Consider the following 288,358-nt stretch of genomic DNA (forward strand, 5'->3'; position numbering starts at 1 on the left):
GACTTGTCTCTATTGCATTTAGCATTCCTTGGAAGGCTTCCTGTTTGCCTTTTGTTTCAGGTTTTTTATTCTTTTGGCTTTCTTTTTTCTGGGAAACACTTTATTTCACCTCCCCTTTTAATTGATAGACTTGCTGCGTAGAGTCGGCTTTGTTGCACGACTTTGCTTTTCATTACTTTGAATATTTTTAGCATTCTCTCTTGGCCTATAGTGTGTCCATTGAGAAATCAGCTACTAGCCTAAGTGGAGCTCCTTTGTATATTACTACTGATTTCTCCCTTGCTGGGTGTTTCTTTCTACCTTGTCTTCTAGCTCACTAATTCGATCCTCTGCTTCATCTAGCCTGCCTATAATTCATTCTAGTTTTTTTTAATTCTTAGATTATATTCTTTATTTCTTCCTCATGATTGTTTGTATTTTTTATTTCCCTTTTCATACTCTTGTAGTTCTCACTCAGTTCCTTGTAGTTTTCTCTGAGTTCCCTGAGCATCATTATAACCATTCTTTTGAATTCTATATCTGATAGTTCGCTTGCCTCTTTTCACTTAGGTCTTTTAGTTGGCAGTCTTCCATTCCTTTTGGTTGCAGGTTCTTTCTTAGTGTCCCCATTTTCAGTGACTATTTTTGCTTGTTCCTGCACTTGCTGATGCTGTGCTTTGCTAGCTCTCTTTGTAGGGTGAACATCTGTGGTAGGAGTTCTATGGGATCCAGTGGTGTGGTCTCTTTATCTCCTTGTCTGAATTCTCTGGAATTGCCTTTTTTTTTCTATGTGTGTGGACATTCTTTTTGTACTTGGGTTTTACCAGTTGGTGGTTCCTTTGTTGGTGGGTTCTCTCCTCTGGCGGATTTACCTATGTTCACAACTCCCACCTTATTTCATATGTGATCAGTGGCAGGGCAAAATCAAAATGGATTAAAACAATGGGAAAGTATTCTACAGGATTTAAAGTACCAACAAGTAGAGAACAGATAGAAGGTCTTTTGGAGAAGTACAATGATCTATGATCTTTTTTTCTAACTATCTACTTTTTAAAAGAAAATGAAAAAGAGATAAGTCTCTTACTAGAGGACAGAAGGAATGTTAGCTGAACTCAGAAAATAGAGTGATTGTGTGAAGTTATATGGTGAGATATAATGAGAATAATGGGAAGAAAATAGGTGTAGTGTGTGAAAGAATAGAGTTAACTACAACAGTAAAAATGCTCAAGAATTTAGTAAAATTAGCTAGGACCAGGTTGGGCTGCTGTGTAGTATTTACAATAATATGGAACAACAATTATGCACAATAATACTGGAACAACAATAATATGACACGAAATATATGATTTGAATAAAAAGAATACAAAGTAAAAGACCAAAAGTTGTATGTTATTAGAATACAAGAGAGGGAGGTTGCATCCCCAGGCCCAGTGCTCCTCGGTCTGCCTAAGGGCACTCAGGAGAGAGCTGGTTCAACCACTCCCTCCCTGGCCAAACAAGGATTGAGCAGCACTGGGAGAGGCCTGGTTGCTTGAAGGCACAGAGAGGGAAGTGGGGATTGAGTGGCAGTCACACAGGGGCTGTGAGCACCCTAGCTTAGCCCTAGGAAGAGTGTGCATCAGAGCCTGTACAACAACGGGTGGCCAGGCCATGCACCGTGCCTGCACCTGCAACCCTGAGAGAGTGTGGTTTTGTGGAAAACCTGGAGGCCACAGCAGCGAACAAGAAAAAGGCATGGGTGCTCCACAGGATCCCTGGTGCCCACACACATGAACCTGGAAAAGGAACAGGTGCTCTGCAGGATCCCCAGAGCACACAGCTGTAAACACAGGGAAGGTGAGCACACTCTCTACTTTGCAGGATCCAGGGAGCTGACCACAGTGAGCTCTGGAGAGCGTGCTTAGGAGGATCAAGATCCCACACCCAGGGCCCTGCAGAGAGGCACCAGACTGGCTCTGGGTAAGAACATGCAGCTAGCCCTGGGGAGAGCATGCAAGAGAGGCTGACTGAGTGCTGAACGGGGAGAGAGAAAAGAGATACCAATTTCCCCTCAGCCTGCTGAAGCCAGCAAGACCAGAAAAAATGATTTGGCCAGTTGGAAACCAACAAGAGGTTTTTTGGTTATTTTGTGTTTTCTTTTTAAGTAACTTTTTATTTTTTAATTATTATTATTTTTATACCTCTCAATTCCTTGTGCTTCTCTTTTTTCTTTCTAGTGTTATTCCTTATTCCTTTCAATTTATCTCTTCTTCCATCTTCTGCTGTTTTTCTTTCCATTTTTTCTTTTTTTTTTGAACTGGCAAGTTATTATATATTTGTATTATCATTTTTTCATTATTATTATTTTTTTATTTTAATAGTATTTTTGTATTCCTCTCCTTTCTCTATAGTCTCCTTTGCTTGGCTGGTTATATTGTATCATTTGACAGGTTTCCCCTGTTATCTCATTCATTGTGCATTGTTAATTTATTGTCCTGAATTTTTTGTTCCTTTAGTACACTAATCAGAGTTCTATACTCCCTATTCTTGTTATCTAGATCTCATAGATTCTGTCATATGATTATTGCTCTAATACTACTGTAAATAATAGCTATTCCATATAATTGTAAATACTACACAACACCCCTCCCAGATCTTAGCCCATTTCACAGTTTCCAGAACTGTATTACTGTAGTGGTTAACTCTATTCTCTCACACACTACACCTATTTACTATCCTTTACTCTCACCTTACCTCAGAATCTGACCTCCCACCATCTCCCTGCTTTATAGATCCAACTCACAATCCTTCCTTCCCCAATAAGAGACTTATCTTCTTTCCATCCTTTCTAAAAATCAGCTAGCTGGGTGGAAGATCACGGTTAACACTATACGTAGTCAAAGGATATCCTATCTGTTCTCTACTTGCTGCTACTGTAAATATCATAGAATACTCTGTTGCTGTCTTACACCATTTTGCCTTCTCCCTCCAACTGATGACAAAAAAGAATAGGTGGAGGTGGTAAACACCAGGATATCCACTGGAAGAGGAAACCCAACAACAAAGGAACCAATAACAGATAACAACAGAAGAAGGTGAAGGAGGGAGTGGTAACCACACAAACCTCAATCCAGGACCTATCTGGAAATACAACTAAACAGGAGAGACAGTTATCAATATAAACAACTGAACAAGAGCAAGAGAGAATCCTTAAAACCTTTTACACGTGGAAGAACCAGCTTCAACACAACCTGCCCTCACCAGCACAACAAAATACAAGAGGTGGTGGACAGAGTGACCCTCATTTAACCAGCTTGTGGGAAGGAACCACCAAATAAAGACCCAACAACACTCAAAACCCAAAGGCAAACACAAAGCCAACTGAAATGAAACCCCAAGACCAGTAAGCTTGGGAGATCAAGGAAACTGCACCACTGAAACTCACTGCTATTCTACTAAAGAAGTATAAACATTGGGAGCCAGAACTGATCAATTTAAGAAGCTGAGGCTAACAAGAAGAGTCTCAAAAACAATGGGAAGACAAAGAAACAATCCCCAAATGAAAGGAAAGGAGGAAGCCTCAAAAAGAATACTAAATAAAATAGAGGCAACTCAATTATCAGACATTGAATTCAAATAAATGATTTTCAGAAAGCTCAATGAGCTCACAATGAGCTAACAGAAACTACAGGGAAGCTACAATGAACTCACTGAAAACTACATCAACATGAAAAAGGAAATAGAAACTCTCAACAAGGGCCAAGAGGAAATGAATAATACAATTTCTCAACTGAAGAACACAGTAGAAGGAATGAAAAGCAGGATCAATGAAGCAGAAGATCGGATCAGTGAGCTCGAGGACAAAGTAGAAGAAAACACCCAGAAAGAGCAAGAAAAGGGAAAGAGACTCAGAAAGAATGAAGAGGGATAAAGAGAAATGCAAGACAATATGAAACGTAACAATATCAACAATATCCATATAATAGGGATACCAGAAGAAGAAGAAGAAGAGCAAGCGATAGAAAACCTATATGAAAAAGTAATGATGGAAAACTTCCATAATTTGATGAGAGAAAATATCACACAAATCCAGGAAAAAAAGAGAGTCCCAATCAGGAGGAACTCAAAGAGGCCCACCTCAAGAAATGTCATAATTAAAATGGCAAAATTTCAAGACAGAGAGAATATTAAAGGCAGCAAGGGAGAAACAGGAAGAAACATACAAGGGAGCCCCAATAAGGCTAACAGCTGACTTCTCAATGGAAATACTTCAAGCCAGAAGAGAATGGCAAGAAATATTCCCAGTAATGAGAAACAGAGGTCTCCAACCAAGGCTACTTTACCAGGAAGGCTCTCAATCAAGATAGAAGGCCAAATAAGAAGCTACTCAGACAAAAGAAGTCTGAAAGAATACATGCCTACCAAACCAGCTCTGCAAGAGATGCTAAAGGGACTGCTTTAAGGAAAGAAAAAACAAGAGAAAGAGAGAGAGGAACACACGTACATAAAAGGTAATGAATAAGTACCTATCAATAATAACCTTAAATGTAAATGGGTTAAATATTTGAATGAAAAGACATAGAATAGCTGAGTGGTAAGAAAACATGGCCCACACATATGCTGCCTACAAGAGACCCACCTCAGGATAAAAGACCTGAACAGGTGAAAGTGAAGGGCTGGAAACAAATTTTCCAAGCAAATGGACAGGAAAAAAAAGCCGAAGTAGCAATACTCATATCTGACAAAATAGACTTCCAAAAAAGGGCCATAAAAAGAGACCCAGAAGGTCATTGCATAATACTCAAGGGAAGAATCCACCAAAAAGACATAAGTATTGGAAATATATGTACACCCAATATAGGAGCACCCAAATACATAAAGAAAATCTTAGGGGACTTCAGGAAAGATATTGAGAGAAACACAATTATTTTGGGGAATTTTAACACCCTACTATCAAAAATGGACAGATTTTCCAAACAAAATATCAATAAAGATATTGCGGCATTGAATAATACCCTAGATAAAACAGGCTTTACTGATATATACAGAGCCCTTCATACCAAAGAAGCTAAATACACATTCTTTTCAAATGTACACGGAACATTTTCAAAGATAGACCACATGATGGGACACAAAGCAAGCCTCAACAGTTTCAAGAAAATTGAAATCATACCAAGCATTTTCTCGGACCAAAAGGGACTGAAGCTAGAAACCAACCCCAAGGAAAAAAACCCCAAACACTCAAAATCATGGAGATTAAATAGCATGATATTAAACAATGAATGTGTCAAGAATGATATTAGGGAAAAAATCAAAAGGTTTCTGGAAACAAATGAAAAGGAACTCAAAACAACCCCAAACTTATGGGACACAGCCAAGGCAGTCCTGAGAGGGAAGTTCATAGTGATACAGGACCACCTAAAAAAGTTAGAAACATTGCAAACAAACAACCTAACTCTATGTCTACAAGAACTCGAGGAACAACAACAAAGACAGCCCAAAGCAAGCAGAAGGAAGGAAATAACCAAGATCAGAGCAGAATTAAAGGACATAGAGACTAAAAGCACAATTCTAAGGATCCATGAATCCAAGAACTGGTTCTTTGAAAAGATAAACAAAATTGAAAAGCCTTTAAGCTGACTCATCAAGAAAAAAAGAGAGAAAACCCAAATAAACACAGTCAGAAATGAAAGAGGAGAGATTACAACAGATACCACAGAAATACAAAGCATTGTAAGGAATTAGTATGGAGAACTGTATGCCAAGAAATTTGAAAACCTAGATAAAAGGGACAAATTTTTAGAAAAATACAATCTTAAAAAACTCAATGAAAAAGAAGGAGAAAGCCTGAACAAATCAATAACAACAAAATAAATTGAAGCAGCAATCAAAAAACTCCCAACACACAAAAGCCCTGGACCAGATGGTTTCACAGGAGAATTCTACAAAGCATTTAAGGAAGAGCTAACTCCTATACTTCACAGACTATTCCAAAAAATCCAAAAATTTGGAAGACTCCCAAACTCCTTTTATGAGGCCAACATCATCCTAATTCCAAAGCCAGATAAAGACAGAACAAATAAAGAAAACTTCAGGCCAATATCGCTGATGAACATTGACAGTAACATACTCAACAAAATACTGGCAAACCGCATCCAACAGTACATTAAAAGATCATACACCATGACCAAGTGGGATTCATTCCAGAGATGCAAGGATGATACAATATTCGCAAATCAGTAAATGTAATACATCACATAAACAAAAGCAAAGACAAAAACCACATGATCATATCAATAGATGCAGGAAAAGCATTTGAGAATGTACAGCACCCATTTATGATAAAAACACACAGCAAAGTGGGAATAGAGGGTACATTCCTCAACATAATAAAGGCCATATATGAGAGATCTACAGCCAACATCATACTCAGTGGGCAAAAACTAAAATCTTATTCACTAAGATCAGGAACAAGACAAGGCTGTCCATTCTCACCACTTTTATTCAATATAGTGTTGGAAGTTATAGCCACAGAAATCAGACAAGAAAAGGAAATAAAAGCCATCCAAATTAGAAAGGAGGAAACAAAACTGTCAGTGCTTGCAGATGACATGATAGTGTACATAGAAAATCTTATAGACTTTGCCAAAAAACTGATTGACGTAATAAATGAATTCGGAAAAACAGCTGGATACAAAGTCAATATCCACAAATTAAAGGCATTGTGGTATGCCAACAATGAAACAGCAGAAGCAGAAATCAAGAAAAAAAATCCCATTCGATAAAGCAAAAAGAAAAATAAAATACCTAGGTATAAACCTAACCAAAGAGGTAAAACACTTTTATTGAGAAAACTACATAATGCTGAAGAAAGAAATCAAAGGAGACACAATCAAATGGAATTATACACCATGTTCATGGATTGGAAGAATTAATATCATCAAAATGTCCATACTACCTAAAGCAATTTATAGATTCAATGCAATACCTAATAAAGTACCAATGGCATACTTCACACAGAACAAACACTTCAAAAATGTATATGGCACCATAAACAACCCCGAATAGCTGCTACACTTTTGAGAAAGAAGAGTAAAGTAAGAGGGATCACAATAACTGACACTAAACTATATTAGAAGGCCTCTGTAATCAATACAGTCTGATACTGGCCTAAAACAGGGACATGGACCAATGGAACGGAATAGAGCCCAGAAATAAAACCAAGTCTCTATGGTCAATTAATGTCCGACAAAGTGAGCAGCAACATAAAATGGAGTAAAAATCATCTCTGTAACAAATGGTGTTGGGAGAACTGCGCAGCTACGTGCAAAAAAATGAAACTCGAGCACAAACTTACACCATACACAAAAATAAATTCAATGTGGATGAAAGATTTAAATATAAATTGTGACACCATTAAAGTCCTAGAGTAGAACATAGGCAGGAAAATCTCAGATATTTCATGCATCAACATTTTTACTGATATGTCCCCTAGAGCAGGGGACATAAAGGAAAGAATAAACAAATGGGACCTCATCAAAATAAAAAGCTTTTGCACAGCTAAAGAAAACAGTATTAAAATAAAAAGAGAACCAACTGTATGGGAAAACATGTTTGCCAATGATACCTCAGACAATGGTTTAATCCCCCAAATATATAAAGAACTTACATGACTCCACTCTAAGAAAACAAGTAACCCAAGTAAAAATGGGCAACAGACTTGAACAGACACTTCTCCAAGGAGAACATACAGAGGATCCAGAGGCACATGAAAAGATGATCAATGCTGCTAGCTATCAGAGAAATGCAAATTCAAACCACAATGAGATACCATATCACACCAGTCAGAATGGCCATCATAAACAAAGCAAGAAACTACAAGTGTTGGAGGTTGTGGAGAAATGGATCTGCCTTTTGACCCAGCAATTCCACTGCTGTGATTATATCCTAAGAACCCTGAAACACCAATCCAAAAGAACTTATGCATCCTATTGTTCATAGCAGCACAATTTACAATAGCCAAGTGCTGGAAGCAACCTAGGTGCCCATCAGGTAATGAATGGATCTAAAAAACTATGGTACATTTAAACAATGGAATTCGATGAAGCAGAAAGAAAGAAGTAGCTGCCACCCTTGGTAACAGCATGGATGGAACTGGAAAGCATTATGCTACGTGCAATAAGCCAGGTGGTAAAAGACAAATACCATATGATCTCACCTTTAACAGGAACCTAAAGAACAAAACAAACAAGCAAAATATAGTCAAAGACACTGAAATAGAGACCAGGCTGACAGTGATCAGAGGGGAGAGAAGAGGGAATTTTAGGGGAGAATGGGTAGGGTTTACAGTAACAAATATAAAGGACACATGGATAAAAACTAGGGAGGGTGGAAATGGGAGAGTTGGGGAGGGAGAGTTTGGTGGGCTGGGATTGGAGTAAAGGACCAAAAATTGTACTTGAACAATGATTAAAATAAAATTAGAAAAAATGTATAAACATAATCTTGACATAAATGTCTTATGCTTTTATAGCCATCTATAAAAATCAAACCATATTTACAGATTGAATATAAATAAAGCCAAATGAGCTTAAAAAAAGAATACAAGTGACGTGAAAGAAGAAAAATTAAGTGCAGTATGAAAGAGAACAAGGAAAACCAGTTAAATAATGAAATTAAAGAAAATATAAATATGTATAAAACTGAACAGAAATAAGAGAAATAAAAATAATAATCAAATAAAAGAAATAAAAATATTGAAAAATAATAAAAATAAACAATAAAATGCAAGTTCTATGGAATAGCAAAGTGAAATTTGTCTCAATTTCTCAGTTGTTGGTGTTAGCCTTCTGTTCTCTCTGGGAATCTGTCTTTGGCCCTTTCACAGCTCTAGGTCTTATTTTCTCACACTTAGGATTAAAAAAAAAACCTCCTGCTGACTTTAAACCTACTAACCAACTCCTACTGGACTTCCTGTAGGCAGAGGAGCACTGGGTTTCACTCTTTTTTTTCCTATGGTTTTGTGAGGAAGGGGGCTAGGTCTGGGCAACAATACTGACAGGTGCCCAGCCTGCAACACAGGTCTTCAGAGCACTTCCAGGCCTCAACTGTCCATCTGTACTAGGCTGGTGCCTTTAATCCACCACTGGTGTGCTTATGAGGTGCACTCATTAGGTGCAACTCACATCCCACTTCCTTCCTCTTTGCTGGCCTGGGTGCTGTGCACTCTCAAAGTCCCTTCTGGGCAGTTTAGTCCCCCTATTATATTAAATCTCTCTGGAGAATGCTACCCCTCTGAGCACCTCCTGCCTCGCTTTGATCAGTCTGTGAGGCTGCCCTGATTTGAAGCAAATTGCGCCCCTCCTCCTTTCTCTTCACTGGTCAAGCCACTGCATGAGAGGTACTTAAACAGTGGCTGAGACTTTATTTTTGAGTAATTTCCTCTTATTTGTGGCTGGCAATTATTAACAAGCATCCAGTTTCTCACACAGCCCAATTTTCTGGCCAGTTCGGAGACTATCCAGGTCAGGGTCCATCATGGCCCAACTCTTCTCCCTTCTCCAGGTGTCACCCAGCTCCTCAGTTTCTCTGGTAATGTCCTAGCCAGCACCCACATTCCCAGCAGTATAACACTGCTTCTGTGCATCTCCCACTGCGTCTTTATTCCCCCAAGCGACTTAAACATCCAGGTCTCTCCTAGTGCAGGGCTGCCTTTCCTGTTTCAGTAGAATGAGCTGTGGAGTTACAATCATTGATGCAACTCTCTTCCAAAGCTCCTATGGTTGTGGACCCCAGTACCAGGCACCAGGCCAGGAACTACAGCAGTCTTGGTACCGGCACAGGTCCCAGGGACCTTACCATTGCAACATAATCTCCTTCTTTTCAACATCCTGTATACTTTGGGGTTCCAAACTTAATATAATGTGGGATTCCATTGGCTGTTCACTCTGTTCTTCAGAAGATTGGTTAGGTTTCCCAGTTATGTGCATAAGCAAGTGGGTTCAGCTCCCACCTACCTTGCCACCATATTCTCTCTTTGATTTAAAATTTTACTCCCTATTCCAGTACAACAATCTAAGTAAAAAATGCCTTAACAAATATTTCACAAAAATAATTTTAATAAACTATAATTTTTATTTTAAATTTATTTTTAAAACACCCGGTTTTGACTGTCCCAGGAGTAGTCCAGATGTGGTTACTGGGTTAGTTAATAATGGCAATAATGTATAACAAAAGCTCATGTTTGTAAAACTTTACTTGCTACAATTTAATTTTTATCACCCATCCCTCATGATAAAAAACAAAATGACTTAAATCATTAAGGAATGTTGATGATCTTATGACCAGGAATCATTAGAGGTCATTATGGGATAGCAGAGTATATAGGAATTCATGTAGAATGCTTTATGGCAGGGGTGTCAAACTAATTTTCACTGGGGGCCATATCAGCCTCTCAGTTGCCTTCAAAGGGCTGAATGTAATTTCAACTCCTTAATAGTTATGGAGTAGTTACATTTATACAGTCCTAAAATTACATTCGGCCCTTTGAAGGCAACCATGAGGCTGATGTGGCCCTGCGTGAAAATGAGTTTGACACCCCTGCTCTATGGGCAGGGTAAGTATTGTTGTAGCTGCCCAGTGACAATTGAGCTTCATTTCTCAGAACACTGTTGCTGATGGTTAAGATGATGCTTGAGACTGACAGCTGTCAGAGGGGAGGAGTATTGAGGGCTGGGTGAAAATGGTGAAGGGGTTAGGCAAAACAAAAACAATAAAACAACAAAAACCCTTATAGACACATAACAGTATGGTGATTGCCAGAGGGAAAGTGGGGTTGGCAGAGGTAGAAGAGGATAAAGTGGATAAATGGTGTTGGAAGGAGACTTGGGATTGTGAACACACAATACATATACAGCTGATGTATTATAGAATTATATACCTGAAATCTATATAATTTTATTAACTAATGTCACCCCAATAAATTAAATACAAATTAAAAATATTTTATATATGTAAAATAAAAAGAAAAAATAATGTCAGATTATTAGAAAAATGATGCTTTGGTGTTACTACACTATGGAGAATGTAAGATTATGCCCCTTACTCATATATAGAACCTTTCAACTTATTTTTTGGAACTAAGAAACAAATTTATATTAACATTAAATATAAAATATGATAGAACATGGGAAAGTTGATTCATTATTCTAGATTTTGATATCTAGAAAAAGCTATTTGTTATTTGTCATTTAGACTAAAACAAATGAAAATGTTGCCAGCCACTTTATCTTCAAAATATTCAATCCGATTCAAAATTTGACCTATTTCTATATGATTTCCAGGTATATAACAAAGCTTTTACTTTATACAGTGCTATAAACAATGTTATAAATCAAACCGATAGAGCCTGAGAGGAAGAAAATCCATAAATAGCTATTTATATATTACCTTTTACAAGACTCAACACATGAATTTTATCCATAAGACTTCCTTAGCTTCAATTACCAAAAAAATCCAAACATCTCTGTGACAGAGACATTGTAACAAGAGCTGAGATAATTTCATAGTGAGACATTTCAATTGAAGAATAGAAGTTATGCAATTAAATAAACATAGATTTCTGCTTATGCCCTGTTCTTCAGCCAGGAACTTAGCCAAGACATTATCTCTCTGTTTCTCTTCTTAAAAAGCTTCCAGGAAATTTTAAGTGACCCATAAAGTTCAGCTCCTTTTGTTCTACATCTTATTGAAAACCAGTACTATGGCCCACAATGGGTTGAAGTTTCCTTGTCTGTGTATGCTGAGATGGGCTCTATCATCTACATCTTGGAGGGGTGATGAGCTAATTTGCATTGGAGGTAGATATAGTTGGAAAATGGCTCCCTAGGGACTTGCATATAAGAAGGTAGAGAGCCTATTGCTACATTTTAACTTTGAGCTATGTCATATTCAGCATGTCCAGAGGCTTCTAAAAATGAACTGGAAGTTTCAATAAAGCCCTTGTCTTTAATATATGTAACCTGTGGTTAAAAATAACCCTAGTTCAAAGCAGGAGAGTGACCTTTGCAAAAAAGCAGTAATGGGTATTTTGGTTCTTTTTACCAGGCTAAAATTGGTCTATTTAATCCTGCAAATGGAGTAGAGAAAAAAGACACAAATCCACTTCTGGACAAGATAGCAGTATAGCCAAACATAGATTATCTCTTTTCACAACCAAATCAAAATTACAACTAGAATATAGAACAACCATCAGAAATCAAAGTGGATTAAAGTCTGATGATTACACAATACAGTTGAATGGAATTCTGACAACTATGGAATTAAAGGAATTGCATCCATCCAGACTGGTAGGAGAGGTACAGACATGGAATGGGCTGATCCCACACCCATGTATGGTGGATAAAATTTTGGCAGGGATATAGCAGGAGTGAGGAGTCCCAGCCTCACAGCAGAACCCCAGCCAAGGGTTCCAGTGCCAGGAAGATAAGTCTCCCAAACTTCTGGTTGCAAAAACCAGTGGGCATTGAGTTGGTGGAAGAAACTTCTGGAGCCCCAAGAAGTTCTTTTTAAAGAACTCACATACAGTCTTACCTACTCAGACTCACTTCAGCTTGAAAGACACCAGTGGTATACAGGGAGAAACTGAAGTGTCTGACATCAAGGCAAACAGAGGCCATTGCCCATTTTATAAACCCTCCCCTGACACAACCAACATGCTGGTGCCATATCTGAGACTCCACCAACCTGGCTAACACTGTTTGGCCCACCTTGGAGATCCCCAGAGACTCTGCCCCACCCAACCCACCATCCAACCCAAGCTGCTTTTCCATATGAATGGCTGGTCTTGGCTCATATTTCACAACTTCCCAAATCCTCTACAACAAGCAACAGATGGATTCAGTGAGCCCCAGGCTCAGCATAAGCAGCATCCATCTCAGATTGCTTTATAGCTCAGGCAGGGCACCCTGGGAAAAATGCAGCGGGGGGGGGGGGTGCTGACCTTGGCCTGCACCACCCAGGACATCTCAGAGCCAGCATACATAGTCAATAGCTACAGAATATGTTGCAGCATCACAATCCTGTCCCTGAACAACTGATCCTCCATGGTGGGTGGAGGTTTGTGGTCAACAGTCACAACCAGTCCTTGCAGCTGACTGCCCTGGGTAAACCCTTCCCATTGATCTGCCAACAGAAACTAAGGCTTAACTATAATAAGAGGGTGTACTCAGCCCACATAAAGGGTGCACCTTGAGTACCCAGCTTGGGTGATAATGGAAGTTTTGCCACTGGACCCTACAGGACACCTACTACATAAAGCCACACTACCAAAAACACAGAGTCAAAACAGCTGTACTTCTTGCATAGAAACAAACATAGGGACTTCTGGCCAAGATGGAGGCATAGGTAGATACACTTTGCCACCTTGCACAACCAAAAGAAGGACAACAACAAATTAAAATTAAAAAATAACCAAAACTGCCATAAAATTGAACTGAATGGAAGTCCAACAACTGAGTCAAAGAAGAAACATTCATCCAGACCAGTAGGAGGGTCAGAGATGGACAGTTAAGGTGGAAAGGACTCATGGTGAGGTGGCAGCTGGAAGACCAGGGCAGGTGGTGGCTGGCAGATCTGGCAGTCCCAAATTTGCATGCAGAAAAACCTGGAGGAACAACTAGGGAGTGAGATAGACCATGCAACCCAGGGTTCCAAAGCAGGAAAACAAAAATTCAAAACCTCTGATTTTGGAAACCAGTGGGAGTTGTGGTGACAGGAAAGGTTCCCAGAGTTGTAGAAGAGTTCCTTGAAGACATCCACAGGGTCCTAGAACATACACAAAAACATCTACCTGGGAATTAGCACCAGAAGGACCCAATTTGCTTGGGGGTAGAGAAGGAAGTGATTGAAAGCTGGCTGAGAGCCAAGTGGGGAGCATAGTTCCCTCTCAGACCCCTCCCCAACACACAGCAACACAACACAGTGAAGTGGGTAGCCCTGCCCTGGAAAATACCTAAGAATCTTCCCCTTACTACAGAACAGGCACACCAAGACAAATTATATATATCCCAAATGAAAGAAAAGACAAAAACTCCAAAAATAGAACTAAACTATGAAGAGATAGCCAACCAGTCAGATGCAGATGGGAAAACACTATTAATCAGGATGCTCACACAAATGGTTGATTATGGTCACAAAGTAGAAGTGGAGGGTATAAAAAGTGAAATAAAGGAAAATATACAGGGAAACAACAGTAAAGGGAAGGAAACTGGGATTCAAATCAACAGTTTGGACTAGAAGGAAGAAATAAGCATTTGACCAGAACAGAATGAAGAAACAAGAATTCAAAAAAAAAAAATGAGGAGATGCTTAGGAATCTCTGGGACCTCTTTAAACTTTTCAACATCCAAATCATATGGGTGCCAGAAGGAGAAGAACAAGAGCAAAAAAATGAAAATTTGTTTGAATACATAATAGAGAACTTTCCTAATCTGGCAAAGGAAATAGACTTCCAGGAAGTCCAGGAAACTCAGAGAGTCCCAAAGAAGTGGGACACAAAGAAGCATACACCAAGGCATATCAAATTACATTAGTCAAGATTAAAGAGAAGGAGAGAATCTTAAAATCAGTAAGAGAAAAGGAGACAGTTACCTACAAAGGAGTTCCCATAAGATTATCAGCTGATTTCTCAAAAGAAACCTTGTAGACAAGAAGGGTCTGGAAAGAAGTATTCAAAGTCATTAAAGGCTAAGACCTACATCCAAGATTACTGTATCCGGCAAAGCTATTATTTAGAATGGAAGGGCAAATACAGTGCTTCTTGGATAAGATCAAGTTAAAGGAGTTCATTATCACCAGGCCCCTATTATATGAAATGTTAAAGGAACTTACCATAGAAAAAGAAGATAAAAATATGAAAACAGTAAAATGACAACAAACTCAAAATGATCAGCAGCTGAACCTAAAAATAAAAGCAAAAACAAATTAAGCACATAACTAGAACAGGAACAGATTCACAGAAATAGAGATCACATGGAGTCTTATCAGTGGGGATGGGGAGGGAAAGAATGGGAGAAAATGTAGAAGGAATAAGATGCATAACTTGCAGGTAAAAAATAGACAGGGGGAGGTTATGAATATTATGGGAAATAGAGTGGCCAGAGAAAGAATATGTATGGCCCATGAACATGAACTAAGGTGAGGGAATGCTGGTTGGAGGAGGGGACAGGATGGAGGAGAATAACAGGGAGAAAAAAATAAGATAACTATAATGGAATAATCAATAAAATATATTTAAAATATACAAAAAACAACAAACAAACATAGGGAGGTTGCCAAAATGAGGAGACAAAAAATATGGCCCAAATGAAAGAACAAATCAAAACTTCAGAAAAAGAGCTAAACAACATGGAGATAAGCAATCTATTAGAGTTCAAAATAAGGATGCTCAAGGAACTTAGTGAGGATCTCAGCAGCATAAAATAGACCCAGTCAGAAATGAAGCATACAGTAATTGAAATAAAGAACAATTGAAAGGAAAACAACAGTAGAGTGCATGAAGCTGAGAATGAAATCAATGATTTGGAGCATAAGAAACCAAAAAAGAAGTAATCAGAACAACAAGGAGAAAAAGAAATCCAAAAAAATGAGGATAATGTAAGCAGCCTCTGGGATAACCAAGAAGTCCAACATTTGCATCATAAGGCTACCAGAAGGGGAAAAAAAGAGAAAGAAATTGCAAATATATCTGGAAAAATATATCTGGAAGTTTCACAAACTTCCCTAAGTTGGTGAAATAGACATGCAACTCCAGGAAGCACAGAGCACCCCAAACAAGATGGATGTAAAGAGGCCCACTCCAAGACACATCATAGTTTATAGGCCAAAGATTAGAGATGAAGAGAGAATCTTAAAAACAACAAGAGGAGAGAAGTTAGTTACCTACAGGGGAGTTCCCATAAGACTGTTAGCTGATTTCTCAAAAGAAACTTTGCAGGCTAGAAGGGATTGGCAAGAAATGTTCAAAGTCTGAAAAGCAGGGACCTACAGCCAAGATTGCTCTACTCAACAAAGCTATCATTGAGAATCAAAGGGCAGATAAATAACTTCCTAGAAAAGAAAAAACTAAAGTTCATCATCACCAAGTCATTATCAAATGAAATGTTAAAGGGAACTAAGAAAAAGAGCATCAAATCTATGAACAATAAAATGGCAAAAATACATATCTATCAACAATCGAACCTAAAAAAACAAACTAAACAAACAAGAATAACAGGGACAGATTCATGGATATGGAGAACGTTTTGATTGTTGGCAGGTGGGACAGGGTTGAGGGAAGATGGGTGAAGAAGTGAGGGCATTAAGAAGTACAAATAGGTAGTTACAGAATAGCCTTAGGGATGTAAAGTACAATATAGGAAATGGAGTAGACAAAATTTATATGCATGAACAATGGTGGAGGGATTGCCTGAGGGAGTAAGGTATGCTGGGTAAAGGGGGGCAAAGGAGAAAATTAGGACAACTGTAATAGCATAATCAAGAAAATACAATTAAAAAACAACAAATCCATCCTTAACCAATTGTCTAGTGGTAGGGTAAAATGACAGGTGTACTGAGGTGTCAATGATGAGCTGTCTGGCAGTAAACTCACCTGTGTCCTGGGTTTACAATGGTGTGCTATACCTGTTAATGCTACTATTTCCTTTTCAACTGCTTGCACACATTCTTGGGCAGGAGACTCTGACTGCCACTGGCACACCAAGCAACATGACAAATGATCTGCCATGTGCTTTTCTGTTAGTTATGTGTAGTGAGGATTTTGCTGATGGATTAGGCCCCAGGAAGTATTAGAAAAGCAGATTTTTTTCTTCTCAAATATCATAGTACTTTGTATTTCCCTCTAGTAGAGCAATTATTGTGCTGTATTGTAATTATTTCTATCTGTCTTTGCCAGTAGACTGTGAGTTCCTTGATGGCAGGAACTTGGTCTTATTTATCTTTGTATACCCAGGGTCTAGCACAGTTTCTGGCACATAGTAAAAATTCAACAAATGATTGTGGAGTGAATAAAGAAAAAAACTTAATCCAGGTTCTGTGGTCAGAGGCCAAAACTGACACACACATAAGACTACTTATTTTTTTTTCATAATACTTGGCATCCTATGGGCTAAGATGGTGCTTCCAGGCTTGGGCACATGTGTTTTTGTTTTATGGGTCACAGAGTATTAGTGTTTTATATCTTTGGAGAACATGGTTATCTCTGAGCTGTCCTTTTCTCTAAACTTAATACCAGAGTACAAGCATAGTACCCTGAAACTCTCATCTACTGGAACCATAACAGTTTCAATTAAGTATTTTTGTGTGTGCGTGTATTTACATGATTCTTGATTAAAACCTGCATCCACCACTAGACTGTGAATCCAGTGATGGAGGGTAAATAATTCCGATTTTGCTCATGATCACACCCTCAAGAAATAGTATAGTGCCTGGCAGAGAGTAGGTACACCATAAATGAATGAATGGCTTTCTTTAATCATACAGGGTTTTTTCTTTGCCTTTTATGGAATAGGAAATATATGTTAATCAGTCTTCTCAGCATTATCCTGAAAACTTTCTTCAGATTCTATTCTAACACTTGAATATCAGGGCTCTTTTCAGAAAACTTTAATAAAATTTCTTCTAATTATTTTATCAGAATATAAATTTTAAAAAATAATATCCATCTCCAAAGGTAACATGTTGACTTTTAGAGTGCTCAAGTTTAGAAAACTCTGCAGTTTTTATCTCAATGGAGACTTTCTGATCATTTTTTAAAGGAATGAGTGGTTGTTATGCATGCCTCTCTCAAGAGGAAAGGCCTTCACAGTCACACTCAGTAATTTAGCCATTATGGTTAATATTCATCTTCTCTCTGTCTATTGAAACTTCCATGATAGGCAGTGAAAATAGCTTATCAGGTAGTTTTAAAGGTCATATATAAACGGAAGAAAAATCCTTCTCTGCTCATGGAAATGCTCATAGTAATCAGTGCCTGCTTATGAAAGGAAGGGGCTGAGGGACTATCTCAGCTTATGTATCTTCTCTTTTCCTTCAGGTCACTTTGTGACAGTTTTCTAGTTGGTGGCAGCCCAGTCTGAAACATAGCCAGCTAGGTACAACCCTGCTTTCTACATTAATAAAGTTAATAAGTTAAAAAAAAACCTTTAACTTTCTTTTTCTCCTCTTTAGCCTCTGCACTCTGTCTCTGGGGTGGGTCTGACAGAGATAGGAGGAAACAAGCTTCTCTGTTGACAGTCAGCAGCATTGGTAGAAACTACTTTTCAGAACAGCATGAATGGATCTGGAGAGCATTATGCTAAGTGAAATATGTAAGGTGGTGAAAGACGAATACCATATGATATCACCTGTAAGTGGAACCTAATCAACAAAACGAACAGGTGAGGAAAATATAACCAGACACATTGAAATAAAGAACAAACAGTAACTAGAGGCGAGGGGGAGGGTATAATGGGGGAAAAAGGGGAAGGGTTGTCAAGGAACATGTATGAAGGACGCATGGACAAAACCAAAGAGAGTAGGATCAAGGATGGGAGGTGGGGATGGGTGGGGCTTAAATGGAGACAAATGTACTTGAACAATAAAAAGGAACTTTTTTCTCAAGTATATTTTATTGACTATGCTATTAAAGTTGTCCCACTTTTTTCTACCCTTTATCCCACCTCTGCTCTGCACCCCTCTACCCTCCAGCATTCTCCCCTGCCCTTAGTTTATGTTCATGGTTTGTACATATCAGTTCTTTGGCTTCTCTGTTTTCTATACTATCTTTAACCTACCCCTGTCTATGTTATACCTACCAATTATTCTCCTTATTCCTTGTAGCTTCCCCTCATTCCTTCCCGCTCCTCCCCTCCCCACTGATAATGCTCCATGTGATCTCTATTTCTGTGATTCTGTTCCTGTTCATTGCTTGCTTAGATTTTTTTTTAGGTTCAGTTGTTGATAGTTATGAGTTTGTTGTCACTTTACTGTTTCTTTTTTAGATGAGTCCCTTCTTTATAAATTTTATTTATTTATTTTTAGATAGAGGGGATGGGAGGGAGAAAGGGAGAGAAACATAAATGTGTTCTTGCCTCTCACACGCCTCCTATTGGGAAACTGACCCACAACCCAGGCATGTGCCCTGACTGGGAATTGAACCAGTGACCCTGTGGTTTGCAGGCTGGTGGTGCTCAATCAACTGAGACATAAACAAGGCAAGATAAGTCCCTTTCACATTTGACATGATAAGGGCTTGGTGATGATGAACTCCTTTCACCTGACCTTATCTGGGAAGCATTTTATCTGCCCTCCCATTCTAAATGATAGCTTTGCTGGAAACAATAATCTTAGATGTAGGTCCTAGCTTTTCATGATTTGGAATACTTCTTTCCAGCCCCTTCTTGCCTTCACAATTTCTTTTGAGAAATCAGCTGAGAGTTTTATGGGAAGTCCTTTGTAAGTAACTCTCATTTTCTCTTGTTGCTTTTAAGATTCTCTCCTTCTCTTTAATCTTGGGTAACTTGATTACAATGTGCCTTGTGTTCCTTCCTGGGTCCAATTTCTTTGGGATTCTCTGGGATTTCTGGACTTCCTGGAAGTCTGTTTCCTGCACCAGTTTGGGGAAATTTTCCTTCATAATTTTTTTCAAATAGTTGTCAATATCTTGCTCTTCCTCTTCTCTTTCTGGTCTCCCTATGATTAGGATGTTAGAACTTTTAAAGTTGTCCTGGGGGTTTCTAAGCCTCTTCTCATCTTTTTGAATTCTTGTTTCTTTGTTCTGTTCAAGTTGTATATTTCTTCCATTTGTTCCAAATCATTGATTTGAGTTCTGGTTTACTTCCCTTCACTGTTGGTTCCCTGTATATTCTGCTTTATTTCACTTTGTGTAGCCTTCATTTCTTCCTTAATTTTATGACCAAACTCAGTCAATTCTGTGAGAATCCTAATTATCAGCATTTTGACCTGGGCATCAGATAGGTTGTCTATCTCCTTGTTGCTTCACTCTTTTTCTGTAGTTTTGATCTCTTCTTTCATTTGGGCCATATTTCATTGTCTCAGCACACCTGTTATGTTGTAAGGGGGTGGAATCTTAGGTATTTGCCAGGGTAGGGCAACCCTCTTGTCTGCATTGTGGTACTGTCTGTGGGGGAGAGGTCAGACAGGAAACAATGCTGCTCACTCGCTCCACTGTAGTCCCACTTTCCAGTGAACTCTCCTGTGAGACTGGGGGTTATTCCTGCCCTCACAATTCCCATAGTTTTTTTACAACTAGGCATTTTGAGTCTTTAGTTTCCCGATAAGCCAGCCATGCCTCACCCACCCAGTCCTCCAGCTGCTGCACTGCTACATGTCATCTCAGCCTGGCAGCCATCTCCATCCCTCCTAGTGGTCTTGATGAATATTTGTTTAACTTGTTGGTTGTGGGAGTTTCATGCAGTTTGATTTTCTGGAAGTTCTGGTTGTTTATTACTCTACAATTTGTTGTTATCCTTCTTTTGGTTGTGAGAGGAAGCAAAGCACATCTACTTCTCCCTCCAACTTAGCTGGAACTCAAAAAACCACTTTTCATAGGAGTCAGAATAAGGATAGTGGGATGCTCAGCATTTTCCCCTGCTATTACTTTTTATTTCAGCCTGTAACAAAGCTATGTCTCTGTCATATCTCTGGCCTGCTACAACCCTCTATAAAATGCACACAGTAAGCCCTGCCCAGCCAGGTCTGACCACATCATGAATCCCTTATAAGTGGATATGTAGCTTCTCAAGGGAAACAAAAACTTACTTTGCCATTCCAGATCCCCACCGAGACCACTGACTTAGCTTCCTTTCAGATTACATTTAGTTATTGGTCTTTTTAGCCCCCTCCTACTTTCACCAAGCAATAAAATTATGGGTTGCAGCTGCTTGGAGGATTAAGGAAAACTTAGAGCTTATGAAACTGGTAGCTCTGAGGCAGGCATTTAAGAGTGACTCTTAATAGTTATTTCAGAAGAGTGAACTGTACCTTTAGGCTTATTGTAGTCATGAATTGAAACAGAAAGCACAGAATGGATCTGCAATAATGATAAAATGAAGCATGCATTCCTCCACAGCACATCAAATAGTTGCTTTCCATATGGATTCAGTAATAAGATAAAAATCTGCTTTGCATTCTGTTTTATTATCTGCTTCTAAGAATTTGAGCACTGTCTGGAAAAATTCCAGCCATTGTTAATATAATGAGAATGATTTGCATGACATTGCTATAACAATGTAGCCTGGTAACAAAGGAGAGTGGACTGGAATGCACATGCAAGAATATTGACAACTAAACTGTACTAGTGAGTGTGGGGGCAGTAGACGCCATTGAATGAGCATGTGTACTGTGTGGCTGTCAAATTCAAGATGACTTAGTGATGGGGGAAATATGGCTTTGAGGTAGGTGAGAGCTGAACACACTTGTTCTTGTGCACCCAACTGAAACACCTAGCTTATCTTCCAAGGAACAGAGTGAACAACTAACAGAATTCCAGTTGCTGTGAAGTTTGGAAGCCAAAAGTTGAAGAGGACATTTAAAAATGGACTTCATTTTGTTTGGTTTGTTTGTTGGATTTCATTGTTTGATTGGTTTTCTTTATTCTCCCTTTCATATTGCATTTTAATTTTTCTTCTTTCACATCACTCATATTCCAATAACATACTACTCTTGGTATTATACTTTTTATTCACATATTTCTTATTATATTATTGTTATTTCAAATCTCACACAGCACACTTCCTTGGTCTTAATCCATTTTACCATATTCCTGAGCTTTATTACTGTTGTGGTTAACTTTCTTCTATCACACACTGCACCAGGTTTCTATCCCATACTCTCACTATATCGCACCATCTATCCTTGCATAAGCACTCTACTATCCAAAGTCAGCACAACTCTTTTTCCCTTCTAATGAGTCTTATCCCTTTTTCACCTTTTATAAAAAGTGACTAGTTGTGTGAAATGCAGTGGTGATTGCTATACTTTTTCAAATAACATCTTATCACTTCTCTATTTGTTAGTACTTTAAATCCCACAGAATCCATTCCTGCTGTCTTACCCCATTTCTCCTTCACCCTGCCACTGATCACACACAAAACAAGGTGGAAGTTGTGAATACCAATAACCCACTGGATGAGAGAACCCACCAACAAAGGAACTACCAACAACTAAATCCCAAGTATGAAAAGAGAGCTCACAGAAATGGAAGAAAGGCAACCCTACAACATCCAGGATAAAAGATCAAAGAGGCTACATCACTGAGTCCCACCACAGAACTCCTACCACAGAAACTCACCCCATGGAGACAGCTGACAAAGCAGAACATTGGAAATCACACAAACAAACAAAAAGTCACATGAAATGGTGATACAAAGAAAGAATCTGCAATCAAAAGGAATGGAAGACTCCCCACTGAAACAGCTAAATGAAATGGATGCAAAAAAAAACTATCAGATACAGAATAGAAAAGAATGGTGATAAGGATGTTCAAGGAGCTAACAGACAACTACACGGAACTGAGTGGGAACCACAACAGTATGAAAAAGGAAATAGAAACTATAAACAAGAACCAGGAAGAAATGAAGAATACAACATATGAAATAAAAATACACTAGAAGCAATTCCAGGCAGGCTGAATGAAGCAGAGGACTGAATTAGTGAGCTGGAAGACAAGGTAGAAAGAAAAACCCAGGTAGAGTAGCTACACCCAAGAAAGACTCAAAATATATTAAGATATCTTAGGGGAATTGCAAGACTATTTGAAATGCAACAACATTCAAATCATAAATGCCAAGACAAGAAGAAAAGGAGCAAGGCATAGAAACCCTGTTTTTAAGAAATAATGACAGACAACATCCTGAACCTGAAAAGGGATAGAGTCATATAAGTTCAGGAAGCACAGAGGGTCCCAATAAAGCTGAACTGGAAGGGGCCTACTCCAAGACACATCATAATTAAATTGCCAGGTTTTAAAGACAAAGAGAGAATCTTAAAAGTAGCAAGGGAAAAACAAGAATTAACATAAAGGGGAACTCCAGTAAGGGTAGTAGCTGATTTCTCAACAGAAACAGTACAAGACAGAAGGGAATGTTAAAACATATTTCAAATAGTGAAAAGCAAAGTTCTGCAACCAAGACTGCTTTATCCAGCAAGGCTTTCAATTAAAATAAAAGACAAATAATAAGTTTTCCAGACAAAAGAAGGCTAAGAGAATAAACCTCCACAAAACCAGCAATTCAAGATATGCTAAAGGAACTTCTCTAAGAAGCAGAAGAAAAACAGTGAGAGAGAAAAACATAGGTAAAAAGGGAGAAAGTGAATAAGTATCTATCAGTAATAATCTTATATGTAAGTGGATTAAATGTTCAATCAGAAGACACAGGGTTGCTGAATGGACAAAAACACATGGCTCACACACATGCTGCCTACAAGAGACCCACTTCACAGCAAAAGATCTACACCATGTTAAAGTGAAAGATTGGAAAAATATTACAAATGAGCTAGAAAAATAAAGCTGGTATAGTAATATTTATATCAGATAAAATAGACTTCAAAACAAAGGACATAAAAAGAGACACAGAAGGACTCTTCATAATATTCAAGGGAAGAATGTACCAAGAAGACATAAACATTATAAGCATATATGCACCTAACATACTGGCACCCAAATATATAAGGAAAATCTTGGATGATTTTTGTAAGATATAGACAACAAAACATTTACATTAGGGGGTTTTAACACACCAGTGTTAAAAATGGGTAGATCTTCCAAAGAAAAAAATACATACGTGTGTGTGTGCATACTTTCCACCATATATATCAGTTATCTATCTATCTATCTATCTATCTATCTATCTATCTATCTATATATATACACTATATATATATGTATATACTTTCCACTATATATATATATACACACACTTTCATCCCAAAGAAGCAAAACACACATTCCTTTGAGATGCACATGGAACATTTTCAAAGATAGACCACATGATAGGACACAAAACAAGCCTCAATAAATTCAAGAAAAGTGAAATCACATTAAGCATTTTCTTAGACAACAAGGGACTGAAACTAGAAAACCACCTCAAAGAAAAAACTCAAAAACACTCAAATTCATGGAGATTGAATAGATTCTATTAAATAATGAGTAGGTTACTAATGTGATAAAGGATGAAGTCAAAGAGTTTTGGCAACAAGTGGAAATGAACACACAACAGTACAAAATGCATGAGACACAGCAAAGGCACTCCTGAGAGGGAACTTCAGAGCAATACAGGCTTACGTAAAAAAAAGATAGAATCATTTCAAATAAACAACCTAACCCTACATCTACAAGAACTGAAGGAACAACAACAAAGCCCAGAGCAAGTAGAAGGATGGAAATAACCAAGATCAGAGAAGAATTAAATGACATGGAGACTAAAAGATCAAAGGATTAATAAATTTAGAAGCTGGTTCTTTGAAAAGATAAAGAAAATTAGCAAGTCTTTAAGCAGTTTCATTAAGGAAAAAAGAGAAAGGAACCAAATAAACACAATCAGAAATGAAAAAGAAGAGATTACAACTGATACCACAGAAATTCAAAGGATTAAAAACAAATTACTATGAACAACTGCATACCAAGAAATATGAAAACCTGGATGAAATGAATGAATTTTTAGAAACATATAGTCTTCCAACATGAAAAGAAGAAGCAACAGACAGCCTGAACAGACCAATAGCAGCTGGTGAAATCAAAGAGGTAATCCATAAACTCCTTGCAAAGAAAAGCCCTGGACCAGACAGTTTCTGAGGATAATTTGATAAAACATTTAAGGAAGAGCTAACCTCTGTCCTTCTCAGAGTATTAAATAAAATCCAGGAAGAGGGAGGACTCCCAAACTCTTTTTATGAGGCCAGCATAATCTTAATCACAAAACCAGATAAAGACACAACAAAGAAAGAATAGTATAGGCCAATATCTCTGATGAACATACATGCTAAAATCCTCAACAAAATATTAGCAAACTGCATCCAGCAATACATCAAAAATATCATACAGCATGATCAAGTGGGATTCATCACAGGGATGCAAGGTGCAAGGATGGTACAATATCCATGAATCAATAAATATAATACATTACATAAACAAAAGGAAACTCAAAAATCACATGATCATGTCAATATTTGCAGAAAAATCATTTGATAAGTCATAGGGTCCATGTCTGATAAAAACACTAAAGAAAGTGGGAGTAGAAAGAGCATACTTCAATATAATAAGGGCCATATATGATTAACCCACAGCCAACATCATACTCAACAGGCAAAAACTAAAAGCTTTCTCACTAAGATCAGGAACAAGACAAGAATGTCCACTATTGCCACTTCTATCAAACATAGTATTGGAAGTTCTAGTTACAGCAATCAGACAGTAAAAAGAAATAAAGGGTATCCAAATCGGAAAGAAGGAAGTAAAACTGTCACTGTTTGAAGATAACATAATAGTGTATACAGAGAACCCTATAGACTACACCAAAAACTACTTGACCTAATAAGTGAAATTGGCAAAACAGTGGGATACAAAGTAAATGTTCAGAAATTGAAGGCATCTTTATACACCAGCAACAAAATATCAGAAACAGAAATCAGGAGAAATATCCCATTTGTTATAGCAACAAGCAAAATAAAAGTCCTAAGAATAAACCAAACCAACAGGTAAAAGTCCTGTCCTCAGGATACTACAGAACACTGAAGAATTAAGGAAGGCAAAAATAATTGGAAGCATATACTATATTGATGGATTGTAGGAATTAACATCATCAAAGTGTCCATGCTACCCAAAGCTATTTGTAGATTCAACACAATCCCTATTAAAATATTAATGATATATTTCACATATTTAGAACAAAGATTTCAAAAATTTATATGGAACCATAAATGACCCCAAATATCTGTGGCAATTCTGAGAAAGAAGAACAAAGTTGGAGGGAATCACAATAGCTGACATCAAACTATATTACAAGGCCATGATAATCAAAACAGTCTTGTACTGAGATAAGAACAGACACATAGAGCAATGGAACAGAATAGAGTGCCCAGAAATAAACGTAAGTCTTTATGGTCAACTAGTGTTTGACAAAGGTAGCAGAAGCATGAAATGGAGTAAAAATAGACTCTTCAAAAATGGTGTTGGGAGATCTGGACAGTAACATGCAAAAAAAAAAAAAAAAGAAACTTGACCACCACTTATACCACCATACATGAAAATAAACTCAAGGTAGATAAAAGACTTAAATATAAGTCATGACACCATAAAAGTCCTAGAGGAGAATATAGGCAGGAAAATTTTGGTTGTATTTAAATTAGTGCTATCATAGTGTTACAATGAACATGATCATTAAAACAAATGTATTTGCACTGGTTGCTTATGTGATATATCCCTAAAATTAATTTCTAGTTTTGGAAGTGCTACTAAGCTCCCTCACTCTCTTCTTCTTTTTTTGTGGCCTAAACAACATAAATTTATCATATCACAGTCTAGAGCCAGAAGTCCATATTCAAGGTCGTGGCAGGGTTGGTTCTTCCTGGGGGCTATGAGGGAATGATCTGTTCCAGGCCTCACTCCTTGGCTTGTAGATGTTCATCTTGTCCCTGTGTCTCTTCATACCATGTTCCCTCTATTTGTGTCAGTCTGTGTCCAAATTTTCCCTTTCAAGAAGTCTAGAAACAGGGTCTCACTCTCTTTTAAATATGAACCATGCCCTGGGTGGTGTGGCTCAGTGGATTGAGTTCTGGCCTGTGAATCTAAGGGTTACCAGTTTGATTCCCAGTCAGGGCACATGCCTGGGTTGTGGATCAGGTCCCCAGTAGGAGGCATGAGAGATGCAGCCACACACTGATGTTTCCCTCTCTTTCTCCTTCCCTTCCCCTCTCTCTAAAAATAAAGAAATAAAAATATAAAAAAATAAAATATAGACCATTTTACTAATAACAAATACTCATGTAGTCTCCAGATTAAGAAATAGAATATTTACCTAATTTGTATTCCTCTTCCTTACATCCCCTTCCATCTCCATCTCCTAAGTAATAACTAATTTGAATGTTATGTTAATCATCTCCTTTCTTTAAAAAAATCATTTTGTCTGTGTTCAGTTTATACACTATAGGTTTTATCTTTCATTAACCTTTACATAAATGGAATGAAACTTCTATGACTTGCATCTATGTTATATTTGTACAATTTACTGAGGGTGATATTCTCAACCCCTCTATCTCAGAAGTCTTTTCTCCATTGGCTTCTATCATCTGAATCTCTTCTTACTTTGTTTACTTTTTCTCTTTTGTTTTCCTTCCTGGTTTATTCCCATCACTTCAGTGTGGCTTTTCTCTGAGTTTTAGTTCTCTGTACTCTGTTGCTCATCTCAATTTCCAGTAAGTGATCTTATCCCTTTTTATATCTTCTATTATCTTATACATGTGAATGACTTCCTCTAACCTCTTTCTGGAGCTCTGGTGTATCATTTTCAACATTTTTACTTGTATATCCTGCTATATCACTTTACATTATATTGGATTCAAATAGTATTTGTGGGGATATAGTTATAATATATACACAAATGTTTTTATATATTTGTTATATATATAACAAAATATATAGTCCATTAACATGTATAAATATATGTATGTAATATATAAAATACAGATGGATAAAAATTATAACATAAATTTTATAATATATATTAATATTTTATAAAATTTAAATATTTTATATATTTATTAAATATATGTAAGTATATATAAATTTTATTCCAGACTCTGTGCTAGGTGCTGAATATTCAGAGAAGCATAACATGATACTGCATTAATTAGCAAAACAGGTGTGTAAACTTGCATAAAAGTTTACCTAAATTATCCTGGCTGCTGTGGCTGTTGGTTGGAGTGTTGTTCTGCAACTGAAAGGTTAGCAGTTCTATTTCCAGTTAGGGCACATACCTAGGTTGCAGATTTGATCCCTGGTCCAAAAGAGTATGGGAGGCAACTGATTGATTCATGCTTCTCTCTTACATCGATATTTCTCTTTCTCTTCCATTCTCCTTTCCTCTCTATCTAAAAGCATAGAAGAAAACTGTCCTTGGGTTAGGAGTTTTAAAAAAGTTTAAGTAAAATTATTGTATTTTTCTAGAGTTGCTCTGCCTGTTAAATTTCTTACTTCTGAAATAATACCACCACCAACTTCATCCAGGTTTATTCAGTTATGCTAGACCGTGTTTTTTCCCTGAGCCTTCTTTATTCTTTTTTAAAAATATTTTTCCTCTTGCTCCACACCATGATTCAGTCACCACATTTTATCAATTCTTCACTGCCATGGATAACCCTTTCTGTTTTTCCCCTTACCAACACTATTCATAGACTTTCCCTGTTCACACTAAAGCAGTTACAAAAATTCCTTTTTCTTTCAACCTCAAATTCACTCTGCAAGCTGTACATTGTTTAACCTTTCTTAAATTCAACTTGTAATATTGTAACTCATCCGCTGAGATTCCTTCTATAGCTATTTGCTGCCTATGGAATAAGATCCAAATTTCATAATCTTATATTTAGGGCTATCTATAAACTGAGCCTAACCTCTCTCTTCAACTTTCTTTCCTCACACTGATTTCCTATGTGAGGATTTGAAAACTCAAATGACAACAGGCAACACACAGGTAATGTGAATTGGTGAATTTGGCTGAGTGAGGTTTGTGGCAAATTGGAAAGCAAATTTTCCCCCTCAAGTGTGTAGCTTATGGCAGAGCTTAAGCTGATTACTGCTACATGGAAATTGCAAACCCAGTCTTGCTAGATTTTTCATTTTTTTTAAGAGAAGCCAGAAATTCAGATTTTCATATATAATCTTTACATTTTTTTAATGATAGCAATCACTTAAAAATGTTTTTTTTTATTTTTTTAAAGAACACATGACTGAGGGCTTCTGTATGTAAACTCTATACAAGCTGATACACCATTTGGATTTTCTTGTCTATTCTGCTTGATTAGGATATTCAGCCATTCTCTGCTTTTCAGAATCTGTTATAACCCGCATCTTTCAGGAAGTTTTTCCTGACTAGAAAAGCCTGACTTTCTAAGGCATTTAGAAAGATTTAATCTGATTTAATCATTTATAATTTTCAAATGTGTTATATTGCTGACTCTTTTCCTGTTTCTATGCTTCTTACAATATTTTTACAATTATACAGACAGTACAAACTCATTATATAAAATTTGAAATGTATAATAATGTATCCAACTTAAATAATAATGACCCACTGTCCTACCACTAAACAACAAACACTGTTAACATCATTATATTTCCCCATTTCTTTCTAGCTATTGTGAGAGATATCTCTACCTATCTTTAGCTCTATCACTTTTCATCTCTCTGCATGTTATCTTTCCTAAAAATTATAGTGGTTTACATTCCCAAAACAATGTACAAGAATATCTTTTCCCTATCGTCATACTCAAAATTGGATATTTCTATTCCTTTTAGTGTTTGCCAATGTGATAAGGAGAAATTATACATTACTCTTTTATTGTAGTAAAATATATAAAATATTTATCATTTGTACTTTCGTAAGTGTATAATTTATTGGCACCAAACACATTCACTATGTTCTGTAACCATCACCACTCTACCCCTGTATTTTTGATCAACACCAACAAAAATTCTGCCCATTAAACAATACCTCCCATTATCTCCTTTCTCCTCAGCTTCTGTTAACTTCTATTCTACTTTCTATTTCTATGAATTTGCCTATTCTTGGTAAGTGGAATTATATAATTTTTGTCCATAAAAGTGGAATTTTATAATATTTGTCCTTTGGCTTATTTCACAAGCACAATGTTTTCCAGGTGCACCTATGATACAGCATATATTGAAATTTCATTTCTTTTTATGGCTGATTAATATTACATTGTATATGTATGCCACATTTTGTTTTACCCATTCATCTGTCTATGGAAAAAGATCTGTTAAACGTTTTGGCTATTGTAAATAATAATATTGTTGTAAATATTCATATACAAATATCCATTTAAGTCCCTATTTTAAATTATTTTGGATTTATGTTTAGGAGTTGAATTTCTGGGTCATATGGCAATTCTGTGTTTAGACAAACTGCCAAGTTTTCTTCCACAGTGGCCAAAGCATTTTATATTCTTACCAGTTATTCACAAGGGTTCCAATTTCTCTATATACTCATCAACACTTGTTTTCTTCCTTCCTCCCTCCTTCCCTCCCTTTTTCTTTTTTAAAATATATTTTATTGATTATGCTTTTACAGTTGTCCCAGTTCCCCCCTTTCACTCCCCTTCACCCTGCACACCCTCTTCCACCCACATTCCCACCTTTAGTTTATGACCATGTGTCATACTTATAAGTTCTTTAGCTTCTATATTTCCCATACTATTCTTACCCTCCCCCTATCTATTTTCTACCTACCATCTATGCTACTTATTCTCTGTAACTTTTCCCCCTTTCTCCTCTTCCTACGTCTCTGTTACTCACCCTCCATGTGATCTCCATTTCTGTGGTTCTCTTCCTGTTCTAGTTGTTTACTTGGTTTGTTTTTGTTTTTGTTTTTGTTTTAGGTGTGGTTGTTAATAATTGTTTGTTTGCTGTCATTTTACTGTACATGGTTTTTTTTTATGCTCTTTTTCTTAGATAAGTCCCTTTAACATTTCATAAAATAAGGGCTTGGTGATGATGAACTCCTTTAACTTGACCTTATCTGAGAAGCACTTTACCTGCCCATCCATTCTAAATGAAAGCTTTGCTGGATAGAGCAATCTGGGATGTAGGTCCTTGCCTTTCATGACTTGGAATACTTCTTTCCAGCCTTTTCTTGCCTGTAAGGTCTCTTTTGAGAAATCAGCTGACAGTCTGATGGGAACTCCTTTGTAGGTAACTGTCTGCTTATCTCTTGCTGCTTGTAGGATTCTTTCCTTCATTTTAATCTTGGCTAATGTAATTATGATGTGTCTTCATGTGTTCCTCCTTGGGTCCAACTTCTTTGGGACTCTCTGAGCTTCCTGGAAGTCTGTTTCCTTTACCAGATTGGGGAGGTTCTCCTTTATTATTGTTCAAATAATTTTTCCACTTTTTGCTGTTCCTCTTCTCCTCCTGGTACCCCTGTAATTCGGATGTTGGAAAGTTTCAAGATGTCCTGGAGGTTCCCAAACCTCTCCTCATTTTTTTGAATTCTTGTTTCTTCATTCTTTTCTGTTTGGCTGTTTCTTTCTTCCTTCTGGTCCAGTCCATTGATGTGAGTCCCAGTTTCCTTCCCCTCACTATTGATTCCCTGTACATTTTCCTTAATTTCACTTAGCATAGCCTTCATGTTTTCTTCTAATTTGTGACAACATTCAACCAATTCTGTGAGTATCCTGATCACCGGTGCTTTGAACTGTGCATCTGATAGGTTGGCTATCTCTTCTTTGCTTAGTTGTATTTTTTCTGGACCTTTGATCTATTGTTTCATTTTGGCCATCTTTTTAATGTTGACACACCTGTTATGTAGTGAGGGGTGGAGCCTTAGGTGTTCGCTCAGGCAGGTCAACCCAGTTGCTGAGTTGTGACGCTATATGTGGGGCAGGGGTCCAAGAGGGAACAATGGCACTTGTTCCACTCTCTGCCAGATTTCAGTCACTTCTACCACTTCCCCCAAGCAAATTGGGCCCTTCTGGTGCTGATTCCCATGTGGGTGGGCTTGTGTACATTCTAGGACTCAGTGGGTCTCTCCTACGAACTCTCCTGTGAGGCTGGGAGTCTCTCCCAGCACCTCAACCCCCACAGGTGTTTACGATTGCTGTTTTGAGGCTTTATTTCCCCTAGCTGGGACCCTGGGTTTGGCAGTCATTCTGGCTTCCCAGTTTAGCCTGGTTTATCTGTGTGAAAATGTGGGACTGCTTGGTCATCCAGCCATCTTGCATGCTGGCACTCCTACACAATCCACCACCTCCCTGGGTCCACCCATTGCTGCCTTGTGTGCCCGTGGTCCACCAGTTGCTGCCTTCTGCCTGGGGTCTGCCAGCCACTGCTTTTTTTTTGCTGTGACTTCTTTCTGCCCAGCCACTGGATTCCACCCCACCTACTATCCTACCAGTCTGGATGAATGTGTCTACTTTAACTTCTTGGTTGTCAGAATTCCATATAGTTCAATTTTCTGTCAGTACTGGTTATTTTTTTGTTTTTAAATTTTTGTTGTCCTTATTTTTACTGTGCAAAGAGGCACAGTGTGTCTACCTACACCTCCATCTTGGCCCGGAAGTTTCCCTTTTCTTCCTTCCTTCCTTCCTTCCTTCCTTCCTTCCTTCCTTCCTTCCTTCCTTCCTTCCTTCCTTTTTCTTTATTTTGTCATTATAGTTATCCTAGAGTCTGTAAAGTATTACATCATTGTAGTTTTGATTGTATTTCCTAACTATTTCCTAATGACTAATGATGTTGAGCCTCTTTTTCACATGTTCATTGACTATTTGTATATCTTCTTTGAAAAATTGTCAATTTGTATCCTTTATGCATTTTTTAAATTTTTTTGGTTGAATTTTACAAGGTCTTTCAATATTCTGGATATTAGTCACTTATCAGATATATAATTTGCAAATATTTCCCCTATTATCTAGTTTGTCTTTTTGCTTTCTTGATAATTTCTTTTGATGTATGAAAGCTCTTGATTTGCTGATGATCATGTATTTAGATTTTCTATGTTGCCTGTCATACTGGTGTCACATCCTTGAAATCACACCAAGTCTAATGTCATGAAGATTTTCTCAGTGTTTCATTTTGGTAAATTTATGGTTCTAGTTCTTTTTTAAAAATTTAATTCTATATATATTTTATTGTTCAGTTACAGTTGTCCCTGTTTTTGTCCCTGTTGCTCTCCTCCGCCCCACCCAACCATGCTCTCAAAGACAATCCTCACCCCATTGTCCTTATCCTAAGGGACCTTTGTATATGTACCTTGACTAGACCCTTCCTCTTCTTTTCCCAATTATCCCTCCGCTACTGCCTCCCCTCTGGTCACAGTCAGTTTGTTCTTTATTTCTATACTTCTGATTATTTTTGCTTTCTTGTTTGTTTTGTTGATTAGGTCCCACTTACAGGTGAGATCATATAGTATTTGTCTTTCACCCCCTGGCATATTTCACTTAGCATATGCTCTCCAGTTCCATCCATGCTGTTGTGAAGGGTAGGAGTTCCTTCTTTCTGCTGTCATTCCATTGTGTAAATGTACCACAGGTTTTTTTTTAAGATTTTATTTATTTATTTTTAGAGAGGGAAGGGAGAGAGAAAGAGAGAGAGAGAGAAACATCAATGTGCGGTTGCTGGGGGCCATGGCCTGCAAACCAGGCATGTACCCTTACTGGGAATCAAACCTGCGACACTTTGGTTCACAGCTTGTACTCAATCCACTGAGCTACGCCAGCCAGGGCATGTACCACAGTTTTTTGACCCACTAATTTACTCATGGGCACTTGGGTTAGTCCAGCACATAGCTGTTGGAAATTGTGCTCCTATGAATATTGGGGTGCATAGGTTCTTTTGAATTGATGTTTCAGGATCCTTATGGTATAATCACACCAGTGGAATTGCCAGGTCAAAAGGCAGTTCCATTTTCAGTTTTCTGAGGAAATTCCATAGTGTTTTGCATAGTGGCTGCACCAATCTGCATTCCCACTAACATTTTACTAAGGTTCCTTTTTCTCCACAACCTCCTCAGCATGTGTTGTTTGTCGATTTGTTAATGATGGACATTGTGACCAGGGTGAAGTGGTATGTTATTGTGGTTTTAATTTGCATCTCTTTAATGGCCAGTGATGTTGAGCATCCTTTCATATGCCTATGGGCCCTTTGTTTATCATCCCTGAAGAATAGTGTGTTCAGGTCCTTTGCCCATTTCTTATTTATATTTATACCCTTTACCATTGCTGAGGTGCAGTTGACTCTACTTTAATCCCACCACTCACCCCTACCTCCCAACCTCAATTCTACTCACCTTTGGCTTTGTCAGTGGGTCCTTTATACTAGTTCTTTCATGATTCTTCCCCTTATTTCTGCTGTTATTCCTCTCACACCACTGCTTTGGTTACTGTTAGTTTGTTCTTTATTTCAATGTCTCTCCTTATATTTTTTTGCTTGTGGTTAGTGATGATGAGCATCCTTTCATATGTCTCTGGGCCTTCTGTATGTCCTCCTTAGAGAAGTGTCTGTTCAGGTCCTTTGCCCATTTTTAAAATTGGATTTTTTATCTTCCTGGTGTGGAGTTGTGTGAGTCCTTTATATATTTTGGAGATCAAACCCTTGTCTGTGGTATCACTGACAAATAGCTCATACAGTTGGTTCACTTTTCATTTTGCTAATGTTTTCTTTAGCCATGAAGAAGCTTTTTATTTTGATGAAGCCCCATTTGTTTATTCTTTCCTTTATGCCTCTTGCTCTAAGGGACATATCAGTGAAAATGTTGCTGCATGGAATACCTAAGATTTTCCTTTCTATCTTCTCCTTTAGGACTTTTATGGTATCACAATTCATATTTAAGTCTTTTATCACGTTGAATTTATTTTTGTATATGGTGTAAGTTGGTGGTCAAGTTTCATTTGTTTTCATGTACTTGTCCAGATTTCCCAACATCATTTATTGAAGAGGTTATTTTGTCTTCATTTTATGTTCATACCTCCTTTGTCAAATATTAACTGACCATATTGACATAGGTTTATTTCTGGGCTCTCTATTCTGTTCCATTGGCCTATATGTCTCTTCTTACACCAGTACCAGACTGTTTTGATTGGAGTGGCCTTGTAATATAGCTTCATATCAGGTATTCTGATCTCTCCTACTCAATTCTTCATTCTCAGAATTGCTTGGGGTATTTAGAGTCATTTAATGAATGACTCCATATAAATTTTTGAATTTTTTTATATCTTTGAAATGTATCATTGATACTTTAATAAAGATTGCACTGAATCTATAAATTGCTTTGGGTACTATGGACATTTTGATGATGTTAATTCTTCCAGTCTATGAACACGGTACATACTTCCATTTGTTTGTGTTTTCCTTAATTTCTTTCTTCAGTGTTGTGTAGTTTTCTGAATGTAGGTATTTTACTTCTGTGGTTAGGTTTATTCCTAGGCATTTGATATTTCTTGTTGCTATAAAAAATTGGATTTTTTCCCTAATTTATGTTTCTAATATTTCATTGTTGGTGTACAAAAATGCCTTTGATTTCAGAATATTGACTTTGTATCCACTGTTTGCCAAATTCACTTACTATGTTGAGTAGTAATTTTGTGGAGTCTATAGACTCCACCAAAGGTTGTCTATAGTATATATACTATCACATCACCTGTAAACAGTGACAGTTTTACTTTCTCTGTTTCCAGTTTGGATTCCTTTTATTTACTTTTCTTGTCTGATATCTGTGGCTAGAAATTCCAATATTATGTTGAATTGAAGTAGTGAAAGCAGACACCCTTTTCTTTTTCTTGATCTTAATGGAAAAGCTTTTAGTTTTTGCACATTGAGTATGATGTTGGTTGTAGGTTTCTCATACATGATCTTTATCATGTTGAGGTATGCTCCCTGTACTCCCACTTTGCTGAGTGTTTTGTCACAAATGGGTGCTGTACCATATCAAATGCTTTTTCTGCATCTATTGATATAATCATGTGATTTTTGTCTTTCCTTTTGATTATTTGGTGTATTACATTTATTGTTTTGTGAATATTGAACCATTCTTGCACCGCTGGGATGAATCCCTCTTGTTCATGTTGTAAGTTCTTTTTTATTGCTGATGGATGTGGTTTTCCAATAGTTTTTGAGCATTTGGTGTCTTTGTTTATCAACAATGTTGGCCTGTAGTTTTCTTTCTTTGTTGTGTCTTTATCTGGTTATGGGATTAGGGTTATGCTGGCATCATAAAAACTGTTTGGCCCTGGATGGTTTAGCTCACTGGATAGAGCACAGGTCTATGAACCAATGGGTTGCTGGTTTGATCTCCGTCAGGGAACCTGCTAGTGTTGTCAGCCAGAAACCCTGTGTGGTTAGTGTGAGAAGCAAACACACATTGATGGGTTTTCCCCCCTCTTTCTTCCACCCTTCCTCTCTCTCTAAAAAACAAATAAATAAAAATCTTGCCCTGGCTGGCGTAGCTCAGTGGATTGAGCTCAGGCTGTGAACCAAAGTGTTGCAGGTTCGAAACCCAGTCAGGGCACATGCCTGGGTTGCAGGCCATGGCCCCCAGCAACTGCACATTGATGTTTCTCTCTCTCTCTTTCTCCCTCCCTTCCCTCTCTAAAAATAAATAAATAAAATCTTAAAATATAAAAAGTATTTTCTAACAAAAGAGTTTGAGAGTCTTCCATCTCCTTGGATTTTTTGGTGTAATTTTAGAAAAATAAGGGTTAGCTTAATATTAAATATTTGTATAATTTTCCTGTGAATATCTGCAAACCAGGGCTTTTTTGATTATTTCTTCAATTTCACTAGCTATTATCTGCTCAGGTTTTCTTCTTTTTCATATTTCAGTTTTGGAAGATTATGTTTCTAGAAATTTATCCATTTCATACAGGTTTTCACATTTACTGGCATATAGTTGTTTGTAGTAATTTTGTACAATCTTTTGTGTTTCTGAGGTATTAGGTTTAATTTCTCCTTTTTCATTTCTTATTATATTTATTTGCATCCTCTCTCTGTTCTTCCTAATAACTCTGATTAAGGCTTGCCAATTTTTTTATCTATTCAAAGAAACAGCTTCTGGATTAGTTGATCTTTTCAATTATTCTTTTAGTTTCTGTGTTGTTTAATTCTGCTCTGATATTGGTTATTTCCTTCCTTCTACTTGCTCTGGGCTTTGTTTGTTGTTGTTCCTCCAGTTGTTGTATAAAACGGGTTAGATTGTATATTTGAAATATTTCTATCTTTTTTTAGGTAGACCCGCATTGCTATGAACTTCCCTTTCAGTACTGTCTATTTTGTGTCCTAGAGGTTTTAGACTGTTGTGTGTTCATTTTCATTAATTTCAAGACACTTTTTGAATTTTCCTTGATCATTATCCCCCCCCCCATTCATTGTTTATTTGCATGCTATTCTGTCTCTGTGAATTGAGTGTTTTCAAGTTTTTTTCCTTGAGGTTGGTTTATAGTTTCAGGCCCTTGTTGTCTGAGAAAATTCTTGATATGATTTCAATTTTCATGAATTTGTTGAGGCTTGTTTTGTGTCCTTTCATGTGGTCTATCTTTGAAAACATTCCATGTGCATTTGAAAAAAATGTGTGTTTTGTTTATTTGGGTTGAAAGGATATATATATATACAGTTAAGTCCATTTGGTCTAGGGCCTTGCTCAGTGTCATAATATACTTGTTGACATTTTGTTTGGCAGATGTATGTATTCATCGTTGACAGCAGGGTGTTAAAATCCCCTAGGATAAGTGTGTTGCTTGTGTTGCTGTCTATATCTTTCTTGCAGTACTCCAGAATTTTCCCTATATTTGGGTGCTCCTATGTGGGGTGCATATACATTTACTATATTAATGTCCTCTTGATGGATTTTTTTCTTCAGTATTATGAAGTGTCCTTCTGAGTCTCTTTTTATGGCCTTTGTTTTGAAGTTTCTTTTGTCAGATGTAAGTATTGGTACCCCAGCTTTTTTTTCCTGTCCATTTTCATGGAATATTTTTCCCTAGCCCTTCACTTTCAGTCTGTGTAGGTCTTTTGTCATGAGGTGGGTCTTTTGTAGGCAGCTTATGTGTGGGTCATGATTTCTTATCCATTCAGCTACTCTCTGTCTTTTGATTAGACCATTTAATCCATTTATGCTTAAGGTTATTTTGATAAGAGTTTACTTATTGCCATTTCCCCCTTTGTACCTTTGTTCCTTTTTCTCTCACAGTTTTTCTTCCTCTTTTTAAAGCAGGCCTTTTAGCATCTCTTGCATGGCTGTTTTGGAGAAGATGTATTCTTTGAGGCTTCTTTTGTTTGGGAAACTCCTTATTTGTGTTCCATTTTAATTGAGAAGCTTCCTTGATAGAGTAGTCTTGGTGCAGGCCTTTGTTTTTCATTACTTGGAATATTTTTTGCCATTCCCTTCTGGCTACTAATGTTTCTGTTGAGAAGTCAGCTGCTTGTTACTTCCTGTTTCTCCCTGGCTGACTTTAAGATTCCCTCTCTGTCTTGAAATTTTGCCATTTTAATTATGATGTGTCTTGCGGTGGGCCTCATTGAGTTCCTCTTGATTGGGGCCCTCTGAACTTCCTGGACTTACATGGGTTCTTCTCTTGTGAAATTAGGGAAGCTTTCCATTACTTTTTCAAACAGGTTTTCTATCCCTTGCTCCTCTTCTTCTCCTTCTGATATCCTTATTATATGGATATTATTCCATTTCATGTTATCTTGCATTTCCTTTAACCACTCTTCATTCTTTTTCAATCTTTTACTTTTTCTCGCTCTTTTTGGGAGTTTTCTTTTCTACTTTGTCTTCCAGCTCACTGATTCGATTCTCTGCTTCATTTAGCCTGCTTTTGATTCCTTCTACTGTGTTCTTTAATTCAGAGATTGTATTCTTTCTTCTTGGCCCTTGTTAATTGTTTCTGTATCTTTTTTATGGTGATATAGTTTGCAGTAAGTTCCTTATAATTTCCCTGTAGTTTTTGGTAGTTTACACTGATTTCATTGAGCTTCCTTATAACCATTGTTTCAAACTCAATATCTGATAGTTGACTTGCCTCTATTTCATTTAGCCTTCTTTCTGAGGATTCCTCCTTTCCTTTAGATTGAGGGTTGTTTCTTTGTCTTCCCTTTGTTTGTGTGACTCTTCTTGTTTGTTTCTCTTTCTTAAATTGATATGTTTTGACTTTCTGACTTTGTGGTTTGTCTTTCTACAATGGGAAGCCTGTGAGATACAGTGGTTCAATGCCCTTGGTCGCCTGAAGTTCATGTTCTTGGAATGTCCTTTATGTCTTTTATGCTGGTTTTCTGGATATAATGGGGTTTTTATTATTGTTGGGTCATTCTTTTGTGGGCCCTTCCCTGCTGCTGGTTGACTGAGGCTTACTGTGTCTTGTGTGCTGTTGTGCAGGCTCTGCCTGAACAAAACCAGAGTCCAAGAAACAAACCCACACACAAATATAACTCCCTCTACAATCCCACTATGAATAGCAAATGAACCTGTATTAATAATGGTGTAGTGAGATTAAGACTATTATAAGAAAAGAAAGTGGATACAAGATGACCTACTGAAAGAGAAATGATTTTAAGAGGGTAGATGGAGGAGCACTAATGAGAGTTGGGAGTTGTAGTAATGGAAGGAAAGGAGGTAAAATTTACCTCATGAATAAAGAAAGGGAATAAAGAGAGTGGAATGGAGAGTTCCAGCCAAGATGGAGGTGTAGGTAGAAGCCCTTCACTTCCTTGCAAAACCAAAGGAGGATAACAACCAATCTAAAATAAATAAAAAAAAACAAAAACACCATAAAATCAAATTGCATGCAACTCCAACAACCACAGAATTAAGAAAAAAATCAACCAGAACAACCAGACTGGTGTGCTAAGACAAAGCAATATCCCCAAATGAAAGAACAGAGCAAAACTTCAGAACTAAGCGATGAGAAGATTGCCAGCCTATCTGATGGAGGATTTAAAGCCCTGGTAATCAAAATGTTCACAGAACAGATTTAGCTTGGTCAAAAAATAAAAGAACAGCCCTGGCTGGCGTAGCTCAGTGGATTGAGCGTGGGCTGCAAACCAAAGTGTCACAAGTTAGATTCCCAGTCAGGGTACATGCCTGGGTTGCAGGCCATGACCCCCAGCAACCCCACATTGATGTTTCTCTCTCTCTCTATCTCCCTCCCTTCCATCTCTAAAAATAAATAAATAAATTCTTAAAAAAATGAAAGAACAAATGAAAGATACTCAAAATGAAATAAAGCAAAATATACAGGGAACCAACAGGGACAAGAAGAAAACCAGGTTTCAAAGCAACAATTTGGAACAAAAGGAAGAAATAAGCATCCAACTAGAACAGAATGAAGAAACAAGCATCCAAAAAATGAAGAGAGGCTGAGAATTCTCTGGGACAACCTGAACCATTCCAATATCCGAATTATAGGGGTGCCAGAAGGAGAAGAACAACAGCAAGAAATTGAAAATTTATGTGAACAAATAATGAAGGAAAACTTCCCCAATTTGGTGAAGGAAATATATTTCCAGGAAGTCCAGGAAGCCCAAAGAATCCCAAAGAAGTTGGACCCAAGGAGGAACACACCAAAGCACATCATCATTAAGTTACACAAGATTAAATATAAAGAGAGAATCCTAAAAGCAGCAAGACAAATGGAGAGAATTACCTACAAAGGAGTTCCCACAAGGCTATTAGCCAATTTCTCAAAAGAAACCTTATAGGCAAGAAGGGGCTGGGAAGAAGTATTCCAAGTCATGAAAGGCAAGGAACTACATCCAAGATTACTCTATCCAGCAAAGCTTTCATTTAGAATGGAAAGACAAATAAAGTGCTTCCCAGATAAAATCAAGTTAAAGGAGTTTATCATCACCAAGTCCTTATTATATGAAATGTTAAAGGGACTTATTTAAGAAAAAGAAGATAAAAATACGAACAATAAAATGACAACAAGCTCACAAATATTAACAAATAAACCTAAAAGAAAAGAAAAACAACGAAAATAAAAACTAAGCAAACAACCAGAACAGGAACAGAATCAGAGAAATGGACATCACACAGAGGGAAGTCAGTTGGGAGGGAGAAGTGAAAGATGAAGGGGAAAACTACAGGGAAGAAGCATAATTACTAGGCATAAAATAGATGAAGAAAGATAAAAATGGTATAGGAAACAGAGGACTCAAAGAACATATATGTACAACCCATAGACATGAACTAAGTGGGGTAGAATGCTGGAGGGTTGGGAGGGTAGGGTCAAGAGGGGATAAAGGGAGAAAATTAGGAAAACTGTAATAGCATAATCAATAAAAATACTTCAGAAAAGAGTGTGGAATGGACTATTAGAAGGGAAACATATAATGCTAGGTTTAAACAGAAATTAAAATAGTATAAAAGAAAATAAAGTGAGTGAGAGATAGAAAACAGGAAGGAAAATAGTAAATAATTAATACATATATAGGAGCCAAATTGTAGAGAAAGATTCGCACAGTTGTATCAATAGCAAATGAGCTGAAATTAATATAAGTGGTATGGGAATTTCCCAAAGAAGGAAAAAAGAAACAAAGAAAAGTCTAAGAGATGTTTAGAGGAATGGGAAGTGATTTTGCAATGATAGAGGGAGAGGGAATACTAAGAGTGAGGAATAAAAACTAGACTAAGTGAGGGAAAAATTAAAATTTGGCATATAAAGGGAAAGAAAAAAGGAGAATAAAGAAAAATAAAAGGTCATGATGAAAGAGAAATAGAAGAAAGACAAAAAAGAAAAAAAACAGGCTAAGATGGCAGGATTAAAATTTAAGTCAAAAAAAGAAAAAGAAGGAGAGGGATCCAGTAAAATGTGTTATTTGAAATATAGAATTAGTGAAGCTCTAAAGATAACCTTGAAAAAACAATGTAACAACTACCCTACCCACAACCTACAAGCGAAGTTTGTTACAGGTGTAGAGAGAACACGGATATTTTAATAGCTGGGCAAAAGGATGTGAAATGACCCTTGACTAGAGAATTTATTTTCAGTGTCTGGACAGGGGAGAAATAGTGAGTGTGGAATGGAAACAAGTTGTAGCTAGAGAGAAAAAGAAATTTGAAATGAGAATATTGCAAAGAAAGAGGAAGGTAAGATGGGCTAAGAGAAGGTGATAGGGGCTTAAGACTTGGGAAAATTTAGCTTAAGGTAAATAGTCATAAATCTAGCAAGTAATGTGTATGTTAAGTTTTTGTTTCAGTAACTACAGATAAGGCCTATCTTGGTGCCTAAGAATAAGCAGATGACCTCTTGGAGACGTCTGTACCAGGAAGAAGCAAGCGACTACCCTTCCCCCTTGGAGGCAACTGTTGAATTTCAAAGGCTTTCACTGACACCTTGTTTGCCCTCCCCCAACCCCCTTATAAAAGATCTGGCTGGGAAAGAAAGAGTAAGATGGTTTGTTAGGGTATGAACCCGCCACCTTCTCGGATTGCCAGCCATCTGAATAAAGCGCCTATAAAAGATTCAATCACTGTCATTGCTTATTGGATTTGGTAGCGACAGGCAGCCTGAACACCAGTGTCTTTTCCAGTTACAAAGGGAGGGGCAAAATATGTGAACTGAAACACACTATTGTATAAAATCTAATGACTTATTATATACAAATTTGCTGGACAAGAAATGAATGTTATAAAGCTGTGCAGGAAAGAACATATAAATCCTGAAGGCCACAGTGACTTTTGTATTGGTAGCCTCTTATATTTACCACTGTTTTTTTTTCTTTCTGGATCTGCCTCTGGTGATGTCAGATGTTGATCCTGTCTGACCTTAGGCAGCCTGTTTGATACTTCCAGTGATGTACTGTCACTGGCTGTCTCTTTCAATTGTTAATAAGGTCCTTCTGCACTCAGCAGTCATGTTTAAACACCATAGGGTGGGACCGAATCCCTTCTGGGGTTGGGGCTATTGTTTCCTGTCAGATAGCTGCTGCTCAGAGGGTGGTCTGTCTGAGCAGGATTATTGCTGTGTATGGGGGGTTGGCTCAGTCCTGGATCCTGGTGGCTACTTTCTAAGTTCTCTCCCCAAAGCCTCCATCCCCAGTCTCTCTTCAAGTATCTCTAGTCCACTCTGCCCCTCCTTTGCCAGTGATCTGCTGTCTCTGACTGTCTCCTTTGGTTGTTTATCTGGTCACTAGGACTCAACAGTCAGGCTTAAGCACCAGAGGGCCAGGGCAGAGACCCTCCTGGGGTTGGGGCTATTGTTTCCCCTCAGGCTACTGCTGCCCAGAGGGGAGTGGTCTGCCTGAGCACAAAGGCTGCTGCCATCTGGGGGATGACTCAGCACTGGGATCCCAATGGCTACTTTCTCAGTTCTCTTCCCACCGCCTCTGTACCCAGTCTCCCCTCATGCATCTCTAGTCCATGCTGCCCCTGCCTTTGCCTGAGCCCTGGGTAAGTGACTGCAAATGGCAATTTGTGTGTTGGCCCTTTAAACAGCCCTTGAGTCTCCATCTATCCCTGGCAGAGAGCAACCCTGCTGCTTTTTTCACTGGTTGTTATCTGTGTACTTTTTGGGCTCTGGTGCTCTAGGCTGAGAATCCTAGCTTAGGCTTTAGACCCCAATCTTCTTCAGGGAATCCAACCAGTCGCTTAATTATCCCACCAGTGCTGTTACCTGTGGGCACCCCTCTTGAGTCTCTATCACTCTCCTTACCAGACCAGTTGTGCTGAAGCTGGTTCTGTATGTCCAAAGTTATATGCTTCTCTCTGGCGGTTGTTCAGTTGTTTGTTCCAGGTTGTTTCTCCACAGTTGAGTTCTAGTTCCAGACTGGTCTTGGGAGGCAGTCAGTGTGATTTCTAGTCATTCCTCCTCCATCTTCCTTCTGCCTCCCATTCAATCTTTTTCATGGTGCTTTCTTCTATTTTTCTTAATCTCAGTAAATTCTTCCTCATCCATTGAGCTGTATCAACATAAGAAACATCAAAATCTATAGAGAATTTTTATGACTTTATTTGAGCCAAAATGATGACCATTGCCTAGAAGAAAAATCTCAACTGATTAAGAAAATGCTCCAGAGAATGGCCAGTTTTATACATTACAACCAAAGGAGGTAATGTGAGGTGGGTTACATGAAATTCATTGGTGGTAGATAAAGGGGGTGGTAAAAAGCAAAGCAGGAAATATCTGGGATTGAATGAAAAAGTACAATGGAGAGAAACATAATTCTTTTACATTTGAGGGAACAATATAGGTAATAACATTAGTAACACATACAAAGAATATTTTGGGAAAGGATAAAAATCAAGGGTTCTGTGGTCTTGTGCTATGTAGGGAGATTGTGCTCTGATAGTTCTGGAGAAAGGGACTTTTTCTGACATTCTAATGGTATGTTATGGTAGATACAAAAATACAATAGGTAGGCTCAGTTAAGGTAAAGATTGACCTTGTCAAGGAAGACAGTGGCCTAGTACACGACTACCACCATTTACTCACTTTTACCTATTTCAAATTCAAACTTCTTAACTAAAAGTGAGTAAATGGTGGTAGTCATGTACTAGGCCACTGTCTTCCACTTCACACCAGTCAGAATTGCCATCATAAACAAAGCAAAAAACAATAAGTGTTGGAGAGGTTGTGGAGAAAAGGGGACCCTAGTGAACTGTTGGTGGGACTGCAGACTGGTACAACCACTATGGAAAACAGTATGGAATTTCCTCAGCAAACTAAAAATAGAACTACCTTTTGACCCAGCAATTCCAATGCTAGGATTATATCCTAAGAACCCTGAAACACCAATCCAAAAGAACCTATGCACCCCAATGTTCATAGCAGCACAGCTTACAATAGCCAAGTGTTGGAAGCAACCTAGATGCCCATCAGTAAATGAATGGATCAAAAAACTATGGTACATGTACACAATGGAATTCTATGCAGCAGAAAGAAAGAAGGAGCTCCTACCCTTTGCAACAGCATGGATGCAACTGGAAAGCATTATGCTAAGCGCAATAAGCCAGGTGGTAAAAGATAAATACCATATGATCTCACCTTTAACAGGAACCTAAACAACAAAACAAATAAACAAGCAGAATATAACCAAAGACATTGAAATAGAGAACAGACTGACAGTGTTCAGAGGGGAGAGGAGAGGGAATCTCAGGGGATTTTCAGGGGAAAAGTGGAAGGGTTTACAGGAACAAGTATAAAGGACACATGGATAAAAAACTAAGGGTGGGTGGAAATATGAGGGAAGAGGGGAGGGCTGAGTGGATGGGCTGGGATGGGAGTAAAAGATAGAAAATTATACTGTGACAACAATTTAAAATAAAATTAAAATAAAATAAAATAAAAAAGAAGTTTGAATTTGAGACCATCCTCTGTGGTTTTCTTTTGTCTCTGAGTTAATAAGGTCCACTATGCAGGCTTCCCATGAACTTCTCAGGTTTAGTATGTAGCCCTTTTATTCATCCATATCTAGTTGATATTGACATATTTTCTTCTAGTTAAAAACATTTTAAAGCACTTAAATCTTTAATCCATTATGTTGGTGTATGATGCAAAGTTTTATTATTTATTCTTTAAATATTTATTTATTTTTAGAGAGTGGGGAAGGGAGCGAGGAAGAGGAGAGAAATATAAATGTGTGTTTGCCTCTCACATGCCCCCTATTAGGGACTTGGCCTGCAACCCAGACATGAGCCTTGACAAGGAATCGAAATAGTGACCCTTTGGTTTGCAGGCTGGTACTCAATCCACTGAGCCACCCCAGCCAGGGCCTGATGCAAAGTTTTAAATAGATTTTTCCCTGACATAATTTACATCCTGTCTTTATAAAATAACCCTATCATTTTCTGGCATTATGAAAGAACTCTTGTAAACTTTTGATTTCACTTTATTCATTTATTTTGTTCTTACATATCTTAGTTCTAGAATCTGAATCTGTTGGTGTGATTTTTTTTTATTGATACATTTGTCTCACTTTATATCAGGCCTAAATTATTTTAATTATTAAAGTTTTGGAACATGTTTTAATATACATACAGTGTGAGTGAATTTCCCATGAATACTTGTTTTTTTCCTTGACACATTAAATACTTTTATATATACATCCCAAATTAAATTTTGGCTATTTGATGAGAAAGGGTGTGCCCTATCCATGTATTTCCTATTCATACTACCATGTTGGCCAATATAGTACCTAACAAAACTAATTTTTATTCAATTTGTGGACCTAATTTATTTTATAGTACTTAAGTCTCTGTTTTTATGCTTGTGTCTGATCACCTAAATATACCATTGAACCTTAGGATCTTTGATATTTAGCCTCATATGTAAGAGTATTTCTCAAACACTTTTTTTTTTTTTTTTTAGTTTTAGTGCTCTTTCAGATTTAGGAGTTCTGATTTTCTGAAGTGCCTTTTTTTGCAACGTCATGTCATACATTTAACACATGTTAATTCTGTGTACACCAACATCCTGGCAAATGGAATCCATTACTTACTGACTGAGACTTGATACTTCTTCTTTATTTTCTCTTCTTCACCCTCATCTGCTAGCTTTACCTTACAATATTTGAACTCTTTTATATGCTGATTTTCCCCTCATTATCTTGTCTTAGTCCCAGTGCTTACTAAATCTACACAGCCATTTATCTGTTTAAGACTGGCCTTACCCATCCATTTTTCTTTAATCCCACTGTTAAAATTCTGGGCTATTATTTACCTCTCACTGATCATGAGATTTAAAAGTATTTTTTTGCCTTCTTGCAATGTACAGCTAATTTTATACAATGTGTAGATGCCTGTAGCTCAGATCACTACCTTCCTCCAATTTGTTCATTGAATTTGTTTTTTGAATTATACCAGAGCCTGAGGGTGCCACTAGTAGGCCCTTTCAGCATCTGCCTATGAAAGTCAGGTAAAATTTCATCTAGTAATAAGACTTACTTCTAAAAAGGTGTCTGGATACTGTTTTGACCTGTCTGTATATCACAGAAGGTTATGTCATGTTCACTAGTACAGAAAGATGCCTCTTTTCCATAGGCCATAAACAGAGCTATATACAGTCAGTTCTTCTATCTTTGGCACTGCTACAGAGACACCCCCCTATAGTAAGCTACTTGCTATACAGAGGACAAACATTCAGAATGTTGGCTGATCTACATATTTCTAGATTGCTTATCATTAAGCATTTTGACAAATATCAGAGGAATATCTACAATAACTTTGAAAAGTTAGAAAAATTATCTTACTATAAAGAAAGAAAAATAAAAGTTGGACTATCATATCACATTTATGAATTTGGGAGATGAAAACTCAAATTCATAAACACACAGTTGAAAAAGACTGACTAGTCTGAAGCATCACAGAAAAAGATTTGAATATTATAGTTGATCTCAAGCTAAATAAGAACCAGCAATATGTTCCCATGGTGAAAAAAATTTGACTTATGTTAAATGTATAAGATAATTCTTCTGTTAGATTGGGGAATCCAACTTCAAGAAAACTGCATATAAAATTTATTATTGTCAATTATAATCATTACTATTTATTTTATATTAAACAAAGTCCTTTAATATACATTATTTTTATTTGGTCCTGACAATGGCCTTGTGAGTTATTTATTATTATATTTTCTATTTAACAGAAGAGAAAACAGACTTAGAAAAGATAAGTGAAATGCCTGAGGGAATACAGGAAGATTTTGTTTTAAATAGTCCCAGGTCTTTTAACTTCAAAATAATATAATTCTCATTAAACTATAGTTCTTCATAAAGAAAAATAATAACTAAAGGAAGATTACTCATTGAGAAAATAATTTTTACAATTTTAAAATTATTTGAATATTCTCCAAATAATAAGCTGCCTTGGTGAATTTTACACAGAAATTGATTCTTCATAACTCAATAGAAAACCAACTATTTGGAAGAAATCTAAATGCATAAATGGAAGTACATTCTAACACAGTTATCAATGTGTATAATCCAATGATTCTATTCTTGATTGCATAAAGAGAAATACATTTAAACAGTATTGATACATATGGCAGTATGATTCTGATCTTGATCAACCTACTGAAATAGATATGGAAGTATTCGTTGTCAAGGAAGATGTTGACTTCAGGTTAAAAAAATAGATCGTATAAAAAAGAAAGAATTTGGTGTTGTTTAATTTAGCAAAAGACAAAAGAAAAGAGCTAATCTTGGTCTTTGTAAGGGTGGTTTTATGAATATGAAGCTGTTCAGTTCTTTTCTCTGCTCACAGGTGGAATGGCATAAGATTTGCTTTATTGTTCATTTATTCAAAATTTTCTTTTAAATTCCTAATATGTTCTAGTTATTCTGGCAGATGTGGGGACACAAAGATAAGTAGAACATTGTCTCTGCCCTCTAGGGTTCTCTGTTGGGGTGGTGGCAGATTTATAAACCATGGCAATATTGTATGAATAGCATAATGGCACATATGCCCAGAATGCTGAAAGATTAAGGAGCTAATTTAATCTAGAGGTGCCAGGTGGTTCAGAGAAAATCTTTTTAGCTGATTTTGAAACTTGAATAGAAACTTGAATTTAAACAGGGGAGATTTCAGTTCAACTTCAAGAGCTGTTAAATAATAGCTGAAGAACTATTACGTCTCACTAGTGGAGGTAAGTCATTATTTTTATCTTCAGAAGGTTTTAAAGTAAAGTCTGATCTTTCCAAAGCCAGGAGATTATACCACATGATCTTTTATCAAGGCTTCTAACCTTGGTGTTTCTCTGATAAATTAAGAACTGATCCTGCATATTCAGTGATTTGAAAAATCAGGCAGTAGACATAATGGAAATCACATGCAGTGTGCCTAAAAGCAATTTAATAAAAATGATTCTATTGCTTGTATGCTTTGTTTTTATGGTGATCTATATTTGAATAGAAATTAGTGTGGCCCTGGCTGGTGTGGCCCAGTAGATTGAGTGCTGGCCTGTGATCCAAAGTGTTGCTGGTTTGATTCCCAGTCTAGGGCACATGCCTGGGTTGCAGGCCATGTCCCCAGTGGGGGCCATATGAGAGGCAACCACTCATTGATGTTTCTCTTATTGTCTTTCTCCCTCTCTTCCTCTCTCTGAGAATAAATAAATAAACTCTTTTTAAAAAGAAATAAAGTATGTTTGTTCTAAGCAGATGTTCATGTGCTCTCAGTTAAAGAAGGTGGTGTTGAGTATCAGGCAGTGGTTTGACCAGTGTGAATGGTACCAATCAACTCTGTGAAAGAAAGAGGATTGTTGCCTCTTGGTGACAAAAAGAAATTTTGACAAACAAATGTGGTTGTGGTAGAAAAACTGAGACAAATCTGGAAGAATGCATCAAAGTATAGGTTATGGGTATCACTTTCATCTGAGGATCTTCAATCTCTATCAGAATATGTTGGTACGAGGGCTCAGTTTGCTTCAAAGGGAGTGCATTTTCTACACTTATTAAAGCTAAAAGTGGCAACACAGTGTAATGATGAAGAATGCAGGAACTACTTTGCCTTGTGTAGCTCAGTGGACTGACTGTTGGCCTGTGAATCAAAGGGTCTCTGGTTTGATTTCCAGTCTAGGGCACATGCCTGGGTTGCAGGCCAGGTCTTTAATAGGGTGGTGTGCAAGAGGCAACCACACATTGATGTTTCTGTCCCTCTTTCCCTCCCTTCCCCTCTCTAAAAGTAAATAAATAAAATTTTTAAAAAATATAAATTAAACCTGTTTAAAAAATCATACAGAAACTGAAACCAGACTGCCTGGGCTTAAATGTCTGTGCTTATTTACTAAATATTGTAGAATCTAGGGCATGATTTATCACATCCCTGTATCTCATTTCTTTCATCTATAAAATATGGATTATGATCATAAAAATTATCTACTTTACAGGGTCATTTGAGGATTAAGTTAATATATATAAGAAAATGAGAATGCTATTTCAAGTATTGTATGATAAGATATAAGTACTGCATTTTCCAATTTTCAAAGTCCCCTCTCAGAATCTTCTGAGAAGGCCTAGACAGAATATATCAACCCAATTTGACAGATGAAGTTACAGGCTCAAAGGGACTAAGTAGCTTGTTCCAGTTCAAGCATAGCCAGGACTTGAAGTAGGCCATCATGCCTCATTTAGTACTCTTCCCACTTGATCACATTTGTCATTGGGTCCATATTTCTTCCTAGAACTTCATTAGACACCTGAAGATAATAAATGTGCTTTCCTTTACTGATTCTCTATTATTGCATAAAAATTCAAATGTAAGTCCTTGAAATATCACATTTATTATCTCACCACATTGATGGGTCATGAGTCTGGGCATACCTTAGCTGGATCCTTTGCTCAGAGTCTCACAGGCTTCAGTCAATGTGTCAGCCATCCTGCATTCTCATCTTAAAGCTCAGCTATGTAAAGATGTGCTTCCAAGCTCATTCAGATTATTGGTGAAATGTATTACCTTGTGGATATGGAATTCATGGGAACTTTCTTCTTCAAAAGCTGCAACAGAGTGAATTTCCGCTGCTTGGAGTCTCTTATTTCTAAATGGACTAGTCCCTTTAACAAAGGGTTCATCTTATTAGGTCAGGTACAACTAGATTAATCTCCCTTTGATTAATTAAAAGTCAATCAGGCACCTTAATTATATCTGAAACATTTCTTCACTTTCTTCTTTTTTCTTTCTTTTTTTACAAATATGTTTATTGCACCACTATTCCTTGCTGCTGTCTTCCTGCCTCCAATTTCTTCACTTTTGCACTGTTATATAACACATAACAAAAGGGAGTGAAATCAGATCACCTTTGATATATTTTATTGGTTAGAAGCAGTTTGCAAATTTTACCACCCACTCGGTGGTAGGGGATTGCCCAAGGGATTAAACATTAGGGTTTACACATGGGTGTGCCCACCAGACAGTCCATTATTTTTAAGCTGTCAAGTGATTTTAAAAGTCAAAGTCAGGGCACAAATCAGAGTAGATATGAACAAATAGCAAACTTTTTGAGAGGACATGTAAATAACTGCTCTTATCTTACCAGTTTATTTTTTTCAACAGTTTGATTTTCTTTTCCATCTAATTATACTCCTGGTCAAGACACCTTACTCCTTGAACTGCCATTAGTTTCAGACATACTTTCTTTTCACTTCATAGCCAAGGCTGTGACAGTTAAAAATATAAGCAAAATAGTAAAGCCTCCTTATATATACCAACAGAGGATGTGAGTTTTGGGGTAGGCTTCCTTGAAATCATGGCTAAAAGGTAAATGCTGAATTTTTCATAGGATCAAGCTTCAAATACTCCTTTGCATCCCACCACTTCAATAAAGCCTTGTAACACAGAACTCCATGATGAAGATGTCCCTCTTGTTAAATCACCTGTTTGTGTCATTTTCCTGTGTTTTGCATTTGTTTGAAAACTCTTTTATGTGTCTGTAAAATGAATACATATATTGATGGATAAGTAATAAATAAAGAACAATGGGCATAGACAGCATTACAATCTATGGAAAGAAGCTTCAAGAATCACCAGACTGTGCTGTTGTGGTTATTATCTTTCTTTTTCTTATCTACCTATGGATTTCTCTGACCCATAGGGCAACACTCAGTGTTCAAAGTGTGCTACAATTCTTCTTGTGGTCCACAATAGGAAATCATGCTAAAACTGGTGCTAGAGAATAAAACAATGAAAATGAAAGATAAGTTGCTTAAGTTCCCAGGTATGCTTTAAAGAAAACACTAAGCCTCTAATTGCTTCTTCTAGTACCTTTTTCTTCTCAAGAGTGTAAAGGGAGTGTATAGTGGCAGCTGCATGAATTAAACACAATGTTCTTGAGAACACTTTATTGTTTTCATCAGGATGATATTAGCTCTAGTCTGAATCATAATAAAGAAATTGTTAAAAATTACACGTTATATTGTCATGATAGGCACAGAGGCCCAGCTGAAGCTTTTACACAAGGAAGGTAGCAGTGCATCTCTCCTTTGGCTTGTGCTGTATTTAGAACTCACTGGAAGTAAATAAATGTTATTTTTCTTTGAATTTAAGAAACCTATACAATATATTAAAGAATAAAGAAGAAAAGAGTGTTGCTAAGGCCAGGGATACTATCTAATAGATGTGGGTATGTGACCTGCAGGAGCTTGCCCCAGAGATTTTTGTTATTGGGCCTTTATAAAATATATTCTAAATCAGTGGTTTTTGACTATATCTCTTTTGACTAGTGGTAGCATGGAATTATAGAGAGACATATAGAATCCATATGCCCACCAAGCATTGCTTGTAGAGTGAATAAATAATCTTCTTTTTATATCCATATATTACTGTTTCACAAAAGTATGTAATGTTGCCATGATGAATAAATTATGTACTTACTTGTAAGTGTTGATGAATTTATTGTAGGTTTTTGTTGTTGAATGTTTTCTTAACCAACATATACTAAATATATGACTTGTGTGTGCATGTGTGTGTGTGAAAGAGAAAGAGAGAGAATTTTAAGTGAAAATCCACATATTTTAAGGGATTGGTATCCACTGTTCTAAACACTTTTGAGTAAGAAAAAATCTTGTCTTTGTCTCTATCTCACCCTCTCTGAACAATTCCAAAGGGGCTGCATACAATTAACTTCCATGCCTTTTGGTGAGTAGAGCATCTTTCTCCTCAGACATTGATGTACTGATGGTAGGAAAGACACAATAATACCTCTAACAGTGATGATGATTTCTCTTTAAATAACATATTTTATCCAATGCTCTCTAAATGTTATATGGTGAGATCTCACTGTCACAAGGAAAGGAAATGCACAACCAAGAGATGCTACATCTGGGAATCAAATCAAGGCAGGCTCGTCCCTCAAACATATGCTCTCTCTACTGAGGCTTGCTTATTTCTGACAAGGTGGGCTTGTCTATTTCTGGTATAACCCTGCAGTGCTAGGGGAAGACTTGGCAACATAGTCTCCAGACATTTCGGTGATTTGCCAGGCTGCTATCCATTCATAGTACTTAGAGAATTAAGTAAATTCCCCCATATCCAGCACGGCTGAGGAAATACAAGGTTAGTAGTCAGTTTATGAAATGCATGCTTCATTTTTCAATGAATTAGAATACGATAAAACACACCCAATGTGAAGACTGGGTTTCTTCACAGAAAGAAAATTTCTTTCTGTGAAGATGCAAAAGGCATTTTCTAAGTGGCACAGAGCCATGCAATCAGCATTAAAAACACCAGTGAACACTATGCTACAGGTGATTGGCTGTGCTGAGACACTCAAGTGAGGAAAGCACAACATAACTGAAAGTACATGTCAGGCTTTTAAAATCTGTATATTGGGGGCTTCTAGGCCAAGTTCTTCCTTAGGGAACCACGTCTTGGGGAAAAATTAGAATGTGTGTCTTTTACTCTTCATCATTTGTGCATGTGCAAAATCAGGTTGAAATTAACATTTGTGTTTCTGTTAAGGAGGTAAGTAGTGATGATGAGAAGGAAACCAAACAGGGGCAGTCAGAAGCAGGGTGCTGAGAGAGGTCAAACACTACCTTTACATTTTGAGCCTCTTGGCATATGAAGCATATAGAAAAGCTGAAAGAAGAGAGTTATGCAGATAAGCACAGGTTCTCAATAACTTGCATAAAATTACCTAATTAGAATTGTGCCCTTCATTCAGTGTTCTCTCTCTCTCTCTCTCTCTCTCTCTCTCTCTCTCTCTCTCTCTCTCTCTCTCAGCAAAGGGTAGTTTTTGTAATAAAAATCTCCATACACATCATTCAGTGAAGGACAAGCACCCTCTTCACTGTGTTATTCTCATTTCTTTTAGAATTGGAATTAGACGTACTAAAGTTCACAGTGCAAAATCTGTTAAATTTAAATAGTCGTTGAGAAATTGAGCAATTTAGGCCATGAATATAACATTTAAAGTAATTTGGTCCAGACAGAAAACACCTTTCCATGCTTTGAATCCAGATGGGGGAAGTTGGCAATCTCAGGAGATCCATAGCTCTCTCTACAATAAGGATTAAGAAGACCAATTATCTCAGAAGCCAACTCTCTGAAATAAATTGTCTGAGGAATTGACCTTTGAAAGTCTCAAGATCTAGAATGATTTGCCTAAAAAAATGTTTCACCTGGGATACCTCAGAATCTCATTTCCACTCTTGTTATTCTGTCCTTCCCACTCTAGGTTTAATTAATGATAATAAAGGAGACATATTTATCACATTAAATATATTAAATTTTCAACCTCAGAAAGTAAATCCATTTCAAGTGTATTTTCCCAAATGACTATGACTGATTGAAAGGCAAAACAAGGAAAGGTTTATCCATTGACAGGGTAACTGGGGAAAGAAATGAAAGAAGCCTAAGGCAAAAGCTGGGCCTAGCCTTACTAAGCAGCCAGACTTTCTAGCAGTGACCTCTGTACTCCAGCAAGATGTCTGGAGTCAATAGGACAATCCCAGGTGTAATAAGAAACCAGGTGCCTATTGAACTGTGAAAAGGAAAGTGGAAGTGTAAAATTATTTTTAAAGTTATATCAGTGCACAAATAATATGAAAACAAGGAACACAGGAATAAAACATAGCATCCCTACATAACATATAGGTTTTATTGTTCAAATACAGTTGTCTCCATTTTTACCCCACCACGCACTCCCACCCCACACATCCCCGCCTCCCATCCTCAAAAACTACCCCTCTTTGGGTTTGTTCATGTGTCCTTTATACGTGTCCCCTGATGGTTCTTTCCCCATTTTCCCCATTATACCTCTCCCCCCTCCACTCTAATTACTGTCAGTTTGTTCTTTATTTCAATGTCTCTGGTTGTATTTTGCTTGCTTGTTTTGTTGAATAAGGTCCACTTATAAGTGAGACCCTATTATATTTAACTTTTACTGCCTGGCTTATTTCAATTAGCATAATACTCTTCAGTTCCATCAATGCTATCTTGAAGGGTAGTTCTTTCTGTCTTTCTGCTGTGTAGCATTCCATTGTGTAAAATAAATGTACCACAGTTTTTGGATCCACTCATTTACTGATGGGCACTTAGCTTGTTTCCAACACATGACTTTTGTAAATAACACTTTTATGAACATCAGGGTGCATAGGTTCTTTTGTATTGGTGATTCAGAATTCTTAGGGTATAGATCCAGGAGTGGGATTGCTGGATGGAAAGGCAGTTCCATCTTTAGATTTTTAGGTATTCCATACTGTTTTCCACAGTGGCTGCACCAGTCTGCATTCTCACCAACATTGTCCTAATGTTCCCTTTTCTCCACAACCTCTCCAACACTTGTTGTTTGTTGAATTATTTATGATGGCCATTCTTCCTGGCATGAAGTTGGTATCTCATTGTGGTTTTAATTTGCATTTTTCTGATGGCTAGTGATGCTGAGGATCTTTTCATGTGTCTCTGGGCCCTCTGTATGTCCTCCTTGGAGAAAAGCCTGTTCAAATTCTTTGCCCATTTTTTGACGAGGTGCTTTGTCTTCCTGGAGTGGAGTCATGTGAGATCTTTATAAATTTTGGAGATCAAACCCTTGCCCAAAGTATCATTTGGAAATATGTTTTCCCATATGGTTAGTTCTCTTTTCATTTTAATGCTATTTTCTTGAACTGTGCAGGAGCTTTTTAATTTTATGTAGTCCCATTTGTTTATTCTTTCCTTTATGTCCCTTGCTTTAGGGGACATATCTGTGAAAAATTGCTACATGGAATATCTGAGATTTTCCTGCCTATGTTCTCCTTTAGGACTTTTATGGTGTCATGACTTATATTTAAATCTTTTATCCACCTTGAATTTATTGTTTTTTGAGTTTTAATATGACAGCTTTCATTTTTTATTTTTTAGAGTTTTATATTTTTAATTATTTTATTGTTGTTGAAATACAGCTGTCTGCATTTACCCCACCACTCCACACAATCCAGCCATGCCCAACTCCCTACCCTGATTCCACACCCCCCTTGGTTTTGTCCATGTGTTCTTTATAGTTGTTTCTGAAAACCCTTGCCCCCTCCTCCCCCATTGTCTGCTCACACCTCTCCTCTGGTTACTGCGAGTTTCTTCCTAATTACAATGTCTCTGGTTATATTTTTCTTGCTTGTTTGTTTTGCTGTTTAGGTTCCACTTAAAAGAGGGATCATGTGGTATTTGTCCCTCACTGCCTGGCTTCACTTAGCATAATGCTTTCCAGTTCCATTCATGTTGTTGCAAAGGGTAGGTGCTCTTTTTTTCTGCTGTATAGTATTATATTGTGTAAATGTGCCACAGTTTTTTGACCCACTCATTTACTGATGGGCACTTAGGTTGCTTCCAGCACTTGGCTATTGTAAATTGTGTTGTTATGAACAATGGGGTGCATCAGTTATTTTGAATTGGGGTATCAGGATGCTTAGTGTATAATGCCAGCCATAGAATTCCCAGGTGAAAAAGCAGTTCCATTTTTAGTTTTCTGAGGAAATTCCATACTGTTTTCCACAGTGGCTGCACCAGTCTGTATTCCCACCAACAGTGCACTAGGGTTCCCTTTTATCCACATTCTCTCCAACACTTGTTGTTTGTTGGTTTGTTTATGAGGTCCTTCGCACTGGTGTGAAGTGGTAACTCATAGTGGTTTTAATTTGCATCTCTCTGATGGCTAGTGATGTTGAGCATCTTTTCATATGTCTCTGGGTCCTTTGTAAATCCCACTTACAGAAATATGTGTTCAAGTCCTTTACACATTTTTTTAAGATTTTATTTTTATTTATTTTTTAAAGAGGGAAGGGAGGGAGAAAGAGAGAGAGAACCATCAATGTGCGGTTGCTGGGTGTCATGGCCTGCAACCTAGGCATGTACCCTGACTGGGAATTGAACCTGCGACACTTTGGTTCACAGCCCGCACTCAATCCACTGAGCTACACCAGCCAGGGTTTCTTTACACATTTTTTAATTGGATTGTTTGTCTCTTGGATTCAAGTTGTGTGAATTCTTTATATATTTTTGGATTTATATATTTAAGGATTTGGGAGATCAAATCCTTACCTGAGATACCATTTGGAAATATATTTTCCAATAAGATTGGTTCCATTTTTAGTTTGCTAATGTTTTCTTTAGCCATGTATAGCTTTTTATTTTGATGAAGTCCCATTTGTTTATTCTTTCTTTTATGTCGGTTTTTTTTTTTTTAAACAGGACATATTGGTGAAACTATTGCTGCATGGAATATCTGGTATTTTCCTTCCTATATTCTCCTCTGGACTTTTATGGTGTCGTAACTTATATTTAAGTTTTGTATCCATCTTGAGTTTTTTTTTTTTTTGTATATGGTGTATGTTGGTGGTCAAGTTTCATTTTTTTTTTTGCATGTAGCTGTGCTGATCTCTCAGTTCATGTTATGAAATGGCTATTTTTATTCCATTTTGTGCTCCTACTCCCTTTGCCAAATATTAATTGATCATGGAGACTTGGGTTTATTTCTGGGCTCTGTATTCTGTTCCATTGATCTAGGCGCCTGTTCTTATGTCAGTGCCAGACTGATATGATTACTGTGGACTTGTAATACAGTTTGATATCAGGTATTGTGATCCCTCCCGCTTTGTTCTCTTTTCTCAAAATTGCTGCAGCTTTTTGGGGTCATTTATGGTTCCACATAAATTTTTGAAATGTTTGTGTTATGTCTGTGAAATATGTCATTGGTACTTTAATAAGCATTGCATTGAAACTATAAATTGCTTTGGGTAGTATGGACATTTTGATGATGTTAATTCTTCAAATTCATGAACAGTATACATGCTTCCATTTGCTTGTGTCTTCCTTCCTTTCTTTCCTCACTGTTGTGTCGTTTTCTGAGTACAGGTCTTTTACCCCCTTGGTTAGGTTTATTCCTAGGTATTTTATTTTCTTGTTGCTATACCAAATGGGTTATCTTTCCTGATATTTCATTGTTGGTGTACAAAAATGCCTTCAGTTTCTGAATATTGACTTTGTTTCCCACTGTTTGCCCAATTCACTACTTAGGTCAAGTGGTTTTTTGTTGGAATCTATAGAGTTTTCTATTTATGTTATCATGTCATCTGCAATCAATGACAGTTTTGCTTCCTCCTTTTGAATTTGGATGCCTTTTATTTCTTTTTCTTGTATGAATCCTGTGGCTAGGACTTCCAATACTATGTTGAATAGGAGTGATGAAAGCAGATATCCTTGTCCTGTTCCTTATCTTAGAGGGAAAGCTTTACAATTTTTCCCATTAAATAAAGTATTGGCTCTAGGTCTCTCATATATAACCTTTATTATGTTGAGGAATTGTCCTCTATTCCCCCTTTGTTGAGTGTTTTTATCCTAAAAGAGTGCTGTGCTTTATCAAATGCTTTTTATGCATATTGATATGATCATGTGATTTTTGTCTTTTTTTATGTGATGTATTCTGTTTATTGATTTGTGAATATTGTACCATACTGGTATCCTTGGGATAAATCCCACTTGATCATGAAATATGATCTTTTTAGTGTTGCTGGGCACAGTTTTCCAGTACTTTATTGATGATTTTAGTGTTGATGTTGATCAGTGATACTGCACTGTACTTTCCTTTCTTTTTCATGGTTTTATCTGGTTTTGGGATAAGGATGATGCTTGCTTCATAAAAAGAGTTTGGAAGTCTTCCCTCTTCTCATATTTTTTTTGAATAGTCTGTGAAGGATAAGGATTAGCTCTTCCTTAAATATTTTGTAAAATTCTCCTCTAAAACTGTCCACTCCAAGGCTTTTGTGTGGCGGGAAATTTTTGATTACTGCTTCCATTTACTCAGCTGTTATCAAGCTGTTCAGAGTTTCTGCTTCTTCATTCAGTTTTGGAAGATTATTTTTTTTAGATATTTGTCCATTTCTCTTAGGTTTGAAATTTTTTGGCATATAGTTGTTTGTAGTAACTTCTTACAGTCCTTTATATTTCTGTGGTATCAGTTATAATGTCTCCTCTTTCATTTCTGATTGTGTTTATTTTGGGTCCTCTCTCCTTTTTTCTTTATGAGTCTGCTTCATGGCTTGTCCATTTTATCTTTTCAAATAACCAGGTCCTGGATTTATTGATACTTATAATTGTTCCATTAGTCTCTATGTATTTTAATTTTACTGTGATCTTCATTATTTCCTTCCTTCTAGTTAATCTGGGCTTTCTTTTTTGTTGGTCCTACAGTTTCTATGGATGTAGTATTAGGTTGTTTATTTAATGTGTTTCTATCTTTTCTAGGTAGGCCTGTATTGCTATGAACTTCCTTTTCAGGAATGCCTTCTCTGTGTCCCATAAGTTTTGGGTGGTTGGGATTTCATTTTCATTTGTTTACAGAAACTTTTGATTTCTTCCTTGATCTCATTCTTAACCCATTCATTGTTTAATAACATGCTATTCAACATCCATGAATTTGAGTGTTTTTGATTTTTTTCCTTGAGGTTATTTTCTAGTTTCAGATCCTTTTTGCCAAAAAAATGCATGATATGATTTAATTTTCTTGAATTTGTTCAGACTTGTTTTGTGTCCAATCATGTGGTCTATGTTTGAAAGTGTTTCATGTGCATTTGAAAAGAGTGTGCATTATTCTTCTTTTGGATTAGAACTTATATATATATATATTATATATATATTATATATATATAAATATATATAATCAGTTAAGTCCATTTGATCTAGGGCATTGTTTAATGCCTATATATATATATATATATATATATATATATAATCAGTTAAGTCCATTTGATCTAGGGCATTGTTTAATGCCATAATATCATTGTTCATACTTTGTTTGGAATTTCTATCCATTTTTGACAGTGGGGTATTAAGAACCTCTAGTATATGTGTGTTGCTGTCTATATCTTTCTTGATGTCCTTCAAGATATTCCTTATATATCCGAGTGCTCTTATTTTGGGTGCATGTATTTTTACAATGTTTTTGTCTCCTTTCTCCCTTGAGTGGATTGGTAATTTCCTCCCTTGAGATTTTGGTGGATTCCTCCCTTGACTGTTGTGAAGTGTCCGCCTTTGTCTCTTTTAATGACCTTTCTTTTGACGTCTATTTTGTCTGATATGAGTATTGCTATTCCTGCTTTCCATATTGTCCATTGGCTTGAAACATTTTTTCCAACCCTTCACTTTTAATCTGTTTTGGTCTTTTTTTCTGTGGTGGGTCTCATTAGGATAGCATATGTGTGGATCATGTTTCCTTATCCATTCAGCTAACATATGTATTTTGATTATACCATTTATTTCCTTTACATTTAAGCGTATTATTGATAGATACTTTTTAATTTTTCCCTCTTTCTGCCTGTGTTCCTCTCCCTCTCTCTAGCTCCTTTTCTCTTATATTTGAAAGGTTCAACAGTTTTTAAAAATATTTTATTTATTGAAGTTTTACAGAGAAAGAAAATGCAGAAGAAAGAGAGGGAGAGAAACATCAATGTACGGTTTTCTCTCATGAGCCCCTCACTGGGTCCTGGTCTGCAACATAAGCATGTGCTTTGACTTGGAATTGAACCAGAAACCCTTTTTTCACAAGCTTGTGTTCACAAGCCACTGAGGTACACTAGCTAGAACTTTTTCTTCCTCTTGTTAAAACAAGCCTGTAGCATATCTTACATTTATGGTTTGGTGAAGGTTTATACTTTAAGCATTCTTTTTTTTTTTTTCTGGGAAACTCTTTATTTACCTTTCCATTTTAATTAAGAGCATTTCTGCATAGAGTAGGCTTTGTTGCAGGCTTTTGTTTTTGATTACTTGGAATATTTCTTGCCATTCCATTCTAGTTTATAGTGTTTCTCTTGAGAAATAAACTGCTAGCCTTGTTGGAGCAACCTTGTATGTTACATCTTATTTCTCCCTTGATGCTTTTAAGATTCTCTATGTGTCCTAAAAATGTGGCATTTTAATTATGATGTGTCTTGGAGTAGGCTTCTTTGGGATCATCTTGATTGGGACCCTCTGTGTTTCCTGAACTGCCTGGTTTTCACCTCTCCAGGTTAGGGAAATTTCATGTCATCATTTTTTTTATCGTTATCCAAGTAAAGTTGTCTCCATTTTCACCCTACCACAGGCCTCTCCCCCACCCACCCCCACCTTCTACCTTTGATCCTTCTCCCTTAGCCTTTTTCCATGTGTCCTTTATACATGTTCCTTGATTGACCTGCCCCTATTTTTCCCCATTATCTCTCCTCTCCCTCCTCTTTGGTTAGTGTCAATTTGCTCTTTATTTCAATGTCTCTGGTTATATTTTGTTGATTGTTTTTTTTTTGTTGATTATGTTCCACTTATAGATGAGATTATATGGTATTTGTCTGTCACTGCCTGGCTTATTTCACTTAGCATAATGCTCTCCAGTGTTCATAGCAACACAATTTAAAATAGCCTAAACAACCTAAATGACCACAATTAAATGAGTGGATAAAAAACTATAGTAAATTCACACAATGGAATACTATGCAGCAGAAAGAAAGAAGGAGTTCTTACTATTCATGACAGCATAGATGGATCTGCCACATTTTTTCAAACAGCATTTCTATATTTTTCTCCTTTTTTCTTCTTCTCATATTCCTATGATTCAAATGTTTTTCTGTTTCATATTTCATGTTGTCTTGCAATTACCTTAAGCTATCTTTATATTTTAGTGTTATTTTATGCAGTTGCTCTACCTCGTGCTTCTTTCTACCTTGTCTTCCAGCTCACTAATTCAGTCCTCTGCTTCACACAGCCTGTTTGTAATTCCTTATAGTGTATTTTCCATTTCAGATATTGTATTCTTCATTTCTTCCTCATTCTTGTTTGTAGTTTATATTTCCTTTTTCATACTGTTGTAGTTCCTACTCAGTTCCTTGTACTTGTCTGTGAGTTCCTTGAGAATCCTTATCGCCATTCTTCTGAATTCTATATCTGAAAATTTGCTTGCCTCACCTCGATTTAGTTATTTTACTAAAGTCTTCTATTTCATTCAGTTGCAGGTTCTTTCTTTGTCTCCTTATTTTAGTTGACTAATTTTGTTTGTTTTGGTGATTCCCCATTCTTTGCTCTGCTAGCTGTCTTTGTAAGGTGAACTTCTGTGGTAAAAGTTCTGTGGGACCAAGTGATGTAGTCTCTTTGTTCTGTTTTTATGGATAATCTTGGATTGCCTTTTCTTCTGTTTGTGTGGGCTCTCGTGTTGTACTTGGGCTTTACCTGTTGGTGGCTATTTTTTTGGTGTCTTCTTTTCTCCAGTGGGTTTACTGGTATTCAGAACCCCCATTGTGTCTTGTGCGCTGTTTTACAGGTGTGGTTAACAAAGCAGTATTACCAGGTCCCCAAACCTGTGCCAGCAAAAAGAACCCCACTACCATATCAGGAGTCTCAACCACAATAAAACTGAGATTAGTAAATTTGAAGAGTGATTGTAGATATTATATGATATGACAAAGTGAATATGAGATAACTAAAAATGGAAAAATTGTATGGTAAGAGGGAGGATAATTGATAAGAGTTGGGGTAGAACCAAGGCAAAGAAAAGCAGAGAGCATAATTTACAATGTAAGTAAAACTCAAAAGAGTGATGGGAATACTGGGTTAGAAAGAGGGAAGAGTATACTATGAGGTTTTACATAAAACTGACATCTTACTGGACCAACGGGAGCAATATTGCCAAAAATCCCCAGCAAGGTCAATAAAAACTATAACCAAATTAAGTTTTTTAAAGTTGGAATGGGAACAAGAATATTGTAGAAAAGCAAAAAGTGAATATTAGATGTATACGGTAAAGAAAAACGATTTTAAAATGATGAGGGAAGCACACTAAGAGTAAGGAGTAATGCTCAATTTGAGAAGGGAAAAAAAGAGGAAAAGAAGAAGAAAGGAAAAAAGGAAGAAAGAGAGAAAAATGAGATAAAATACTTTATTCAACTAATAAGTGGTAGGACAAATGTGAAACGGAGTAAGACAGCAGGATAGTATGGGATTTACAGTACTAACAAATAATGAATAAATAGGAGATCCTTTAGAGAAGTACAGCATTTACCATGATAATTCACCCAACTAGCCACTTTTTATAAAAGGTGAAAAAGAGAAAAGACTCTTATTACAAGGGAAGAAGAATGTGAGCTCACTTTAGAAAGCAAGTACTTATTTGAGGTTAGATGAAGGAGAAATAGTAAGAGTAAGGGATAGAAACTTGGTGTAGTGTGTGAGAAAATAGAGTTAACCACAAGAGTAGTAAAGCTCAGAAAGATGGTGAAGTGGATTAAGTTCAGGGAAGGGGCCTGTGTTGGATTTGGAATATCAATAATATAAGAAATATTTAATCTGAATAAAAAGAATAAAAAGTGAAAGACCAAGAGTTGTGTTATTTGGAATACGAGTGAAGTGTATGAAGAAAAATTAATATGCAATATGAAAGAGAGAACAAGGAAAACCAGTCAAGCAATGCAATTAAACAAACAAAGAAAAACTAATTAGATGGAATGAAGAGAAAGTTTTTAAAATCCATGCAAATTCTGAATGATAGTAAAGTGAAATTTTTCTCAGCTGTTGGTGTTGGCCTTCTGACTTTTTTCTGGATCTGTCTCTGGTTTTCTTACAGCTCCAGGTCTTATTGTATTATTCTTAAAAACAAACAAACAAACAAATAAACAAACAAACAAAAAACCTCTTGCTGACTTTAAATCTAAGTGGGTTTTGAAGGTTTTACTGTATCCTCTGGGCTGAGTGGGGCTGGCCTGTGTTTTTTTTTTTTTCCATTTCCTGTGGTTCTCTGAGGATGGGGGCTCGGTTTGAGTTTCAATATTCACAGGGGCCCACTTTCTAGCCCATGTCCTCAGTGCACTGTGCTGTCAGCACTCTCTATGCTGTGTATATGCACCAGGCTGACACAGACAATCCACTTGGTTTTGCAACCCTTTTATCAGTGTGTGAGGTGCACTGAGTGGGAGCAAATGGAGCATTCCCCTCCCTCTTTGGTGGCCTGGGCCATGTGCACAGGTGAAATCTGTTCAGGGCAGCTCAGTTCCCCTTTTGAAAGAAGTTTGTTTGGGTGCTGCTACCTGTCCAAGACACTGCTGCTCTGCTTTGATCAATCTGTCAGGTGCCCTGATCACACTCCCACCCCTCCCTCTTAGCTGGCCCAGCCACTGTGCATGGGAGGACACTGTATGCTCGAGGTCTCTGTGTGTCTGGTGTCTCTGTATGTGTGAGGTACTTGCATAGCATCTGAGATTCTCTTTTGAAAGAAGTCCCCTTGGGTATGGCCTGCTCTTCCTAACAGGCACCCAGCTTTCCACACTAACCAAATCTCTGGCCAATCCAGAGTCTATCAGGGTCCCTGCCAGTTGTAGCCCATTTTCTTTTCCTAGCTCCAGATACCACGCAGTTCCCCCAATTTCCCTGGTACTGTCCCTGCTAGCGATCACCCCCCAAGCTGGTAAAAGCCAACTCTACCAGCAACCACTGTCCTTCCTGGGATATGCAGCCTTCTGTGTTTATCTTACTGCCTCTTTATCTCCCCAGTGACTTTAAGAGTCCAGGTCTCTTCTGGTATGAGTTTGTGACTTCCTGGTTCTGGGATGGGAGGAGTATGCTAAGTTGTAATTACTAACCTGGCTCTCCTCCAATGCTGCCGTGGCAGCCGCAGTCTCATGGCCAATGCTCAGGGACCTGCCTGTTGGCCTACAAAATCTCCTTACTGTCTGTTTTTAAGCATCCTTTGCAACTACTGGCTTCTGAACTTCATATCAGCTGGTATTCTGTTGGTTGTTCATTCTGTTCCTTGGAAGATTGGCTAGGTGTCTCAGTTGGGTGCATGCCAAAGTGAGTTCAGCTCCACCTATGTCAGCACCATACTCCTGATCTGTCTTCTTCTTAAAGCAGTCCCTTTAGCATTTCTTTCAATGATGGTTTGATGAAAATGTACTCCTTTAGACATTTTTTTCTGGGAATCTTTTTATTTTACCTTCCATTTTAAATAAGATCCTTGTTGGATAGAGGATAGTTGGATAGTTGGATAGTCTTGGTTGAAGGTCCTTGCTTTTCATTTCTTGGAATATTTCATGTAAAACCTTTCTCGCTTGTATCGTTTCTGTTGTGAAATCAGCTGACAGCCTTATTGGAGCTCCCTTGTACATAACTAACTGTTTGTCTTTTGCTGCTTTTAAGATTCTCTCTTTATTTTTAAACTTCGCCATTTTACTTGTGATGTGTATTGGTGTGGGCCTCTTTGTGTTTATCTTGATCGGGACTCTCTGTGCTTACTGAACCATTATAATTCTCCACCTCACCAAATTAGGGAAGTTTTCTATTAGTATTTCTTCAAACAGTCTTTCCATCTCTTATTCCCTTTCTTCTCCTTTTAGTTATGTTTCGTGTTGTCCCAAAGGTTTGTTAGATGATCCTAGTTTTTTGAAGTCTCTTTTTCATATTCTTCCTCTAACTGGGTGTTTTTTTCCACCCTATTTTCCTAATTGTTGATTTGATCTTCTGCTCCATCTAGCTTTCTAATCATACTTTTTTATTCTATGTCTGATAATTTGCTTGCCTCAATTTTACTTAGCTATTTTTCTGATTCCTCCTTTTCTTTCATTTATAGGTTGTTTCTTTGTCTCCTCATTTTAACTCTCTCTTTTTGTTTGTTTCTGTGTATTATATAGATCTTTGACTCTCTGTATTGTGAAGTGGGCTTGCATGGTTGGAGTCCTATTGGACTCAGTGATGCAAACTCCTTGATCTCCTGATCTGGATGCTCTAAGAACACAGTTTGTGTGGGTTATGCTGGCTCTCCTGTTGTGTTTGGCTCCTGGGTATTGTTGGCCTGTTATTTGTTGAGGTTTCCCCTATAGCTGGCTGACTCAGTGGGTAAACTTCCAGTATATCTTGTACACTGTTGTACAGGTGCTGGCAGAACAAAGTAAAACAACACAAAGAACAAAACAAACAAAAAAAAGCAACCCTCCCAACAGCAGCAATTTCAATGAAAAAAGATTAGAGCATAATAAAAGTGGAAAGAAAAGTGGAATATTAGGGAAAGGGGAAAAGAAAAGGAAAAGACTAAGAGAAAACCCAAAAGCAACAAAGTGATAATGAGAGGAGAAAAAGGAAGAGAACTAATACAAATAATGAATTGATAGAGAAAAATAGGAAAATGGGACAAAGAGAAAGAATAACAAAAACAAGAAAAAGAAAGAAGGGAACAAAAGAATAACCAATGTTAAAAAATTAGTTATATAAAAATATAGAGCAATACAAAAGAAAATAAAAATAGGAAAATAATAAAAAGGCTATGAACATGAATATAATAATGAAAATTATGAACAATCCCTGGCTGGTGTGGCTCAGTGGATTGAATGCTGTCCTGTGAACCAAAGAGTCACTGATTCAGTTCCTAGTCAGATACATGCCTGGGTTGTGAGCCAGGTTTCCAGTAGCAGGTGCATGAGAGGCAACCATACATTAATGTTTCTCTCCCTTTCTTTCTCCCTCCCTTCACCTCTCTAAGGGTAAATAAATAAAATATTTAAAAAATAAAAAAAATAATGAATAAAAACAAAGTGGAATTCATCTCAGCAGAGTTTAGTGCTTGCCTGCTGGGTTTTCCCTTTGGATATGGCTCTGAGTTAGTCTGAAGCTGATGTAATCCAGTATTAGTTGCTGTCCACATCTAGTCCTTGGAAGGCTTTTCAATACTCCCAGCAATCCATGGTTTTTAACTAATTCTTCTGGTATTTGCTGCACCCAGGATGGGGTCAGCTTCTCTGCAAAGCTGGTTTCTATCAGCACTGGGCTCAGGGGTGTGTCACCAAACGTCTCAGGTCACCACAAGATCTGTCTTTGCTTGTCTCTGCCTGCCAGCCTGTTGTTAGCCTTAGAGTAGTCAAAGACCTGACTATTACTGAGAGGGCTTATGATTCCTCTGGGTTTGGCTGCAAATGGGTGGGCCAAGCTGGGTTTTACAGGTGCTGGGTCCAGGGGTATATCAACAAGTGACCCAAGTCACTGAAGGATCTGCCTCTGCCTGTCTCTGCCTAATGGCCTGTTGTCAGTTTTAGACTAGTCACAGACAAAACGGTTTCTGAGAAGGCTTGTGGAAGAATCATGGTGAGGGGGGATCGGGACTCCTGGATCTCCCATGGCAGATGCCTTACAGAATTTAGGGAAGTTGGTGGGCATGTTCCCCAACCCCATGGCTTAGTGTTTCGTATGTCTTACTTCCATTACTCAAGTGTTCCTCTTATAATTATCTTTGGTGTATTGTTATTTTCTCCCAAGGTTTCTGTCAATTCCAATTAGCAAAATAATTCCTCCTTGTTGATTAGAAGTAGATTCCCTGTTGCCCTGCTGTGGTATGCCTGTACCTCCCCCACATGCTTTCAAGGTCAGCACACCCCCACCTCTAACCTAGTACCCACAGAAAGAGGCAATAGAGGACTTCTTGCATTGTTTATGAGTTTCTTTGTTTTTTGTTCATTTGTTGTTTTCTATTGTATATACCACATATAAGTGAAATCATATGGTTATTGTCCTTTTCTGTCTGACTTATTTTGCTGAGCATGGTAGTCTCAAGATTCACTCATGTTTCAAATGACAGTATTTAAGCTTTTTAATGGCCAATTATTATTCCAATTATTATTTTTTGTTTTCATTTTGATACAGTCTTACTAAAATGTGTGAGGTGATATTTCATCATAGTTTTGATTTACATTTCCCTAGTGATTAGCAATGTTTAGCATCCCTTCATAAACCTGTTTGCCATTTGGAAATTTTCCTTTGAGAAATGTATATTCCAGTATTTATGCATTTTTTGCCTTTTTATTTTGTTGATTATTTTCTTTGCTGTGAAGAAGCCTTTTATTTTGATGCAGTCACACTTGCTATTTGCTTTTGTTGCCTTTGCTTTTGGAGTCAGATCCAAAAAATCACCAGCAAGACCAATGTCAAGCAGCTTACTACCTACATTTTCTTATAGGAGTTTCATGGTTTCAGGTCTTACACACAAAATTTCAATTAATCTTTAGTTAATTTTTGTGTATGGGTATAAGCTAGTGGCTTAGTTTTATCATTTTGCATGTGGCTGTCCAATTTTCCTAACTCAATTTATCAAAGAGATGGTCCTTTCCTAATTGTATATTTTTGGCTTTTTTGGCTTACATTAATTGACTATATATTAGTGAGTTTATTTGTTGGCTATCCATTTTTCCCATTAAGCTGTGTTTGTTTTTTTATGCCAATCCCATGCTGTTTGATTACTACAGATTTGTAATATAGTTTGAAGTGAAGGGACATGATGCCTCATTTCTCAAGATTGCTTTGGTTATTAAGAGTCTTTTGTGTTTCCATTCAAATCATACAACTGTTTATTATATGTCTGTAAAATGCCACTGGAATTTTGATGGGGATTGCATTAAATTTGTAAGTTGCTTTGAGTAAGGATGGCATTTTAATAACACTAATTATTCTAATTTATGAACATGTAGTAACTTTCCATTTATTTGCATCTTCTTCAATTTCTATCATTAATGTCATATAATTTGTATTGTACAGTTATTTCACCTCCTTAGTTAAATTTATTTTTAAAATTTTATTTTTTTTGATGTAATTGTAAAGTGAATTGTTTTTTACAAATCTTTCTGAAAATTTGTCATTAGTGTATATAAACACAAAATATTTTGCATTTTGATTTTGTATCTTACAAATTTAATGAATTTGTTTATTAATTTCTACAAGTTTTTTTTTTGTTGGAGCTATTAAAGTTTCTATTTATATGCACATATAACATCATTTCATTTGCAAATAATAATACCTTTACTTCTTTCTTTCCAGTTGGAATGCCTTTTTATTTTTCTTCCCTAATTTTTCTGGCTAGGACTTCTAATACTGTGTTGAATAAAAGTGGCAGAGTGGGCAGCCTTGTCTTGTTCCTGATCTTAGAGGAAAAGCTTTTACTTTTTCATTATTATCCTTTTTAATATAAACATTTATTGCTATAAACTTCCCTCTTAGAACTGTTCTTGTTGTATCCTATAGGTTTGAGTATGCTGTGTTGTCATTTTTTATTGTCTCAAGTTTTTAAAAAATTTTCCTTTTGATTTTTTCTTTGATGCAATGGTTGTTCAAGAGTTTGTTGTTTAATTCTATTTGTCTGTAAATTTTTGTTTGCTTTTTGTTATTAACCTCTTATTTCATTCCATTATAGTTGGAAAAGAACATGAAATGATTTCATTAATTTAAAAAATTTTAAGACTCTTGTTATGATCTAGTATGTAATTTATCTTCTAAAACAGTGGTCCCCACCCTCTAGGCTGTGGATCACTACCGTCCAGGCCTGTTAGAAACCAGGCCACAAAGCAGGAGGGGAGCTTGAATGTAATGCACTTGAATCTTTTGGAAACCACACCCTGCCCACCCCTCATCTGTGGAAAAATTGTCTTCTGTGAAATCGGTCCCTGATGGCAAAAATGTTGGGGACCACGTTTTAAAATATTCTGGGTGTGTTTGAGAAAAATGTGTATTCTGTTTTTTGGTGGAATTTACCTTATGTTAGGCCCATTTGCTTTATAATATTGTTCAAGCTCCACTGTTTCCTTATTGATATTTTGTCTATATGATCTATCTATTACTTAAATGGGTATTAAAACATCTTACTATTATTATATTGATGTCTCTTCCTTCCTTCAGTTATTTCAATGCTTGATTTATATATTTTTAAGTTACTATTAGTGTTTACTTCATGTCAGGATATTACCATGTGATTTATATGTATTTTTTCAATTAGCACCATTTTATAGATGACGAGACAGGTTTAGAGAGTCACTTGCCTAATGTCACTCAGTAGACACTGACCAAATATCCAGATCTTTATATTTTTTAGATGCTGTTATGTTAGGTACATATGTATTTAGAATTGTGGTATCTTCCTGTTGAATTGAAACTTTCATTATTATGTAATGTTTTCCTTTGTCTCTTGAACACTTTTTGGCTTAATGTCTATTTTATCTGATATAAGTATACCTACTCTGCTCTCTTTCAATTGCCATTTGCATGTGGTATCTTAATTTATTCCTTCAATTTCAGCCTATGTGTGTCCTTAACTATCAAGTGAATCTCTTGTGGGCAGCATGTAGCTGATTCTCTAAAAAATTCAATCAGCCACTCTGTATTTTTTGATTGGTGAGTTTAATGCATTTATATTAAAATTGAAGATAGCTAATGATTCACTATTGTCATTTTTAATTTCATTCTGTTTTGTGGTCCCTTTGTTCCTCTCTTTCTCTCTTGCTGTCTTCCATTGTTATTTAATTTTTATTGTGTATATTTTTATTCTATTCTCTGTCTTTTATGTATTTACTATAGGTTTTTTTGAGGTTACTATGACACTAACATAATTCTTTTTGTAATTATAATAATATTGTAAGCTGATAACAAATTACCTTCAATCTTATACAAAAACTTTTTCATGTTTACTTTCTCTGCATCTACCTTAAATTATGTATATCAAACCATGATACTAATGTAATACTTTTTATGATTGTAACACTCTATTTTAAGCTGATAACATGTTAACTTCAATCTTACACAAAAACTCTTCATATTTACTTCCCATCCACCTTAAATTATTGACATCGGAATTTAATTTTTCATATATATTCATTAGTATATATTTTGGTTATAGCTAATTCTTTTGTCTTTTAACTTCTATACAAAAATTTAAGGTAATTTATGTACCACCATTGCATTACAATATGATTGTGTGTTTTTCTGTATATTTAATTTTATCAGTGAGATTTATGGTATTTTGCCATGTATAATGCATGCTTTTTGCCCAAGTTTTTGAGGAAAAATAAGGATGTGGATTATACATGAGTAGTACCCAAAATACCTTATATCATTTCTTGTGTTTTGTAATTATGTTTCATAAAATCTTTTGGACCATAATATATTAAAACAAATGCTAAAATTCTTTTATAATGCAAAAACAAGTATCTTAATAAATGAATAAAATTGAATTAAAATTTAAATGAAATATTTTTCCCTGAAAGTTTGTGCCAAAACATGGGTGTGTATTATACATGGCAAAATACAGTATACTTTTATATACCTTTATGTTATAATTTAACATCTTTTCATTTCAATTTGAAGATCTTTCATCATTTTCTTATTACACAGGTTTAGTGGTGATGAACTCCCTCAGTCTTTGTCTAGGAAAGTTTATCGCTCCTTCATATTTAAAAGACAATTATTATTTTTTGCCTGGTACACAATTCTTGGTTTGCAGGTTTTGTTTTCTTCATTTAGCACTTTGACTATATCATACCCCTCCCTCTGGCCTACAAGATTTCTGCTGTGAAATCCACTGACAGTCATACAGTTATTCCTTGGTATGTGAGACGCCATCTTTCTTGTGCTGCTGATTTTTTTCATCTTTGAGTTGTGTCAATTTAATTAAAATGTGTCTTAGCATAGATCCCTTTACATTCAAACTTTTGGGGGTCTTCTGAGCTTTATGAATCTATATATTCATTGCCATCCCTAGATTTAGAAAATTTCCAGACATTATTTTCTGAAATAAACTTTCTACCTGTTTCTCTTTTCCTTCTTCTTCTGCAACTCCCATCATATGTGGTTTTCCTGATGGTTTCCCACATGTCTCATTAGGCTTTCTTTACTCTTTTTCATTCATTTACTTTTTTCCCCTATGACTAGAGAGTTTCAAATGAACTGCCTTTAAGATTGCTGATTCTTTCTTTGCTTGATTAAATCTGGTGTTGAAAAATTCTACTAAATTTTCAGTTCAGTTGTTATATTCTTCAGGTCCATAATTTCTGTTTGGTTCTTCTTATGGTTTCTATTTCTTTGTTGAATTTATAATTTTGTTCACATATTTTTTATTGATTTCATTTTGTTTTCTCTCTGTGTTCTCTTATAGCTAGCTGAACTTCTTCTTTTTAAGATTTTATTTATTTATTTTTAGAGAGGGAAGGGAGGGAGAAAGAGAGAGAGAGAGAGAAACATCAATGTGTGGTTGGTGGGGGTCGTGGCCTGTAATCTAGGCATGTGCCCTGACTGGGAATTGAACCTGCGATGCTTTGGTTCACAGCTCACGCTCAATCCACTGAGGTACGCTAGCCAGGTGAACTTCTTTAAGATAATTATTTTGAATTCTTTGTCAAGGAGTTCATAGATCTACATTTCTTTAGAGTTGGTGATGGTACTTAATTTTGCTTATTTGGTAGTGTCATATTTCCCTGATTCTTCATTATTTATGTAGCCTGGTGTTAATGTTTGTGCATTTGAAAAATAAGTCACCTCTTCCAGACTTTACAAACTAGCATTATCAGGGAAAGTCCTTCACCAGTCAGCCCAGTGAGAGATTTTCAGTGTGTTGGCTGCCAGGATCATTGGGCCAATGTGCCAACTATTAAGGTATATGAGCTTGTTATTGAAATCTGTACACTGGCTTTTACAGGATCCTCTCTCTTTCTTTTGTTCTTAGTTACCCAGAGGTGACCTAGTCATGTCAATTCACTTCAGTGTTCTAGGTGGTACATCGTAGAAAAAGTACTCTCATGTAGTGTCCTGAAAAGTTAGGGAGGTCATATGCTCATTATGCCTTTTCTTTCCACTATGGGAAAACTTGTAGGCTGAGTGAATCTCTTTTGTTGCTCTACCATACCACCCTGAAATACATAATGACTTGAGAAGGTGAAATTTTTGTTATTACATGTTTCAATATGCTTTTTCTTGTTTCTGTGCTTCACTTGAGTGTTCTAAATTATGACTTAGATTCCAGAGCCCTCATGAAATTATTTTTATCCATAGATGGCTGTTGTTTTTACTTTGTGGAGATAAGTGCTAGAACCTCCTATTCTGCCATTTTGCTGACATTTTCCTGTAACATTTTTCAAATAATAAAGAAACTCTTTAGGTAAATCTTAGAAATGATATGAAAACATTTCCAAGGTATATTGTTTATTAAAAAGATAAAGCGAAAATCAATATTCTACCAGTAGCATATAAGAGTGAGAGAGAAAAATAATATCACTTTCTATTGTCATATGAATATATAACAAACTCTTGAATAAAAACAAAAAAATTATAATAGTGATTCGCATTTGGAGGCATATGAATTGGAGAGAGGAGAGACAAGGTTAATAGAAAGACATTTTTACTTTTTATTGTTTGAACAATGAGCATCTAATAACAATTTATTTAACTAATTAAATAATTTTACAATCACAACAATTATAAATAAGTACCTTAAAATGCATTGTTGATATAGATATAATGAATGAGATTAAATGTATTATAATTTCAGAATAAAGTCTGTACTTATCATTTGAATGAGTTGACATAGATTAGGGGTTTTCAGTTTCTAATACTGTTAATTACCAAACAAGCCAAGTTCTAGGGTTTTAGTTGATAAAGGGGGCATAAGCATAAAATAGAGTAAAAATAACTTCTTCATCAAATGGTGCTGCGAGATCTGGGCAGCTACATGCAAGAAAATGAAGCTTGAGCACCAACTTACACAATACACAACAATAAATTAAAGATGAATAAAAGATTTAAATATAAATTGTGACACCAAAAAAGTCCTTGAGGAGAACATAGGCAGTAAAATTTCAGGTATCTCACATAGCAATATTTTTGCTAACATATCTACTAGGACAAGGGAAATAAAAGAAAGAATAAACGAATGAGATTATATCAAACTAAAAAGCTTCTGCTCAGCTAAAGAAAACATCATCAAAATGAAAAGGGAACCAACCATATGGGAAAACATATTTGTCAATGATACCTTGGACAAAGTTTGATATCCAAAATATATAAAGAACTCATGACTCCACATGAGGAAGACAAACAATCCAATTAAAAAATGGGCAAAGGACCTGAATAGACACTTCTTCAAGGAGGAGATACAGATGGCCTAGAGACATATGAAAGGATGCTTACCATCACTAGCCATCAGAGAGATGCAAATTAAAACCACAATGAGATACCACTTCACACCAGTGAGAATAGTCATCATAAATCAACAAACAACAAGTGCTGGCCAGGTTGTGGAGAAAAGGGAATCCTAGGACACTGTTGGTGGGAATACTGAGTGGTGCAGCCACTGTGGAAAATAGTGTGGACTTTCCTTTAAAAACTAAAGCTGGAACTGCCTTTTTGTTACAGGGTACAGCCAAGAGGGGGACCCCAAATGGGCATTTAAAATGGGGTCCAAAACTCAAGGTGTCCAGGAAACTTTAAAATGTCTTCACCCCTTCCCTCACAGGTGTGAGTTGGGGGAAGGGGCACACATAGCTATGGCCATGCTCTGGGCCAGGGGGATGGAAAGGAACTTCCCCACCAAGACGTAACTGGGGGGGCAGGTTCCCCGAATTACAGAGCCTGCGTGGGAGTTTGGAGATGATTGGCTCCATGATGTGGGGCCATGCCTGCCCAGACTCATGATGGCAGTCCAGTAAAGCTGGAAGGCTTTGAGAGTTCTGGCATGTGAGGCCGATTGTAGGAGGAGTTGGAAATAGAGCTGCAGAGGAAGACTGGCGCGGGGATTTAAAAACCGAGACATGGCAGCCATGGGGCAGGGATAGAACCACGCGTCTTTAGCAGAGTGGGGACTCCTGTGGCCCTGGGAGAGAGGACCACGTGGCTGGAATGGTGGAGACAGGACCACGTGCCTTTGCCAGAGTGGGGACCCCCACAGCTTTAGTAGGGGGAACCACCACCCGGCTTTAGCAGAGATCGCTGTGACTCAGCTGAGGGTGCCAGGAACCCAGGGAGGTCTCCCAGTGGAGATGGATTACTAAAAAGAACTGGGGGCTGCCTGAGCCTGGACTTCTATTTCCTTTCCTGAGATACGGTACTCTGGACTAGGTGAAGGGGGAAGGAAGGACTGTGTCTGTTTGTGGGTGTTTTAAGGGACCTTAGGATTTTTGATGAAGACATTAGGTCACTACTTTAAGTTTGTATAGCATTAAATAAACATTTCCTTTCCTTTTCACGAATCTCTGGCATTGAAAGACATCTTTCCTATAGACGGCAGACATAACGGACCTGGGGGTTTCTTTCAGTAATAGTATATCATCCCAGGCCCCCCCACCCCTTGTTTGTTCTGTAACATTTTGACCCAGCAATTCTGCTCTTGGGATTATACCCTAGGAATTCTGAAACACCAATCCAAGAAACCTATGCAACCCTGTGTTCATAGTAGTGTTATTTACAATAGTCAAGTGCTGGAAACAGGCTAAGTGCCCATCGGTAAATTAATGTATCAAAAATAACTGTGGTGCATTTACATAATGGAATACTATGAAGTGGAAAGAAAGAACTCCCACTTTTCAAGACAGCATGGACAGAACTGGAAAGTGTCATGCTAAGTGAAATAAGCCAGGTGGCAGAAGACAAATACCATATGATATCACATATAAAAGGAGTCTAATGAACCAAACAAACAAATAGGCAAAATAGAACCAGAAGCATGAAAAGAAGGAACAGACTAACAGTGGCCAGGAAGGAGAGGGGTGGGGGAAAAGGGGCAAAAGAAGGAGGATGGTCTTGTCAAAGAACATATATAAATGACCCATGGACATGGACAACAGAGTAAGGATGGACTGGGAACGGGAGGTGGGCAGGGAAGTGGAGAGCAATGAGTGAAAATTGTGACAACTGTAATTGTAATAAACAACAGTAAAAAAATAAAAAAGTAGAACAAAAATTAATTAGTTCATTGTTTAAAATTCTTTATTTTTATTGTGTTTTCCATTATCATTTGTCTCCCCTATACCCTCTTCCACCTGCATCCCTCATGCCCAACAATCACCACACTGTTGTCCATATCAATGTGTACATTTTTTTTTGCTATATCCCTCCACACCCCAAACCCTGAAGCTGGCAGCCGTCTCTCCTTCTTTGAGTCTGTCACTATTTTGTTTCTTAGTTCCATTTGTCCATTTATTCATTAGATTTACATTATGAATAGAATCATATGGTATTTCTCACTCTCTGATTGGCTTAGTTAATGTATCATAATGTTCTCCAAGTCCATTCATGCTGTTGCAAAGGGCAAAACTTCTTTTTTATGGCTGAGCAGTATTCCACTGTGTAAATGACCCATAGTTGTTTTATCCACTCACCTACTGATGAACAGTTGGGTTGTTTCTAAATCTTGGCTATTGTAAATAACACTGCAATGAGCATAAGGGTGTCTATATTCTTTCAAATAATTGTTTTGGGTTTCTTCAAAAAATTCCCACAAGTGTAATTGCTGGGTCATCAGGCAATTTTATTTTTAATTTTTTGAGGCAACTCCACATGGCTTTCCATAGTGGCTGCTGCAATCTGCATTCCTGCCAAAAGTGCCAAAGTGTTCCTCTTTTTCCATATCCTCCTTAACACTTCTTGTTTGTTGATTTATTGATGATGGCTGTTCTTCCAGATGTAAGGTCATATCTCATTGTGGTTTTAATTTGCATCCCTCTAATGGCTAGTGATGTTGAGCATTTTTTCATATGTCTCTGGGCCTTCTGTATGTCCTCCTTGGAGAAGTGTTTATTCAGGTCCTTTGCCCATTTTTTAATCTGATTTTTTGTGGTAGGTTTTGTGGTATTGACTTTTATAAGTGTCTTACAAATTGTGGATATTAAACCCTTATCAGATATGTCAGTGAATATGTCCTCCCAGTCAGTGGGCTTTATTTCCCCTTTTTTGGTGACTTCCTTTGTTGTTCAACACCTCTTTATTTTGATGTACTCCCATTAGTTTAATTATTCTTTTGTTTTCCTTGCCTAGAGATATATATCAGAAAAAATGCTACTGCAAGAGATGTCTGAGATTTTACTGCCTAAGTTTTCTTCTACTATTTATGGTTTGAGTTTAACATTTAACTTTTTAATCCATTTTGAATTAATTCTTGTGTGTGGCATAAGAATGTAGTCTAATATCATCTTTTGCACATATTTGTCCAATTTTCCCAACACCATTTATTGAATATACTATTTTTGTCTGTCTGTATGTTTTTGCTTCCTCTGTCAAATATTAATCAACTATAAGGTTATGAGTTTATTTCTGGCTCTCTCTTAGTTTTCTTGACAATAAAATAGAAAATAAACCTGATAGCCATCTTAATATATTCAGAGTATTTTAAAATAATAAATTAAAAGGTATTCATTATTTTAGAAATAACATTTTCTTCTTATTAAGTAATACAGAATGCACCAAATTAAATGTTGTATTATTTTAAATGGAAGTCAAAGAGAAAGAAATTCCAGTTATGCTTTTTGTTTTCTAAGCTGAGAGAAAAAAATTAAAAATGATGAAACATTAAGCAGAACATAAATGCAATGTGATTCACCTAGCACAAGCTCATACTGGAACAGAAAACAGGTACTCTATTTTTTAATGCAAAGGATTTATCTCTTTCTTTCTTAATTTTCAGAGACTAGAATTAACAAATATAAGTATTTATTTTCTTTTATAAGGCACATATCTACTTTTTTGTTTTTGAATGTGTGTGCATGTGAAGGCACACATGCTGCTTCTTGTTTTTAATATATCAAGTGGATATCTGTCTTCAATCAATTAAACATAATAGAATTAATTCTCAGCATGCACTACTGAGATCCTAGTATTTGTAACCTATTTTTTTTTCAGGAAAAGTGAAGCTTGATGTTTTTGTTTTACTTATTATTTTCCCAGAGTCCAACATGTCTCTCATCTCTATTACTGTGAATTAATTCTTCCACTCTCCACAGAAACACCTAGAATGTTAAGAACTACTAAAACTTACTTTTGCTCTAAACCTGTTGCTTTATGAGCTGGTGAGGTGTGGGAAACTGCCCCCCCCCTTAAAGGTATTCAGTTTGGAAGTAGATGCAGACAAAAAAGATATCTGGTGAATTATCTGCTGGGGAAAATGTTGGGGTTTCATACCCTATGGGGAGGAAATTGCTGTGATGAGAGTCTAGTATTATACAGCAAGACATGTAGGGTTCTGAAGATTAGGTGTGTAAAACAGCATTAACACCTCTTTTTGCATCTTTGTGAAATGAGAATTTTTACTTCTCATATGGAACATAAAATAATAACGTTGAACACTTCCTTGTTGGTCTATGTTTCATACTTGGTTTGCTAGTTGTTTCCACAATGTATCTCCCAGTTACATTGATTATATTACCAGATTATTTGATGATTAAGGCCATTAACAATCTACTCTTGAAAAGTCAACATAACAATGTTTAATTGCCTTGTAGTAACAATTAGAGAACAAAGCAATTTACCATAATAGGTACTATCTAAAAAAAAAGTATCCAATGTAGATACTTAATGTAAGGAAAGTTAAAAAGACTACTCTCTTATGGTTAAGGAGTATTGTTAACAAAGTGATTTTTCCATGAATTACAAAGGAGATTATTGAACCTTTAATTTCTTCATCATTACAAACACAGAAACAACAAATGGTTCTTGTTCAAAGTTTCCCCATGGGGATTTGGACAAATTTCTTAAACTTTCTCTGTTCCTGTTTTATCATTTAGGAGGCAATGATAATAGTCATACCAAGATAATACTGATGGGTAAATATTATTTGTAGAGAGCTTTGAGATCCTTGAAATGAAATTGTTCTACAAATAAAAATGAACAATTTACATAAGACATTAAAGTTTTCATTGTTGTTCAATTACAGTTGTTATCATTTTTTTCCCATTGCTCTCCCCTGCCCTGCCCACCCTGCCTCTCCTACATTCAATCCTATCCCCATTGTCCTTGTCCATGAGTCCTTTAGAAAGGTTCCTTGACTTGATATAGACTTATTCAGACTGAAAGCTCAAGAGTGAAAGCTCTTTATTTCTTATTCCTTTTTGTTTCCCTTTTAAAAACTATTTATTATTGTTCAATTACAGTTGTCTGCATTTACCCCCCACAACTCGCACCCCACCTCTCAGCCATTACACCACCTCCCTTACTTTTACTTTTTGCCCATTGTGTATGATGTTGGCTGTAGGTCTCTCATATATGGCCTTTATGATGTTGAGGAATGCTCCCTCTATTCCCACTTTGCTGAGTGTTCTTATCATAAATGGATGCTGTACCTTATCAAATGCTTTTTCTGCATCTATTGATATGACCATGTGATTTTTGTCTTTTGTTTATGTAGTGTATTATGTTTATTGATTTGTTAATATTGTATCATTCTTATATCCCTGGGATGAAACCCACTTAATCATGGTGTATGATCTTGCTTTTGTATTGCTGAATAAGGTTTGCCAATATCTTGTTGAGGAATTTGGCTTCTGTGTTATCAGCAATAGTGGCCTAAAGTTTTCTTTCTTTGTTATGTCTTTATCTGGTTTTGGGATTAGGATGATGCTGGCTTTGTAAAAAGAATTAGGGAGTCTTCCATCTTCTTGGATTTTATGGAATAATCTGTGAAGGATCGGAGTTAGCTCATCCTTAAATGCTTTGTAAAATTCTTCTGTGAAACCCTCTGGTCAAGGGCTTTTGTGTGTCAGGAGTTTTTGATTATCGTTTCAATTTCATCAGCTGTTACTAGTCTGTTCAGGCTTCATTCAGTTTTGGAAGATTACATTTTTCTAGAAATTTGTCCATTTCACCTAGGTTTTCAAATTTCTTGGCATACAGTTCTTCATAGTAATTTCTTACAATCCTTCGTATTTCTGTGGTATCAGTTGTAATCTCTCCTCTTTCATTTCTGATTGTGTTTATTTGAGTCCTCTTTTTTTCTAGATGAGTCTGCTCAAATGCTTGTTGATTTTGTTTATCTTTTCAAAGAACCACCTCCTGGATTTGTTGATCCTTAGAACTGTACTTTTAGTCTCTATGTCATTTAATTCTGCTCTAATCTTGTTTATTTCCTTCTTTCTACTTGCTCTGGGTGTTCTTTGTTTTTGTTCCTGGAGTTTGTGTAGGTTAAGGTTGTTTGTTTGAAATATTTCTATCTTTTTAAAGTAGGCATGTATTTCTATGAACTTCTCTCTCAGGATGGACTTCACTGTGTCCCATAAGTTTTGGATTGTTATGAGTCCATTTTCACTTGTTTCCAGAAACTTTTTGAATTCTTCCTTAACCTTTCTTGACCCATCCATTGTTTAATAGCATGCTATTCAATCTCCATGAGTTTGAGTGTTTTGAGGTTTTTTTCCTTGAGGTTGGTTTTTAGTTTCAGTACTTTGTCATCAGAGAAAATGTTTGACCTGATCTCAATTTTCTTGAATTTGTTGAGGCTCGTTTTGTGTCCTATCATGTGGTCTATCTTTGAAAATATTCCATGTGAATTTGAAAAGAATGTGCATTTTGCTTCTTTGGAATGAAAGGCTCTTTATATAGCAGTTAAGTGCAGTTGATCTAGGGCATTGTTCATTGCCACAATATCTTTTTTGATATTTTGTTTGGAAGGTCTATCCATTTCTGATGGTGGGGTGTTAAAATCTCCTACTATGGTTGTGGTGCTGTCAATATCTTTCTTGAAGTCCTCAAAGATTTCTTTATGTATTTGGGTGCTCCTATGTGGGGTGCCTATATATTTACAATGTTTAGGTCTTCTTAATGGATTCTTTCCTTGAGTATTATGAAGTGACTTTCTGGGTCCCTCTTTATGGCCCTTTTTAGGAAGTCTATTTTGTCTGATATGAATATTGCTACCCTGGCATTTTTTTCCTTTCTGTTTTCTTGGAATATTTGTTTCTAGTCCTTCATTTTCACTCTGTGGAGGTATTTTTTCCTGAGGTGGGTCTCTTGTAGGCAGCATATGTGTGGGTCATGTTTTCTTATCCATTCTGCTATTCTGCATTTTTTGATAGGATCATTTACTCCATTTACATTTAAGGTTATTATTCATTGCCATTTTTTTTTGTATCTGTGTTCCTCTCTCTTCCACTGTTTTTCTTCTTGTTCTTAAAAGAAATCATTTAGCATCTCTTGTAGAGCTGGTTTAGTGGAGGTGTTCTTTTAGACTTCTTTTCTCTGGGAAGCTCCTTATTTATCCATCCATTTTAATTTAAAGCCTTTCTAGATAAAGTATTCTTGGTTGCAGGTCTCTGGTTTTCATTACTTGGAATAGTCCCTTGCCATTCTCTCCTGGCTTAGAGAATTTCCCTTGAGAAGTCAGCTGCTAGAAGTTGTTGGGGGCAGGGATAAGCCTAAAGCAGGCTGATGCAGCCAGAGATGGAAATTGCGCGTACATTACAGGACATCTGTGGTCAGAAGTTTCCTGCACAACAGGATATCTGCGATTAGAAACATTGTAGGTGCCTAGCCTGAGCACACGGGCGGCACACCAATCAGTGCCTTGATCACGCGCCTATCATGCGCCCCCTAGCCTATCCCAGTTAAGAGCACGCCCCAAAGCTACCAACCAGAGCTACTTCCCCTATTTGCCTTCCTCTATCCTCCTCTATATAACTCCCTCCATTTTAAAATAAAACTGGCAGCTTGATCAGAATCCTTTGACTTGCTGTCGTTCTTTCGCGCCTCCTGTCCCATCCCTTTTCATCCGTTACAGGTACTTCGGCGGACCCCGTTGACTGCCTCGCGGGACAAGGCAAGTGGTGCCCAATGTGGGGCCCCGCTGATCGCTTGTGCGGACCTCTGTCCCCGTTGATCGCAGCGTTCGCCCGGCTCACTGCGACTACCCGACCGCGCGCCGGCATTTCCTGACGACCCCCGTTCCCCGACAGCAGCATTTCAAAGGTAAGATTCAACCATGGGACAGGCATGTTCACAGCGTGACTTATTTGTTAGTCAATTGAAGGAATCTCTCAAGGTGCGGAAGATTAGGGTTCGTAAAAAAGATTTAAATTCCTTTTTCACTTTCGTTTTTAAAATCTACCCATGGTTTCCTCAGGAGGGTAGCATGGACTCCCGCGTCTGGCACCGTGTAGGCGACTGTCTAAATGACTATTATAAAGTTTTTGGTCCCGAGACCATCCCTATAACTGCCTTTAACTATTATAACCTCATAACAGACATCCTTAAAAACCACAATAACTCCCCTGACATACAGCGCCTTTGTAAAGAAGGGCAAGAAATTCTCCGCAGTCACTCCCCGGCCCCCCTCAAAAGCCCCCCTCAGTTCACGGCCTCCCCGGCGCTCATGCTGACTCGTTTTCGCGACCCCCCTCACGAGCGCCTTCAAATTGCCCTTCTGTCTCCATCCAGATAGATACAGACCCTCAAGTCCCTTCTCTGTACCCTCCCCTTCGGGAGTTCTATTCCTCTGCTCCACCCCCCAATTCCCAGGACCCCGGCGACCAGTTAGACCCCTCTGAACAGGCAGAATTAGAGGACGAGGCCGCTCGCTGCAAGAATCCTGACTGGCCACCACTCGTGGCGGCAGTCTTTCCGCCATTCAAACCGCCTCCGTATAGTACCTCTCACGCACCCGCCGCCGCCATTTTGCCTTCAGCGCATGGCGCGTCCGCCATTTCACCGGGGATGGGCGGTGGAAACGGAGTGAATGCGGTGTCTGCAACGTCTCCCCCCGCGTTTACGCCGTTTCCAAGACCTCTCCTTCAGGAAACCCTCACTTTCATCCGAGATATTAAAACCATTGCCAATGAGCTCTCCGTTCTTACGATCAGTCCCCCTCCCCACGAGACTTTAGCATGCCCTGTTACTAGATCCCAGACTCGCCCAGATAGGACCGAGAACGTAGATAGTTCAGCTGCGGCTGCAGCTACCCCCCTTCCTGATAGCGACAACCCCGAGGGCTCTGACAGCTCCCCTTCTGATATAGACGAAACAGAGCCCAGTACAAGAGATACTGCGGCCCCCCAAACTTATTCCCACACATACAAGAAACTTAGCCTTAAAACATTAGAAAAGGTCAAATCTGCTGTAACTCACTACGGGCCCACAGCTCCCTTTTCCCTCGCCCTAATTGAAAATCTTAGTGAGCGCTGGCTCACGCCCAATGATTGGTTCTTTCTAGCAAAAGCAGCGCTAAGTGGAGGTGACTTTATTCTTTGGAAAAGCGAATATGAAGACACCGCTAAACAGTTTGTTCAGCGCAATATGCGAAAATCCTCCTCTAAAAATTGGACCATTCTCAAGTTTCTTGGCTCCGCCCCCTATCATAGCAATGAAAAGCAAGCTCAATTTCCCCCCCGGACTTCTAACCCAGATCCAGTCCGCGGGTCTTAAAGCATGGAGGTGCCTTCCACAAAAGGGCACCGCAATCACCTCTCTTGCAAAAATAAGACAGGGCCCAGACGAGCCATACAGTGATTTCATAAGTCGTTTACAAGAATTAGCTGAGAGGCTTTTTGGCGCGGGCGAAAGTGAAAATGCTTTCGTCAAACACCTAGCTTATGAAAATGCCAACCCCGCTTGCCAAAATGCCATCCGTCCCTATCGGCAAGGAGAGCTCTCTGATTATGTTCGCCTCTGCTCCGGCATCGGCTCTGCCCATGCTTTCGGACTTGCCATTGGTGCCGCCTTACAAAATTTTATGCCCCCACAGCCGGCGCGCCCCCCTAATCGCCTTTGTTACAACTGTAACCAACCTGGACATTTTTCCCGAGCCTGCCCCCAGAAGAGCCAAAATCAGACTCAAATTCAGATCCAAAACCCAACAGGGCCCGGCCCCAGGGCCCCATACCGGGTGTGAACTCCGGGGCTACACAGTTCACTCCCCGATCACTCCACCCACAGATCCCTGCCCTCCCGGTAATCAATCACGCCGCTACATCACAGACCTGTGGAGGGCCACAGCAGGCAGCGCAGGATTGGACCTCTGTGCCGCCACCGACACAGTACTAACTTCAGACAATAGTCCCCTAATAGTCCCTACCGGCGTTTTCGGGCCCCTACCGCCTAATACTTTTGGGCTTATCTTCGGCCGAGTCAGTTCCACCCTACAAGGGATACAAGTCCTCCCTGGCATTATAGATAATGATTTTGAAGGATAAATCCAAATTATTCTTTCCACCACTTCAGATTTAATTACTATCCCCAAAGAAACTACGTTAGCCCAAATAATCATCCTCCCCCTTCAACATCTTAATTCCAATTTTCAAAAACCCTTTCGAGGGTCAAGCCCCCCCGGTTCTTCAGACGCATATTGGGTACAACAAGTTGCTGAGAGCCGTCCCTTACTCGAACTCAGAATTAATGGCAAAGCCTTTTCAGGCATTATTGACACAGGTGCCGATGCCACTATTATTTCTGAGTCTCAATGGCCTCGAAATTGGCCCCTAACCATAGCTGCCACCCATTTGCGTGGCATAGGACAGTCTACCAATCCTCAACAGAGCTCTAAAACCCTTAAATGGGAAGATAATGAAGGAAATCAAGGCTTCGTAACACCATATGTCCTACCTAACTTACCTGTTAATCTATGGGGGAGAGATATTCTCGCCCAAATGAAAGTAGTCTTGTATAGCCCCAGTAACGTTGCTATAACTCAAATGCTAAACCAAGGATTTGTACCCGGCCAAGGACTAGGAAAAAACCATCAAGGCATCACTCAACCCATTTCTGTCACTCCAAAGCATGATAAAACAGGTCTAGGATATACCCAAAATTTACCCTAGCGGCCATTGACAGTCCTGCACCCCATGCAGATAAAATAGTATGGAAATCCACTGAACCTGTATGGGTTGATCAATGGCCCCTTACTCAGGAAAAAACCCTTGCTGCTATTACGTTAGTGCAGGAACAACTTGCGGCAGGGCACATTGAGCCTTCTAATTCTCCTTGGAATACCCCTATTTTCATCATCAAAAAGAAATCCGGAAAATGGCGTCTTCTACAAGATATTAGAGCCATCAATAAAATAATGGTCCCCATGGGAGCCCTACAGCCTGGTCTCCCGTCACCTGTTGCCATTCCTGCCAATTATTACAAAATTGTCATAGATTTAAAAGATTGCTTTTTTACCATTCCCCTCCATCCGGAGGACAGACCTTACTTCGCCTTCAGTGTCCCTCAAACCAATTTCCAAAGCCCTATGCCTCGTTACCATTGGAAAGTACTACCACAAGGCATGGCCAATAGCCCTACCTTGTGTCAAAAATTTGTTGCAGCTGCCATCGCCCCGGTCAGAAAGCAATGGCCCCAGGCCTATATCCTCCATTATATGGACGATATCCTTCTAGCCTGCCCTGATGGTGATACCGCTAGGGCCTGTCACGCCCATATGATCACATGCCTTGCTGACCGGGGACTACAGATCGCCCCTGATAAAGTGCAAACATCTGATCCGTATTCCTATCTAGGGTTTGAACTATGTCACCAACAAGTACTTACCCCCCGCATATCCCTCAGAACTGACAATTTAAAAACACTCAATGATTTTCAAAAGCTTCTTGGAGACATTCAGTGGCTCCGGCCATACTTAAAGCTGCCCACAGAAGCACTCCTCCCACTCAATAACATTCTGAAAGGAAACTCAGATCCTTTGTCTCCGCGAGCCTTAACCCCCGAGGCGGAGCATTCCTTGACCATTATCAACAAAGCCATACAACGACAAAGCTCTCAACAGATTTCCTATAATCTGCCTCTAGTATTCATATTACTCCCTACAGCCCATACACCAACTGGAGTTTTCTGGCAAAGACCACAAATCTTACAAAAAATGGCCACCCCCTTCTTTGGGTCCACCTACCAGCCTCTCCCTCACGAGTATTACTTACTTATCCCTCCCTTCTTGCCACTCTAATTATTAAGGGGCGATCCACCAGCCGCCAACTATTTGGTAAAGACCCTGATTCAATAATTACTCCCTACTCACATGACCAAACAAACTGGCTTCTACAAACTTCTGATGAGTGGGCTATAGCATTATCCTCCTTTACAGGGAATCTTGATAATCACTACCCTAGTGATCCCCTTGTCCAATTTGCTAAAACTCATCAGTTCATCTTTTCTAAACTCACCAAAGCAGCTCCAATTCCTAAAGCCACCCTCGTCTTTACCGACGGATCTTCAAACGGCACAGCTGCCTATATCATTAATAAACAAACTTTTACAATTAAATCTCCTTACTCCTCTGCTCAGCTCGTAGAACTGTTTGCCATACTTGAAGTTTTTACTTCACTTGCCAACCAACCGTTCAACCTCTATACTGATAGCGCCTATATAGCTCAGTCAGTCCCTCTACTAGAAACAGTTCCCTTCATCAAACCCTCCACTAATGCTACCCCTTTATTCACCAAACTACAAAACCTTATCTTACAAAGACAACACCCTTTCTATATTGGACATCTTCGTGCTCACCTTGACCTTCCTGGGCCCCTAACAGAAGGCAACGCCCTAGCTGATGTTGCCACACAGACCATCTGCCCTATTCTTACGGACCCAGTTACTGAGGCTACACAAGCCCATACCTTACACCATTTAAATGCCCATACCCTTCGCCTTCTTTATAAAATCACTAGAGACCAAGCTAGGGACATCGTTAAAGCTTGTCCTCATTGTATAACCTCAGCCCCTGTGCCTCATTTAGGCATTAATCCCCGCGGCCTTATACCCAATACTATATGGCAAATGGATATTACCCACTTTGCCGCCTTTGGGAAGCAAAAATTTATTCATGTTACAGTTGATACTTTTAGTGGGTTTATAGCTGCCACACCCCAAACAGGAGAAGCGTCAAAAAGTAATCTCATATGATCCACTGCTTTTCCGCCTTGGGCAAACCCCACACCATTAAAACAGATAATGGCCCTGGCTATACAGGAAAAAATTTCCAAGCCTTTTGCCAACAACTTCAAATTAAGCATATTACTGGAATCCCTTACAATCCTCAAGGACAAGGTATAGTAGAGCGGGCCCACCAAACCTTAAAGAATGCCATTAATCGCCTAACACACTCTCCTCTTGGATTTTCAAAACAGCAACCTCGAAATCTTCTAAATCATGCCCTCTTCCAGCTTAATTTTCTTACACTAGACACACAGGGTCGTTCAGCAGCCGATCACCACTGGCACCCACAAACCACATCACAACAAGCCACGGTCATGTGGCGCGACCCCCTCACTCACGCCTGGAAAGGCCCAGATCCCGTCCTTATATGGGGGAGAGGCTCAGCCTGTATTTATGATCAAAAAGAAGATGGCCCACGATGGCTCCCCGAAAGGCTAATAAAACATATCAATCATCGCCCCCCCCACCAGTTAAACCTAATCAAATCCCAGGGAATAATAATACGCCCTGAGGAGATTTTCCCTTTTTTCTATTTCAGGCAAAACATGCTCTCCCAATGGCTCTTCTTCCTGTTACTACAAGCACTCTTACACCTAAGAGCATATGGAGGGTTTCAAGCTCCGCCTGGCAACATCTACCACGCCCTCTTTGGGCCACCGTGTGAATGCCGTGGAGGAACTACTACCGATCATGCCGTCCCCTCGTCTTATACTCAGGTAGTAGACTGCAACACAAAAACAGCTTACCTAGTTTCTTCACCCACAGCAACAGGGGGGATGTCCAAACCCAAATGGTCCTGCGTACCTAAGCCTCCTATTATACCTGCCATTAATGGAAAGCCAGGACCATGCCCATGCACCTCCTTTTATTCAACAATGCACTCTTCTTGCTACAATAATGTTCAAGAGTGTACCCTTGGCGATAAGGCATATTTTACTGCCATACTCCAGAAAACAAAAAATGCTGCCAACGTAGGAGACTGGGGAACTAGTTCATCAGTCGTTGGCCTTAGTTCCACCAAATACTTACAAGCCAGCTGCCAAGGCACTGTAGGACAGTCAGTGTGCTGGGAACAAACTCCTCCTATTCACACTTCTGATGGAGGTGGGGCCTCAAGACATCATAAGAGAACTCACCGTCCAGAACCAAATAGAACAGATCATTGAAAATCAATTCCCTAAACTCACCCATCACCCTCTGGCTCTTCCCAAGTCGCGAGGAATAGATCTAGATACCCAAACGACAGACATTTTGACAGCCACCCATCGGGCACTAAATATTTCCAACCCTACACTAGCCCAAGATTGCTGGTTATGCTTAAGCCAAGGCACCCCCATGCCTCTAGCTGTCCCCACCAGCATATCAGCCCTGAATATCACCGAACAAAATTGCACCCTCAGCATACCCTTTAGAGTTCAGCCTATGCTTTTTTACTCCTCCCCCTGCATCTATAAGAAATTACAAAATAATTCTTTTGATATTTCTGTTGGTTTCGCTAGCTTTACCAATTGTAGCCACACGCTTAATTACAGCACATCCCTCTGCCCTGGTCCAGGACGAGCATTCGTTTGTGGTAGTAATCTAGCTTTCACCACCCTGCCCGCCAATTGGACAGGGCTATGTGCCCTAGATGCCTTGCTACCTGACATAGACATTATCCCAGGGGATGAACCCGTCCCCGTTCCTGCTTTTGACCACTTCGCAGGACGACACAAAACAGCCTTAGCTATTATTCCCCTGCTTGTTGGTCTAGGAGTTTCTGGAGCGATAGCTACCGGAACTGCCCGATTAGGAGTTGCAGTTCACTCCTATACAAAACTTTCCAAACAACTTGTCGATGATGTCCAAGCCTTATCCAGTACTATTACTGACATTCAAGACCAACTAGACTCCCTAGCGGAGGTAGTCCTCCAGAATAGACGAGGCCTAGACTTACTCACAGCAGAGCAGGGAGGCATTTGTTTAGCTTTACAGGAACGATGCTGCTTCTATGCCAACAAGTCAGGCGTCGTCCGGGACAAGATCAAAACCCTTCAAGAAGATCTGGAAAGATGACGAAAAGCTCTAACTGAAAGCCCTTTCCTTACAGCCTTCAATGGACTACTCCCCTTTCTTCTCCCTCTCCTCGGGCCTTTAATAGCTATCATTCTCTTCCTGACTTTTGCTCCCTGGGTTCTCAGGTGCACCACAAACCTCATCTGAGACCAACTTAACTCCCTTCTTGGCAAATCTATCCAGATACATTATCATCAGCTAGAAATGAATGAACCTGGCACTGACTCGCAGTGTCTTTTCCCAGAATGTCCTCGCGCATAGACCTTGCACCCCCCCCCACCTCTTATGAGAACAGTATAACCCTTGGCATTATACTTTACATGCAAATTGTAATGGACACCGCTAGGTGCAGAGCAAAAGCATCGCAAGGAGAAGCTGCCCCGAAGGTGGCTCTGCCAAGTCTCCTGAGAGGCACGTCGGCTTGCATAGAGGTCAGTACCCTATCCCTCTCCTCCGAAAAAGGTACTTCAAGGCTCAGGGCGAGCTCAGGAGGAGCCAGACCACTGCCTCCCCTAGCTGGTTAATGTCCACTCCTCGCCTTAAAAATACAAAAAGGGAGGAGATGTTGGGGGCAGGGATAAGCCTAAAGCAGGCTGATGCAGCCAGAGATGGAAATTGCGCGTACATTACAGGACATCTGTGGTCAGAAGTTTCCTGCACAACAGGATATCTGCGATTAGAAACATTGTAGGTGCCTAGCCTGAGCACACGGGCGGCACACCAATCAGTGCCTTGATCACGCGCCTATCATGCGCCCCCTAGCCTATCCCAGTTAAGAGCACGCCCCCAAAGCTACCAACCAGAGCTACTTCCCCTATTTGCCTTCCTCTATCCTCCTCTATATAACTCCCTCCATTTTAAAAATAAAACTGGCAGCTTGATCAGAATCCTTTGACTTGCTGTCGTTCTTTCGCGCCTCCTGTCCCATCCCTTTTCATCCGTTACAGGTACTTCGGCGGACCCCGTTGACTGCCTCGCGGGACGAGGCAAGAAGTCAGTCTTATCAGGGCTCCATTGTACATTACTTTCTATTTCTCCCTTTCTGCCTTTAAGATTCTCTCTTTGTCTTGTAATTTTGCCATTTTAATTATGATGTATGTTGCAGTGAGTCCCTTTTGTTTCCTCTTAATTGGGACTCTCTGTATTTCCTGGACTTGTGTGATTTTTCTCTCATCAAATTAAGGAAGTTTTCATCATTACTTTTTCTTTTTGGGTATTTATTTTTTATTTTTATTTTTAATATATTTTATTGATTTTACTATTACCATTGTCCCACTTTCCTCGTTTCAATCTCCTCCATCCTGCATGCACCCTCACACCCACACCCCCCCCCTTTAGTTCATGTCCATGTGTCATACATATAGGTTCTTTGGCTTCTTCTTTTCCCATACTATTCTTACCCTACCCCTGTTTATATTCTACCTACCTTCTATGCTACTTATTCTATGTATGTTTTCCCCCTGTCTCCCCCTCCCACTCCCCTGTTGATAACCCTCCACGTAATCTCCATTTCTGTGGTTCTGTTCCTATTCTAGTTGTTTGCTTAGTTTGTTTTTGTTTTTGTTTTAGGTGTGGTTGTTAATAATTGTGAGTTTGCTGTCATTTTATTGTACATGCTTTTATCTTCTTTTTCTTAGGTAAATCCCTTTAACATTTCATATAATCAGGGCTTGGTCATAATGAACTCCTTTAACTTGACCTTATCTGAGAAGCACTTTATCTGCCCTTCTATTCTAAATGAAAACTTTGCTGGATAGAGCAATCTTGGATGTAGGTCCTTGCCTTTCATGACTTGGAATCATTCTTTCCAGCCCCTTCTTGCCTGCAAGATCTCTTTTGAGAAATCAGCTGACAGTCAGATGGGAACTCCTTTGTAGGTAACTGCCTCCTTACCTCTTGCTGCTTGTAGGATTCTCTCCTTCATTTTAATCTTGGGTAATATAATGGTGTGCTTTGATGTAGTCCTCCTTGGGTCCAACTTCTTTGGGATTCTCTGAGCTTCCTGGACTTCCTGAAAGTCTATTTCTTTTGACAGAATGGGGACATTCTCCTTTATTATTTGTTCAAATAACTTTTCCACTTGTTGCTCCTCCTCTTCTCTTTCTGGTACCCCTATAATCCAGATTTTGGAACATTTAAAGATGTTCTGGAGGTTCCTAAGTCTCTCCTCTTTTTTTTTTTTTTTGAATTCTTGTTTCTTCATTCTTTTCTGATTGGATGTTTCTTTCTTCCTTCTGGTCCATTTCATTGATTTGAGTCCCAGTCCTCCCGCTCACTATTGATTCCCTGTACATTTTCCTTTATTTTACTTAGCATAGCCTTCATTTTTTTTCATCTAATTTGTGGCCAAATTCAACCAATTCTGTGAGCACCCTGATCACCAGTGCTTTGAACTGTGCATCTGATAGGTTGGCTCTCTTCTTCATTTAGTTTTATTTTTTCTGGAGCTTTGGTCTGTTCTTTTATTGGACCATTTTTTCTTTTTTGTCTTGACCTGCCTGCTATGAAGTGAGAGGCAGCGCCTTAGGTGTTCACAAGGGTGAGGTAACCCACATCGCTGTGTTGTTATGCTGTTTGTGGGGAAGGGGGTCCAAGAGGAATCAATGGCACTTGCTCTGCTCTCTGCCAGATTTCATTCACTTCCTCCTCTTCTCACAATTAAATTGTACCATTCTGGTGCTGATTCCCATGAAGTTTGGTTTGTGTATTTTCTAGGACCTTGTGGGTCTCTCTAAAGAACTTTCCTATGAGGCTGGAAGTTCTCACCCCTCCCCCTTTGTTTTGCCTGGTTTATCTGCATGCAAATGTGGGACCACCCAGTTTGCCACTGCCTTGCTGGCCAGCTGCAGCCTTGTGGGCCCCATTCCACAATCTGCTGGCTCACTGGGTCTGCCAGCTGCTGCCTTGCCTGCCCAGGTCCACTAGCTGCTGCTTTGTTTGAGTCCTCTCAGCGCTGCCCTGGCTGCCTGACTCCACCCCTTCTACTGGTCTGGATAAATGTGACTTCTTTAACTCCTTGGTTGTTGGACTTCTATACAGTTCAATTTTCTGTCAGCTCTGGTGGTTTTTTGGTTTTAAATTGTCCTTCTTTTGGTTGTGTAAGGAGGTACAGTGTGTCTACCTACATCTCTGACTTGGTCAGAAGCCTCATCATTACTTTTTCAAACAGGTTTTCTGTCCCTTTCCCTTCTTCTCCTTCTGGTATCCCTATTATACAGATATTACATTTCATGTTGTCCTGCAGTTCCCTTAACCTAAGAACCTCTTAGTTCTTTCTGAGTCTTGTTTCCTTTTCTTGATCTTTCTGGGTGTTTTTCTTTTTCCTACCTTGCTCTCTAGTTCAGATTCAATCCTCTCCTTCATCTAGCCTGCTTTTGATTTCTTCTACTGTGTTCTTCAATTCAGATATTGTATTCTTCATTTCCTCTTGACTCTTGTTGATAGTTGCTATTTGATTTTTAATGTTGATACAGTTTACAGTGAGTTCATTTTGGTTTCCCTGTATTTTTTGGTATTTCTCTGTGAGCTCATTGAGCTTCCTTATTACCATTGTTTTGAACTCAATATCTGATAGTTGATTTGCCTCTATCTCATTTAGCATTCTTTCTGAGGCTTCCTCCTTTCCTTTCATGTGGGGATTGTTACTTTGCATTACCATTGTTTGTGAGACTCTTCTTGTTAGCCTCTGCTTCTTAAATTGATGTGTTCTGACTCCTTGGGTTTCTGGTGTGAACTTCTATGTAGAACACCTGTGAGATTCAGAGGTGCAGCCTCCTTGATCTCCCAAGCTTGCTGGTCTTTGGCTGTCATTTATGTTGTCTCTCTGGATGTCTTTAGGTTTTTATTGTTGTTGATTCTTTTTTGGTGGGTCCTCCCCTCCAACTGGTTAACTGAGAGTCACTCTGTCTACCACAACTTGTATTCTGTTGTGCAGGTGTGAATAGGCTATAAGAGATAAAGGAAGAAAAAAAGAAAAGACGCAGAGTAGAGGTAATAACCACCTCCAACTAGAATATTGGAATTAGTGTTTCTTATTCTACTGTCTTCTGGTGTTGTCATCTTCATCGAGTCAAAATGTTTCCATGACCTGTAAGTGAGCTTTAGGCTTTCCTAACATTTATAGAACCATGCTAGAATGTTAGTTTAACTCTCATTCTCAAAGGAACTCAAAGAGAAAGTCATTTCTTTGCATCTTAATAAGTCTTTATTGTTTACTGTGACCTTCATTTCAAGTACTATGCTAATTATCCTTAGTTAATGAGTCCAGGTAAGATCACACCCCAAACACTACCTGGGATAATTTCACATATGTAAATTTAGAAAATTTACCTTTCACATTTATCACTCTTTTTTAAAATATATACTTTTATTGTTTTTCAAGTAAAGTTGTCTCCATTTTCCCTTCACTTCTCTCACACCCCACCCACCCCGATCTTTCACGCTCAATCCTACCCTTATTTAGCTTTGTTCATGGGTCCTTTATACTTGTTCCTTGATGACTGTTCCCCTATTATCCCCTATTTTTCCTCTCCCACCTCCCTTCTGGTTACTGTTTGTTTATTCTTTATTTCATCACATTTAATACTCTTCATGATTGGGCTAGATTTATAGAGTCTTCCTGAAATAAGATTTATGAATTTGAAACTTCTGAAAATAGTCAACCCCTTAAAATGAAGGATGTGTGTGTGTGTGTTCTGTGCAAGGCTTTATAAATACTGTCTATGTAAACTTGTCAATTGAATAAACAGTCTGAAACCTTGAACTGTGAAATTCCTAATATCACTGTTACATCTGGAAGTGAGAAGGGAAAAGGAAAGTAGAAGAGACACCATTTTGGTGGTAATAGAGTTTAGGGAAGTAGTGTCCAACCTGTGGCCTGCATGCCGTATGTGGCTCAGGATGGCTATGAATACAGTCCAACACAAATGGTAAAATTACTTAAAACTTTATGAGATCTTTTTTGTTATTATGTGTTATAATATATTTAACGTGTGGCCCAAGACAACTCTTTTTTCTAGTGTGGCCTACAGACACCGAAAATTTGGACACCCCTGGTTTAGTGAAAGATAGATAGCTAACATTTACTACACACCTATTACATACAGGAATTAATGTCAAATGATTTGCATGTTGTGGGGGACCCTGTCCTGAAGTGTCCCCCAGAGTCACAGATGAAATAAGACTGCCAAGGCAAGATCTGCTTGGGAAGAAAAGGCTGGCTAATTTCCCAGAGGAGAAGAGCCCCAAGCACCTTTTCCCTTGGGCTTTTATTGAGTTTAGCTTACACAGGGGTACATAATAAGCATGTAAGGCTCATCAATCATTGTTACAGAGTAATAATCAAAGAAAGGAGATATGATTAGTAGCTGACAGTTGTGGAATAACCAGGGCCTTTCTGAGTCAGGGTCAGGGTGAGCCACTTGGCCATAAAACCATGAGAAAACAAACTTACTTTGTGCTTAGACTCTAATTTTTTAGTATATTTGAACTCAAGAACATTCTTAGCAAAGCAGATTTCACAGGGTTTAATGCATTATTTCTCGGGTCAAATTGCCCCTGGGATCTGCCTGTTCCAGCACAGAGCCATACCTGTCTCTGGCATTGTTTCAGGCTTAAGTCAGGTGGGGGAAGCAAGGCAGCCAATAGATTAGGAGACTTCTTAGAGATAGAATGAGGACTCAGGCTATGATAAAGCTGACGGGACTTTTTACCCCTTCTCTATAGTCCCCTAAGTCCTTCTCTGATGGCCCCATTGCTACTGTGCCTATCTTAAGTTGTTCCTCCCTTGAGGAATCTCATCCATCATTGACTATCCAGCCATCTTTCAGGGCTATGCAGGGTGAAGTGAGGGAGCCAGGTGCTATGCTCCTGCCAGGAAGATAAGTTCTGTCTCCTTTGTGGCTTATGGCCCCAAAGCCTTTTCACTCAGCCCTAGCTGTGAGACCTTTTCCCCTGTTGGCAATGCTACAGTTTCTGAAACCAGGCAGGATGGTTCCCAACAACATGTACAGTGTTATAAACTATGTGAAAGAATATTATTACTCTCATATTATAGGTGAGAAAACTGAGGCTCAGAGTGGTTAAATAATTTCTAATTTATTTCAGGTCACACTGCCAATAAATATGTGGTTGAGCCATGATGTATATTCAGATATGTTGAATGTGAAGTGTAATGTTACAATGATTCATCACATTCTTTTTCTTTGTTCATTCTTCTTCTCCATGGTTTAGTCTCAACTGAAAAGTATAACTTACATGTAAGTTGTTTGTTTTATTTAATTTGTGTTGCAACAGCTAGATTCTATTTTTGAGGCTAGTTAAATAATAAGAATAATACTAATAAGAGCTATAAATTTAATAATAAAATTATTTAGTGGGCTGTACTGGATGCCAGACAGCATTGTCAAGTACTTTACATGGATTATTTCATTTGTTCTTTACAATAAACATCATGGTGTTTATAACAGTGATTCTATCTATTGAAAAAAGAATCTTAGAAATGTTAACTGACTTGTCTGTGATAACACAGCTAGCAAGTGGCAAAGCCTGGACGAAACTCATATCTGTCTGATCATAAAGCTTAAGTTGTATTTACTTCTTTAGGATCTTCTAAAATATTTTTAGTTAACTTCATACTAAGTTAATGTCTGTGTTTCAAGTATTTCTATGCATCACTGTCTTTTCTGGGGGCTTTAAATCTGTGCAGTGTCAGAATAAAAAAGGATTCCTTAACCTGTAAATTGACTAGTTTGTGGATCCATAATAAAGCACTATAAGCAGAGTAGGTAGTTCTGTTTCTTTGTTAATCCTTAAGCATACCTCAATCCTACTTTAAAGTTTTAGTAACTGCGGCACTGAGCTCTATGTCTTATGCTCCTGGGTCATTTGATGCCTATTTTCTGGTTGTATGAACATTATACTGTCATTTCCAGGAAGAGAATTGAGATGGGAGTGTGGTAATGGTGATTTTTTTCCTGTTTTATAAATCTCAATGTAAAAAGTGGAAAATTAATAAGGGCCTTTGAAGTAGAACAAAACCAGCAAGAAGAGTTTGACACAAATTTATTGTAATTGCTGGGGAAAAAGGCATTCATTAAAAGGCACACAGTTTCTTGCCATCTTGCATAAACAAAGTTAAAAACTTTCCATTTTATGTGGATTTAAACCACTTTTCTTTAACTGGGCATAGCAATGCTTCTTCATGAAATGGCAGAGCCTCTAAAAATTTGGCCACTCTCTGCTCTTTCAAAAACTGAGACTTAATATCCATCACTTTGGAAAATAAGAGCTGGTACTTAGTATTCATGCTAAGGAGATCAGAGGTGAAGAGGAAGCCAGTGGGGAAGCATTCCAGTTACTTATAAAGCTGCAGGCAAGTTGAGGCTTTGGGAAAAAATAAAATAAGTTTTGGTTACTATTTAATGCATTTTGAGACAAGAATAATTCTTGTTGTCTTAGCTATTACTTATATAAGAACTTCATGTTCTAAGGGCCGGTGTCATGAAACCCATAGGTGACTTTAAAGGTTGCAAGCAGACTTAACAAAACAAGTTTGGGAGAGAGTCAATAAGGCTGCAGAATAGTTATAAACCACGCTCACTTACTCTTATCCCCAAACCAAATTTACAACTAAATTATAGAACAATCAACTTGAATAGGCAACTGAAGTTTAGCTGAACTGAAATATAATATTATAACTAAGGATTTACATGAATACTGGTAAGAAAGATGGTAATGTAGAAAGTGCTGGCGTTTGCACCTGTGTTCAGTGGCTGAGAAGCTGGAGTGATATCTGAACTGTAAAACTCCCTCCCCACATGAGTGTGGGGTTTCAGTCTCATGTAGGGATACTTTACCCAGGGAAACAGAGACAAGAAGAGAAGCTCACACAGCACTTGGTAGTAAAAATCAGTGGGGATTCTGCTGGGAGAGAAGAAAGTCTGTTGAGATACAGATACCACCTTCCCAGAGTGAAACACCTGCATTGTTATGGCACCAGCCTGGGGAGTGCAGTGCCTGGTACTCCAAATACTGGTGACACCACACTTCTGTGCTCAAGTCCTGCAGAGAGATTTTCTGACTGTACCAAGCAACGACCTTTGGGGTGCTCTTTTTCTGAGATGTTCTTGGTGGAGACTTAGTGATTGAACTATGTAGCTTTAGAAAGGGGTCCATTCCTCCCCACCTCAAGCTCAAAGCCAACACTCCCTCACCTGTTGTATCACTTGGCTGTCCCTGACACTCTGAGGCCCTAACCTGCTGAATTCAGTCATGCAGGGGGATCAGAGTATCAATCAGAGCTGGTACTCTGGAGTGCATCTCCAGGAGAGGACTTTATCCAGGAATAAGACAAGCAGGTGCTGGATTGTGTGGCTACATCACAGGGGTGACATCAGTGGCTCCCCTGTGATCTTAGCTCATTCTATCCTGGAAAGGGGAAGATGTGCTCACCACCCCCGCAACAAGCTGGTCAGCACCATCCCCATTGGGAGATTCTTGATTTGTCCCCCAAACCCCAGTGGTCTGGCCCTGCTGAGCTTGCTCCTGCATAGGGGGCAGATGGCTGAATCCAACCTGAACCTGTGGTACACTCATCCTGGGGGAGCTAGATTTGGAGACTATGGCAGAGACTTAGTGGTTTGGCTCTGGAGTAAGGGTCACTTTCCCTTATTAGTGCCTGGTCACATTGCCCCAAAGTAGGGAACCAACTAGTCTCATACTACTGACCCCAGTCATCCCACCTACTGAGCTCAAGACCTGTGAAGAGGTCTAGGGATCATAGCCAGCCTGGGCCAACTCTATAGTTTTCCTTCAGAAGGCTCTGCAGGTTGACCAGGCAACTTCAGAGGGTGGCGGGGTAGCTGACAGGTGGAGTGGACCCCAAGGGGCCTCAGATCTGTTATAGATCTTCCCCCAGCTCTAAGATGGAGAATGGAAACTTATAATCGTATACAGATTGGCCTGTCATCCACAAATCCAGGCCCAGGATACACACCCACAAACAGTGATCAGCATGGTAGTTCCAGACATGTACTACAAGACTGGTTACACATGTCTGACAGTGATGTTTACCTGAACACCTGCTCAAGTAGACCTAGAACCAGCACAACCATAGGTAGACTTCAGACCACAACAGAACTTTACCAAACAAGCCACACAAAGGTGGATTCCGTCAGGCACTAGACCCTGCTGGGAACAACTCAACCTCAAGGTACAGTTGCTTCACAGTGACTCATACATGGTGATAGAGGTTTATCCTTATTGCCAGCCTGTCTAAAAGGTTAATTCCAAACATGAAAGAGCCAACAGCATTCAAAGCTTAACTACAACAGGAGGAAACAAATAATCCACAAGAAACATTCCTTGAGTACCAAGATCAGGTGACCTGGAAGATTGTACCACTGAGCTCAACAAGACATCTTCATTATAAAACCATCCTAACAAATTTGAGAGTCATAGAAGATGTACCTAAACACACAGGGAAACATAGAGAGACAAAGAATATGCCTCAAATGAAAAAACAAAAGAAATCCCCCCAAAAAGAATGAAAAGAAATGGGATCAACCAAGATACCAGATGCAGGGTTTAAAACACTGGTTATAAGCATGTTCAAGGACCTCAGGGGAAGAATGGATGATCTGTGTGACAATTTCAAAAAAGAGATAATAATCATTAAAAAGGACATAGAAACCATAACAAAGAACCAGTCAGAAATGAAGAATACAATATTTGAATGAAGAATACACTAGAAGGAATCAGCAGAAGGTTAGATGAAGCACAGGATCAAAGCAGCAATTTAGAGAGTAAGATAACAGTAAACAACAAAGGAGAGAATCAAGCAGAAAAGAAAATATTAAAAAATGAGGAATGTCTAAGAGAACTCTGGGTCAATATTAAGCATAATGATATCCACATCATAATGGTACCAAAAGGAGAAGAGAGTAAACAAGGGATAGAGAACCTATTTGAAGAAATAATGGCTAAAAATTTCCTCACCTTCTGAAAGAAAATGTTACACAAGTTCAGAAATCAGAGCCCCAATCAAAAATAAGCCCAGGACAAAGATGGTGAAGAGGTAGGTGGGAGCTCAACACACTTGCTCATGAACCCAAATGGGACACCTAGACAATCTTCTGAAGAACAGCATGAACAGCCAATGGAATCCCACATTATATGAAGTTTGGAAGCCAAAATTGTAGAAGATGTTGAAAAACAGAAGGGAAGGAGATTGCGTTGGGACGGTAAGCTCCCTGGAAATTGCATGAGGACCAAGGCTGCTGCAGTCCCTCCTGGCCTGGTACCTGGTGCCAGGGTTGGTGGCTGCTGCAGGAGCTTGGAGGAGAGCTGGATCAGGGACTGTAATTCCGAAGCTCCCTACCCAACCAGAGCAGTGAAGGCAGTCCTGCAGCAAGAGAGACCTGGATACTTGTAGTGACTGGGGAGAATAAAGATGCAGTGGGAGACACACAGCGGCAGTGTTCCCACGCTGGGACTGCGGTTGCCAGCTAGGACAATACTAGAGAAATTGGGGAGCCAGGTGAGACCTGGAAAAGGGAGAAGAGTTGGGTCACGATGGACTGTGGCCTGGATAATCTCCAGACTGGTCAGAGAGTTGGGCTGTGTGAGAAGCCAAGCACTTGTTAAGAAGGCAGGAGCAAGCAAGAGGAATTTATACAAAAAAAGCTCTCACCCCTGTTTAAGGAACTCTCCATGCAGCAGCTGGGCCAGCAAAGAGTGAGGAATAGGGGCATGATATGCTCCAAATCAGGCCACCTCACAGACTTACCAAAGTGGGGCAGCAGGGGCTCAGAGAGGTCAGTCCCCAGAGAGTCTTAAAATTTGTCTTTTAAAGTTACTTTATTGTTGTTCAAGTATAGTGGTCTCTATTTTTCCCCCACCTCTCCCCCAACCCCAGCTATCCCCACCTTCCTCCACTGCTTCTGCCACCCCCTCCTTGGTTTTTGTAGGTGTCCTTTATAGTTGTTTCTGAAAACCCTTCCCCCCTTCCCACCCCCATTACCCCCCCCCCACCTCCCCTCTGGTTACTGTCAGAGTTTTCTTCATTTCAATGTTTCTGGTTATATTTTGCTTCCTTGTTTATTTTGTTGTTTAGGTTCCCCTTAAAGGTGAGATCATATGGTGTTTGTCCCTCACTGCCTGGCTTATTTCACTTAGCATAATGCTTTCCAGTTCTATCCATGCTTTCCAGTTCTATCACAAAGGGTAAGGGCTCCTTCTTCCTTTCTGATGCATAGAATTCCATTGTGTAAATGTACCATAGTTTTTTGATCCATTCATCTACTGATAGGCACTTAGGTTGCTTCCAGCACTTGGCTATTGTAAATTGTGCTGCTAGGAACATTGGGGTTCATAAGTTCTTTTGGACTGGTGTTTCAGTGCTCTTAGGATATAATCCCAGCAATGGAATTGCCAGGTCAAAATGCAGTTATATTTTCAGTTTTCTGAGGAAATTCAATACTGTTTTCCACAGTGGTTGCACCAGTCTGCATTCTCACCAACAGTGCACTAGGGGACCCTTTTCTCCACAACCTCACCAGCAGTTGTTTGTTGCTTTATGATGGCCATTCTGACTGGTGTGAAGTGATGTCTCATTGTGGTTTTAATTTGCATCTCTCTGGTGGCTAGTGATGCTGAGCATTTTTTGCATATGTATCTGGGTCCTCTCTATGTCTTCCTCAGAGAAGTGTCTGTTCAGGTCCTTTGAACATTTTTTAATTGGGTTGTTTGTCTTCCTGAAGTGGAGAGAGAGTGAGTTAATTTAATAGGGGAACTAAATTGCCCTTAAGGGACTTTGAGAGTGCACAGAACTCAGGACAACAAGGAGGAACAAGGTAGGATTTGAGCTGCTCCTAATCAGGGCACCCCACAGGCAGAACAATATGGTTGATTAAAGGTGCCAGTGTGGTGTAGATGGACAGTGGGAGCCCGGCAGCATTCTGTAGGGCTGGATTGGAAGCTGCAAACCTATGAATATTGCAGCCCAGACGTGGCCTCCATCCTTGAAGAACCACAGGAAGGAAGAAAAGAAAAACCCTGCCCCCCTCTGCTTGTAACATCCAGGAAGAACACCAAAACTCCTTTAGTGGGCTTAAAGTCAGCAGGAGGATTTTTTTGCCCAAGTGTGATACAATAAGACCTGCAGCTGTGAAAGGACCAAAGACAGAGCCGAGGAGGGATCATAAATCTAGCTGAGAAACTGAGACAAACTTTAATTTGCTATCCTATAGAACTTGCATTTTATAGTTTATTATTTTTCTTTATTTTTATTTGTTTTATTCTATTATTATTATTACTCTTTCTGTTCAGTTTTCTTCATATTGTTTGTTGCATTGTTTAGAAAGTTTTCCTTGTTCTCTCTATCACATTGCATTTTAATTTTTCTTTTTTCATTCACTTGTATTCCAGCAGCACACTACTCTTGGTATTTTACTTCCTATTTTTTTATTCAGATCATATATTTATTGTCATATTATTGTTGTTCCAGTATTATTGTAAATACTACACAGCACCCCTCCCTGGCCTTGGCTCATTTCACTATCTTCCTGAGCTTTATTACTGTTGTGGTTAACTCTATTCTCTCACGCATTACACCTTGTTTCAATTTTTTTTCTCACTATATCTCACCATATAACCTCACACAAATGCTATGGTTTCTGGATTCAACTCATATTCTTTCTTCCCCCTAAGAAGAGTCTTATTTCTTTTTCACATTTTATAACAAGTGGCTAGTTGGTTGAAATATCATCATTATCACTATACTTCTACAAAGGATCACCATCTTGTTGGTACTTTAACTCCCACAGAATACTCTCCAGCTGTCTTAATCTATTTTGCCTTCACCCTGCCACTGATCACATATAAGATAAGGTGGGAGTTGTAAACACCAGTAAACCCACTGGCAGAGAGGACCAACCAACAAGGGAGGCACTAACAGGAAAACACAAGTATAACAAGAGAACCTACATAAACAGAAGAAAGGGCAACCCTAGAATGCCCAGAGAAGTACATCAAAGAGACCACACCATTGAATCCCATAGAACACCTACCACAAAAGTTCACCCTACAAAGACAGTTAGCAAAACAGAGAATGAGGAAACACAGAAACAAACTGAAAGAGTCACCTAAAATGGGGAGACAGAGAAAGAACCAGCAGTCAAAAAGAATAGAAGGCTCCCTACTAAAAGTGCTAAATGAAATAAAGGCAAGCGAACTGTCAGATATAGAATTTCAAAGAATGGTTATAAGGATGCTCCAAGAATTCACAGACAACTATAAGGAACTAAGTGAGAACTACAACAGTGTGAAAAAGGAAATAGAAACTCTAAACAAGAACAAGTAAAAATGAAGAACACAATACCTGAAATAAAAAACACACTAGAAGGAATTACAAGCAGGCTCAATGAAGCAGAGGACCTAATTAATGAGCTGGAAGACAAGGTAGAAAGAAACACCCATGTAGAGTGGCTGCATGATAAAAGATTAAAAAAATAAGAAGATAGCTTAAGGGAACTTCAAGTCAACATGAAATGCAACAACATTCAAATCATAAGAATACCAGAAAGAAAAGGAAAGGAGCAAGGGATAGAAACTCCGTTTAAAAAAATAATGACAGGAAACTTTCTGAACCTGGAGAGGGGAAAAACCTCACAATTTCAGGAAGTACAGAGGGTGAGGGTCCCAGTCAAGAAGAACCCAAAGACGCCTACTCCAAGACACATCTTAATTAAAATGCCAAGTTTTAAACACAAACAATCTTAAAAGCAGCAAGGGAGAAACCAGAAATAACATACAAGGGAACTCCAACAAGGCCAGCAGCTAATTTCTGAACACATACTGTATAGGCCAGGAGAGGATGGCAAAAAACATTGCAAGTGATGAAAAGCAAAAACTGCAATCAAGGCTACTCTAACCAGCAAGGTTCTCAATTAAAATAAGGATTTCAGGAGCAACTATAAAGGACACATAGAGAAAACCAAGGGGGAATGGAATCAGGGGAAGGAGGTTGGGATGGCTGGGGTGACAGGGATTGGTGGGGGGAAAATGCAGACAACTGTACTTGAACAACAATAAAGTTAAAAAAGGGAAAAAAATCTAGGTTTAAATTCTGTCTTATATATTTACTTGGTATATGACCCTGAAAAATTCACTGAGAAACTCTAAACATTTGCAAAATAGTGATAATAAAAAACAAGACCAACAATAATAAAATAAAATAAAATAATTAAAAAATGCAAAGCAAAATAAGAAGCTTCCCAGACAAAAGGAGGCTCAAAGAATACACCTCCACCAAACCAGCACTGCAAGATATGCTAAAGGGACTGCCATAAGAAGAGGAATGAAAAGAGTGAGAGAGGAACACAGGTACAAAGGGGGGAAATGAATAAATACCTATCAATAATAACCTTAAATGTTAATGGATTAAATGCTCCAATCAAAAGCATAGGGTAGCTGAATGGATAAGAAAACATGTTCTGCACATATGCTGCTTATAAGAGATCTATCTCTAAAGAAAGACCTACACAGACTGAAAGTCAAGGGTTGGAAAAAATATTCCAACAATGGATAGAGAAAAGGAGCTGGAGTATCAATACTTATATCAGATAAAATAGATGTCAAAACAAATGCCATAAAAAGAAACACCAGAGGACATTTCATAATACTCAAGGGAAGAATCCATCAAGAAGACATAAACATTGTGGACATATATGCACCCAACTAAAGAGTACCCAAATATATAATGAAAATCTTGGAGCACTTCAGAAAAGATATAGACAGCAACACGCTTATACTAAGGGATTTAACATCCCAGTGTCAAAAATGGATAAAACTTCCAAACAGAATATCAACAAGGATATTGCAGCATTGAACAATGACTTAGATCAAATGGACTTTACAGATATGTATAGAATGTTTCATCCCAAAGAAGCAAAGTACACATTTTTTTCAAAAGTGCATGGAACACTTTTATTGAGAGAACACATAATAGGACACAAAACAGGACTCAAAAAAATTCAAGAAAATTAAAATTATATCAAGTATTTTCTTGGACAATGAGGGACTGAAACTAGCAAAAAACTCCAAGGAAAAAATTCAAAAACACTCAAATTCATTGAGATTGAAAAACGTGCTATTAAACAATGAATGGGTTGATAATGAGATGATGGAAAAAATCAAAAAGTTTCTGGAAACAAATGAAAATGAACACACAACAGTCCAAAATTTATGGGACACAGTGGAAGCAGTCATGACAGGGAAATTCAGAGTGATACAGGCCTACCTACAAAAGATAGAAACATTTCAAATAAACAACCTAACATTATTACATCTACAAGAACTGGAGAAACAACAGCAAAGACAGCCCAGAGCAAATAGAAGGATGGAAGTAACCAAGATCAGAGCAGACTTAAATGACATAGTGTCTAAAACAACAATCCAAAGGATCAATAAATCCAGGATATGGTTCTTTGAAAACATAAACAAAATTGACAATCCTTTAAGCAGACTCATCAAGGAAAAAGAGAGCCCCTGGCTGGTGTAGCTCAGTGGATTGAGAACGGGCTGTGAACCAAAGTGTTGCAGGTTCGATTCCCAGTCAGGGCACATGCCTGGGTTGCAGGTCCCGGCCCCCAGCAACTGCACATTGATGTCTCTCTCTCTCTCTCTCTCTTTCTCCCTCCCTTCCCTCTCTAAAAAATAAATAAATAAAATCTTAAAAAAAAGAAAAAAGAGAGAGGACCCATCATACTCAATGGGCAAAAACTAAAAGTTTTCCCACTAAAATTGGGAACAATAGAAAGGTATTCACTCTCAACAGGACAAGACCAGTACAGGGCTGCAGGCTGTGGGTTCTCATGTATAAGTGGAACCAAATAAACACAACCAGAAATGAAAGAGGAGAGATTGCAACTGACACTACAGAAATACAAAAGATTGAAATAAATTATTATGAACAACTATATGCCAAGAAATATGAAAACCAGGGTGAAATGGACAAATTTCTGGAAAGTTTTAATCTCCAAAATCTCAATGAAGATGAAGGAGAAAGCCTAAACAGACCAATAACAGCTGATGAAATTGAAGCAGTAATAAAAAAACACCTGGCAACAAATGCCCTGGACTGGATGGTTTCACAGGAGAATTTTATAAAACTTTAAGGAAGGGCTAAATCCTATCCTTTGCATACTATTCCAAGAAATCCAAGAAGAGGGAAGACTCCCAGATTCTTTTTACGAGCTAGCATCATCCTAATTCTAAAACCAGATAAAGACACAACAAAGAAAGAAAAGTAAAAGCCAATGTTACTGGTGAACATAGACACTAAAATCCTCAACAAAATATTGGCAAACTGCATCCAGAAATACATTAAAAAGATCATACACCATGATGAAGTGGGATTCCTCCCAGGGATTCAAGGATGGTACAATATTTGCAAATCAATATGTAATACATCACATAAGCAAAAGACACGCATCATATGATCATATCAATAGATGCATAAAAAGCATTTAATAAAGTACAGCACCCATTTATGATAAAAACACTCAGCAAAGTGTGAGTAGAGGGAGCATTCCTGAACATGATAAAGGCCATATAGGAGAAAGCTATAGCCAGCATCATACTCAATGGGCACAAACTAAAATTTTTCCCACTAAAATTAGGAACAAATAGAAGGGTATTCACTCTCAACAGGACAAGACCAGTACAGGGCTACAGGCTGTGGGTTCTCACCTATAAGTGGAACCTAATCATCAAAACAAACAAGCAAACAAAATATAACCAGAGACATGGACATAAAGAACACACTAACAGTAACCAGAGGGGAGGAGATAATGGAGCAAAGAAGGGGATGGTTTGTCAAGAACATGTATAAATGACCTATGGGCAAAGACAATGGGGTGGGGGGAGGATTGAATGTGGGAGGTGGTATTTGTAGGTCAGGGGAGAGCAGTTGGGGAAAACAGGGACAACTGTAATTGCAAACAATAAAAATTAAAAAAATAAAGATATCAAAGTACAAAAAAGTAAATGTTTATTATCAGCTTTCATTATTCTTTTCTCTTAACATTTCATTCCAACATTGCTCCCACTTATCTTTACTTATATTATCTGGATTATTCAAGCTTGGGTACTGGCTAGTACTTAAATAGGCATGGTATAAAAAAACTTGTAAGACTTTTAAAACTTATAAAACTTAAAATGCTTTTTTTGTTGATTTTTTGTTTGATATACTTCTATTCTGAATATTTTTCCTTGATCATTTACTTTCTACAAAATTCCTGGATTCTGACAGTGTTAGAAATATACATTGTCCACTGTGGTTGGAATGGAGGGGGCATGCCCCAAAGTTCTGAATCTTTTATTTTTAGTTGAGGTGAAATTGGTATATAGTATTATATGTTTCAGGTGTACAACATTGTGAGTCAATATCTGTATACACTACCAAGTATTCACCTGCAAACACTAATTTGCAATTTTTATCATACAAAGGACCACCTTTACTCATTTTGCTCCCCCAATCCCTTTGTCCTTTGGTAATCACCAATCTGTTCTTTTTATCTATGAGTTTGTTTTATTTTCCTTGTTCAATTTTTTGTTATTTTAGATTCCACATATGAATGAAATCATGTCATTTGTCTTTCTTTGTCTGACATTTTACTTAGCAGAATACCCTCCAGACTCACCCATGTTGTTGCAAATGACAATATTTCATTTTTTATGGGTGAGAAGTATTCCATTTACCATATTTTTCAGACCATAAGGTGCAACTAGGTTTTAGAGGAGGAAAAGAAGAAAAAAAATTGAAGCAAAAAATGTGGTAAAATATTTAGTAACATAAATAACATAATATTTCACCAATGTAAATGTAAACAGAACTCAACAGCAGCATTGACAACCATTATTCCTCCCAAATTTGTGTGTGGGGGTGTGTCTTATAGTCTGAAAAATACAGTATATGTAGTAATAGCCCTCTAACAAGTATCATATGATATGTCATTGTGGCTTTGGTTTGCAATTCCCGAAAAATTAGTGATGTTAAACATATTTTCATATGTCGGTTGGCTATCTGTATGTTTTCTTTTAAATGTATTTTTGGAACTTCTGAGCATTTTTAATGGGGCATGGTTTTTTTGTTGTTGTTATTGAGTTATATGAGCAGAGGGCTGAATCTTAAAGACTATGTTCACTCTAGAGGCGGGGCAGATACTAGGGGATTAACTCAGAGAACAAAACTAACATTTATTGATTTCCTACAATCTACAGGATGCTTTGCAAATATTTCAAACTGTTATATATAATTTTTGATGAGTAGGTTACCCCCTCATTTTACAGAACATGGGCCTCAAAGAGGTGAAGTAACCTAAGACCATTCAAAGGTTGAAATAGTATTCAAAATTTCTGTAAAGTTTACTCCAAAACTTAAGTTCTTTTTAAGGAAGCAAGCGATTGGGAGGATGTTTAAACATGGAGGCAGGTGAACGTGGCACCTAACTTTCAGAGAGAATGTAATCTCCAAGGAACTGAGGATTATGGTGCTAATAGAAAGATGAGAATTAGTTTCATGATTTCCATGACTAATATGTAGCAGGGGCATCAACTGAAGATTGCACAGCCACCAGAGACTGAACGGACAGTCCACCAGAAAAAAACTGAGGCTTATTGCCAAAGGTATCAAATTTACAGGGCAAATTCAGAGACAAATGGCAGGTTAAGCCCAGGGTCAAAGCAGAATGAAGAGGCAGAAGTTTAATGTGTATGGGGTGGATGATTTCCAAAGTTATTGTCATCATAGTTCCTAGGTGGGTACTACAGGTATAAAGGGCTAGATTTAGGTAACCAAAAGCTGAAAGAAGCAAGAACCTCCAGTATATTTAGAAAGGGTCCAAGAAAAGGAACAAGTGAATGTTCTGGAAAGCTGTGATTAAGGCTGTGTGGCACTAACAGTTGCAGAACACTAATTAAAACCTGCCAAATATTCTGTCCCCCAGGTCAAACCCTTTGAATGTGAAATGAGAAAGCAGTTTAGTCAAGGCTTTGAACTGGCTAGTAATCCACCATAAAGAGGGACAAATAAACCTAGTTCTCAAAATAGCAGTTGCTGCTACTAGTCAATGAACAGATTTCTAGCATGCCTGGTGTAAAAGGTATTGTTAATCCTCCTGTTGTCTTTTTAGTCACACCCACAGATCAAAACTGCCATCGATATCCTTACACACCAAGCTCTGGCAACTCTTAAAAGAAATTTTTTAAATGCTTTAGTGCTCTAATGATCACAGCTCACAAACCATGGCCTTATTCCTTCTGCACCTGGATGTTGTGGGCAGGGGCTCATGTTCTGTTAGACTTTAATGACTAATGCACACCTGCACATTCTTTTGTTCCCATTGGCAAAAGAAGCATTTCACAAACAGCTTATACAAAGTGTTGTCAAGTAACTTTGGAAACATTTCCTATATGGGCCTTGTTTTCTTCAAGATTTAAATAAGGTGACATTTTGCAGGATCTTAGAATTAATCTCTCTTTTTTTCCATAATGTATTTTTTCTTGCATTTAACTTAGTAGCTTTTACTGGGAATATAAAATTAAAATTATAGGGTTTTTTTTTTGTATGGATGGATCCTAGGAAGTATATCTCCTCTCTTTATCATGCAAATTTTGGTAATTTGGATATGACTTATAGATAAATATTGTTTCTTTGTGGTAACTTTGAGAAAGTGCCACTTTAATTTGTATACTTGCTAGTCTGCTTAAGATAACATTTATCAAGCGCTATGTCTTCAAAAGGAGGAAAAACGTGCTATAGCTTGAGAGGTAATTTAAAGGTCATGGGAATGCCTGTATTTTTGGAGTGGAGCAAGTGAGAGAAGAAATCTAGGCTTTGGAAGAGAGTGAGTTCACATTTTGCGTTCAAACACCTAATTCATACTAAGTTCTTATGGACAGTTATTCCAAGCCATCAGAAACAGTTTTGCCCTAGTGTGGGAGAAATGAGCCTGTTTCTAATTAGAAAGGAATAGAAAAGTCTGGTCTAGTTGTTCCACATTTCAGCAGCATATTGACTGTGTTTCTCATCTAGTGCTTGATTTTTTTCCACCTGGGCTTCTTACATATTCCTTGTAACTAAGCTCAATCCTCGTAGTTCAATTTCAGTACCTGGATCTTTGACTTGTTTGCTGGTATTAAATCATGTGTTGGCATGCTATGAAGCATCCCATTTCTGTTCATTTATGTATGACAGCAGCTGTTACTGATGGAGGGAATTTACTTTTGAGCCTTTATATAGGACTTCTAGTCATTTTAAAGCCTTTACACAATGGAATACTGCTCAGCAGAAAGAAAGGAGCTCCTAACATTAGCAACAGCATGGATGGATCTGGAGAGCATTATCCTAAGTGAAATAAGCCAGGCAGTGAAAGAGAAATACTATATGATCTCACCTGTTAGTGGAAACTAATAAACAAAACAAACAAGCAAGCAAAATATTACTAGAAACATGTAAATAAAGAACAAATTGACACCAGAGCAGAAGGTGGAGGGAGATAACGGGGTAAAGAAGAGGACGGGTCATCAAGGAACATGTGTAAAGAACCTGTGGAAAATCCAAAGAGGGGTAGAATTGAGGATGGGAGGTGGGGGTGGTTGGGGCAGAGGATAGTGGTTGTGGGAAAATGGAGAAAACTGTACTTGAACACCAATGAAAAATAAGTGTAAAATTATATAAAAATTAAATTAAATTGCAGCAAAAAATAAAAAAATAAAGCCTTTGCTCTACCACCTACCAATCTTCCATCCACATGGTCTAACCTAAGGAAATATACAACATAACAATATAATGAATGTTATTCACAGAGTTATTACTGTGCAACAGCAGTATTTGCTGAAATACTGGATTATCAAATGAGCAGCTTTAAAAGAATGACAAAAAGCAAAAAATAAATTAAGGATGGGGAGAGTGATGAATTATGTGCATGTATATAAAACATCCTCCTGTTAAATGCATATGCACACACATGGAAAAACAAATTTGATAAACTGAAAATTAAATGATTGAAAACTTGGCATAGTAGTCATTGTTTTTCTGTAAATAAATCTTGCTCTACTCCAATTCTGGACTCATTGTAGGATTGTACTTCCTAGGACTCTTGTGGTTTGGTAGAACCATGTAATTAGTTTTGTCTCATGAGTTGTGAGCAGAAGTGACCTATTTTATTTATGGGCCAGAGGGCCAGAACATTTAATTGCTTAAGTGAGAAGCTTTCTAGGTTTCTTTACCTCCACCTTTGCAACAGATGTTCAAGCTTGTGGCTGCTTTGTCAGCTTGAATGAATGAAGAAGAGATCTCTAAGTACAATGAGAAGAGCATCACTACACTACAACCTTCACTTCCAGCAACCCATGATAGACGTAGCCCTAAGCAGGAAAGGTGCATTTATTGTTTTAAGCCACTGATATTGTAGTGTTTTCTTTTACTATTACTACAGTATATAACCTAGCCTATCTTGACTGATATACCTAGATTGGATAGTAGGCTCCTCCATTTAAGTGCCTCAAATAATGTCATATATATATAATTAATAACAGTTTGATTTTGAAAGGAAAACATATTTAATCAAAGCGAAGATTGCTGATTCAGAAGGATGCACTCCACTAGCTTATTGTCAAATATACATGCCTGGCTTAGAATCTCCAAGCCAAATACTGACCAAGATGATATAACTCAGCTTGAAATCTGTATAAGAATAGGAGTGTCAGCATGAAGGCTGATTGCTTACCAAGCTTGTGTATTCTAGTAGTGACTTGAGAGTTTGATTTATTCTATATAAATAGCCTTTAGGATTCAGTTTTAGTTCAAAATGAAAAATGATAAGGTACAGTAGGAAAATTTATGATGATGTATTATCTGACTGTGAATAAGAAATGTTTGAGATTAAGTAAGAAGCCTAGCCAAAGAATAAGTGTAGAAGATGTTTATAAGATTGTACTCTCATTCTTTGCCCAAATTCTAATTAATATCTTCATTTGATTACACATTTATTATTTGTTTCATTTAAAATCAACTAGCAATATTGTATAATCTGTACCATGTTAATTATAAGGATGTTTTTTAGCATTAAGTGCTGTTTATTTGGAGTAATCTCAAACTATTGAAATTTGACATATTTTGTGTCTATGATTTACTATGCAAGTGAAGAATTCTGGTCAACTTCTGATTAGGCTATTTTTTCATCCTACTACGTACAGAAAACAACTGGGGAATCTAGTTAAAAGGACTTCTACTTTCTCACTGTGAGCCAGTCCCTGAAAAAATTCAGCCCTCCTATTTTATTAATTTATGTTAGTATTATTATGATTTTTCTTTTTTGTTGTTCAAATACAGGCCTCTCCATTTTCCCAAGACCACTACCCCAAGCCCCATCTATCTTCACCTCTCACCCTTGATCTTTCCTCCCTTTGGATTTGTCCATGTGTCCTTTATACAGGTTCCTTATGATCCATCCCCATTTCCTCTCCATTGTCCTCTCCACCCTACATTCGGGTTATAGTAAGTCTGTTCTTTATTTCAATGCCTCTGGTTATATTTTTCTTGCTTATTTGTTTTGTTGATTAGGTACCACTTAAAAGAGGGATCATATGGTATTTGTCCCTCACTGCCTGGCTTATTTCACTTAGCATAATGCTCTCCAGATCCATCCATGATGTTGCTAAGAGGAGGAGCACCTTCCTTTGGCTACTTCATTGTGTAAATGTAACACAATTTGTTGATCCACTCATTTACTGATGGGCACTTAGATTACTTCCAACATGTGGTTATTGTAAATTGTGCTGCTGTGGATATTGAGGTGCACATATTCTTTTGAATTGGTGTTTCAGGATTCTTAGGGAAAAATCCCATCAGTGGAATTGCTGAGTGAAAAGGCAATTCCATTTTTAGTTTTCTGAGTAATTTCCATGCTGTTTTCCACAGTGGCTGCAGCAGTCTGAATTCCCACCAACAATGTACTAGGGTTCCCTTTTCTCCACAACCTCCCCAACACTTGTTTGTTGACTTATGATAGCCATTCTGACTGAGGCAAAATGGTATTCACTGTGGTTTTAGTTTACATCTCTCTGATGGCTAGTGATGCTGAGCATCCTTCCATATGTCTCTGGGACATCTGTATGTCCTCCATGGAGAAGTGTCTGTTCAGGTCCTTTGCATATTTTTTGATTCATTTGTTTGTCTTCCTGGAGTGAAATTGTGTGAGTTTTTTCTATATTTTGGAGAACAAACCCTTGTCTGAGGTATCATTTACAAATATATTTTCCCATACAGGTGGTTCTCTTTTCATTTTGCTGATGTTTTCTTTAGCTGGGAAGCTTTTTATTTTGATGAGGTTCCATTTTTTTATTATTTTCTTTATTTACTTTGCTGTAGGGGATATATCAGTGAAAATATGCTACATGGAATATCTTAAATATTACTGCCTGTGTGCCCCTGTAGGACTTGTAAGGTTTTGTGACATATTTAAATCTTTTTATCCATTTGAATTTATTGTGTAAGTTCGTGGTTGAGGTGTGTTTTTTTTTTTTTTTGTTGGTGTTGTTTTGTATGTAGCTCTCCAGATCTCCTAACACCATTTGTTGAAGCAGCTATTTTTACTCCATTTTATTCTTCTGACCCCTTTGTCAAATATTAATTGAGCATAGAGACTTGGGTTTATTTCTGGTCTCTCTATTCTGTTCCATTGATCTATGTGTCTGTTCTTATGCCAGTATCAGGCTCTTTTGATTATCATGGTCTTGTAACATAGTTTGATATGACATATTGTGATCCCTCTTATTCTATTCTTTTTTCTTAAAATTGCTGTGGCAATTTGGATTCATTTATGGTTCCATATAAACTTTTGAAATCTTTGTTCTATATCTTTGAAATATGTCATTGGTATTTTACTAGGGATTGCATTGAATCTATAATTTGTTTTGGGCAGTAGGGCTATTTTGATGATGTTAATTCTTCCAGTCCATGAAATGGAATATGCTTCCATTTATTTGGGTCTTTTTTAATTTCTTTCTTCAGTGTTGTGTAGTTTTCTGTATACAGGTGTTTTATCTCCTTGGTTACGTTTATTCCCAGGTATTTTATTTTTCTTGTTGCTATAGCAAATAGGATTTCCCCCCTGATTTCTGTTTCTGATATTTCATTGTTGATGTACAAAAATGCCTTTGATTTCTGAATATTGACTTTGTATCCCACTGTTTTGTCAAATTCCGTTATTAGCTCTAGTTTTTTTTTTGGTGTACAAAAATGCCTTTGATTTTTGAATATTGACTTTGTATCCCTCTGTTATGCCAAATTCACATATTAGTTTGAGTAGTTTTATGGTGGAGTCTATAGGGTTTTCTATGTACACTATCATGTCATCTGCAAACAAGGACAGTTTTGCTTCTCCCTTTCCAATTTGGATGCCTTTGATTTCTTCTTGTCTCTTCACTGTGACTAGGTCTTCCAATACTATGTTGAATACAAGTGGTGAAAGAGGGTATCCTTGTCTTGTTCCTGATCTTAGTGGGAAATCTTTTAGTTTTTGCTCATTATGATATTGGCTGTAGATTTCTCATACATTGTCTTTTGTATGTTGAGGTATGCTCCTTTCATTCTCACTTTGCTGAGTGTTTTCATCATACATCGCTGCTGTACCCCATCAGATGCTTTCCCCTCATCTTTTGATATGATTGTGTGATTTTTTGTCTTTCCTTTTGTTTATGTGATATATTACATTTATTGATTTGTGAGTACTGTACCATTCTTGCATCCCTGGGATGAAACCCACTTAATCATGGTGTATAATCTTCATTTTGTATCGCTGAATGAGGTTTACCAATATCTTGTTGAGGATTTTGGCTTCTATGTCCATCAAAGATATTGGCCTATACTTTCTTTCTTTGTTTTGTCTTTATCTGGTTTGGGATTAGGATGATGCTTGTTTCATAAATAGGGTTTGGGGGTCTTCCTTCTTGTTTTTTTTTTTTTTTTTTGAAATAGTCTTAGAAGTATAGGGGTTAGCTTTTACTTAATTTTTTTTTTTTTTGTAAAATTCTGCTGTGAAACAATCAGGTCCAGGGTTTTGAGTGCCAGGAGCATTTAGATTACTGCTCTGGTTTCTCTAGCTGTTAATAGTCTGTTCAGATTTTCTGTTTCTTCTTGATTCAGTTTTGGAAGGTAATTTCTAAGTATATGTCCATTTCACTCAAGTTTTTACATTTTGTGGAATGTAGTTGTTCATAGTAATTTGTTACAATCTTTGTATTTCTGGGAATCAGTTGTAATTTCTCCTCTTTATTATTTGATTTTATTTATTTGAGTCCTCTCTCTCTCTCTCTCTCTCTCTCTCTCTCTCTCTCTCTTTATTGATGAGTCTGCTTAAATGCTTGTTGAGTTTGTTTATCTTTTCAAAGAATGAGGTCCTGGACTTATTGGTCCTTTGAATTTTTTTTCAGTCTCTATGTCTTTTAATTCTGTTCTGATCTTAATTACTTCCTTCCTTGTACTCACTGTGGGCTTTTTGTGCTGTTGTTCCTTCAGTTTTTGTACATGCAAAGTTATGTCCTTTATTTGAAATGTTTCTGTCTTTTTTAGGTAGGCCTGTATCACTATGAACTTCCCTGTCAGGAAAGCCTTTGCTGTGTACCATAAGTTTTGGACTGTTTTGTGCTCATTTTTAACTGTTTATAGAAACCCTTTGATTTTTCCCATTATCTCATTATTATCATATTCATTGTTTAATAGCTTTCTATTCAATCTCAATTAGTTTGAGTATTTTTTAGGTTTTTTTCATTGTGGTTGGCTACTAGTTTCAGTCCCTTGTGGTCTGAGAAAATGCTTGATATGACTTCAATTTTCTTGAATTTGTTATGGCTTGTTTGGTGTTCTCTCATTTAGTTTATATTTGAAAATATTCCATGTGCATTGGAAAGAATGCATATTTTGCTTCTTTGGGATGAAAGGTTGTACATATATCAGTTAAGTCCATTTGATTCAGGACATCATTCAGTTCCACAACATCCCTGTTGACATTTTGTTTGGAAAGTCTATCCAGCTTTGATAGTGGGGTATTACAATCCCCTAGTATACCTGTGTTACTGTCTATATCCTTTCTGAAGTCCTCTAAGATTTTACTTATATATCTAGGTGCTCTTATGTTATATGCATATATGTTTATACTGTTTACAGTTTCTTGATGGATTCTTCCCTTGAATATTATGGAGTGTCCTTCTTTGTCCTTTTTTTATGGCCTTTATTTTGGAGTATATTTTGTCTTTAATGAGTATTGCTGCCCCAGGTTTTTTTTTTCTTTTTTTTTCTGTCCATTTGCTTAGACTATTTTTTACCAATCCTTCCCTTTCAGTTTGAGTAGATCCTTTTTTTCTCATGTGGGTCTCTTGAAGGCAGCATATATGTGAGTCATATTTTCTTATCCATTCAGCTATGCTATGTGTTTTGATTGGAGCATTTAACCCATTTACATTTAAGGTTATCATTGATGGATATTCATTGTCATTTTACCCCCTTCATAGCTGTGTGCCGCTCTCTCTCACTGCTTCTCTTCATCTTCTTAAAGCATTCCCTTTTCCATATCATGCAGTGCCAGTTTTGTAGAGGTATATTCTTTTGGCCTTCTTTTGTCTGGAAACTCCTTATTTCACCTTCCATTTTACTTGAGAACCTTGCTTGGTAGAATAGTCTTGGTTGCAAGCCTTTGCTTTTCAATGCTTGGAACATTTCTTGCCATTCCCTCCTGACTTGTAGTGTTTCCACTGAGCAATCTGCTGTTAGCCTTATCTGGGCTCCCTTATGTGTTACTTCCTGTTTCTCCCTTGTTGCCTTTCAGATTCTCTCTTTGTCTGTGAAGTTTGCCACTTTAATTACAATGTGTCTTGGAGTGAGTCAGCCTCTTTGGGTTCCTCTTGATTGGGACCCTCTGTGCTTCCTAGAGTTCTGTGCCTTTTTTTCCCATCAAATTTGGGAAGTTTTTCATCATAACTTTTCCAAATAGGTTTTATATCCCTTGCTCCTCCTCTTCTTATTCTGGTATCCTTATTGTATGGATATTACTATGTTTCATGTTGTTCTGAGTTTACCTTATACCCTCTTCATTTTTTTTAGTCTGTTTTTCCTTTTCTTGCTCTTTCTTGGAGTTTTCTTCTACCCTTTCCTTCTGCTTGCTGATTTGATCATCTGCTTCATCTTGCTTGTTTTTAATCCCTTCTAGTGTGTTTTTCAATTCAGAAATGGTATTCTTCATTTCCCCTGGGCTCTTGTCAATAGGTTTTATGTTGTTCTTCACCCCGATATAGTTTTCAGTGAGTTCCTTGTAGTTTCCAGGTAGTTTTTGGTAATTCTCACTGAGCTCATTGTGCTTCCCTATAACCATTGTTTTGAACTCATTATCTGATAGTTGACTTGCCTCCTTTTAGCACTCTTTCTAAGTATTCTCCCTTTCCTTTCAATTGGGGGTTGTTTCTTTGTCTTCCGATTATTTGTGAGACTTTTCTTGTTTCTTGTTCTTAAATTGATCTATTTCAACTCCCTGTGTTTGTGGTGTGAACTTCTATGGTAGGAGACCTGTGAGATTCAGTGATACAGTATCCTTGATCTCTTGATCTTGATGGTCCTGGGATGCCCTTTACACCATTTGTGTTGGCTCTCTAGATGTAATTGGGTTTTTATTGTTGTTGAGTTATTCTTTGGTGGGTCCTTCCCTCAAGTTGGTTGACTGCTGCTCTGCCTACCAAGTCTTGTATGCTATTGTACAGGTGCAGTCAGGTTGTGCTGAAGCTGATTCTTCTGTCTGAAGTTGTAAGTCTTCTCTCTCACTATTGTTCAGTTTTTTGTTCTGCGTGATTTCTCCACAAATTAATTGTCATTCCAGATTGGTCCTAAGAGGAGGTTAGCATGGCTTCCATTCACTCCTCCACCATCTTGTGCCTCTCCAGCACTCCTATTCTAGAAATACTCTTTTCCTCTCATTTTAAAATGATTTATAATTATAAAAATGCAGGCAAGAAAAACATACAAAAAGTCAATAGGTGGAACCACTGCTAATAGTTTTGTATACATTTATAAAAGGATGATCATGTTCTTTATAAATTTGATTCTTAAAATTTAATATGTATAGGAATTACTCAGATTTTTCCTTATTTGTTTACTGTATTATATTTGTCAAAAAATTTTCCCTTTTCCCCTTCCACCCAGCCCATGCATCTAGTCCACAGTCAATCTCCTCTCAGCCTTCCATGTTAAAGCACCATTCATACGTGTTCTTTGACTAATGCCTTCCCCCTCCTCCCGCCACTCCTTCTCCTTTCTCACCCCCTACAGGTGTCAGTCTGTTACATATTTCCATATATCTGTTTCTATTATTCTCATTAGTTTATTTTGTTCATTAGAATCCATTATAAGTGCAGTCATACAGAATTTATCTTTTGCCAACTAACTTATTTCACTTAGCTTATAGTCTCAGTTCTATCCATGCTGTCACAAAAGGTAGGACATCTTTTTTTCTGCTGTGTAGTATTCCATTGTGTAAATATACCAGTTTTTTAATCTACTCATCTACTGATAGGCATTTTGTCTGTTTCCAAAACTTAGCTATTCTAAATAATGTGGCTATGAACATAGGGGTGCATAAGTTCTTTTTATTCAATGTTTCAAGATTTTTAGCTTATATACCAATGGAATTTATGAGTCATAAGGCAGTTCCATTGTTCTTTTCTTGAAGAAATTTCATACTGTTTTTCACAGTGGGTGCACCAGTCCGCATTCCAACCTACAGTGAACTAGGGTTCCCTTTTCTCCATATCTTCTCCAGTACTTGTTATTTGTTGATTTATTAATGATAGTCATTCTGACAAATATGAAGTAGTATCTTGTGGTTTAAATGTGAATCTCTCTGATGGCTAATGATGTTTAGCATTTTTCCATATGTCTATGGGTCATCTCTATGTCCTTGTTAAAGAAGTATCTATTCAGGTCTTTGCTCATTTTTTTATTGTTGTTCAATCACAGTTGTCCCCATCCTCCCACCATTACTCTCCCTTGCCTTACTCAGCCCTCTTTGTCCATTTTTTAATTGGGTAATTTGTCTTCCTGGTGTTGACTCCTATGAAATCTTTATATATATTTTTAGAGTAAAACATTGTCTGATGTGTCATTTGAAAAGATGTTCTTTCCATACTGTCAGTCTCCTTTAATTTTGATAATGGATTCTTTTTGGATTATGGTTTCTTTAGCCCTTCAGAAACTTTTTAATTTGATGTAGTCCCATTTGCTTATTTTTTCCTTTGTTTCCCTTAGTCTTGGGAATATATTGGAAAAATACTGCTTCATGAGATGTCTGAAATTTTACTGCCTATGTTTTCTGCTAGGACTTTTATGGTAAGATGACTTGTATTTACAACCTTTATCCATTTTCACTTTACTCTGGTGTATGGTGTAAGTTGGTTATCTAGTATCATTTTTTTGCAGGTACCAGTCCAGTACACCCAACACCAATTTTTAAAGAGACTGTTTATATGCCATTGTATGATTATACCGCCTTAATTAAATATTAATTGATCATGGAGACATGGGTTTATTTCTGGACTCTTTATTCTGTTCCATTGATCTATGTGTTTGTTCTTATGCCAGTACCAGGCTGTCTTGATTACAGTGGCCTTGTAGTATAATTTGATATTAGGTGGTATGATACCTGCAACTTTGTTCTTCTTTCTCAGGATTGCTGAAGATATTCAGGGTCTTTTTCAGTTTCTTATACATTTTTGAAATATTTTTTCTAGATCTATGAAGTGTGCCATGGTATTTTAATAAGTATTATAATCAATCTATAGATTGCTTTGTTTAATAAGCACATTTTAGTAATGCTTATTCTTCTGATCCTTGAAAATGGTATATGCTTCCATTTAACTGTATCTTCCTCAATTTCGTTCTTCAGAGTTCTATAGTTTTCTGAGTACAGTTCTTTTACATCCATGGTTAAATTCATTCTTAGGTACTTTATTTTTCTTGTTGCTATAGTAAATGGGATTTTTTTCTTAGTTTCTCTTTCTGATAATTCATTGTTGGTATACAACAATGCTATTGGTTTCTGAATATCAACTTTCTATTTTGCTACTTTGCCAAATTCACTTAACAGGTCAAGCAGTTTTTGGTGGCTCCTATAGGATTTTCTATATATAATGTCATGTCATCTCAAATAATGACAGGTTTACATTCTCTTTTCCAACTTGGATGCCTTTTATTTTTCCTTCTCATCTGATCACTGTGGATAGGACTTCCCATCCTATATTGGATAAGAGTAGTAAAAACAGACACCATTTTCTTTCTCCCAATCTTAAGGGTAAAACTTTTAGTTTTTTCACATTCAATATGATGTCAGGAGTAGGTTTATGGTATATGGCCTTTATTATGTTTTGGTATGCTCTCTATATTCCCACTGTGGTGAGCATTTTATTATAAATGGGTGCTGTACCTTGTCAAATGCTTTTTCATTATCTGCTGGTATGATCATGGGACTTTTGTCTTTCATTTTGTTTATGTGATGGATTTCACTTATTGATTTGTGGATATTATACCATGCTTGCATTCTTGGGATAAATCCCACTTAATCATGCTACATGATATGTTTAATGTATTGCTCGATCTGGATTGCTAATATTTTATTGAGGAAATTTGCATCTTTTATTTGTTTTTACCTGGTTTTGGAGTTAGGATAATATTGACCCCATAAAAAGTTCGGGAGTCTTTTCTCTCTGGTATTTTCTGGAATAGTTTGAGAAGGATAGGTGTTTGTTCTTGTCTGGATATTTGGTATAATTCAACTTTGAAACCATCTTGCCCAGGGCCTTTTTATGCCAGTTTTATTATTCCTTCAGGTTTGCAGTTTGTTATTAAACTGTTCATGCTTTCTGCTTGTTCTTGACTCAGTTTTTTGAGATTGTATGTTTCCAGAAATTTTTCCATTTCACCTAGGTTGTCCAGTACCTTTGCATATAGTAGTTCAGAGTAATTTCTCAAAATCTGTTGTATGCCCATCGTATTGGTTTGTTACTTCTCTTTATTTTATGATTTCATCTATTTTGGTGCTTTCTATTTTTTCTTAATGAGTTTGTTTAAAGGTTTGCCAATTTTATTTATATATTCAAGGAATCATGTCCTGGATTTATTGATACTTAGATTTTTTAAAATGTATGTTATTTAATTCTGCTATGATCTTGATTATTTGTTTTCATCTATTTTCTCTGGGCTTTTTTGTTGTTTTTCCTCTATTTGTATTAGATTCAGGTTTAGGTTATTTATTTGAGATTTGTCTATCTTCTTTACGTAGGCCAGTATTGCTGAACTTCCCTCTCACCACTGTCTTTACTATATCCCATGGGTTTGGGGTGGTTGTGTGTTAATTTTCAGTAGTTTCCAGAAACTTTTTGATTTCCTTCTTGATCTCATTTTAACCCATCCATTATTTAATAACATATTATTCAATCTCCATACATTTGAATGTTTTTGAGTTTTTCCTTGAATTTTGTTTCTAGTTTCAAGCAATTGTGATCCAAAAAGATGCTTGATATGATTTCATTTTTCCTAAACTTGTCAGTGCTTGTTTTGTGCCATATCATGTTGGCTATCTTTGAAAATGATCCATATGCAATTGAAAAGAATGCATATTTTACTTCTTTGGGGTGTAATATTCTCTATATATCAGTTAAGTCCACTTGATCTAGAGTGTTTTTTTTTCAATGCCACAATATCTTTGTTGGCTCATTTTAACAAGATCTATCCATTGTTGACAGTTGGATGCTAAATTTCCCAACATGACTGATTTCCTGTTGATCTCCTTAAAGTCCTTCAAGATTTTCCTTATATATTTAAGTGTTCCTATGTTACATGAACATATATTTATAAGGGTTATATCCTCCTGTTGGGCAACTCCCTTAAGTATTATGTAGTGACCTTCTTTGTCTCTGCTTATGGCCCTTTTCATGAAGACTATTTTGTCTGATATAAGTATTATTACTCAGGTTTTTTTTTATCATGTCTATTTGCTTAGAATATTTTTCCACCCCTTCACTTTTCAGGTTCTATTGACCTGAGGTGGGTCTCTTGTAGGCAGCATATGTGTGGATCATGTTTTATTATCCATTCAGTTATCGTATGCTTTTCAATTAGAATATTAAATGAATTTACATTTAAAATTATCATTTATATGTGGGTGCAGGAAAAGCATTTGATAAGATATACCACCCATTTATGATAGAAAGCACTCAAATAAATGCTTTTAATTAGCAAACAGGGAGTACAGAGAGCATACTACTACATAATATGAAAAACCTACAGCCAACATAATACTCAAAGGGCAAAACCTAAAAGCTTACTACTAAGATCAGGAAAAAGCCAAGGATGTCTGGTTTCACCACTTCTATTCAGGATACTATTGAAAATCCTAGCTGCTGCAATCAGACAGGAAAAGGAAATAAAAGGCATCCAAATTAGAAAAGAGGAAGCAAAACTCTTACTGTTTGCAGATGACATACATAATAGTGTACATAGAAAACCCTATAAAGTCCACAAAAAACTACTTGACCTCATAAGTGAATTTGACAAAACAGCAGAATACAAAGTTGATAGTTAGAAATCGAAGGCATTTTTGTATACCAACAATAAAATATCATAAACATATATGAGAAAAAATCCCACTTGTTAGTGCAACAGGAAAAAATAAAGTCATTTGTAATAAAACTAATCAAGGAGGTAAAAATCCGGTACTCAGAAAACTACACAACACTGAAGAAAGAAATTAAGGATGACACAAACAAATGGAAGCATATTCCGTGTTCATGGATAGGAAGAATTAAGATCATCATGTCCACACTAACTAAAGTAATTTATAAGTTCAATGTAATTCCTTTTAAAATACCAAGGATATATTTCATGGATATAGAACATACATTTCAAAAAATTATATGAAATCATAAATAACCCCAAATAGCCACTGCAATTTTGAGAAAGAAGAACAAAGTTGGAGGGATCAAAATACCTGACATCAAACTATATTACAAGGTCATGGTAATTAAAACAGTCTGGTACTGGTATAAGAACAGACACATATATCAATGGAACAGATAGAGAAAGCACAGAAATCAATCCAAGTCTCTATAGTCAATTAATATTCAATAAAGGGAGCACAAGCATAAAATGGAATAAAAACAACCTCTTCAACAAATGGTGTTGGGAGATCTGGAAAGCTACATGCAAAAAAATAAAAATTGAGCACCAACTTACATTATGCACAAAAATAAACTCAAGATGGATAATAGACTTAAATATAAGTTATGACACCATTAAAGTCCTAGAGCAGAATGAATACAGGAAAATCATACATTTTCCATGTAGCAATATTTTCACCAATATATCCCCTAGGGCAAGACACATAATAAACATGTGGGGTTTCATTAAAATAAAAAGCTTCTTCATGGCTAAAGAAAACATAAGCAAAATGAAGAGGGACTCAACCCTATTGGAAATTATATTTACAAGTGATACCATGGACAAGGGTTTGATCTCCAAAATATAAAAAGAACTCACACAACTTCACTCCAGGAAGACAAACAAGCAATAAAAAAATGGATAAAGTACCCAAGAAGACTCTTTTCCAAGGAGGACATTACAGAGGGCCCAGAGATATATGAAAGGATGTTTAGCATCTCTAGCTATCAGAGGGATGCAAATTAAAACCACAATGTGATGGCACTTCATGATGGTCAGAATTGCCATTATAAAAAAAATTCAACAAACACTAAATGCTGGTGAGAGTGTAGAGAAAAGATAACCCTAGTACACTGTTGGTCAGAATGCAGACTGGTGCAGCCAGTGTGGAAAACTGTATGGAATTTCCTCAGAAAATTAAAAATGAAATTGCCTTTTTACCCAGTGATTCCACTGCTGGAATTATATCCTAACAATCCAGGAACACCAATTCAAAAGAACCTATACACCCCAATGTCATAGAAGCACAATTTTCAATAGTCAAATGTTGGAAGAAACTTAATGGTCCATTAGTAAATGAACAGATTAAAAAAACAAGGTACATTTACACAATGGAATACTGTACAGCAGAGAGAAAAAAGGAGCTCCTACCCTTTGCAATAGCATGAATGGATCAGGAGAGCATTATGCTAAGCAAATTGAGCCAGGTGGTGAAAAACAAATGCCATATGATATCACCTATATGTATAATCTAATTAACAAACAAACAAGCAAGCAAAACATGACCAAAGACATTTAAATAAAGAACAAACTTACATCAACCAGAGGATATGAGTGAGAAGGATAACGGGGGAAAATAAGGGAAGTGTTGTGAAGGAACATATATAAAAGACACATGGAGAAAGCCATAGGGGGTTATACTGAGGGTGGGAGGTAGGGGAGAATGGAAAAGGGGGTTGTTTTGGTGGAAAATGGAGACAGCTATACTTGAACAACAATAAAAACATAAATTTTCTAAAATTGCACTGCCAAACAGAAATGAAAATCAATAAATAATAGCCTTGCTGGATATAGTAGTTTTGGTTTCAGATCATTGTGTTTCATTAATGGTATTTTTCATTCCAATTCCTTCTGGCTTGTAGTGTTTTTGTTGAGAAGTTACCTCCAAGTAGAACTCCCTTGTATGTTACTAGCTGTTTCTCCAATGCTCCCTTTAAAATAATGTATTTGTTTTTAAATATTGCCATGTTAATAATGTGTTTTTGAGCAGGCCTCTGTGGGTTCATCTTGATAGGGATCCTCTGTGCTTCCTGAACTTGCATAACTTTTTCCCTCACCAATTTAAGGAAGGTTATTGTCATTTTTTCAGACAGATTTTTTATCCCTTGCTCCTCTTTTTCAACCTTGGTACTCCTATGACATGAATGTTGTTATGTTTCATGTTGTCCTGAAACTCCCTTGAACTATCCTCTTTCTTTTTGAGTTTTCTTTTTACACTGTTGCTCTGTGGGTGTTTTTTTCATACCTTGTCTCCTAGGTAGCTGACTCAATCTCTTTTTTGTCTAACATGTATTTAATACCTTCTAGTGCATTTTTCATTTTGGATATTTGTATTCTTCATTTCCTCCTTGTTCTTACTCATAGGTTCTATCTCCTGTTCATGCTGCTGTGTCCTTTTCAAGTCTTGAAGCTCCAATAAAGTTCCTTTTAATTCTCACTGAGTTCCTTGAGCTTTGTGTTTTAAAATATTTTACTGATTTATTTTTAGATAGTGGGGAAGGGGGGAGAAAAAGGAGAGAAACATAACTGTGTGGTTGCCTTTTGCAGGCCCCTAGCTAGGGACCTGGCCTGCATCCCTGGCACGTGCCCTGACTTGTAATTAAAATAGCAACCCTTTGGTCAAAGTCCAGCACCCAGTCCAATGAGCCACCCCAGCCATGGCATCCTTGAGCATCCTTAATACCATTATTTTGAAGTCTATCTGATATATTGTTTGCTTCTAGGTCATTATCTCTTTTCTGTGGATTCCTCCTTTCCTTTTTATTGGAGGTTGTTTCTTTTGTCTTCCCATTTTAGGTGAGTTTTTTCTTTATTCTGAATTTCATATTTGCTCACTTTGACTCCTTGTCTTCATGGGGTGGGCTTTTCTCTTAGGAGTTCTGTGTGACTCATTTGTGCAATCCCTTTTATCTCTTTATTTGGATGCTCTTTATTCTGTTTATGTGGGCTCTCTTATACTTGCTCTTTGATTATTGGTGACACATTTGTTGTTAGGTTCTCCCTTCTGGAGGCTGACTGAGAGTCACAATCCCCTCCACATCTTGTATACTGTTGTACAGGTGCTGACAGAACAAAGCAAATCTACCCAGAAAACTAAAAAACTGACAGCAAATATCACCCCCTAACACATCAGCAATATCAGTAGCAAATGAGAAAATACTAGTAAAGGTGGAAAGATATTAAGACTATTACAAGATAGGAAAAAATATGAAATGACTAAAGGAGAGGAACATGGTTTTGAAAGGGAAGACGGTGTAGAAATAATATGATTAGCGGATAGAAAGAAGATGAAGAAAGGGATAAAATCAAATTTAAAATGTAAGTAAGGAAAGGAAGTGTGGTGGTAAAATATGCTAAGAAAAGGGAAAAGTATAATATGAGGTTTGAAAATGTTTTAAAAAACTAGTCAACCGTTAGGAACAAAATTGTAGAAAAAACATAACAGGATCAATAACAATGACAGACAAGCAAAGATTAATAAAGGTGGAATGAGAATTAGAATATTATAAGAAAGAGAGACTATGAAATAATTAGAGTAAGAAAACTAATTTTGAGAGGTTAGAGGGTAGAGAAAAATAAGAATAAAAATGTAATCCAGGCTAAGAAATGGGAAAAAATAAAATTCCAAACTCAAATAAGCAAGAGCAAAAGGAAGGAAAAATATAGTAAAACAGGGATAGAGTTACCTATGTGATTTAAATTTAACAAATAATTAAAAAATACAAATAAAATTGGAAAAAAGGGAGCAATATCTGCAATATCCAGACAAATAAGCAATGATTGTTAAAGGTGGAAAGTAAGAATATTATAAGAAAAAGAAAATGAATGTGAACTGACTAAAGAAAAGAAAAATGATTTTGAGAGGAGAGAAGGAAGAGAAATAGTAAGAATAAAGAAAGGTAACAATGTGTAGAAAGGGGGAAATAAAATTTATAATGAAAATAAGAAAGGGCAGGATGAAAGCAAAATGGAGTTAGATAAGAAAGGGTACAATGTAATATTTTAAATAAAAATAAAATAAAATATATACAAATTAAGAAAAAAGAACAAAAATAAAAAAACAAAAATAGTGAATTATTTCAAATACAATTGAAGAAAAAGGACAATGTTAAAAGGGGAGGAGAGGAGGAAGATGGCAGCAAGGTAGGAGGGAGCAGATTCCACTTCCCCCTACACACAGGAGAAAAACCTAGCCAATCTATGGAGGAACAGAGCAAACAGCCAACAGTACCCCAGCATATATGAAAATAAGAGACCAAAAATTATAGTGGACCCTGAAAAACTGGACAGTAAGGAGAGTGCTCCAGGACAATAAGGTCCCAGGGACCAGTGGGGGGACCAGGGTGGCTGAAGCCCCAAGCCTGGCACCTGTGGGGTCTGCCACAGGGTTTTTGGGAGATAGCTGGGTCAACTGCTCCCTCCCTGGCCAAACAAGGTTTGAGCAGCACCAGTAGAGACCCGGTTGCTTGAAGTCGCAGAGCATGGAATAAGGACTAAGTGGCAAACACACAGGGGCTGTGAGCACCCACAAATTATATGGACACCAGTTGAGGAGAGTTGAGACTAGTGCAGTGACAGGCCCTGACCCCGATAGTCCCTGGTCTGGCTGGAGAATTGGGCTGTGCAACAGTCCAGGCCACTGTATGGAGTGGCAGTGTTGAGTAGGAGGAATTTCTCAAAAAGAAAAAGTGAAAAAAAGAGACACCGTTTGGGGAATTTTACTGCAGCAATTGCTCCGGTGTACCCCTCACCCAGCCAGAGAGCACTTCTGAGGTGGCACACAAAGCCCTGCATGCCCCCATGGCCCTGGGAAGGGTGCAGGCCTGAACCCAAGGGGCCAGAGGTGACCTGGCTGAGAATGTGCACCTGCAATCTGGGGAAAATGAACACTGCAGAAAGCTCCAGCCCACAGTGGAAACCCCGGGGAGAGTGTGATCTAAGAAAAGCCTGGATCCCACAACCAAGGCCCACTGAGAGGCTCCAGGCTAGCTCTGGGGAGAGTGTGCCACTAGCCCTGGGGAGAGATAGCACAAAGCTGAGTGCAGATCAGGAAGGGAGAAAAGCCCCTCAGCCTGTTGCAGCCAGCAAGACCAGAAAAACTGGTGTAGCCAGTTTGAAACAAGCAAGAGGTGTTTTTTAAAGTAATTTTTTTATTTTTTTATTTGTATTATTTTTAATCTCTCAATTCCTTTTTCCTCTCTTATTTTCTTGTTTTATTCCTTATTTATTTCTTTCCAATTTTATCTCTTTCTCCTTCTGTCTTTTGCCTCTTTTTTTTTTTAATACCCACAAGTGAGACAAAAGATCTGGAACTGTGAAGAGACCAGAGTTGGACCCAAAGAAGGGGCATCCCAACAACCAAGAGAGTGAGAAAAATTTCAATTTGCTACAACAGAGAACCTGAAAGTTATTGCATATTTGTATTATTATTTTTATTATTCTTACATCTTTTAATTTAATAGTATTTTTGTATTCCTCTTCTTTCTGTTTAGTCTTCTTTGCTGGGCTGGTTATATTGTATTGCTTGACAGGTTTGCCCTGTTCTTTCTTTAGTAGTGTATTGCTAATTTACTGTCCTTCACTTCACTTCTGTTCCATTAGCACAATACTCAAGGTCCTATACTCTCTATGATTGTTATCCACATCACATAGATTCTGTCATATGATTACTGCTCTATTATTACTGTAAATAAAAGCTGTTCCATACAATGGTAAATACTTCACAACACCCTTCTCGGATCTTAGACCACTTCACAGTCTCCTGAAACCTATTACTATAGTGGTTAACTCTATTCTCTCACACACTACACCTATTTACTATCCTTTACTCTCACCTTACCGCAGAATCTGACTGTCCACAACCTCACTGCCTTCTAAATCCAATTCACAACACTTACCTCCCCAACAAGAGTCTTATCTTCTTTCCATCCATTATAAAAAGGGGCTAGTTGTGTAGAATACTGCAGGTAACACTATACACAACCAAAGGATCTCCTGTCTCTTCTCTACTGGATGCTACTGTAAATATCATAGAATACTCTCTTTCTATCTTAAACCATTTTGCCTTCCTCCTTCAACTGATCACAAAAAAGAGTAGGTGGAGGCGGTGAACAGCAGGATACCCACTGGAACACGAAACCCAACAACAAAAGAACCACCAACAGATAACAACAGAAGAAGGTGAAGGAGGGAGTGGAAATTACACAAACCTTAATCCAGGACCTATTTGGAAGTACAGCTAAATAATTCAGAAATTACTTAAAACAAACAACTGAACAACAGCAAGAAAGAATCCTCAAAAAGTTGTACACATGTAGGAAAAAGCACCAAAACAACCTGCCCTGTCCTTCTCAAACTATTCCAAAATTCTCAAGAAGTGGGATGACTCCCAAACTCTTTTTACAAAGCCAGAGTCATTCTTATTCCAAAACCAGATAAAGACAAAGCAAAGAAAGAAAACTACAGGACAATATTGCTGATGAACTAAGACTCTAAAATTCTCAACAAAGCACTGGAAAACTGCATCCTGCAATACATTAAAAAGATCATACACCATGTTCAAGTGGGATTCATCCCAGGGATACAAGTGTGTTCCTGTATTTGCAAATCAATAAACATAATACTTCACATAAACAAAAGGAAAAACAAAAATCACATGGTCATATCAATAGATGTGAAAAAAGTATTTGATAAGGTACAGCACCCATTTTTGTTAGAACACTCAGCAATGTGAGAGTAGAGGGAGCATACCTCAATGTAAATAAAGGTTATATGTGAGAAAATTACAGCCAACCTCATATGCAACAGGCAAAAACTATATACTTTCCCAATAAGACCAGGAACAAGACAAGGGTGTCCATTTTCACCACTGCTATTCAGCACAGTGTTGGAAGTCCTAGCCACAGTGATCAGACAAGAAAAAGAAATAAAAGGCATCCAAATTAGAAAGGAGGAAGTAAAACAGTGATTGTTTGCAGATGACATGATAGTGTACATAGAAAATCCTACAGACTCCACCAAAAACTACTTGATGTAATAAGTGAATTTGGCAAAACAGTAAGAGGTAAAGTCAATATTCAGAAATCAAAGGCATTTTTGTACACAAACGATGAAATATCAAAGAGATATTAAAATAAATCTAATTTGCTATAGCAACAAGAATAATAATGTACCTAGGAATAAACCTAATCAAGGATGTAGAAACCTCTACTTAGAGGACTACACAATACTGAAGAAAAAAACTTATAAAGATGTAAATAAATGGAAGCATATACTGTATTCATGGATTGGAAAAAATAACATCAAGATGTCCATGTTACTCAAGCAATGTATAGATCAATGCAATCCCTGTTAAAATATCAATGAAATAGTTTACAGATAAAGAAAAAAATTCAAAAACTTATATGGAACCCTAAATAACCCTAAATGTCCTCAGCAATTTTGAGAAAGAAGAACAAAGATAGGAGGGACCACAATAATCAATATCAAACTGTATGACAAGGCCACCATAATCAAAACAGTCTGTTACTGCCATAAGAACAGACACATAAATCAATGGAACAGAATAGAGATCTCAGGAATAAATCATGCCTCTATGGTCAATTAATATTCACCCACAGAGGCAGAAGCATAAAATTGAGTAAAAATGGCCTCTACAACAAATGGTGTTGGGAGAACTGGTCAGCTACATGCAAAAAAATGAAACTCTACCACAAACTTACACCATACACAAAAATAAACTCAAGATGGATAAAAAACTTAAATATAATTCACAGCAATATAAAATTCCTACAGGAGAGCATAGGTAGGAAAATTTCAGATATTGTATGCAGCATTATTTTCACTGATATGTCCCCTAGAACAAGGGACATAATGAAAACAATAAACAAATTTGACTTCATCAAATCAAGAAGCTTGTGCATAGCTAAAGAAAATATCAGAAAAGGGAACCAAATGTATGGGGAAATATATTTGCCCATGATACCTCAGACAAGGGTTTGATCTCCAAAATATATAAAGAACTCATACACTCAACACCTGGAATGCAATCAACCCAATTAAAGAATGGGCAAAGGACCTGAAAAGACACTTCTCCAAGGAGGACATGCATAGGACCCTTAGACATATGAAAAGATGTTCAACATCAGTAGCCATCAGAATGATTCTAATTAAAACCACAGTGAGCTAGCACTTCTTACAGGTCATATTGGCCATCATAAACAAATCAACGAACAAGTGCTGGCAAGGTTTTGGAGAAAAGCGAACCCTAGTACACTGTTAATAGGAATGCAGACTGGTATAACCACTGTGGAAAACAGTATGGAATTTCCTCAGAAAACTAAAAATAGAACTGCCTTTTGACCTGGCAACTCCACTGCTGGGATTATAGACTAAAAGTCCTGAAACACTAATTCAAAAGATCCTATACACCCCAATGTTCATAGCAACATTATTTACAATACCCAAGTGATGGAAACAGTGTAAGTGCTCATCAATAATTGAATGGATCAAAAATCATGGTACATTTACACAATGGAATATTGTGCAGCAGAAAGAAAGAAGGAACCCCTCCTATTTATGACAGCATGGATGGAACTTGAGAATAGTATGTTGAGTGAAATAAGCCTGGTGGTTAAAAACAAATACTATATAATCTCACCCATAAATAGAATGTAAGCAGCAAAACAAACAAGTAAGCAAAATAGAACCAGAGCCATGAAAATAAAGAGAAAACTTACAATGACCAGAGGGGCAGGGTGTGGGGGATAATGAGGGAAAGAAGGGGCATGGGCAAGACAATTTGGGGAAGATTGAAAGTGGAAAGTGGGATGTGTGTAGTGCTGAGGAGAGTAATGGGGGGGTATTGGGCAACTGTAACTGAATAACAATAATAAAAAGGAATAAAACAACCTTCCTCTTTTCCCCCATTATCCTCCTATCTCTTCCCGAGTGATAACCCTCGAAATGATCTCTATTTCTGTGATTCAATTTCTGTTCTGCTTGTTTGCTTAGTTTTTTTCCTTAACTTCAATTGTTGATAGTTTTGAATTTATAGCTTTTGTAATATTCACTTTTCTGACATTTTTCTTCAATAAATCTCTTTAACATTTTATTTAATAATGGCCTGGTGATGATGAACTCTTTCAGTTTTACTTTTTCTGGGAAGCATTCTATCTGCCCTTCCATTCTAAATAGCTTAGAAAAGCTATTGCTGGCTAGATTAATCTAGGTTGTTGACTTTTGCTTTTCATCACTTTGAATATTTCTTGCCAGTTCCATCTGGCCTACAAAATTTCTTTTGAGAAATCAGCTGACAATTGTATGGGAACTCCTTTGTAGTTAATTATCTTCTTTTCTGTTTCTGCTTTTAAGATTCTCTTAAATCTTTGACCTTTGGTATTTTAATTATTATGTGTCTTGGTGTGGTCCTTTTTATGTTCCTATTGTTTGGGGTTTTCTGTGCTTTCTGGAGTTGTATGTCTATTTCCTTCACCAAATTAGGGAAATTTGCTTTCATTTTTTTAAAATGAGCTTTCAATTTCTTGTTCTTTTTATTCTTCTTGCACCCATATGATTTGAATGTTGGTAGGTTTTGCAGTGTTCTAGAAGATCCTTACCCTATTGTAATTTTTTAAACTCCTTTTTCTTCTTGCTGTTCTGATTGAATGTTTGTCTTTTTCTTTTTTATGTTCCAAATCATTGATTTGATTTTTGGCTTCATCTACTCCACTGTTGGTGCCCTGCAATTTTTTTTATTTCACTTAGTGTAACCTTCGTTTCTGCCTGTTGTTTTTTATGCTGTTGCGATCCTCACTAAGTTCCTCGAGCATCCAAATTACCAATGTTTTCAACTCTGCATTTGGTAGTTTTCTTATCTCCATTGTGTTTAGTTCTTCTTCTGGAATTTTGTTATGTTTTTTTTTTTTTAATTTGGGTCATATCTCTTCATTTTGGCAGCTACCCTTTGCTTCTATGTATGATGTAGATTGACTTTGACTCCCTGTCTTAATAACATGACTTATTGTAGAGAAGTCCACTTCTAAGTTGGATGGGATGGCGACTTAGGTAATAGCCAGGGCAGGGCAACATATGTGAACTAGGTTGATGGGTTCTCAGAAGTGGTGTCCCTGCTCTGTGGCTCTGTGTGTGTTCAGAAAAGGGACACTAGCCAGTGCCTGACCTCTGGTGTCTTGTCTGGGAGGGAGGTGTCCCATGACACTCACCCTCATTGCAGATACTTTCATTTCTGTCCGTACACCATTGCTGCCCTTCCAGCTGCTGCCACAGTGTTTGAGACCAGAGGGATCAAGTCTGTGTAAGTTAAGTTTCTTTGAGGCCCTTCAAGAGAAAATGCCTGAGAATCCTACAGTTTTTTCTGCTGCCCCAACCCCCAATGATTTTTACAGCCAGAAGTTATAGGATTTATTTTCCTGGCACTGGAACTGTGGACCGGGTGGTCTGGTGTGGGGCTGGGATCCCTTGCTCCTGAGGTATATCCCCTGATTTTTATCCACCACATGTGGATGTGGCACCACCAATTCTACGTCTTTGTGTCTTTCTGCTCCTCTTACACATCAAGATGAATGTGACTTCTTTAATTCCTTAGTTGTCAGACCTCCAAATAGGCCAATATTCTGATGATTCTGAGTGACAGTTGTTTTGTGATTTAGTTGTAATTCTTGCTGTGTTTGTGCAAGGAGGAAAGCCATATTTACCTATGCTTCTATCTTGACCAGATTTCTGCAAAGGAGAATCTCATCTTCAAGCCTTTTCCTCTACCACCCCCATTTTGAATTTGTATATTTATTTAAGATACACAACTAGAAATTTCTTGGGGAATGAGTATATAAATTGTTAAGGATTTTGTTGTAAAATTATAAATTTCCCTCTCTATAATTTACCTTCCCTTACAATTTTAAATAAGAGTGCCTATTTCTCGGCACCTTTAGAGATACTAGATGTTGCCATTTAAAAACATTTGCCAGTTTGAAGGACAATGTCCTCCAATTTTAATTTTAAAAGTAATCCTCCTTGATAAATAATAAAGCTAGTTTTGTGTAGTATGTTCTTAAACAAGGATATACTATAGGGTATAGAAGTGGTTCATTTCTTTCCTAACTCTCTATTTAAATTTTCACACAGAGCTTTGTTTTATGCAATGCCATTCATCAAAACTAGATATGTGCTGCATACAGTAACTCACCAGCCATTCAGGTCCTGGTAAACCTATAATATTTGCAAATTGTGTCTATTGCACATATTTATCTATTTATTCTACTTTCATTGTCTGCAAGAAAATAGCTATATTTGCCTCTATAGCATCATTACAGAGAGAAAAATTTAGCTTTCATCCATTTGTATTACTTTGTCTGATTTACTGTGGAATATGATCATTTGATTAGTGAAGTAATGATACCAAATGAGGAATCAGAATAGTGGAAAAGAAAATATTTTTAACAAAAGCTGTTTTAAAAAAATGTTTCAGCAGTTGGAAGGGTAAAGAATTCAGAAGGGAAGAGGAAGTCATCATAAAACAGAGTTAGATAATAGGCAATTTAAAGCAAGAAATCATTTCCTAACCTCTTAGAACATGCAATAGTCTTCAAGAACCAATTACATAGAACAATATATCACTGGGGTGTATATTAATTTCATTGCTTTGTGATTTTCCTTAAATGTAAGCTTATTTCATGGTGGAAGTAGACATACACAGGGAGATCTCTCTAGATTGGCATTTTTGGACTTGTATTGGCTCATCTGTGGTTTCTAGCTTTGTTTTTTACAGATAATTACACTGGAGAGAAAAAGGAGAAAGCACTTCCAATGTTTTCATGTCCCTCACATCTAATATCATCTGGTGGGAAAATACTGGGTGCAAGATTTCCATCTCTATTTCTACATTGAAACAGTAACCGGTTTCTGAAGAATGGCTAATAACATAATATGGGAATTTTGTCCTTTATCATGTTGTCACATGGTACTGATAACATTTTGAATGTTAATTTTCCCCATGCACTATTTTGTACATCCATTTCTATTCTTAATTGTAGTTCACTATTTAGTAAGAGGGGAAAAACTACCTTTCAAGAACAATGTGAATCAATAAAGGTATGATCCACTATGCCAACTTATTGTGCCAGCTCACTGAAATGAGATCAAGTCATGTCCCTCGTGACTGCTCTAGTTACCTTTGATTTGTAATTTAATTGACATTCCTAAAACTCTGTAACATGTGAAATAAACTAATTCTTAATTATGATTGAAATAATCATTCTTAGTGATTTGATTTTCTTCATTAATATTTGATGTAACTTTTGAAATGACCAATACAAAATTTGTTTTTTTTTCAAAGCCTGGACTTGTAGCTTTGAACCATATTTTGGTGTTTCATTGTGTAATCATTAAATTTATTGTCAACTTTACTGGACAAGAGGATTCCCTGATATTTGTTCAAACATTTCTGGTTATATATCCATGAGGGTGTTTTTAGATGACATTGAGTCATCCGAGTAAAGCAGACTGCCTTCCCTAATGTGGGTAGAACTCATCCAATCATTTGAAGACCTCAACAGAACAAAAAGGTTGAATAAGAGGGAACTCTTTCCCTGACTTTTGAACCTTAGATTTTGGTCTTTTTCTGCCGTTTGTATTGCATTTTAACATCAGCTTTTCTTGGATCTTGAGCTTACTATATTTTGGACTGGAACTTAACAACACTTGCTCTCCTATATACCAAAATCTGAGAATGCATAAGCCCCTATAAAAATGGTGAACATCATGCATACAGTTGCCCCTCCACATCTGCAGACTCCCAATCACACATTGAAAACAGTACCAGTGTTTATTGAAAAAAGTTCTTGTATAAGTTGACCTGCACAGTTTAAACCTGTGTTGTTCAAGGGTCAACTCTATATAGGTATCTTAGGGATAATATACCTATCTATTTATCTACCCATCTGTCTATCATCTGCCTATAATAAATCATTGAGGACAGCTTCAGTATCTTCAAACACAGCACTGTTCTGTTCCATCAGCAGTATATGGATGCTGTGATATGGCTGACTTGCAGAGTGAGGATTATTCTGCATTCTTATACCATTTTTTTGTAGAGACAATGAAAGCTATATAAAATTTTATAGTTTTAGAGGAATTTGAACATTGACTTGGTTATTTGTTTCTTGCACTTACAATCCATAAAAAGATAATTGTTTATCATGTATTTTATATATTACATGATTTGCACCTGTTAGATAATGAAGTGACTATTAACTGAATAGCTATTGTCAATTATATAATATTTTTATCAGCCTTGAGTCATAGTGGGTAGTAAGTAATTAAAGACTTTGCTAGTTGGGTAACACACCTGGACTTTGGATATAGGTCCTTTGTTCACTTGAGCCATCAGGTGGTAGAAGTGTTGGTAGTTGTCATGTGATATAGAGAAAGCACTCCATCAGAGGGTTTTGCATCAGTTAAGGAAGTATCATCCACTTATTATATTTTTCCTTTTATTTATTTTATTCTTTATTATTTAATTGTTGTTCATTTACAATTATCTCCATTTCCCCCCTACCACTCTCCCCCATCCCACTGACCCCCATCTCCCACCCTCAATCCTATCCCTATTTGGTTTACCTGCAGTCCTTCATACATGTTCCCTGATGACTCTTCCCACTCTTTCCCCCATTATACCTCTCAACCCCTCTGATTACTGTCATTTGTTCTTAATTTCAATGTGTCTCTGGTTATATTTTGCTTCCTTGTTTATTTTGTTGATTAGGTTCCACTTATAGGTGAATTATATGGTATTTGTTTTTCATTGCCTGTTATTTTTAATAACCTCTGTTTCTCAGTATTAGTTTCACAAATCATGTGACAATTTTTGTGTTTCTAAAAATTTATTACAAAAATAGGAATTGAGAAAATTAACTATGTAGGAAATTTATTGGTTTGTGGGTGAGGTAGATTAAGGTAAAGACCCAAATTGTAGAATGAAAAGTATAAAATATTTTTATTATTATATTTCTTACATTTGAATATATCTATTTAACTCACTCAGATTCCTACAACAAAATTCTGTAAAGGAAAGAAATAATATCTCTTACAGAATGACAGCATGGTGGAATGAACTGGGTCAAGGGACTTTAGCTCTAACCTGATAATTTTTATTTGACTGAAGTCAGTAATGGAAGTTGTTGATGCACTATGGGAAATGTGATGGCAGTCTAGAGCCAAACATGAGCAAGTGCATCTACCAGCATAACATATCACCCCTGGACAATTACATTTAAGGTCTCAAGAAAGTTAAAGGAGCAATGAAGGCAAAATGATTCTTGAGGAAAACAAGTTCTTCTCTGTCAAGGCTGATATTAAAATCTCCTAAGCCAAGATTCTATTTTCCTCCTCTAGGGCTAGTGCTACAAAAGTCAAGTCATGAGCTTTAAATTTGATAAAAAATTAAATGCCTTAAATTCTGTTGCTTTGGGTTTGCATCATGCATCATTGATTTATTTATTTTTATTTTTTTAAGATTTTACTTATTTATTTTTAGAGAGGGAAGGGAGGGAGAGAGAAACATCAATGTGTGGTTGCTGGGGGTCATGGCCTGTAACCCAGTCATGTACCCTGACTGGGATCATTGATTTATAAGATGGGAAAATATCTGTTGTTTGAATTTGCATTTAAGTATCAAACAGACTTCTTAACACAGTTCATCAAGACCCGGCAATAAAAGAACAAGTAGCAGGTCAAATGAGTAATATTATGACTATCTCCAGCTTCACAATGTACCAGAAATGTTTTGTAATGAAGAAAGTCACCAGGTTGCTAATTATAGTGCAGGTACTAAGGACATGGGAGAGAAACTGAAGCATATGTGTATATTGGGCAAAAGAGTCTAGTTCAGATGTGATTAGGATTGGATATCAATGATAAATAAGGCATAATACAGGTGGAGGGAAAAGATAATGGTGAGGATATACCAGAGGACTGTGGTTCTCAGATAAATATGCAAACAAATATTGCTGTGTTTTATGTGTAATGCAATGCAGCTAGCAAGTAATAATTGATACATCTTTGCAAGAATTCTAATGGACACCCTTAGTTTCCCATTTTTACTTTATTAATCAAAAAGAATGTGTGTTTCTTTTTTTTTTAAGATTTTATTTATTTATTTCTAGAGAGGGAAGGGAGGGAGGGAGATAGAGAGAGAGAGAAACATCAATGTGCGGTTGCTGGGGGCCATGGCCTGCAACCCAGGCATGTACCCTGGCTGGGAATCGAACCTGCGACACTTTGGTTCGCAGCCCACGCTCAATCCACTGAGCTACTCCAGCCAGGGCGAATGTGTGTTTCTTGACTAAACTCTCAAATGCTCTAAAGCAGTGATTCTCAATTTTGACTGTGTATTAAAATTGTCTTGGGTGCTTTGAAAACAGAATCTAGTCCTTCGACCACACCCACCCCAGAAAACTTGGTTTAATGGCTCTAGGGTAAGGTCAAAGTACCCACATTTAAAAAAAAATTATTGAGGGTAGGAAGATGGTGTCAAGTAGGTGGGAGCTCAACCCACTTCTTGTCCACCCAACTAGAACACCTAGCTGATCTTCTGAGTAACAGAGTGAACAGCCAACAGAATTCCAGCTGATACGATGTTTGGAAGCCAAATGTTGCACAGGATGTTTAAAAATTGAAGTGTAAGACAATAAGACCTGGAATTGAGAGAAGACCAAAGACATGTCCAGAAAGAAGTCAGAAGGCTAACAGCAACAGCTCTGGCAAATTTCACTTTGCTATCCTTCAGAACTTGCATATTATGTTTTTGTTATTTTTATGTTTTTATTTTGTTGGGTTTTTTTATTTCTCTTCTTTCCATTTATTTTTTTTCCTTTTCTTTGTTTGATTTCATTGTTTGTTTGGACTTGCCATTTTATATTATGTAGATAAGAAGTTAATTTCTGGAATGATGAAACAATTTTCCTCAAATTACACAGCTACAATTTGCCTAAAATTACACAGCTACAGTTCACACTAGAATTAAGATCTCTGATTCTTGGGATACAAAGTCAATATCCAGAAATCAAAGGCATTTCTGTACACCATCAATGAAACAGCAGAAGCAAAAATCAAGAAAAAAATCCCATTTGAAATAGCAAAAAGAAAAATAAAATACCTAGTAATAAACCTAAGCAAAGAGGTAAAAAACCTGTATTCAGAAAACTACATAACACTCAGGAAAAAATCAAGGAAGACACAAACAAATGGAAACATATACCATGTTCATGGATTGGAAGGATTAATATCATCAAAATGTCCATACTACCCAAAGCAATTTATAGATTCAATGAAATTCCTTTTAAAGTACCAATGGCGTATTTCACAGACATAGAACAAACACTTCAAAAATTTATATGGAATCTTAAACAACTCGGAATAGCTGCTGCAATTTTGAGAAAGAAGAGTAAAGTAGGAGGGATCACAATACCTGACACTAAACTATATTACAAGGCCACTGTAATCAAAACAGCCTGCTTCTGGCATAAAAACAGGCACATGGACCAATGGAACAGAACAGAGAGCCCAGAAATAAACCCAAGTCTCTACAGTCAATTAATATTTGACAAAGGAAGCAACAACAAAAAATGGAGTAAAAATAGCCTCTTCAACAAATGGTGTTGGGAGAACTGGACAGCTATGTGCAAAAAAATGAAACTTGAGCACCAACTTACACCTTATACAAAAATAAATTCAAGGTGGATGAAAGACTTAAATATAAAATGTGACACCATTAAAGTCCTAGAGGAGAAAGTAGGTAGGAAAATCTCAGATATTTCATGTAGAAACTTTTTTACTGACATGTCCCCTAGAGCAAGGGACATAAAGGAAAGAATAAACAAATGGGACCTCATCAAAATTAAAAGCTTCTGTGCAGCTAAAGAAAACAGTATCAAAATAAAAAGAGAACCAACTGTATGGGAAAACATATTTGCCAATGATGCCTCAGACAAGAGTTTAATCTCCAAAATATATAAAGAACTTACACAAGTACACTCTAAGAAGACAAGGAACCCAATTAAGAAATGGGCAAAGGACTTGAATAGACACTTCTCCTAGGAGGACATACAGAAGATCCAAAGACACATGAAACGATGTTCAATATCGCTAGCTATCAGAGAGATGCAAATTAAAACCACAATGAGATACCACTTCACACCAGTCAGAATGGCCATCATAAACAAAGCAACAAACAACAGGTGTTGGAGAGGTTGTGGAGAAAAGGGGACCCTACTGCACTGTTGGTGGGACTGTAGACTGGTACAACCACTATGGAAAGCAGTATGGAAGTTCCTCAGAAAACTTAAAATGGATTTGCCTTTTGACCCAGCAATTCCATTTCTGGCACTATATCCTATGAACACTAAAAGACCAATACAAAAGAACCTTTGCACCCTGATGTTCATAGCAGCACAATTTACAATAGCTAAGTGTTGCAAAAAACCTAGTTGCCCATCAGTAAATGAATGGATCAAAAAACTATGGTAAATTTACACAATGGAATTCTTTGCAGCAGAAAGAAAGAAGGAGCTCCTACCCTTTGCAACAGCTTGGATGGAGCTTGAAAGCATTATGCTAAGCGAAATAAGCCAGGCAGTGAAAGATAAATACCATATGATCTCACCTTTAACAGGAACCTAAACAACAAAACAAAGAAACAAGCAAAATATAACCAAAGACACTGAAATAGAGAACAGGCTGACAGTGACCAGAGGGGAGAGAAGAGGGAATTTCATGGGAGAATGGGAAGGGTTTACAGGAACAAATTTAAAGGACACATGGACAAAAACTAAAGGGAGGGTGATAATGGGAGGGAAGTGGGGAGGGATGGGTCAGTAGGCTGGAATGAGAGTAAAAGGGAGAAAACTGTACTTGAATAATGATTAAATTAAAAAAAATGCATGATGAGTAAAAAGAAAATAAGAACTACAGGAGATATTTAAACCAAAAAAAAATGAAGAAGATAAATGGATGACATATAACCACAGGAGCAGATGATCAACGTCACTAATTATTAGGAAAATGTAGATTAAAATACTACATATTTACTTTTACATACTTATTAGAATTGTCAAGTTTAGAAAAAACTGAAAATAATAACTTCTGGTTAGAATGAGAAATAACTGGAATGGTCATCATTGCTCATGGGAGTTCAGATGATAGAACTACTTTGGGAAACAGTTTATCAATTCATTAACAAGTGTGCAAAGGGGACCTAAAAATATGCAACATATTTATTAAAAAAAGAAACAGTAATGTGATGATATCAAATACTATACAAAATTTTACTTAATAAAATAGAAAAATAATATCTAATATTTACATAAGTTCCCCCTCTTCTGGATGATGTAGACCCCAGGCATCTATATAAAAAACAAGCCCAGAAATAAGGGCCTTGTTACATTCTTGCAGGTGGGTTATATTTTTATGAGGTTAATCTTTGATATATGACTTACATGATGATGATGTATGATATTCTGTTTTTCAGTACCATAACGCTTATTTTAATGGTAGTTTACAATGCATCTTTCAAGTCTACTATATCCTAAAAGAAATAACACTTCAATTTAGTTATTTAAGGCACAGGAGAAACAGAATTTAAGCTCATGGTTTTGTATGAAAAGAGAGGTTAGCACTCTCTTTGACAAGGATGGAAGAGGCCCTTCAACCTAAGAACATGCACACAATTAAGGCATTGCCAACTACTTTATGACATCTAACTATTATTTTAGAGATTCTAAACAAACTGCTTTTAGGAGAAGAGATACAAAGAGCGAGGAACACAGGTACAAAGAGAAAATGGCAATAAATTAGTATGTATCAAAATAATCTTTTACAATTATACATTATTGATTATGTTATTAGTTTTCCCAATTTTCCCCCTTTATCCCCCTCCACCCTGCACCCCAAACTCTCCAGTTTCCTCTCCCTTAGTTCATGTCCATGGGTTGTACACATAACTTCTTTGAGTTCTGTTTCCAATAACATTTTTGACCTTTCCCCATCTATATAATGACTACCAATTATGCTTCTTCCCTGTACCTTTCCCTCCTATTCCTCTCCTCCCCCTCCCCACTGAAAACCCTCCATGGGATATCCATTTATCTGATTCTGTTCCTGTTCTAGTTGTTTGCTTAGTTTTTGTTTTTGTTCTTTTCTTTCTTTTAATTTTTAGGTTCATTTGTTGATAGTTGTGAGTTTGTTGTCATTTACTGTTAATATTTTTGATGTTCCTTTTTTTAGTTAAGTCCCTTTAACATTTCATATCAAAGTGGCTTGGTGATGATGAACTCCTTTAACTTGACCTTATCTGGGAAGCACTTTATCTGTTCTTCCATTCTAAATGATAGCTTTGCTGGATTGAGTTATCTTTGATGTACGTCCTTGCCTTTCATGACTTTGAATACTTCTTTCCAGCCCCTTCTTGCCTTCAAGGTTTCTTTTGAGAAATCTGCTGATAGCCTTATGGGCACTCCTTTGTAGGTAACTCTTTCCTTTCCCCTTGCTGCTTCGAAGATTCTCTCTTTGTTTTTAATCTTGGGTAACTTAATGATGATGTACCTTGGTGTGTTCCTCTTTGGGTTCAACTTCTTTGGGACTGTCTGAGCTTCCTGGACTTCCTGAACGTCTATTTACTTCCCCAGATTGGGGAAGTTTTCCTTTATTATTTCTTCAATTAAGTTTCCAATTTCTTGTTGTTGTTCTTTTCCTTCTGGCACTGCTATAATTCAGATATTGGAAAGTTTCAGGTTGTCCCAGAGATTTGTAGGACTCTCTTCACTTTTTTGAATTCTTATTTCTTCATTCTGTTCCATTTGGATAGTTATTTCTTCCTTTTTTTCCAAATTGTTGATTTGAGTCCTGTTTTCTTCCTGTCACTGTTGGTTTTCTGAATACTTTGCTTTATTTCATTTTGGGTATCTTTCATTTGTTCTTTCATTTTGTGACCAAGCTCAATCAGTTCTGTGAGCATTTTGATTACCAGGGCTTTAAATTCTCCATCAGATATGTTGGCAATCTCCTCATCTCTTAGTTCTGAAGTTTTGCTCTGTTCTTTCATTTGGGCCATTTTTCTTTGTCTTGGTGCAGCTGATAAGTTGTAAGGGGGTGGGGCCTTATGTATTCAGATGAGCAGGGCTGCCCCCTTTGCTGTACTGTGGTGCTGCCTGTGGGGAGGGATGAGAGAGAGAACAGTGCAGCTCCTCTGCTCGTCTCTAGCACACTATTCAAAGAACTCTCATGTAAGACTGGGAGTTTCTCCCACTGTGGTCACTGCCATAGTCCACAGCCAGCTCTGAGTGTCAGTTTCCCCTTAAGTCAGCCCCTCCTGCACAGCTTGCCACCTTGCCACAGCCATTCCCACCACACAGACTGCCACCTCACCTTGATTCCTTCTGTCCACCGTCTTACAAGTCTGGTTGTTCTGTTTGACTGTTTCTTTAATTCTGTGGTTGTTGGAGTTTCATTCAGTTTGATTTTCTGGCAGTTCTGGTTGTTTATTGATTTTAGATAGTTTGTTATCCTCCTTTTGGTTGTGCAAGGAAGCAAAGGGTTTGTACATATGCCTCCATTTTGGCCACAACTCTGTCAAAAATAATCTTAAATGTAAACAGATTAAATACCCCAATCAAAAGATATACAGTAGCTCAGTGGATAAGAAATACGACCCACCTGTATGCTGTCCACAAGAGACCAACCTCAGAACAAGATATTTACACAGACTGAAAGTGAAAAGATGGAAAAAATAGCCCATGTAAATGGACATGAAAAAAAACTGGGGTGGCTATATTTATATCAGACAAAGTAGACCTCAAACCAAAGGCCACTGTAAAAAGAGATGCAGAAGGTCACTATATAATACTTAACAGAGTAGTCCAACAAGAGAATAATATAGCCATTATAAATATATACACACTCAATATAGAACATAAATATATAAAGAATATCTTGGAAGATTAAAAAAAAGATTTACAGCAATACACTCATTGTAGGAGATTTTAACACTCCACCTCCAACAATTGACAAATCTTCTACACAAAAAATCAACAAGGATATTAGAGCATTGAATGACACTGTAGATCAAATGAACTTAATATTCACATAACATTCTACCCCAAAGAAGTGAAATATATATTCTTTTCTAATTCATATTAATCATTTTCAAAGATAGACCATATGGTAGGACACAAAACAAGCCTTAATAAATTCAAGAAATTTAAAATAATTTCAAGCATTTTCTCAGATTGTAATTAGTTGAAATTAGAAACCAACATCAAGGAGAGAGCAAGATAGTGGAGGAGTGAATGGAAGCCACATTAACCTCCTCTCAGGACCAATCTGGAATTACAATTAAATTGTAGATAAATCACATGGAACAAACAACTGAGCAATAGCAAGAGAGAAGCATTATAACTGTGGTCAGACAGAAGAATCAGCCTCAGCACAACCTGACTGGTGAAGAGTGAGAGGGAGACTGTAGAAGGCAGGCTAGGCACCTACAGGTGGCAGCACCAGAGGGATAATTAAGCAACCAGTTGGAGCCCTGAAAAGGCTAACATCATACTTCCCAATGGAAACACTACAAGCCTGAACGGAATGGAAAGAAATATTCCAAGTGATGAAAAGCAAAGGCCTTCAAACAAGACTACTCTAACCAGCAAGGCTCTCAATTAAAATGAAAGGCAATATAAGGAGTTTCCCAGATCAAAAAGGACTAAAAGAAGACACTTCCACCAAACCAGACTGCAAGAAATCCTAACAGTAATTCTTTAAGAAGAGGAAGAAAAAGAGTGAGGCAGAGAAGCACACAGGTACAAATGGGGTAAAATGGCAATGAATAAGTACCTGCCAATAGTAACCTTGAATGTAAGTGGATCAAATGCTCCAATCAAAAGACATAGTGTAGCTGAATAGATTAGGAAACATGACCTACACATATGCTGCCTACAAGACACTCACTTCAGAAAAAAGACCTACACAGAGTGAAAGTGAAGGGTTGGAGAAAGTATTCCAAGCAAATGGACACGAAAAAAAGTGGGATAGCCCTGGCCATTGTGTCTCAGTGGATTGAGCACTGGCCTGTGAAGCAAAGGGATGCTGGTTTTATTCCCAGTCAGGGGACATGCCTAGGTTGCAGGCTTGCTCCCTGGTGGGCAGCACGTGGGAGGCAACCACACATTGATATTTCTCTCCCTCTCTTTCTCCCTCCCTTCCCCTCTCTAAAAATAAATAAATAAATATTTTTTAAAAGTCAGGGTAGCAATACTTATATCAAACAAAATAAACTTCAAACCAAAGACCATAAAAACAGACACAAAAGGACACTTCATAAAGCTCAAGGGAAGAATATGTCAAGAAGACATGGACATTATAACCATATATGCACACAAAATGTGATCATGGAAATATATAAGGAAAATCTTGGAGGACTTTAAGAAAGAGTATACAGCAACACACTTATACTAGGAGATTTTCACACCCCACTGTGAAAATGGATAAATCTTCCAAACACATGTCAACAAGGATATAATGACATTGAGTATTTAAATAATGTCCTAGATCAAATGAACTTAACAGATATCTATATCTATATCATCTATATCTATCTCTCTCTATATCTATATCCATATCTATATCATCTATATCTATATCTGTATCTATCTATATCATCTATATCTATATCTATTCTATATCATCTATCATCTATATCATCTGTTAAATGTGATGTGTGTACATGTCTATACACACACTTCCCCCCAAAGAAGCAATATACATATTCTTTCAAATGTACATGAAACATTTTCAAAGGTAGACCACATGATAGGACAAAAAACATGCCTCACAATTTCAGGAAAATTTAAATCACATCATGCATTATCTCAGACCACAAGGGGTTGAAACTAAAAACCAACCTCAAGTAAAAATCTCAAAAAAACCTCAAATTCATGGAGGTAGAATAGGATGTGTTTAAACAATGAATGGGTTAATAATGAGATCAAAGAAGAAATTTAAAAAACTCTGGAAACAAATGAAATGAACACACAACAGTCCAAAACACAGGACATAGCAAAAGCAGTCCTGAGAGGGCAGCTCATAGTCATACAGGCCTACCGAAAAAAGATAGAAACATTTCAAATAAATAACTTCATCCTACAACTACAAGAACTGGAGGAAAAACAAGAAAGCCCAGAGCAAATAGAGGAAAGGAAATAGCCAAGATAAGAGCAGAATAAAATGGCAAAGAGAATAAAAGAACAATTCAAAGGATCAACATACCTAGGAACTAAGTCTTTGAAAAGACAAACAGAATTGACAAAACTTTAAGCAGATTCATGAAGAAAAGAGTGAGAAGAAATTATACCTGATACCACACAGATACAAATGATTGTAAGAAATTATTATGAACAATGATATGCCAAGAAAATTGAAAACCTGGGTGAAATTAACAAATTGATAGAAAAATATAATCTTCCAAAACTAAGTTGAGAAGTGCAAATCCTGAACAGACTGATAAGAGCTCATGAAATTGAAGCAGTGATCAAAGAGATCCTGGCACACAAATGCCCTATATTGGATGGTTTCAGGGAGAATTTCAGAAAACATTTCAGGAAGAGCTAACCCTTTTACCTCCCATCCTATTCCAAAAACTCCAAGAGGGAAGGCTCCCAAACTCTTTTTATGAAACTAGCATCACTCTAATCCAAAAACCACATAAAGACACAACAAAGAAAGAAAACTTCAGGCCAATATCACTGATGAACATAGATGCTAACTCCTTGTCCAAATATTGGCAAACCACATCCATTGATACATTAAAAAGATCATTAACCATAATCAAATGGGATTCATCAGTGGGAATCAAGGATAGTTCATAATTCACAAATCAATAAATGTAATACATCACATTAACCAAAGCAAAGACAAAAATCACACGATCGTATCAACAGATGTGGAAAAAGCACTTGGTAAGGCGCAGTGCCCATTTTTGACAGATATACTCAGCAAAGTGGCAGTAGAGGTAACATACCTGAAGATAATAAAGGCTATATGAGAAACTTACAGCAAACATCATACCCAATGGGCAAAAATTAAAAGCTTTCCCACTAAGATTAGGAACAATACAAGGATTAATACAAGTGTCGATTTCACGACTTCTATTCAATATAGTATTGGAAATTCTAGCCACAGCCATGAAAAAAGGAAAATAAATTAAAGGCATCCAAACCAGAAATGAGGAAGTAAATCTATAACTGTTTACAGATGACATGAAAATGTACATAGAAAACCCTATAGACCACCAAAATCTATTCAACATAATAAGAGAATTTGGCGAAACAGCATGATACAAAGTGTATTCAGAAGTCAAGGGTATTTTGTACACCAACCAAATATCAGAAGCAGAACTCATGAAAAATTCCATTTGCTATAGCTCCAAGAATAATAAAGTACCTAGGAATAAGCCTAACCAAGGACGTAATAGAACTTTACTCAGAAAACTCGTCAACAGTGAAGAAAGAAACTAATGATGACACAAATAAATAAAAGCATATATTGTGTTCATGGTTTAGAAGAATTAACATCATCAAAATGTCCATGCTACCCCAACCAATTTATAGATTCAACACAATACTTATTAAAATACCAATGACATATTTCACAGGTATAGAACATCTATTTAAAAATTTATATAGAACCATACATGACGCCAAATAGCCTCAGCAATTTTGAGAAAGAAGAACAAAGTAGGAGGAATCACAACACCTGATATCAAACTATATTAAAAGACAACAGTAAACAAAACAGTCTGGTACTGGCATAAGAACTGACACATAAACCAATGGAACAAAACCTAGAGCCCAGAAATAAACCCAAAGTTCCATGGTCAATTAATATTTTAAAAAGTGGGCAATAACATAAAGTGGAGTAAAAATAAGCCCTTCAACAAATGGTGTTGGGAAATCTGGACAGCTACATGCAGAAAAATGAAACTCAACCACCAACCTACAGCATACACAAAAATAAACTCAAGGAGGAGAAAGTGATGTGGACCCTGACTCATGGGGTCCGTGACATTGTGGATGGGGGAGAGACATTCACATGGACTACCAAGTCCTGTGGAGGAAAAGGGCAGGTGGCTTCACTCTCAAGGGCAGCAAAAGGCCACAGCCTCTGCCATGACAGGCCTTTATTTCTTTTTCTGGTCACATTACATGATGGTCCTCATTTACTATGCGTAGGTTGGCTTTTTGTGGTTACCCTTTACACAAAACAAAGAAGCCAATGCGGTTAATCACATCACAGAAGAGGAATATTTGCAAGTGAAAAAGGAAAAGTAGTTGAACCAGTTACACTCTTCCTTGGAAGGTTTAGCATGGATTTAGGAAGTTACAGTAAGCACTTGCTGTGTCAATTCGCCGTGAGGGAGTTTTAGCAAAATCAAGACTCAAACTAGCCTAGGCACATTGCAGGCCTGATTCCCCATGGGAGAACCTATCAGTGGGCATGGGCCCTGTGCATCTCCGAGTGGGAGCTGGGCCCATGCAATGCAGAACAGCCTCCTACAATAAAGGATTTAAACCTAAGTTGCAACACCATAAACATCATAAAGGAGAACTTAAGCAGGAAAATCTCAGATATTCCACACAACAATATTTTCACCACTATGATCCCTAGAGCAAGGGACATGAAGGAAAGAATAAACAAATAGGACTTCAAAATAAAAAAAGCTTCTGCATGGCTAAAGAAAACATGAGCAAAATGAAAAGGGAACCAAACATATGGTAAAATATGTTTGCAAATGATATCTTGGACAGGCGTTTGATCTCCCAAATATATCAAGAATGTGCACAACTCCACACCAGGAAGACATAAAACACAATTTAAAAAATGGGCAAAGGACCTACTTGAAGACAGTTCTTCAAGTAGGACATACAGAGGGTCTAGAGACATATGAAAAGATGCTCAGTGTCAGTAGTTATCAGAGAGGCACAAATTAAAACCACAATGAGATACCACTTTACACTGGTCAGAATGGCCATCAACCAAATAAAAAAAATTGCTAGTGAGGATGTGGAGAAAGGAGAACCCTAGTACAATGTTAGTGGGAATGCAGACTGGTGCAGCTACTCTGGAAAACAATGTGAAATTTCCTCAAAGGAAAAAAAAACGGAACTGCCTTTTGACCCAGCAATTCCACTGCTGGGATTATACCTTATGAATCTTGAAATACCAATCTTAAAAACCCTGTGCACTCCAATGCTCATAGAATTACAATTTACAATAGCCAAGTGCTGGAAGCAACCTAAGTGACCATCAGTAAATGAACAGATAACAAATCTCTGGTACCTTTACCATATGGAATACCATGCAGTAGAAATAATGAAGGAGCACTTGCCTTTCAGAACAGCATGGATGGATCTGGAGAGCATTATGCTAAGTGAAATTACAGGTGGCAAAAGACCTTATGATCTCACTTATATGTGGAACCTAATCAACAAAATGAATAAGCAAGCAAAATGTAACCAGACACATTGAAATAAAGAACAAACTGACAGTAATCATGTAGGTTGTGCAAAATGGATAATGGAGGAAAATACGGGAATGGCCATCAAGGAAGATACATAAAGGACACATGGACCAAGCCAAAGTGGATAGAATTGAAGGTGGAAGGTGGGGTGGGTGTGAGAGGGCTGTATGGTGGGGGAAATGGAGACAACTGTAGTTGAACAATAAAATGTAAAATAAAATAAAACATTAACTTCTTTTTAAAATTTTATTTTATTCTAATTGTTGTTCAAGTACAGTTTTCTGTCTTTCACTCCCATCCCATCCCACTCCCAGCCCTCTGCCTCCTTCCCATTTCCACCCTCCACTAGTTTTTGTCCATGTGTCCTTTATATTTGTTCCTGTAAATCCTTCCCCTTTTCCACTGAAATTCCCTCCTCTCTCCCCTCTTGTCACTTTCAGCCTGTTCTCTATTTCAGTGTCTTTGGTTATATTTTGCTTATTTGTTTTGTTGTTCAGGTTCCTGTTAAAGGTGAGATCAAATGGTATTTGTCTTTAACTTAAAAAAAAAGAAAACATTCCTAATTTTGTGAAGGAAATAGACATGCAAGTCCAGGAAGCACTGAGAGTCACAATCAAGTTGGATCCAAGGACAACCACACCAAGATACACTGTAATTAAAATGTCCAGTGTTAAAGATCAAGAGAGAATCTTACAAGTAACATGAGAAAAGCAGAGAGTTACCTACAGAGTTCCCATAAGACTGACAATTGATATATCTTCAGAAACTTTGCAGGCAAGAAGAGGCTGTCAAGAAGTATTCAAAGTGATGAAAAGGAAGGCCCTACAACCAAGATAACTCTATCCAGCAAAGCTATCATGTAGAATGGAAAGGCAGATAAAATACTTTTAGACAAGGTAAAACTAAATAAGTTCATCATCACAAAACCATTATTACATGAAACATTAAAGGGACTTATTTAAGAAAAAGAAAATCAAAACTATGAACTTTAAAGTGACAACAAACAACTATCTACAACTGAATATAAAAAATAAAAACAAAAACAAACAACAAGAACAGGAACAGAATTAAAGGTATGGGGATCATTTGAAGGGTTACCAGCTGGGAGGGGGAAGGGTGAGAATGGGGAAAAAGTATAGGGATTTAGAAGCATAATTGGCAGGGACAAAATATAGAGGAGGATATTAAGGATAGTATAGGAAAGGGAGAAGTGAAAGAACTTACACACACAACCCATGGACATCAACTAGGTGGGAAGATTGCTGGAGGGAAGGGGGATAACATTCAGAGGGGTCAAAGGTAAAAGAGAAAATTGGGACAACTGTAACAGCATAATCAATAAAATATACTAAGTAAGTAATACATCTGAAGTGGAAAAGGACCAAATTTTTAACATTAAAGAAGTGCATTTTCTAAAAAAGCCCTGAAGTCATATTGTACCCTTTAAAGAGACTGTTATGAAGTAAAATATAAAAATTTTATTGTAGAAATTACAAATATGGTCATATCATTTAAATTTTAAAGAATGACAATAAGTTTAGATAAATAGCACAAAGATTCAGCCAAAAATGTATGAAGTTATCTAGAAGATAAAATAGAAGTGCATCTCCCAGAATGCACTAAAAAGGATGAGTGAGAGAAAAGAACAGCTTTTATGCCAGCTCTCATATAACTAGTAGTTCTGTAAAGAAAATATAAAGGGGAGAAAACTTTTCAAATAAGAGGAAACAATTTGGCACTACTATAGGTAAGAATAGGTCTTCTAACTATTTTTTTTGTTTTGTTTTCCACATCAAGCTCATTCATTAGTTCCCTATCCAATCTCCACATAGCAACCCAAGTAATTTTTAAGTATAATTTCTAACATTTAAATCTTTGATTAAGCCACTTATGGCCTCTTATTACATGTAGAAAAAAAATCTATATTATTCATTTGATTTAATCTCTACCTCTCAAAGTTACTATCATTCTACCCTTCCTTTCTTCATTATACACCATTATACTCACCACTAAGTGTTTCTCAGAAAATATCCAGATATTTCATGTATCTAAACCTATGGGCTTTCTGCTAATCTTGCCTAGATTACTCTCTCCAGTTTACACTCACACCCTTCACAAATTTGCTTCCTAGTCATTCTTTCAACTAATATTATATACCATTTTCCTTAAGGAGGCTTGTCCCAGTACAATAACTATTTAAGTCCTTTGGCTATTCTTCATCATAGCATGCTGAGCATTTCCTTTATACATTTATTAGGTTTTGTAGGTTAAAAATTTTGCACGGTTGTTGTCTAACAGAGTGAAATATGTTTTCCAGGTGAAAAGGGGATTTCTCTCTTTGTTCTCACATTGTATTTCCAGCATTTGGCACAGTGATTAGCTTAGCACAAGATGAGTGCCAAAGATATTTGTTAAACAAATAAATGTGATTTCACTTGGAAGGGTACATTAAGGGTTCAACACAATTCATTAAAAAAGACGTGCATCTTTTCTTAGTTAAGGTGGATTTTAAGAATCAAAATGAAAATATAGCATATTTTTAAAATTACAGGGAAGTAATGATGTCACAGAAAATGTTAGAATTGGGCACTTGAATAATTGGTCTTTCCACTAAGACAACCATAAAACAATAAAACTTTGAAAAAATAAATTTTTGTAACTCTCAAATATAAACAAAAATTTACAAATTGAAAGCTTCTTAGAACATAAAAGACAGCTAAATATTGTAAATACAGCATCTATATATTACATGTTTCTTCAAATTACATATATAATTTAAAATAGTCTATTATATTGTATACGCACATTATGACAAACTGAAAGCAAAAAACATATAAGAAGCCTAAAACCAATAAAAAATTGGCAGAAAATACACTAAAATTCGAAAAATATGGAGAAGTATTATGCCATTTCATTCAAAGGATACAAGCAAACATAGAAAGCATTTCATATTTAGAATAATAAGAATGGATTGAATAGCAAGGGTGAGCAAAACTAAAAAAAATATTTGTAAATTAATATCAGAAAAATGAGATTCAAGGTGAAAATTATTTAGGGGAACAAATATGAATATTTTATATAATGTAAAACACCAAGAATATATGAGTAAAAGGAATCTTTATGTACCTAGCAACACAGCTTTGAACTATATAAGCACTACACTGTTCAAAATATAAGGAACATAAAATGCACATTTTTAAACATTACTGAAATACATTTTAGTATTTCTCTATTAGGATATAAAAATCTCAAATTTTCAAAAGAAATAGACACATACACATATAGCAGTGCAATAATACAATAAATACATAACAAAATGAGAATGCCTTAATATAACTCAATAGAAAGTTAAGGACAAAAACAATTCTAAATAATTGTTTCAATACAAGGGAAATCAAACCTGAGAGAAACTTTTATTTTAGACACCAACAACCAGAGTTAGTCATACTAAAAGCTGTGGATCTGGCAAAAAATGTTCATATAAAATGTATTAATATATTCATTTATGAAATTTGCATTAAGCAGCAGCCATGGGCCAGAAATAATTCTAGCTGCTGGAATAGACTTTTAAATAATTCAGGTAAAATATGCCAACAATAAAAAACACATTTTAAAAATGCAGTTAGATTACTTATGATAAGTGGTTTCCATTTTGATTTCTTCTTTGACCCATAGGTTGTTCAGAAGAATGTTATTTCATCATATATTTGTGAATTTTCCAGCTTTCCTTGTTATATACCCATGTAACCATCACTATAATAATGATAAATAACATTTACTTTTTTTGGAGAAGTGCAAATAAGTTTTAATCACGGCATTGTATGATATATATCAAATCATGTCCCAGTGATTCTTTTTATTGTTCAAGCACAGTTGTCTCCATTTCTCCCTCACCACTATCCCCTGTGCACCCACACCCTCCCACCCTTAATCTTACCCCCCTTTGGCTTTGTCCATAGGTCCTTTATACATGTTCCTTGATGATCCTTCCTCTTCTTTTCCCCATTGTCCCCTTCCCTCTCCTCACTGGTTACTGTCAGTTTGTTCTTTATTTCAATGTCTCTGGTTATATTTTGTTTATTTGTTTGTTTTGTTGATTCGGTTCCACTTATTGGTGAGATTATATGGTATTTGTCTCTCACTGTCTGGCTTATTTCACTTAGCATAGTGCTCTCCATTTTCATCCATGCTGTCACGAAGGGTAGAAATTCCTTTCTTTCTGCTTCATAGTAGTCCATTGTGTAAATGTACCATATTTTTTGATCCACTCATTTACTGATGGGCACTTAGGCTGTTTCTAGCACATGGCTATTATAAATCTTCCCCCCACCACTCTCATGTGCCCTCCCCAACACCACCTCCCATATTTACTCCTATACCCCTGTTGTCTTTGTCCATGGGTTCCTTTTTTGTGGTGAGTACATTTAATATCTACTGTCTTAGCAATGTTCAAATATAAAATACATTATTATTAGTTATAGTCACCATACTGCATATTGGATCTTCAGCATTTGTTAATCTTATAACTGGAAGTTTGTATGCTTTGACCAACACTTCCTCATTTCTCATATCCCCCAGCCACTGGCAACCACCACTCTACATGTTTGTCTCTGAGCTTGACTTTCTTTAGAATATATATATATATATATATATATATATATATATATATATATTCTAAATATACTGTATATCATATATATATATGATATACAGTAAAATACTGTATAATAATATACACTAAAATACTGTATATCATATATATATGATATACAGTATTTTCTTTCTCTGTCTGACTTATTAGATATTGCATAATGCCATACGGTATCATTCAAGTTGTCACAAAAGGCAACATTTTGTTCTTCTTGTGGCTGAATTTCTAAACCACATCTTATTTATACATCATCTGTCAATAGACACTTAGGTAGTTTTCATTTCTTGGTTATTGTGAATAATGTTGCAATAATATGGGAGTGAAGATATCTCTTTGAAATATTCACTTTATTTCATATATATGAACTATATACATGATTTTCTATATATATAAAATCATATAAATCTCATTATATATGAATTATATATTATTTCTATACATATAAAATCATATATATATATGTGTGTGTGTGTGTGTGTGTGTGTGTGTGTGTATATATATAAAATGAGAGAGAGAGAGAGAATAGAGTCCAAGTAGAGTGAACTGCAATGTGCATGTGTAAACAATGACAACTTCATTGTTCTAATTGGTGGAGGTGGCAGAGGCCATTGAGTGAGCTTGTGTACAGTGTGGCCATTACATTCCAAATGACTTACTGGCTTGCAACCCAGGCATGTGCCTTGACCAGGAGTCAAACTAGATACCCTCTGGTTGGCAAGCCAGGACTCAGTCCACTGAACTACAACAGTCAGGGCAAATTCATCATATTATTTTTATGTTTCATTATATTATTGTGGCAAATCACATATGATTTGCATCTGTTAAATACTTTTTAAATTTTTTGTTGTTGTTCAGTTACCATTGTCCTCATTTTTCCACATTATTCTCCCCTGTCTTGACAACCTCGTCCCAATATTGACCCTCACTGCCCTCATTATCCTTCTCCATGGTTTCTTTGTACATGTTTCTTGACTTGACCCTTCCCTTTCTTTTGCCCATTAATGCCCTCCCTCCTACTCTCTGGTCACTGCCAGTTTGTTCTTTATTTCCATGTTTCTTGTTATATTTTGCTCACTTGTTTGTTTTGTTGCTTAGGTTCCATTTATAGGTGAGATAATATGGTATTTGTTTTTCACTACCTGGAATATTTCAATAAGCATAATGCTCTCCAGTACCATCCACACAGTCAAAAGTGTAGGAGTTCCTCCTTTCCTTCTGTGGTGTAGTATTCCATTGTGTGAATGTATCATAGTTTTTTTTACTCACTCATTTACTGATGGTCACTTAGAATGTTTCCAGAATTTCGCTACTATGAATAACACTGCTATGAACATAGGGGTTCATGAGATCTTCTGAATTGGTGATTTGGGATCTTAGATTATAATCCCAACAGTGGGATCGCTGGATCAAAAGTTCCATCTTAAGTTTTTTGAAGAACTTTCATACTGTTTTCCACAGTGGCTGCACCAGTCTGCATTACAACCCACTGTGTACTACAGTCTGCATTCCAACCCCTTTACTCCACAACCTCACCAGCGCATGTGTGTTGATTTGGTTATGGTGGCCTTTCTGACCAGTGTGAAGTGGTATCTCATTGTGGTTTTAATATGCATCTCTTGAATGATGGTGAGCATTTTTTCATGTTTCTATGGGCCCTCCATATCTCATTCTTGTACAAGTGTCTGTTCAGGCCCTTTGCCCATTTTTTAATTGGATTGTTTGTATTCCTGGAGTGGAGTCATGTGAGTTCTTCATATATTTTGGAGATCAAACTCTCATCTGAAATATCATTGGCAACTATATTTTCTCCTATGGTAGGTTCCATTTTCATGTTGTTGATATTTTCTTTAGCCATGCAGAAGATTTTTAATTTGATGAAGTACCATTTGTTTATTTTTTCCTTTATATACCTAACTCTAGGGGACATATCAGTGAAAATATTTTTGTGTGAAATATTTGAGATTTTCCTCTAGGACTTTTATGGTGCCATGACTAATATTTAAATCTTTAACCATCTTAAGTTTATTTTCATGTTGGGTGTAAGTTGGTGGTCAAGTTTCATGTTTTTGCAGGTAGCTGTCCAGATCTCCCAGTAACATTTGTTGAAGAGGCTATTTTTATTCTGGTTTCTATTTCTGCCCCCTTTGTTGAATATTAGTTGACCACAGACACTTGGGTTCATTTCTGGGGTCTCTGTTTTGTTCCATTGATGTATGAGTCTGTTCTTATGCCAGTACCAGACTATTTTGACTAGTTTGATATCAGGTATTGTGGTGTATCCTACATTGTTCTTTTTTTTTCACTTTTTTTAATTGTCGTTAAAGTACCTTGTCTCCTCATAATTACTGAGGCTATTTTAGGTTGTGGATCCATATAAATTTTTGAAATGTATGTTCTATATATGTGAAGTATGTCATGCTAATAGGGATTGCCTTGGCTATATTAACTGTCTTAAGTAGTATGGCCATTTTGAAGATGTTAATTCTTCCAATCCATGAACATGGTACATATTTCCATTTGTTTGCATCTTCCTTAATTTCTTTCTTCAGTGTTGTGTAATTTTCTGAGTACAGGTCTTTTACCTCCTTGATTAAGTTTATTCCTAGGAACATTATTTTTCTTGTTGCTATAGCAAATCGGATTTTCTTACTGATTTCTGTTTTTAATATTTCAATGTTGATGTACAATAATGCCTTGATTTCTGAATACCAACTTGTTATCACACTGTTTTGGCCAATTCACTTATTAGGTCGAGTAGTTGTTTTGCTGGAGTCTAGAGGATTTTCAATGTACATACTCATGTCACCTGAAAGCAATGACAATTTTACTTCCTCCTTTCCAATTCGGTTGTCTTTCATTTATTTTTCTTGTCTGATTGCTGTGGCTAGAACTTTCAAAACTATGTTGAATAAAAGTGGTGAAAGCAGACACCCTTGTCTTCTTCCTAATCTCAGTGGGAAATCTTTTAAGTTTTGCCAGTTGAGTACTTTTTTGGTTGTGAGTTTCTCATATATGTCCTTTGTCATGTTGAAGCATGTTCTCTCTCCTCCCACTTTGCTGTGATTTTTTTTCACGAGTCAGGCTGTACTTCAAATGCTTTTCAGCATCTATTGATATGATCATGTGATTTTTGTCTTTCCTTTTGTTTATGTGATATATTATGATTTTTTGCTTTGTGAATATTTTACCATACTTGCATCCCTAAAATGAATCCCACTTCATCATAGTGCATGATCTTTCAAGTGTATTGCTGGATGTGGTTTGCCAATGTTTTGTTGAGGATTTCAGCATCTATGTTCATCAACAATATTGGACTGTAGTTTTCTTTCTTTATTGTACTCTTATCTGGATTAGGGTTTAGACTGATGATATCCTCAAAAAAAAGTGTTTGAAGCTCTTCATTATTCTTGGATTTCTTGGATATTTTGAGAAGAATGCATTAAAATTCTTCCTTAAACAATTTGTAAAATTTTGTTTTTAATCTGTCCATTCCAAGGCTTTTGTGTACCAAGAGTTTTTGTTTCTTTTTTTTTAACTGCTTAATTTCACTAGCTGATATCATTCTGTTCAGGTTTTCAGTTTCTTCTTGATTTAATTTGGGAAGATTATATGTTTCTAGAATTTTTTCCATTTCACCCATGTTTTCAAATATCTTGGCATATATTTGTTCATAGTTATTTCTCACAGTCCTTTGTATTTCAATGGTTTCAGTAGTCATTTTACCTCTTAAAAGAGACAGGACTTAAATAAAAGAAATCAGAAACCAAAGTCCTGTCTCTTTTTTTTTCTTGATGAGTCTGGTTAAAGGCTTATCAATTTTGTAAATCTTTTTAAAGAAACAACTCCTGGATTTATTGATCTTTTGAGTTGTTCTTGTCTCTATGACATTTACTTCTGCTCTAATCTTGATGATTTCCTTTCTTTTATTCACTGTGGGCTTTGTTTGTTGTTGTTTATGCAGGTCTTATAGATATAGTATTAGGTTGTTTACTTGAAAATGTTTCCATCTTTAAAAAAAAGGAAATGTTTCTATCTTTCTTAGGTAGCCCTGTATTACTATGAACTTCCCTCTCTGGACTGCCTTAGCTGTGTCCCATAGGTATTGGGCTTTTGTGTGTTCATTTTAATTGGTGTCCAGGAACTGTGATTTTGTCCTTGATCTCATTATTAACCCATTGATTGTTTAATAACATGTTATTAATTCTCTATGAATTTGACTGTTTTATAGTTTTTCCCCCCTTTGAAGTTGCTTTCTAGTTTCAGTCCCTTGTGGTCTGACAAAATGCTTGATATGATTTCAATTCTCTCGAATTTGTTGAGGCTTGTTTTGTGCTCTATCATGTGTTTCCTCTTTGACAATATTCCACATGCATTTGAAAAGAATGTATGTTTTTCTTCTTTGGGGTGAAATGTTCTGTGTATGCCAATTAAGTCAATTTGATGTAGTGCTTTGGTCAGTTCCACAATATCCTTGTTGATTCTTTGGAAGACTTATCAATTGTTGACAGTGGAATGATAAAATTTTCTACTATAAGTGTGTTGCTGTCTATATCTTTCTTGATTTCATCCAAGATTTTCCTTATGTAGCTTGGTGCCCTATACTACTGGGGACATATGTATTTACAACATATTTGTCTTCTTGATGGATTCTTCCCTTGAGTATTATGAAGTGTCCTTCTATGTCCCTTTTTATGGCCTTTGTTTTGAAGTCTATTTTGTCTGATATAAAGATTAATACCTCAGGGTTTTTTTTCTCCTTTTGCTCAGAATATTATTTTCCAACTCTTCACTTTGAGTCTGTGTATGTCTTTTGTTCTGTCATGGTACTCTTGTAGGAAATGTATGTAAGAATCATGCTTTCTTATCCATTCAGCTATACTATGTCTCTTGATTGGAGCATTTAATTCAATTACATTTAAGGTTATTATTGATACGTAATTATTCATTGCCATTTTCCTACTTTTTATCTGTGTTCCTCTCTCAGTCTTTGTCTTCATCTTTTTGAAACAATTCCTTTAGCATAACTTGCAATGCTGATTTGGTGGAGCTGTATTTTGATGCGTGGGTCACCGGCCATCAGTGATCATGGAATGATGTGGATGGCTCATCGAAACGCAAGAAAAAAACATGCACAGAGACAGACTAGTTTCTGTGGAGAAGTAGGGATGGGATGGCCACCCCCTCTAGTCGGAATCGCGCCATTCCCCCTTTAGAGAGGCTTTTTATTGGTTTCATTTGCATACGAATTCAGGTAAAAGCTCATTACTCATTGCTAGGAAGTAAGGATTAAACAACAGATAACAAGGAAGTCTGAGGGCCTATTTTGAGTCAGGATCAAAGAGCTGTAAAACTTTGAGGAACAAACTAACTTCCTCCTTGGACCCTTCTCATTCAACTGAGAGCATTCTAAACAAAGAAAGTTTCACAGGAATTTACATATTCTTTCTTAGGCCTGCTCACCCAGGGAATCCGCCATTTTCAGCACAGAGCTGCACCACCTTGTCATTGTTTCAGGCTTAGGTGGAGCAAGGGAAGTAAGGCAACCAAGAGATAAGGAGATTTTCTCCCAGATGATGAGGACTCAAGCTATGTCAAAGCCGAGGAGCAAAGGTCCATTACCCCCTTTTGCTGTAGCCCCCAAAGTCCTTTTGGGTGCTTCCCACGTGATTATGACTGTCTTAGGTCGTTCCCCCCTCGGGGAATCTTACCCATCTTTGGCTAACCGACCAAGCTTTGGGGTTCAGTTATGAATGAGGCAGCAGAAGCAGCGCTCCTGCCAGGGAGATAAGCTTTTGTCTCCATGCTGGCTTACGATTCCAAGGGAGTTCCCTTAGCCTTAGCCTAAGTGGGGGTTACAGCTTCTGATACCAGGCAGGGCGGTTCCCAACAGTATTCTTTTAGCCTTCTTTTCTCTGAAAAATTCCTTATTGTGCCTTCCATTTCAAATGAGCGCCCTGCTGGCTAGATTAGTCTCGGTTGAGGCCTTTGTTTTTATTATTTAGAATATGTTTTATAATTCTCTTCTAGCTTGTAGTGTTTTAATTGAGAAGTCAGCTGCAAGCCTTATTTGGGCTCCTTTGTATGTTACTTCCTGTTTCTCCCTTTCTGCCTTTCAGATTCCCTTTTTTCCTTTCAATTTTTCCATTTTAATTATGAGTGCCTTGAAATGGACCTCTTTGGGTTCATTTGAGTGGAACCCCCTATGCTTCCTGGACTAGTGTGTATTTTTCTCTCATGAAATTAGAGAAGTTTTCCATCATTACTTTTTTCAATTTTTTTTTCTCTCTCTTGATTCTCTTCTTCTACTTCTGGTATCCTCATTGTACAGATAGTGTTATGTTTCTTGTTTTCCTACAACTCCCTTAACCCCTCTTCACTCACTTGACTATTTTTTTTCTTTCCTTGCTTTTTCTCTAAATTTTTTCCTGCAATGTGTTCCAGCTCACTCATTTGATCTTCTGCTTCATCTAGCCTGATTTGGATTCCTTCTACTGTGTTCTTCAATTTAGAAATTGTGTTAATTTATTCTTGGTTCTTATTTACAGTTTCTATGTCCTTATTCTTGCTGAATTAGTTCACTGTAACTTCCTTGTAGCTTTCCTAGAGTTCTTTGTAACTCTCACTGATCTCATTCAGGTTCCTTATAACCATCATTTTGAATTGGATGTCTGATAATTTACTTGCCTCTGTTCCTTTTGGCATGCTTTTTGAGGATTCCTCCTTTCTTTTAGAATGCCGGTTATTATTCTTTATTTCCATTTTAAGGGAGACTCTTTGTTTCTGCTTTTAAAATTGATCTATTGTCTTAGTGGTGTGAACTTCTATGGTAGGAGACCTGGGTAATTCAGTGGTGCAGTGAGGTGGATACTGGCCAGCAGTATCCATCTCTGCTGCGGATGCTCATTGAAACACGAGAAAAACATACACAGAGACAACAAGGTCCTGTGGGGAATTAGGGACAGAATGGCCACTCCCTCTAGTGGAGAGTGCCTTGTCTCCATTCCGAAACAGATTTTTATTGAGAATACAGACTTAGTTTGTGGATCCACAGTCTGGCAGAAAAGATCAAAAGAAGTAGGTGACTTACAAAGGTGCAGACAGAACCCCTACTGTGATTCTGGGCAGAGATTGGAGTTTTAACATTTGAAAGGAGTAATAGGGCTCAAAGGGTAGTTTTGGTTTCCTGTCTATGCCTTCAAATTCTAATCTAATAACATCCTCCAGCAAACAGATCTCACAGGATCTTGCATATTCTATGTCCCAGGCCTGATTACCCTGGGGGTCCACCGTTTCTGGTCTGGGCTGCACCGCCCTGCTATTTCTGCAGGCCTGAGTTAACAGAGAAGACAAAGGCAGCCAGGAGACTTGGATTACTCACTTCTAAGAACAAGGACTCAGGCTTTGACAAAGCCAAGGGGGCAGGGGTTGATGTCCATCACCCCTTCATTTCCACCGCCCTGAGTCTCTTCCCAGAAGCCTCCATGTGATCATGCCTGTCTTAGGCATTTCCCTCCATGGAAAATCTTACCCATCATTGGCTAACTGATCAAGCTTAGGAGGTCAGGCACAGAACAAGCAGCGTTCATGCCAGGGAAATAAGTTTTGTCTCCTTAGTGGCTCCTGGTCTGGAGGTCTCTTACTCAGCCTAAGTCATGAGGGGTTACAGCTTCCTGAGACCAGGCAGGGCGGTCCCCAACAGTGCAGTCTCCTTGATCTCCTGAACTTGATATTGTTGGGATGCCCAATATTCCATTTTTGTTGGCTCTCTGAATGTAAATGTATTTTGATTGTTGTTGGGTCATTCTTTAGTGGGTCCTTTCCTCTAGCTGGTTGACTGAGGGTCACTCTGCCCACAACATCGTGTATGTTGTTGTGCAGGTGCTACAAGAAGAAAGCCACAAAGCCTAGGAAATAAACCTTCATCCACAAAATAACACCCCTAGAAATCCCACTATCAACAGCAAATAAAACAGTATTAATATGGGTGTAAAGATATAAAGATTACTATAAGAAAGGAAAGCAAATAAGAAATGACACACTAAAGAAAAATGATTTTGAGAGTGTAGAAGGAGGAGCACTGATAAGATTAGAGAGTTGGAGCAATGCAAAGAGAGATTATATGGTAGTTGTCTTTCATCAAATGGGTTATTTTACTTAGGATAATATTCTCCATGCTATTGCAAAAAGTAGGATTTCCCTGTTTCTTACTCCTGTATAGTATTCCATTGTGTAGATGTAGCACAGTTGTTTTATCCACTCACCTAATGGTGGGCACTTAGGCTGCTTCCAATGGGGGCACATAAGTTCTTTTGAAATGGTGATTCAGGATCCTTAGGGTATATTACCTGCATTTTAAAAGTTTGCTAATTTGTTTATCTTTTCAACAAACCAGCTCCTGGGTTCATTGATCCTTTGAAAAAAAATTTATTCTCTATGTCATTTGATTCTGCTGTGCTCTTGATTATAACCTTCTATCTGTTCTCTCTAAGCTTTGTTTCTCCTCTAGTTCTTGTAGATGTAAGGTTAGGTTGTTTATTTGAGGTTTTTCTATCAAATAATCCTTTTAATGTGCTGTTAAATTTGGGTTGCTAATATTTCATTTAGAGTTTTAACATTTATATTTATTAGGGATATTAATCTGTAGTTATCTTGTGGTTTCCTTAATCTTCTTTTTGACACAAGGAAATGCTGGCTCTCTAAAATGAATTCAAGATTATTTCCTCCATTTTCATTTTTTCAAAGTGCTTGAGAAGGGTTAGTTTTAATTCTTCCTTAAATATTTGGTAGAATTCACCAGTACAACTATCTAGTCCTGAACTTTGATGAAAGGCTTTTTAGGTAGTGGAAAAATGATATTATTTTTCCCATCTCATTTACATTTTTCACATAGGGGAAATTCAAAGATATACAATAGTAGAGAGAATAATGCAGGGAACACCATTTACCTGTTACCCAGATTTAACAATAATCAGCACACAGCCTACCTTGTTTTATCTATATTCTTATCCTTACCCTAAATACTGCACTAAAGTTTTTGAAGCAAATCACAGAATCATATTTAATTCAAAAACATGTCAGCATATGCCCTGGCTGGCATAGCTCAGTGGATTGAGTGCAGGCTGTGAACCAAAGTGTCGCAGGTTTGATTCCCAGCCAGGGTACATGCCTGGGTTGCAGGCTATAACCCCCAGCAACTGCACATTGATGTTTCTCTCTCTCTATCTCCCTCCCTTCCCACTCTGAAAATAAATAAATAAAATCTTTAAAAAATATGTCAGCATATATCTCTAAAAGAATATTTTGATAATAGATTCAATCCCATTACTCATTATTTATCTGATTTTCATTTTTAATTTTTATTGAAGTTATTGGAGTAATATAGGCTGATAAAATTATATAGCTTTCCCATGTACAATTTTATAAATAAATCATGTGTATATTGTATGGCATGTTCACAACTCAAAGTCCAGTCTACTTCTGTCACCATTTAATCCCCTTTCTTTCTTCTATCTTTGCTATCCCTCTTTTACTCTAGTTATCCCCATACTCTTTTCTGTGTCTTTGAGGTTTTTTTTTTATTAATCCTGTCACCTTTTTCAGAGCCCCCCATTTTGGATGTTTCCTTTTCTTAGGAATGTATTCATTCTAGTTCATCCAGTTTGTTAGAATATAATTATTCATAGAAGTCTGTAATGATTATTAGCATTTCAGTGGTATCATTTGTAATGTCTTATCTTGCATTTATAATTTTATTTCTTTGAGTCCTCCCTCTTAATCTGAGTTAGTCTAATTAAATGTTTGTTGATTTTTTATCATTTCCAAAATCTGCCTCTTAGTTTTATTGATCCTTTAAACTATTTTTCTGGCCCCTATTTTAGTTATTTACACTCCAATCTTTGTTACTTCCTTTCTTTTGCTAAATTTAGACTTATTTTGCTCTTGTTCTACTTATGTGAGGTATAAAGGGGGGTTGATTATTTGAGTACTTTTTTTGGTAATGTAGGTCCATATCATTACAAACTTCCCTCCTAGAACTGTTTTTGCAGTACTCCATTGGTTTTAGGATGCTATGTTTCTATTTTCCTTTGTTTCAAGATATTTGTTGATTTTCATTTTAATTCTTTGACCCATTGATTTCTCAGGGGCATGTTGTATAGTCCACACATTTGTGATTTCCACAGATTTCCTCCTGTTGTTGATATCTAGTTTTATATCTTTGTGGTAATAACAGATCTTTGGTATAATTTCAATCTACTTAAATTTTAAGACCTGTTTTTTCATCTATCATATAATTGGTCCTATATAATATACTGTGTGAACTTGAAAAGAATATTCATTCTGGTGTTGGTTGATAGATTGTGTGCAGGTATGTGTTAATACCATTTGGTCTTAAGTATGGGTCAAGTCCAACATTATCATTCTAATTTTCTGTCTGGGTGATTTATCCATTGTTGAATGTAGGATATTTAAGTCCTGCATTATTATTATATTGTTTCCTATTTATCCCATCTGTTAGTATTTGATTAAGACATTTAGGTGTTCTGATATTAAGTATGTGTACATTTATGATTGTTATATCTTCCTGACAAACTGAGCCTTTATCATTCTATAATGACATTCTTTGTCTACTTTTACTATTATTGGCTTAAAATCATGTTGTTTAGTATAGATATCCCTGATCATTTTTAGTTTCTACTTGAATATAATATTTTTCCATGTCTTCACTTTGAGCCTACATATGTTCTTAAAGCTAATGTGAATCTCTCATTGGCAGCATTAGTTAGGTCATGTTTTTTGATCCATCCTTCTATTCAGTGACTTTTGATTGGATAGTTCAGTCTATTAAAATTTAGAGTAATTATTGGCTGGTATGACCTTACCAATGCCATCTTATGAGTTGTTTCCTGGCAGCTTCATAGTTTCATTTTGTCTTTTATTTCTTTCTTGTTTTCTTTTTCTGTACCTTCATAATTTTTCATAGTTGTATGCATTGCTTTTCATTTTTATTGGGTATGCATTGTAAATTTTTTACTTTGTGATTCCCATGTGGCTTGCATATATGTCCATTTTATTCCAATAACAACTTAACTTCAGTTCTATACAAAATGTTGTCTTTTTAAATTTCTTATTTTTGTACTATTGTTCATTGTTTACTTACAAATGCCCCCACTTTCCCCATCATTACTCTTCCCTGTCATACCCACCTTCTCATCAAACATTAAATACTTAGTCCATTGCTTTGTCCATTGGTCCTTTATACGTATTCCTTGATACACTTCCTCTTCTTTCTTCCATTATACTCTAGTTACTGTCAGTTTGTTTTTTTATTTATATGTCTCTGGTTCTATTTTGCTTGCTTCTTTATAAAACATTTAGGGAAGAGCCAACTCTTATCCTTCTCAAACTATTTTAAAAAATCTAAGAAGATTGAAAAACCAGATGGTAAGGAGACTGCTTCAGGACAACAGGGACCCAGGGATCAGCACAGGGACCAGGGAGGTTGCAGCCCCCAGGCCTGGTGCTCCCTGGTCTGCCTCAGGGCACCCAGGACAGCAGAGTCACTGCTCCCTCCCTGGACTATGGGGGTTGAGTAACACCAGAGAAGACGTTGTTGCTTGAAGGCACAGAGAGGGGAGTTGGACTGTGAGACAATTGTGCAGGGGCTGCGAGCACCCACCCATATCCCTGGGAGAAGTGAGTTCCTTCCACCTGCAAGACCAGGGGTTGCCATGACTTGTGCCCATGCCCCCAGCCCGGTGGGAGTGTGGATCTGTGGAAAACCCAGACCTCCCAGCCCTAAACAAGGAAAGGGCATGGGGGTTTCACAGGTTTCTGGAGCCTGAAGTGGTGAACTAGGGAAGCGCTCACCCTTTGAGGAATCCTGACTCTCATGCTGTGAACCAGGAAGGGACACAGCACTTAGGGGGTTCCTAGAGCCCAAAACGGAGAAGTTGGTGGAAGTGCATGCTCCTTTACAATCCGCAGAGCTTGCACCGTGAATCCAGAAAAGAAGCGGGTGCTTCACGAGAACATAGCGCCCACCACAGTGAAATTTGGGGGAAGGGCACATCTCCTTGTGATCCCTGGAGGTTGCATCATAAAAGGGAAAAGACTCAGGAGCCCTACGGGGGCCCGGGAGCCCAGGAGACCACTGCATTGAGCTCCAAAGAGCTTGCTCAGGAGCACCCAGAGTCCTGTAGGGGAAAGTCACATTGGCTCTGGGGAGAGTGCCCTCCTGGCCCTGGGGATAGTACCTGAGAGACTTACTGAGATTTGACTGGGAAGAGTGATAAGCATTTCAAAGGCCCCCTCAGCCTGCTGAAGCCAGCAAGTCCAGAAAAACTGGTCTGGCCAGATAGAAACCAACAAGAGGTTTCTGTTTGTTTGTTTGTTTGTTTTGCCTATTTTTTGGCTGACCTTGGTTGATTGTTTGATTTTTTGCTTGTTTTTTAAGTGACTTTTTATTTTTCAATTCTTATTATTTTTATATCTCTCAATCCCGTATGTTTCTCTTCCTTGCACCTTAGTATTATTCCTTCCACACAAAATTTATCTCTCCTTCACTCCATCTTCTGCTTTTTTCCCCTTTTTTTGTGAGCTTGCAAGTTACTGTAAATTTGTATTATCTTTTTCTCACTTTTCTGACTTTTTATTTTAATAGTATTTTGGTATTCTTTTTCTTTCTGTATAATATTCCTTGCTTGGCTGGTTATACTGTCATTTGATAAGTTCCCCCTGTTATCTCAGTCACAATGTGTTGATAATTTATTATATTTCATTTGTGTTCCATTAGAACACCTCTCAGGGTTCTATACTCCTTATTCTTGTTATCTAGATCTCATAGTTTCTGCCACATGATTTTTGCTATAATATTACTGTAAATGAGACCTAGTTCATACAATTGAAAACACTACTCAACACCCCTCCCTGATCTCAGCCCACTTCACAATTTCCTCAACTATATTATTGTGGGGGTTGTCTCTATTTTTTTACACACTACTCCTGATTACTAATCTTTATTCCCACCCTAACTCAGAATCTGACCTCCCATAGCCTCACAGCTTTCTAGATCCAACTCACAATCCTTTCGTCCCCAATAAGAATCTTACCTTCTTTCCATCCTTTCTAAAACATAGATAGTGGGGTGGAAAATAACAGTTAACACTATAGGTAGCCAAAAAATATCCCATCTGTTCTCTACTGGCTGCTAATGTAAATATCATATAATATTGTCTTGCTGTATTAAACCATTTTGCCTTACTCCTCCAACTAATCACAAAAAAAGAGTAGGGGGAAGTTGTGAACACCAGGATACATGAAGGAGACTGCACCACTGAATCACACCGGTATTCTACCACAGAACTTCACACGATAATCACAGGGAACAAGAACAGACCAATTTAAGAAACAGAGGCTAACAAAAAGAAACTCACAAACAATGAGAAGACAAAGAAACAATCCCCAAATGAAGGGAAATGAGGAAGCCTCAGAAAGAATGCTAAATGAAATTGAGGCAACTCTATCAGATATTGAATTCAAAACAATGATTATCAGGAAGCTCAATGAATTCACAGTGAACTATCAGAAACCACAGGGAAGCTACAACGATCTCACTGCAAAGTGTATTAACATGAAAAAGGAAATAGAAACTATCAACAAGGGCAAAAAGGAAATGAAGAATGCCATTTCTGCACTTAAGAACACAGTAGAAGGAATGAAAAGCAGGATTGATGAAGCAGAAAACCAGATTAGTGAATTGGAGGAAAAAGTAGAAAAGAAGACCCAGAAAGAGTATAAAAAGGAAAGGAGTCTCAGAAAGAATGAAGAGGGATTAAGAGAAATGTAAGACAATATGTAGTGTAATAATATCCGTATAATAGGCATACCAGGAGGAGAAGAAGAAGAGCAAGGGATAGGAAACCTATTTGAAAAAGTAATGAAGGAAGACTGCCCTAATCTGTTGAGAGAACAAGTCACACAAACCCAGGAAACACAGAAAGTCCCAATCAAGAAGAACCCAAAGAGGCCCACCTCAAGACACATCATAATTAAAATGGCAAAATTTCAAGACAAAGAGAGAATATTAAAGGCAGCAAGGGAGAAACAGGAAGTAACATACAAGGGAGCCCCAATAAGGCTAACAGCTGACTTCCCAATGGAAATACTTCAAGCCAGAAGAGAATGGCAAGAAATGTTCCAAGTAATGAGAAACAGAGGTCTGCAACCAAGGCTACTTTACCCAGCAAGGCTCTCAATCAAGATAGAAGGCCAAATAACAAGCTTCTCAGACAAAAGAAGTCTAAAAGAATACAACTCCATCAAACTAGTTTGCAAGAAATTCTAAAGGGATTGCTTTAAGGAAAGGAAGGAAAAGAGACATAGAGAGATAGATGGGGGGGGGGAGAGAGAGAGGAACACACGTACATAAAAGATAATGAATAAGTACCTATCAATAATAACCTTAAAAGTAGGTAGATTAAATGCTCCAATCAAAATACATAGAATAGCTGAATGGATAAGAAAACATAACCCACACATATGCTGCCCACAAGAAACCATCTCAGGATAAAAGAACTGCACAGGCTGAAAGTGAAGGGCTGGAAACAAATCTTCCCAGCAAATGGAGAGGAAAAAAAAACCAGGGTAGCAATACTCATATCAGACAAAATAGACTTCCAAAAAATGGCCATAAAGAGAGATGCAGAAGATCACTTCACAATACTCAAGGAAAGAATCCGACAAGAAGACATAAATATTGTGAATATATATACCCAACATAGGAGCACCCAAATACATAAAGAAAATCTTAGAGGACTTCAAGAAAGACTTTGACAGCAACACAAATATAGTGGGGTATTTTACCACCATGCTATCCAAAATGGACAGATCTTCCAAACAAAATATCAACAAAGATATCATGGCATTGAACAATACCCTAGATGAAATGGACTTTACTGATATATTCAGAGCACTCCATCCCAAAGAAGCTAAACACACATTCCTTTCACATGCACATGGAACATTTTCAAAGTAGACCACATGATAGGACACAAAACATGTCTCAAAAATTTCAAGAAAATTGAAATCATACCAAGCACTTTCTCGGATCACAAGGGACTGAAGCTAGAAAACAACACCAAGGGGAAAAAAAAAAACAACAAAGCACTCAAAATCATGGAGATTAAATAGGATGCTATTAAACAATGAATGGGTCAAGAATGAAATTGGGGAAGAAATCAAAAGGTTTCTGAAAACAAATGAAAACGAACTCACAACAACCCAAAACTTACGGCGCAGCCAAGGCAGTCCTAAGAGGGAAGTTCATAGTGATAAAGGCCCACCAGTATAAGTTAGAAACATTTCAAACAAACAACCTAACCCTACATCTACAAGAACTCGAGGAACAACAGCAAAGACAGCCCAGAGCAAGCAGAAGGAAGGAAATAACCAAGATCAGAGCAGAATTAAATGACATAGAGACTAAAAACAATTCTAAGGATCAATGAACCCAAGAGCTGGTTCTTTGAAAAGATAAACAAAATCCACAAGCCTTTAAGCAGACTCATCAAGACAAAGAGAGAGAAACCCCAAATAAACACAATCAGAAATGAAAGAGGAGAGATTAGAACACATACCACAGAAATACAAAGGAATGTAAGAAATTACTATGAAGAACTGTATGCCAAGAAATTTGAAAACCTAGGTGAAATGGACAAATTTCTAGAAAATTGTAATCTTCCAAAACTCAATGAAAAAGAAGCAGAAAGCCTAAACACACCAATATCAGCAAAAGGTATTGAAGCAGTAATCAAAAAATTACCAACACACAAAAGCCCTGGACCCGATGTTTTCACAGGAGAATTCTACAAAGCATTTAAGAAAGAGGTAACCCCAATCCTTCACAGATTATTCTAAAAAATCCAAAATGATGGGAGAGTCCCAAACTCTTTTTATGAGGTCAACATCATCCTAATTCCAAAACCAGATAAAGGCACAACAAAGAAATAAAACTTCAGGTCAATATCACTGATGAGCATGGACGCTAAAATCCTCAACAAAATACTGGAAAACCGCATCCAACAATACATTAAAAAGATCATACACCATGAGCAAGTGGGATTTACTCCAGAGATGCAAGCATGGTACAATATTCACAAATCAGTAAATGTAATACATCACATGAACAAAAGCAAAGACAAAAAATACATGATCATATTAATAGATGCAGAAAAAGCATTTGATAAGGTTCAGCACCCATTTATGATAAAAACACTCGGCAAAGTGGGAATAGAGGGAGCATTGCTCAACATAATAAAGGCCATATATGAGAGACTTACAGCCAACTTCACACTCAATGGGCAAACACTAAAATATTTTCCAGTAAGATCAGGAACAAGACAAGGCTGTCCACTTTCACCACTTCTATTCAATATAGTACTGGAAGTTTTAGCCACAGCAATCAGACAAGAATAAGAAATAAAAGCCATCCAAATCAGAAATGAGGAAACAACACTGTCACTGTTTGCAGATGACATGATAGTGTACATAGAAAATCCTATAGAGTCCAACAAGAAATGGCTTGACCTAATAAGTGAATTTGGCAAAACAGCGGGATACAAAGTCAATATCCAGAAATCAAAGGCATTTCTGTACACCAACAATGAAACAGAAGAAACAAAGAAACAAAGAAGAAACAAAGAAACAGCAGAAGTAGAAATCAAGAAAAAATCCCATTTGAAATAGCAAAAAGAAAAATAAAATACCTAGGAATAAACCTAACCAAAGTGTTACAAGACCTCTATTTAGAAAACTACATAACACTCAGGAAAGAAATCAAGGAAGACACAAACAAATGGAAACATATACCATGTTCATGGATTGGAAGAATTAATATCATCAAAATGTCCATACTACCAAAAGCAGTTTACAAATTCAATGCAATACCCATTAAAGTACCAATGGCTTATTTTACAGACATAGAACAAAAACTTCAAAAATTTATATAGAATCATAAACAAGCCAATTGAATAGCTGCTGCAATTTTGAGAAAGAAGTGTAAAGTAGGAGGGATCACAATACCTGACACTAAACTATACTACAAGGCCACTGTAAACAAAGCAGCCTGGTACTGGCATAAAAACAGTCACATGGACCAATGGAACAGAACAGAGAGCCCAGAAATAAACCCAAGTCTCTATGGTCAATTAGTATTTGACAAAGGAGCTGTCAACATAAAATGGAGTAAAAATAGCCTCTTCAACAAATGGTGTTGGGAGAACTGGATACAGGTACATGCAAAAAAAGGAAACTTGAGCGCAAACTTACACCTTATAGAAAAATAAATTCAAGGTGGATAAAAGACTTAAATATAAAATGTGACACCATTAAAGTCCTAGAGGAGAAAGTAGGTAGGAAAATCTGAGATATTTCATGTAGAAACTTTTTTACTGACATGTCCCCTAAGCAATGGACATAAAGGAAAGAATAAACAAGTGGGACCTCCTCAAGATAAAAACCTTCTGCACAGCTAACGAAAACTGTATCAAAATAAAAAGAGAACCAACTGTATGGGAAAACATATTTGCCAATGATACCTCAGACAAGGGTTTAATCTCAAAAATATTTAAAGAAGTTACACAAGTACACTCTAAGAAGACAAGGGACCCAATTAAGAAATGGGCAAAGGACTTGAACAGACACTTCTCCAAGGAAGACATATAGAAAATCCAAAGACACATGAAATGGTTTTTAATATCGCAAGCTATTAGGGAGGTGCAAATTAAAACCGGAATGAGATACCACTTCACACCAGTCAGAATGACCATCATAAACAAAGCAACAAACAACAAGTGTTGGAGAGGTTGTGGAGAAAAGGGGACCCTAGTGCACTGTTGGTGGGACTGAAGACTGGTACAACCACTTTGGAAAGCAGTATGGAACTTCCTCAGAAATCTAAAGATGGAGCTGTCTTTTGACCCAGCAATTCCACTGCTGGGACTATATCCTAGGAACACTAAAATGCCACTACAAAAGAACCTTTGCACCCCAATGTTCCTAGCAGCACAATTTACAATAGCTAGGTGGTGGAAGCAACCTAGATGCCCATCAGTAAATGAATGTATCAAAAAACTATGGTGCATCTATACAGTGGAATTCTATACAGCAGAAAGAAAGAAGGAGCTCCCATCCTTTGCAACAGCATGGATGGAGCTGGAAAACCTTATGCTAAGTGAAATAAGCCAGGCAGTGAAAGACAAATACCATATGATCTCACCTTTAACAGGAACCTAAACAACAAAACAAAGAAACAAGCAAAATATAACCAAAGTCACTGATATAGAGGACAGGCTGACAGTGACCAGAGGGGAGAGAAGAGGGAATTTCATGGGAGAATGAGAAGGGTTTACAGGAACAAATTTAAAGGACACATGGACAAAATATAGGGGGAGGGTGGTAATGGGAGGGAAATGGGTAGTGTTGGGTGGGTGGGCTGGAATGGGAGTAAAAGGGAGAAAACTGTACTTGAACAATGATTAAAATAAAATTTTAAAAAATCTCCACAGTCAGGGAAAGGTGAGTAAATAAGATAAATAAGTAAATAAATAAATAAATAAGCATTAAAAAAATCCAAGTAGAAGGAAGACTCTCAAACTATTTGTATGAGGCCAGCATTATTGTTACCCCAAAGCTCGATAAAAACACAATAAGGAAAGAAAACTATAGGCCAATACCACTGAGAAACACAGATGCTAAAAATTTTGACAAAATATTGGCAAAATGCATCCAGAAATACATTAAAAAGATCATGTATAAAATGGAAGATGGCAGCATGGTAGGTGGGAGCAGAGCCCACTTCTTCTTGCACCCAGCTGGAACATCAGATGATCTTTCTGAGGGTCTTCAGAGTGAATATCCAGTGGAATCCCAGATTATATGAAGTTTGGAGGATAAAATTGTAGAGGACATTGAAAAACAGATGGTAAGTCGATTGTGTTGGGATGGAAAGGTCCCTGGAACCTTTGCAGGGACCAAGGCTCCTGCAACTCTTGGCCTGGCGCCTGCTGCAGGATCCTTAGAGGAGAGTCAGATTAGCAGCTCCCTCCCCTTTCAAAGCAGGGACTACAGCATGGCAACTGGAAAAACCTGGATGTTTGAAGTCACTTGGGGGGATAAAGATGAATTGGAGAGGCACAGAGGCAATGTTCACCCACTGGGACTGTGGACTCCAGCCAGGTCATTACCAGAGAAATTGGGGAGCCAGGTAACACTTGCAGAAAGTAGAAGAGTTGGGCCATGTGGGACCCTGGCATAGAGAGTCTCTGGTCTTGTTAGATAGTTGGGCTATGTGAAAAGCTGGGCACTTGTTAAGAGCAGTGAGCTTAAACAAGAGGATTTTCCTAAAACAAACAAACAAACAAAAAACAAAACAACCCTCAGCTGCTGTTTAAGGAACTCTCGCACAATGGCTGGATCATGCATGAGCCGCAGCTGGCTTGTGCCCAGGTTGCATCACATGCAGCAGCTGGCTTACACCAAGGCTGGATGGCACACCAAAGCTGGCTCACAACTAAGCTGGATTGCAAACTGCAACTGGCTCATGGCTGGCTTGCAAAGAGGCAGGATGAGGTGCCCTGCATGACCATTCAGAGGAGGAAAACAGGGCTCAGGGAGTTAGCAGTCCCTAGAGAGACAATTTAGTTGGGAGCTGAACTGCCATGAAAAAAATTTTGAGAGTGCCCAGCACCTAGGCCAACAAAGAGGGAGAAGGTGGTGTGTTAATTGCCCCTAATTAGTGTACCTCACTACAGTACAACTGGTGAATTAAAGGAACCAGCCTAGCACAGATTGGCAGTGGGGGCCCAGCAGCACAAGGAAGACCAGGGCTAGGGACTGGGCAACTGTGAATATTACAGCCCAGACCTGGCCCCCATCCTCGCAAAACCAAAGAAAGGGAGAAAAGCAAAGCCCAGCTCCCCTCTGCCTGCAGCATACAGGAAGACCAGCAGAAATCACTTGGCTTGTTTAAAGTCAGCAGGAGGCTTTTTTCCCCTTCTTTCCTCCCTTGTTTTCCCACAAGTGAGACAATAAGACCTGGAGCTATGAAATGTCTAGTAACAGATCCAAAGAGGGAGTGCAAAGTTAACCCTAACAACTAAGACACTGAGAAAAATTTCATTGTGTTATCCTATACAACTTGCATTATATTGTTTATTTATGTTTTTTGCATCATTTTACTTCTTTTATTAGTAATTTTTCTTTCTCTTCAGTGTTTTTGTTTATTTGTTTGTTTAATTACATTGTTTGACTTGTTTTTCCTGTTCTCACTTTCATATTGTATTTTAATTTTCCTTCTATCACTTCACTCATGTTCCAATAACACACTACTCATGGTTGTGTACTTTCTATTCTTGTTATTCAAATCATTTATTTAGTGTCATATAATTGTTGTTCCAGTAATAATATAAATAATTGTTGTTCCATATAAGTGTAAACACTACACAACACCCCTGTCAGATATTAGCCCATTTCACTATCTTCCTGAACTTTATTACTGTGGTAGTTAACTATTTTCTCTTGCACACTATGCCTAGTTTTTATCCTTTACTCTTACTATATCTCACCATCTAACCTTGCACAAGTACTTTGTTTTCTAGATCCAGCTGACATCCCTTCTCCCCTCTAAAATGATTCTTACTGCTCTTTCACCTTTTATAAAAAGTGGCTATTTGGGTGAAATATCACAGATATCACAATGTTTCTTCAAAGGATATTCTATCTCTTCTCTACTTGTTTGTACTTTAAATCCCATAATATACTCTCCTGCTGTCTTAACCCATTTTGCCTTACCCCTGCAAATGATTACATTCAAGAGTATGCAGGCACTATGAACACCAATATACCTGCTGGAAGAGAGAACCCACAAACAAACTACAAACAGGTAAAACCCCAAGTACAACAAAAGAGCCCAGACAAACAAAAAGACGGCAACCCTACAGCATCCAAACAATGGGATCAAAAAGACCACAGCACTGAATCCCATAGCATTACTACCATTAAAGTTCACCGAACAAAGACAGCTAGCAAAGTGGAACACCAGGAAGAGCAGAAAGAAATAAAGAAAATCATATAAAATAGGGGAAAAAAGCTACAATCAAAAGGAATGGGACACTCCCACTAAAAGAGCTAAAAGAAATGGAAGTAACCAAACTATCTGATATAGAATTCAAAGTAATTATTATAAGGATGCTCAAGGAACTCACAAATAAGTACATGGAACTGACTGAGAACTATAACACTATGAAAAAAGAAATAGAAACTATAAACAAAAACACAAGAAGAAATTAAAAATACAATTTCTGGAATAAAAAACATGCTAGAAGGAATTAAAAGCAGTCTGGATCAATGAGAAGACTGAATTAGTGAGCTGGAAGACAAGGTGGAAAGAAACACCCAGGTAGAGCAAATGCACTAAAAAAATATGAAAACAGCTTAAGGGAATTCCGAGATAACATGAAACAACAACATTCAAATCATAGGAATACCAGCAGGAAAAAAAAAAGAACAAGGGATAGAAATGCTGTTTGAAAAAATAATGACAGAAAACTTTCTGAACCTGGAGAGTGAAAAACAAAAAAGGCAAGTTGTGGAAGCACAGAGAGTCTCAATCAAGATGAATCCAAGAGGCCAACTCCAAGACATATAATTAAAATGCCAAGTTTTAAACAAAAACATGGAATTTTAAAAGAAGCAAAGAAGAAACAAGAAGTAACATACAAAGGGGCTCTGATAAAGCTAGCAGCAGGCTCCTTAACAGAAAGAATTTAGTCCAGTAGAGAATGGAAAGAAATATTGCAAGTAATGAAAAACAAAGGTTTCAACCAAGGCAACTCTAACCAGTGAGGCTTTCAATTAAAATGGAAGGTGAAATAAGGATTTTCCCAGAAAAAAGAATGCAGAAAGAATACATCTCCACCAAACCAGCATTACAAGATATGCTAAAGGGACTCCAGTAAGAAAAGGAAGGAAAAGAGTGAGAAAGATTAACACAGGTAAAAAGAATAAATATCTATCAATAATAACCTCAAATGTTAATGGATTAAAGGCTCCAAAAGACATAGAGTAGCTGAATGGATAAGAAACATGACCAACACATATGCTGCTTACAAGAGACCCACCTCAGAACAAAAAACATGCACTGATTGAAAGTGAAGGTTTTGAAAAAAAATCTTCTGAGCTAATGGACATGAAAAAAAGCTGGGATAGTAATGCTCGTATCAGACAAAATAGACTTCAAAACAAGGGCCATAAAAAATACTCAGAAGCAAATTAAATTTCATAATACTCCAGGGAAGAATCCATCAAGAAGACATAAACATTATAAACATATATAAACCCAACTAGAAGCACCCAAATGCATAAGAAAAATCATGGAGGATTTCAAGAAAGACAGACAACAACACTATTATAGTAGGAGATTTTAACACCCCACTGTCAAAAATGGATATCTTCCAAGCAAAATCTCAACAAAGATATTGTGGCATTGAACAATGTCCTAGAGTAAATGGACTTAACTGATATATATTTAACTAATATATTTAAAATATTTCATCCCAAAGAAGCAAAATACACATTCTTTTCAAATGCACATGGAACATTTTCAAAGATAGACCATATGATGGGACACAAAACAAGCCTCAACAAATTAAAAAAAAATTGAAATCATATCAAGCAGTTTCTCTAACCACAAGGGACTGAAACTAGAAACCAGCCTCAAGGACAAAAATCCAAAACACTCAAATTCATGGAGTGTTCATTATAGTGTACATAGAAAATTCTATAGACTCCACCAAAAAAAACTACTTGACCAAATAAATGAATTTGCCAAAAAGGTGGGATACAAAGTCAATACCCAAAAATCAAAGATATTTTCATACACCAACAATGAAACATCACAAAAAATCAGGAAGAACTCCCATTTGGTATAGCAACAAGCAAAATAAAGTACCTAGGAATAAACCTAACCAAGGAGGTAAAAGATCTGTACTCAGAAAATTACACAACACTGAAGAAATAAATTAAGGAAGACACAAATAAATGGAAACATAAAACATGTTCATGGATTGGAAGAATTAACATCATAAAAATGTCCTAAGCCCTGGCTGGCATAGCTCAGTGGATTGAGCATGGGCTGTGAACCAAAGCATCACAGGTTCAATTCCCAGCCAGGGTACATGCCTGAGTTGCAGGCCACGGCCCCCAGCATCCACACACTGATGTTTCTCTCTCTCTCTTTCCCTCCCTTTTCCCTCTCTAAAAAGAAAAATAAATAAATTCTTAAAAAAACACACCAAGTGATAGCTTCATATTTTTTTTAAATGCCCTTACTGTACTACCCAAAGTAATTTATAGATTTTACAATCACTATTAAAGTACCAATAGCATATTTCAAAGAGATAGAACAAATATTTCAAAAATTTGTATGGAATGATAAACAACACTAAATATCTCCAGCAATTTTGAGAAAGAACAAAGGAGGGCTCTCAATACTTGATATCAAACTGTATCACAGGGCCACTATAATCAAAACAGCCTGGTACTGGGATAAGAACAGACACATAGATGTAATAGAGAGTCCAGAAATAAACCCAAGTCTCTAGGGTCAGTTAATATTTCACAAAGGGGGCAGAAACATAAAATGGAGTAAAAATACCCAGTTCCGCAAATGGTATTCGGAGATCTATACAGCTACATGCAAAAAAATGAACCTTGATCACCAACTTACACTACACCAAAAAATAAATTCAAGAAGGATAAAAGATTTAAATATAAATTATGACACCATAAAAGTCCTAGAGGAGAATATAGGGAGGAAAATCTCAAATATTCCAAGCACCCATATATTCACTGATATGTCTCCTAGAGCAAGGGACATAAAGTGAAGAATAAAGAAATAGGATCACATAAAATAAAAAGGTTTTGCAAGGCTAATAAAACACCACTAAAATGAAAAGAGAATGAACCATATTGGAAAATCATATTTGCCAAAGATATCTGAGACAAGGGTCTGATCCCCAAAATATGTGAAGAACTCACTGCAGAAAGAAAAACAACCCAATTAAAAATGGGAAAGGACTTGAACAGACACTTCTCTAAGGAGGACATACAAAGGACCCAGAGATATTGAAAAGATGCTCAGCATCACTAACCATCAGAGAGATGCACATTAAAACCACAATGGTATACCACTTCACACCAGTGAGAATGGTCATCATAAACAAATCAGGAAACAAGTGTTTGAGAGGATATGGAGAAAAGGGAACCCTAGTGCACTGTTGGTGGGAAGGCAGACTGGTGCAGACACTGTGGAAAACAGTATGGAATTTCCTCAGAAATCTAAAGGTGGAACTCTCATTTGTCCCAGCAATTCCAATGATGAGATTATATCCTAAGAACTCTGAAACACCAGTTCAAAAGACCTACGCACCCCAATGTTCATAGCAGCATAATTTGCAATAGCCAAGTGCTAGAAGCAACCTAAGTGCCCATCAGTAGATGAATGGATCAAAGAACTATGGTACATTTACATGATAGAATACTGTGTAGCTGAAAGAAAGAAGGAGCTTCTACTCTTCACACCAGCATGGATGGGCCTGGAGAGCATTATTCTAAGTGTAATAAGCAAGGTGGTGAAAGACAAATACCACATGATCTTACTTAAAAGTGGAATCTTATCAACAAAACGAACAAGAAATCAAAATATAGCCAGAGACATTGAAATAAAGAACAAGTTGACAGAAACCAGAGGGGAGTTGGGTGGGGACAATGGGGGGGAATAGGGCAAAGTGTTTTCAGGAACATATATAAAGGGCATATGGACAAAGTCAAAGGGGGTCAGTAAGGAGTTGTGGGGGAAAAGTGAAGACAACTGTACTTTAACTGAAATTAAAAAAAAATATATACACCATTATCAAATGAGATTCATCCCAGGGAATCAAGGATGGTACAATATTCACAAATCATTAAAAGGAGTACATCACATAAACAAAATGAAAGACAAAAATCACATGATCATATCTATAGACGCAAAAAAGCATTTGATAAGGTACAAGACCCATTTATGATAAAAACTTTCAGCAAAGTGTGAGTAAAGGAAGCATGTCTCAGTATAAGGAAGGCCATACATGAGAAATATAGAGCCATCATCAGACTCAACAGGCAAAAAGTAAAAGCTTTTCCACTAAGATCAGGAATAAGACAATGGTGTCCATTTTCACCACTTTAATTTTACATAGCATTGGAAGTACTAGCCACAGCAATCAGTTAAGGAAAAAAAATATCAGGCATCCAAATTGGAAAAGGGAATGTAAAACTCTCATTTTTTCGCAGATGACATGATAATGTACACAAAAAACCCTATAGATTCCACCAAAAACTTGCAAACCTAATAAATGAATTTGGTAATACAACAGGATACAATGTCAACATTCAGAAATTGAAAAAAAAATTGAAGCATTTTTGTACACCAACAATCAAATATTAGGAACAAAAGTCAGGGATAATATCTCATTTGTTATAGCAACAAGAAAAGAGTCAAATAGTTAACTAATTACCTTATTAATAATTTAGAGTATTTTGAATTTAACTATATGCTTACCTTCACAGGTTGTTGTATATCTTCAAATATTTTTGTGTTAATAATTGATATCCTTTTGTTTCAATTTCAATATCTCATTTCTGAATTTCTGGTTAGTTGGGACTAGTGGTAGTGGATTCTCTCAACTTTTTTTAAATTAGGAAAAGTCTTTATTTTACCATTAGTTATAAGAGATAACTTTTCTGATTAAAGCATTCTTGGTTAGTAGTTTCTTCTTTTTAACACCTTCTCCTAGTCTGCAAGATTGCTGCTGAAAAATCCACTTATAATCTTATGGAGGTTTCCTTGTTTGAGAGATTTTCTTCACTTCTTTTGAACTTTTTTGTTTGGATTTATCCAGTTTTATTATATGTTTGGCAGTAAATTATTTTAAATTGATTTTGAGGTGATATATTAGCCTAATGAAATTGGATGTTCATATTTTTTCCTGGGCTTGGGAACTTATCACCCAGTATTGCTTTAAGTACCATATATTCCTGTGTATAATTCACAGTTTTTGCCCAAATATTTGTGGGAAAATAAAGATGTGCATTATACATATAAAGGTGTACTGTATAATGATTGCATACCATGCCTATAATAATGAGTATAGTAATCCCATGTATAATGTACACAAAAACATACATGCACATTATACATGGCAAAATACAATAAGCTCTCTTCCACTTTCTTCTTATCTTCTTCTGGGACTCCAATGATGCATACATTATTTTTATAATGGTTTCTTATAATTCCTACAGGATTTCTTCTTTCTTTTTTAGTATTTAATTTTTTAATTCAATTTCATTATTTTTATTTTTTTGCTCCTCTGATTACATAGTTTCAATTGTTCTGTCTTCCAGTTCACTGACTATTTCATGTTTGTTCAAAGATGTTGTTGAAACCCTCTACTGAATTATTCAGTTCAGCCATTGTATTCTTCATATCCCAGATTTCTGTTTGGTTATTTTTTATGTTTTCTCTCTTTTTGTTGAACTTCTTATTTTTCCTTGTGTTGTTCTGATATTGGTAAACACTTTATCTGTGTTTTCTCTGAGCAGCTTTGGAACAATATTTAAAAAATCTTAGTCATTCCTTTTTGGGTTTTTTTTTGTTTGTTTTGTTTTGTTTTGTTTTTATCTCCATTTCTTTGAGGCTGGCTACTGGACCTTTACTGTATTTCTTTGGTACAGACATGTTCCCATGATTCTTCATGATACCTGTAACCTTGCATAGGTATCTATGAATTTGAAGAAGCAGTCACCTCTTCCAGACATTTTTTTTCCTGACTTCAGTAAGGTAAGTCTTTCAATTATGGGTGGGATCATATTGGAGCTTGCTGTGACCCTGCGTTTAGTGGTGCAGAGCATCGTGTTCAGGGGCATGTGGCTGCACCTGATGTGGGGGTGTCTTGATATCTCTTTGGATCAATCCACTGTGTTCCATGGCATTGACAATTGTGTAGTTCCTGACTAACATGTTGGGGGTCTACAGTAACTGCAAGGGATATTCTAGTACCGTGATACCACTAATTCCAGCACCTAGGAACCAGGTAATGAAGCAGTGGTAGATGGAGCCTGCACAAACTTGGCTGTGAAAGCCAGCACAAGTGCTTATGTAGTGACAAGGGCCAATTACAGACACATTAATAATTATGGAAACCTGGGAAAATGGTAAGGACTAGGAATAACTGGCAGCTGTGGAGAATCTGTCTGAATTCTCTCCAGTGGCTCCCCATTTTCACTTCAGGCATGCACTTTGTACTAAACACTAGTGATAGGGGTTGAACTGGGACTGTGTAAGTACCTATCCTAAGTCACTATCTGTAGGTGGACATGGTGGTGCAAGTCAGTGACAGTAAGCAAGTCCTGATGTGGGCTCATAGTGATGGTAAGGCACTTGGCTGTAGGTGTGCTCTCCCTTCTGCATACTCTCTCTCCCTGGGCATGCACACTGCAGAGGAGGTCAGTGATGAGGGACAGGTTAAGGTTGTGCAGGTGCACAACTGGTGGAAATAGCTACAGGTTGTCTTAGTGGTACAGGTCAGTGACAGAAGACAGGGCCTTACCCTGGCCTTTGGGAGGCCCTTGAATGTTGTGCTCTCCTGTGGCTGTATTCTCTCCCTTTGGTTGTGCTCACTGCAGTGTATACTGGTGATAGTACTCAAGCTAGGAGAAGGAAGTTGCACAACTGGAGAGATTAGTTACAGCTAGTCATAATGATGGCTGTCTTTGACAGGGCAGTGCCTAAACCAAGCTCCAAGCAACTGCAGGGGGGTCATAGCTCTTACTGAACTCACCTCTGGCCACACACCTTCCCTTATTTATGCATATAACAGTGGAGGCCAACAATTATGTTGGGTTGTGGCAAGAAAGTTCAAAACTAAAACCATTATCCCCAAGGCTAGGCACAGTGGTAGGGATCTACTAAGAGTCCTAAGTGGGCGTCTTGTACTCACATAGCTGAAGAAGCCTGTGTTGGTTGTGAAAGTGGCTCCTGTGTTAGAGTGGGAGTGGGCAGAGACTCAAGGAATTGGTATCTTACATTTGAGCAGATGCACAAAACTTCAGTATTTGCTAGTGAGTCCCAAGTCCTGGCAGGGACAGTGCTAGAGTCTCACCTGGATGGGGTCAATCAATGCAAATACTTGTAAGGCAAAAGCTTCCATATTCTGCAGATGGTATAAGATGGTTATGCTGTCCATTGGCTTTGTCAGAGGCTAAATATGCTGAATTAGTCTGCATGGCAGGTGACTGTGAACCCAATTGTTTCCACTGTGTGTCTGTTAATAATAGACTGATTATTTTTGTGTGTGTTACTAGCCAGTGTAATATATTTCAGCTTTGCGACTATGGGTGGGCTAAAACTGTTGTGGAGCTTTTAGGCAGTGTCCCATAAGACTGAAGATGCTGGTTTCTCCCCATTCTTCTTTTCCTGGCAAGAGAAACTCTTTCTAGTAGGAAAGATCCTATCACTTAATAGAGCCAGTTTGCAGGATGGGGTGATACACATGAAATAGAGATATATTTTTTGTTTTCTTGTGTGATTATTTTCATTTTTTTTTCTTCCATGAGGTTGCTAAAGTTTCCTACATGGACTCTGGAAGTATCCCAGAGAAGATTTGATAGTGGAAAGCTGTCCAATCATTGATCTTTTTGTGGGAAATGGGGAAACTGAATTCTCTTGCATTACCATTTTCTCTCAAAATGAGTGAATTTATTAAGCTGACTATAAATGACCAAGGGGGGGGGGAAACTAAATCTCTTTTTATGAATCTATTTTAGCAGTTACCATTTCTCAATTTATCTCTTCTGCAACTATGCTCCTTTTCTGTTTCTTACTAATCCTTTGCTACAGAAAGCACAAATGTATGGTATTTAATAAAACAAACACTTTTATCATGTAGGAACATAATTTTCTGTATTTTCAGAAGAGTCGTAGAGTCATGCAGGAAATATCTGCAAGGGTATGTCCATCTAAAACCTTACCCTATTACTTTGAAAAAAGATTTCATAACCTTATGTTTTGGGGAGAAGAGGCTATCCTCTGCATTTTAAGATGCTTAGCTGTATCCAAATCATGTACTGCTAAATGCCAGTAGTACCCTCACAAGACATTATGATCAAATAAAGACAATTTTCCAAATGTCATCTGAGGAAGAAATTGCCTTCAGTTGAAAATCACTCCTTCAAAGTAACAAAAACTCCAGAATACATATCTTACACTGATCCCATACAGGCAGTTAGGCAAAGAAATTCAGCAAGATGAAAGGAAGTCATAAGTGTGGTCTTACTTGATTTCCAGAATCACTGAGTCTACCTTGATGAGCACACATATAATTAAATTAAAAGTTTATAAATATAGTATATTTGTTCATTTACTAGATAAGAGCCTAACTTCAGAAAGTTTAGTGCTCAAAAGATTATCAAAGATAAAATTAAGAACTTGGGACATAAGATATAAGAGGCATGAAAGACATAAAAACTACATCAATTTTCATTTAAGTTATAGGCTTTTAAGTGTGTATACATTGTGTGTGTGTGTGTGTGTGTGTGTGTGTGTGTATAAAATCACTAATATTTCAAGTTATTACCAAGGGTGTGAAGGAGATGAAAAATATATGAACATATATAATTCAGTGAAAATGATGGTGAATTTCCTGGACCTAAAGTCAGGAACTTATATACATTTTCCTACCCCAGGTGTTCTAATACTCAATTCTATGTTCTTTACTTGATACATCTTATAACACTTTTAAAAAGTCAGAAAATGAGACAAATAATTAGATAATTTATAATGTGTTTCTCTGAGTAAAAAGAAAGATCAAGATCTTTTTGGTATCTGAAAAATTAGTCAGCCAAAATACTTAAGAGAAACACTGATGTTGGGGCACTGTTCAGTTATTTCTCTTTGACATTCACAATGACTGTTGCTTTATAATGATGATTATCTATTGTAATTTATAGTAATAACTTCAAACTCTATTGTCCATAAATATTACTTGAGGTACTAGGTCTTCACCTCAAAGATTTTGAGCAGTAGGTGTGGTTTGAGGCCATACATATTCATTTTTAAGCATGTATTACAAATATTCTTGTGGAGATGCCTATTGTATTTAATAGTAGCTCAAAAGGGACACACTGAAGAGGAATGACAGGCACAGAAAATTATATCTTCCTTATAATTCCTGGAATCCACAATAATTAGATGGAATACTGCCCTTAGGAGAAATAAAGAGTGAATTAAAAAAATATTATGAACACAAAACTCCACAAAACCTATGGGGCACAGAGAAGACAGTCCTGAGAGGGAAGTTCATATCAATACAAGCCTACCTAAAAATATAGAAAAAACTTTAAATAAAAGACATAACCCTGCATCTACAAAAACTAGATGAACAATAACAAAACAACCCAGAGTGAGTAGAAGGAAGGAAATAATCAATACCAGAGCAGAATTAAATGGCATAGAGACTAAAGGGACAATTCTAAGGATCAACCAATAAATCCCAAAGCTGGTTCTTTGAAAAGATATACAAAATTGACAAGCCTATAACCACATTCACCCCCACTGCAAAAAAAAAAAAACAGAGATGACACAAATAAATAAAACTAGAAACAAGAGAGGGAAAAATTACAACATATCTCAGAAACACAAAAGATGACAAGAAATTACTACAAACAACTATGTGCCAAGAAAGTTGAAAACTTAGGTGAAATGATCAAATTTATAGATATACATAGTCCACCAAAACTGAGTCAAGAAGAAGCAGAAAACCTGAAGAGACCAATATCAGCCAGTGAAATTGAAGTATTAATTGAAAAACTTCTGCCACACAAAAGCCCTGGGCCAGATAGATTAATAGGAGAATTTTACCAAACATTTAGAGTGTTTCTTCTAAAATTATTTTAAAAATCTCAAGAAGAAGGAAGACCTCCAAACTCTTTTTATGAGGCCAGGAATACTTTAATACTTTATGAGGCCAGGATAAAGACACAAGAAAGAAACTACAGGTCAACATAGCTGATAAACATAGATGCTAAAATCCTCAAAAAATATTGGCAAGCCACATCCAGCAATGCATTAAAAGACCATACATCATGATTAAATGGGATTCATCCCAAGGATGCAGGGGTGGTACAATATTCACAAATCCATAAACAGAATACATCATATAAACCAAAGGAAAGAAAACAATCACATGATCATATCAATAGATGTGGAAAAAACATTTGATAAAGTACAGCACCCATTTATGAGAAAAGCACTCAGGGAAGTGAGAGGAGTGGGAGCATCTCTCAACACAATAAAAGCTGTATACGAGACACCTAGAGTCAACATTATACTCAACAGGCAAAACTAAAACCTTTCCCATTAAATTTAGACAAAAGTCAAGGGTAGCCACTTTCACCACTTCTATTCAACAGAGAATTGGAGGTTCTAATGGTAGCAAACTGACAAGAAAAAGAAATAAAGGGCATCCAAATTCAGAAATTGAAGGCATTTTTGTACACCAACAATGAAATATCAGAAACAGAAATTAAAAAAAAAAACAAACAAGTTAGCAAAATATAACTGGAGACATTGAAATAAAGATCAAACTGACAGTAACCAGAGAGGAGGGTGAGGGGATAACAGGGACAAAGGGGGGAGGGTCAGCAATGAACATGTATAAAGGACCCATGGACAAAGCCAAAGCAGAGGGAGGATCATGGGTGGGGTGGAGGAGAATGGTAGGGATAAAATGGAAGCAACCGTACTTGAATAATAATAAAAAAGGAAAGAAATAAAATCATGACAAAATCCCATTTACAATGGCAAAAAGAAAAATAAAATACTTAGGAATAAACTTATCCAAGAAGGTAACATAACTGTACTCAGAAAATTACATAGCATGGAAGAAAGAAATTAAGGAAGACACAAACAAATGGAAGCAAATACCATGTTCATGGATTGGAAGAATTAACATCATCAAAATATCCATACTACCCAAAGAAATCTATAGATTTAATGCAATCTCTATCAAAATACCAATGACATATTTCACAAATATAGAACACATATTTCAAAAATTTATATGGAACCATAAAGGAGCCCAAATACACTCAGCTATTTTGAGAAAGAAGAACAAAGTAGGAGGAATAACAATACCTGATGCCAAACTATATTATGAGGCCACTGTAATCAAAATAGTCTGGTACTGATAAAAGAACAGAAACATAGACCAATAGAACATAATAGAGAACCCAGAAAGAAACCCATGTCAGTAAGGTAAGTAAATATTTGAAAAAGAGGAAAGGAACATAAAATGGATTAAAAATAACCCCTTCAATAAATGGTTTTGGCAGATTTGGACAATTTCGTGCAAAAAAATGAAACTCGATTACTGACTTACACCATACAGAAAAATAACCTCAAGATGAGTAAAAGACTTAAATATAAGTTATGACACCATACAACTCCTAGAGGAAAACAAAGTCAGGAAAATTTCAGATACCCCACACAGCAACAGTTTCACACATGCATCCCCTAGGGCAAGGGATATAAAGGAAAGAATAAACAAATGGGACTACATCAAACTCAGAAGCTCCTGCATGGCTAAAGGGAACATTAACAAAATGGAAAGAGAAACAACCATGTGGAAAAACATTTGGCAATGACACCTTGGGAAAGGGTTTGATCTTCAAAATATGGAAAGAACTCACATGACTCTACTCAAGGAAAACAAACAATCTAATTAAAAAATAGGCAAAGGACCTGAACAAACATTTCTCCAAGGAGGACATACAGAGGGCCCATAGATACATGAAATATGTTCAACATCTGTAGCCATCAGAGAGATGCAAATTAAACCACAATGAGATACCACTTCTCACCAGTCAGAGTGGCCATCATAAACAAATCAACAAACAGAAGTGATGGCAAGGTTGTGGAGAAAAGGGAACCCTAGTACACTGTCTATGGGAATGCAGACTGGTGCAGCCACTGTGGAAAACAGTATGGAATTTCCTCAGAACACTAAAAATGGATCTGCCTTTTGAACCAGCAATTCCACTGTTGGGATTATACCCTAAGAATCCTGAAACATCAATTCAAAAGAACCTATGCACCCCAAGGATCATAGCAGCACAATTCATAATAGTGAAGTGTTAGAACAATCTAAATGCCCATCATTAAATGAGTGGATCCAAAAACCATGCCACATTTATGCAATGAAATACTATGCAGCAGAAATAAAGATGGATCTCTCACCCTCTCAACAGCATGTATGGGTATGGAGAGCATTATGCTAAGTGAAGTAAGCCTGGCAGTGAAAGACAAATACCATATGATCTCACCTATAAGTGGAACCTAATCAACAAAACAAACAAGCAAGCACAATATAACCAGAGACTTTGAAATAAAGAACAAATTGACAGTAACCAGAAAGGAGGTGGGAGGGGATAATGGGGAGAAGGGGGAAATCATCAAAGAACATGTATAAAGGGCACATTGACAAAGCCAAAGAGGGGTTGGATTGAGGTGGGAGGTAGGAATGGGTTGGGTGGATGGGAGTGGCAGGGGGGAAATGGAGACAATTGTACTTGAAACATTGATGAACAATAAAAAAAAAAATAAAATGGTAAACCTATATAGGCATTTCCCATGAATGGAGTTTGCAGTCTTGAAAGTTGATCTGGATGACTGAGTTCAAGACAGGTGAATGAATGTGAATGCCAAGGACATTTCTGTACACTACTGTGGACTTTATAAACACTGTACACTTAGGCTGCACTAAATTTATAAAATCATATTTTTCTTTCTTCACTAATAAATTAACCTTATCTTACAACAAATTTATCCCACCACCAAAAAGGGCTTATTTGGGAAAAAGAATGAATTGCATTCTAAAATGAATCAACACAAAGAGCCATGTGTACAAACTTATTGATAGGATTTCATGTTAAAACCTGTAATTTTTAAAGCCTTTTATTCTTATTCATTTAAAGATGTTATTTATATTTTTAGAGAAAGTGGACAGGAGTGGGAAAGAGAGGGAGAGAAACATTGATGTGTGAGGGAAACATTAATTGGTTGCCTCTCACACATCCCCAAATGTAGATCTGGGCCACAACTCAGGTATGTTCTCTGACTGGGAATTGAACCAGTGACATTTACATTTGCAGGATGATGCCCAACCTACTGAACCATACCAGTCAGGGCTAGTTTTTAATTTTTAAAAATATATTTTAATAGATTTTATTTATTTAGTTTTAGAGAGAGGGGAAGGGAGGGATAAAGAGGAGGAAAGAAACAGCAATGTGTGAAAGATAAAGCAATTGGCTGCCTCTTGTATACCTCCAACCGAGGACCTGGCCCACAACCCAGGCAGGTACCCTGACCAGGAATTGAATGAGTGACCATTCAGTTCACAGACCAGCACACAATCTACTGAGCCACATGAACCAATGTTGATTTTTTAAAATAAAATTGCTTAAAACACATATTGCACTGCTGTATAAGATAACATGTCTCATTCTACATGTATTTTCTACTTTTATTTTTACTTTTTAATCTTTATTGAAAACTAAGACACAAACACATACATTAGTTTAGGCCTACACAGAGTCAGGATTAACTGTATTCAAAGACATCCATAGGTAGAGGTCTTTGACTTCTACAGCTTGTTTAACTGGGTCTTCAGGAGAAAAACATGCATGGAGCTGTCATCTACTATAATAACAATATTTTCTTCTGGATTACTTCTTGAAGAACCTGACTGAAGGTCGTTTTGAGGAGGTATCGCTTTTTTCATAAACATGTCCATGTGGCTTGCTTAGCTTGTTGTTTTATCATAGATTTACTTATAAACAAATAATATATCAGGAACATTTCTCAATATTAATAAAAACCTTTAAGTGTTGGAGTCCATGTTTTCAAAATTTTAAGGAGCTTATGAGGTCTGTTGAAGATTCTGCTGAACATTTTCTGTGAATTTTGTTTTTTTTTTCTTCTACCATTTTCTTTTGCTTCTTCAGCTATGTGTTTCTCTTCCCATTCTTTTTTTTTATTTTTAGGTTTTTATTTCTTATTTTTATTTTGTGTGTGTGTGTTGCTTTTTTTATTGTTGTTCAAGTACAGTTTTCTGTCTTTCCCACCCACCCCTCCCCACCACCCCAGCTCTTCCTGCCTCCCTCCCCCATTTACACCCTTCATTGTTATTGTCCATATATCCTTTATAATTGTTCCTGTAAACCATTCACCCTTTTCCCCCATTACCTCCTCCACTGTCCACTGAAACAACTCCTCCTCAGGAACCACCTCTAGGCCCTCATCAATTTCATCCTCATCCACACAGTGGTTAAAGTTGTTTGCCATCTCATCAACAGCCTTATTGATTTCTAAACTTCCTCAACCATAGCAAGCCCTTTGAAATCATGGATAAACCTCTTGTGTGTCTTCTTCCTGATGCCATTCGTACATTCTTTGGTGACATAATCCTAAACCCAAGCAAGTTGTTTTTTTTTTATGCAGTCATTGATGTTGTAATCTTTTCAGAATAGCATCAATATCTTCCTCAGTTGCAGCAATAGCCTGAGGAAAGGTCCTCCTTAGGTAGTGGTCTTTTCCATTGGTTGAATCAAAGATGTAGCATTTGGTGGAAGGAATACCACTTTGATATTTGTATGAAAATCACCAATTAAAGGAGGATGTGTGGGAGCATTATCAACAATTATATAAATCTTGAAAGATATGTTATTCTTCAAATAGCACTTGTCTATTTCACCGGCATAAGAATTTATGAAGGCATCCTGGAAAAGGAAGTGAGTCATCAATGGCTTCTTTTTAATTCTGTAGTACAGAGGTGATTGTGTGTGTATTAATATGTTTAAAGATCCTGGGATTCTCACTGTGCCAGATCACAAAGAATTTTAAGTTGTAGCCTGCAACATTACCCCTAAAGAAGGCTGTTATCCAGTCCTTAAAAGCCCTGAAACATGGCATTGATTCAGTTTCCTTATAAATGAAAGTCATTCAGGCTTCCATTTCTTATATAGCAAAGTCACATCCACATTAAATATTTACTCTGGCAAATAATTTTTTCACAATCTGCTTATATAGAGTTTCCAGAATGTTTTCAGTTGCCCTCACATCAGCACTCACAGATTCACCACTCACATTTACATTATGTAATGAATAACATTTTTTGAGTTGTTTAAACCACCCAGACAAAAGATAAACTAATAATTACTCTTGAATTTTCAAGAAAAAGAATAAAATACTTAGAAATAAACTTAAAAAATAAAGATGTGAAGGATCTATAAACTGAAAACTACAAAGCATGATTAAAATAGATTGAAAAAGACACAATTAGATGGAAAGATAATCTGTATTCATAGATGGGAAGATCCAACATACCAGTAGCTAAAATGGCCATATTACTAAAAGCAATATATAGAGTTAATGCATTCCCCATCAAAATCCCAATGACATTAAAAAAATAGAACAAAAAATATCAAATTTGTATGGACCTACAAAAAACTCAAATAGCCAAATCAATCCTGAGAGAGCAAAACAAGAGGTATCACACTATCTGACTTCAAATTATACTATAAATAATATTTGTAGTGTAATAATAATCAAGTGACAATAATCAAGTGACAATAATCAAGACAGCATGATATGGTCAGGAAAACATACACACAGAATGATGGAACAGAAACAAATAATTTATGGCAAAGGAGCCAAAACATACAGTGGAGAAAAGAAAGTCTCTTCAATAAGTGGTGCTAAGTAAATTGGAAACTCACATGCAAAAGAATGAAACTGGACTATTTGTCCCTATATTCAAAAAATTAACCCCAAAATGGATCAAATACCTAAACATAAGACCTGAAACAATAAATAACATAGAATAAAATGTAGTAATACACTTTTGGACCTTTGTGTTAGAGGGGACTTCGTGAATGTGATCCCAAAGGTAAAGGAAGTAAAAGCAAATATAAATGGATGGGACTATATCAAACTAAAAGGCTAATGTACAGCAAAATAAACCATCGACAAAACAAAAAGACAACCAACCAAAGGAAGAAAATATTTGCAAACAACATTTCTGACAGGTATTAATATTCAAATTATATAAAGAACAATTACAGCTGAAAAATAAAATGTCAAATAATACAATTAAAAAATGGGCAGAGGACTTGAATAGACACCTTCCAAGAAGACATATAAGGAGTCAACAGATATATGAAAAAAATGCTCAACTTCACTATTAGAGAAATGCAAATTAAAACTGCAATGAGATACCACCTCCCTCCTGTTAGACTGGATATTTCAACAAGGCAAGTAATAACAAGTGTTGGAGAGGTTGTGGGGGAAAAGAAACCCTCATTTACTGCTGGTGGGAATGCAAACTGATGTAGCCACTATGGAAGATGGTATGGAGGTTCCTAAATAAATTAAGACTATAGTTTCCATATATCCCCAAAAAACATCTTCTAGGTATCTAATTTTTTTATTTTTGAAAACATGTGTTTTCAAATATATATGCATTATATGTTCATTATAGTAATCTTCATGATGGCCATGACTTGGAAACAAACAGAATATTTTTCAATAGATGATTGATAGAGAAGATGTGGTACATATATACAATGGAATACTACTCAGACATAAAAGAAGATGAAATACTGCCATTTGCAACAACATGGATGATTCTTGAGGATACACTAAGTAAAATAAGTCAAATGGAAAAGTTAAAGGGTCATACAATTTCACTGATATGTGTGATATAAAACTGAAAACAACAACAACAAAAACAAACAAGAAAAACAAACAAAAAACCCCTCATAGATACACACAACAGTATAGCAGTTACCAGAGGAAAGAGGGGTGGGGAGATAGTAAGGGGAAAGGGGTTCAAATATATAGTGATGGCAGAAGAACTGACTTTAGGTTCATGGGCACACGATGCAATATACAGAAGATGATGTATCATAGCATTGTACATGTAAAACCTATATAAATATTTACATCGGTGTCACTCCCAATGAATTTAATAAAAAGTAAAATATTGAATCAGTACATTATTTTACAATTTAAGAAATAAATTCACCAGAACAAAGTAAAAGTAAAACTATAAAAGTAAAAAGTAAAAGTAAACTGCTAAATGTAGGAGAAAAAGTAATAAGGATTAAAATGAAAATAAATAAAATAGCCCTGGCTGGTGTGGCTCAAAGGATTGAGTGTGGGCCTGTGAACCTAAGGGCCAATGGTTTGATTTCTAGTCAGGGCACATACCTGGGTTGAAGGCCAGGTACCCTTTTGGGGACACATGAGAGGCAACCATACACTGATGTTTCTCTCCCTCCCTTTCTAATTCCCCTTCCCTCTCTCTAAAAATAAATAAATAAAATATTTAAAATACATATGCATTTATTTTATTTAAATTGATATATTTAAATATATTTAATAATTTATAATTATAAAATACCTATAAATATGTTTAAAATAAATTTATTTTAATTTTAGTCCTTACTTCTTTCCTGCATTTAGCAGTTTACTTTGACTTTTATATTCCTTACATTGTAAAGTGATGTACTGATTTGATGAGTGGTAGAGGGGGAATGGAGACAACCGTCTTTAAACAAAAACAAAAAAAAACTTTAAAAATTTAGATTTTAAAAAATAAATAAATTAGCCCTGGCTGGTGTGGCTCAATGGATTGAACACGGACCTGTGAACCAGAGGGTCACTGGTTTTATTCCCAGTCAGGGCACATGCCTGGGTTGAGGGCCAGGTACCCATTTGGGGGTGCGAAAGAGGCAACCATCTATTGATGTTTCTGCCCCTCTCTTTCTCCTTCCCTTCCTCTCTCTGTAAACAATAATAAATAAACTTAAAAAATAAATTAGAAATTTTAAAAATGAAAATAAACAAAATATAGAATTGAAAAACAATTGAATCTATCAAAGAAAACAAAGTTGATTCTTTTACAATATCAACAAAATTTGTAAATACTTAGTTGACTAAGAAAAGCAGGCAGAAGATGAAAATGAATAAAAAATGAAAAGTGAGATCATTACTACCAGCATTACAAAAATAAAAGGAATATAAGGCTATTGTCAATTGCACTGCTATGAACATTGGTGCGCATAGGTTCTTTTGAATTGGAGTTTCAGGATTTTTAGAGTATAATCCCATCAGTGGAATTGCCATGTCAAAAAGCAGTTCAATTTTTAGTTTTCTGTGGAAATCCCATACTGTTTTCCATAGTGGCTGCACCAGTCTGTATTCCTACCAACAATGTACTAGGGTTTACTTTTCTCTACAACCTCACCAGCAGTTGTTGTTTGTTGATTTGTTTATGATGGCCATTCTGACTGGTAAGAAGTGATATCTCACTGTGGTTTTAATTTGATTCTCTCTGATGGCTAGTGATGCTGCACATCCTTTCATATGTCTCTGGCCCTCTGTATGTCTTGTCTGAAGTGTCTGGTCAAGTCATAAACAACAATAAAAAATAGATTATAAGGGGATAGTCTGAATAATTGTATGCCAAATTTAGAAACTCTAAATTAAGTGAATAAACTAAAAACACAATGATTACTAAAATTAACTCCAGAAGATGGACTATGTTATCAGACCTGTAATAATTAAAAAGATTAAATCAGTATTTTCAAACAGTTACAAGGAAATGATGGCTTCACTAGTGAATTTAAAGAACAGTTTGAAAATAATTAATACCAACCTTTCTCAATCTCATCCAAGTAATAGAAGCAGAAGAAACACTTCATAATTTATTGCATGAGGCCAGTATTACTCTACTATTAGAGGGAGTCTAAAATAAGAGAAAGAAACATACTGGCCAGTTTCTGTTAAGAGCACAGATGCAAAAATTCTCAAAAAAAAAACTAATGAAACAGGTCTAATAACCTATTGACATATTGAAACAATTATACACAATGATCGATTGAGATTTACCCCAGGAATACATGAGTGGTTTAACGTCAAAAAACAGAACAAAACAATCAATAGAATACATCACATCAATAAAAGAATTGAAAAAAATTTCAATTGATATCCAAATAATATTTTATAAAATCCAGCACTCTTTCTTTTTAACAATGCTCATTAAACTAGGAATATAATGGAACTTTCTTCACATCATAAAGGAAATTTATAAAAAAAAACCCATAGGTAACAATGTGTTCAATAGTTAAAGATTAATGACTTTCCCAATAAGATAAGGAGCAAGACAAGAATGGCCATGTTGGCCAATTCTCTTCATTGGAGTACTTGAAATTCTATCTAGAGGAACTGGCAAAAAGGGAAAACAAAAATATCTGAATTAAAAATGGTGAAATAAAACTATCTCCACTCACTGAAGGCATGTTTCTATATGTATGATATCCCAAAGAATACACACACACACACACACACACACACACACACACAAACTACCAGTCCTAATAAAAAATTCTGCAGTTTCAAGATACAAGGTCAGCACATAATAATTAGTGGTGTTTCTATACACCAGCAGTGAAATTTCAAAAAATGAAACCAAGGAAACAACTATATTTACAGTAGCATCTAAAAGAATAAAATACTTCAAAATGAACAAGGCAGTAGATCATATATGCACTTAAAACTATAGAATATTGCCAAAAACTTAAAGAAAATCTGAATAAGTGAGAAAAATCTGCCTTATATTTTGAATTGGAAAACTTGATATTGATACTATGTCAACTCTACGCCAAACAGTCTAAAGATTCAGTGTAATTTCTATCAAAATTCCAATGGCTACTTTAGCAGAAATAGAAATACCTGCCCTCAAATTAGTATGGACTTACAAGGGTCCGGAATTTCCAAAACAATATTGAAAAAGAAGAACAAGATTGGAGGACTTACACTTCCAAATTTCAAACTTATTATAGACATGCAATAACCAAGAGTGTGATATAGGTATGAGGATAGATGTATGGATCAATGGACTAGAAATTAGAAGTGAGAAATAAACCCATACATTTCTGCTTAACTGATTTTCAGAAAGGATAGCAAGAAAAATGGTATTTTCCACAAATAGTACTGAGAAAACTCGGTATTCACATACAAAAGTGTAACATAGACATGTAACTTACACAATATAGAAAAAACTCTAAAATGAATCAATAACTTAAATATCAGAGGTAAAAACCATAAGGCTCTTAAAAGAAAATATATGAATAAATTGCATGACATTGGATTTGGTAATGGCTCCTTAGATATGTCAGCAAAAGTATAAGAACAAAAAAATAGAATACTATCACTATAATAGGGATACCAGGAGGAGAAGAAGAAAAGCAAGAGGTAGAAAACCTTTTTTTAAAAAAGTAATGATGGAAAACTTCCCTAATTAGAGGAGATAAAAAGTAACACAAATCCAAGAAACACAGAGAGTCCCAATCAAGAAAAACCCAAAGATATTCACTGCAAGACACATCATAATTAAAATGGCAAAATTCCAAGACAAAGAGAGAATCTTAAAGGCAGCAAGGGAGAAACAGGAAGTAACATAGATCCAGAAAAGGGAACCTCAATAAGGCTAACAGCTGACTTCTCAATGGAAAAACTCCAAGCCAGAAGACAATGGCAAGAAATATTCAAGTAATGAGAACTAGAGGTCTGCAAACAACACTACTTTACCCAGCAAGGCTCTCAATCAAGATGGAAAGCCAAATAAGGAGCTTCCCAGAAAAAAGAATTCTAAAAGAATACACCTCCTCTAAACCAGTTCGGCAAGAGATGCTAAAGGGATTGCTTTAAGGAAAGGAAGGAAAACAGAGAGAAAGAGAACACAGGTACAAAAATGGCAATGAGTAAGCACTTATCAATAATAACCTTTAATGTAAATGAATTAAATGCTCCAACCAAAAGACATAGAATAGCTGAATGGACAAGAAAGCATGACCCACACATATGCTGCCTACAAGAGACCCACCTCAGGACAAACAACCTGCACAGACTGAAAGTGAAGGGTTGGAAACAAATTTTCCAATCAAACAGACAGGAGGGGAAAGCTGGGGTAGCAATACACATATCAGACAAAATAGACTTCAAAGAAAGGGCCATAGAGATGCAGAAGGTCACAACATAATACTCAAGGGAAGAATCTACCAAGAAGACATAAATATTGTAAATATATATGCACCCAACATAGGAGCACCCAAATACATAAAGAAAATCTTCAAGGACTTCAGGAAAGATATTGACAGCAACACAATTATAGAAGGGGATTTTAACACCCAACTGTCAAAAATGAACAGATCTTCCTAACAAAATATCAACAAAGATATCGTGGCATTGAACAATGCCCTAGATGAAATGGACTTAACTGATATATACCTGTTCTTTCATCCCAAACAAGCTAAATACACATTCTTGTCAAATGTACATGGAAACTTTTCAAAGATAGTCCACATGATAGGACACAAAACAAGCCTCAACAAATCCAAGAAAATGTAGATGAGATCAAGCATATTCTCTGACCACAAGGGGCTGAAACTAGAAACCAATCCCAAGGAAAAAACCCAAAACACACAAAATCATGTAGATTGAATAGTAGGCTATTAAGCAAGGATTGGGTCAAGAATGAAATAAGGGAAGAAATCAAAAAGTTTCTGGAAAGAAACAAAAATGAACTCACAGCAACCCAAAACTTATGGGACACAGCAAAGGCAGTCCTGAGAGGGAAGTTCATAGCAATGCAGGCCTACCTAAAAAAGATAGAAACACTTCAAATAACCAACTTAACTATATGCCTACAAGAACTTGAGGAACAAGAACAAAGAACGAGAAGAGCAAGTAGAAGCAAGGAAACAACCAAGATCTGAGCAGACTTAAATGACATAGTGAATAAAAGCACAATTCAAAGGATCAATAAATTCAGGAGCTGGTTATTTGAAAAGATAAACAAAACTGACAAGCCTTTAGGCAAACTCATCAAGAAAAAAAGACAGAGGACCCAAATAAACATAGTCAGAAATGAAAGAGAAGAGATGACAACTGATACCACAGAAATGCAAAGGATTTTAAGAAATTCCTACAAAGGACTGTAAGCCAAGAAATTTGAAAACCTAAGTAAAATGGACAATTTTCTAGAAAAACATAATCTTCTAAAACTCAATGAAGAAGAAGCAGAAAGCCTGAAAGACCAATAATATCAGATGAAATTGAAGCAGTAATAAAAAAACTCAGGACACAAAAAATCCCTGGACCAGATGGTTTCACAGGAGAATTCTACAAAGCATTTAAGGAAGAGTTAATCCCTATCCTTTAAAGGCTATTCCAAAAAATCCAAAATAATGGAACACCCCCAAACTCTTTTATGAAGCCAGCATCATCCTAATCCCAAAACCAGATAAAGACACAGCAAAGGAAGAAAACTTCAGGCCAATATCCCTGATGAAAATAGATGCTAAAATCCTCAAACAAATATTGGCAACCTGCATTCAGCAATACTTTAAAAAGATTATACACTATGACCAAGAGGGATTCATCCCTGAATGCAAGGATGTTACAATATGAGCAAATCAAAAAATGTAACATATCACATAAACAAAAGCAAAGACAAAACTCACATGATCATATCAATAGATCCAGAAAAAACATTTGATAAGGTACAGCACCCATTTATGATAAAAACACTCGGCAAAGTCGGAATAGAGGGAGCATTCCTCAGTATAATAAAGGCCATACATGAGATACCTACAGCCAACATCATACTCAATGGACAAAACTAAAATATTTTCCACTAAGATCAGCAACAAGACAAGGTTGTCCAATTTCACCTCTTCTATTCAACATAGTATTGGAAGTTTTAGCCATAACAATCATTCAAGAAAAGGAAATAAAAGGCATCCAAATTGAAAAGGAAGAAAAAATCTGTCATTGTTTGCAGATGACATGATAGTATACATAGAAAATCCAATAGATACTGCCACAAAACTGCTTAACCTAATAAATGAATTTGGCCAAACAGTGGGATAGAAAGTCAATATCCAGAAATCAAAGGCATTTTTGTACACCGAAAATGAGGTATCAGAAACAGAAATCAGCAAAAAAAAAACCAAAAAAAACAAACAAAAAAAACCCCAAACCCATTTGATATAGCAACAAGAAAAATAAAATACCTAGGAATAAATCTAACCAAGGAGGTAAAAGACTTGTACTCAGAAATCTGCACAACACTGAAGAAAGAAATCAAGGAAGACACAAAGAAATGAAAACATACACTGTGTTCATGGATCAGAAGTATTAACATCATCAAATGTCCATACTACCCAAAGCAATGTACAGATTCAATGCAATGCCTTAAAGTATTAATGACACATTTCACAGACATAGAACAAACAAAATTTATAAAATTTTGTTTTATATCTTCAAAAATTTATATAGAATCATAAAGGATCCCAAATACCTGCTGCAATTTTGACAAAGAAGAGCCAAATAAGAGGGATCACAATAGCTGTTACCAAACTGTATTACAAGGCCACTGTAATCAAAACAGCCTAGTACTGGCATAAAAACAGACACATAGACCAATGGAACAAAACAGAGCCCAGAAATAAACCCAAGTTTCTATAGTCAATTAATATTCAACAAATGGGGCAGCAACATAAAATGGAGTAAAAATAGCCTCTTAAACAAATGGTGTTGGGAGTGCGGGACAACTACATAAAAAAAAATGAAACTCAAGCACCAACTTACACCATATACAAAAATAAATTCAAGATGAATAAAATATTTAACTATAAGTATTACACCGCTAAATTCCTAGAGGAGAACAAGGAGAAAAATCTCACATATTTCACACTGCAATATTTTCACTGATCTGTCCCCTAGAGCAAGGGACACAAAGGAAAGAATAAACAAATCTCATCAAAATAAAAAGCTTCTGCATGGCTAAAGAAAACAGTTTTAAAATATAAAGTGATACAACTGTATGGGAAAATGTATTTGCCAATAATACCTCAGAAGAGGATTTAATTTCCAAAATATATAAAGAACTCACATGACTCCACTAAGAAGACAAGCCACCCAATTAAAAACTGGGCAAAGGACTTGAACAGACACTTCTTCAAGGAGGACACACAGAGGATCCAGAGATGTATAAAAAGATGCTCAGTATCACTAGCTATCAGACAGATGCAAATAAAAAACCACAGTAAGATTCCACTTCATACCAGTCAGAATGGCCATCATAAGCAAAACAACAAAGAACAAGTGTTGGAGAGGCTGCAGAGAAAAGGGAACCTGAGTTCACTGTTGGTGGGATTGCAGACTGGTACAGCCACTATGGAAAACAGTATGGAATTTTCTCAGAAATCTAAAAATTGATTAGCCTTTGACCCAGCAATTTCACTGCTAAGATTTTATCCTAAGAACCCTGAAACACCAATCCAAAAGAACCTATGCACCCCAATGTTTATAGCAGCACAATTTACAATAGCCAAGTGCTGGAAGCAACCTAGGTGCCAATCAGTAAATGAATGGATCCAAAAACGATGGTACATTTACACAATGGAATTCTATTCAGCAAAAAGAAAGAAGAAACTCCTACGCTTTGTGACAGCATGGATAGAACTGGAGAGCATTATGCTAAGTGAAATAAGCCATATGGTGAGGGAAAAATACCATATGATCTCACCTTTAACAGGAACCTAATCAACAAAACAACCAACCAACCAAAATATAACTGAAGACACTAAAGTAGAGAACAGGCTGACAGTGACCAGAGGGGAGAGGGGAGGGAATTTCAGGGGAAAAGTGGAAGGGTTTACAGGAACAAGTATAAAGGACACATGGACAAAATCTAGGGGAGGGGAGTGGAAATGGGATGGAGATGGGGAGGGCTGAGGGGATGGGCTGGTATGGGAGTAAAAGACAGAAAACTGTACTTGAACATCCATTAAAATCATTTTTTCTAAAAAAGAAACGAAAATAGATAAATCTGATTTCACCAAACTTAAATATATTTGTGCATCTAAGGGCACTACCTAGAAAGTGAAAGACAACCTAGTCGATGTCATAAAATATTTCCAAATCATGTAGCTGACAAGGTTCTAGTATACAGAATATATAAAGGACTCTTACAACTCAACAATAGAAAGGCAGATAACTCAGTTTAAAAATGGGAAAATAATGTGAATAGACATATTTCCTTAAAAATTTAAAAAAGACAGAAAATAAACAAATGGAAAGATGTGTGACATCCTTAGTCATGAGGAAAATCCAAATCTATTGAATAAATCACAGTGTGATACCACTTCACACATACAAGAATGAGTAAATATATATTTATAATTCAAAAAATCACAAATATGGTTACAGAATTAGAATACTTTTATTCTGATCATGGGAGTGTAAAATTGTTCAGCTGATATGAAAAAAATTTGGTGGCTCCTCAAAAGGTTAACCATAGCATTACCAAATACTCTCATAATTCCACTATTATCTATATACCCAAAAGAATTGGAAATAGGTTCTCTAACAAATACTTGTACATGAATGTTCATAGTAGCACTATGCACATGAGCAAAATAGTGAAAAAATGTACTCATCAGCAGATTAATGGATAAACAAATTGTGGCATATATATTCAATGGAAATTAATTTTCTCATAAATAAATAATTCCTGATACATGCTATATTGTGAAGTGTCTGAATTATCCTCAAATCATTATGCTAACTGAAAGAATCAAGACACAAAAGAATACACATTGTATGGTTCCATTTATATGAAATATGCAGAATAGGAAAATTTATGGAGACAAGATATATAGGTAGTTGCCAGTGGGTAGAGGGAGAAGATAATGGGTAAATGTTTATGGGCATGGGATTTTCTTTGGGAGTGAAAAATTGATTTGAAATTGATTAAGTACTTGCATACTATTTTAAGCGTATAAAATGTCACTGGACCATTCATTTTGAAGTATTTAATTTTATGTTATATGAATTTCATCTCAATAAAATGATATAGATCTCTCTATATACTAATTTTTAATGGAATATTGTTTAGATAATATATAAGCAGATGGAATCAGCATTTGAAACTCATGATCAAGCAAGTGAGGATCAGAGGAAGAAGGGAGAAATAGGAATACTGTATGTGTTTTGTGATGCTTGAACACATTAATATGTGTATATATTATCTTTAAAATAAATGACCTGAGATGGACAACAAGTGTGGGAATTGATTGTGGGAGTGGGGGGCAAAGGACTTCAACAGACTCCTCTCCAAGGAGGACCTACAAAAGGTCCAGAGACATATGAAAAGATGCTCAGTGTTGTTAGCCATCAGAGAAATGCAAATTAAAACTACAATGAAGTATCACTTCACACCAGACAGAATGGCCATCATAAGCAAATCAACAAACAGCAATTGTTGAAGAGGATGTGGAGAAAAGGGAACCCTAGCGTACTGTTGGTGGGAATGCAGACTGGTGCAGCCACTATGGAATACAGTATAGAATTTCCTCAGAAAACTAAAAATGGAACTGACTTTTGACATGGCAATTCCACTGGTGGGATTGTATCCTAAGAACCCTGAAACACCAGTCCAAAAGAACCTATGGATTCAATGTTCACAGCAGCACGAATTACAGTAGGCAAGTGCTGGAAGCAACCTAAGTGCCCATCAGTAGATGAATGGATCAAAAAATTATGGTACATTTACATTATGGAATACTACACAGAGGAAAAAAAAAAGGATATCCTGCCCTTTGCCTTAGCATGGATGGAACTGGAGAGTATGATGCTAAGTAAAATAAGCCACGTGGTGAAAGACAAATTCTATATGATCTCACCTTTAAGTGGAACCTAATTGACAAAACAAGAAGCAAGCCAAATGTAACCAGATACTTTGAAATTAAGAACAAACTGACAGTAACCAGGGGGGAGGTAGGAGGGGCCAATGAGGAGAAAGGGATAAGGGTTTTAATGAACTATAAAGGACACATGAACAAAAGCAAGGTGGGGATTGAATTGGGGAGGGAGGTGGGGATGGCTGGAGTAGAAAAAGTGGTGGGGGGAAATGCAGACAGGTGTACTTGAATGACAATACAATAAAAATTAAAAATTAAAAAATATAAAATAATTTTATTATAAAATTTTAAAAAATAAATTTATTTGTGGAATTAAGGAAAGGAAAGTAAGAGAAAGTGAAAGACCATTTCTAGCAGTAGGAAGAAGATTAGATGAAGGAAGTATGATTGAACAGACTTTTAAAGGAGCTTAGAAACTGAGAATGAAGGGGAAAAAATATATACATTGGCCACTATGAAGTGTAGGTGCTGGAAGAAAGTTAGGTAGATCACTTCACCCTACATAATTTGCATCAGCTAAATAGGGCCATAGCCCAATTATTCAAAAGCAAACAAGTGAAAAATAACAACACATCCCTCACAGTGCAAATACACTAAAAATATTAATTTTAGCAAGCATTTTTGAACTGGAAACAAGACACTACAGACTATTAAATGAAACAATCAGCTGCAGCAGAGTGACATAATATATATCAGGTGTGTTCACTGGAATCAGACTATAGCAGTTATATTTCCAAAGTTTTGCAGAAGTAATGTGTCATCTAATATTGCAAGGTGAACTGGTGCTAAAAAAGAGTGTGTGTGCTAAAATTTGCCATAAAAATAGTGTTCACAGTTCACCATGGAAATGTGTCTCTTAAGAGAACTTAAGTAAGACTGAACCCTTTTGTAAGACAAGGGTACTGTTATGATGGGTCTCCTGCCTCATGGACATAATTAGAGTGGAGCTTTTCTTCAAAGTGAGTTAACTAATTATCCATGATTAAAAACATTTTATTATGTGCATATTTATACTCTTTAATATCAACTGAAGCTTTCCCTTTTCCAATAATAAGCATCTTCACCTATAAACTTAAAGAAAAAACTATGCAACACACAACTTGAGTGACGATAAAAGTGTTCAACCTTGCTGTTTGGTGAGAAAAGGCAATGTTGGACTTGAACAAATTAAGCGACCTTAAATTAAAAACAGGTAAACCTACCAACAGAGATTGTGAATGGGCAAGATATTTTAGAACCCAATGAAAGAAAAGGAAACAAAATCTAAATGGATTCTTTTGAAATAATTCAATTTCAACTTGGATAACATCTATCTAAAGATTTTCCTTTGATTACAGTGGCCTTGTAGTATAGTTTACTGTCAGGTATTGTGATCCTTCCTACTTTATACTTCTTTCTCAAAATTGCAGCAGCTATTCGGGGTCGTTTATGGTTCCATATAAATTGTTGAAGTGTTTGTTCTATGTCTGTGAAATAAGCCGTTGGTACTTTAATAGGTATTGCGTTGAATGTGTAAATTGTTTTTGGTAGTATGGACATTTTGATGATATTAATTCTTCCAATCCATGAACACGGTAATGTTTCCATTTGTTTGTGTCTTCCTTGATTTCTCTCCTCAGTGTTATGTAGTTTTCTGAATACAGGTCTTTTACCTCTTTGGTAGGTTTATTCCAAGGTATTTTATTTTTCTTTTTGCTCTTTCAAATGGGATTTTTTCTTGATTTCTTCTTCTGCTGTTTCATTGTTGGTGTACAGAAATGCCTTTGATTTCTGGATATTGACTTTGTATCCTGTTGTTTTGCCAAATTCATTTATTAGGTCAAGCAGTTTTTTGGTGGAGTCGATAGGATTTTCTATGTACACTATCATGTCATCTCCAAACAGTGACATTTTTGTTTCCTCCTTTCCAATTTGGATGCCTTTTATTTCTTTTTCTTGTCTGATTGCTGTGGCTAAAACTTCCAGTACTATATTGAATAGAAGTGGTGAAAGTGGACAGCCATGTCTTGTTCCTGATCTGAGTGGAAAAGATTTTAATTTTTGCCCATTGAGTATAATGCTGGCTGTAGGTCTCTCATATATGGCCTTTATTATATTGAGGAATGCTCCCTCTATTCCCACTTTGCTGAGTGTTTTCATCATAAATGGGTGCTGTACCTTATCAAATGATTTTTCTGCATCTATTGATATCATCATGTGGTTTTTGTCTTCGCTTTTGTTTATGTGATGTATTATATTTACTGATTTGTGAATACTGTACCATCCTTGCATACCTGGAATGAATCCCACTTGGTCATGGTGTATGATCTTCTTAATGTACTGTTGGATGTGGTTTGCCAGTATCTTGTTGAGGATTTTAGTGTCAATGTTCATCAGGGATATTGGCCTGAAGTTTTCTTTCTTTGTTGTGTCTTTATCTGGTTTTGGAATTAGGATGATGTTGGCCTCATAAAAAGAGTTTGGGAGTCTTCCATCATTTTGGACTTTTTGGAATAGTCTGTGAAGGATAGGGGTTAGCTCTTCCTTAAAGGCTTTGTATAATTCTCCTGTGAAACCATCTGGTCCAGGGATTTTGTGTTGGGAGTTTTTTGATTACTGCTTCAATTTCTTTTGCTGTTATTGGTTTGTTCAGGTTTTTTGATTATTTTTTATTGAGTTTTGGAAGATTATATTTTTCTAGAAATTTGTCCATTTTATCTAGGTTTTCAAATTTCTTGGCATACAGTTCTTCGTAGTAATTTCTTACAGTGCTTTGCATTTCTGTGGTATCTGTTGTAATCTCTCCTCTTTCATTTCTGATTGTGTTTATTTGGGTTTTCTCTCTTTTTTTCTTGATGAATCTGCTTAAAGGCTTGTCGATTTTGTTGATCTTTCCAAAGCTGGCATAAAAACAGGCACATGGACCAATGGAACAGAACAGAGACCAGAAATAAACCCAAGTCTCTATGGTCAATTAATATTTGACAAAGGAAGCGGCAGTATAAAAATGCATTAAAATAGCCTCTTCAACAAATGGTGTTGGGATAACTGGATAGCTATGTGCAAAAAAAAATGAAACTCGAGCACCAACTTACACCTTACACAAAAATAAATTCAAGGTGGATAAAAGACTTAAATATGAACCGTGACACCATTAAAGTCCTAGAAGAGAACGTAGGCAGGAAAATATCAGATATTTCATGCCGAAATTTTTTTACTGACATGTCCCCTAGAGCAAGGGACATAAAGGAAAGAATAAACAAGTGGGACCTCATCAAAATAAAAAGCTTCTGCACAGCTAAAGAAAACAATATCAAAATAAAGAGAGAACCAACTGTATGGGAAAACATACTTTCCAATGATACCTCAGACAAGGGTTTAATCTTCAAAAATATACAAAGAACTTACACGACTCCACTCTAAGAAGGCAAGGAACCCAATTAAAAAATGGGCAAAGGACTTGAACAGACACTTCTCCAAGGAGGACATACAGAAAATCCAAGGACACATGAAACGATGTTCAATATCGCTAGCTATCAGAGAGATGCAGATTAAAACCACAATGAGATACCACTTCACACCAGTCAGAATGGCCATCATAAACAACGCAACAAACGACAAGTGTTGGAGAGGTTGTGGAGAAAAGGGGACCCTAGTGCACTGTTGGTGGGACTGCAGACTGGTACAACCACTTTGGAAAGAAGTATGGACCTTCCTCAGAAAACTTAAAATGGATCTGCCTTTTGACCCAGCAATTCCACTGCTGGGACTGTGTCCTAAGAACACTGAAACACCAATACAAAAGAACCTTTTGCACCCCGATGTTCATAGCAGCAGAATTTACAATAGCTAGGTGGTGGAAGCAACCTAGATGCCCATCAGTAAATGAATGGATCAAAAAACTATGGTACATTTACACAATGGAATTCTGTGCAGCAGAAAGAAAGAAGGAGGTCCTACCCTTTGCAACAGCATGGATGGAGCTGGAAAGCATTATGCTAAGCAAAACAAGCCAGGCAGTGAAAGACAAATACCACATGATATCACCTTTAACAGGAACCTAAACAACAAAACAAAGAAACAAGCAAAATATAACCAAATTCACTGAAATAGGGGCAGACTGACAGTGACCAGAGGGGAGAGACAGGGAATTTCAGGGGGGAATGGGTAGGGTTTACAGGAACAAATTTGGAGGACACATGGACAAAAACTAGGGGTGGGGGGGTAATGGGGGGGAAGAGGGGAGGGTGGGTGGGTGGGCTGGACTGGGAGTAAAAGGGAGAAAACTGTACTTGAACAATGACTAAAATAAAATTTAAAATATATATATATATATATATATATATATATATATATATATATATATATATATATATATATATATATATATAAAAGATTTTCCCTTCTATAAATTAATTGTAAAAAAGTCCCAGGCTGTGATAACTCTTTCAGAACTATTTTTTGTTTGCTAAATGGAATTTGACAGGGATCTTAAACAGTGCTATACTACAGAAAATAATTATTTGAGAACTAACTTGATATTTTTACCACCTAGATGAAAGAAATGAAATCAACCTTCACTTTCATTATGTGTAAAGAAGAAGTATAATTACCTGCATAGGTAGTAATTAGGAAAAATTATAATACATGTCTCTGTTATCTGGTAGATAGCAGGGCTACCTTGTTTAATCTGCTCACCTCTTGTATAGAAAAGATATATTAGTTACTGTAATTTCATCAAAATATCATACCACTGTAAAATGTCAGAAGAAAATAATGAACTTTTTTCCTAATGTAATACTACTTTTCTCTATTGGTATTCAGGCTAATGAGGCCAATTGAAGGAATTTCTTTGTGAGTATTCTTCCCAGGATATTAAGATAAAAGTATCATGGCAAAGTCACAAACTACTAGTGGCTCCTTCTTATTAAAAATACTTTTTAAAATTACAGTTTATATTCAATATTTTATGTTAATTTTTTTACTTATATGTAGAATCTAAAAAATGACATATACAGACTCATAGATACATAAAACATACTGATGGTAGCCAGATGGGAGGCGGGCTGGGAGACTAGATGAAAAAGGTGAAAAGATTAAGAAATACAAATTGGTAGTTGGAAAATAGTCATAGGGATGTAAAGTATAGCATAGGTAATATAGTCAATATTATAATAACTATGTATGGTGCCAGTTTGTTCCTGGGAATATTAGGGAAACACCTGAACCTAATATAAATAATATTGAATTAAGCCATAATTGAAAAGTATACATAGAAGCCAAAGAACTTATATGTACAATCCTTGGACATGAACTAAGGGGAATGGAGAAGACTGGAGAGCTGGGGGTGCACAGCAGAGTGGGGATAAGTTGGAGAAAAAATTGGGAAATGTGTAATAGCGTAATCAATAATATATACTTAAAAAAGAAAAGTATAGAGCCTTCTTTCTAGGCACAAAGCATTAGAACTATTAGAATATTATGCTTTTTCATCCTGATTTAAATTCATTTTAGATATCAAATATCTATCATAGACATTTAGATTGTGCCTACACACTCAACAGCTATATTTCATTCACAGAAATTTGGGTTAACCCAAATCAGCTTCAGCATACATAGTGTCAGAAATGGCAGGCACCCAGGGCTATCAGCTATTCCTATCACAGGCTGGTCTGTTAAGTTGCAAATTAAGCAGGATGACATATAAGCCACTGCCAGAGCTCAAGATTTTAATTGTCTAACCACTAGCACCTATTTCACCCAGTCTACCTAAAGTGCTAGATGGCCATACCAAGTTTACATATCTACTAAGTCTGTTCTTTAACTCAGGGTAGTCAAGAGCATGATGGTCTAGTTGTGCAGTAAAGATATCCTAAAAATAATGCTATTTTAATTTAATGTCTTTCACAAATGTCCCTAGTCCCTCTATATTATAAGAGGTGACAGATCTATAGTTTGAGAAGATCTCTTAAGATGATGAACTGTCATATATTATTTAATTCACCCCAATTACTTATGATTTTCCTTATATGACAAGTACTACACAAAATAAAGCTGTATCACATGATGAAAATAGAGTCACTGACAGAAATGAACTGGCACATAAGACTCCATTAGATATTCATAGCAATTAGGTGACTTGACAGCTGTATTAATCCACTTCCCAATTAGCACCAAAAGGACTGTCAAGGGGAAAAATAGAAATTCTACAAACCTATTAGAGGTAAGGAAATAGCTTCCTTTTCTTGATACAATATCTTTTTTATGGCATTTTAAAAAATGTGCAAAGAGGAAAAATAAAATGATAGTGTTAGAACAGTGGATATTAGAGAACAAAAACAAACAGGAGGGCAGTGCAGGTGGCTAGAATCAGTAAAAACCACAGTGGATAATATCCTCTGACTGAAGGTGTTATAAGCACCTACACCATTAGAAGAGATGATAGGGAAGGTTATTGCTTTAATCATGGAAATGCAGAGTTTCTAAGTGACTCCTTGGAGAAAGGGAAAGTATTCATTGCCACAAGAGGCAACTTTAAACAGCAAAGGAAGATGAAAATAAGAACTAAGAAATCTAAAGTTATGCATCATTTTTCCCTCTAGGTGGTAGAAAAATTCCTATAGGTATTAATAAAGAATAAAATCACAGTAGTTTTAGGAGTCTAGAAACTTGTCAAAGAAGCCAATGAATATTCAGGAAGGTCACTTAGTGAAGAAGAATTGTGTAGACTCAGGCTGGAAGCAAAGGTACTTTGGGATGAAGCAGGCAACAGTGAAAACAACTCCCAGAAAAGGCATAAAATATCATATATTTCCTATAATTCCAGGCAGATTGGGCAGTTTGAGAAAGAAAAGTTTGGCTGGAGGAGATTTCAAGTATGGAGAGTGAATAGAGGCACTCAAGTCTTCTTATATTATGAGTTTTATTATGATCCACAGAAATGTGTTAGTGCAGCAGCTGGTAGCCTAAGGGAAAGAAAGAGGGAGGAGCAAACATAAATTTTAGCCTACAACTTTTTCTTTGGCATTTCATATAGGAATGATGCAGCTGCACAGACCATGAAACAAATTGGTATATGGAAGGTTCAGGGTCATGTGCCTTTATATGTACTTGTTCATTTACAACTCATTCTCTGCTGCTTACACCTTTGCTTTCTTAATTCTGAATCTTGTTCACCAATGTATAATATTGATCACTAACTCATATTAAATTGATAATCTACCACCACAGATAGGTGAATGGTCTAATGAGATATTTGGAAAAAAGCCAAAGGTATGTATGTAGTGAAAAAGCAGGTGTAAAATTTCATGTATAAACCAAACAGAGAATACAACAAAGTATGCTTGCTGAATTCTAGACAGGAGTTTAAGTTTTCAAAAGAAATGTGACAGTTTACATATAGGATGATGTTACAAATGACTTCAAACCTAAGTATATGAAAAAAAAAACACACCTTAAAATAGAGAAGTTAATTCATCCCATTCCTGCTAAAAGAGGGTGTCAAGAATTGGCATAATTATGTCAAGAAAACATAATTATGAGAAAATGTGAAATTAATGAGAACATTTATTTTACATTTTGAGATCCAAGAGAATCTTTGTTTGTACTGGGATTTGCCTCAACTGAAGAGTGAAACAAATTATACTCTGGTTTCTCTTCAGATTGTGTAAATCTTTTGCCTTTTACAGAGTGAAGCAAATATATATTTCTATCACAGGAATGTTGTAATGAAAAATAAAAATGATTGTGTAAAATACACATAAAAAAAACCTAAGGATTATACACAAAAATATTACTGGTTATGAAAGTTCATTATTAATATGCATAGATGCTTATATCACAGATTGTTTTTCAAAGCAATCTAATTAGAGAGGGTGGAGGGAAGAAAGTTGCTTCTGTACCATATAAACATATCTGTTTTTGACACTTTATTTTAAAATATAGAATAGTTATTTATTGAAGGGGCTACTGCTTAGATTTAATTGTTTCGCCCATATGAGAATCTTCCCAGTTTACTGAGAAAAAATTGACATATAAAATTGTATATGTTTAAGGTGTACAACCTATTAATTTGGTACACTTTTTGATAGCAAAATGATTATTGCCATAAAGTTAGCTAATACCTCTATCATGTCACATGATTACCATTTCTTTTTTTTCTGATGAGAGCATTTAAGACCTACTCTCTTATACACTTTTTAAATTGAACTTATTGGGGTGACATTGGTTAATAAAATTATATAGGTTACAAATGTAAATTATATAATACATCATGTATATATTGTATTGTGTGTTCATCACCCAAAGTCAAATCTTCTCCCATCACTATTTAACTCCCACTATAACTTCCCCAGCCCTGTTTCCCTGTGATAATCATCATTATACTGTTTGTGTCTATGAGTTTTTTCTTAATCCTTTCACATTTTTTTACCCTGTCCTCCAACCTCCATCTTATCTGACTGTTGTCAGTCTGTTCCCTGTATTTATGAGTCTGTTTCTATTTTGTTTGTCAGTTTATTTTGTTCAGTAGATTCCACATATAAGTGAAATCATATGTACTTGTCTTTCTCTGACTGGCTTATTTCACATAGCATAATATTATCCAGGTCCATCCATGCTGTTGCAAAGGATAAGATGTCCTTCTTTTTTACAGTCAAGTAGTATTTACTTGTGTAAATGTACCAGAGCTTTTTTATTCATTAATATACTCATGGACTCTGAGGCTGCTTCCAAATCTTGGCTATTGTAAATAATGCTGCAATGAACATAAGGGTGTCTGAAGTTTATGAAGAACTTATAAAAATCAACACCAAAAAAATCCAATAAAAAATGGGCAAAGGATCTGAATTAACACTTCTCCAAGAGAAGTTTACCTGCAGTTATTGACATGCAGATGGTCAATAGGCATATGAAATGATCCTCAAGGTCATTAATCATCAGAGAAATGCAAATTAAAAACACAATGAGATATCACTTCATGCTTGTGAGAATGGCTATCATCAATAAATTAACAAACAACAAACATTTGTGAGGATATAGAAAGAAGGGACCTTCATGCATTGTTGGTGGGAATGCAGAATGTTGCAGCCACTGTGGAAAGCCTATGAAGTTACCTCAAAAAATTAAAAAATGGAAATGCCTCATGACCCAGCATTTCCACTTCTGGGAATATATCTAAAGAAGCTTGAAAAACTAATTTGAAAAAATATTAACTTTTTAAAAATAATTCCAAAATTACAGAAATATATCAACAATAGTACAGATAACCCTACATATTTTACCTAGATTTTTCAAATTTTAAAAAAAAATTGCTTCATTTAAATGTAACCCAAGACATTGAAATAAAGAACACATTGATAGTAACCAGAGAGGGGGAAGGAGATAACAGGGGAAAAAAGAGGACGGGTCATTAAGGAACATGTATAAAGAATACATGGACAAAGCCAAAGAAAAGTGGGATCCAGGGTGGGAGGTAGGGATGGGTGGGGCAGCAGGGGTAATGGTGGGGGCAAAATGGAGACAACTGTACTTGAATAACAATAAAAAAGTTTGCTTCATTCGCATCCTCTTTTTATTATCTACTACTTATCTATTTGCATTCACAGCAAGAATAATATAAAATATTCTGTCTTTTATGTCTGTCATGACTGGAAACACATGATAACAATTTGTGATTTATTAATAATGTTAAATTTGATCCCCTGGTCAAGGTGTAGCCAGGTTTTTTCATTGTATAGTTACTTTCAAAGTACAAATTTCTCTTTGCAGAGACATTTTCAGCTAATCCCATTATTCTGCTCCTCATCAATCTTTCAACTCTCCCCCTTAGAGTTTGTATCCACTTATGATTCTTGCCAGAACCAATCTTAATGACAATTGTAATGATAATAAATGTGTTCCCCATCACCACCACCACTTCCTTTATATTTATTAATCTGCATTTTACTGTAAGTAAGAAGCTTCTCACACCTTTTAATTTATGTATTTATTAATCATCTACATATTTACAATCAGCATCAACTCATAGATTTATCTTTTTTATTCTTTATATTTTGTCCCATTTATTTATTCAATTGCAGTTTACATTCAATATTATTTTATATTAGTGTCAGGTGTATAGCATAGTGGTTAGACATTTATATAACTTACAAAGTGAGCCACCAATAAATCTGTTAACCACTTGGCATCATACATAGTTATCATGATATTTTTTTTATAATAACTCAGCCTCAATTGGTTAATTACTATTATTTTTTTAAATCTTTACTTATTTGGACTTCCAGCTGAGATGGAGGTATAGGTAGATACACTGTGCTTTCTCACAAAACCAAAAGAACAGCAACAATAAAAAAGAAATCAGAACCAAAAAACAACCAAAACCAAAAAACAAACAGAAAATCGAACTGTATGGAAGTCTGACAACCAAGGAGTTAAAGAAGACATATTCATCCAGACTGGCAGGAGGGGCAGAGATGGGCACTCAGAAAGGACTTGCAGCAAGGCAGTGGCTGGCTGGCAAGACTGCTGTGGTGGCTGGTGGAACAGGTGATCCCACATTTGCATGCAGATAAACTGGGAGGAACAACTAGGGATCGAGACAGACTGCCTAACCCAGAGCTCCAGCGTGGGGACATGAAGCCTCAAATCACTGATTGAAAACACCTGCAGGGTCTGAGGGAGCAGTGGAAGAAACTACCAGTCTCACAGGGGACTTCATTGGAGAGAACCAAAATGCCCTAGAATGTACACAAGCCCACCCACCCAGGAATCAGCACTAGAAGGACCCAATTTGCTTGTGGGAAGTGGGGGAAGTGGCTGAAAGCTGTCATAGAGCAGAGCAAGAACCACTGTTCCCTCTCGGACACCTTCCCCACATACAGCATCACAACAGAGTAACATAGGTTACCCCACCCAGGAGAATACCTAAGGCTCTACACCTCACAACATAACAGGCACACCAAACAAAAAATGGCCCAAATGAAAGAACAGATCAGAGCCTCAGAAAAAATACAACTGAGTGATGAAGAGATAGCCAACCTATCAGACACACAGGTCAAAACACTGGTAATCAGGATGCTCACAGAATGGGTTGAATTTGGTCACAAATAAGATGAAAAAAAATGAAGGCTACACTAAGTGAAATAAAGGAAAATGTACAGGGACCAATAGTGATGGGAAGGAAACTGGGACATAAATCAAAGGTATGGGCCAGAAGGACGAAAGAAACATCCAACCAGAAAAGAACAAAGAAACAAAAATTCAAAAAAATAAGGAGAGGCTTAGGAACCTCCAGGACATCTTTAAATGTTCCAACATCCAAATTATAGGGGTACCAGAAGTGGAAGAGGAAGAGCAACTAGTGGAAAAATTATTTGAACAAATAATAAAGGAGAACTTCCCCAATCTGGCAAAGAAAATAGACTTCCAGGAAGTCCAGGAAGCTCAGAGAGTCCCAAAGAGGTTGGACCCAAGGAGGAACACACCAAGGCACATCATAATTACGTTACCTAAGATTAAAATGAAGGAGAGAATCCTAGAAGCAGCAAGAGAAAAGGAGACAGTTACCTACAAAGACGTTCCCATAAGATTGTCAGCTGATTTCTCAAAGAGAGACCTTACAGGCAAGAAGGGGCTGGAAAGAAATATTCCAAGTCATGAAAGGCAAGGACCTACATCCAAGATTGCTATATCCAGTGAAGTTATCATTTAGAATGGAAGGACGGATAAAATGTTTCTCAGATAAGGTCAAGTTAAAGGAGTTCTTCATAACCAAGCCCTTATTATATGAAATGTTAAAGGAACTTGTCTAAGAAAAAGAAGATAAAAAACATATACAGTAAAATGACAGCAAACTCATGATTATTAACTACCACACCTAAAACAAAAACAAAAGCAAACTAAACAAACAACTAGAACAGGAACAGAACCACAGAAATGGAGATTACATGGAGGGTTATCAACAGAGGAGTGGGAGGGGGAGAAAGGGGGTAAAGGTACAGAGAATAAGTAGCATAGATCGTAGGTAGAAAATAGACAGGGGGATGTAAGAATAGTATAAGAAATGTAGAGTCCAAATAACTTATATGTATGACCCATGGACATGAATTAAAGGAGGGGAATGTGAGTGGGAGAGGGTGTGCAGGGTGGAGAGGAGTGAAGGGGGAAACTGGGACAACTGTAATAACATAATAAAATATGTTAAAATTAAAAAGAAAAAAAATATTTATTTTTAGACAGAGGAGAAGGGGAGGAGAAAGAGGGAAGAGAAACATCAATATGTGGTTGAATTCATGAGCCCCCTACTGGGGACCTGGCCTGGAACCCAAGGCATGTGCTCCAAGTAGAAATCAAACCAGCAACCCCTTGGTTCAGAGGCCAGCACTCAATCCACTGAGCCACACCAGCTAGGGCTTAGTTATATTGACTATTTTTCCTGTGCTATACTTAACATCTCCATAACTATTTTGTAACTGCAAATTTTTACTTCTTAATCCCTTCATCTTTTTCACCCAGGACCTCAACATTCTTCCAATCTTGCAACCATCAGTTTGTTCTTATATCTATGAGTCTGTTCCTATTTTCATTGTTCATTTATTTTATTTTTTACATTGAACATATAATTGAGCAAAAGTGACATTATATGGTATTTGTCTTTGTCTGACTTAATTCTCTTAGTATAATGTGCTCTATTATCCATCCATGTTGTTGTAAATAGTAAGATTTAATACTCTATTTTTACTAGTAAAAAATTTCTTTATTGTATTTTTCATTACCATTTAGTCCCTTTATACTCCCCTCCCCCAGCAATCACCACAATGTTGTTCATGTCCATTAGTCCTTTTTCCTTTTTGCTTAATCTCTCCACAATCTAACCTCCCCACTCCCCAATAGCTGTCATCTGTTATCCATCTATGAGTCTATCTCTGTTTTGTTTGTGAGTTTAGTTTGTTCATTAGATTCCACATATGAATGAAGTCATATGGTATTTGTCTTTCTCTCACAGGATTATTTTACTTAGCATAATGTTCTCCAGGTCCATCCATACTGTTGCAAAGGGTAAATTTTTCTTCTTTGTATGACTGAGTAGTCTTTCATTGTGTAAACTCCCAAAGTTGTTTTATCCATTCATATATTAACGGACACTTGGGATGCTTCCTTAACTTGGTGATTGTAAATACTGCTGCAATGAGCATAGGGGTGCTTATGTAATTTTTAATTAGAGTTTTGTGTTCCTTTACATATATTCCTAGAAGTGTGCTTGCTGGGTCAAAAAGCAGATACATTTTTAATTTGTTGGAGATATCTCCATACTGCTTTCCACAGTGGCTGCACCAATCTGCATTCCCACTAACTGTGCAAAAGGGTTCCCCTTTCTCCACATCCTAACCAGCACATGCTGTTTGTTGATTTATTGATGGTAGCCCTTCTGACAAGTGTGAAATTATATCTCATTGTGGTTTTTATTTGCATTTCTCTGATGATTAGTGACATTGGACATTCTTTCATATGATCATCAGCCATCTGTATTTCTGTTTTGGAGAAGTGTATATTCAGGACTTTTACCCAGTTTTTCATTGGGTTGTTTGTTTGCTTTTTTATATTGAGTTTTGTAAGTATTTTATAACTTCTGGATATTGACCCTTCTCAGATGTATCAGTGAATACATTCTCCCATTCAGTGGGCTGTCTTTGTTTTTAAAGATTTTATTGTTTTAGAGAGAGGGGAAGGGAGAGAGAAATAGTGGGAGAGAAACACCAATGGGTAGTTGCCTCTCACACTCTCCCTGCTGTGGACCTGGCCTGTGGCCCAGGCATGTGCTCTGACTGGGAATTGAACAGGCGACCCTTTGGTTCTCAGTCAAGTGCTCAGTCCACTAAGCTACACCAGACAGGGCAGTGAGCTGTCTTTTTATTTTGTTGATGGTTTCCTCTGCTGTGCAAAAACTTTTTACTTTGTTGAAGTACCATTTGTTTATTTTTTCTTTTGTTTCCCTTGCCTGGAGGGATATATCCAATAAAATATTTCTATAATCATTGTCCCAGACATTGCTACCTATGTTTTCTTCCAGGATTTTTATGGTTTGGGGCCTAACATTTAACTCTTTGATCTATTTTGAAATTATTCTTGTGTGTGGTGTAAGAAGGTGGTCTGCTTTCTCTTTTCTGCATGTATCTGTCCAATTTTCCCAATGCCATGTACTGAAAAAATATCTTCACCACATTGTATGTGCTTCCTTACTCTGTTGAATATTAATTGACTATGAAGATATAGATTTTTTTCTTGGCTTTCTATTTGCTCCATTGATTTATGTGTCTCTTTTTATGCTGGCACCAGGCTGTTTTGATTACTGTTCCCTTTTAGTATAGATTGATATTAGGTAGTGTGATTCCTCCAACCTTGTTCTTATACCTCAGAAATGCTGTTGCTGTGTGGGGTCTTTTGAGGTTCCATATAAATTTTTGAAATATTTGTTCTGTGAAATACATCATGGAATCTTGATAGGAATTGCATTGATTCTATAGATTGCTTTGGGTAGTATGGACATTTTAATGATGTTAATTCTTCCTATCCATGAACACTGTGTACTTTCACTTAATTGTATTTTCTTCAAATTCTTTCTTCAGTATCTTATAAAGTTCTGAGTACACTTCCTTTACATCCTTGAGTAGATTTATTCCTACATATTTTATTCTTGTTGAGGCAGTTGTGAATGGGATTGTTTCCTTAATGTCCCCTTTTGACAGTTTGTTATTGGAATACAAAAATACAACTAGATAGTGGGAAAGAAGATGGTGGAGGAGTGAATAGAAGTCATACTGACCTTCTTTCAGGGTCAATCTGGAATTAAAACTCAATTGTGCAGAAACCACCTGGAACAAACAACTGAGCAATAGCAAGAGAGAAGCTACATAACCTCAGACAGACAGAAGAATAAGGTTCAGCACAACCTGTCCAGAAAAGAGTGTGGTAGAGACTCAAAAGGGCTGTCTGGGTGCCCACAGGTAGCAGTGTCTGAGAGATTATTAAGTGGCCAGTTGGATGCCCCAGAGAAGAATGGGGTCTAAACCCTAAGCTAGGATTCCCAGCCTAGAGCACCAGAGCCCCCAAAGTACACAGATAACAACCAACAGTGAAAAGCAGTAGGATTACTCCCTGCCAGAGATGGACTTCTGGAGATGTAAGACCATTTTAAAGGGCCAACACAGAAATATTCATTTGTAGCCACATACTCTGGCCTCTGGCAAAGGTAGGGGCAGAGTGGGCTGGTGACACCTGAGAGGAGACTGAAGATTGAAGCTTTGGGAAGGAAACTGACAGAGTAGAGGCTGGGATCCTGATGCTGAGTCATCCCCCATGATGCTGCACCCATCCTGCTCAGGCAGACCACTCTCCTATGAGCAGAAGAAGCAGCCTGAGGGGAAACAATAGCCCCAACTCCAAGAAGGTCTCTTCCCTGGCCCTGTAGTGCTTTAGACTAACTGCTGAGTGAAGCATTACTAGATTAACAACCAAAGGAGATAGCCACAAACAGTAGATCCCTGGAAAAGTTGTGGGGGTGGGCAAAGTGAATGACAGAGACTTCAGGAGGGACTGGGGATGGAGGCCTTGGGGAGAGAACTGAGAGAGTAGCCACCAGAATCACGGTGCTGAGCCAACCCCCATACAGCAGCAACCATCCTGCCCAGACAGGCCACTCCCAGCTAAGTAGCCACAGCCTGAGGGAAAACAATAGCCCTGACCCCAGAAGGATGGCCCTCCCTGTGGTGCTTAAACTTGACTGCTGAGTGCAGAGTGACTAGATTAACAATGGAAAGAGACAGCCAGGGTAAGCAGATCCCTGGAAGTACAAAGCAGGCTGCCTAAGGTCAGAAAGGGTCAACATCTGACATCCCCAGAGGCACATCAAGGAAGAAAAACAAAAACAAAAACTGGTGAATACAAGAGGCTTCTGAGACGAAAACCACTGTGGTCTTCTCCATGATTCGAGGTATTTTCTTTCCAGCATAGTTTGCTGACATTCCTTTCTTGTCCAGCAAGTTTGTACATACTAAGTCACTAGATTTTATACTATAGTGTATTTCAATTCACATATTTTGCCCTTTTCTTCGCTTAGCACATTTCACCATCCTCTTTCCTTGCATGATTTTCATTTCAATTTTTGTTTTCTCTTTAGCTACAACCTGTACCATTCTGCGTTGTTACAATTTCTCCCCTGTCCAGGCACACAAAACCATTTTTTTTTGTCAAAGATCGTCTCATGTCCTATTACCCTGCTCTAAAAATACCTGAGTTCTCTCTCTACTTGTACCAAATTTTCCTAGTTGTTTGTGGGTAGGGTAGTTGTTGAATTTTTTTTCAATTATTTTATCAATAGAGATTCCCTAATTCTGTATTACTTTTTTTTATTTTAATCATTGTTCAAGTACAGTTTTCTCCCTTTCACTCCCAATCCAGCCCACCCACCCAACCCTCCCCACTTCCCTCCCATTACCACCCTCCCCTTAGTTTTTGTCCATGTGTCCTTTAAATTTGTACCCGTGAACCCTTCCCATTGTCCCCTGAAATTCCCTCTTCTCTCCCTTGTGGTCACTGTAAGCCTGTCCTCTATTTCAGTGTCTTTGGTTATATTTTGCTTGTTTCTTTGTTTTGTTGTTTAGGTTCCTGTTAAAGGTGATATCATGTGGTATTTGTCTTTCACTGCCTGGCTTGTTTTGCTTAGCATAATGCTTTCCAGCTCCATCCAAGCTGTTGCAAAGGGTAGGAGCTCCTTCTTTCTTTCTGCTGCATAGAATCCCATTGTGTAAATGTACCACAGTTTTTTGATCCATTCATTTACTAATGGGCATCTAGGTTGCTTCCAGCATCTAGCTATTGTAAATTCTGCTGCTATGAACATTGGGATGCATAGGTTCTTTTGTATTGGTGTGTTAGTGTTCTTAGGATATAGTCCCAGCAGTGGAATTGCTGGGTCAAAAGGCAGATCCATTTTAAGTTTTCTGAGGAAGGTCCATACTTCTTTCCAAAGTGGTTGTACCAGTCTGCAGTCCCACCAACAGTGCACTAGGGTCCCCTTTTCTCCACAACCTCTCCAACACTTGTCGTTTGTTGCGTTGTTTATGATGGCCATTCTGACTGGTGTGAAGTGGTATCTCATTGTGGTTTTAATCTGCATCTCTCTGATAGCTAGTGATATTGAACATCGTTTCATGTGTCCTTGGATTTTCTGTATGTCTTCCTTGGAGAAGTGTCTGTTCAAGTCCTTCGCCCATTTTTTAATTGGGTTCCTTGTCTTCTTAGAGTGTATTTGTGTAAGTTCTTTGTATATTTTTGGAGATTAAACCCTTGTCTGAGGTATCATTGGCAAATATGTTTTCCCATACAGTTGGTTCTCTCTTTATTTTGATACTGTTTTCTTTAGCTGTGCGGAAGCTTTTTATTTTGATTAGGTCCCACTTGTTTATTCTTTCCTTTATGTCCCTTGCTCTAGGGGACATGTCAGTAAAAAAGTATCTGCGTGAAATATCTGAGATTTTCTACCTACATTCTCCTCTAGGACTTTAATGGTATCACAGTTTATATTTAAGTCTTTTATCCACCTTGAATTTATTTTTGTGTAAGGTGTAAGTTGGTGCTCGAGTTTCATTTTTTTGCACACACCTGTCCAGTTCTCCCAACACCATTTGTTGAAGAGGCTACTTTTACTCCATTTCATGTTGCTGCCTCCTTTGTCAAATATTAATTGACCATAGGGACTTGGATTTATTTTCAGGCTCTCTGTGCTATTCCATTGGTCTATGTGCCTGTTTTTATGCCAGTATCAGGCTGTTTTGATTACAGTGGCCTTGTAGTATAGTTTAGTGTCAGGTATTGTGATCCCTCCTACTTTACTCTTCTTTCTCAAAATTGCAGCAGCTATTCAGGGTCGTTTATGATTCCATATGAATTTTTGAAGTATTTGTTCTATGTCTGTGAAATAAGCCATTGATACTTTAATAGGAATTGAATTGAATGTGTAAATTGCTTTTGGAAGTACTGAGATTTTAATGATATTAATTCTTCCAATCCATGAACACGGTATATGTTTCTATTTGTTTGTGTCTTCCTTGATTTCTTTCTTGAGTGTTATATAGTTTTCTAAATACAAGTCTTTTACCTCTGTGGTTAGGTTTATTCTTAGATATTTCATTTTTTCTTTTTGCTATTTCCAATTAGATTTTTTTAATTTCTTCTTCTGCTGTTTCATTGATGGTGTACAGAAATGCCTTTGATTTCTGGATATGGACTTGGTAGCCCACTGTTTTGCCAAATTAATTTATTAGGTCAAGCAGTTTTTTGGTGGACTCTATAGGATTTTCTATGTACACTATCATGTCATCTGCAAACAGTGACAGTTTTGTTTCCTCCTTTCTGATTTGGATGACTTTCATTTCTTTTTATTGTCTGACCACTGTGTCTAAAACTTTCAGTATTATATTGAATAGAAGTGGTGAAAGTGGACAGCCTTGTCTTGTTCCTGATCTTAGTGGAAAAAATTTTAATTTTTTCCCATTGAGTATGATGTTGGCTGTAGATCTCTCATGTATGGCCTTTATTATGTTGAGGAATGCTCCCTCTATTCCCACTTTGCAGAGTAATTTTATGATAAATTGGTGCTGTTCCTTATCAAATGCTTTTTCTACATCTATTGATATGATCATGTGGTTTTTGTCTTTGCTTTTATTTTTGTGATGTATTACATTTACTGATTTGAGAATATGGCAACATCCTTGCATCACTGGGATGAATCCCACTTGATCATGGTGTATCATCTTTTCAATGTATTTTCGGATGTGGTTTGCCAGTATTTTGCTGAGGATTTTACTGTCAATGTTCATCAGTGGTATTGGACTGAAGTTTTCTTTCTTTGTTGTGTCTTTATCTGGTTTTGGCATTAGGATGATACTGACCTCATAAAAAGAGTTTGGGAGTCTCCCATCTTTTTGGATTTTTTGGAATAGTCTGTGAAGGATAGGGGTTAGCTCTTCCTTAAATGCTTTGTAGAATTCTCCTGTGAAACCATCTGGTCCTGGGCTTTTGTGTGTTGAGAGTTTTTTGATTACTGCTTCAATTTCTTTTGTTGTTGTTATTGGTCTGTTCAGGCTTTCTGCTTCTTTTTCACTGAATTTTGGAAGATTATGTTTTCTAGAAATTTGTCCATTTCACCTAGGTTTTCAAATTTCTTGGCATACAGTTCTTCATAGTAATTTCTTACAATCCTTTGTATTTCTGTGGTATGTGTTGTAATCTCTCCTCTTTCATTTCTGATTGTGTTTATTTGGGTCTTCTCTATTTTTTTCTCGACGAGTCTACTTAAACGCTTGTCATTTTTTTTAATCTTTCCAAAGGACCAGTTCCTAGATTTATTGACCCTTAGAATTGTGCTTTTAGACCCCAATGCATTTAATTCTGCTCTGATCTTGGTTATTTCCTTCCTTCTGCTTGCTCAGAGCTGTCTTTGTTGTTGTTCCTTGTGTTTTTGTAGACATACGGTTAGGCTGTTTGTTTGAAATGTTTGTAACATTTTTAGGTGGGCCTGTATCACTATGAACTTCCCTCTAGGGACTGCCTTGGCTGTGTCCCATAAGTTTAGGGTTGTTGTGAGTTTGTTTTCACTTGTTTCCAGAAACATTTTGATTTCCCTGCTAATATCATTCTTGACTCATTGATTGTTTAATAGCATGCATTTTAATCTCCATGATTTTGAGTGCTTTGGGTTTTCTTCCTTGGGGTTGGTTTCTAGCTTCAGTCCCTTGTGATCCGAGAAAATGCTTGGTATGATTTCAATTTTCTTGAAATTGTGGAGTCTTATTTTGTGTCCTGTCACGTGGTCAATCTTTGAAATTGTTCCGTGTACATTTGAAAAGAATGTGTATTTAGATTCTTTGGGATGGAGGGCTCTGAATATATCAGTAAAGTCCATTTCATCTAGGGTATTGTTCAATGCCACAATATCTTTGTTGATATTTTGTTTGGAAGATCTGTCCATTTTTGGCAGTGGGGTGTTAAAAACTCCCACGGTAATTGTGCTGCTGTCTATATTTTTCTTGAAGTCCTCTAAGATTTCCTTTGTGTATTTGGGTGCTCCTGTGTTGGGTGCATATATATTTACAATATTTATGCCTTCTTGGTGGATTCTTCTCTTGAGTATTATGAAATGACCTTCTGGGTCTCTCTTTATAGACCTTTATTGGAAGTCTATTTTGTCTGATTGAGTATTGGTACCCCAGCTTTTTTTTCCTGTCCGTTTGCTTGGAAGATTTGTTTCCAGGCCTTCACTTTCAGCCTGTGTAGGTCTTTTATCCTGAGGTAGGTCTCTTGCAGGCAGCATATGTGTGGGTCATTTTTTCTTCTCCATTCTGCTATTCTATGTCTTTTGATTGGAGCATTTAATCCATTTACTTTTAAGGTTATTATTGATAGACACTTATTCGTTGTCTTTTATGTGGGTGTGTTCCTCTCTCTTTTCCTTCCTTTCCTTAAAGCAATCCCTTTAGATTCTCTTGCATAGCTGGTTTGGTCAAGGTGTATTCTTTTAGACTTCTTTTGTCTGGGAAGCTTCTTATTTGGCCTTCTATCTTGATTGAGAGCCTTGCTGGGTAAAGTAGCCTTGGTTGCAGACCTCTGGTTCTCATTACCTGGAATATTTCTTGCCATTCTCTTCTGGCCTGGAGTGTTTCCATTGAGAAGTCAGCTGTTAGCCTTATTGGGCCTCCCTTGTATGTTACTTCCTGTTTCTCCCTTGCTGCCTTTAAGATTCTCTCTTTGTCTTGAGATTTTGCCATTTTAATTATGATGTGTCTTGAGGTGGGCCTCTTTGGGTTCCTCTTGATTTGGGACTCTCTGTGGTTCCTGGATTTGTGTGACATTTTCTGTCATCAAATTAGGGAAGTTCTCCTTCATTACTTGTTCAACTAGGTTTTTGATCCCTTGCTCTTCTTCTTCTCCTTCTGGTATCCCTATTATATCGATATTATTATGTTTCATATCGTCTTGCATTTCTCTTAACCCCTCTTCATTCTGAGCCTCTTTTTCCTTTTCTTTTTCTTTCTGGGTGTTCTTTTCTACTTTCTCCTCCAATTCGCTGATCTGATCTTGTGCTTCATCAATTCTGCTTTTCATTCCTTCTACTGTGTTCCTCAGTTCAGAAATAGCATTCTTCATTTCTTCTTGGCCCTTGTTATAGTTTCTATTACCTTTTTCATGTTGATATAGTTTTCAGTGAGATTGTTGTAGCTTCCCTGTAGTTTCTGGTAGCTGATTGTGAGTTAATTGAGCTTCCTGATAACCATTGCCTTGAACTCGGTATCTGATAGTTGAGTTGCCTCTATTGCATTTAACATTTTTTCTAAGTCTTCCTCCTTTCCCTTCATTTGGGGATTGTTTCTTTGTCTTCTCATTGTTCATACGACTCTTCTTGTTAGCCTCTGTTTCTTAAATTGATCTGTTCTGTTTCCCTGTGTTTCTGGTGTCAACTTCTGTGTTAGAATACCTGTGAGATTCAGTGGTTCAGTCTCCTTTGGGTATCCTAGTGTTCTCAGCTTCCCCCTACTATTTTTTGTGATCATTTGGAGGAGTAAGGCAACATAGTTTAAGACAGCAAGACAGTGTTCTATGATATTTACATTAGCTGCCAGTAGAGAAGAGATGGGAGATCCTTTGGCTACTTATAGTGTTAACCGTGATCCTCCACCTCACTAGCCATGTTTTAGAAAGGATGGGAAGAAGGTGAGACTCTTATTGGGGATGAAAGGATTGTGAGTTGGATCTAGAAAGCTGTGCAGCTGTGGGAGGTCAGATTCTGAGGTAGGGTGGGATTAAAGGTTAGTAGATAGGAGTAGTGTGTAAAAGAATAGAGACAGCCCCCACAATGATATAGTTCAGGAAATTTTGAAGTGGGCTGAGATCAGGGAGGGGTGTGGAGTAGTATTTACAATTGTATGAACTAGGTCTTATTTACAGTAATATTAATGCAACAATCATGTGGCAGAATCTATGAGATCTAGATAACAAGAATAAGGAGCATAGAACATTGAGAGGTGTACTAATGGGACACAGATGAAGGACAGTAAATTATCAACACACTGTGACTGAGATAACAGGGGGAACCTATCAAATGACATTATAACCAGCCAACCAAAGAAGATTATACAAAAAGAAAAATAATACCAAAATACTATTAAAATAAAAAATGTCAGAAAAGTGGGCAAAAGATAATACAAATTTGCAGTAACTTGCAAGCTCAGAAAAAAAAAAAGGGAAAAAAGCAGAAGATGGAGTGCAGGAGAGATAAATTAGAAGTGGAAGGAATAATATTAGGATGAATGGAAGAGAAGCATAAGGGATTGAGACATATAAAAATAATAAGAATTGAAAAATTAAAAGTCACTTAAAACATAAGATAAAGTCAATCAACAAACCACAGGCAAACAAAATGAAACAAAATAAAACAAAATAAAAAAAACCTCTTGTTGGTTTCTAACTGGCCAGACCAGTTTTTCTGGATTTGCTGGCTTCAGCGGGTTGAGGGGCGTTTGACATGCTACTCACTCTTCCCAGTGAAATCTCAGTAAGTCTCTCAGGTACTATCCCCAGTGTCTGCAGGGTGCTCTCCCCAGAACCAATGTGACTTTCCCCTAGAGGACCTTGGGCACTCCCAAGCAAGCTCTCTGGAGCTCACTGCAGTGGTCTCCCGGGCGCCAGGGCCCCACAAGGTTCCTGTGTCTTTTCAGTTTCAGGATGCAAGCTCCGGGGATTGCAAGGAGATGTGCCCTTCCCCGAAATTTCACCGTGGTGGCCGCTATGTTCTGGAGAAGCACCCGCTACTTTTCTGGATTCACGGTGCAATCTCTGGGGATTGTAAAGGGGAATGGTCACCTACCAAATTTTTCAGTTTCAGGCTCTAGTAATGCTCTAAACACAGTGTCCCTTCCGGGTTCATAGCGCGAGTCAGGATTCCCGAGGGGGCATGTGCTTCCACAGTTCACCACCTCAGGCTCCAGAAACCTGAGAACACCATGCCCTTTCCTTCATTGGGGCTTCAAGGTCTGGGTTTTCCACCTATCCACACTCCCAACGGGCTCGGGGTGCGGGAGCACTTCCAGGCCACCCCTGGTCCTGATGGCTGGAGGCACTCACTTCTCCCAGGGCTCTGGGTGGGTGCTCACAGCCCCTGCAGCATTGTCTCCCAGTCCAACCGCCCTCTCTGTGCCTTCAAGCCACAAGGTCTCCCCTGGTATTGCTCAACCCCTGTAGTCCAGGGAGGGAGCAGCAATTCCACTCTCTTGGGTGCCCTCAGGCAGACCCGGTATCACTGGGACTGGAGACTACAATCCCCCTGATCCCTGTGCTGATCCCTGGGTCCCTGTTGTCCTGAAGCAGTCTCCTTACAGTCTGGTTTTTCAACATCCACTATAATTTTTGATGTCCTGATTTCAAAAATAGTTCGGTAACCTAGGCCACTTGCTCTGTTCCTCCGCTGATCTGCGAGTTTCCCTCCCCTGCACAGAAGCTGAGAATCATGCTCCCTGGAGCAAAGCCACCATCTTTAACCCCCCCTAATTCTGTATTTCAAATGTCAAATTTTACTACTCCACTCATGTACACTTTTTTTATCTGAAATTTAAATTTTGCCCTCTTAGCCTGTTTTTGTCCTTCTTCTATTTCTCTTTCATCCTGCCCTTTTACTTTTCATTACTTGCTGTTTTTTCTTTCTCATTTTCCTTACATACCAAACTTTAATTTTTCCCTCTCTTAGCCTAGTTTTTATTTCTCATTTTTGTATTCTCTCTCCCTCTATTGTTTCAAATTCACTTCTTATTCCCCTAAACGTCTCTTAGACTTTTCTTTGTTTTCTTTTCCCCACTTTTCCCCATACCACCTCTATTAATTTTAGCTTGTTTTCTATTGATAGTGCTATGGTGGATCTTTCTCTCCAATTTGACTCCTATATTTTTATTATGTACTATTTTTCCTTCCTTTTTTCTCTCTCTCACTTAATTTTATATTCTTTTAATTTGTATTTAAACCTAATTCTATAGCTTCCCTTCTCATACACTATTCCACATTCTTCATTCATTTTTTTTCATGATGTAAATTTTACCTTGTCTCTTTCCATTACTCAAAATACCACCTCTTATTAGTGCTCCTCCCTCTACAGTCTCAAAATCATTTTCCTTTCACTAGGTAATCTCATATCCACTCTTCTTTCTTATAAAAATCTTAATCTCTTTACACCTTTATGAATTCCATTCCATTTGTTGTTGAGGGTGGGATTGTGGAAAGGAGTACTTTTTGTGAGTGTGTGTTTGTTTCCTGGGCTTCATGGGTTTGTTCTGACAGTACCTGTACAACAGCACAGAAAACGTGGTGGTCAGCATGACTCTCAGTCAACAAGCTGGAAGGGAGGATCCACCAAAAATACCTAACAATAATCAAAACCCAATTTCATCCAAGAACCAGTATAAAAGTCATAAAGGACTTCCTAAGACCATTAAGTTCTGGTGAAAAAAGAGACTTCACCACTAAATCTCACAGGCTTCTTACCACAGAAGGTCAACACCACAAACTCAGGGAGTCAGATAAGATCAATTTAAGAAGTAGAAGTAAAAAAGAAGAGCCTCACAAATAATGAGAAGACAAAGAAACAACCCCCAATAGAAAACAAAGGAGGATTCCTTAGAAAGAGTGCTAAATTAAATAGATACAAAGTAACTATCAAATATTGAGTTCAAAACAATGGTTATAAGAAAACTCAATGAGCTCAGTGCTAATTACCAAAACCTACAGGTAAACTATGAGGAAGTCACTTCAAACTATATCAACATGAAAAGTGACATAAATACAACCAACAAGAGCCAAGAAGAAATGAAGCATACAATTTCTGAATTGAAGAACACAGTAGAAGGAATCAAAAGTAGGATAGATGAAGAAGAGAATCAAATCAGTGACCTGGAGGACAAGGTAGAAAACCTCCCCAAAAAAGAAATAAAAGGAAAAAAGCTCAAAAAGAATGAATAGGGGATAATGGAAACACAAGACAACATGAAACAGAATAATATCCATACAATAGCGATACCAGAAAGAGAAGAAGAGGAACAAGGAGAAGAAAACCTAATTGAAAAAGTAATGATAGAAAACTTTCCTAATTTTATGAGAGAAAAATGCACAGAAGCCCAGGAAGCAGAGAGGGTCCCCACCAAGAAGAACCCAAAGAGGCCCTCTCAAAGAAACATCATAATTAAAATGGCAAAATTCCAAGACAAAGAGGAAATCTGAAAGGTAGCAAGGGATTAAAAAGTAGTAACATGCAAGGGGGTCTTTTTTAAGGTTTATTTATTTATTTTTAGAGAGGGAACAGAGATAGAAAAAGAGAGAGAGAGAAACATGAACGTACGGTTGCTGGGGGCCCATGGCCTGCAACCCTGGCATGTGCTGTGGCTGGGAATTGAACCTGCAATACTTTGGTTCACAGCCTGCTCTCAATCCACTGAGCTATGTCAGCTAGGTGTGCAAGTGAGTCTTTAAAAGGCTAGCAGATGAGTTCTTGGGAGTAGGAAGATGGCGGCATTGATGGAAGGAGCGCAATCCCCTTCCCCTGTGCATGGGAGAGAAACTGGCCAATCTGTGGAGGAACAGAGCAAGGGGCCATCGATATCGCAGCATTTATGAAAACAGGACATCAAAAATTATAGTGGACATTGAAAAATCAGACAGTAGGGAGACTGCCTCAGGATAATAAGGGCCCAAGGATCAGCGTGAGGACCAGGGAGGTTGCAGCCCCTAGGCCTGGGGCTCCCAGATCTGCTTCAGGGCACCTGGGAGAGTGGAATCACCTCTCCCTCCATGGACAACAAGGATTGAGCAGCACCAGGGAAGGCCTTGTTGCTTGAAGGCACAGAGAGAGGAGTGAGACTGAGGGACAATCACACAGGGGCTGCGAGCACCAACGCATAGCCCTGGGAAGAGTAAGTGCCCCAGCCTGCTCGACCAAGGGTGGCCTGGCCATGCACCCCCACCCTCAACCCGGTGAGAGTGTGGTTTTGTGGAAGACCCAGACAACACAACCTTGAACAAGGGAAGGGCACGGGTGTTTGAGGATTTCTGGAGCCTGCAGTTGTGAACTTGGGGAAGCGTATGCCCCTTCGGGATTCCCGACTCTTGCACTGTGAACCCGGAAAAGATGTGGTGTTTTGTAGGTTGCTGGAGCCCACAGCAGGGAAATTGGGGGAAGGGCACAACCCCTTGCGATCCCCGGAGCTTGCACCGATTCCGGCGCTTGCACCCTGAACCCGGAGGAGATGGAAGAGAAACGGGTGCTTCTCAGGAACATAGAGCCCGTGGTGGTGAAGTTGGGGAAAAGGCATGACCCATTGTGATCCTTGGAGCTTGCACCGGGAACACAAGCATCAGATTGGCTCTGGGGAGAGAGCACGGCTAGCCCTAGGGATAGGACCTGAGAGACTGAGTGAGTTCTGACTAAGAAGGGTGAAAAGCATTCCAATGGCCCCTCAGCCTGCTGAAGCCAGCAAGACAAGAAAAACTGGTCTGGCCAGTTACAAACCAACAAGAGGTTCTTTTTCTTTTGTTTTGTTTTGTGTTTTGTGTTTTTTTTTTTTTTGCTATTGTTGTTTGATTGATTTTGTTTTGTTTTTTAAGTAACTTTTTATTTTTTAATTTTTATTCTTTTTACATCTCTCACTTCTGTATGTTTCTCTTCCTTTCATCCTAGTACTATTCCCTCCACTCCAAATTTATCTCTCCTGCATTCCATCTTCTGCTTTCTTCCCTTTTTTTTTGAGTCTGCAAGTTACTGCTAATTTGTATTATAATTTTCTCACTTTTCTAACATTTTTAATTTTAATAGTATTTTGGTATTATTTTTCTTTCTATATAATCTTCTTTGCTTGACTGGTTATACTGTCATTTGATAGGCTCCCCCTGTTATCTCAGTCACACTGTGTTGATAATTTACTGTCCTCCATTTGTGTTCCATTAGTACACAACTCAAAGTTCTATACTCCTTATTCTTGTTATCTAGATCTTATAGATTCTGCCACATGATTGTTGCATTAATATTACTGTAAATAAGACCTAGTTCATACAATTGTAAATACTACTCCACACCCCTCCCTGATCTCAGCCCACTTCAAAATTTCCTGAACTATATTATTGTGGGGGTTGTGTCTGTTCTTTACACACTACTCCTATCTACTAACCTTTAATCCCACCCTACCTCAGAATCTGACCTCCCACAGCTGCACAGCTTTCTAGATCCAACTCACAATCCTTTCATCCCCAATAAGAGTCTCACCTTCTTCCCATCCTTTCTAAAACATGGCTAGTGGGGTGGAGGATCACGGTTAACACTGTATATAGCCAAAGGGCCTCCCATCTCTTCTCTACTGGCTGCTACTGTAAATATAATAGAACACTGTCTTGCTGTCTTAAACTGTGTTGCCTTACTCCTTCAACTAATCACAAAAAAAGAGTAGGGGGAAGCTGTGAACACTAGGATACCCAAAGGAGACTAAACCACTGAATCTCACAGGTATTCTAACACAGAAGTTGACACCATAAACCCAGGGAATGAGGACAGATTAATTTAAGAAACAGAGGCTAACAAGAAGAGTCGTATGAACAATGAGAAGACAAAGAAACAATCCCCAAATGAAGGGAAAGGAGGAAGCCTCAGAAAGAATGCTAAATGAAATAGAGGCAACTCAAATATCAGATACTGAGTTCAAGGCAATGGTTATCAGGAAGCTCAATGAGCTCACAATGAGGTACCAGAAACTAAAAGGAAGCTATAATGAACTCACTGAAAACTATACCAACATGTAAAAGGTAATAGAAACTCTCAACATGAAACAAGAGGAAATGAAGAACACAATTTTTGAACTGAGGAACACATTGGGGGAATGAAAAGCAGGATTGATGAAGCAGAAGATCGGATCAGCGAATTGGAGGAGAAAGTAGAAAAAACACCCAGAAAGAGCAAGAAAAGTAAAAGAGACTCAGAAAGAATGAAGAGGGATTAAGAGAAATGCAAGACAATATGATACATAATAATATCTATATAATAGAGATACGAGAAGGAGGAGAAGAAGAGCAAGGGATAGAAAACCTATTTGAAAAAGTAATGATGGAAAACTTCCCTAATTTGATGACAGAAAATGTCACACAAATCCAGGAACCACAGAGAGTCCCAAATCAAGAGGAACCCAAAGAGGCCCACCTCAAGACACATCATAATTAAAATGGCAAAATTTCAAGACAAAGAGAGAATCTTAAAGGCAGCAAAGGAGAAACAGGAAGTAACATACAAGGGAGCCCCAATAAGGCTAACAGCTGACTTCTCAATGGAAACACTCCAAGCCAGAAGAGAATGGCAAGCAATATTCCAAATAATGAAAACCAGAGGTCTGCAACCAAGGCTACTTTACCCAGCAAGGCTCTCAATCAAGATAGAAGGCCAAATAAGAAGCTTCCCAGACAAAAGAAGTCTAAAAGAATACACCTTGACCAAACCAGCTATGCAAGAGAATCTAATGGGACTATTTTAAGGAAAGGAAATAAAAGAGAAAGAGAGAGAGGAACACATGCACATAAATGGCAATGCGAATAAATACCTAACAATAATAACCTTAGACATAAATGGATTAAATGCTCCAATCAAAAGACATAGAATTGCTGAATTGATAAGAAAACATGACCCACAAATACACTGCCTACAAGAGACCCACCTCAGTATAAAACACCTACACAGGCTGAAAGTGAAGGGCAGGAAACAAATTTTCCAAACAAATGGACAGGGGGAAAAAAAGCCAGGGTAGCAGTACTCATATCAAACAAAATAGACGTTCAAAAACGGTCCACAAAGAGAGATCCAGAAGGTCACTTCATAATAGTCAAGGGAAGAATCCACCTAGAAGACAAATATTGTAAATGTATATGCACCCAACATAGGAGCACCTAAATACATAACGAATATCTTAGAGGACTTCAAGAAAGATATGTACAGCAACACAATTAGAGTGGGGGATTTTAACACCCCACTGCCAAAAATGGACAGATCTTCCAAACAAAATATCAACAAAGATATTGTGGCATTGAACAATAGCCTAGATGAAATGGACTTTACTGATATATTCAGAGCCCTCCATCCCAAAGAATTTAAATACACATTCTTTTCAAATATACAGGGAACATTTTCAAAGCCTGACTTCATGACAGGGCACAAAATAAGACTCAACAATTTGAAGAAAATTGAAACCACACCAAGCATTTTCTCAGATTACTAGGGACTGAATCAAGAAACCAACCCGAAGAAAAAAAGCCCAGAACACTCAAAATCATGGAGATTAAATAGCATGCTATTAAACATTGAATAGGTCAAGAATGAAATTAGGGAAGAAATCAAAATGTTTCTGCAAACAAATTAAAATGAACTCACAACAACCCAAAGAAAACTTGTGACACAGTGAAGGCAGTCCTGTGAGGGAAGTTCATTGCAATACAGGCATACCTTAAAAAGACATAAATTTTTCAAACAAGCAACCTAACTCTATGTCTACAAGAACTCGAGGAACAGCAACAAAGACAGCCCAGAGCAAGTAGAAGGAAGAAAATAGCCGAGATCAGAGCAGAATTAAATGGCATAGAGACTGAAAGCACAATTGTAAGGATCAATGAATCCAGGAGCTGGTTCTTTGGAAAGATAAAGAAAATCAACAAGCCCTTAAGCAGGCTCATCAAGAAAAAAAATGAGATTACCCAAATAAACAAAATCACAAATGAAGGAGGAGAGATTACAACAGATACTACAGAAATACAATGGGTTGTAAGAAATTACTACGAAGAACGGTATACCAAGAAATTTGAAAACCTATGTGAAATGGGCAAATTTCTAGAAAAACATAATCTTCCCATACTCAATGAGGAAGAAGCATAAAGCCTGAAGAGACCAATAATAACAAAGGAAATTGAAGCAGTAATCAAAAAAACTCTCAACACAAAAGCCCTGGACCAGATGGTTTCACAGGAGAATTCTACAAAGCATTTAAGGAAGAGCTAACCCCTATCCTTCACAGACTATTCCAAAAAATCCAAAAAGATGGAAGACTCCCAAACTCTTTTTATGAGGTCAGCATCATCCTAATGCCAAAACCAGATAAAGACACAACAAAGAAAGAAAACTTCAGTCCAATACCACTGATGAACATTGACACTAAAAATCCTCAACAAAATACTGGCAAACCGCATCCAACAATACATTAAAAAGATCATACACCGTGACCAAGTGGGATTTATCCCAAGGATGCAAGGATGGTTCAATATTTACAAATCAGTAAATGTAATACATCACATAAACAAAAGCAAAGACAAAAATCACATGATCATATCAATAGATGCAGGAAAAGCATTTGATAAGGTACAACACCCATTTATGATTAAAATACTCTGCAAAGTGGGAATAGAGGGAGCATTCCTCAAAATAATAAAGGCCATATATGAGAGACCTACAGCCAATATCATACTCAATGGGAAAAAACTAAAATCTTTTCAAGTAAGATCAGGAACAAGACAAGGCTTTCCATTTTCACCACTTCTATTCTGTATAGTACTGGAAGTTTTAGCCACAGCGATTTGACAAGAAAAAGTAGTAAAAGCCATCCAAATCAGAAAGGAGGAAACAAAACTGTCACTGTTTGCAGATGACATGATAATGTACATAGAAAATCCTATAGACTCAGGGAAAAAGCTGATTGACCTAAAAATGAATTTGGCAAAAACAGCAGGGTACAAAGTCAATATCCAGAAATCAAAGGCATTTCTGTACACCACCAATGAAACAGCAGAAGCAAAAATGAAGAAAAAATCCCATTTCAAATAGCAAAAAGAAAAATAAAATACCTAGGATTAAACCTAACAAAAGAGGTAAGAGACTTGTATTCAGAAAACTACATAACACTGAGGAAAGAAATCAAGGATGATGGAAACAAATGCATACATATACTGTGTTTGTGGATTGGAAGAATTAATATCATCAAAATGTCAATACTACCTAAAGCAATTTACACATTCAATGCAATACCTATTCAAGTATCAATGGCTTATTTCACAGAGATAGAACAAACACTTCAGAACTGTATATGGAACCATATTGACCCCAAATAGCTTCTGCAATTTTGAGAAAGAAGAGTAAAGTAGGAGGGATCACAATACCTGACACTAAACTATACTACAAGGCCACTGTAAACAAAACAGCCTGGTACTGGCATAAAAACAGGCACACAGACCAATGGAACAGAACAGAGAGCCCAGAAATAAACCCAAGTCTCTATGGTCAACTAATATTTGACAAGGGACACAGAAACGTAAAATGGAGTAAAAGTAGCCTCTTCAACAAATAGTGTTGGGAGAACTGGACAGCTACAGGCAAAAAAATGAAACTAGAGCACCAACTTACACCTTATATGAAAATAAATGCATGGTGGATAAAAGACTTAAATACAAACCGTGACACCATTCAAGTCCTAGAGGAGAATGTAGGTAGGAAAATCTCAGATATTTCATGTAGAAACTTTTTTACTGACATGTCCCCGTAGAGCAAGCGATATAAGGAAAGAATGAACAAATGGGACCTCATTTAAAAAGAAAAAACCTTTTCTGCATAGGTAAATAAAACAGTATATATAAAAAAAGAACCAACTCTATGGGAGATCATATTTGCCAATGATACCTCAGACAAGAGTTTAATCTCCAAAATATATAGAGAACTTACATGACTCCACTCTAAGAGGACAAGCAACCCAATGAAGAAATGAGCAAAGGACTTGAACAGACACTTCTCCAAGGAAGACATACAGAAAATCAAAAGACACATGAAACGATGTTCAATATCGCTAGCTATCAGAGAGATGCAGATTAAAACCACAATGAGATACCACTTCACACCAGTCAGAATGGCCATCATAAACAACGCAACAAACGACAAGTGTTGGAGAGGTTGTGGAGAAAAGGGGACCCTAGTGCACTGTTGGTGGGACTGCAGACTGGTACAACCACTATAGAAAGCAGTATGGAACTTCCTCAGAAAACTTAAAATGGATCTGCCTTTTGACCCAGCAATTCCACTGCTGGGACTATATCCTAGGAATACTAACACACCAATACAAAAGAACCTATGCACCCCAATGTTAATAGCAGCACAATTTACAATAGCTAGGTGGTGGAAGCAACCTAGATGCCCATCAGGAAATGAATGGATCAAAAAACTATGGTGCATCTATACAGTGGAATTCTATACAGCAGAAGGAAAGAAGGAGATAATACCCTTTGCAACAGCATGGATGGAGGTAGAAAGCATTATGCTAAGTGAAATAAGCCAGGCAGTGAATGACAACTACCATATGATCTCACCTTTAACAGGAACCTAAACAGCAAAACAAAGAAACAAGCAAAATATAGGCAAATACACTGAAGTAGTGGAGTAGCTGCCAGTGACCAGAGGGGAGAGAAGAGGAAATTTCAGTGAAAAATGTGAAGGGTTTACAAGAACAAATTTAAAGGACACATGAACAAAAACTAGATGGGAGGGTGGTAATGGGAGGAAAGTGGGGAGGGATGGGTGGGCGGACTGGAATGGCAGTAAAAGGCAGAAAACTGTACTTGAATAATGATTAAAAACAAAAGCATCAGATGAGTTCTCAACAGAAACACTACAAGCCAGAATGGAATGGCAAATAATATTTCAAGTAATGAAAAGCAAAGGTCTGAAACCAAGACTCCTCTAACCAGCAAGACTCTCAGTTAAAATCAAAGGCCAAGTAAGGAGCTTCCCAGACAAACGAAAGCTAAAAAAATACATCTCCACCCCCCATTATTGCAAGACATTTTAAAGGGATGGCTTTAAGAAGAGGAAGCAAAACAGTAAGAGAGAGAAGAACACAGTTACAAAGGGAGTAAAATGGCAATGAATAAGTACCTATCAATAATAACTTTATATGTAAATGGATTAAATGCTCCAATAAAAATACATTGGGTAGTTAACTGGATAAGAAAACATGACCTGCACATATGCTGCCTACAAGAGACCCACCTCAGAAAATACTTACACAGAGTGACGGTGAAGGGTTGGAACAAAATATTCCAAGCAAATGGACAGAAACAAACAAACAATGAGGTAGAAATACTTATATCTGACAAAATAGTGTCTTAAAAAGGGTAATAAAAAGAGACACAAAAGGATACATCATAATACTCCAGGGAAGAATCCATCAAGAAGACATAAATATTGTAAACATATATGCACCCAACAGGAGCATACAAATATATAATGACTATCATGGAGGACTTCATTAAAGATATAGTCAGCAACACAATTATAGTAGGGGATTTTAACACCCCACTGTCAAAAATGGATAGATGTTCCAAACAAATTATCAACAAGGTATTGTGGAACTGAAGGATGCATTAGATTAAATGGACTTAACTGATATATATTGAAACATTCATCTGAAAAAAACAAAATAAACATTCTTTTCTAATGCACATGGAATATTTACAAAGATAGACCATACGACAGGACACAAAAAAAGCCTCAAGCATTTCAAGAAAATGGAAATAATATCAAGTATTTCTAAGACCACAAGGGCTTGAAACTAGAAACCAACTTCAAGCAAAAATTCAAATATATTCACCCTCCTGTAGACTAAATAGCATATTCTTTAAATATGAATGAGTTAATAACAAGATCAATGAAGTAATCCAAAAGTTTCTGGAAACAAATGAAAATAAACCCTCAACAGCCCAAAACCTATGGGATACAGCAAAGGCAGTCCTGAGAGGGAAGTTCATAGCAATATAGGTCTACCTAACAAAGATGGAAACTTTTCAAGTAAACAACCTAAACGTACATCAACAAGAATTCAAGGAATAACAACAAAGAAAGCCCTGAGCAAGTAAAAGAAAGTGTATGACATAGAGATTAGAAGAAGAATTAAAAGGATAAATAAATCCAGAGGCAGGTTCTTTTAAAAGTAAACAAAATCAACAAACCTTTAGTAGATTTAGAAAACAAGAGAGAGGGCTGAAATAGATAAAATCAGAAATGCATGAAGCAGATTACAACTGATACCACACAGATACAAAGGATTGTAAAAATATCTACGAAAAAATATATTCCAGGAAATTTGAAAACCAGGGTTAAATGATCAAATTTCTATAAAAATATAATCTTCCAAAACTGAACCAAGAAGAAGCAGATAGCCAAAACAAACAGACAACTGCTGGTGAAATTGAAGCAGTAATCAAAAAACTCCTGTCACACAAAAGCCCTGGACCGGATGGTTTCACAGGCGAATTTTAAAAAAATATTTAAGGAGGAGCTAACCCCTATAGTTCTCAGACTACTCGAAAACTTTCAAGAAGAGGGAAGAGTACAAAACTCTTTTTATGAAGCCAGTATCATCCTAATTCCTAAACCAGACAAAGAAACAACAAAGATAAAAACTACAGGCCAATATTACTGATGAACCTAGACGTAAAAATCCTCAACAAAGTATTGGCAAACCACATCCAGCAATACATCAACAAGTTTATACACTATGGACAACTAGGAGTCATTTCAGGGATGCAAGGAGGGTACAATATTTGCCAATCAATAAACCTAATACATCACATAAACCAAAGGAAAGACAAAAATTACACAGTCATATCAATAGATGCACAAAAACCATTTGATAGGGTACAGAAATCATTTATGTTAGAAACACTCAGCAAAGTAGGAGCAGAGGTAGCATACTTTCACACAATAAAGGCCATTTATAAGAAACCTACAGACAGCATCACATTCAATGGACAAAAACTAAAAGCTTTCCTACTAAGATCAAGAACAAGACAGGGATGACTGCTTTAACCACTTCTGTTCAACATAGTATTGAAATTCCTAGTCAAAGCAATCAGACAAGAAGAAGAAATAAAAGGCATCCAAATTGGAAACAAGGAAGTAAAACTTTCATTGTACAGATGACATAATAGTGTGCATAGAAAACCATATACAATCCATCAAAAAACTAAGATACCCAATAAGTGAATTTGCAAAAACAGGGGGATACAAGGTCAATATTCAGAAATTGAAGGCATTTTTGTACACCAACAATGAAATATAGAATCAGGAATCAGGAAAAAAATCCCACTTGCTATAGCGATAAGAACATTAAAGTACCTGGAATAAACCTGTTCAAATAGGTTAAATACCTATACTCAGAAAACCACACAAAATTGAAGAAAGAAATTAATGAAGACACAAATAAATGGAAGCATATATCATGTTAATGGACTGGAAGAATTAACATTACAGTAATGTCCGTACTACCTAAAGCAATTCACAGATTCAATGCAATCTCTATCAAGTGCCAATGACATATTTCACAGATATAGAACAAAAAATTCAAAAATTTATATGGAACCATAAATGACCCCGAATGGTGGAAGCAATTTTGAAGAAGAATAACAAAATAGGAGAGATTGTAGTACCTGATATTACTCTGTATAACAAGGCCACTGTAATCAAAATAGCTTGGCACTGCCATAAGAACAGACACATAGATCAGTGGAACAGAATAGAGAGCCCATAAATAAAAACAACTCTCTTTGGTCAATGAATATTCAACAAAGTGTTAGGAAGCCTGAAATGGAGTACAAATAACCTATTCAACAAATGGTGATGGAAAATCTAGACAGCTACATGCAAAAATGAAACTCTACCACCCACTTACATAATAGATGAAGATAGACAAAAACCTTAAATATAAGTTGTTTAATCATAAAGGCCTTAGAGGAGAACAAAGGCAGGAAAATCTCAGATATTCCATGCACCAGTATTTTCACGAATATGTCCCCTAGAGCAAGGGACATAAAGGAAAGAATAAACAACTGGGACACCATCATAATAAAAAGGTTTTGCATGGCTGAAGAAAATATTAGGACAATGAAAAGGGAACCAAGTATTTGGGAAAATATATTTGCCAATTATAGCTTGGACAAGGGTTTGATCTCCAAAATATGTAAAGAGCTCATATGACTCCACTCCAGGAACACAAACAATCAAATTACAAAATGTGAAAAGGATGTGAACAGACACTTCTCCAAGGAGGACATACACAGAGCCCAGAGACATATGAAAGGATGCTCAGCATCACTAGCCATAAGAGAGATGCAAATTAAAACCCAATGTGATACCACTTCACAGCAGTCAGAATAGCCATCATAACCAAATAAAAAACAAGTGCTGACAAAGTTGTGGAGAAAAGGGAATCCTCATAAACTGTTGATGGGAATGCAGACTTGTGCAGCCACTGTGTTATGGAATTTCCTCATAAAACTAAAAATGCAAATGCATTTTGACCCAGCAATTCCACTGCTGGGATTATACCCTAAGGGTCCTAAAGCCCTTATTCAAAAGATCCTATGAAGCCATATGTTCATAACAGCACAATTTACAATAGCCAAGAGCTGGAAGCAGCCTAAGTGCCCATCAGTAAATAAGTGGATCAAAAAAACTGGTACATTTACACAATGGAATTCTACACAGCAGAGAGAAAGAGCTCCTTCCCTTTGCAACAGCATGGATGGAACTGGAAAGCATTATGCTGAGTGAAGTAAGCCATGTGGTGAGGGACAAATACCATATGATCTCACCTTCAACTGGAACCTAATCAACAAAAGAAAAAAGCAAACAAAATATAACCAGAGACACTGAAATTAAGAACAATCTAACAATAGCCAGAGGGGAGGTGGGAGGGGACAGTGGGGAGAAGGGTTTTCAGGAACTACAAAAGTGACACATGGACAAAACCAAGGCAGAGGGTTGAAGCAAGGGAGGGAGGGAGGTTTGGCTGGGGTGCGGGGAGTGGTGGGGAGAAAATGCAGACAACTGTAATTAAACAACAATAAAGTAAGCAAAAAAGTAAAAATAATAAAAATAAAAATAAAAATAAGATGCAAGTCCTGAAGTCTAACAAAGTGAAATTTGTGTTGGTGTTAGCATTATTTCCTCTTTCTGGTTCTGTCTTTCATCTTCTTACAGCTCTAGTTCGTTTTGTCTTACTCTAGGGGGAAAAAAAGCCTGGACTGACTTTAAAACTGTTTTGCTGTTCTCCCTGGGTACTGCAGATGGGGGTCTGGGGTCTGGGCTCAGTTTTGTTGTTGTTGTTGTTTTTTTACTTTTCCTGTCCTTCTGCTAGGATGGGTGCTCAGTCTGGGCTACAGTATTCACAGGTGCCCAGTTTCAGGCCCACTGTCTCAAAGTTTTGTGTGTCCCACACTGTCTGCTGAGTATATGTGCCAGGCAGGCACCTCTAATTCACCTCATTGTGTAACCCTTTGATTAGTCTGTGGGATGCACTGAATTGGAGCAAATCATTCTCGTCATTCTTCCTCTTTGTTGGCCTGATTGTGGTCATGCAAAGTCCCTTCAGGGCAATTAAGTTCCCCTACTGAATTGAGTCTCGCTGGGCACTGCTACCTCTCTGAGCCACTGGTGCCCCCACCCTGCTTTGATCAACCCATGAGGTGCCCTGAATGGGAGCAAATTGTACCCCCCTATCATCACTGGTCCAGCTGCTGCACAGGAGAGGTTCTTGCACAGTGGCTGAGAACCTTTTATTAAGCATATTTGTATTTTTTGCAGCAGGCAGTCCCTCATAAGTGCTAAGCTTTACACCCAGACCGAATCTCTGACCAGTTCAGAGACTCTCTGGGTCATGGCCAGTCTTGGTCCTTCCGTTTTACCATCTTCAGGTGTTACCTGTCTCCTCAATTTGTCTGGTACTGTCCCAGCCGGTGATCACAGTCCCAGCTGGTACACACTATCACCCCTGTGTCTCTTACTTTGTCTTTATCCCCTCTACCCCCAGTGACTTTAAGCATCCAGGTCTTGCCTGGCACTGCTCTGTGAACTCAAAAGTTTGGGAGGGGAGGGAGCTGCAAAGTCACAATCACTGACCCCGCTCTCCCAAGCTGCTAGGGCAACCTCAGTCTCTGAGTCAGGGCTCAGGAATCCTCCCATTGGCCTACAAAATCTCCTTACTGTCCATTTTTAAACTCCTCTGCAAACTTTAGCTTCCAAACTTCATATTAGCTGGGATTCTGTTGACTGTTCCCTCTGTTCATCAGAAGATCATCTAGGTGTCTGAGTTAGATGCAGGGGCAAATGGGTTCAGCTTCCACTTACCTTGCCACAATCTTCAGGACTGAAGTTTTTTTCATTCTTCTTAGTTTGAAAGTATGTAGTCAAAGTACTGTTTTAAAATGTTGAATGTGTTATTTCTGTAAAATATAGCTGTGTACATTTTTTCTATATGCGTTGAGTTTTAGGGAGTTTTTCCCCCATTCTAATTTCTTTGGTTTTGTTTTTATATACATAAAATATCTCAATGACTATTTTCCCCTTTAATTTCACACTAAATTCCCACACACGTGGCTTATGGTGACCAATTTCACAGATTATGATTTAACCATCTATGAATATTTTGAAAATATATGTATGTTTTCAATTTCACCTTCTTCCTTATAAAAACTAGCATATTATACAGAGTGACAGAAACTTTTAACCTACCCTAAGTTTTCTGTAAGCAACAGTAATGATGATAATCAATGTGACATTATTTTCTGTCTATGTTTACCATTATTATATGTGGTTTAAAAAATTGTTTAACCATAACTATGGGTGCACATAATAATGTCAAAACACACATGGAATAGTGTAGTAAGTTAGATCTAGGCATCATTTGGCCTTGTTTATTTAATTTTTAAAATTATGTTCTAATCAGAATATAAGCTAAAGGTACTTTGTTGTAACAAAACCATCTACTGCATTTCATCACAGTGATATAGATAACTTATGACTCAATTGTGAACTAATATACATAGATACATAGACATAAGTCCTTCTGCAAATTACAGTAGAAAACTTGAATTGAAACTAATAATATTATTTTGTAACCAAAGGAATTTCAAACTGACTTCACAGTGGTTTTGTAAATTTTGGGAGTAACAACTTTAAAAATCTTTCTTAAGATCATTGAGTCTCGAACTCCAGGGGAGAACAGGTTGCTAGAAGGAAGAGATTGGCCAGTTGGACTGAGAAAAAATCGCCCAGGGAATATGAACACTCGCCCAGAGACCGAGGAGAAGTGAGAGCCTCTAGCCTACAGGACCAGGGGCATCTCTAGCCCGGTGGCAGTGCAGATTGGTAGAGAGCACGAGCCGTCCTTGCCGGGCTCACGCCCGACAGGGAGGCCGGAATCTCGCGCTGCAATCCCGGAATCTCGCGCTGCCGGGGAGGGACGTGGTGCTGGGTGTGTTCCTGCAGTGGTGGCTCAGAGATTTCCAGCCATCCCAACTGGGGGAGCCGGGAAAGGCGCCAACATCAGGTTGGAGAGCGGTTCGGCAGGGAACACGGAGCTGGAACTGGCTGGGCTCGCGCACCATCGTCGGGAAGACTGACTCTCCTGCGCCAGTGTTTTCAGGAGCGCGCAGGGTACCTGACAAACTTGCAGAGATCTGGTTGTGAGAGAGAGAAGCATTTCAAAGGCCCCTCAGGCAGCTGAAGCTAGCAAGATCAGAAAAACTGGTCTGGCCAGTTAGAAACCAACAAGAGGTTTTTGTTTGTTTGTTTGTTTGTTTTTGTTGTTGTTTTGTTTGGTTTTGTTTGGTTTCTCTGGCTGTTGTTGGTTGATTGATTTTATCTTGTGTTTTATGTGACTTTTTTTTCAATTATTATTTTTATCTCGCAATCCCTTATGTTTCTCTTCCATTCAACCTAATATTATTCTTTCCACTCCAAATTTATCTCTCCTGCACCACGTATTCTGCTTTTCTTTCTTATTTTTTTTTAATCTTGCAAGTTACTGTAAATTTGTATTATCCTTTTCTCACTTTTCTCACTTTTTTTATTTTAATAATATTTGGGTATTCTTTTTCTTTCTGTATAATCTTATTTGCTTGGCTGGTTATACTGTCATTTGATAGGTTCCCCCTGGTATCTCAGTCACAAGGTATTGATAAGTTACTATCCTTCATCTGTGTTCCATTAATACACCTCTCAAGGTTCTATACTCTTTATTCTTGTTATCTAGACCTCATCGATTCTGCCACAAGACTGTCACTTTACTATTACTGCTAGTAAGATCTAGTCTATACAATTGTAAATGCTTCTCAATACCCCTACCTGATCTCAGCCCACTTTGCAATTTTCTGAACTATACTATTGTAGGGGTTGTCTCTATTCTTTTACTCACTACTCCTACATACTAATTTTTAGTCCAACCCTACCTTAGAAGCTGACCTCCCACAGCCTCACAGCGTTCTAGATCCAACTAACAATCCTCTCGGCCTCAATAAGAGTCTTACCTTCTTTCCATCCTTTCTAAAACGTGGATAGTGGGGTGGAGGATCACGGTTACACTATAAGGAGCCAAAGGATAACCCATCTCTTCTCTACTGGCTGCTAAAGTAAATATCATAGTATACTGTCTTGCAGTTTTAAACCATTTTGCCTTACTCCTCCAACTGATCCCAAAAAAGAGTAGGGGAAGCTGTGAACACCAGGATACACGAAGGAGATTGCACCACTGAAACACACAAATATTCTACCACAGAAGTTCACACCATAATTACAGGGAATCAGAACAGTTCAAATTAACAAACAAGAAGAAAAAAAGAAGAAACCCACAAACAATGAGAAAACAAAGAAACAACCCCCAACTGAAGAGAAACGAGGAAGCCTCAGGAAAAATGCTAAATGAAATAGAGGCAACTCAACTATCAGATAGTGAGTTCAAAACAATGATTACCAGGAAGTTCAACGAACTCACAATGAGCTTTCAGAAATTAGAGGGAAACTACATCAATCTCACTGCAAACTATATAAACATGAAAAAGGAAATAGAAACTCTCAACAAAGGTCAAGAGGAAATGAAGAATACAATTTCTGAACTGAAGAACACAGTAGAAGGAATGAAAAGCAGGACTGATGAAGCAGAAAATCGGATTAGCGAGCTGGAGGACAAAGTAGAAAACAGCATCCAGAAAGAGCAAGAAAAGAAAAAGAGGCTCAGAAAGAATGAGGAGGGATTAAGAGAAATGCAAGACAATATGAAACGTAATAATATCCGTATAATAGGGATACCAGAAGGAGAAGAAGAAGAGCAAGGGATCAAAAACCTAGTTGAACAAGTAATGAAGGAGAACTTCCCTAATTTGAGGAGAGAAAAAGTCACACAAATCCAGGAAACAGAGAGAATCCCAATCAAGAGGAACCCAAAGAGACCCACCGCAAGGCACATCATAATTAAAATGGCAAAATTTCAAGACAAAGAGAGAATCTTAAAGGCAGCAAGGGAGAAGAAGGAAGTAACATACAAGGGAGCCCCAATAAGGCTAACAGCTGACTTCTCAATGGAAACACTTCAAGCCAGAAGAGAATAGCAAGAAATACTCCAGGTAATGAGAACCAGAGGTCTGCAACCAAGGCTACTATATCCAGCAAGGCTCGCGATCAAGATAGAAGGCCAAATAAGAAGCTTCCCAGACAAAAGAAGTCTAAAAGAATACACCTCGACCAAACCAGCTCTGCAAGAGATCCTAAAGGGACTGCTTTAAGGAAGGGAAGGAAGAGAGAGAGAGAGAGAGAGAGAGAGAGAGAGAGAGAGAGAGAGAGAGAGAGAGAGAGAGAGAGAGAGACAGAGAGAGAGACAGAGAGACAGAGAGAGAGAGAGAGAGAGAGAGAGAGAGAGAGAGAGAGAGGAACACTCCTACATAAAAGAAAATGAATAAGTACCTATCAATAATAACCTTAAACGTAAATGGATTAAATGCTCCAATCAAAAGACGCAGAATAGCTGAATGGATAAGAAAAAATGACCCACATATCTGCTGTCTACAAGAGACCCACCTCAGGATAAAAGAACTACGCAGGCTGAAAGTGAAGGGCAGGAAACAAATCTTCCAAGCAAATGGACAGGGAAAAAAAGCCGGGGTAGCAATACTCATATCAGACAAAATAGACTTCCAAAAAAGGGCCATAAAGAGAGACCCAGAAGGTCACTTCATAATACTCAAGGGAAGAATCCATCAAGAAGACATAAATATTGTAAATATATATGCACCCAACATAGGAGCACCGAAATACATAACGAATATCTTAGAGGACTTCAAGAAAGATATGGACAGCAACACAATTATTGTGGGAGATTTTAACACCCCACTATCAAAAATGGACAGATCTTTTAAACAAAATATCAACAAAGACATTGTGGCATTGCACAATACCCTTGATGAAATGGACTTTACTGATATATACAGAGCCCTCCATCCAAAAGAAGCTAAATATACCTTATTTTCAAATGTACATGGAACATTCTCAAAGATAGACCACATGATAGGACACAAAACAAGCCTCAAGAATTTCAAGAAAATTGAAATCATACCAAGCATTTTCTCAGACCACAAGGGACTGAAGCTAGAAACCAACCCCAAGAAAAAAAAACAAAAACACTCAAAATCATGGAGATTAAATAGCATGCTATTAAACAATGAATGGGACAAGAATGATATTAGGGAATAAATCAAAACGTTTCTGGAAACAAATGAAAACGAACTCACAACAACCCAAAACTTATGGGACACAGCCAAGGCAGTCCTGAGAGGGAAGTTCATAGTGATACAGGCCTACCTAAAAAGTTTAGAAACATTCCAAACAAACAACCTAACCCTATGTCTACAAGAACTCGAGGAACAACAACAAAGGCAGCTGAGAGCAAGCAGAAGGAAGGAAATAACCAAGATCAGAGCAGAATTAAATGACATAGAGACTAAAAGCACAATTCTAAGGATCAATGAACCCAAGAGCTGGTTCTTTGAAAAGATAAACAAAACCGACAAGCCTTTAAGCAGACTCATCAAGAAAAAAAGAGAGAAACCCCAAATAAACACAATCAGAAATGAAAGAGGAGAGATTACAACAGATACCACAGAAATACAAAGGATTGTAAGAAATTACTACAAAGAGCTGTATGCCAAGAAATTTGAAAACCTAGATGAAATGGACAACTTTCTAGAAAAATATAATCTTCCAAAACTCAATAAAAAATAATCAAAAAACCTGAACAAACCAATAACAACAACAAAAGAAATTGAAGCAGTAATCAAAAAACTCTCAACACACAAAAGCCCAGGACCAGATGGTTTCACAGGAGAATTCTACAAAGCATTTAAGGAAGAGCTAACCCCTATCCTTCACAGACTATTCCAAAAAATCCAAAACGATGGGAGTCTCCCAAACTCTTTTTATGAGGCCAACATCATCCTAATTCCAAAACCAGATAAAGACACAACAAAGAAAGAAAACTTCAGGCCAATATCACTGATGAACATTGACGCTAAAATCCTCAACAAAACACTGGCAAACTGCATCCAACAATACATTAAAAAGATTATACACCATGACCAAGTGGGATTCATTCCAGGGATGCAAGGATGGTTCAATATTCGCAAGTCAGTAAATGTAATACATCATACAAAAGCAAAGACAAAAACCGCATGATCATATCAATTGTTGCAGAAAAAGCATTTGATAAGGTACAGCACCCATTTATGATAAAAACACTCAGCAAAGTGGGAATAGAGGGAGCATTCCTCAACATAATAAAGGCCACATATGAGAGACCTACAGCCAACATCATACTCAATGGGCAAAAATTAAAACCTTTTCCATTAAGATCAGGAACCAGAAAAGGCTGTCCACTTTCACCACTTCTATTCAATATAGTACTGGAAGTTTTAGCCACAGCAATCAGACAAGAAAAAGAAATGAAAGGCATCCAAATCGGAAAGGAGGAAAAAAACTGTCACTGTTTGCAGATGACATGATGGTATACAACAAAAATCCTATTGACTCTACCAAAAAACTGCTTGACCTAATAAATGAATTTGGCAAAACAGTGGGATACAAGTCAATATCCAGAAATCAAAGGCATTTCTGTACACGAACAATGAAACAGCAGAAGCAGAGATCAAGGAAAATATCCCATTTGAAATAGCAAAAAGAAAAATAAAATATCTAGGAATAAACCTAACCAAAGAGGTAAAAGACCTGTATTCAAAAAACTACACAACACTGAAGAAAGAAATCAAGGAAGACACAAACAAATGGAAACATACACCGTGTTCATGGATTGGAAGAATTAATATGATCAAAATGTCCATACTACCCAAAGCAATTTACACATTCAATGCAATTCCTATTAAAGTACTAATGGCATATTTCACAGACATAGAACAAACACTTCAAAAATTTGGAATTATAAAATATGGAATTAAAATTTGGAATTAAGAAATATGGAATTATAAACGACCCAGAATAGCTGCTGCAATATTGAGAAAGAAGAGTAAAGTAGGAGGGATCACAATACCCGACACTAAACTATATTACAAGGCTACTGTAATCAAAACAGCCTGGTACTGGCATAAAAACAGGCACATAGACCAATGGAACAGAACAGAGAGCCCAGAAATAAGCCCAAGTCTCTGTGGTCAATTAATATTTGACAAAGGAGGCAGCAACATAAAATGCAATAAAAATAGCCTCTTCAACAAATGGTGTTGGGAGAACTGGACAGCCACGTGCAAAAAAATGAAGGTTGAGCACCAACTTACACCATATACAAAAATAAATTCAAGGTGGATAAAAGACTTAAATATAAAACATGAGACCATTAAAGTCCTAGAGGAGAACGTAGGTAGAAAATCTCAGATATTTCATGAAGAAACTTTTTTACTGACGTGTCCCCTAGAGCAAGGGACATAAAGGAAAGAATAAACAAATGGGACCTCATCAAAATTAAAAGCTTCTGCACAGCTAAAGAAAACAGTATCAAAATTAAAAGATAACCAACTGTATGGGAAAACATATTTGCCAATGACACCTCAGACAAGGGTTTAATCTCCAAAATATATAGAGAACTTACATGACTCCAATCTAAGAAGACAAGGAATCCAATTAAAAAGTGGGCAAAGGTCTTGAACAGACACTTCTCCAAGGAGGACATACAGAAAATCCAAAGACACATGAAACGATGTTCAATATCGCTAGCTATCAGAGAGATGCAAATTAAAACCACAATGAGATACCACTTCACACCAGACAGAATGGCCATCATAAACAAAGCAACAAACGACAAGTGTTGGAGAGGTTGTGGAGAAAAGGGGACCCTAGTGCACTGTTGGTGGGACTGCAGACTGGTACAACCACTATGGAAAGCAGTATGGAACTTCCTCAGAAAACTGAAAATGGATCTGCCTTTTTCCCCGCAATTCCACTGCTGGGTCTCTATCCTAAGAATACTAAAACACCAATTCAAAACAACCTATGCCTCCCAATGTTCATAGCAGCACAATTTACAATAGCTAGATGCTGGAAGCAACTAATATGCCCATCAGTAAATGAATGGATCCCAAAACTATGGTACATTTACACAATGGAATTCTGTGCAGCAGAAAGAAAGAAGGAGCTCCTACCCTTTGCAACAGCGTGGATGGAGCTGGAAAACATTATGCTAAGCGAAACAAGCCAGGCAGTGAAAGACAAATACCATATGATCTCACCTTTAACAGGAACGTAAATAACAAAACAAAGAAACAATCAAAATATAACCAAAGACACTGAAATAGAGGACAGGCTGATGGTGACCAGAGGGGAGAGAAGAGGGAATTTAAGGGGACAGTGGGAAGGGTTCACAGGAACAAACTTAAAGGACACATGGTCATAGACTAAGGGGAGGGTGGTAATGGGAGGGAAGTGGGGAGGGGGAGGGGGGACTGGATTGGGAGTAAAAAGGAGAAAACTGTGTTTGAACAATGATTAGAAAAATAATAATAATAAAAAGAAAACTTAAAAAAAAGATTATTGAGTCTCATCCAGAAAAAAAATGTACATATACCATAAAAATATGCTTCCAATTTTATAGGTCTAACAAATATCCCAGAGTAAGAACTATTTGTGTTTTTTTTTACTACTATTATTAACTGGTGTGAGTTTCTTTAGAACTTGTTTTAAAGTCTGGCTATAGGATCCCTGTATGGCATGGAGCAGGCAAGAGTGAACTTGTATGTAGATTATCCAATAGGTAATGACAAAGTAGAACATCTTTTTTTAATGAAATGATCTGTTTTACAAGTCATATCTATGTCTTTCTAATTGAAATTTATGTTAGAAACTGAATGAAACCAAATTTAGTAAGAAAATGCCAATTTGAATTTACATGTAGAGATTTTCAAAGGAGCTCCTTGGTTCTTGTATCACTTTAGAAAAAGGAAAATACTGAGAATCTAAATTCAAAAAATATTCATGTTTTCATAACCAATATTTTTTCTTCCTCAGTTTAACATTCTTAAATTACACTCAGTCATATTAGGGCAAAGTTTAAGTTTCTTATGATAGCATACAATATCCTGTTGCAAGATGCTGCTTATGGACACATCTTTCATCACCTATGACTAACCTACAAAAATTCTATACTTAAAGTGATATTGATATTCTTAAGAAACACATCATGATCATAATGCCTCCAAGTCATTGCACATGCTTTCCCTGGAATGCAAGTTCTCTCTTAACCATGGCCCAATTTTAACTTCCTTTAAGGGCCAACTCATATTTATTTTCATTAGGAAATTTCCCTGAATTTTACTTTTCACATCTGTAAAATTGAAGTTCTTAGTGTCTACCTAATAGTGTTTATCTATCCAGTAGATATGCAATAGAATTTAATTTGTCTTCCCTCCTTTTTTCTCTCTCTTACTTCCTAGCTTGTAAATTACTATAGGCTGTAAAAAATCCCTTGTCTTTCCATACACAAAGGCTTGAACATATTAAATGTTTAATAAATATTTTTAAATGAAATTTTGAGGAGGCATACCTAGTGCTCAATAATCGTAACTTAGTTTGTAATAAACTTATACTCATTTGGCTGTACTCCATGGATATCAACTAAATAAGCTTAAAGGAATTTATTTAAATGTACAATGAAATGTAAGATATAAAGATTTTTCCTCTGTAGAGATATGATAAAATAATCATTCCAGCTTGGAAAATAAGGACTTCAGAGAGGAACTGATCAAAGAAAACAGATAATTTTTTTCAAGAATGTGACAGAAACCAAGTGTCAAAATCACAAAATTACATTTTTCCAACAAACATCTTTCAAGCAATATTTGAAAAGAACATACTTTTTTAGAATATTTTATTATTGCACTCTTTAATGTTTGACTTTCTATTTTATAATATTCTCAGACTTTCAAAATTTGAAAAATAGTACAAAGATCCCTGTATACCCTCCATCCAGCTTTCCCAAACTTCATTATCTTACATAACTACAATATACTTATAAAATCTGGAAATTGATACAAATACAGTACAGTTCACTAATCTACAACCTTATTTAACTATGGCCAATTAGGCCACTAATGTATATTTTATGTTTAGGATCCAATCTATCATTTCAAATTGCCTTTAGTTATGATTTTAGTTTCCTACAATAGGGGACAATTTCTCAGTCTCAATTTGTGTTTCATTACTGTATTAATTTGTGAATGCTGCCTTAACAAAGTACTACAGGCTGCAATGGCTTATACAATTGACATTTATTTTCCCATGGTTCTGAAGCCTAGGTGTCTGTGATCAAGGTGTTGTTAGGGTAGGTGTCTACTGAGCCATTTATTCTAGGTTTGTATTTGACCATCCTTTTCCAGTGTCTTCACATGGTTTTCCCCCTGTTCCCTCTATGTGTTCTATCTCTTCTTTTAAGGATGCCATTTATATTAAATAAGAACTCACCAGTAAAACTTCATTTCATTTTAATTGCCACTCTAGAACAGTCACAATATGGGGCACTTGGGCTTAAAACATCAACATATGAAATTGGGATAGGGGTTTACAATTCAGTCCATAAAAATGACTTTGACGTTTTAAAGAAACTGTCCAGTTATTTTGTAAAATATTCCTTAATTTGGGTTTGTTGAATATTTCCTTATCTTTATAGTCAGGATATGCCTTTTAAGTAATACCACAAGAGTTAAGACAGTGTTCTCCATGCATCATAGCAGAAGGCATATGATATTGATATGTCTTAATATGGTAATTTTAATTTTGGTTGCTTAGTTAAGGTGGTGTCTCAGATTTCTCCAATGTAAAGTTACTATTTTACTCTTTGTAATTCATAAATATTACACAAATATCTTTTATCATTATATTTTTGTCTACTAATTTTAGCACATACTGATAATTCTGGTCTATGGTATTCATGATATACCAAATGACAGTTTTCTAGTTCCATTATGCCGTTTCCACTTATCAATTAGAATACATAAGAAGAGCTTTCTTTTCTTTCCCATTTATTTTAATTTCATTGATCACATTTATCTGTATGGACTCCTGGATGTTTATTTTACTCTACATTTTATATTTTATGACTATCATTACATATTTTATTGCTTAAAATGTCCCAACATTGGGCATTGGGAGATCCTTCAAATCGGTTCCAATGTTTTATTTCAATAAGTTCCCAATATTTTTTAGCATTTCCTTACTGTTTTGCATAGCAAGATGTTCCAGGCTCATTTAGTACTTTTTGTGACCCAATCCTAGAACCAGCCATTTCTCCAAGGAGCCCCGTTTACTTGTAATTAAGAAGCTTAAGAACAAAGCTCTCCACTACTATTACCAGGAAATAAAAGCCCATACCCCACTGTAGCAACTGGTGTATGGGACTTTGACAAAATAACCAATTTAATTAACAATTCATACTGTTCTATTTTCCATACATTTCCTTTTTATTGGACCAAAATTTGAAATAATATTGTAGAATCCAATTATTTTGAACTAATGTCAATTAGATTGCTTCTACTTCCAAAATTTTAGGAACTTATACCTCTCTAATCAGCAAAAAAAAAATCACATACTATTCAAAGCAACTTGGGAATAAAGAACAAACTGAGTGATCAGAAGGGGAAAGGGGGTAATAGGCAAAAAAGGGGAAGGGGCAAGCAAAGGAACATGAATAGAGGGCTCACAGGCATGGACAATTGGGGAGATTGACTGTGGCAGTGGGGGGATGGGATGGGGGAGGCTAATGGGAAAAAAGGCAGGAAAACTATAACTGAACAACAATAAAAAAGAAATATACCTGAAAGAAGTTATTTTTTTCCACAAAGGAGATTATTTGTCTCATCAAAAATAGTTTATTTTTATTGTTTGTCCAATATACAGTTTAAGAATTTTGCCCTGGCTGGTGTGGCTCAGTGGATTGAGTGCTGGCCTGTGAACCAAAGGGTCACCAGTTCCATTCCTGGTCAGGGGACATGCCTGGGTTGCAGGCCAGGTCTCCAGTAGGGGGCACACAAGAGGCAACCACACATTGATGTTTCTCTCCCTCCCTTTCTCTCCCCTTTCCCCTCTGTCTAAAAATAAATAAATAAAATCTTAAAAAATAGAATTTTGAAGAAGTAATAATGCAGCCTGGCATGTCTCATTACTTATTTTGTCACCTGTAAGATCCTCTACATTTTTTCCTTATGAAAAGTAATCCCCAACCCTTTTCACAGCCTTTTTTACAAGGCATGTTGGGTTTTGTATTGCCTTAAGAAAAGAAAGCCTTGTGAGGAAAGAAAGGAAAAGGAAGAAAAGAAATGAAATGAAATGAAATGAAATGAAAGGAAAGGAAAGGAAAGGAAAGGAAAGGAAATGTTTACAGAGAGAGCAAATTCCATCTCCTTCATTGTGGTTTCCTGTAAGTAATCTTAGTTTGGAAATCATGATATCATCCATTAATTTCTTGATGAATAAAATGTGTCACTTATAAATGCTTCCAGAAATTCCCCAATAGTTGTCAGAGAAGTATTTGTCAGTTGTTCAAATAAAGACAGATTACTTGGAAAGCAAAGGAAATCTGGCTTTCAACACAAGCATCTGGCCACTCACTAATATGTTTATCTCCCTGAAATCTTAAGATTGAAGTTATCCTGAAGAATGTCTCAGGTGTTCTTTTTGTAGACTAGCCCAGATTATAGCCCTTCATTCTCCAGTCCAGGTTGCTGCAGAGAAAAGTGGTTTCTGTGTTCATCATAGCTCACTGGGCATTCTCACAGATAGACATTTTCTCAACCAAGCATAAATCTCCAATTTTAGGTTAAATTTAACCTACCTCCTTTTTGGTAAAAGAACAAAAGACATCATTTTTGACAATACTACAGTATGTGGCCTCCACAGAGGCTATGAAAAAAAAATCTCTAATGCTTTAATTAAAGGTTTTATTTTTCTTGCAGTCATGTGTAAGTAAATCATGTTTCTTTTTCATACAGCTATATGGAGTAATGTAGTGTTTTGGGCTCAGTCTGATTGTATCTGAAATGGAAACTTGACTTTTAAAAGACTGTTGAGAGCTCTTAGAAGATTTCTAATTTTTTTCAATTTTGTTTCCACCTTTTTTCTAAGTCTAAGAGTGTGATTTTTAGGACAATAAATTTAAAAATGGTGGAGGAGAACAGGAGGAGTGAACTATGGCCTTTGGCTACATTGAAATTTGATTTTGAACTTATTGCTGTCTCATCTTTCTCTGTGTCACTGGAGTTCTGCTTCTATCAGTACATCTTTTTCTCTCACACATAATTTCCTTAATATATACATATGTCTGTATTAGCTGACCAAATCTTCTTTAACTGTTCATATATTTTCAAATGTTACCTAGATTATAAGAGTGAACAGTAAAAAGATTTAAAAAATGAGAATATAGACCATTTTTCTGTGTATTGGGCATGTTTACTTGCATATTTGTAACAGGGTGCAGCCAAGAGGGGGTCCCCATTAGGGATTTGGAATGGGGTCCAGAATGCAAGGTGTCCAGGAAATATTAGAACAATATATAGGATGTCCTCCCACCTCCACCCCACAGGTTTGAGTTGGGGGAAGGGACACATGGAGCAGGGCCATTTAGAGCTATTTTGTACAGGAACAGCTTTGCAGCTAACCTCTGGCAGGCTCATTTAACATATCTGTAACCTTTAACTAGTTTCATAGATATGTTAAATAGCTGTGACCATGCTTTGAGCCAAGGTGATGGGAGTGACTTACATCCAAGATGTAACTGGAGGCAGCTCCCCCTGGTTACAGTACCAATGGGTGTGAGAGCTTGGAGAAGACTGGCTCCATGCCATGGGGCCACACCTGCCCAGACTTACAATGGCAGCCCAGTAAAGCTGGAAGAAAACAGGAATGCTGGCAGGTGTAACTGATTGCAGGAGGAGTCGGAAATGGGGCTGCAGAGGAAGATTGACATGGGGGGTTAAATCCAGTGTAGCAGCCATGCGAGGAGAGAACCACACAGTTTTGGCAGATTGGGAACCCCACAGCTTTGGCGAGAGTGAGGACCACGTGGCTTTGGGGTGCTCCCTTTTGCCACGTGACTTAGGAAGCAGGAGAGACTTTGCCTGGAAGAAAAGGGGTGAAAGGACTCTTGCTGGTGGGCCATGAGAGGGTGCCACATAACTTTGGATTAACTGGAGATTGTGGCGGCGACACAGCTGATGGTGCTGCGAGCCAAATCATGGACTTCTACTTCTTTTCCTGAGATACGGTGCACCAGATTAGGATAGGGCTGAGGGAAAAGGAAGGACTGCATGCATCTGTGGTTATCCTAAAGGACTGCAATATTTTAATGAAGACATTAAGTCACTACTCTAAGTCTGTATAGCTTTAAATAAACATTTCCTTTCCTTTTCACAAATCTCTGGCATTGAGAGACATCTTTCCTTTGGTGGCAGGCATAAGCAAATCTAGTGGGGGGTCCTTTCAGTAATAGTATATCATACACTCCCCCTTGGGTATATTTTGTAACATAGTAACATGATATTTAGACTTCAGTAAATTCCTTTTATGACCCTGGGCTTGCAAACAGTGTTGTTTTGTATAGTTAATAATAATGAACTTATCTATTCCTAAAGATGATGTGGAAGATGTGAGTAGTAGTTGAGATTGCATTGCTGTTAAAAATGATTTATGAAAACTTTTCACTGTATTTGGAAGGATGGGAAGACTCCAATTACCTCTGTTTTTCTTCACCCTGCAAAGGTCAAATATTAAGAGGAATTGGGAACATCCAATAGTGTAGTACAAAAGCCTGGGGCAGTAGTGCCAAATACAAGAAACTGTTTGTTTAGAAGTCCTCAGAGATGGTTGAAAATGAGCATGAGACTGTGAATCCAGACTAAAGGAGGTTGTTTTTTGTCAGTTCCACTCTGTTTTTCTCAAAGAAAAAGGGTAAGTAAAAATGGCCTGTGAAGACAGCTAACTGTTCAGTATGTCAGAAAAGAAGCAGGGGTTCTTCTTTAGCTTAGATCTCCCCTACAGTTAGTTATTCTATGGTAAATCCTCTGTGCTGCCTATAATTTGCATCACAATTTCTAGGAAGAGCACAGAGGATTTAAGGTAGTGAAAATACTCTATAATACTGTAATGATGGATACATGTCATTATTAATTTGTTCATATCCGTGATGTACAACACAAAGAGTGAAGCCTGATGTAAACTATGGACTTGGGGTGATAATGTGATAATGTAGATTAATTGATTGTAACAACTGTACTACTCTGGTAGTGAATGTTGATAATGGATAAAGCTATGCATGTGTGGAGGTAAGGAGTATATGGGAAATCTCTGGACCTTCTGTTCAATTTTGCTGTGATTCTAAAACTTCTCTAAAAATAAAATCTATTAAAATTTTCTAAATAGTTCATAATTTAAACTACAGTTTAGTCCTCATTTGTACATGTTACCCCTAAAGGACACCTATGAGTGTGTCCTTGTCTCTTAATATTTAAAAATATAAAAAAATATCTAGAGCTAAAGCAAAATATTGGGTTTCACAATCACCTATGTAAGTAGAGCTAAAATAATTAAAAAAGGAATCTCCCTTCTGGTTCTTGCTTTCTTAAGCAAAAAAAAAAAATAGATAAATTTCCTTGTAAAACATGATGCTTTTTCTTATAGAATGAATAATTAAATAAGAGTTCTCCAAATAGAAAACAATTGATGTGTAAAATGCCTTTGTGGGAAACAAACAAACAAAAAAGCACTTCAACTTACAAAAGATAAAGAAAGTGCTCAAACCTTGTTAGTAACAAGACAATTCATAAAATGTCTGAGTCTTATGTCACTTGATGTTCATCACAAGCACATTCTTAGCATTAGAAAACACTCTGTTACCACTTCTGAAGGCTTTAAAGTTTTGGGGAGGCTTTAAAGTTTTTAGGCTCTACTAAGCTTCTCTCATTTACAATAATACTATTTATTAAATCAGTTTCTTCTTTTCATCCTTCCTCTCTTCCTTCCTACTTCCCTTTATTTCTTTCCTTCCTATCATTCTTTTCCCCAGATGAATATGTGCTTATAAAACCATTAATCTAATAATGAAGAAAAACCAAATCTACAAGCTGATACATAAATGCACTCCTGCATGAATAAATTACACCAGTCCCAAGGAGCTGGAGCAGAAGTGTTACAGTTCAGGATTGTGGAAGAGGGTAATTGCCTCATTGTCTCTCCTTTCTAAGGGCTGAAAGCTTGAAAGAGAACAACAAATCAACTACCATTCATGCTGTTGCTCAATGGATTTTGCTAATATTATGATTTACTGCCCTTTCTTTCTACAGAACCTGATTTGAGATTCTTATTTTGTTTTGTAACTTAACATTTCTCTTTCCACAGTGGGATTTTTTCATGGGGTTGTTTATTAAAGCACAGTGTCATTTACCATTTTTATCATTTCCATTTTATAAGAGTTATTGACAGAAAAATCTGTGAAAGCTCAAGGGGTGTGATGGCTCATATAAATACCTGAATCCAATTATTTACAAAAAAGTAGCCTATACTGAAAAAAATTACTCATTTCAAAATTTTTCTATGCCAGCTCATTAGTCTCTGTGATCTCTATTTATCACTCTCAATGCATTATTTATTTGGTGCATGTATGTGTGTGTGTGAGAGAGAGACAGAAAAAGGTATAAGTATACATATGTTCAAAATAAATATACAAATAATATGTGAAGGAGATGTTGTGTGGGAGACATTTATCCATTGATATAGTAAAACCAATGGATAGGCAATTCTCCATGGTTCCATACCATAACTAGATGGAAAATGTTAAATATGGATATTATAATGCTGTCATTAAAAAAGAAGATAATCACATTAGAATATAGATAATCATAATAGAATATCAGAAAATATCACAGAACTTAAGAAGTGTACAGGGACACAGGATTTGACTGTGATGGACATCATAATTTTCTGCTGTTCTTATTTGCTTTCCTAGAACTAAATGTTCTCATATGTAACTAATTTTCTGACCTGAACTAACATCAATATAAACAACAATATTTTTTAAAAGAGCTTGTTTGTTTGTTTGAGACAGGGGAAGGTAGGGAGAAAGAGATGGAGAGAAACATCAATGTGTGGTTGCCTCTTGCATGCCCCCTACTAGGGACCTGGCCTGCAACACAGGCATGTGCCCTGACTGGGAATCAAACCAGTGACCTTTTGGTTTGCAGGCCAGCACTCAGTCCACTGGGCTACACAAGTCAGAGCTGGAAAAGCAGAATTTTTATTTAAAAATCCTATATTCAAATTACAGCACTAACATATACTTGCTGTATAACTATGTATAAGTTTCTTTGTCTGTCTGAGCCTGATTCTCTCTCTCTTTTTAATTTTATGTTTCAAGGACAGTTTAAATTCAATACTATTTTGTATTAGTTTCTGGTGTACAGCATAGTGATTAGATAATCATATACTTTACCAAGTATTCTTCCCAATATTACCAGTACCCACCTGGTACCATACAGTTGTTATGGTATTATTGACTATGTTTTCTATGCTGTACTTTACATTCTTGTAACTATTTTGCAGCTACAAACTTGTATTTCTTCAACTCTTCACCTTTATCACCTACACTTCTAATCCCCAGCCCTCTGACAACCATCAGTATCTGTGAATCTGTTTCAATTTTATTTGTTGGCTTATATTGTTCTATAGATTCCACATAAAGGTGAGATCATATGTTATTTGTCTTCACATGTCTGACTTATTTCACTGAGTATAATGCCCTCTATGTCCATCTATACCAGGTGTCCCCAACCCTTCATCCATAGACCAGCATGGTCCATGGCCTGTTAGGAACTGGGCTGCACAGCAAGAGGCTCATGGCCGGAGAGCAAGTGAAGCTTTGCTCACATTATTGCCTGAGCTCCACACTCCTGTCTCCAGCACTTCCCCACCCTGGTACATGGAGAAATCATCTTCCACAAATCTAGTACTTAGTGCCAAAAAAGTTGATTAGTGCTGATCTATGCTGCTGCAAATGGTAAGATTTCATTTTTTATGACCAAGAATATTCCACTGTATATATGTACATGCCACTGTTTTTTGATCCACTCATATATTAATGGATACTTGAGTTGCTTCCATATCTTAGTTATTGTAAATAACACTGAAATGAACATAGAGGTGCATATATTTTTTTGAAAGTGTTTTGTATTTCTTTTGCTATATACCCAGAATTAGAACTGCTAGGTCATAAGGCAGTTCCATTCTTAATTTGTTAAGAAACCTCCATGCTGCTTTCTACAGTGGCTTCATGAATCTGCATTCCCATCAACAGTGCACTAGGGCAAGGGTCTCCAAACCCTGGGCCACAGACCAGTACCAGTCTGTAGCCTTTTAGGAACCAGACTGCACAACAAGAGGTGAGTGGTGGGCAAGAAAGTGAAGCTTCATCTGTATTTGCAGCTACTCCCCAATGTTTGCATTATCACCTGAGCTCCACCTCCTGTCAGAACAGCAGTAGCATTAAAATCTCAATGAAGCTTGAACCCTACTGTGAACTATACATATGAGGGATCTAGGCTGCACACTCCTTATGCGAATCTAATGCTTGATGATCTGAGGTGGAGCTGAGGCAGTGATGCTAGTGATGGGGAGCAGCTGCAAATAGAGATTGTCATTTGCAAAGAGGTTTGACGGCATAGAGACCATAATGAATCAATTACTTGCAGACTTATATCAAAACCCTATTAGTGAGTGGCAAGTGACAATTAAGCTGCCTTTGGTGGCAGGATTTAATCAGAATCCAATATCTATTTCAGTATGTGCATAGCACATGCATTATTTCATTCACCACTTCCACCTGTGCCTCTTTCTCGCACTGTGCACTAGTCTTGGTCACAGTTTTGGTAAACCCACAAGCTAACCTTAGCCACAATGGGTAAAAAATAAACATTGCTGGAGGACTTCTTTGAAAAGGGGGAGAGACTCAATGATGAGACAACAGAAGACTCTCAGACTTACAACAAAAAGAAAGCTGCATTTAAAAGAAAATACCAAGAGTCCTACTTAAATTATGGGTTCATTGCAAAAGGTGATTCATATTCTCGAAGCCACTTTATATAACATGTGGTGACTGGCTCTGTAACAAAGCTATGAAACCTTCAAAACTGCTTCACTTAGTATGGAGGCTAAGCACCCTACACTAGAAGACATGCCTTTGGAGTTTTTCAAAAGAAAAAAACACTTAAACATGAACAGGAGCAATTATTGAAGGCCACCACTTCCTCATCTGTATCTGCACTGAGAGCACCTTTCTTAGTGACTAACAGCATTGCTAAAGCTGATGAGCCCTTTACTGTTGGCAAAGAGCTGATCCTGCCTACTGCTAAGGACATTTGTCATGAAATTTTAGCAGAGGCTGCAGTTCAAAAGTTGGCACGTGTTCCTCTTTTAGCTAGCGCCATAACTAGAAGAGTTGATGAAATACCAGAGGATATAGGCGCACAATTGTCAGAGAGGATTAATGAGTCACCATGGTATGCAATCCAGGTTGATGAGTCTACAAATGTTGACAAGAAGGCAACAATGCTTGTTTTCATGCAGTATATTTTTCAGGAGGATGTGCATGAGGATACATTATGGGCATTTATGTTGCCAACCAACACCACAGCTGCAGAACTATTCAAGTTGAATGATTACATGTCAGGAAAACTGAATCGGTCATTTTGTGTCAGTATAGGCATGGACATAGGGGCTTCCATGACTAGCTGGCTTTCTGGTTTCACAACTCTGGTCAGAGAAGTAGCTTCTGAATGTGAGTCTACACACTGTGTCATCTGTAGAGAAATTCTGGCTAGCTGAAAAATGTCACCTGGACTTAAGAACATTTTCCAGGGTGTTTTTAAAATGATAAGCCATATTAAAGTACATGTGTTAACTCACATGTGTTCATGTAGCTCTGTGAGGAGATGGATGTGGACCACACATGCCTTCTCTTACACACAGAAGTGAGATGGCTTTCTAAAGGTAGATCACTGGAGTTTTTGAGTTACAAGAGCAACTCCAGAGATTTCTTTTAGAAAGACAGTCACCACTGGCAGCACATTTCAGTGGCATAGAATGGGTCACAAAATGTTATTTTATTTTAATTTTTTATAATGCTTAGCTTTACTGTTTCAAAGCTCTTTTTTTAAATTGTTGTTCAAGTAAAGTTTTCTGCCTTTCCTCCCGCACCCCTCCCGACCACGCCAGGCTTCCCCACCTCCTTCCTTGTTTCCACTCCCTCTTGTTACTGTCCATGTATCCTTTGTAGTTGTTCCTGTAAACCCTTCACTCTTTCCTCCCATATCCACTCACCTTTTCTCTCTGGTCACTGTCAGCCTGTTCTCATTTTGATGTTTTTGGTTATATTTTGCTTGCTTGTTCTATTTGTTGATTAGGTTCCAGTTAAAGGTGAGATCTAATGGTATTTGTCTTTCACCTTCTGGCTTATTTCACTTAGCATAATGCTCTCCAGTTCTGTCCACACTGTCACAAGGGGTAGAAGCTCCTTCTATCTTTCTGTTGTGTAGAATTCCATTGTGTAAATATACTATTGTTGTTTGATTCATTCATTTACTGATGGGTCCTAGGTTGCTTCTAGCACTTGATATTGTAAATTGTGCTGCTATGAACACTGGGTTGCATAGGTTCTTATGGGTTGGTGTTTCAGGGTTCTTAAGATATAATCCTAGCAGTGGATTTTCCAGGTCAAAGGTCATTCCATTTTTAGTTCTATGAGGAAATTCCATACTGGTTTCCATAATAGTTGTACCAGTCTGCATTCCCATCAACAGTGCAGTAGGATTCCTTTTTCTCCACAACCTCTCCAATAATTGTTTGTTGCTTTGTTTATGATGGCCATTCTCAAAGGTGTGAGGTGGTATCTCATTGTAGTTTTAATTTGCATCTCTCTGATGACTAGTGATACTGAGCATCTTTACATATGTCTCTGGACCCTCTGAATGTCCATGTTGGAGAAGTGTCTATATATGTCCTTTGCCAATTTCTTAATTGGGTTGCTTGTTTTATTAGAATGCAGTTGTGTGAGTTCTTGATATATTTTGTAGATTAAACCCTTGTCTGAGTTATCATTGGAAAATATGTTTTCGCATACATTTGGTTCTCTTTTCATTTTAATGCTGTTTTCTTTAGCCGAGCAGAAGCTTTTTATTTTGATGAGATCCCACTTGTTTATTCTTTTCTTTATGTCCCTTGCTCTAGGGGACATATCAGTAAAAATGTTGCTGCATAAAATACCTGAGATTTTCCTGCCTATGTTCTCCTCTGGGATTCTTATGGTGTCATGACTTATATTTAAGTCTTGTATCCACCTTGAATTTATTTTTGTGTATGGTGTAAGTTGGTGATCAAGTTTCATTTTTTTGCATGTAGCTGTCCAGCTCTCCCAACACCATTTGTTGAAGAGGCTACATTTGATCCATTTTATGCTCCTGCCCCCTTGTCAAATATTAATTGACCATAGAGCCTTGGGTTTATTTATGAGCTCTCTATTCTGTCTCATTTGTCCATGCGTCTGTTGTTATGCCAAGTAAGAAACTGTTTTGATTACAGTGGATTTGTAATACAGTTTTGTATCAGGTAATGTGATCCCTCTTATTTTGTTCCTCTTTCTAAAAATTGCTTCAGCTGTTTGTGGTTGATTATGGTTCCATATAAATTTTTGCAGTATTTGATCTATATCTGTGAAATATGTCATTGGTTCTTTAATAAGCATTGCATTGAATCTATAAATTGCTTTGGGTAGTATGGACATTTTGATGATGGTAAGTCTTTTGATCCATGAACACAATAAATGGTTCCATTTGTTTATGTCTTACTTAATTACTTTCTTCAGTGTTGTGTAGTTTTCTGAGTACAGGTTTTAACCTCCTTGGTTAGGTTTATTCCCAGGAATTTAATTTTCCTTGTTGCTATATGAATGAGATTATTATCCTGATTTCTGTTTCTGATATTTCACTGTTGGTTGACAAAAATGCTTCTGATCTCTGAATATTGACTTTGTATCCTGCTGTTTTGCCAAATTCACTTATTAGGCTGAGCAGTTTTTTGGTGGAGTCTATAGAATTTTCTTTGTACACTATCATGTCATCTGCAAACAATGAGTGTTTTGTTTCCTCTTTTCCAATTTGGATGCCTTTTATTTCCTTTTCTTGTCTGATTGCTGAGGCTAGGACTTCCAATAATATGTTGAATAGAACTGGTGAAAGTGGACAATCTTGTCTTGTTTCTGAACTTAGTGGGAAAGTTTTTAGTTTTTCCACATTGAGTATGATGTTTGTTCTAGGTCTGTAGTATATTCCCTTTATTATTTTGAGTGATGCTGCCTCTATTCCCTCTTTGATGAGTGTGTGTGTGTGTGTGTGTGTGTGTGTGTGTGTGTGTTTATCATATTGGGGGTTGTACTTTATCAAATGCTTTTTTCACATCTATCAATATGATCTTGCCATTTTGGTCTTTCTTTTTGTTTATGTGATGTATTACATTTATTGATGTGTGAATATTGTGCCATCCATGCATCCTTGGGATGAATCCCACTTGATCATGGTGTGTGATATTTTTACTGTATTTATGGATGCAGTTTGCTAATATTTGTTGAGGATTTTAGCGCCTATGGTCATCAGCAATATTGGCCTGACATTTTCTTTCTTATGTCTATCTGGTTTTGGGATTAGGATCATGCTGGCTTCATAAAAGCGTTTGGGACTATTCCATCTTCTTGAAATTTTTGGAATAATTTGTGAATGATAGGGGTTATTTCTTCCTTAAATGCTTTGTAGAATTCTCCTGTGAACCTCTCTGGTCCAGGGCTTTTGTGTGTTGGGAGTTTTTTGATTACTGCTTCAACTTCATCAGGTGTTATAGGCCTGTTCAGGCTTCCTGCTTCTTCTTCATTCAGTTTTGGAGGATTATATTTTTCTAGAAAATTGTATATTCACCTAGGTTTTGAAATTTCTTGGTACATAGTTATTCATAACAATTTCTTAGAATTCTTTGTATTTCTGTGGTATAAGTTGTAATCTCTCCTCCTTCATTTCTCATTGTGTTTATTTGGATCCTTTTTTTTTTCTTGATGAATCTGATTAAAGGCTTGCCAATTTTATGTTTTGAAAGAATCAGCTCCTGGATTTATTGATCCTTAGAATTGTGTTTTTAGTCTCTATGTTGTTTAATTAAGCTTTGATCTTGGTTATTTCCATCCTTCTACTTGCTCTGGGCTATCTTTGTTGTTGTTCCTCAAGTTCTTGTAGGCATAGGGTTAGGTTGTTTATTTGAAATGTTTCTATCTTTTTAGGTAGACCTGTATCACTATGAACTTCCATCCCAGGACTGTATTCACTGTGTCACATAAATTTTGGGTTGTGGTAAATTCATTTTCACTTGCTTCCAGAAAAATTGTGATTTCTTCCTTGGTCTCATTCTTGACCCATTCATTGCTTAACAGCACACTATTGAATCTCCATGAGTTTGAGTGATTTTTAGTTTTTTTTTTCTTGAGGTAGGTTTCTAGTTTCACAGCCTTTTGGTCAGAGATAATGCCTGAAATGATTTCAATATTCATGAATTTGTTGAGGCTTTTTGTGTGTCCTATCAAGTGGTCTAACTGAAAATGTTCCATGTGCTTTTGAAAAGAATATGCATTTTGCTTCTTTGGAATGAAAAGCTCTACATGTATATCAGTTTAGTCCATTTGATCTAGGACATTGTTCAATGCCACATTATCTTTGTTGATAATTTGTTTTAAAGATCTACCCATTTTTGACACTGGTTTGTTGAAATCCCCTAGTATAAGTGTGTTGCTGTCTGTATCTTTTTGAAATCCTCTATGATTTTCTTTATGTATTTGGGTGCTCCTATGTTGGGTGCATGTATATTCACAATGTTTATATCTTCTTGATGGATTATTCCTTTGGGTATTATGAAGTGACCTTCTGGGTCTCTTATTATGGCCCTTTTTCAAAGTCTGTATTGTCTGATATGATTATTGCTATCCTGGCTCTTTTCTCCTTTCCATTTTTTAAAGAATATTTGTTTCCAGCCCTTCACTTTCAGTTTGTATAGGTCTTTTGTTCTGAGGTGGGTCTGTGTAGACCGCATATGTGTGGGTCATGCTTTCTTATCCATTCAGCTATTCTATGTCTTTCAATTGGGACACTTAATCCATTTATGTTTAAGGTTATTATTGATAGGTACTTATCCTTTGCCATTTTTCATACCTGTGTTTCTCTCTCATTGTTTTTCTTCCTTTTCTTAAAGCAGACCATTTATCATATCTTGCAGAGGTGCTTTGGTAAAGGTGTATTCTTTTAGACTTCTTTTGTCTAGGAAACTCCTTATTTGGACCTCCATTTTAATTGAGAGCATTGCTTGATAAAGTATTCTTGGTTGCAGGTCTTTGGTTTTTGTTGCTTGTAATATTTGTTGACATTCTCATTTGTCTTGGAACATTGTCTTTGAGAAGCCAGCTTCTGGTCTCATCGAGGCTCCCTACTGACTTTAGGATTCTCTCTTTATCTTCAAATTTTGTCATTTTAGTTAAGATGTGTCTTGAAGTGGGCCTCTTTGGGTTCCTCTTGATTGGGACTCTGTGTTTCCTGGATTTGTATGACTTTTTCTCTCATCAAATTAGGGAAGTTCTCCATCATTACTTTTTCAAACAGGTTTTCTATTCCTTGCTCTTCTTCTTCTCCTTCTGGAATCCTTATTATACCAATATTATTACCTTTCATGTTGTCTTGCAGCTCACTTATCACCTGTTTGTTCTTTTGGAGTCTACTTTCCGTTTCTTGCTCTTTCTGGGTGTTCTTTTCTACCTTGTCCTCCAGCTCACTGATTTGATCCTCTGCTTCATCCAGCCTGCTTTTAATTCCTCCTAGTGTGTTTTTTTTTTATTTCCAAGATTTTCTTGTCCATTTCTTCCTTCTTGTCGTTTATAGTTTCTATTTTCTTTTTCTTAGTGTTGTAATTCTCACTCAGGTCCTTGTAGTTGTTTGTGAGTTCCTTCAGCATCTTTGTAACCATTATTTTGAATTCTATATCTGATAGTTTGGTTACCTCCATTTCTTTTAGTTCTTTTAGTGGGGACTCTTCCATTCCTTTTGATTGGATGTATTCTTTTGTCTCTCCATTTTAGTTGACTCTTTTTTTTTTTTGTTTATCTCTTCATTTCCTGATGCTTTGCTTCACTAGCTGTCTTTGTAGGGTGAAATTTTATAGTAGGGATTCTATGGGGTTCAGTGTTGTGGTCTCTTTGGTCTTCTTGTCTGGACACTCTAGGATTGCACTTTCTTCTCTTTGTGTGGTCTCTCTTGTTGTACATGGGTTTCTACCTTAGGTGGTTCCTTTGTTGATGGTTTCTCTCCTCCAGCAAGTATCCTAATGTTCACAGCTCCCACCTATTCTTGTATATTATCAGTGGTAGGGAGTAGGTAAAATGGATTAAGATAGTGGGACAGTATTTTATGGGATTTAATGAACCAGCAAGTGGAGAAGAGATAAGAGATTCTTTGGGTAAGTATAGAGTTAACTGTGATATTTCACTCAACTAGCCACTTTTTATAAAAGGTGAAAGAGAGATAAAACTCTTGTTAGAGGGGAAGAGGATTATGAGCTGAATCCAGAAAACATGGCTTGTGCAAGGATAGATGATGATATATAGTTAAAGGATAGAATGTAGGCATAGTGTGAGAGAGAATAGAGTTAACCACAACAATAATAATTCTCAGGATTAAAGTGAAGTGGGGTAAGATCAGGGAGGGTTGCTGTGTGGTATGTATAATTGTATGGAATGACAATTGTTTATAATATTACCGGAACAGCAATAACATGACAAGAAATAAATGATTTTGATAACCAGAATCAAAAGTACCCAATCAAGATGTGTGTGTGTGTGTGTGTGTGTGTGTGTGTGTGTGTGTGATTGGAACAGCATTGAAGTGAAAGAAGGAAAATTAATATATAATAAAGGGAGAATAAGGAAAACCAGTCAAACAATGCATTTAAGTACAGAAATAAAACAAGGATAACTAAACATAAGGAAGAGAAATAAAAAAATACTAGTAAAATAAAAGTGGTAAAAATAAAGAAAAATATAATAATACATATAAACAATAAATTGCCAGCTCTATGGGATAGAAAAGTGACATTTGTCCCAGTTTCTCAATATTTGTGGTTAGCCTTGTGCTCGCCCTTTGGATCTGTCTCTGGACCCTTCCTAACTCCACATCTTATTGTCTCACTTGGGGGAAGAAGAAAAAGGAAGTAAAAAGTGAGAGGAAACAAAAAAAATAAGCTTCCTGCTGACTTTCAATCTATTCAGTGAGTTCTACTGGCCTTCCTAGATGCCACAGGAAGAGGGGGGCTCAGCTTCACTTTTCTCCCTCTCTGGTTTTGTGAGGATGGGAACCAGGTGTGGGCCAAAACATTCAGTTTCCCAGCATGTGGCCCAGGTACTCCATGAGCTGCCAGGCTCAAATCAGCCATTCAGTCTCTGGGCGAGCAGTGTGAGTCAATCTCGGGCAAGCTGTTCCTTTGTGCTACTCAGCCTCTGGGTGTGCAGCACGAGACAAGCTCAGGGGCACAGTTCCATATGGCAACTCAGCTTCTGAATGTGTGCAGCAGAAATCATTCTCAGGGTGAGCAAGCTGCTTCTCAGGAGTTCCTTACAATGCAGCTGCCCACCATTCTTAACAAGTGCATGGTTTTTCACACAGCCTACTTTCCAACCAGTCTGGAGACTATCAAAGTCAGGGTTCTACACTTCCCAACTCCTCCCTTCTCCAGGTGTCACCTTGCACCTCAATTATTCTGTTGCCAGCGTCCACAGCCCCAGTGGATGTATACCACCTCTGTGTGTCTCCCACTTTACCTCTCTTCCCCCCCCCCCAGTGATTTCCAGCATTCAGGTCCCTCCTGGAGCTGAACTGCCCTCCATGCTCTGGTAGGAGAGGGAGCTGGTCATGTACCTCTCCTCCCCATATCCTGTGGCAGGCACTGGGCCAAGGGCCACAGATGCCTTGGTCCCCGTACATATCCTAGGGACCTTACTGTCCCAGTGCACTCTCCTCACCATCTGGTTTTCAATGTCCTCTGCAATTTTTGGCCCCCAAACTTCATATAAGTTGGGATTCTGTTGGCTGTTCACTCTGTTCCTCAGAAGATTAGCTAGGTGTTCTAGCTGGGCACAGGGAGAACTGGGCTCCTCTCCCATATACCTCGCTGCCATATTTTCAGCCTGGATTGCAAAATTTTCTTACTTGTGTGCCATAATCAACCTACTCAATGAACTCAATTTTATCACATCAAGGGAGAATCACAACAATGTTCAAGTCGGTGGATAACATGGCTGCATTCAAAGCCAAACTGGAATTATGGAGATGACAAATGAGGATTGGAATTTTTGACATGTTTCTAACATTAGCAGAGATTTTGAAACAGACTGAGCCAAGACCTTTTCCCTCCCAGCAGGTGCATGATCATCTACCTCAGCTTTCAAAACAGTTGAGAATTAATTCACAACAACAACAAAAAAGACCATGAACTGGGAAGAAATGGGTCTGCAACCCATTTGTGAATAAGCCAGGTGAATCAACTTTGTCCATGTTAGAAGAGGATAAACAGCTTGTGGCTTTAAAAGTATGTTTGAGGCAACTTCAACTCTTTGTACACAATGGACAGTGTCAAGGTAGATTATCCTGAGACTAGCATAAAAGCAGTGAAAAGCTTGCATCCATTTCCAAGGTCCTGTCTTCACGAAGCAGATTTCTTCACAGCAATAAAAATAAGATTATAGAGTAGACTGGACATAAGCAACACACTTCAGGTATTACTGTCTCCCACCACCCCCAAAGGGGACCATCTAGGTGCACAAAAACAAACTTACAGCTCCCACTGATTCTGCATTATGATGAGTAGTAGTTATTTCATTATATATTACTATGTAATAATAATAGAAATAAAGTATACAATAAATGTAACACACTTCAGTCATCCCGAAAACATCCCCTCTCCCATGGTCCATGGAAAAATTGTCTTCCAAAAAACCACCTCCTGGTTCCAAAAAGGGGACCACTGCACTAAGGTTTTCTCTTTCTTTTTTTCTGTTTTCCTTAATTTCCTCTCGATTATGTTTTTTCCATTACCACTCGGTCTCCTTACACTCCCCTCCCTTCAGCAATCACCACACTGTTGTCCATGTCCATGAGTCCTTTTTCCTTTATGCTCAACCCCTCCACTCTCTCACCTCCATCCACCCAACTAGCTATAATGTGTTCTCCATCTATTAGTCTATCTCTGTTTTGCTTGTTATTTCAGTTTGTTCATTAGATTCAACATATGAGTGAAATCATATAGAAAGTACATTTCTCTGATTGAATTATCTCACTTAGAATAATGTTCTCCAGGTTGCTCCATTCTGTTGCAAAGGGTAAATTTTTATTCTTTTTTTTACAGCCTAGTACAATTCCATTGTGTAAATGTCTCATAGTAGTTTGATTCAATTGTCTATTGATGGACACTTGGAATGCTCCCATAACTTGGAGATTGGAAATAACACTGCAATGAACATAGGGATTCTTATGTTCTTTCAAGTTACTGTTTTGGGTTCCTTTGGATATCCCCAGAAGTGGGATTTCTGGGTGAAGAGGCAGATGCACTTTTAATTTTTTGAGATATCTCTATACTGCTTTCCACAGTGGCTGCACCAGTCTGCATTCCCACTAAGGATGCAAAAGGGTTCCCCTTTCTCCACATCTTCACCAGGACTTATTGTTTGTTGATATATTTATGATAGCCATTCTGACAGGTGTGAGATGATATCTCATTGTGGTTTCTATTTGCATTCATCTGATGATAAGTGATGTTGAGCATCTTTTCATGTGTCTATTGGCATTCTACATGTCCTCTTTGGATACAGGTCTATTCAGATCCTTTGCACCTAGTATAACTGGGTTATTTGTTGTTTTTCATTTGGCATTGAGTTTTGTAAGTACTTTATGAATTTTGGATATTAATCCTATTAGAGATGTATTGGTGAATATATTCTCCCATTCTGTGTGTTGTCTTTTTATTTTGTTGATGATTTCTTTTGTTTTGTAAAAACTGTTTAATTTGATGAAGTCCCATTTGTTTATTTCTTCTTTTGCTTCCCATGCCTGGGAAGATATATCTGTTAAGAAATTTCTATAAGTTGCCCAAGTTGTATGTTATTTTCTGTTTCTCTTCTCATGCCTTTAAGATTCTCTCTTTGTCTTCAAAATTTGTCATTTGAATTATGATGTGTCTTGGAGTAGGCCTCTTTGGGTTAACCTTCATTGGGACCCTCTGTGCTTCCTGAAATTGTGTGGCTTTTCCTCTATCCAGGTTCAGGAAGTTTTCTGTCATTATTTTTTCAAACAGGGTTTCTTTCCCTTGTTTCTTTTCTTCTTCTTCTGGTATTGCTGTTATTTGAATGTTTTTGTGTTTCATGCTTTTGGTTCCCTTAAGCTTTCTTCAGATTTTTTTAGTCTTTTTTTCATGCACCTGCTCTACCTGGGTATTTCTTTTTACCTTGTCTTCCATCTCATTAATTCAGTCCTCTGCTTCATCCAGGCTGCTTGTAATTCATCCTACTATAATTTTTTCAATAATTGTTTTCTACATTTTTCCTGTTTCTTGTTTACAGTTTCAAGTTCCTCTTTCATACTGTTGTAGTTCCCACTGAGTTCCTTGTAGTTGTCAGAGAGTTACTTGAGCATTCTTAAAACCATTCTTTTGAACTCTGTATATGATAATTTGCTTCCCTGCATTTCACTGATCTATTTTACTGGGGTGTCTTCCATTCCATTTGATTGAATGCTTTTTCTTTTTCTCCCCATTTGAGATTACTCTTTTTGTTAGTTTCTGCAGCTGTGTATGCTCTGCTTTGCATGCCTATATTCATGAGGTAAACTTCTGTGGTAGGAGTTCTTTGAGACTCAGTGGTTAAGTCTCTTTTATCTCCTTCTCTGGATGCTCTAGGGTTGCCATTTCTTCTGTTGGTGACAACTCTTTTTGTACTTGTTCTTGACATGATGGTGGGTCCTTTTCTGATGTGTTCTCTCATTCAGCAGCTTTACTGGTATTCACCAGTTCCACCTTTTCTTGTATGCTACTGTACAGGTGTTGGTTTATAAAGTGGTATTACCATACCATCAAACATATGTCAACTAATAAGTCCACCTACCATTTCAGCAGTCTTAACTGCAATAGAACTAAGATTAATAAATGGGAAGACAAATTGCAGATATTATGTGACATGACAAAGGGAATATGAAATGACTGAAAAGAGGAAAATGTTGTTGTATGGTAAGAGGGAGGAGAATTGATCAGAGTTGGGATAAAATTGAGGTGAAGAAATGGAGAGAGCAAAATTACAAAGTAAGTAAAACAAGAAAGGGTAATGGACACAATGGGGTTAGAAGAACAAAAAGTATACTATGAGTTTTACTTAAAATTGAAAAGGTACAGCAACAATGGAAGTGAAATTGGAGGAAAACCCACAGCAACACCAACCAAATGAAATTTAATAAAGGTGGAACAGTAATAAGAATATTGTAGAAAATCAAAAAGTGAGTATGAAATATCTACAGTAACAAAAAGTTATTTTGAGAGGATGGTGTAGAAAAATTTATAAGAATACAGAGTAAAGCTCAGGTTGAGAGATAGGAAAAATTACAGAGTAAAAAGGAAAATAAAAAATGGAGAGAAAAAGCAATGAGATAAAATTTCTTTCTTTTTTATTATTATTATTATTTTTTTAATCATTGTTCATATACAGTTTTCTCCTTTTTACTCCCAATCCAGTCCCTGCTCCCACCCTCCCCACTTCCCTCCCACTACCACCCTCCCCTTAGTCTATGACCATGTGTCCTTTAAGTTTGTTCCTGTGAACCCTTCCCACTGTCCCCTTAAATTCCCTCTTCTCTACTGATCAGACGTAAGGCAAAGGTAAAATGGAGTAAGACAGCAGGAGAGTATTCTATGGGATTTGAAGAACTAACAAGTAGTGAACAAATTGGAGATCCTTTGGAGAAGTATGGCAATAACTGGGATATTTCACCCAACCAGCCACTCTTTATAAAAGGTGAAAAAGAGATAATACTCTTATTAGATGGTAAAAAGAATATGACCTGACTTTAGAAAGCAGAGGACTTATGTGAGGTTAGATAGAGGAGAAATAGAGAGAGTATAGAATAGAAACTTAATGTAGTGTGTAAGAAAATAAAGTCAACCACAAGAGTAATAAAGCTCAGGAAGATGATGAAGAGGATTAAGTCCAGGGAAGGGTGCTGTGTTGGATTTGGAATGTCAATAATATGATAAGAAATATATAATCTAAATAAAAAATAAAAAGTAAAAGACAAAAGAGTTGTGTGTTATTTGGAATATGAGTGAAGTGAAAGAAGAAAAAATTACAATGTAATATGAAAGGGAGAATAAAGAAATAATCAAACAATGAAATCAAACAAACAAGTAAAACAAAAATAAATGAATGGAAAGAAAAGAAATAAAAAATGCAAGTTGTGAAAAGTAACAAAGTAATATTTGTCTCAGCTATGGGTGTTCATCCTCTGACTTCTTTCTGGATCTGTCTCTGGTTTTCTCAGAGCTCCAGGTATTATTGTCTTACTCTTAGGGGGGACAAAAGCCTCCCGCTGACTTTAACTTGCCAAGTGGATTCTGCAGGTCTTCCCAGATCCTACAGGCAGAGGGGAGCTGAGCTCCATTTTCTTTTCCTTCCTTGTGGTTCCACGAGGATGTGGGCTCAACCTGGGCTATAATACTCATTGGTACCCAGTTTCCAGCCCATGCCATCTGAGTGCTCTGCAGTGTGCACTGCCCACTCTCCGCATGTGTGGCAGGCCGGCACCAATAATCCACTTCATTTTGCTACCCTTTGATCAGTCTGTGATCTGCACTGAGTGGGAACGAATCATGCCCCCACTCCTCCTTCCTTGCTGGACAGGCCACTGTACCCACCAGGACCCTGTCCACACAAGGTCTTTCTGCAGGAGATTCCTGTGTGCTTTAGGTCCTAACACAGTAGCTGAGATCCTGTTTTGAAAGAAGTTCCTTGGGTGTAGCTTGCTATTCCTAACAAGTGCTTGGCTTTAGACACAGATTGAGTTGCTGACCAGGCTAGAGTCTACCTGGGTCATGGCAAGTCATGGCACATCTCTTCGTCCAGCTCCAACTGTCACCCAGGTCCCCAATTACTTTGGTACTGTCCCAACTGGTGGCAGCCACCCAAGTTGGGGTACACCACTGGCTTTGTGTCCCTTACTGCCTCTTTATCGCACTAGCAACTTTTTCATACAGATTTTCCCTGAGGTGGATCTGTGACTTCTCTGCTCTGGGAGGGGAGGGAGCCACTATGTTGAAATCATTGATCTGGCTCTCCTCCAGTGCTCCTGTGGCAGGTGCAGTCTCTGGTGCAAGGGCCAGGGACTTTCATGTGGGCCTACAAAATCTCTTTACCATAGGTATTTAAGCATCTTCTGCAACTTTTGGCTTCCAAACTTCCTATCAGCTGGGATTGTGTTGGCTGTTCACACTGTTCCTCGGAAGACTGGCTGTGTCTCAGTTAAGTGCATGAGAAAGTGGGCTCATATCCCATGTACCGTGCCAACATCTCCACATGCCTTTCCTTTCCAATTTTGATGCTTTTAATTTCTTCTTCTTGTATGATTGCTGTAGCTAGGACTTCCAGTACTGTACTGAATAAGAAGTAAAACCAGAAAGCCCTGTCTTATTCCTGATCTTAAGGGGAAAATGTGCATTTTTTTCCTATTGAGTATGATGCTGGCTGTTGGTTTGCCATATATGACCTTTATTATATTTAAGTATGTTTACTCTTTCCCACTTTTATGAGAGTTTTCCTTATAAGTGGGTGCTGGATTTTATCAAATTCCTTTTGTGGATTTCTGGCAAAGATGGAAGTGTAGGTAGATACACTGTGCATCCTCGAACAACCAAAAAAAAAAAAAGGACAAAAACAAATTAAAAAACAGAAGGTTCCAGGTTGGTGAATTATGGCACTTCCAGGTGCTCCCAAGCCTGGCCTGAAACTCCACAAAGATAGACAAATCTTTGTTCAGGACATTGTCCCATGCCTCTTCATCTGGCTATTGGTGAGAGCTGGGGACACAAGTATACCTGCTGGAAGAGGAAACTCACCAACAAAGGAACAGATAATATGGAAGAAGGTGAAGGAGGGAGTGGAAGGCATATGAACCCCCACTTAGGCCCAATCTAGAAACACAACTAAATGGTAGAAAAATTACTCAGAACAAACAACTGGACAAGAGTGAGAGAGAAGCCTCAAAACCTCACACAGACAGAAGAGCCAGCTTCAACACAATCTGTCCACAGCTTCACAACAGAATACAAGACATGGTAGAGTGACTCTCAGTTAAACATCTGGAGGGGAGGAGCCACCAAAGAAAGACCCAACAATAATTAAAACCTAAAGGCATACAGAGAGCCAGCAAAAATGTTAGACAAAGACTAGCGAGTTCAGGAGATCAAGCAGACTGCACCACTCAATCTCACATGTCTTCTACCATAGAGGTTCACACCATAAACCCAGGGAGTCAATTTAAGAAGCAGAGGCAGACAAGAAGAGTCTCACAAACAATGGGAAGACAAATAAACAATCCCCAAATGAAAGGAAAGGAGGAAGCCTCAGAAAGAATGCTAAATGAAATAGAGGCAACTCAACTATCAGATATTGATTTCAAAGCAATGGTGATCAGGAACCTCAATGAACTCAAAGAGAATTACCAGAATATACAGAGAAACCCCAATGAACTTACTGAAAACTATATCAGTGTAAAAAAGGGATACAGAAACAATCAAAAAGGGCCAGAAGGAAATGAAGAATACAATTTCTAAACTGAAGAACACACCAGAAGGAATCAAAATCAGGCTAGATGAAGCAGAGTATTGGATAAGCGAACTGGAGGACAAAGTTTCAAAGAACACTTAGAATGAGCAAGAAACAGAAAACAGACTCAGAAAGAATGAAGTGGGGTTAAGGGGAATGCAAGACAACATGAAACATAATAATACCCATATAATAGGGATACCAGAAGGAGAAGAATAAGAGTGAGGAATAGGAAACCTGTTTGAAAAAGTAATGATGGAAAGCATTCCTAACTTTATGAGAGAAATAGTCACACAAATCCAGGAAACAGAGAGAGAGTCCCAATCAAGAGGAACCCAAGGAGGTCCACTTCAACATACAACATAATTAAAATGGAAAAATTACAAGATAAAGAGATCATTTTAAAGGCAGCAAGGAACAAACAAGAAGTTACATGCAAGAGAGCCCCAATAAGGCTAGCAGCAGATTTCTGAATGGAAATTCTTCAAGCCAGAAGGGAATGGCAAGAAATATGCTGAGTAATGAAAAGTAAGGGCCTGTGACCAAGACAACTCTATCCAGCAAGACTCTCAATTAAAATGGAAGGCCAAATAAGGAGCTTCCTAACAAAAGAAGCCTCAAAGAACATACCTCTTCCAAACCAGCTCTACGAGAGATGCTAAAGGGAGTGCTTTAAGAACAGGAAGGAAAACAGAGGGAGAGGGGAACACAGGTATGAAAAATGGCAATGAATAAGTACCTATCAATAATAATCTTAAATGTAAATAGATTGAATTCCCCAATCAAAAAACATAGAATAGCCAAATGGATAAGAAAGCAAGACCCACACATATGCTGCCCACAAGAGACCCACCTCAGAACAAAACTGAACCTACACAGACTGAAAGTTAAGGGCTAGAAACAAATTTTCCAAGACAATGCACAGGAAAAAAGAGCCAGCATATCAATACTCATGCCAGACAATACAGACTTCAAAAAAGAGCCATACAAGGGGACCCAGAAGGTCACTTCATAATACTCAAGGGAATAATCCATCAAAAAGACATAAACATTATAAATATATATGCACCCATCATAGGAGCACCCAAATATATAAAGAAAATCTTGAAGGATTTCAGGAAAGATATTGAGAGTAATATAATTATACTAGGGGATTTCAATACCCCACTGTCAAAAATGGACAGATCTTCCAAACAAAATATCAAAAAAGATATTGTGGCACTGAACAATGTCCTAGATGAAATGGACTTAACTGATAATTTTATATATATATATTGATTATATACTGATATATATATATATATATATATATACTGATAATTAACTGATCATACACACACACACACACACACACACACACACACACACACACACACTGATTGCTTAGCTGATTATCCCAAGGAAGCAAAATACATATTCTTTTCAAATACATATGGAACATTTTCAAATATAGACCACATAATAGGACACAAAACAAGCCTCAACAAGTCCAAGAAAACTGGAACCATATCAAGCATTTTCTCTGACCACAAGGGATTGGAATTAGAAAACAACCTCAAAGGAAAAAAAAACCAAAGCATTTAAACTCTTGGAGATTGAATAGCATGCTATTAAACAATGAATGGGTCAAGAATGAGATTAAGAAAGATATCAAAAATTTCCTGGAAGAAAATGAAAATGAACTCACAATAACTCAAAACGTATGGGACACAGCAAAGGCAGTCCACAGAGGGACATTTTGTGATACAGGCCTACCTAAAAAAGATAGAAACATTTCAAATAAACAACCTAACACTATGCCTACAAGAACTCAAGGAACAACAACAAAGACAGCCCAGAGCAAGTAAAAGCATGGAAATAACCAAGATCAGAGCAGAATTAAATGACATAGAGAGTAAAAGCATAATTCTGAGGTTCAATCAATCAGGGATCTGGTTCTTTCAAAACATAAACAAAATTGGCAAGCCTTTAAGCAGACTCATGAAGAAAAAAGAGAGAGAACCCAAATAAACATAATCAGAAATGAAAGAGGAGAGGTTACAACTGACACTGCAGAAACACAAAGGATTGTAAGAAATTACTATGAAGAACTATATGCCAAAAACTTTGAAAACCTAGGTGAAATGGACAAATTTCTACAGAAATGTAATCTTCAAAATTGAATGAAGAAAAACCAGAAAGACTTAACAGACTAATAACAGCAACTGAAATAACAGTAAACAAAAAGCTTCCTACAAACAAAAGCCCTGGACTAGACAGTTTTACAGGAGAATTTTACAAAGCATTTAAGTAAGAGCCAACACGATCCTTCACAAATTATTCAAAAAAAATTCAAAAAGATGGAATAGTCCCAAACTCTTTTATGAAGCCAGCATCATTCTAATCCCAAAACCAGATAAAGATATAAGAAAGAAAACGTCAGGCTAATATCGCTGATGAACACAGATGCTACAATCCTAAACAAAATATTGGCAAACCACATCCAGCAATACAGTAAAAATATCATATGTCATGACCAAGTGGGATTCATTCCAGGGATGCAAGGATGGTACAATATTCACAAATCAATAAATGTAATACATCACATAAACAAAAGGAAAGACAAAAATCACATGATCATATGAAGAGATGTGGGAAAAGCATTTGATAAGGTACAGCACCCATTTGTGATAAAAGCCCTCAAAAAGTGGGAATTCTGTAGAGGGAGCATTCCTCAACATAATAAAGGCCACATATGAGAGACCTACAGCCAACATCATACTCAATGTGCAAAAACATAGAACTTTCCCAATAAGATCAGGAACAAGACAAGGATGTCTACTTCCACACTGCTATTTAACATGGTATTGGATGTTCTAGCCACAGCATCAGACAAAAGAGAAATACAAGGCATCCAAATTGCAAAGAAGTAAGTAAAACTGTCATTGTTTACAGATTACATAATAGTGTACATAGAACATCTTATAGACTCCACCAAAAAACTGCTCCACCTAATAAATGAATTTGGCAAAAGAGTGGGATACAAAGTGAATATTCAGAAATCAAAGGTACTTTTGCTCACCAAAAATAAAATATCAGAAACAGAAATCAGGACAAAAATCCCATTTATATAGCAAGAATATAATAAAGTACCTAGAAATAAACCTAAACAAGCAGGCAAAAGACATGTAGTCAGAAAACTAGACAACACTGAATAAAGAAATTAAGGAAGAGAAACAAATGGAAATGTGTACCATGTTCACAGTTTGGAAGAATGCACATTATCAAAATGCCCATACTACCCAAAGCAATTTACTGATACAATGCAATCCCTATTAAAGTACCATAGACATAATTCACAGATATAGAACAATCATTTCAGAAAATTTTATGGAACCATAAACAACACTGACTAGGAACACATTTTTTTTTTTGAGAAAGAAGACAAAAGTAGGAGGGATCACAATACCTGATATCAAGCTGTATTATAAGGCCACTGTAACCAGAACAGCCTGGTACTGGCATAAGAACCCACACATAAACCAGTGAAACAAAACATAAAGCCCACAAATAAACCCAAGCCTCTATGGTCAATTAATATTTAACAAAATGGGCAGCAGCATACAATGGAACAAACATAGCTTATTCAACAAATAGTGTTGGAAGATCTGGACAGCTCCATGCAAAAAAAAAAAAAAAAGAAACTTGATCACCAACTTACACCATACACAAAAATAAATTCAAGGTGGATAAAAGGGTTGAATATAAGGTGTGACACCATAGAAGTCCCAGAGAAAATATCAGCAGGAAAATCTCAGACATTCCAAGGAGCAGCATCTTGTAGAGTGCTGATATGTCCCCTAAAGCAAGGGTCATAAGAGAAAGGAATGAACAAATAGGACCTCATCAGAATAAAAAGCCCCTGTGTGGCTAAAAGAAAAACAAAACAAAACAAAAAAAACCATTGAAATGAAAAGAGAACCAACTATATGGGAAAACATATTTGCCAATGATACCTCAGATAAGGGTTTAATCTCCAAAATATATAAATATATAAAGAACTCTGAGGACTACACTCCAGGAAGACAAAAAAAAATCAAAAATGGGCAAAGGACTTGAACAGACAGTTCTCCAAGGAGGACATACAGAGGGCCCAGAGACATATGGAAAGATGCTCAGCAGCACTAGCCAAAATAGAGATGCAAATTAAAACCACAATGAGATATCACTTAACACTGGTGAGAATGGATATCATAAACAAATCAACAAACAAGTGTTGGAGAGGATGTGGAGAAAAGGGAACCTTACTGCACTGTTGGTGGGATTGCAGACTGGTGCAGCTGCTATAGAAAGCAGTATGGAATTTCCTCAGAAAACTAAAGATGGAGCTGCCTTTTTACATGGCAATTCTTCTGCTTTAATTATATCCTAAGAACCCTGAAACACCAATCTAAAAGTACCTATGCACCCCAGTGTTCGTAGCAGCACAATTTACAATAGCCAAGTTCTGGAAGCAACTTAAGTGCCTATCAGTGAATGAATGGATCAAAATACTGTGGTACATTTAAACAATGGAAAACTATGCAGTAGAGAGAATGAAGGAGCTCCTACCCTTTGCAATACCATGGATGGAACTGGAGAGCATTATGCCAAATCAAATCAGCCAGGTCTTGAGGGAAAAATACCATATGATCTCACCTTTAACTGGAATATAATCAACAAAAGAAAAAAAAACAAGCAAAATATATCCAGAGACATTAAAATTAAGAACAATCTCACAGTAACCAGAGGGGAGGTGGGAGAGAAGAATGAGGGGAAGGGTTTTCAGGAGCTACTATAAAGGACACATGGACAAAACCAAGGGGGAGGGGTGAAGTGAGGGAGGGAGGTGTGTTTCACTGGGGTAGGTGGGGAGTCGTGGGAGAAAATGCAGACAACTGTAATTGAACAATAAAATACTTCAAAAAATAAATAATACAATTAAACTGCAAAAAAAAAAGATGCTCACAGAAATGGTTGAGTATGGCTGCAAAACAGAGGAAAAAGTGAAGGATATGAATAGTTAATTAAAGGAAATGTAAAGGGAACCAACAGTGATGGGAAGGGAATTGGGTCTCAAATCAGCAGATTGGACCAGAGGGAAGAAATAATCAGGCAACCAGGACAGAATGAAGAAACAAGAATTCAAAAAAGCATAATAAGAGGCTTAGGAACCTCTGGGACAAATTTAATATTCCAAAATCCAAATCATAGTGCTGCGAGAAGGAGAAGAGAATGATGAAGAAACTGAAAACTTATTTGAAAAAAATAATTATGGAGAACTTCACTAATCTGCAAAGGAAATAGACTACCAGGAAGCCCAGGAAGCTCAGAGAGTCCCAAAGAAGTTATACTCAAGAAAGCACACACCAAGGCACATCATAATTACATTACCCAAGATTAAAGATAAGGAGAGAATCTTAAAAGCATCAAGGGAAAAGGAAAGGGTTACCTACAAAGGAGTTCCCATTAGACTATCAGTTGATTTCTCCAAAGAAACCTTGCAGGCAAGAAGGTGCTGGTAATAAGTATTTCAAGACATGAAAGGCAAGGATGTACATCCAAGATTGCTCTATCCAGCAAAGCTATCATTTAGAATGGAAGGGCAGATAAAGTGCTTCCTAGATAAGGTCAAGTTAAATGAGTTCATTATCAGCAAGCCCTTATTATATCAAATGTTAAAGGGGTTTAACTAAACAAAAGAAGATAAACATATGAACAGTAAAATGACAATAAACTGAGAACTATCAACAACTGAACCTAAAAAAATATAAACAAACAAACAAAGCAAACAACTAGAACAGGAACAGAATGACAGAAATGGAGATCACATGGATGGTTATCAGCAGGGAGGGGAAGGAGGGAATGGAGGAAAATGTATTGGGAATAAGTAGTATAAATGGTAGGTACAGAATCAACAGGGGGAGGTTAAGAATAGTTTAAGAAATGTAGAAACCAAATAACTTGTATGTGTGACCTATGGACATGAACTAAGTGAGGGGAATGTGACTGCTTGGGGAGGGGGAGTGGAGGGGAATAAAGGGGGAAGCAATGGGAGAACTGTAATAGCATAGTGAATAAAATATAGTTTTAAAAAATAAAAATAAAAACTGGAATCTTATGTATTATTATGCATTTCACTTTCTTCCCACGATTAGAAAATTAATTTTCTAAATGAAAAACTGAAACCAAGACAATTTTCTGATTTCTATTGATTTATTTCTACTTAGTTTACTTTATGACATTTAAAAATAGAATGCAAATTCCAAAGAAAAATTGTAGAATATTTGTTTCCATAGAGAATGTAAGTTTTCAGCTTCTGTAGAATATTGTTCCCTGGAGTTCTCAGCATTGAATTTGATACTTTATGTTACATTTGTCTATTTGAATGTATAGATAAATGGCCATTATCCTTGTTATTAGTTTCTAGCTTGAATGTATCTCTTTTATTTACCTTGGAGCAAATTTAGTTGAATAAAAAGACAGTCCTTAGGATCCACTTATGTTTAATGACTTGTAATTCTATTTACATAGGGTGTGCCATCAGCTCAAGAAATTTCTTCAGAATATTAACAGACTTAAACAATTCCACTCCAAATGACATTTTACTTTTCATTTAAATTTTAGATACTTTTGGTTTTCATACTAATAATCTCTTCCAAATCTCCTTCCATTTACTTTATAAACTTCAACTTCATTGTATAGTGGCAATCAGTTTTTGTTTCATGCCAAATATGTGTAATATTTTGGATTATGGGTATATTTTATTTTATTATTTACTGTGTGAGAAAAATCTCTTGAGCTTTCTTGTTTGATCACTTAGCAAACCTTAGCAAACAACTTTTTACTGTCCTGACTTTCAGTCATCATAAGCCAGGAGGACATAATTAACAACCCAAACTTAAGAAATTCCTGTATTCTCTTTCTATTTTTTAAAACAATTATTTATTTATTTATTTTTAGAGAGTGGAAGGGAAGGAGAAAAAGAGGGAGAGAAACATCAATGTATGGTTGCCTCTCACGCAGCCCCTACTGGGAACTTGTTGCTACACAGGCATGTGCCCTGACTTGGAATCAAACCAGTGACCATTTGGTTCAAAGGCTGGCACTAAACCCACTGAGCTACACCAGGCAGGGCCTTCTCTTTCCATTTTTAGAAGTTTAAGTGGTTTATTTGAAGGGCCTCTTATAAGGAGAGAAAGCAAGGATTTAATACACATCATGCAATTCTGCACAATATGTCTCAGTGTATCTTTGTAAATATATTTTACATAGTTTGTTCTGGAATACTTCTCAAAAGCATAGAAATGCCTACAATGGGGGTAAAACTGAACTGTAAATGTTAAACCTAAACACTCATTTCAGACTTTTAATTCTACCATATGCAAATGTCTTTTCAGGCCTTAAAATATAGAAAAAATAGCTTCATGAAGAATGTTTAAGTATATCAAAGAACACTGTTTCACGGCTATTGCCAATATTCACTGTTAAGCACAAGTCCTAAAAAAATAACACAGACTAGTTAGAAATAGAATATTCAACAAGCTGTGAAGGTTGATAATTATATTGCTACATTCCCAAGTGATTTTCCAAAGATAACTCAAAGCATCATTTACATATTGGCATCATATCTCTACCAACTGGGCAAGAGGGTTTACTAAGAATGCTTACTAGGATAAAAATCAACTTTTAATAGGTAAACAAATGAAAATAGACAAAAACATCCAGTATAAGAGATTAATCATTGAGAAGCCAAATAATACTCAAGTTGCCTTTTTTTTTTTAGCCATTGAGATTACATTTCAACAACCTCAAATCTAAGGCATTTTGGCAGTTAAGATTTTTGTTATTTTTCTACATTCATCACTTCTCAATCTGCCTTTAAGCATTGACAAAATTTGAAGAGCTGATTCTCTAGGTTTGTTTACTCTTTTCTGAATCCTGTCGAAACAGACTATTTTGTATATTCTTTTCGTGACATAGCTGAACATCCCAATACTTTTAAAGAGGCTGCTGCTTCCTGGGAGATAATGAAAATTCATTACTCAGAACATCTAGATGTAGTTAGGGGTATTATTTCTATTATCTCATCTGGATAATGTATGTATATTGCCTTAGACAATTTCATTTGGCCATGAGAAATTCCAGCTGATAGATTCCCAGAGAAACTGTTAACATATAAAACTGTAAACCAGATTAGATTTATTAACTCAAAGCACTTAGGGTTTACGACTGTAATATTCTTAAAGATTACTTCTAATAATTTCTAGTCCTTATCAAATCCTTCAGTTCCTTCTCTAAATAACTCACCATAAAACACAATATGTATCTTGTAGTTATTACTGTAGTGTATATGTGTATGTGATCAAAGATGGTTGTACTCTATCTTATAGATATGTATTTGAAAAACTATAGTCTTTTCCATGGTGATGATTCTTATAGCTATGTTTAGGTAATTATATAAACTATTTCCTATTAATCTTTCCCTTATTTCCAATACAAGTATTTCACTCTTGACAAGAAAAATAAGGCTTCTTAGTGTTTACCTGTTTAATTTAGGTGGATGTATAAAAATTGCACATTCTATTTGACTCCATCTTTATTTTTATTTTAATTTTCATTTGTTCCCATATTTAACTAAGATAACATGGTTTGTAATAGCAATCAAAGTTATCCCTTGGTCTTAATTCTGGCTTCCACTGCTCTAGTTTTGTTTGCAAGACCACAACAATATCCAAACAAAATTCCTATGCTTCTCTTTGGTCCTATGACCCCACACATATCCAGGAAGTTCATGAGGCTAAGATTGGATAAGGAGCACCAGAGTTCTGAGAGGCCATGGTTTAATGGCCACAATCCACAGCATTGGTTGGCAGAAGGTGAGACCTCAAAACCTGCTTGGGAAATGGAGTTGTAGGTTCATTTTCTGGTGTATGTTCCCAGGTTCCCTGGATTTCTCTGTTCACAACCTTGGGCCAGCTGCACTTCCAGTCTGGTAGGGATTATCCTATGTTAGCTCCTAGAGGGAACCCTCTGGGTAAAATTTTAGCAGAATGGAGTAGGTGCAGCCATTCTCCAGTAAGTGAGGGGGAACTGGATTTCTATTGCAACAATGTTTGGCCTATGTACACTTTGGACTAGGGGGAAAGATAGCCCATCTATGGTTTCCTAAAGTGCAGTATCACCATGGAGTTGGAAATGTATTGTCTACAGGTTTGAGATCCCATATGTCCAGACATTCAGGTCAGTGTACAATGGGTTATTTGCAAAGTCTAAGATTCAGCAATTTTCAGGGTGCCTCTGTATATCTAGGGACTTCTAGCTGCCATATACTGAGCTTGAGTATGGTCCTTCCCATTGCTGAAAAGAACAAAATTTATGACTAAATCTGATGAGTGAAGGTAAAAGGCTCTGAAAGTTTTAAACCTGGAAGGAAGGAAACCTCAGGTCTTGGTTGTGGTTATTCTTTGCTTGCATGCTTTCTTTGCTTGCTTTCTGATTATATGAGGATGTGGTTGGAACTTTCTTGTTTTATATATATTTGGAATCCTCTGTCTTGACCTAGTACAGGTCACTTATGAGACAGGATGGAGACAATGCTTTTGCTATTGGGACAAAGAAAGGCAATTTTGTGTCAGGTAGGGACTACCTGGGGGCGAGTTCATGTCTTTCCCATGAGACTAGTTGATGAGAGATCCTATCTCTGCCAAGAGACTAGTGGATGCATTGGCTAGTGATAGAGTACCTCTACCATTGATTGGGACAGCAGTATTCAAACTTTTGACATCTCTGGGTCACATTGGAAGAAGAATGGCCTTGGACCACACATTAAATACACAAACACTAATGAAAACTGATGAGCAAAAGAAAAGTTCCATGAACAATTTTCATGATATCTGCTACCACAGATTACAAAAAAAAGCCTCACATTACCCCTAATTATGCAGCAACTCTTTCAATAATAATCTTTAAAATTGTTGAGCAGGTTGGAAGTTTGTGATCACTACTATAGAAAATGTACATATCTAAGTAGTAAAATGTCATTGATTTTTAAAAAACATTCTTTATTATAAAAGTAAAAGGAAAGAGAGTAACATAAAACTAATGGGGTGTTTGACATTGTGTTTGAGAAACTAGTGCATCAATATCTTGTTTGATATAAATAGTTAAAATTCTCATTGAGTTCTCAAGGTGCTCATCAGATAATTTGGATATAATTTTACTCTTAATGTGTTACATTCTTGAAAATGGTTGCTTGTAAATGGAGGTGCTGCCAAATAATGATAATATAAATAAGGAATGATTGTGAAGCATAGACTATTTGTCTTTGGGAAGATAGGACCTATAAAAATTTGGTAAATAGACATGATAAAAAATTTGAAATTGAATGTCAGATTGCAGCTTTGTGCATTCCATTTGAAAATTTACAGGTAAAATCTTTATGTCAACTGAAAATGGAATCACAAATATAGCAAAACTGATGATTTTCCAAGATATCTTGAAATCTATATTCAAATTCTTATATCAAATTGAAGAGCAAGGCTGCATATTTTCCCCTGTTCACAAGACTGTTATTAGCCAAAGTATGAAAATGCATAAAATTATTTGCCTTAACTTGAGCTTTCCATAATTTCAGCTTTAAAGAATTTAATTGTTGTTAAATTATAATTGTCCCCATTATCCTCCATTACTCTCCCCTGCCCTACCCACAATCAATCCTCCCTCACATTGTCTGTGTTCATGGGTCCTTTTTACATGTTCCTTGACTTTACTCTTCCCCTTCTTTCCCCCTTTATGCCCCTCTCCCACACTCTGGCCACTGTCAGATTGTTTTTTTTTTATTTATTTCCACATCTCTGGATCTACTTTGCTCACTTGTTTATTTTGTTGATTAGGTTCCACTTATAGCTGAGACCAGCGCCTGGCTTATTTCACTTAGCACAATACTATATCAGTTCCATCCATGCTGTCTTGAAAGATAAAAGTTCCTTCTTTCTTTCTGTTACAACATATCGCATTGTGTAAATGTACCAGTTTTTTTTATTCAAATACAATTGTCTCTATTTTCCCCCATCCCATATCCCTGCCCCATCCACCTCCACCTCCCACCCTAAATTCTACCCCCTTTGGCTTTGTCCATAAGTCTATTATACATGTTCCTTGAGGAACTTTCCCTTTCCTCATTATCCCACTCCCCATCCACTCTGGTTACCGTAAGTCTGTACTTTATTTCAATGTCTCTGTTTATATTTTTCTTGCTTATTTGTTTTATTGATCAAGTCCCACTTATAGGTGAGATCATATGGTATTTGTGATTCGCCACCTGGCTTATTTCACTTAGCATAAGGCTCTCCAGTTCCATCCATGCTCTTGCAAAAGGTAGGAATTCCTTCTTTCTTTATTCTGCATAGCATTCCATTGTGTAAATGTATCACCATTTTTTCATCCATTCATTTACAGATGGGCATTTAGGTTGCTTTCAACACCTGGCTATTGTAAATTGTGCTGCTATGAACATATTTATGCGTAGGTTCTTTTGAATTGGTGTTTCAATGATCTTAAGATATAATCCCAGCAATGGAATTGTCCAGTCAAAAGGTAAATCCATTTTCAGTTTTCTGGGGAAATTCCATACTGTTTTCCACAGTAATTGTACCACTCTCCATTCCCACTAATAGTGCACTATGGTTAATGTTTCTTCACAACATTGCCAGCATTTGTTGTTTGTTGATTTGTTTATGATGGCCATTCTGAACAGTGTGAAGTGATATATCATTGTGGTTTTAATTTGCATCTCTCTGAGGCAAATGATTCTGAGCATCCTTTCATGTGTTTCTGGGCCTTCTGTATGTCCCTCTCTTGGAGAAGGGCCAGGTCAGGTGCTTTGCCCATTTATTAATTGGGTTCTTTGTCTTCTTGGGGTGGGGTCCTGTGTATTCTTATGTATTCTGGAGATCAATCCCTTGTCTGGAGCATCATTGTTAAATGCATTTTCCCATATAGATGGTCCCTTTTCATTTTGCTGATATTTTCTTTAGCCATGCAGAAGCTTTTTAATTTGGTCAGGTCCTATTTGTTTATGCTTTCCTTTATGTCCCTTGCCCTAGGGGGCATATTGGTGAAAATATTCCTGGGTGGAATATCTGAGGTTTTCCTGCCTATGTTCTCCTCTAGTACTTTATGGTGTATGACTTATATTGAAGGCTTTCATCCACATTGACTTTATTTTTATGTATGGTGTAAGTTTGTGGTATAATTTCATTTCTTCCCATATAACTGTTCAGATCTCTCAACACTCTTTGTTGAAGAGGCTATTTTTTACTCCATTTTATGCTTCTGCTCCCTTAGTCAAATATTTATTGACCATAGAGAATTAAGTTTATTTTGGGGCTCTCTATTCTGTTCCATTGGTCTATGTGTCTGTTCTTGTGCCAGTACCAGATTGTTTTGACTACTGTAGCCTTGTAATATAGTTTGTTGTCAGGTATTGTAATCCCTCCTACTTTTTTCTTCTTTCTCAAAAAAATTGTGACTATTGGGGTTGTTTGTATTTCCATATAAATTTTTGAAATATTTTTTCTATATCTGTGAAATACATAATTTATATTTTAATAAGGATTGCCTTAAATCTTTAATTGATTTGGGTAGTATTTACATTTTGATGATGTTAATTTTTCCAACCCATGAATATGTTATATGCTTCTATTTATTTGTGTCTTCCTTAATTTCTTTCCTCAGAATTGTGTAGTTTCCTGAGTAAAGGTCTTTTGCCTCCTTCTTTAGGTTTATTCCTAGGTATTTATTTTTCTTGCTCTTGCTAATCAGATTTTTTCCTGATTTATTTTTCTGATATTTTAATGTTTGTGTACAAAAGTGCCTTTGATTTATGAATATTGATATTGTATCCCACTGTTTTGCAAAATTCATTTATATGTCGAGTACTATTTTGGTGGAGTCTATAGGGTTTTCTATGTACACTATCATGTCATCTGCAAACAATAACATTTTACATGCTTTTTTCCACTTTGGATGCATTTTCTTTTTCTTTCTTTCTTTCTTTCTTTCTTTCTTTCTTTCTTTCTTTCTTTCTTCCTTTCTTCCTTCCTTCCTTCCTTCCTTCCTTCCTTCCTTCCTTCCTTCCTTTTTTTTTTTGTATAATCACTGTGGCTAGGACTTCCAATACTATGTTGAATAGATGTGGTGAAAGTGGACATCCTTTCATTGTTCCCAATGTTAGTGGGAAAGCTTTTAGTTTTTGCCCATTGAGTATGTTGTAGGTTGTAGATTTCTTGCATATGGCCTTCATCATGTTGAGGTATGCTCCCTCTATTCCCACTTTGCTGAGTGTTTTTATCATAAAGGGGCGATCTACTTTATGAAATGCTTTTTCTGCATCTATTGATATGATCATATGATTATTTCCTTTCCTTTTGTTTAAGTGATGTTTTATGTTTATTGATTTGTGAATATTGAACCATTCTTACATCCCTGGGATGAATCCCACATGATTATAATGCATGATCTTTTTAATGTATTGCTGGATGTGGCTCACCAATATTTTGTTGAGGATTTTAGTGTCTGCATTCATCAGTGATATTGGCCTGTTGCTTTCTTTCTTTGTTGTTTCTTACCTGGTTGGGGGAATAGGATGATGCTAACTTCTTAAAAAGAGAGTGGAAGTCTTCCCTCTACTTAGATTTTGGAATAATCCAAGGAGGAAATATGTAATTCTTTCTTACATGTTTTGTAAAATTTTCCTTTAAAATCATCTGGTCAAGGGCTTTTGTGTGCTAGGAGGTTTTTGATTACTGCTTTGATATCACTAGCACTTATGGTTCTGTTAAAGGTTTCTGCTTCTTCTTCATTCAGTTTTGTGAGGTTATATTTTCATAGAAATTTTTCCATTTACCCAAGTTTTCAAATTTCTTAGCATAGTTTTTCATAGTAATTTTTTACATTCCTTTGTATCTCAATGGTGTCAGTTGTACTCTCTTTTCTTTCATTTCTTATTTTATTTATTTGGGTCTTCTCTCTTTTTTTCTTGATGATTCTGCTTAAAGGCTTGCCAATTTTATTTTCAAGGAACCAGTTCCTGGGTATACTGATCCTTTGAATTATTATTTTAGTCTTCATGATGTTTAATTCTGCTCTGATCTTGGTTATTTCCTTCCTTCTACTTGCTTTGGGCTGTTTGTTTGTTGATCTCCAGTGCAAATGCAGGGTAGGTTGTTTATTTGAAATCTTTCTATCTTTTCTAGGTAGACCAGTATCACTATGAACTTCTCTCTCAGGATTGCCTTTGCTCTGTCTCATAAGTTTGGGCTGTTGTGTGTTCATTTTCATTTGTTTTCAGAAACTTTTTGATTCCTTCCTTGATCTCATTATTAATCCTTTCATTGTTTAATAGCATGACATTCAATCAACATGAATTTGAGTGTTTTTGAGTTTTTTCCTTGAGATTGTTTTCAAGTTTTAGGCCTGTATTGTCTGAGAAAATGCTTGATAGGATTTCAATTTTCTTGAATTTGTTGAGGCTTGTTTTGTGTCTTATCATGTGCTCTATCTTTGAGCATGTTCCTTGTGCATCTTTAAAAATGTGTATTTTGCTTTTTTGGAGATTAAAACTTCTATGTATTAATCAGCTTAATACATTTAATGTAATGCATTGTTCAATGCCACACATTCTTATTAGTATTTTATTTGGATGATATACCAATTTTTGATAGTTGGGTGTTAAAATGCCCTAATATGAGTGGGTTGCTTTCTATATATTTCTTGAAGTCTTCCATGATTTTCCATATATATTTGGGTGCTCCTATGTTGGGTGCATATATGTTTATGTTTATGACTTCTTGATAAATTCTCCCACTGAGCTTTGTGAAATATCCTTCTATTTCTCTTTTTGTGGCCTTTGTTTTGAAGTGTATTTTGTGTGATATAAATGTTCCTACCCCAGTTTTTTTTTCATGCCCATTTGCTTTGAATAGTTTTTCCCAATTGTTTACTTTCAGTCTGTGTAGGTCTTTTGTTCTGAGGTGGATCTCTTGTAGGCAACACATGTGTGGGTCATGATTTTTTGTCTATTCAGCTACCTTATATCTTTAGATTGGAACATTTAATCCATTATAATTTAAGGTTATTATTTAAAGGTGCTTATTCATTTTCTCCCCTTTGTACCTGTGTTCCTCTTTCTCTCACTCTTTTTCTTCCTCTTCTTAAAGCAGTCCCTTTAGCATATCTTGCAATGCTGGTTTGGTGAAAGTGTATTCTTTCAGCTTTCTTTTGTCTGGGAAACTCCTTATTTCACCTTCCATTTAATTGAGATCCTTGCTAGACAGTGTATTCTTGGGTTGCAGGCCTTAATTTTCATTTCTTGGAATATTTATTGCCATTCCCTTATGGCTTGCGGTGTTTCTTTTGAGGAATCAGCTGCTACCCTTATTGGAGTTCTCTTATATTTTACTTCTTGTTTCTCTTTTGCTATTTCTTTCCTTTTTTTAAAAATGACATTTCTTTTTTTTAAGATTTTATTTATTTTATTTTTAGAGAGGGAAGGGAGGGAGAAACATCAATGTGCAGTTGCTGGGGGTCATGGCCTGCAACCCAGGCATGTACCCTGACTGGGAATCAAACCTACGACACTTTGGTTCGCAGCTCGTGCTCAATCCACTGAGCTACGCCAGCCAGGGCTGCTATTTCTTTTTTTAAGATTTTATTTATTTATTTTTAGAGAGGGGAGAGAGGGAGAAAGAGAGAGAGAGAAACATCAATGTGTGGTTGCTGGGGGCCATGGCCTGCAACCCAGGCATGTGCCCTGGCTGGGAATCGGACCTGCAGTGCTTTGGTTCGCAACCCGTGGTCAATCCACTGAGCTATGCCAGCCAGGGCTCTCCTTTGTTATTTCTAAGATTCTCTCCTTATCCTTTCAACATCGCATTTTAATTATGTTGTGTTTTGGAGCAGGCCTTTTTGGGTCCATCTTTACTTGGGCCCTCTGTACTTCCTAAACTTACATGTCCTTTCTCTTCTTCAGGTTCTGGAAATTTTCTGTCACTCTATTTTCAGTGTTTCTGTCCCTTACCCTTTTCCTTCTCCTTTTGGTTTTCCTATGATTTGAATGTTGTTGCATTTTATGTTGTCATGCAGTTTCCTTAAACTATGTTCATATTTTCTGAGTCTTTTTTTTCTGTATGTGCTCTCTCTGGTATTTCTTTCTACCTTGCTTTCCAGATCACTAATTTGCCCCTCTGCTTCATCCAGTCTGCTTGTAATTCCTTCTACTGTATATTTTATTTCAGAAATTATATTCTTCATTTCTTCCTGGTTCTTGTTTATAGTTTCTATTTCCTTTTTCATACTCTTATAGTTCTCACTCAGTGCCTTGTAGTTGTCTGTGATTCCTTGAGCATCCTTATCACCATTCTTTTGTATCCTATATCTGATAGTTTGCTTGCCTTCCTTTCATTTGGCTCTTTTAGTGGGGAGTCTTCCATTCCTTTTAATTGCAGGTTCTTTCTTTGTCTCCCATTTTAAATGACTCTTTTTGTTTGTTTCTGTGATTCC

General features: G+C 37.1%; 1 non-coding gene across 1 annotated transcript; it reads left to right on the forward strand.

Moving 5' to 3' along the window:
- Window positions 1–139,817: 139,817 nt before the first annotated feature.
- Window positions 139,818–139,940, forward strand: LOC123805271. Its single transcript, XR_006783296.1, has one exon. It is a non-coding gene; the product is annotated as a U6atac minor spliceosomal RNA (small nuclear RNA).
- Window positions 139,941–288,358: the final 148,418 nt, after the last annotated feature.

The sequence above is a fragment of the Phyllostomus hastatus genome, unplaced genomic scaffold (assembly GCF_019186645.2).
Source record: "Phyllostomus hastatus isolate PE091 unplaced genomic scaffold, TTU_PhHast_1.1 phas_scaffold_28, whole genome shotgun sequence".
Taxonomy (NCBI): Eukaryota; Metazoa; Chordata; class Mammalia; order Chiroptera; family Phyllostomidae; genus Phyllostomus; species Phyllostomus hastatus.